The 288,358-nt window shown below is 43.2% G+C and overlaps 1 protein-coding gene and 1 non-coding gene across 2 annotated transcripts; one reads left to right on the top strand and one right to left on the bottom strand.

Moving 5' to 3' along the window:
* The first annotated feature begins 28,222 nt into the window (after positions 1 to 28,222).
* LOC126456111 (eukaryotic translation initiation factor 3 subunit A-like) lies at positions 28,223 to 188,959 on the top strand. Its single transcript, XM_050091865.1, has 3 exons — positions 28,223 to 28,295; positions 58,003 to 58,881; positions 188,904 to 188,959. Exons 1-3 carry the CDS (start codon positions 28,223 to 28,225, stop codon positions 188,957 to 188,959), a joined length of 1,008 nt encoding a protein of 335 aa, XP_049947822.1.
* On the bottom strand, positions 146,274 to 146,348 carry Trnat-cgu (transfer RNA threonine (anticodon CGU)). Its single transcript has one exon. It is a non-coding gene; the product is annotated as a tRNA-Thr (tRNA).
* Positions 188,960 to 288,358: the final 99,399 nt, after the last annotated feature.

The raw sequence follows: 288,358 nt of genomic DNA on the forward strand, positions 1-288,358 counted from the left end.
CCCGTCCACGGCCTTTAAACAGAGATTGTGCTCCGTCTATAATGACATCGCTGAGAAAATGAAACCGGTTGTGCCCTTTTAAAAGCGATCATCCGTGCATTTGGTAAGAGATTTGTGGGAATCAAATACGTACAGGATGGTTGGACGAGGATTTGAATCTTTGTCCTCCCGACTCCGAGTGTGCGTGGTAACCACTCCTACAGCTCGCTTGCTAATGCTGATGAGATAGCTCGAAGTAGTTGAACACTTAACAAGCAAAAGAGGTAAGGCAATGAAGAAATCATTTGTGAAGCAGTACTTTGCAATGAGATTAACTTGAAGTGAAGTACGTTAACTATGATAAAACCCTGCGGTTGTTCTGTTCTACCTTCAGTAGACCCTTCGGAACGACTCTCAGACGAGACCCCACGAAAGTCGAAAAGGAAGTTTTTTGGACGACGACGTCGGAGGCAATCACCGAAAGCTCGAGATTTTTGGCCTAGTGTGAAGCGGCAAGTAAACCTGGAACTTTTTATCCAGTGACTCAGTATTGAAAAATATCTTAGCCACAGGAAATTTTTTTGTTGCTAGATGACCATGGCAAACTATGTATGTTAATGTTAGGTACCTTGGTTATGGTATGAAGCGCAAATGCTAGTTTCGAAATTGTTACGTCAATAAATGCTAGCAGTTAAACTTCTAAAGGTATTACTGTGACGAAGCACACTGGTCTCATGAAATATTATAAATTTATAAAGGAACGTGTTGTGAATGCTACTTCTCCAATTATCAGGCTGAATTAACTTCCATGTAATACGATGTGAAATGCTTCAGTAAGTTATTTGAGACGTATAATTGAGTTACAACGTAAAATTTCTCAGGATAGATGGGTTGGTAACAAGCAAACTAGCCGTAGTGAGAGCTTTTAACGACGAATTTCCAAACACTGGAGAATGAACTAAGAGAACACACATTGATGATCAAGACAGTAATAACAGTTGCATGTAATGGTAGCCCTACACCAGGAGAGACACGTGAGTTTTGTGCTGCCGTACAGGTAAGTGATTTAGATTGTAATAAAACTCAGTTTAGTTCAGAAAACTAGTTTAATAGGTGTAATGGTGTGTTTTTCAAGCTTACTATTAAAGGTCTCACTTATCTTTGCGTATTATTAAAAAAAATTATTCTTGCATACATTTTATCGCAGTAAAACTTATAGAATCATTTAATAATTGTATTCCGATCCAGCAAGTTAAGCGTATCCCTTTGTTTAACTCTTATTTTGCGAAACAGCGTAAATCTGGAAACTGCACATATGGTAGTAGCTTTCATTACATGGTTGCGACTAAGCCTAATTTTTGTAAACGAGTTTTTCTTGTTTCCGGTAATCTAACTTATTGTAACTAAAGTTTTCTTACATACAACTGAGACTAGACCTAATCTTTCGTAAACGTGTTTTCTTGTTTTTCAGTAATTTCATTTGACTTACTCTCGCTAAAGTAAGATTTTTACCATGACTGAAAAGTGTCTGACGTGCAGTAGAATTGTTACCTCCGGGGTTCGGTGTGATGGGTGCTGTAGTTTTTTCATTGGGGTGACTAGCGGCGTGGGCAATGGGGAAGTGGATCAGACTGATTAGTGTTTCCGTAGGATATGCAGTAGAGACGAAAATAGTGGAACAGGAGGGGAAAATTGCTGCCCTTCAGGCACAGCGCGGACTAGGAAAGATCTGAACACGTTAAGGGGGGAGAATGGTAAAGAGGTGGAAAGTGGTAACAGGAGGAATAGACCTAGAACTTAGACAGCTTTGTGGTGATTGTGCAGAATAAGTTTGACCTGTTGCTTCAGTTAGAAACTGATGAGCCTCAGCCAGAGGTAAGTGTAGAGAGGGCACGACAAACTTCCAGCAGAAAATTGAATTAGAGTGTAGGAAGTCGGCAAAGAGAAAGAAAGTTTTGTTGTCAGATAGTTCACATGCCAGAGGTGTAGGCCAACTTTTGCAAGATCAGTTACGATCACAACACCAGGTCACAAATTTTGTTAAACCTAGTGCTGGTCTGGGTCAGGTGACAGAGGATTTAGGTTCACTCTGTAAACATTTTACCAAGGAAGACATCGTGGTTATTGTGGGTGGGCTGGCAATAGTATTGGACAGTGATCTCGGGTACAATATAGAGAGTGACCTGGAAAAGATTGCATCATCAACGAGACATACCAGTGTTGAGTTTATGTTCTGAGACGCCATGACCGACCTCATATAAAATCTTCTGTTGGCAGAGTTAATTTGGAGTTGGAACAGCTACTTGGGTCGGATGTGGGGTCACATATTGGTTTCGTTCCTGTTGATTCTCTCAGTAGCTGGGATTGTACTAGACATGGCCTACACCTCAACAGGGAAGGTAAGGGTAAACTGGCTGGGCTAGTAGCAGGAAATGTAAGGGGGGGTGGGGCACTGCCATGAGTGGTAATATACCAGTGGTCATGTGTGTTGGAGCAGCACCTTTTTTTAGGATAGGTAGGACAGAACCAAGTCAAGTTCTGAGAGAAGTAAAGATTGAAACAAACCTTCAGTTTGAGAAAGAAATCAAACAGCATAATCCTGGCACATTTTATCAGCGAACACAGATGTTGGTTAAAAATTTGCAGCGATCAGCAGGAATTTTATTTCCACCCAATTTCATCTCGGTAAATGTGAAATGCCAACTATCTTTAGTGTATCAAAATATTATAGGGCTTAGAAGTAAAATTAATGAACTACTTACGTGCATTGATCAAAGAGTCATCTAACCCAGTTGATATAATCTGCCCCTCATCATGTGACCACTGGTATAGATATGTTAAACCTTACAGAATTTAAGTTAGCCTTCTACTTCTGTAGACAAAAGATGGAAAAAGAAGGAGTTGGCATATTTGTTAAAAACAGATTTAAATTTAAGAGTACTGACATCAATAAATTTTGCTTAGAGCAGCACTTAGAAGCATGTGCAACAGAGAGAATTTCATAATAGGTCCTTTATAATAGTAGCCATATGCAGAGCACTTTCAGGAAATTTCAACCTTTTTTAAACGATCTTTAAGATTTATTATCTCATCTAAAATTAAGAAACAAGGAACTAATGGTTGCTGGTGATTTTAATATAGATGTCCTAAAAAACACTGTCAGTGAACAGTTATTGAAATCAGTTACATTATCATTCAATTTAATTTCTACTGTAAATTTTCCAACTAGGTTATACAACTATTCTAAGACTGCCATTGATAATATCTTTATAGAAAATTCTAGGCAACTAAGCCACATTACAAAACCAGTAATAAATGGGCTATCTGACAATGACATGCAACACCTCACATTAAATTTTGAAAATTGTCAGGGTAAAACACCTATCAGAGCAGAATTCAGTCAAAAACTGAGAAATTTAAGAGATTGCTCAAAGAAATTAATTGGATGGATGTTTACAGCATTGAAGACAAAAGGAAAATACAAAACATTAATTAATAAAGTTAGTACCCTATCTGTAAATTGTTTTCCCCTGAAGGTAACTCAAATTATCAAGTCTAGTAAGAAACCATGGATCACACAAAAGAATAAGATACCATGTGAGACAAAAAGGAAACATATGTAGGGACATCTTTGATACTATCATTATAGCTCATAAAAATTATTGCAAAATATTGAAGTTTATCCAGAAATCTAAACACCTGCATTATGAGAAGATAAATAAATATAGCAATAAAATAAAAACAATATGGGATATAGTTAAGTCAGAGACAGGTAGGACCAGAAATGATGAACACAAATATCTCTAAAAATGAAACCCTGGTAACAAACATGTGTTGCAAACCATTTGAGTATTTTGTCAATGTTACTGAGAGTATGGGATTGTCAGGCTCAGTAAATAATGCAATTAAATATCTGAGACCAGTGCACACAAGCACTCTCAGTAAAATGGAATTGACACTTCACCCAAAGAAATAGAATCCATCATAAAGTCCTTGAACTCAAAGCATTCTAGTGGTTATGATAACATATCAACAAAGTTAATAAAATAGTTTTCATGTGAGCTTATTCGTATCTCATGTTATTTGTGTGATCTATCACACAGAAATGTTCCCAGACTGGCTTAAATATGCTGAAGTTACATATGCCATAAAATTACCGACCAATCTCACTTTGGCCACCTTTTTCAAAAATCTTTAGAAAGGTTATGTTCAAGCATCTACTTAAGCACCTTAGTGAAAATAACATACTGTCAGAGTCACAGTTTGGGTTTCTTAAGGGTTCTGATATTGAAAAGGCTATTTACACTTACAGTGAAAATGTCTAATTCCTTAGACAACAAATTAGAAGCAACTGGCATATTCTGTGACCTGTCAAAGGCTTTTGACTGTGAATCACATATTTCTTTTAAGTAAATTTAAAAAAAGGTCATCACTGGTAGTGTTGCAACACGGTTTCAGTCCTATCTTAGTAATAGAAAAAGGGTGGCATTACATAACACTTCAGCAGTAGGCAATCAAACCATCTGACTGGGAAGGAATGACATGTGGTGTTCCCCCTATGTTCCATACTAGGTCCACTACTTTTTCTAATGTATATTAATGACGTGTCATCTGTTACATGACCAGATGGCAAGTTTGTCTTATTTGCAGATGAGACAAACATTGCAATAAGTAGTAAATCGAATATAAATTTAGGAAGAGCAGCTAATCAAATTTTTACTGACATTGGTAAGTGGTTCACAGCCAATTCACTGTCAAACTTTTAAGAGACCCACCAAATGCAGTTCAGGACTTCCGAGAGATTTCCTTCTAGTGTGTGTATAAAATATGACGACATGGAAATAGAAGTTGAGAGTGTAAAATTCTTGTGATTACAACTTCGTAATAAATTCAGTTGGGAGCGACTTACTAACGAACTGCTAAAGCGCCTAAACAAGTCTGTGTTTGCAATGCGGATGATGTCAGACATAGGAGAAATATAAAAAGAACTGGCATATTTTGCTGATTTTCATTCGATTATGTCATATGGTATCATATTTGGGGGTAACTTCACAAACCAAGAAGAAATTTTTAGAGTACAGAAGCGTATAATATGAGTAATGTGTAGTGTAAATACAAGAAAATCATGTCGAAACCTATTCGAAGAATTGGGCATACTAACCACAGCTTCTCAGTATATTTGTTCTTTAATGAAGGTGGTTGTAAATAATGCATCTCTTTTTCCAACTAACTGCTTAGCACACAGTATCAATATTAGGAATAACAACAATATTCATGAAGATTTAAAAATCACTCACTCTTGCCCAGAAAGGAGTCCAGTATTCAGCAACGCTTGTTTTCAATAAGTTACCAGCAACCATTAAGATTTTATTTTCAGATAAGGCACAATTTAAACATAATTTGAAAGAATTTGGAAGAATTTTTGGTGGAGAACTCCTCTTCCATTCATGAATTTCTCAACGAAAGCAGTAGACCACTTTAACGAAAATTTATTATAATTTTTGATGATACTTCGTTGTAACAGTTAAGTAACTACCTACTGTGTGAATGGTGGCTGTATGGAAAGCAAATTTAAGTATTAAACCTGTAAATATTAGAAGTTTAATTTTAATTCATGTACATAATTTTACTGTTTATTGACTGAGGATCATTAAAATTAATGAAACTCAAGTTTTTCTTATTACATTTTTGTAATGTGTTTATTTGACATGTTCCACACCCAGGAGGATCCCCTCTTTTGTGGGTCTATGGAATGAATAATTAATGTAATCTAATCATGTTGGTCGGCCTCGAAGCGATACAACAGCGATTTGGCGTGGAGACGGGAAGATGGAGCCTGATCGCGTTCCGGAGGCATTCCGCAGATTCCGGTCAGGCGAGTTTCGTAGTGAAATCATTCACTGAGTTATCGTGCCCCCTTAAAACACTGTAGCATAATCTTGGCATTTTGACATTGTCAGTTATTCTGTTGGAAGACGCCATCGCTTTTACGAAATACATCATGCATAAAGTGTCCACAGCTATTATACAGCCTTCGATTACTACAGAGATACCATGGAAGCCCAATTTAAGGTCAGAGTTCAGAAGCCGTCGTACTTCAGCATTTTTAAATGCTGATAGCCCTCTGAAATATTTTGTTACCGCTTTATACGTACATTCTACCATGCTTGCAACGTTACTCTGAGTTAACTGGAAATGCACACATGGCTTCTGAGCCAACCATCACCATAAAATTGTTCATGAATTTTATGTTTAACAGATATGACACCAGCTACCGAGTAAAAAATGCCTCTCCCCATCCTAATTGTTCGTATCTACTGCTCTGTTTTGTGGTTTTCTATTGTCGCTCATTTGGTTTTTGTGTGAATTTTTTATTACTGGTGGTCTTTACCATTTTTCTCCCTCTCTTTCCCTGCAATATGTTTTCCCTTCCATTCTTTGCTATAATGGTATCATGTATGGCACATGCACTTTTCTTACACTCTACCCTCTCATGTATAGTTACTATTGGTAGTAGGAAACTAAATTGTGAAGTGCGTAACAGGGCCCCTTACGGATGTGGCTACCGAGAAGGGGAGGGAGTTCACTGTGCACCCTACGTGCGTACTGGTGGGAACAAAACGGGCTGTGGAACGAGTCGTCCTGGATCCTATGAAGAACACAGGGTGAAGCGAACTGTACGTGATGGTTCTCTCTGGTTTCGGTCGGCTATCTGACGTGGTGGAGACTGTCAGTCTTGCTTGTGAGATGAAGACATATCACTACCTCTCTCATCGTCGACAGGTCCGACTGTATCTTTGGCGTAGAGGCGAGTGGAGGGCCTGACTGAGGCGGTTCTGTGACCGTGTAGGCTGCAGATTCTTCAACTCGCCCGAAGCGTGGTGAAGTTTTGGGTTTGTCATAATAGGCCAGACGTCCACTACAAACACAAGGCGGCTACACGAGTAGAAGGCCGTCTGTGCAGTGGAACTCTTAGGTTAGGAGGGTGTTTGAGTACGGAAAGGCTTCTATCTCAAAACTTGCAGGTCTGACAGGGCGGTAGTACAGCTAGGAACAACCCTTATTGTAATTTTATATTATTGTAGCTGTGTCGGGACAAAAATCGCTATAGGTACGCAAAGGTGACTAATGCCGGAGCAAAGTTTAGCCGAAATATTTACGATGGACCTAATGGTGTTCAGCAAGAATTAATAACATCCTATTAAGTATATTGTATTTCAAGCAATGTCATTTTCTAGGTAATCTTATAAATATTTTTTTTTACTTCTGATGACTGCGCTAGTGCCGTCGAAACCGTAGTCAATTTGACAGTTTTGTGCAACCGAGGTGGCTACACTACACGCGCAAACAAAGTTGACACTCGGCGCGGCGGCTGATGCGAGCGACCGTAACTGCCACTGCACTGAGTGTCAACTTTGTTTGCGCGAACAATACATACAACCTGTTATTGTATATAAAATAGCTGGTGGCGGAAGAGGTGTTGTTTAAAGTGTTTATCTTCTAGTGAAACTGAAGTTGACGGTTCCTCTGATTTGTTATGGGTAGAGGTTATATTTCACAACCTGAATATGTTAATAATTTGTTCCTTTTACCGAAATCCTGACTAACGATATAGTTGTTTTACATGTCAAAAACTTGAGGCTCTCTTCAAATAGGTACCACCCCCACAACTATAATTGCTTGTGATTTCAGTCTACCCTTCTTGTGTTTTCAAAAAGTCTGAAATTTTCCTGATTGCTTTTTCCAGAGGTTATGCTGGGCAATTCGTTCAGGAGCCCACTAAGTGTACATGGTGGTGAACATATACTTTCTCGCGAACAAAATTCTGAGAGCGTAGATTGCCTCATGATGGATACAGGCAGTAGTACACTAAGTCGTAGTAACAAATTACACAGCTTAACACCAAACTCCAGAAATAATTTACGTACGAGCAGATACGCTTTGCTTTACACCTTCCGAAGAGAGAGTCACCAATCCTAGCTAAATAAGGTTAGAACAAATGTGGCATGAATTAGAAGAAAAACCAACAGTATATGAAAAATTTGTACCATGTAAATTATTGACAGACGGAAATAATTCCCATGGCATATTAAATCTGTCATTACAGATATAGAACCAACGAAAAAAAAGCTTGCCTCATTATAAAGAAAGTGAAGTTATGTAGACTGGCAATGTTTTACCGAACGTAATATACTATCCAGTTACTACTACAGTTTTAACACTTTTGGAAGAGTACAGTAAACTTTAAATGTACATTTACATACAGGGTAACTAAGATGTTCTCAAAGTAGACACATCTTACCGTTTACAAGAGCCTGATCACGACACTCCTCCTGTAGTGTGTTTCATATTGATGTCGTGGGTTCTGGAGACGGAACATTGATTGACGAAGTGGAAAATGGATGTTTAAACATTTTTCGCGCAAGGGAACAGCTGTTTGTGAATTTTGAAACTCTTACATTATGGTTTGCAATTATCGTTTTCGCATAATGCATTTGTCATCTGGTACTTAATGTAATGGTGCATTTTACTTAACGTTCATACTGCCCGATAATTTTTCTTTCTCTAGGTAATGAGACCATTTTAATTGCGAAGCTGTTTCCTTGCCAACAATGGACACTGGTCGACTTTTTGATATTTAATTGCTCATTATATAGTGAGAAATGACAAGTGTGCATTGTTGCAAGCCCGGTGGTCTAGGAAAAGCTGTGATTTGATGCAGTAAGGGAAATTTATGCCTTTGTAGAATGAAAAAGAAAGTTCAGTCAACTATGAACTGCATCTATACATAGGGAGAAATTAATCATACGCACTGTGGTTTTTACAAACATACATTCACAACCAGTTTCGATCACGGACCATCCTCACAGTAGAAAAATCTATTTTGACTTCACATGGCATACATGCTTTTTAACCAGGGAAATATACGCCGTTTCATGGACCATCTTCACAGTAGAAAAATCTATTTTGAATCCACATGGCATACATGCTTTTTAACCAGGAAAATATACGCCGTTTTTTACGTCTTGAAGTCACCATTGGCGTATACATTAATGGTTAAATAGCACGTATGCTATGTGAAGTTGTTACAACAGATTTTTGTACTGTTAAGATGGTCCATGATCGAAACCGATCAATTGTGGATGTTGTACACAGTAGGTAACTGATTTGTAACTTGTAATGGAGTTTTATTAATAAAAGTGCCAGACTACAAATCCAAAGGTCATGAATTCCATTCCCAGTCACTCCCTCACTTTTCGGCATGGAAATGTTGGTTACTGTGAAAACAGTAGTTGCATGGCAGTTCGGATTCCACATTCGAGATAGCCCACCAGCACCTCCCCCCTTTGTAAGAGGCAAATTACTGTTGTGAGGAAGGCTACAGCGAGTCACCTCCAATAGCACAGTGATGTTCAAAGCAACGTTCGGAATGACAAATTTACCTTTTTTATGTAACGAAACAAAGCGCACGTTCTTAGAGAGCAGTTTGAAGATTTGAGTATTATATGGACGTTCTACAATATTTGGAACAATTTTTGCTAGCACACTGACTTGCTTTATGGCAGCGACACGATCAACGAAAGGAGCGAGACGAATAGCAGCTAGGCAGAGCGACCTAGTATGGACCTAAAACCATTTTGGAAATATCGATCGTTTTCATATCTCGCCGCGCCCCCCCCCCCCCCTACTGATCGTTCAAGAACAGTAAGTGCGGAAGATGGCGGGAATATCAGCGGATTATAGTCGGTAGAAGCCCCGATCAAGCTACCACATACGCATCAGCGACTTCCCGTCAATCTATTATAGCAATTTCAGAAAGTTACGGGTCTCAGATGTTCTGGAGCGAACCTGTGGGCATCTGACGTCTTTGATGACCATCCAGAGCAAACTTAGCGCTCCTCAGTGCTACACTAAGATCCTGCAACCCATTATTCAAATGTTTCACAATAATACATTAACATGTTATATATTCCTGACCTTGGCAGTCTGGGGGCGATGAGCAATGTATGCTAACTGAAGAGAAACTTCCCAAGCTAACATAGCTAGCAAAGCATCTTATTGGATGCCCGGTTTCGACGGAGTTATTTTGTCATTATCTGATCTTATGCCTTAAAATTTTGCAACATATTATCTATCAGTGTTAGATGTGGGAAGGCTATGTGCAGTGCGAAGCAACTTCGAACACTAATGGACAGTATTCTCTAAATTTTTTGAAGTAGAAGATCCGTGAATGACAGCGTAGCCCTGTCTAAGTAAGTTACCCAGTAAAATGCTTTTATAGCGATCTTGGCTTGGAGTTCTTTCAGTTATATGAAAATGGTCACCATTTGTCATCTTGGTTGCCCTTTATAACAACGTACTAGAGTTAGGGAGCTGTATAACGCTTTGTTTACTTGGAAGTTGTGTTCATACTTCGGAACTCATGTCGATTAGTGAGATTCATTTTATTTTCTTTGCTTTAACCGTTTCGTTGGTATTTCGTGGAGGAAGTCAAATGTATGGATGGCAACACCCGTGCTCGGATGAGAGAGTCCCTCAGTCGGGCCGACACTTCTCGGTCACATTGGCTCGTATGTTCCTCGTTACGAATCCTGTGGAACATACTTGCTGTCTATTGGCAAGAACTTACCAGTACGTCCTGAGACAGCAACCAATATATAGAAGTTACGCAGATTCCACAGGAAACTGGGAAAAATTTGATCAGCAGATTAAAGGAACTCATGGGCAGGATGTCATATGGAAGTTGAGGTTTATGGAATGCAACCTGTTTACCTGTGTTTTAATGAGGTTGCTAGTCTATTATTTTAGCTAGCACAGAGTAACATTGATCGCACTTAAGCTCGAAAATAGCTTTTAGATACTTTGAAAACGCCCATCAGGTTATAGCGATACCGTCCTGGATTAGAGCCGTGACGCAGGAGTATCAGAATATCAAGATCCGAGCAGAAGCTAATGAAGTTAGAACTGTAAGGAGGAAAAATGAAAGTGATAGAGAGGATTGGAAGGAAACTATTGGAGTAATATGAACATTTGTTGACAATGCCATATCACCAGGGGTCTAACAAAATTTAATGGAAACCACATGGCAGACCAGGATATTCTTGGAATGACAATTTCAGCTAAATAATTTAGCATCGTAATGCGAATGATTCCGCTAATAGAGCGGTTTGGCAAACGTTACCAGGAATATAGCAAAATACCACAACGATGGTATCTTTGTATTGATGAATCTAGCACTAATACTACTACTACTACTACTACTACTACTACTACTACTACTAATAATAATAATAATACCCTCTGGCCTAGTTCTCCGTGTTGTCACTGTATGCTAATTTCGTAATGGATCTGTCTGTGAAATTCAGTCTCTTTATGTTTTAGCGTGAGGGTATTTATTCGTAGTCTATCGATCAGTGCAGAAGTAAGGTGTCATTGTTTACTATTCCAAGTGTCCTGTACATGATAATTACATACAGTTACCCAAACGTTCTACCTCTGTCAGACCACCACCACCACCACCACCACCACCACCACCACCAGGCGTTTGACAAACCAGTGAATTAATTAGCAACTGCCCTTAAGTTTATAAGGAGATGTTTATCCTAGTGTGTCACTCATAGGTTTACACAAGTCAAGATTGAAAAACGTGACTGGGTCAGCTGTACCATTAAGATGGAGAGTGAATTATGGATGAAACTATAAATGAGAAATTTATACTCTAAATATGATGACCTTAGTGAAAGTATATTCTTGAATCATTTAATACTCAGCAAGTTTTTACGAATTAGTTTGTTACAGTATGCTGAGTGGGTAGTAGAAAACAGAAGAGAATATTGTTAATCACAATAAGAGAATTTGTATTCTAAAATTTATACGCCAATAATGTCTTAATTTTACTAATCACAAATTTTTCGATAGAGCAGCCAATAGCACTGATATCTTCAATAAGGAAGAACTTGAGCTGTTACAAAAAGGTAACAAGTATGCAGTAAACAGAACAATACATAGCAAGGACATAAAATCGCTGCTTCTACAGATTGGAAGAACTTTAAACTGTTGTAATGACAGCAAACCACATCAAGTTTTCCTGGGCAATAATGGTTACCAACCTGAGACTGTTGACTTAATTCATAGTATGAACAAAAATTGTCTTCCTTTTACAAGTAAATATGTAAATGAAGAGTTAATTGTACGCAGTATCAATGAGAAACTTAAAACCCATGAGGCAGTTGTCGTGAAGGCAGATAAAGGGAATACCCTTGTGTTACGCGTAAGTGAATAAGTTAGTAAGGTAGAGGAATTCTTTGAGAAGAGTGGAATTTCCTAAGTTAATCACGATCCCACCAAATATTTTGTTAAGGAGATCAAACGCCTTCTGAAGAGTATCTGCTTTTTATTTGATGTCAGTGTTTCCAAGACTTTAGAGGTAATGAATCTACATGCCCCAAGGTTAAGAGGACAACCGAAGCTACATGACGTTTGTGTTCCTATCAGGCCTACAGTTGTATTGGTACTCCTGCCTAGAAGTTATGCGACGAATTGAATTAAATTCAAGTTAATAGTTACATTTTTGAGAAATGCTTCTCTGAAGAATACTTACGATTTACTAGATAAAATAAAAGACAAAAATTCCAGGTGGTTGCAAATAGGTATCCTTAGATGTTACTAATTTGTACACTAATGTGCGTGTTATATAAACCACTGAACTTGTGAAGAATAATTTCCTCAGATTTAAACGATTGTCTGTAAGAGAAATTGAATTTCTGCAGTTACTTAAATTAGTTCTCTCCTGTACTTTCACTTCAACGATGAAATCTTCCAACAGGATGGGATGGTGATCATCATTATCAGGGACATTATCCAATATGGATACATTATCCATATGAAAATATCAGCCTTTACTCAATACTTGGAGTTGAATGACATCGTTCTATATTATTTACGTTGTATGAATGATACCATTATGTTATACAAAGAGGGGAACGGTGGTCCTGATAAAATTTTAAGAATTTTCAATAACCTTCTCCGAAGGAGTTCACATATGAGCAGCAGGTTGATGATAAAATTATTTTCCTTGACATCTGAAGAAAAAGAGCGGTAGGCACGGTTTTGCTGTTTTCAGAAAACCCACAACTTATGATGCCATTACACCCGCCGATTGCATGCACTTCAACAGATACAAAACAACCTTCTATAGTCTGGTCAGTCGTCTAAGTGAAGTTCCTTTAGAAGATATCGAAACTGAAAAGAAAATATTGAAAGGGATATAGCGGTAAACAATGGTTACCAACCTGAGACTTGACTTATTTCATAATAAAATTGTCAGAAGGAACTAATTTGCTGCATGAAATTACTCTCACCTGGGTTGAAACCATTAAGAAAATGCACTCAAACATGGGGTTCATAGGTCCTACTTCCTATACAATAGCACAAGCCTTCCGTAAAATCAACATTGAAGTTGGTTTCACTAGTAAAAATACATTAGCCAGATCGCTCATTCCATCGAGAGACTATCCTTTTTTTGGGCTCTGGGACCTAACAAAATTAAATGCAGTGATTTTGACGTAATATATATTGGACGAACCAGAACAACTTTTGAAGAAAGATGTCGAGCGCATTCAGCTCTGCATACTATCAAGCATTCGACGTTTAAAGAACACCTGCGAATGACAAAACAAAAGATTGTATGTATTAATGACAATCTAGAGAAATATCTAGATTGTCATTAATACCTACACATCATTGATAAATGTGGGACGATGTATGTTCTTTAAGATATGGAAATCTACGTCCATGCCGAGAAAGAAAACTGAACTCGTAAATGAGCAAACAGAACCAAAGAATAAATTATTTTTCGAAATTTTTCACGAACTTTTGTGAACTTAAGTCTGATATCTAGAAAGGAGGTTGTATGGATAGCATCTCCGGGTGTTAGGTCTTACCAGAGCCTGTTTCGCGTTTTGGTTATTCATTGTAAGGGTTCAACATGTATGATTTTATGATGAATAATCCTTACAGTTGGCTGCCCTATCTTTTGACTCAGTGGGACGACCTTTGACCACGTTCGTGGAGTATCGACATGTAACACGTGTTAACATTGCTATTTCAACTCGCGTCAAATGATATAGGATGACAGCTGAATAGTTATTGTTAGGTTTCACTGGTCTTCCAATTTGTTTTCGGCATCAACAGTATTGTTACCCTGTTTTCATGTTGATATTTTCCTGGACCGATTTCAGGAGTAGTGGATCATTTTTGTGTTTTGTTGCATACAATGGACCAATACATTTGGGTTCACTTAGCACTACCGCATTCCTGTATTTAAGTAGTCTTAACTTGAGGCATAATAGGTCTGGTTAAGTGTTTTACATTCATTGGTTAGCATATGACGTTGCTTTTAGTACAGCTTATCTTTGTCAATGGTACTCCTATCAGTAGTCCAGTGGAACTATATTACAGAAGTGCTTGTCCTATGAGAGATCGATTTGACTGAAAATAGGGCGCGGTGAGGTTGTCATTTTGGTTGTGAATATCGAGGTAGCTGTCACTGTTTACGCTTCCGTCAATTCTTTGACGATACATGTTCGACGATACTAGGTATTCTAGGAGTTTCACCGTGGTATGGTCGGACCGTTGAGTGAGGCATATAGTTTGGCAGCGATTCTGTATTTCAGTGGCACTATCTGTCAACTATAGTACCGATTCAGCTAGAATAACCCCTACTAATTTTAGCACGTCAGAGTATCGTCATACGTAATTTTTGCGCCTTATTGTAGCAAATTTCTTGTTATTTTTGGAGAGCATATGAATACCTAGCCACTTTTGTACTGAAATATTCTTGTTTCAGTATCGCAGCAGTAATAGTGTGAGGCTGCGACACTGACTCCGTGCAGCGCTCCTGATTGAGTTCACAGTTTGACCTCACGTCGGGGCAGACGAGACGGAGCCGGCAATGTGCCTGGGACAGCGCTCCTTCAGGGGGTCATGGCCACCACAGCTCTGGAGACATAGCCGTGCCTCAGCCGCGGCTGCCTTAACCCCCGAGCCCGGAGAACTCGCTGATGGAAGCACTGATGTTATGCACACACACACACACACACACACACACACCACACACACAACACACACACACACACACACACGAGAGAAGCAACTGGATACCTCAGCTACACTGCTGCCGTTCGAAATTTATCCCGGCAAACATTCCCATTCAAAGAGAGCGAAACAAATCTACTGACGGCAGCCCTAATTTTATTCTGCATTATGTCCCGATGCAGCTGACATCAGTAGTTCCCTCTCCTTACTCCGCCATTCACCTTTTACGTATATACTTTATATCAGGGGCGGGCAAACGTTGCACGCGGCTCATGAGCGCACAGCGCTTCACGTGTGCTGCTCGCGTGCAGGCGTCGAGCGGGGCTGTGGCGACAGCCGACAGGTTGCGGCAGTGTAGTGCCAGACTAAGCTGCAGACGTTGATGCGAAGCGAGCACTATGTAGTGAACGTTGTATTTCAAGAAACGGAGAATTGGAGATTTGCTATCTTTTAAAAAGTAATGGGAGAATCATTTTTTCTTTGTGCAAAAACGTGAAAATTCGAAATGTTTAATATGTGGAAGTATTCTCGCTGGTTAACGGAAGTTTAGTATTGAAGGTCATTATAATAAATTTCACAAGGACGAGTGCAATTTATTGTCGGATTCTGGGCGGATGGGGAATTGACTGAGCTTAAGAAGAGCGATCTGACGATACCAGATGAATCTGTCGTAGTTGGCCGGGCGGAGTGGACGAGCGGTTCTAGGCACTACAGTCTGAAACCGCGCTACCGCTATGGTCGCAGGTTCGAATCCTGCCTCGGGCATGGATGTGTGTGATGTCCTTAGCTTAGTTAGGTTTAAGTAGTTCTAAGTTCTAGGGGACTGATGACCACAGCAGTTAAGTCCCATAGTGCTCAGAGCCATTTGAATTTGTCGTAGTTGCTGTTACGAGAGATCTGCGACTTTCTCTCGTCATGTCTCTCTCTAACTGATTTAACATTTTATGGAGCACTGTTTTCTAGTTTTCAGGACGACAACAATAATAGCCCAGCGGTATGTGCAAGTTACAAGACTACGCTTAACATAGCGAGAGCTGGAAAACCATTTGCTGAATTAATAAGTCTCGGTAACTGTTTGTATGTAGAAATTTTGTTCGAGATATTAAACGTATTGTAAACTCCACCTGTGATAATTAAATAAAACGTATCGTAGGTAATAGGTACTCTTTCAAACCATGATTTCTTTCAAGCACTCCTACTAACCTTATTCATTCACTCAATAAAGCAAGCTAGGAAACAAAACGCATTACAGGGGAAGGAGCGGACAGAAGGTATGGTGGGGATGGGAGATAAGCGGGTGCCCAGCTTGCCCCTGTGTGAACGCGCAACACCTGTTAACTGCACGCGTGCAAGTGCACCGCACATGTGCAGGATTCCTGCCCGCCCCTGCTTTATATGTTCTACGGCTGCGGATTCAGTGTAGTTGTTCCTTTCGGACATATCCGAAAGAAGTCATCACGCATTTCGTTTCGCTAGCACCTGGAGATGAGGTTACGACCCTGAGACCTGGTGCTATGCCTTCAGTATTTAATTCTGTGGAACTGCACCGGATATTTTAATTATGAACAAACAAAATTCCTATAGCATAGAGGTTTTACATAATTTTAGCCACGTATTGAATGAAATAGCACGGTATGAGTGTTGCCAACCAGTACACAGACAGTTCAATTCTAAATGTGTTGTGTGATGGCTTACCATCTCATCAAGTCTGTGGAACTTTTTTAAATTTCAGTACTTGATAATGTTTCTGAAGTTTCGACTTCACTTTATAGTATTTTTGCTATGTAACATGACGATCATGAACTCATTGTTGTGTACGAGCTGGAGTACATATAGAGAGTAAATTTTAAACACACTGACAAGGTTGTCGGTGGTAACACTACATCTCACAGTCTAATCTCGACAGGTGCTATCGGTTTGACAGTACAGAATGTTTGTGTACGTTTTAGCGTATGTTGACTGAACGGGACAGTGTCTTAACTCTTAGTACAATGTTTTGTGCGAGCAGGTAAGAGTTTCTTACGTACATGTGATACTGCAGTTTTACTTATTCTGAAATATTGACGAGTATAGGACATCGTTATTACCATGGTTTATTATAAGCGATGTACGTTTGTATACACCTCCTAAGGTGAACTGTGTGAATAAAGTGGAGTATGCCTTTGGAACAGGGTAACAGACGAAATCCGATTGAAGTAAGAGTGGTCTTTCAGCAGCCTGGGTGAGAAACGCAAGTGTTCTTTTATAAATCTGTGGCAGTGACATCCGAAATGCAAAACCTCATTAAAATAAAATGTTTTTGCTATTACAAATTACTGTCGCAGATCTCATTGGAGCCTTTTCACCTAAATTGCTAACACCTACGTTACCACGATCCAAACAAAAATTATTCACTGCCGGTTTTTCTTATGCCTACTGGGTAGATACGCTCGCTCTGCATGTAGGAAGTTGACGTAGTTGACAGTAGCTGACAGTAGCCGACAGTAGCTGGGAGACAGAACTGAAATGGTAATTACATCTTGTGTAACGGAATGAGGCTGCAGCTGGTCTCAGACTAAGAAAATGGGTATCAACAGCCGCAATTTGATCTTATTTCATTAGCTAGCCGTTTCAGTGCCTCATTGGCACTATCTTGAGCCCGTGTACACGAATCTAGATGAATCTTCTAGTAGTTAGTGCTATTGTTGTTAGAGGTGTAGTGATTCAACGTCGACCGAGAAATCTACAGAATTCAGTTTGATATGCTTATCCCTATAGCAGCACAAACTAGTTGAGGTACATAGTTTCATGACTAAAGATGGTGCCGACGAGGCACCGAAACTTTTAGTTAAATAGAATTAGTAAATCAAGTATTGTATTTTCTTTAAGACTACTGGAATCATTTCCCAGTGTCTAGTGGAAGAATGTTTAACGCCTAACTGTCGTCAGGCTGGAGACACTAATATCTGGAAATACATTGCTATGTTCTTTGAAGAGTGTGTGCTGGTTAATAATTTTTAATGACTATATGCTTCTCCCTACATTTATTCTATTATTTTGGTTGCTTATGTTTTACATTGTTCTTGGAACACTAAATATGGTCCAAAAATAAGTAGGTCTTCAATATAGTGTTATAATATCAGCGAAAGGTTTTTGTAGGGGTATTGGAGGGGACTGCTAAATCTGTTACGGAATGCTGTCTTTCGTTCTGCAGGTTTATCTATATTAGCTTGCAGTTTGTCCAGAGGGATAAGTTACTTTGTGACTTAATAGGAAATTTGAACTATAATGTAAATTTACTTCCTCTATAAAATTCATTCGAGGTTGTTATATTGAGGAATATTACTGCTTTGAAACAGAGGCGGTAACACCGCTACCGTAAAATTCTCTTACAAAGCTTTAACAGCTTCGCTGAAACTAAAGATATATCCCAAGTGATCAGTAAGATTGATGGTAGTAACCTATGTGCAGAACTTTGGGATGGAAACGTAGAGTCTTAATTGCTGGGTTCGTTTAGAAGTGTTGTGATTCACACGCTGACCTGCATGAAAGCGCTGATAGTGTGTTTCAGAAAACAATTGACAGGGAGAAAAATGCTACAGTCTACGAGAAAAGAATGTTTTTATAGAAAAATCGTCCAGTCATTTCTTTCCTACACACCGCTGGGTTAAGTCAGATTCGCAGAAAGCATCAGCTGTACAATTATGTTCTCTTCCGGTTTCGATTTCTTACAGTCATCTGAAAGGACCAAACTGATGTAAAAAAAACGACTATAGAATGTACGAAAGCATCATATCACACGGAGAAATTTAAAATCATTCTTAAACAGTAATACTAACTCCTTGTACTGTACATCAATGTACCAACACATTTCCGTCACATGAGCCATACAAAATGTAGAACATACTGACATAATAGTCTGCCTTAACACAGTCCATGTAAACACGCAGTGTCAGCTTCACACTTCGTATAATTTAACTGTGAAAGGTACAAATAATGTGTGAACACACACACATGAATGCCTAGCTTGTTACAAATATTCTTTGGTCCAACCAAAGATTACAGCAACCTAAGTACAGAAATGACTTGGCGTTCTGAGGACATTTATCGACGTAACTGTTACAGAAATTAGGAATGTACATTTCTGCGCTAAATATTATGAAACGAGTCACTTCAAAGGTCCGTTTTGGGGCAGAACATTACGAACTGTTCTAGTATGTGATAACAGCATATGAAGTTTTTGTTTGTGTATATTAAAGAAGGCAGTAGAAGTGCGAGAAACGTTGAAGCCGGATGTAGAAACCAACCGTTCAACCTTTCCAACCCTAAAATTGTGTTAACGCGACAGCCATATCATGTTCAAGGGCTATTTTTCTCGTTTGAGAACCACTAGCTGCCAGTAAAAGCTTTAAAGAACCATCTCAGGTTGGCGTATGTAGGCAAGCGGTCGTACCTTTGTATGGTAAGGGTGTAGTTTAGGTATGACGTAGTGAACGTTGCATATGCCATTTATTGCTTAATAGCGCGTTCCAGTAGGAAGTCCACAAATAAATTTAATCCAAGGAAAGTAAAAATATCAGGCTTCCTAATAACTTTTAATTAAAAACACGCAAGTGTTAACTTATTACCTTTTATTTCATGCGCAAAATAACGTTCATTTACATTTTGAATGTGAAGTAGCCTGTTTGTATTTGCGGCTACTAGATGGCACTCTGTGTGTATTTGCTAACGCAATTGCTGCCTCAGTCTGATGCAGCCCATAATAGCTTGCTTTTATTTATTCTATTTTAGAAATTTTGTGACTATAGCTTTATCGCTTGATTTAGTTTACGTGGGATCTAAGTACTGTTTCTTCTTTGTACTACTAGCCAGTACTTACACTTCAATTTTTTTCTTTCCTGTAATTTTGTAATTATGTTATAGGCCAATTTGATACATATTTCTGATGAAAGTACTCAAAGCAGTGCCGAAACCTGGGTCAAAGGGCTCCTTTTTGTGAACGAGAACTGCTAATTCTGTTTATTTTAGTTTGTGAACGTTCGCTGACCACGCAGCCATATAAAAACCATAATTATCGCAGATTTAGCTACAGCTTCCCTTTTAAAAAACAAATGTCTTGCAGTGGGGGATGTCTCCTGTGTCAAGGTCTTGCCAACTTCTTTGACAGCTTCAGTCGGATGTCACGACAGTTTCCAGCGCATGCAACCAAGAATATAGTGACTTCGTGCAAGTACGTGAAAGCGCTTTTCGGAGGGACACCTGAGAAATGCTTTTAGTTCACTGATGGATTTAATGACTTACACGAAAGTATCAGTTCAATGCTCAGCGTAGTAACGGGGAACGTTGCCCCATGTCGATTTTAATATCACCTTCACATTTATAGGAAGGCAACCACCACTGATACAGCTATCCACAGTTCCCTCACACTCAAATTCAAGATGCCACCCTTCTGGTCGTTTCTGCACAGACTCGACAGTGTTCCGTTGCCAAAGGAAGCCTTCGGTAAGGAGTTCCAAATTGTTCAGTATACAGCCTATCTACATCTACATCTACATCCATACTCCGCAAGCCACCTGACTGTGTGGCGGAGGGTACCTTCAGTACCTCTATCGGTTCTCCCTTCTATTCCAGTCTCGTACTGTTCGTGGAAAGAAGGATTGTCGGTATGCTTCTGTGTGGGCTCTAATCTCTGATTTTATGCTCATGGTCTCTTCGCGAGATATACGTAGGAGGGAGCAATATACTGCTTGACTCTTCGGTGAAGGTATGTTCTCGAAACTTTGACAAAAGCCCGTACCGAGCTACTGAGCGTCTCTCCTGCAGAGTCTTCCACTGGAGTTTATCTATCATCTCCGTAACGCTTTCGCGATTACTAAATGATCCTGTAACGAAGCGCGCTGCTCTCCGTTGGATCTTCTCTATCTCTTCTATCAACCCTATCTGGTACGGATCCCACACTGCTGAGCAGTATTCAAGCAGTGGGCGAACAAGCGTACTGTAACCTACTTCCTTTGTTTTCGGATTGCATTTCCTTAGGATTCTCCCAATGAATCTCAGTCATACAAATGGTTATGACAGTTCGTAAACACTGTCGAGCAGTGTGACCTAAGAAATATGGGAAAGAAAGCCAACACACTGTGGCTGTGTTACCCGAAACGAATCTAATGAAATTATTTCATTTTTACAATCCCGAGTGTTTCACAATTTAGTGCCACTATTGTTGCAGATTGCCTTAGAGCCTTTTGGCTGAAGCAGTAAACTTAAGTTCTTGCGACTGAACACAAAAATTATTTCTTAAAATGCATTGTAACTATCATGTGATGCTATTGGACATGCGATATGGCTGTCAGTATTGTAACACAAATTATGTCAGGTGTTCGTACAGTTTCACTGGACAATTTTCATGATACTTGTTTTGCAAATCAAACTGCCTTTTCCTGCTGCTAGTAGTTACTGTATTAATCCCATACGCGTTTCGCCTTCTTTTCTAAGGCATCATCAGTGGGATGATTTGCTGATGCTTTAGAAACGGAGAAGGCGAAACGCGTATGAGATTAATACGATAACTACTAGCAGCAGGAAAAGGCAGTTTGAGTTGCAAAAAAGTATTTATATGCTTGCTGCGGAGGATGTCCACACAAACAAACTTTTAATTTTCATGTTGTTTAGCTTCAAAGGAATATGGGACAACTTTAACCAATCTGTTGTACCCTACATCCGAGATGATGGTTAATAGTCGGAATCTGGACGACTACTGGCACAAATGAACAGCTGGCGGTGAAAATGCATTTTCTAAAATATTTTACGACTGTTGAACTCCACCTTGTGGAAACATTACAAACATTATTTGCTTTAGCTTACAGCCGAGTTAGTGTTGTTTAGTGATACTGTTTCGGTACCGAATACCACCATCACGCCATCCACTGGGTGTAGTCGACAACCTCGCTTCCCAAGCAGGAAGTCAACGTAGTTTACCGTAGCCGAAATGAATAACTGGAATTATTTCATTATGCTTTGAAGACCTTATATTGAACATGCACCATACTAACTCGATGACGTGTCTGGCTAGACACCCAAAACTGGAAGTATCTAGCCGTCATCCGTGAACGGATTATGTCTTAATTTATGCACACGCTCCTCCATATCTGCATTCAATTATTTTGGTGACTTATCAAACATCGTTATTTAAACATTATGTGAATGTTGCCCAGAAATAAAGTCTTCGGTGTCATGGTATGAGATCAGAAAACATGTGTTTAAATTATCGGAGGTGGTCTGCAGGCTCAAATATCAGCTATCAGACTGCATCTGCTGTTCAGAGCCAGAAGCTACGTTGTGACTTTAAAGGAATTTGAACTTTAGAAATGAAGTTTCCCACTGCAAAATGTATTGAAGATTATTCTACTGAAGAGCCTCTGCATCACTGCTTCGGAACAGAGACGCTAACGCCGTTACGATAGCATTCTCTTACAAAGCCTGAACACCTAGAAGGAAAATAAATCCTCGTGAGATCGATGAAAGGTGGTAGCAACTTAAGCGCAGGACTTCAGGAAGGAAACTCACGGAACACTCCCCGGCTTGTTCGGATATGCCGAGACTGACGTACCTGACCTGCACGGAAGCGCTTATTTGCGTCTGATGTTCAGAAAAATGGTATTTAAGAGTGGGGAAGCAAATGCAGCGGTCAACGAGAAACAATTTCTACACAACGGTCCTGTAGACGTTCCTGCCTGCGCATTGCTGGGTTAAGCCTGCGAAAAGTTTGTGCAGGAGCTTTGTGCATGAAGCTGATTGTTGGTGATACTTCCTCAAATACAATCTGAGTGTTCAAATGATTAATAATCTTGCACTGGAAATTTAAATATGCATCTTGCCTCGTTACGCTGTATGGGTGAAAGATCAACGTAGCGGGGTCCTCATCCTCGGTTGATTGGCGGGTAGTTCCAAAACCTATTTGTAAGTTTTATCGTGGAAGCAAATGGTACACTGGAACGACTAGATTTAAAACATCGAAAGCGCACTCACGGATTCATCTGCATCATTACGTCAGTATATGTTTTAACAGCTAGAGTGAGATCGAGAAACAAGAAGTTTTTATGTACGCGACCTGTTACCGCATTAGGTGTCCTTTGAACCCTAGTTGGCTAGGGGAAGTTGTGAAGCATTGGCGATAGTTCAAAGCCAACGCCAACTGAACTAAGTAAACGCACACACAGTGCACCGGAATGAGAAACTGATAGGTTTAGCCTTGTTTTCTGCCGCTGACAGCCTGAATACAGCACGTCCGTTGGTATTCTAGTCTCCGATAATTTTTTCAGTTTTGTGACCAAGAAATGTCAGACCGAACCATGAAAATCTCGAGTCGTGGAGCGAAGGCTGCAAGGAGCAGCTAAAGTGCTTATGTGAAGTGTATAGTTCACTTTTTTCCGAAACCGCGGTACGTACTGAAATTTACAAGAAATAATCAGTCTTTATCGCAAATGTATGTAAGGGGCGGTCAGATAAACCGAACATTCGTCACAAAAGGATCATGGAATATTTTCATTCCGAATTGACTACCACACGCGCTAAATTTAAGTTCTGACATACAGAGATGTTCATGTGTTGACATTACGTTGTATTAGTGCCACGGTTCCGTGCTTTGTGGCTTGTAATGGACGTCTGGCTGCAACACAAGATATGGATACGTGATTTCTTGATGGGCGAACTGTCAAACTAGTAATCAGTGAATAAATGACACTTCGACATCACTTAAGATGGGTGTAACAGTTACTGTAGTCACATGAAAGTTGCAGACTTCAACCCCAGCATGTAATATATAGAAAACCTACTGCAATAGACGCTATCACTAAGGCTGCATTGCGTCACCCAAAGAAATACAAAAGAGCATTTCTTTTCCCTATTATTCGTAGAATGTTCAACTCTCCACTAGACGCAGACGAATGTCAAAGGCACCAACTGCTTTGCATGGATGCATAAGGAACTGTCCATTATCTGGAAACAGTTGGAATCTATTTTAGCCGCAGTGTATAGGATTCAGACTGCTTCCCTGGAGTACAGCGGCATTGATACAAAGACCTATATCGCCTGGTGTCCATGACAGTACCGCCGAGGTACTACTGGGCGGTCAACATTCATTGGAGTATGAAAGGGGGACAGTGGCGGGTTAATGAATCTGACCGGACGACACGTGAGTGTTGGCTGATGCATTAAGAAACTTGATTGAAGCCTTACCCATTGCTGGAAGTACGTCTGAGCCACTACACTACACCTTTATTGTCTTGATGGTAGTCCACCTTACTAAGTCCGAGCGAAGCGTGGGTGTAACAATCACTGGGAACAACGAAACAGTCTGATTAGATCTTTTAAGTAGCTGGTTGGAAAGCTCGTCCGGCGCAGAATATGGATGGGGTCACGACCGATATGTGGATGAGACTGCCTCAAAAGCGACTCCATGTGCAGGGAGCACCTGGCTGCAAATGTAAGCTCACGTTTGGACGAGTGACACCTGCTGCCTTTGTTCTGATGCCTTCCCCTGTTCCTATTGGCAACAGGTTGCATTTGAGGAGGCTGATATGGCGTTTTCCAGCAACCGAGCGAGGTAGCGAAGTCGTCAGTACTATGAACTCTCATTTGGGAGAACGACCCTCGTCCGGACATCCAGGTTTAGTTCTCCGTGATTTCCCTAAATTGCTCCAGCAAGTGCCGGGATGGTTCCTTAGGAAGATCGCGGCTGATTTCCTTCCCACCCCTGACAGTCCGAGCTTGTGCTCCGTCTCTAACGACCTATGTAGACGGGACGATTAAGCCTACCTTCCTACCTTCATCCCTTCCACCCTACCTAGCTCCATGGCGTGGAGCTGCGTTCAAGTCTTAATCAAGGCTCAGACGATTCTGCGTCGTGTTCTGTGACAAATGTGAATGTTTCAAGTCAACGGGTATGGGACAAGCGCGTCAGGATTGTGGGTTGGTGTTTCACTGGGAGGAATGCAGCGGGAAGCCAAGGAAATGACACACAAGGCTCTTCCATGGAGATTTAGATTATGTAGTCTCGACAAAGAATCTTATTAGATATGGAAGATTTGTGACCGGCAGGCAGAATTAGAAATTGCCAATTGTGGATGAGAGAGGTTGAAGAGAGAGAGAAGAGCTGAGGAGGATGAGAGTAACAGACGAAAGGAGGAAACCTTTAATCTCATTTCAAATTGTGGCTGGTAATCAGTGCAGGCGACTCATAGGAACGTGTAACGCTAGGTCAGTAGGAAAGCTAGGTGTAAAATGCAATGTCACAAATGTCGTGAAACCTAGAGCCAAGGTCAGCCAGGTGACAGGACAAGGGGCCTCGCCCAGAGATTTTGATGGAGGAAGTGAGGTACTTATATTCGGAGGAGCAGGAAACAGCCTGACTGTCAACTTTTAATTCAGCTTTACAGATGACCAGGAACAGCAACAGCACACACGTGCTATGTTCGGAGGTTCTGCAGCGGCATGACCAGCCCTATATACTTATATGGATATGGTGTCTGTTCTTTCGGCCACGTCAAAGAACAGACAGCATATCCATGTAAGTATATAATTCTGGCAGCGTCGAACTCGCTGTCTCCTGTGATTGCCAACGTGCTTATGGAGAGATTTGAGGAGAAAGCATTAGAAATAGCCTCATAAAACCCACACGCTTCTTCAGGTATCTGAATGACACCGTGATCTGGCCTCATGGCAAGGACAGGCTGAATCAGTTTCCCGAACATCTTATACCACCGAAACATCAAATTCACTGTAGAACTGCAGAAGAATATCCAGCTGCCGTTTCATGATGTACTGGTCGAAAGGAAAGATAGATCAATTGGCAACAACTTGTCTCGAAAACGCGCACACTGATTTGTATCTGCAGGCCAGCAGGTATCAGCACCCTGCGCAGAAGAACGGGGTACTTAAGACGGCTCCACAGAGCACTTGCCCTGTCAGACCAAGAGTGTCTACCGACATAAATAGATCTTAAAATTGTGTTATGCAAAAATAGATACTCCTGGGGTTACCGAAATCGGGGATTTCTAGTATACCTTCGCAAGGTGGCATGTCCTACATTGGCCAGACGGCAAGAACACTCGATAATCAGGCGCAAGGAATCTCATTAAGAAATGTGGCGAAGTGAACCATTGCTGAACACTGTCTACAATTAGATAATGCCATGAATGATGAAACCAAGATTCTAGCAGATACACCCAGATTTTGGGACTGTTTTAAGGGAATATACTGTGATAAAAGTGGCAATCTCATGAACCGTGACATGGGGTAACTGCTAAGTAGAGTCTGGGATGTTACTCAGGAATTGATAAAGGAGAAACTGTGACAGCTCCAGCACATTAATAGAACGGAAGGCGTGGATATAGAAAACCATCAAGACAGAATGCTAGGCGCAGATGAAACGTTAGGGAGTGGGTGTGATGGGCACAGACCGCAGAGAAACATCTAGAAACGCAGCGGACGGAAAACGGAACGGCAACGTTCCGAAATATCGCAGCGAGCGCCCGCGGACCGTAGACGGAACGCCTACAACCGCCGGTGAAAGGGGGAAGCCCACAGACAAATAGTGGACCAGATCCACTCTAGGAGCAGTCTCAGGTCGCGCCTGATGAAGGTTACGAGCTACCTTACCGGAATATTTTTAAGTACAACATTGATACACGATAGAACACCCGTGAAACGAGTATGTCGCTGAAAGCCAGAACAGTTACAAGATATCACGTATTTACCGACAATATTCTGCGGAATTACTGTCGTTAGTAAAGCTGCAAATTCTTTGGGGCCTGATGAAGGCGAATTATAGCGCCAAAACCAGTACCTTACAAAACAAATTTGAGAAAGCTCACGCAGTTTTTCACCTTTGTTACATATCGGCTGATGTCCCACTGTGCAACTCAGCAAGAGTGGGTGCACAGGAGCTACCCGGGTACATAGTGTGCCCTCGTACGTAGAAAATCCTCCAAATGAAGCTGTAAATGAAGGAATCTATAAAATTTGACAATGAAGCTCAAATTAGAAAGGCGGTGAAGAAAAAAAACTGCAAGAAGCTAGGGAGGGGAGAGAGACTTCTTCGTTTCTCAGATGGAAGCGTTTGTAAGACCATTACTGAATTGTTGGGAAGCCTTTCCTCTGTGAGGGTGGTTCGCTGCTCAGCACCTACACTTCTTGTGTTCCAATGGGTCTTAGTATAGTCAGAGTCGCCAGCACCGACATGGCCTGCACACAGAGACTTCCAGTACGTATTAGACGTGAATATGCGACCGCATCGTGCAAGCGTTGTCTGGCGTCGACCTCTATCACTTTAAGGGAGGTTGTGGCAGTGTCTTGAAGCCGTGCTTTGGCACCAGGTCAAGGCTGGCAGTAGCTTACAGAGCACCACGAGAGATGTCAATGACTGCTGACTCGGCAGAAGCAATCTCTCATCCTCGCTGTTCAGGGCTGCAAGTCTCTGCAGACTGCGATCTGCGTGCTGAGGGCGGCAGTGAGTCGTGGGAGCATGGATGGCAATGAACTCCGGACCTTACAGCATGGCGCCAAATGACCAGCGAACGTAAATGCCTTCTTCGTTGGGTGGCCGCATATACATTAGCACCTTGACGTTTGATTTGTTTCTACAGACGGTGACGTTACATCAGCGGTTTCCGTAACACCTGATCCTGCCACATGTCATGTTTGCTTACGCCATGCGTGAGTGATATTTGAAGTAACTTACAGTAACTGCAACTGCGGCGCAGCCAGAACACGCTGGCCGAGGGCGTTGACGGTGAGTCGCCGAAAACCGCGGAACAGAACAGAGACGGACGAACAAGACAGAACGACAAATCCGGAGAGGAATCTAAATCAGGAACCTTAACTAGCAATATTAAGAATCAAAGCTGCGTATATAATGAACATACAAGAGCGCATTCAGAACACGACTGAGGTCCGGACGCGTGCGTTAAGAGCTTCAGCGTATCCGCAGGCGCCTATTGGCTGGCGCCTGATGAGAGGCCAGCGGTCAGCGCCCGCAAATATTAGGAGCGTTGCCCAGCGGCTGTCGTCTACATGCATACTTTTTGGCCGACTTTCGAACTCGTCGGGCCAGGATACCAGAACTGCTGTCAGACACGCAATGTACATCTTACTTTTACACTGTTACTCCTATATGGACAATATTGCGAAGATCGTGGGCTTGATTGAAAAATGTCAGAACAGTCTGACCACCGCCCAAGCCAAAGGTAGGTAGATTAGTTGATTTAGGATGCCATCGCATTAGGGCTGGAGAATGAAGTCGACCATGCTCTTGCGAAGGAACCATGCCTGAATCGATTTAGGGATATCACGGAAAGTCTAAATGGCCGGACGAGCGTTTGAACTGTCGTGCTCCCGATTGCGGGTCCAGTGTCATACTACGCGCCACCTCGCTCAGTCCAAGACGAAGAACTTTTAGTTCTGGAGAGGATCCACTTTCGTGTCACGTGCGACACACTGCCACGACCTGTAGTGCATGTAATATGGAGCAGTGATTAGCGTCACGGCTGGCGGGCTTCCAGACCCCACTTTGTTAGAATTCGTGGCTCCTAAAGAGTTCTCCAAATTCATGTTTGCAATTATTTTTATTTACTTGTCAAGTTAGGTTGGATGAAACTGAGAAAATCTCCAAGATCATGGAACGTGTCAGTGCATGAAATTGCAACAGGAAAGTAAAAACAGATGAAAATAAACGTTCACGAACCCGAAAGAAGTTAGTGCATAAGTTTAGTAAACGCAATCAACAATACAACAATTTTTCAAGGAACTCTTCGGCAGAATAGGAGTGACCACGAGGAAACTTTCAGTTTCGATTTGAAAACGCGTGGATTACAGCTAAAATTTTTGAATTCGAGTGGTAGCTTATTGCACATGGATGCAACAGTATACTCCACACTTTTCTGCACAAGAGTTAAGGAAGTACGATCCAAATGCATGTCTGATTCCTGGTGAGTATTAACTGAGTGAAAGCTGCTTATTCTTACAAGGGAACCTCCCCACCGCATCCCCCTCAGATTTAGTTATAAGTTGGCACAGTGGATAGGCCTTGAAAAACTGAACACAGATCAATCGAGAAAACAGGAAGAAGTTGTGTGGAACTGAAGAAAATAAGCAAAATATACAAACTGAGTAGTCCATGCGAAAGACAGGCAACATCGAAGACATCGTGAGCTCAGGCGCACCGTGGTCCCGTGGTTAGCGTGAGCAACTACGGAACGAGAGGTCCTTGGTTCAAGTCTTCTCGAGTGTGAAAAGTTTAAATTTTTATTTTCAAACTATAATCCGTCCGTGCAATGCGAGGTAACTGCGCCGTAGTATGGGGCGCTACACCTAAACAAACATCGAAACACACGTCACTCGACTACAACGCACAGAAGAGACAGTATTCCTGCTAACGAGGCTCCCTGGCTGGCAGTTGACTGTTCGCTACTTTGGACGAGAGTGCATTAAATATGTGAGGTGTATTCCGTGGGCAATATGAATCCAGCGAATATAGCTCGCGACTTCTATAATAATCGCACGGTTCTGCGGTGCGGTCGCAAAACACAGACACTAAACTTCCCAGTGAACAGAGACGCAATGAACGAAAGAACAGATCATGACTTTGTGAAAATAAAGACAGTAAAATTTTCGCTCGAGTGAAGACTTGAACCAAGGACCGCTCGTTCCGCAGCTGCTCACGCTAGCCACGGGACCACGGCGCTCCTGAGCACACACTTTCCTTGATGTCTATCTTGTGGATGTACTACTCAGTTTGTATATTTTGCTTATTTTTTTTCATAGTTCCACAACTTCCTGTTTTCTCGATTGATCTGCGTTCAGTTTTTCAAGGCCTATCCACTGCGCCAACTTATAACTAAATTTGAGGGGAGTGCGATGGGGAGGTTCCCTTGTTAGGAATAAGCTAATATTATAGACAAGAAATGACATCTCCAGAGGCCAATGTATAGTACCGAGACTCGTGCACATTCTCAAATACTTCATGTTTATAAGAACACCACCCACTCTCCAGCTGGCAGTTTGTGCACGGTTGTGTCCGTAATAAACGTGCTTTCAGTGCTAAGAGTTAAGCTTCGTCGACTACCCCGCAACACTGTGGCCCCTATCACGCAACATAAAAGCCGTCGCCTACAAGGTTATTAGACAGAAAACAATCAATAGGTCATTCCCTATGTTCGTATATTCAGGAGCCAACGAAATGGCTGAAAGAAATCTAACGAGACGTTAAGTGCAACAAGTTGGATGATTTGGCAAATGTGTAGTTTTACTCTGACAGCACTACCTAGCAGTTGCTCGAGAACTAGGAGGAACTTGATAGCGCTAAAGAATTCCAGACCTAGGTGAAAGAATCATTTCGTGACGATCAGCATGAAGTCCACTTAGCGGTAGACCATTTTGAGAAAGCGCCCAACGACACCGAGGAATAATGTTTTCCGTATTGTCATAAGTTATTAGCAGTCACCGCGTGTTCGAAGATTTGGAAAGTCTGCTGTCAATCGCGGTGTCTGAAGAGGGCGAAGGTCGAGCTTAACGAGTGTCATACTTCTGTGTTGAATATTGAAGCGGTTCCAGCCAACAGCACCTGCACTTCTAATTCTGAACTGCGTCTTGTGTGCCATTCAAGTAGCACCAAGTTTAGGCATCATTCGGACCGATGGACTGAACCTTGTATCAACTTCTGTGAACTTTAAATATTTGAACTGTGACTTATAACTTTCTAATTGTTGAGTTTGATATTTATGTATGTTACTACTAAATTGCAGGTTAATACTAGTTATACTGTGTTACAACTGGTTGTGAGAGATTGGTTCTGGATTCACCCTATCCCGGAGAGGGTATATTTTATTCGTGAAATGAAGATCCTAAAATGTGTATTCGCCACATTGTGAATTCGTGCATGACAAAAGCCGACAAAATTCCGGACTAAGACTAGAAGAAACGTATCAGGCTATTCTGACGAAGGAGGCCACAACAAGGACCATTCTTGCTTGTTGCTGCTACGACGATAAGTAATCCAGCTGCTTTTGGCACGCTGTATATACGACTTCGTTCATTGTAATTGGTGGCGTACAAGCTTAATACCTGTTTCTATTTGAAGACTTGTCTTTGTCATTTCGGTTGTGAATGGCACATAACGCTTGGGGCCTGAGGATGACGCGTTTTGGAGTCTAAACTGGTAGCATGTGTTGAATAATCTAAGTTTGAATCCAATTCAGCTTTTGGTTTTTGTCTGTTAGACAACCGAAACCGATGGTCTAAGGAAAACCATTTTGCGATCGCAGATGGAAATAAGAAATTTATTCTGCACTTTATGGATCACATTTATATTCGTGACTACCTCTCAGCTTGTTAACAGGTGTGAGTGACGTCAGTGTGATTTTTCATACGCCAAATAAGATAGAAGGCTAACTGGTTTATCGCGTCCAGAAATTTTGAGCACCATCCGCCAGGAGTTAATAGGGAACATTGAGGTCTATAGATCGTTACCACCAGTTGAACTTGCTTTGAAGAGTAGACACTGCGAATTTCGACATGCTGCGGCCAGCATCCTACCAATACAGATACTCCTCTCTGCAGAATGAAATTTGGAGGACAAAGCTTAATGTACTCCGGCGCTTTCACTGTGGACGCCCTGAGTATGTTGTACGCAACTGGAGAAAAAGACTAGTATTCCTCGAAATACGACGGACGATGTCAACGATCAAGCAAGTCCCATTCGCTCGAGTCAACTGCGCGCCTTTATAGCCAGCATGTGGCAGGAGTCTGTCGCTGCATCCTGGACAATGTGGCTTCCCAACATGCCGTAGCCGTTTCCCTTTGCCGTAATGTGAAGCTATTTGTTGTGCACGTCTAGTTCCGTAAGACCACATCGAGAAAAAAATATCTAAGGTCATGGAACGCGTCAGTACACTAAATTACAACCTGAAAGTAATAACATAAAATGTTTATGAACCGAAAAAAGCCGTAAGTTTATGTAAATGCAATCAACAATGTAACAAATCAGCTCAATCTTTCGAGGAATTCCTCGACAGAATAGGAGTGACCCATGAGGAAACTTCAGTTTCGATTTGAAAGTGTGTGGATTACTGCTAACATTTTTGAATTCTCGTGGTAACTTATTGAAAATGGGTGCAGCACTATACTGCACACCTTTCTGCACAGAAATCAAGGAAATGCAATCCAAATGAAAATTGGATTTCTGCCTAATATTAACTGAGCGGAAGCTGCTAATTTTTGGGAATCAGCTGATATTGTATCTTATAAACGACAGTAAAGAACACACACATTGCGAGGCCAATGTCAGAATACCCAGACTAATGAACACGAGTCGACAAGATGTTCGCGAACTTTTTACCACTTATTGTGCAAACCACACGTTTCTGAGCCAAATAATACTTTCAGAATGTGAAGTGTTATCCCACAATCCAATACCATAAATGTTAAGAGAATAAAACTAAGGAAAGTAGACTAGTTTCAGTGTCTAACTGACTTTAGGTACCGTTATAATAGTAAAAATGGCAGCATTAAATCTTTGAACTAGTTAATGAACGTTTACAACTGTTTACTATCTGAACACCTAGAAATTTGAACTGTAACTTCACTAACCATGTGCCCATTCGTGTGAATATGGTGTCAGAACAGACACCACTGGTAATCTTGCAGCTCTAAGAGTGACATTACAGTGAAATCCAGACCTTTGTCGCTCCTTACAGGCGTTGATGAATATCAACCGGGACAGTTGAAAGAGTGTGCCCCGACCAGGACTAAGCCGGGACCTCCTGCTTACATGGCAGACACTATCCACTGAGCCATCGAGGATACAGGATAGTACGGCTGCAGGGTCTTTTCTCTGGCACGCTCCCCGTGAGACCCTTACTTCCAACTTATTGTCCACACACTACATTTGTAGTGCCCGCGTCCAGAAGTTGGAAATGTGGGTCTCACGAGGAGCGTGCCAGAGCTAAGTCCCTGCAGTAACACTATCTTCTGCATCCGCGATGGCTCAGTCGGATAGTGTGCCATGTAAACAGATCCCGGGTTCGAGTCCTGGTCGGGGCACGCATTTTCAACTGTCCCTGTTGATATTCATCAAGGCCTGTAAGCAGCTGCAGAGGTGTGGATTTCACTGATTTCATATGCCCATTCTGTAAAATTAGAACTCCAGGATTTGTTGAATTGTCTTTTATAAACTGTAAAAACAGTGTGCTCTAGCGTTAAATTTTTTCTACAAGCCATGAACTTATGTCATGAACTGCACTATTTGAAATAAAGCGTATGTTGCACCCAACACTTTACTACGAAGCTAGTGTCATCGGCAGACAAATATTTTAGAATTACGTATAATGCTAGAGGGCATATCTTTCGTTTAATAAGGAACTGGAGTCGCCCCAGCATTGATACCATTTGGGTGTGCCACACTTAGATCCCACATCCAGCTATTCTCAAGACTCAATAATGACCATTTGCTGTTGTTAAAGTAAGAGGTGAACCAATTGTGAGATACTCCCCGTATTCCGTAATTGTCCAACTTCTGGGTTGGGTTGGGGTTGTTTGGAGGAAGAGACCAAACAGTGAGGTCATCGGTCTCATCGGATTAGGGAAGGAAGTCGGCCGTGCCCTTTCAAAGGAACCATACTGGCATTTGCCTGGAGCGACTTAGGGAAATCACGGAAAACCTAAATCAGGATGGCCGGGCGCGGGATTGAACCGTCGTCCTCCTGAATGCAAGTCCAATGTGCTAACCACTGCGCCACCTCGCTCGGTCCAACTTCTGGAGCAATATCTTGTGATCAACACAAACACCTTAGTGAAATAGAGAAATATGCCTAGCGTTCGAAATCTTTTGTTTAATCCATCCAGTAGCTCAAAGGAAAGGAGAATGTAGCATTTTCAGTTGTTAAACCACTTCTAAAACTGAACTATACAGATGATAGCAAATTATGTGAAGTAAAATTATCGATTATCGTTACACACACACACACACACACACACACACACACACACACACACACACACACACACACACACACACACAGTCTTTCAATAACATTAGAAAACACTGATGGCATGGATATAGGTCTATCATTTTCTACATTATCCCTCTCTCCCTTTGTATTGAGCGGCTCTACTACTGAGTAATCTTTCAGGAAACTGACCATTCTTAAAGGAAAAATTACGAAAGTGGCTAAGTACAGGGCTAACCGTGCTGCATGGTACTTCAATAAAGTAGCCTGATTGTGACCAGTAACATTTTCATATAATTCACACCTTTTCCACGTGTTATCCTCATCACACTAGTCAGCCACCTACGGTGCCTTTCACTTCAAGTACCCTCTTTAGAATGTTCGAATGGAAAAGAACTTTCAGAGCATGAGAAATGTGTTAAGGGAAGGATTATATTTGTCATCTAGGCGCGCACACACAATCAAGTCTTAGTCAAGGAGAACTTTGGCTTACTGTCAGGAAGAGTCACAACTCACCCCTAAAGGTATGTGCATAGGAGTCCAATCAGTCCAGGATGCACTCAGTGCATCGACTAATGATTGTACTCCACTAGCACTACCGACAATGCGGAGCATCGATCTCTTACTGAACTGGCTGTAGGATCTGGTTTGACCAAGGAACAACGTCGCTAAGTTTTAGCCTTGCTGCACCAATTTTCAGATGGTTTCAAATCCCGAGTGGAGAAAAGCCAGACCGCGGCCAATGGTGAAGCACTGAACTCCAGGGATCATGCAGCAGTTAACCAGCACACTTACAGTGCGTCACTGGTTCAACTACAGGATGGTGGACGATGCTGCGTCATGTTTAACCTGTCAAACGTTGTTTATCCTCTCCTGTGGTCTTCTGATTAAAAACGTCACATTGCGTTTGTGGATCTACGAGCGAGGGCAACAAACTGAAGAAAAATGTCCGAATCTACAGCTCATTGAAGGCACCGGAACATTTCTTAGCTTTGTATACTACAGGTTACTGCAAAGTGGAGGATGATGACAGCTTCAGGGTGTCTTTGATCATCATCTGTCATCCTTGTCATGAATTTGAAGGTCGTCACCCACCCTCCCCCTACTACCGACATTTTACTCCTTTTGACTTATCCACGGTGGCATTCGGCAAAATTCTGGTAAAGTTTTGTACCAGTGTGACTAACCCATCTTATAGCTCACATGAACTTCCGAGCTGTGGCCGTTTTCCTTCATGTGTCGAGACCTTTGTTTGCAGCGTCGCCTACCCCATGATTGACGTCGCGGGTTGCCAAGCTTTTGCACCTCTACAGATAAAGGATGTAGGCACTTGAGCTAAATTTCAAACTTATGCGTCCGATTAGAGCACAACTACTGTGTTTAGAGAAAGTGATCATTTTTTGAGCATTGTAGTAATTAAGAATGGGATAGGAATGAGGATGGAAATAGGATCACATTTGAGGAAGTGGTGAAAATGGTCAATAGATTGCAGTGCAATAAAGCAGCTGGGGTGGATGAAATTAAGTAAGAACTCAAATACAGTGGAATGTCAGGTCTTAAATGGCTACACAGGATAATTGAAATGGCCTGGGAGTCGGGACAGGTTCCATCAGACTGGACAAAAGCAGTAATAACACCAATCTTTAAACATGGAAACAGAAAAGATTGTAACAACTACAGAGGTATCTCTAATCAGCGTTGTGGGTAAAGTCTTCTCAGGTATTGTTGAAAGGAAAGTGCGAGTATTAGTTGAGGACCAATTGGATGAAAATCAGTGTGGGTTTAGGCCTCTTAGAGGTTGTCAGGACCAGATCTTTAGCTTACGGCAAATAATGGAGAAGTGAATGGAACAGGGAATTGTATCTATGCTTTATAGATCAAGAAAAGGCATATGACCGGGTTCCTAGGAGGATGTTATTGTCTGTTCTATGAGATTATGGAATAGGAGGCAAACTTTTGCAAGCAATTAAAGGTCTTTACATGGATAGTTAGGCAGCAGTTAGAGGTGACGGTAAATTTAGTTCATGGTTCAGAGTAGTTTCAGGGGTAAGACAAGGCTGCAACCTGTCTCCACTGTTGTTCATATTATATATGGATCATATGTTGAAAGCAATAGACTGGCTGGGTGAGATGTGAACACAAAATAAGCAGTCTTGCATAAGCGGATGACTTAGTTGTGATGGCAGATTCGATTGGAAGTTTGCAAAGTAATATTTCAGAGCTAAATCAGAAATGTAAGGACTATGGTGTGAAGATTAGCATCTCCAAAACGAAAGTAATGTCAGTGGGAAAGACATAAACGGATTGAGTGCCAAATAGGAGGAACGAAGTTTGAACAGGTGCACAGTTTCAAGTACTTAGGATGCATATTCTCACAGGATGGGAACATAGTGAAAGAACTGGAAGCGGGGTGTAGCAAAGCTAATGCAGTGAGTGCTCAGCTACGATCTACTCTTCTGCAAGAAGGAAGTCAGTACCAAGACAGTTATCTGTGCACCGTTCAATCTTTCGACCAACTTTGTTGTATGGGAGCGAAAGGTGGGTGGATTCAGGGTACCTTATCAATAAGGTTGAGGTAACGGATATGAAAGTAGCTGGGATGATTGCAGGTACTAGTAGATGGGAACAATGGCAGGAGGGTGTCCACAATGAGGAAATCAAAGAAAAACTGGGAATGAACTCTATAGATGTAGCAGTCAGGGCGAACAGGCTTAGATGGTGGGGTCATGTTACATGCATGGGAGAAGCAAGGTTACCCAAGAGACTCATGGGTTCAGCAGTAGAGGGTAGGAGTAGTCGGGGCAGACCAAGGAGAAGGTACCTGGATTCGGTTAAGAATGGTTTTGAAGTAATAGGCTTAACATCAGGAGAGGCACCAATGTTAGCACGGAATAGGGGATCATGGAGGAATTTTATAAAGGGGACTATGCTCCAGACAATTCTGAAAGGCATAATCAGTCTTAAATAATGATGATGATGTATTTAAGAATGTGCAGGCCCTCAGGTTCAGAGCTTCCCGTCACCAGTATCTTCAAGCCTAGTGCAGCGCTTAGTCATGCAGTAACTTGCAATTTTGAAGTAAGGCATTCTGTGATGAGGTTTCAGTAGCTATGGATGGGCATCTGTCGATAATGAGAGAGGGAACATACATAGAGGATTATTGTATTTTTCTTGACGCTCATGTGGCATTTGTTACACGTTTACTATCAGTAATGCTTTGAAGGGCCATAACACTTAGCTCGAAATGACACCGATGGCATCTGACTTTTGTACTCACTGCTGTAGCACCTTTTAAGAGCCGAGGAGTTTCGACAGGCATGATAATACGTTGAGGAATAGGAACTAGGTGGAGTTCATTAGATACGGAGAGTAGTCGAATTTCTGATACATGTGAGAGCTGTTTCAGGCTGCAACCAAAATTATGCTAGCAGCAGCGTGAACAACGAAATTTATGGTACATGAAATGCATGGCCAGTAAGTAACTACAAAAGAGAGGTCCAGATGTCCAAAATGAGCTCAGAAAAAATTTTGGCCTGAGGTCGGGTGAGATACGAGCCATTTATCTTAGTTTATTTTTCCAAACAGAAGTCTGAGGAGAGGAAATTTAGCGTAGTGCTAATTTGGAATCCGTGGGATCAATTTCTTCTGCAGAAACTTTTGTTTTTGTATTGTTTTGCGTTACTTCACTGCAAATAAACCTAAATAATGATCAATATATTGTAATTATTAAAATTTTCATATAATGCACGAAGGGAAAGAGTAAGACTGCAAATAAATTTCCAAGAAAGGATTATAATTAAACCGTCCGATGAAGCAAGTAAGTCGAGAAATCTCACTTCATCGACGTCAATCTAAATACGCCAGAAACATTTTATTTCTCATCTTATTCCAAGGTCGACAGTACCAATCGGTTTTTAACGGAACCGTGGATCATGGAGGAGCAAGAGCAGTTCCAGTGGAAGAAGATACGAACGCAATAACCACACGTATACAGTGCAGTATTACTGCTGACAGTTTACGTATGTCAGCGAAAGAGTATTGGTTCTTTTGGACCTAGAATTCAAAGAACAGTGGAGTGTCATAAACATAGTAATGACTTTACTTCAAAATCCGGGAAACTGAAAAGAGCCCTTTAGAAAATGTTTGATTGATGTGATGAAGTTTTAAAATCGAAAATTTCAGAACTGGGAAACTCACAATGAATAAAGTTTTCTGGGCTGTTAGGCTGTAGTAGAAGCAATTTCAACATTGAAACCTAACGTTTCGTTCTTATCTGTGCAAGACATTTTTAATGAATGGCGGAAATTGGATCGAAGCTGCTTCAAGCGATCAATTCACACTGGTTCGCTACTACGATCCCTGGAAGAATGACTCACCAGTGGGAGTTTCATTGTGAAATCCATTCGACCACAGCGTAACAACCCCGACAATTTTATTAAATATTTTTATTTAACGTAACGAAGCACTACTTTGAGAACAAACTTTCCTTGTCATACAATGTAGGCTCTCACGGCCGGTGTTGTCCTCCGTTGAAATTTCCGGGCTGAGAGGCCGTGGGTGATGTATAAAATTTCCTCCTAACGTTTCGTCTCCATCTGCGGGACATCATCTGAGGTGGTCGGGCTACTGCCACTGAGGCTCCAGGTACTCATTTATAGAGCGCATAGAGGGCACCACCATACGTCACGTGATGCCGACGTTACGCCTATCTTTGGAAGGCATCATTCTCTATTAAGAGTAATCGATTGTCATTCTGCTGGCTCAACTTCGACATCCATGTTTTGCTTAACTTTGAAACTTCCTCTTTTCTATTATAATTCTTCTTGTGTTCGTGAATCTCTATTACTTCTCTATACATGCCCACATGATAATTAGTTGTTCGTGCTAGAACGCTTGTCTCATTAAATTTAATTTCGTGGTTCCCATCTCGAAAAACAGCGAGCGCTGCAGACTGCCAGCTAAATGGTACCGCTATGTTGATATTTGTAGTGTGGACTCATGGTGAAGAAGAGCTGGATGTCTTCTTGGTGCATCTGAACAGTATTAACCCGAAGATACAGTTTACGATGGAGAAGAGCAACGGTCAACTAAATTTCCTGGATGTGTCGGTAATTAAACGGGTGGATGGGACACTGGGCCACAAGGTATATAGAAAGAACAAGGAATCAAACCACATTCCTAGAAAAAAAAAGAGGTCATTAAATCCTTGGTGGACAGAGCCAACAAAATCTGCGAACCGGCATACTTACAAGATGAACTAAATCACTTACGGTCAGTCTTCATGAAAACAGATATACCAACAAGGAAATTGATCGAGCCCTCCATCAAAGCAGAAAAGAAGCCAGAAGTCCAGAGCAACAACGGTCGCTTACTGGAAAAGTTTTCCTACCGTTCATTAATAAAGTCACGGACCGTATTGGGAAAGTTATGGGCAAGTATGGGATCGAAACGATCTTCAGACCCACCAAGAAGATTAAGGAATATTTAAGAACTGCAGAAGACGCCCGACACCTAGCAACACCTGGGGGATACAAAATTCCATGCAGCTGTGGACAAGTATATACTGGAAGAACGAAAAGTGTAAACACCCGCTTAGCCGAACATAAAAGACACTGTCGATCAGGACACATCGAAAAATCGGCCGTAGTTTAACATGTTTTTCGAGATGGGAACCACGAAATTAAACTTAATGAGACAAGCGCTCTAGCACGAACGACTAATTACAATGCGCACATGTGTAGAGAAGTAAGGGGGATTCACTAACACCGCAAAAATTTTAATAGGACAGAGGAAGTTTTGAAGTTAGACAAAACATGGATGTCGACGTTGCGCCGGCACAATGACAATCTATTACCCTTAAGGGGACACAGTCGCGAACAGGCTCAAAAATCGAGTTTTTTTAAAATCTTAATCTATGCTCCAATTATTTTTCTACAAAATGCCGTTTGTTTCATACAAATCTGATTATTAGATTCGGAGTTGTTAATATGTTCGTGAAGCATGGTAACTAGCGCGACGTCCAGTTTTGCTGTGTCTTGCGCAGTAGTCAGCATTGACTGTAGTACAACAATCATGTTCCACGGATATAAATACTCTATTTGGGTTGCAAGAGAGAATTTTATTCTGATGTTGGTCAGCCTGTCTGCATTGTCGACTATCGTTTGTCAGTTTCTTCATCCTAGTTGTTTAGGTTTTGGTGACACAAATGCAATGATTTTGTGAAACGTTATAACACAATGGGTATAATACGGAAGTTTGGATATAAGCCTAAGTTTCGTGGAAATAAATATGTAAAAATGAACCGCGAAACCACTAATTTTGAACAGAGGGCAGAAAATATTGAAATGGACCATATCCGTTATGCTGATATTTCTGCAGGAAATGCTACCAAGGAGGCCAGGATAGCCAGAAGATCAAAGAAAAAAAGAAATACCAAGAAGCTGAGCCACAGTATAGCCCTGAAATGTTTTAAGAGTGAGTGAGTGAGTGATTGTACATTACTTTCTTGCATGTAAAACTTTAATACTATTTTTCTCAAAACTACATTTTATTACCTTCTGGTACATTTTCCTCAAAAACTATGACTGCTACAGATATCAGACTTACAGTATCTCTTGTTAATACAACGCTGATTAGACAAAAAAATAGACTAGTGATAAAAAGAACAGTTTTACAAGCTCCAAGGTGTTTAGAAAAGTTTTAATTTTTTGTCTTATAGAACAAAAAAATAATTACTCATGAAATATATAAAATACATTAACCATTTTTATGTGATTTGAGAATGATGTTTCAGCTGTACACTGAAAGTTTCAGGTCTGTATCTTCATTAGTTACTTCAGGAAGTGTACCTGACGTTTGCTCATTTTAGCATTGATTCCTTACGGGAGTTCCCTCGCGACTGTGTCCCCTTAATAGACAATGATGACTCCTTCCGAAGATAGGCATAACGTCAGCATCACGTGACGGATGGTGGTGCCCTCTATAAATACGGGAGTACGTGGAGCCTCAGTCCCCTCCCCCACACAGATCCTGTACGACCGAATTCCCTTCCCCCACTTACTTTTTCTCGAACAAATACGGATCCTCCCCACTCCCCACTCCCCACTCCCCACTCCCCACTCCCCACTCCCCACTCCCCACTCCCCACTCCCCACTCCCCACTCCCCACTCCCCACTCCCCACTCCCCACTCCCCACTCCCCACTCCCCACTCCCCACTCCCCACTCCCCACTCCCCACTCCCCACTCCCCACTCCCCACTCCCCACTCCCCACTCCCCACTCCCCACTCCCCACTCCCCACTCCCCACTCCCCACTCCCAAGGTGGCTTCCGCCAGCTCTCCCTCCCTGATGATGCCCTCCTCCCCTCCATCTACCCATCCTACCAACTTTGAGCCTCCCTCCCTCTTCCTGTGTGTTTCCTTTGGGCACCCTCTCTCCCTTCTCTCCCCCTTCCCTTCCTCCTCCCTTTCTCCCCACTCCTCCCCCAAGCTTCCTCTGCCCCCATCCCTCTACTCCTCCCCTCTCCACTGCCATTGGCATCTTTGCTCTCCCCTCTCCCTCCCCCTCACCAGTCTTCCCATCTTGGCAGGTCCCCGGACTCCCACACGTTACGTGGACATTCATGCGCTGGAGATCATCGCCATCAGTGTGTCGTGTGTGTGTGTGTGTGTGTGTGTGTGTGTGTGTGTGTGTGTGTGTGTGTGTGCGCGCGCGCGCCGTCGCGTTTTGTGTTCAGTCATCACCACCACACTCCATCGTTCCCCTGTGTAATCGCAATCATCGCTATTTGTGCGTCGGGTCAACAGCTTTTAGTGTGATTTCTCGTCGAGTGTGAACGGCTCCATGTTTTGTATTTCATGTCTACTGTTTTTTACCCACCATTCTGTCATTTCTGAGTATTCTTTCTATCTTTTATCATTGTCTCCTCTAAGGCTGAAGCGCGACGTAGAATGCTGCTGCCAGCCTACCTGTTTTATGTGAAGTTATAAAATAACAAAGGTAAAATAGCCTCAGTGGTAGTAGCCGGACGACCTCAGAAGATGTCTTCCGCAGATGGAGACGGAACGTTAAGTGGAAATTTTATACATCGACCACGGCCTCTCAGCTCTGAAGTTTCAACTGACAACTTTTCTTGGTAATGACTGGTGGGGAGGACAAATCCACAATTTTACGACGAGATTTTTCAAGATGGACTGGCTTCGCCGTGTATTACAGCATTTCACCCCAAATGCACTCCACAAGGAAGCTGCGACATCTATGTTTATGTTCAGGTAAAGGAATTGATCAAGAAACTTGAAAACTGCTCTCCTCGTGCGAAACTTATCTCTAGAGAAATGCCACAAAATACACTCCACTCTGCATCACGACCTACCCTCCCCACTATTTGGCGGTATTATGCACTACACGTGATTTGCTGTAGAATTGTGAGATGAGAGAGTACCTTTTATGCATGTTTAAGTGTGATTTGCTACATAAATAGTTAGACAATCAGGTAACTGTAAACATGTTGCGTTTGCGTGTAAAATTACGAGAAAATCACTGCTTCTTAGTGTTACGATCACTCCAGCACGTTTAAGTCACAACTGTAAAATAAATGTTTTTAACTTCATATACGACGTTTTGGTATATGCTTTACATTCCTTCCCTAGAAATTTACTAAATTTTCCAATGCTAATTATGGCAGTAAATATATTTAAGGAGTTGCACATGTACTTTTAGTGTGAAATCAAAAGCTACGCCTATGGAAGTAGAGGGCAACACTTCACTACACGCCATGTCACTGTTGCTATGACGTATTCCAGCCAATCAGAAGCCGTCCTTTGCACATAGAAGTGGGAGCCTCACTAGTTTACGACAGTTTTAGCCCTGACTACGACCATGGAGGTAGTGGTCGAAATCTTTGAGTTTTATCTTGAAAAGACGCGGCATGTACACCGAGAGAATTTTATTCAAGAAATGAGTCGCAGAAGACTTCGTAGCCATATTCGTAACCAAATCAAAAGCAGTTTCACCAATTCTTCCACTCAGTTACAGGTAACTACTGATCAAACCTGCACGACCATTATTATTCGTATTTTTTTAATTGCGCAGATTGAATTGTGTACTTAAATGCTTTTTGTTTCTGTCTCATGTCAAAGGAAAGCGTCTTAACATGACATCGCAGCGTGTTCGACGCCACTGCCAACGACAAATCCGACCGCTATTTACTGTCAAGCGAAGGCCGTCGCGCAGAAGAACGTCTGCGTCTGTTATCGCCCTCTCACTTCATAGAGTAAATATCTCTGGAGTGAGCACACTCATGCGCAGAACAGATTTTGTGTTAACATACATTGCCGGCCTGGTCACGTGATCTCGGGACGTCGTGTGTGTGTGTTCGTATAGCGCCCTGTATATTTAGAATGTCACTACATCCCTAGTGCAGACTGATTCTTTTCGTACGCGTCGTGGATTATTTGTATATGTTGCGCAGACATTTTAACAGTATCCATTTGATACTGGGAATAAATCAGCTACGTAACTTTTAAGGGCAAGTGATAATTACATTCAGCTTCTTTGCGATAGGTGTCATAGTTCAGATGCACTCGATTTTTGGTAGTTTTTGGTATGATACCGAACTTTATAGTATTACAGAGCCTGAAGTACATTTTTGCAGTGATAGTCCTGCAAAACGACTTGACAGTACGTCAGTACTCTCGCAAGTGTCCGAAAAACACCTAATTTACCACACATTAGCGATTATATCCCTGCTAGTTCGTCCTTGTATTTCTGCGTATTTATTTTCTCGTTTTTGCGACCTAAAGCACAATTTTTCTTACTGGTGGCACTTTGAGGTATTAGTTTAACGCATTTTAAGCACTTGCTCCCAGTTCATTAAATAAATAGTAGACGGAGTAATCTATGTACATAATTGACAAGTCACTTATAAATGCATGGAGGATAGTATTTACTGATACAACTAACCTTTCCCTTTCCTGTTCCACTAGCAAATTTAAGAGAGGAAGCTATTGTTTGTAAGCTTTTGTACGAGCCGTAACATTATATATTCATAAAATCGTAGAAAAATAGGTCTAAAGAATTAAGTCAATTATAATGCGTCTCACAATTTTTAGACGTATACAGTGTCTCTTACTAAAATGAAAACTATAATTAGAGCTATATGGAATGTACCCATGAAAAGTTAACTATCCCTCCTTTCACATATTTTTCTTTGCATCCGTAGCAACAACGTAATTCACCATCGCTATTACACTATCAACAAACGATGAAACAACAAAAACTCTTTGTATTATAAACTTCAAACGCTGCAGAAAGCACACAGGCACAGCGAAGTCCCGAAATCACGTGACAATCCTGGTTTAATGTTGACATGCTCACTTTCAAGTGCGTGTCATGTTTATTCGTTGAAGTGGTGGTGGCCAACGGATACAGAGAAAAATTTGCCTGGATGTTCGGAATGAACCTTCTTGAGAGCAGCATCAGGCCTCAATCGCTACTAATTTGAAACACATGCCCATATCTTACCATGGTTCTGATGAGACAAGATCACTTTCACTTGCATACGACTAGGGCACCATACCCGAAAAAGCTGGGCCGATTCTACGCCATAGCTCTGATAAATAGTTTGAAGAAATCTTAAATCTACAAACAGTACTGTGGTTCCCGCAACGGCTTTATGTCGGACACCTGGGAATAGAGTACAAACAAAGAAAGGTCGTGGATGCCTCTTAAGTAATAAGGGCCATGTGATGCATTTTGAGGCTAGATATTCTGCAACTACGATTCATATATGTGGTGCAATTCTTTCAGTCCCGTGAGTGGTAGATATGTCTACTCACTTGCAATAATGCCAATTTTTGGTAGAATTGGTACCATATTCTGCTGTCCGACCAACGAAGACCTGCACCGGTCGTCTTAAAGCGAATACCTAAAACTATTCTGAGACGTATTGCTTTGCAATTTTGGCTTTCATACATAGACGACTTCACATTGGGTAACAGAGGAGAATTACAAACGAAAAGATACGAAACTCAATAACCGAACTAGTTAAAATTTGCGTATTCCGCTTTGGGTTAATTTTGTAGAGAAATGGGATAGCATGTTATGGAAACATCAGTTACCACCTCACTAAAAAATTCGAAGCTCAGTTCTCAGCAGGAAAATAACGGCCATCTTTTCAACGTCTGAGGAACCAAGACAGTTCTTCGAGCGTTGAAGAACCATTACCAGTACTGTTTACCACGAGACAGTAGCGTACTGAAATCATGGTCTGCTCACGGAGAGTGAGTCAGCTCCACGATAACACGCGTCCACACCTCTCTACATTGACGGTCTAATGGCCAAGATGAAGCGTGAAAAGTTTATGCATCCGCCCTTCAATCCAGAGATTGTTGCCCCACTAGAAGGATCTCAAAGGAAAGGTCTTCAACCCCCAGTTTGAAGCTGTAGGTGACCAGACGTGGGGATCTGAGATACATCCAAAATGTCCAAAGTATTTGTCGATCGCTTCACTACTTTGGTCGCCGCATGTAGTACTTACACCGAGGAGCACTCTTCACTCTTGGTCGAGCTGGAGGTCTTTCGAATGTCTGTCAGGCTGTGAAAGACTTTCTGTGGGCCAATAGGAGGTCCTCCCAACTCATTTTACGAGCAAAAACAAATTTAGAGTGCTATTTGTGGCTGATTAAGTCCCTGAGCTGGATGCAGTTGCTCAGCCTCTTCCAAGCCTATCAGCTTCAAGGTCTTTGCGTTCACAATGCATGGAATTACCAGTAGTTGGTTGCTCCAACGTTAGGTGGGTAATGGAGCTATGTAGGTATGTGACTACTAAAGACGGGAAGAATCTCGTGTGCACTGTGTGCTGGTTCCAGATGACATCAAGACCATAGGGAGCAGGCATCTGCAGGTGGTGGTTCTCTTCGGTACTAATGGAGGTTTTCGCTTTGGATCTGAAGACATCGCTTAAGTTTCGGGCATCTAGGTGAAATGGTGAGGACTTCCTGTCTTGTTCCCGAGACGAAAGAAGCTCACCATCTGTAGCATCGGTCACAGAACCGACTGGTACAGAGCATGTGAAAGGAATGAATCAGAGGTTCAGTCTATTTTGCGTTTGTACATTCCCCGACTTGCGCCTTAGGATTAAGGGTGTCCAGGTACTGCTCAGTAGACCAGGGGTCAACTACACACAGGAAGCAGCTACACGGGTAGCGGTAAAGGCTGTATTGGGGCCAATAGGCGGTTTCTTTGTAAGTTCGAGGTTCTCTAAACTACACAGAAGGTGTCAGCTACAAGAAGGTAGACATAGGAACAATCGTGTATTGTAGCTGAGGAGTGTCGTAGCTGTGTTTGATGAGGTTTCGGGATTTCTGCCGGAGAGCAAGCAGTAAAGGAAAGAAAATAAAAATTCGGAGTAGGTATTAAAATTCATGGAGAAGAAGTAAAAACTTTGAGGTTCGCCGATGACATTGTAATTCTGTCAGAGACAGCAAAGGACTTGGAAGAGCTGTTGAACGGAATGGACAGTGTCTTGAAAGGAGGATATAAGATCAACAAAAGCAAAACGAGGATAATGGAATGTAGTCAAATTAAATCAGGTGATCCTGAGGGAATTAGATTAGGAAATGAGACACTTAAAGCAGTAAAGGAGTTTTGCTATTTAGGGAGTAAAATAACTGATGATGGTCGAAGTAGAGAGGATATAAAATGTAGACTGGCAATGGCAAGGAAATCGTTTCTGAAGAGAAATTTGTTAACGTCGAGTATAGATTTAAGTGTCAGGAAGTCGTTTCTGAAAGTATTTGTATGGAGTGTAGCCATGTATGGAAGTGAAACATGGACGATAACTAGTTTGGACCAGAAGAGAATAGAAGCTTTCGAAATGTGGTGCTACAGAAGAATGCTGAAGATAAGGTGGGTGTATCATGTAACTAATGAGGAGGTATTGAGGAGGTATTGAATAGGATTGGGGAGAAGAGAAGTTTGTGGCACAACTTGACTAGAAGAAGGGATCGGTTGGTAGGACATGTTTTGAGGTATGAAGGAATCACAAATTTAGCATTGGAGGGCAGCGCGGAGGGTAAAAATCTTAGGGGGAGACCAAGAGATGAATACACTAAACAGATTCAGAAGGATGTAGGTTGCAGTAAGTACTGGGAGATGAAGCTTGCACAGGATAGAGTAGCATGGAGAGCTGCATCAAACCAGTCTCAGGACTGAAGACCACAACAACAACAACAACACGTTAACTTCTTAACACAATATTTTGGCTGGCAATCGTCCAGCCATCTTCAGGTGAGTGTTCGCCCTATGGAGGCTGCAAGTTCCCGGCGTAGGCTTGACACAAAAATTGGTGAGGGAATGCATGTGCATAGAACATTGAGTACGCCAGAAAAACTTGAAAAATCACATCAGATACCTCTTTGGGGATGGGGATAGCATTACGAATCCAAAGGTTGGACAGGCTACGCAATAAACGAGAGAGATTGCTAAGTTCCTTTTTTTCTTACTGTAGTGTCAGAACAATGGCCTTATTCCGAAGTTTGCCAGGGTGAGACATTTTATCCACACCGCCTCTGCAGGATTCACTAACGAAAGGCGTGCCTGCCACTAGTGAAGGAGAGGATCTGCCTTAGTCCGGTTTTTGTTTTAGGGCGCAAAAATAACTAGGGTCATACGCGCCCATGTCAAAACCCGAAGATAAAGAGATGATCCCAATGAAAGAGGAGACAGCTGAAGCAGGGACGTGGAGAATTATCTGTAAAATACGCCATAGAGAAACGGAGGTCCAGAACTAAAATGTAAATGTCTTTCACCATATTTCTACGACGGATGAATAGTAAAACATGGTCGACAGCCCGCGAATCGTCTCCTAAACGGCTGATAACGCAGACCGTAAACAAAAGGGAACGTAAGCGGTTAAAAAAATTCCGTCAGGAAATGGCGGACAGTCAAAAGTTGGCCAGAATGTGCAAAAGAGGCGGGGAAGCACCACTTAAATGGCAATGGCTAAAAAGGCAGTGCCCAATACGAAACCAAGTTGAAGTGACCTCCTCCCAGCGGGAGGGCTGAGAGGAGGTCCCCCCAAGCCGCTGGGGGGCCCTCATTCCCATGAATGGAGGACCATGGCGATGCCAAAGGGACGCCACCTGACACATATCATTGGAGGGAATATAGGAACTAGTGGGCTGAGGTACGAGGACTGAAGCCTTGGCAGAAGCGTCAGCGTCTGCGTTTCCTGTCAGACCAATGTGACCAGGAACCCACAAACATCACAGTGGCTCCAAGCGTGAGCACGTGACAGCTCTCCAGGACTCGTTGCACAAAGGGACAGACAGTGTACAGCATACACATGCTTTAAAAAGGGCGCTGAGGGAGTAAGCAGAAGACGCAATTCAAAAGACTGTGTCGCTGGATGTAATACATTGCCTGACAGGGCAAAGAGCTCTGCTGTGTCAGCAGTGTTCCAGAAGCCCATACCGAAAAAAGTCTGCACCTATGTCGGAGGCACACCAGACATCATGGTTAGAGTCATCGTGTAGACAAACATACTATAGCCAAATTCCATGCGAAAGTAATGAAATTGAAGGCGGTGGAGAGAGGCTGGAGTAGGAAGAGAATGAAGGCCAAGGTGAACACGAGCCTCTGCACGAAGCCAAGGTGGTGAAGTTGCCAGTAGCAGATCAAGAGCCGAATACGAACTCCAGGTGGTGACAGGGGAGTGGGACGCACCCCATGTTGGATCTCCGAGTCCTCGAAGGAGGATGCAAAAGATGGGTGGCCACACATGGCAAACAAACGTCACGCATACCTGCTTAGGTGTAGGACTGTGTTAGTTCAGAAACTTCGGAATACAGACTCAACTGGGCTTGTGTAGATGCCACAGTGGTGGATAGTATTGAGATGGCGTGAGAGGGAAGGACCTGCAGAGGCATAAACAAAGCATACATAGTCTAGTTTCGAATGGACAAGGGACCAGTACAAACTGGAGGAGGGTGATGCGATCTGCACCCCAGAAAGTACCATCGAGGGACTTCATACAGTGGGCTGCCAGGTAAGACATGTAGGACATATGGGACATGTAGGACGACCAACAGGGTTTGCCATCGAACGTGAGCCCCAGGATATCGCAATTTGAACGAATGGAGGGCAACAGGCCCAAGATACAAAGAGGGTGGAAGGGAGCAATTGCGCCGCCAGAAATTCATACGAACTGTTTTGTCAGTGGAAAAACTAAAGCCATTTGCTATGTTCCATGACAAAAAACGATCGAGACATCGCTGAAGACGCCGGTCAATGCGACAGGTCCGTGGAGAGCTGCAGTATGTGGAAAAATAATCAACAAAAAGGGAGCTGGAGATGCCCAGTGGAAGGGAGGCCATTAATAGGGTTGAAGGCGATAGCGAAGAGGACGACGGTTAGGACTGAACCCTGAGGCACGCCGTTTTCCTGGATAAAGGCGTCCAAGGCAGAACAAACATGCACCTTGAAAACTGTTCTTTAAAGAGTTCTTAAGGAAACGGACAAAGGCACAGAAGCCCCACATGTAGAGATTCTGGAAGATAAAAGTTCTACAGCATGTGTCATAGGTCTCCTTCAAATCTAAGAACGCAGCCGAATCTGGGTTATCTGCAGGAAAGCATTCATGACGTTGGTGGATGAAGTGACGAGATTGTCAGCTCCAGAAGAGCGCGCTCGAAATCCACACTGTGCAGTGGTTAGTAAACTGCAAGACTAGCCACCATACCAGCTGGGCAGGAATCATACGTTATCTGTCCTTGCAAATACAGCTGGTGAGATACGGTTGGTTGGATTAAGAGAGGGGGAAAACGTACCTAACTGCAAGGTCATCAGTCCTTTGTTCCGAATAAAACAATGACACGAGTGTGAGAGTAAAACTCGTCTGACAACTCCAAACGGAATGAAAGGAAAAAATTACAAGAACGATTAAGGGCAACAAACAAATGGACAAAAGGGGACAAGAAAACTACAGAAACTCAAAAAACGAAATGAAGAGAAAACAAAGCAGACGACCATGGCTGGCTGACCATGGGAATAAAAAAGGAGAAACCAGCCATTCTGCAACACATTAAAACCTCCACCCTAGAAGCCCCAGATGGAGAACAGAGGGACAAAGGACATGAACTTAGATCAAATGATAGAACACATCACGAATAAAACATGAAACTAAATCAGCCGATGAGGTGGTGTCAGATAAAATTAGGAGCAAATAGTCTGGTAAGTGAAGCCTTTGTCGTTGGGCAGACAAAGTGGGACAGTGCACCAGAATATGGGCACTGTCAACTGGGCGCCACACCAACACTCAGGCAGGTGTTCACGGCGCAGGAGGTAACCGTGAGTCGCCCAAGGGTGGCCAATGCAGAGCAGGCAGAGGACAACGGATTCCCTGTGAGAGGCCCGCATGGAAGACTTCCACACATTCTTAGTCTCCTGAACGACATGCAGTTTGTTGTGTGTAGTATTATGCCATTCCATCTCCCACAGCTGAGAAACCCTACGGCCTAAGTCAGAACGCAGGTCAGGTTCAGAGATGCCCACCTCCAGAAGCAGTTTCTGCGTAGCCTGTGTGGCTACCCTGTCGGCAGATCGTTGTCTGGGATGCCGGCATGTCTTGGGGTCCACACGACCACCACTGAATGACGTGACCGATCCAGGGCGTAGATGGACTCCTGGATGGACGCTACCAAAGGAAGGCGAGGGTAGCACTGGTCGATAGCTTTTGGGCTGCTCAAGTAGTCATTACACAGAAGAAAGGATTCCCCAGGGCATGAAAGGATTACTGAAGTGCGCGAGAGGTGGCCACCAGCTCTGCAGTGAATGCACTGCAGCCATTGGACAAGGAATGCTGTTCAAAATTACCTCTGTGGACGCAGGCGAAGCCAACATGACCATTAGCCATTGAGCCGTCGGTGTAAATCACTTCAGAGCCCGGGAACACGTCAAAAATCGAGAGGAAGTGACAGCGGAGAGTGGCAGGAGTAACTAAGTCCTTAGGGTCATGCAAAAGGTCCTGACGAATATGCAGGCTAAGTGTACACCATGGAGGCGTATGCAGACGGACCTGTATGGTAGGTGATAAAGGGAAGGTTTCCATTTCAGATAGAAGGTATCACATGCAAACTGCAATGGTTAGTTCTGACCTGGGCCACCGATGCAGCAGATGAACTGCCGTGGGTGGAGAAGGGAGACTAATTCGGATGCTCGGTAGAACTACAAATGTATGCAACGTAACTGGCGAGCAGTCGGATCTGCAATGGAGGGACTGTCCTAGTTCTAAAAGCTCCCGTCACTAGACGAAAGCCTAAATACTGCAATGGGTCGAGTACAAGCAACGCTGAGTGCGCCGCCGAACCATAAACCAGACTCCCATGATCAAGGCAGGATTGACCAAGGGCTTTGTAGAGCTGCAGAAGAACGATCTGCACCCCAGTTGGTGTTGCTCAGGCAATGGAGGGCATTTACGTGCCGCCAGCAGTTCCGCTTAAGCTGATGAAGGTGAGGAAGCCAAGTCAATCGGGTGTCGAAAACAAGACCTAAGAATCGATATGTCTCGACTACAGTGAGTGGTTCGTCAATGAGATAAAGTTCTGGTTCCGGATTCATAGTACGACTCCGACAGAAGTACATGACACAAGACTTCGCTGCTGAAAACTGGAAGCTGTGGAGGAGAGGCCATGACTGCGCCTTGTGGGTGGCACCCTGTAGGCGCTGCTCAGTAACACTAATACTGGTGGAGCAGTACGAAATGCTAAAGTCGTCTGCATACAGAGAGGGTGAAACGGATGGCCCGACAGCTGCTGCTAAACCGTTAATGACCACTAAAAATAGAGATACACTCAACATGGAGCCCTGCTGGACCCCATTCTCCTGGGTATGGGGGGGGGGGGGGGGGGGGGGGAGAGAAACTATGGGAGGCACCAGTTTGCACACGGAAAGTATGGAGCAGCAGGAAATCGTGGATAAAAATCGGGACCGATCCTTGGAGACCCTACCCATATAATGTGGCAAGGGTATGATGTCTCCAGGTCGTGTCATATGCTTTTCGTAAACCAAAAAGACGGCTACCACGTGTTTGCGTCTGGAAAAGGCTGTTAGGATGGCAGACTCGAGGGACAGTGTTATTATCAGCGGTAGAGCGCCCGTGGCGGAGCCAGTTGGCTACATGTCTTCTGGACCCAACCCAACCACCAACACACTATACATTCCAGCAGCTTACAAACAGTGAGGCTGATGGGCCCATAACCATCTACATCGAACGGGTTTTTTACCGGGTTTGGGCACCTGAAGAATGTTCCTCTCCCGCCATTGGGATGGAAAGACGCCATCACATTAAATCCGGTTGAAGATGACGAGATGGCGCTTCTAGTCAGACGAGACATTTGAGCATCTGACTGGATTCTATCTGGCCCAGGAACTGTGTCAGGGCAATGCCATCTGCGCAGAGGAGCTTCCACTCCGTAAATGGGGTATTACAGAGTTCACTGTGGCGTGTAGAGAATGAGAGGACTTTCCATCCACTGTTTGAGGATGCAGAAGGCTGGGAGGCAATTCTCTGACAGATGCTCGCGCATAGCGCTCGGCAATCTCGTTTGCGTCTGTACATTGCACGCCGTTGATGGTAACGCCAAAGCGACCTGTTTAGGTCTGGTACCCAAAAAGACGTCTGATCTTCGCCCAGACTTGGGAAGGTGACATATGGCGCCCAATGGTCGACACGTACCTCTCCCAACACTCCTGTTTCTGTCGTTTTATAAGCTGGTGTACACGAGCACAGAGCCGCTTGAAGGTTATCAGATGCTTTAGGAAAAGGTGTCGCACATGTCACTTTAGAGCTAGCCGGCGCTCTGTAATTGCCTCAGCGACTTCCGGCGACCACCAATGGACTGTCTTTTGCTGGGGGCACCCTAAAGAGCGAGGGATCGCGTTTTCTGCGGCATAAACGATTGTGGTAGTCACCTGCTCAACCATCACATCGATATTACCATGTGGCAGAGTGCGAACAGAGGTGAAAGTTTCCCAGTCTGCCTTGTTGAAAGCCCATCTGGACAGGCGCCCAAGGGCCTGACGCTGGGGAAGTGGCCACTACCACACACGTCGTGATGTGCTCTCCAGTGGATAGATGGGAGAAGTCCTGGGCTGCAGATTGATGAATCAATAGCCGAGTAACTACCATCAGCCACACTGAAATGTGTAGCGGCCCCAGTATTTAAGAGACAGAGGTCGAACTAAGAGTAAAGTTTCGACATCTCTGCCTCGCCCAGTAAGCACAGTGTCGCCCCACAAGGGGTTACTGGCGTTAAAATCTCCCTGAAGTAGGGAAGTTTAAAGAGTTGGTAAGTGGAGCTCATACATTCAGAGGTACTGCACCATCTCAAGAAATATACACTGCAGACGTTATTTCCTGCGTCGTCCGTATTGTGACAGCAACAGCTTCAAGGGGGGTTTGAAGGGGCACAGTTTCATTACAGACAGTTTACGACAAATGCGAACTCCATCTGACACACGAATATAGTCGCTACGGTTTCGGTAATATCACATAGCCACAGAGGTCAGGGGGTCTGCATTGCTGGGAAACAGGTTTCCTGGAGGGCAACGCAGAAAGCAGGTGTAAAGCTTAACATTTTCTGTATCTCAGCCAGGCGGTGAAAAAAAAAAGACCACAGCAATTCCACTGGAGAACGACATCGTGAGATTGGGAAGGTGTGGAACATTCAGTGAGGCAGTTTACTCCTCATTGCCACCAGCTGCCACCGACTTATTGCCTGAGCAGTCTATAACCGTTGTCTAAGGGTTTGGCGAGATTCAGGTCCTCAGTGGACGCCAGAATATCCACACCATCCTCAGATGCAGAGTTTGTACTGAGCGTTGGTGTGGGTGCCACCGGAAGCTCCTTGTTCTTGGAGGGGTCTTTTTCGATTTCTCGCGCTGTACCTTGGCTTCCCCTGCCTGGGAATCAGTCTCCACGACTGAGGATGAATGTGAAGCCCTATAACCAGCTGCTTTTGGGCTCTTCAGCCACTGGCAGGTCATCTTTCACACTAGCAGAAACCTGGAAAGGGAGTAACCCAAGGGACCCATTCCTAGCGAGAGGAGCCAAAGATGTCTTACGCTTCTCGCTCTCAGAAGTAGGTATTGAAATCCACCATGGTGTGTGTGTGTGTGTGTGGGGGGGGGGGTGTTGCTCCTGCAGTAGGTGGTGTGGGAGCAACAGAGGAAAGCAGCCTCCCACCATCAAACGGGCACATGTAGTCCTTTGGTTCTGAGAGGCGACAGTAATTCGAGGAACTGATGGGGCAACAACAGTTCTTGTAGTTGTAGCATATGAGGCATGGATACAAGATGTAGGCCGTCAAATTTCCTCTTAGTCTCAGTGTAGATCAGTTGGTCGAAGGTCTTATGATCCTGGATTTTCCTCTATGTAAAATCCTGCAGTCTGGCGAACAAGGTGAATGATGCTCTCCACAGCTGACACAGATGGGAGGTAGGGCACATGCAGTATTGGGATGCGATGGAATCCACAATCTGGACAGTTGGGGCTGGAAGTACAAGTGGGTTGACACAGCCAAACTTCCTGCACTTAAAGCCCTGCATCTTGAGAGGGATATATGACTTGACCTTCTTGGGCTGTGTGTCAGCTTTGAAGGCCAATATGAAGGCACTGGTGGCAACCTGGTTATTCCTCAGAACCTGATGAGCGCGCCAGATGATATGAACACCCCACTGCTCTAAATTGGCACGCAGCTCCTCATCTGACTGCAAAAGAAGGTCCCTCTGGAATTAACACCCTGGAACACATTTAATCTCTTATGAGGCGTGAATGTAACCTACCAACTTACCACAAGTGAGTAATAATGATTAGGCAGATGATGCTGTTTTTATCCAAACTGACCCAGAACTCATTTTGGACAAGCCCTCCAGGTCCCCAAACTTTTCCCCCAAACGCTCCAGAAAAAACTGAGGCCTCATGGACATGAAAGATTCGCCATCAACACACTTACATACGAGGTACCATAGCAAATAAGTTTCACTGCCATCCTTAGCCTGGCGTTCCTCCCATGGTGTGGACAGGAAAGGTAATACTTGGGGTAATATTTATTAGGTTTAAAGTTAGACTTTGCCCACTTAGAGACTGCTGGCAGCGGACCACCAGCAAGAGATGGCATACTATGCTTCATGGTGTGTCATCCGCCTTGATGCCACCTACTCCGACCAGGGGACCCTCCCCACGGGCGTCACCCAGCCGCATCAAAGGCCACCGGGCAGGACAGCCATCGCCAGGAGTCTCGATGCCCCAGGATGACGAGCTTCTACTCCTCGGCATACATGGGGAGTCACTGGTGCAGGCATCAGCCGAGCAATCCATGTGTTGTCAGGGTACCACAACCAACAGGGTACATGGCAACCCCGTCACAACAGACTGGCTACTGTGGTGGATATGAGGTCCAAGGAGGTCCATTGTTACTGTAGGCACAAAGTGACACTGCATAGTGCATGGTGGGAAACGCTCCCAGGAAGATGTACTTGCCCAAGAGTGAGAATGGGCGTGACTGTAATGCGACGACTAGAACGTGGGCTAAACATCTCAATGCACAATGGACACGATGTACCATGTAAGGCACCCTTCCCCAAGTGGCTCGTTCTTCGGAGAAATTGCGAAAAATCGAGGTCAAACCCTACAGGGGACCATCACGTAATGGCCGAAACGTGAGAGACTCCTCTAGTCGCCTCTTACAACAGGCAGGAATACCTCACGGCTAATCTAACCCCCGGACCCACAGGGAGAGGTGAGAGATGGGCTGTATCTAGAAGGAAGCTGTTTGTCCTTACCGATCTTAGGTGGGGTTTACTCGCCAAGAATTTAACGTGATATCAACACAGCAGTTTGATCTGCATATCGAGATTGCATGCAGCCTGCCGCCCTTTCCCTGGGCATGAGTCGACGCCGTGACCTGGGAAAAATTGGATTAGTCCACAAGGAGTCTACATCAGACAGTTTTCGAAGTTCGCCTGGCTGTCAGCAACGTTACAAGAAGATACTTTTTGACGCTCTGTGGTCTATTTAAAAAGAGTTTGAACAACCTAACACTGTGCTTTGATTCGCTCCTACGCTGAGAACCCTGCCTCACTCATTTTATTAGTGCTCTTGAGGAAGTTTTTTTGTTTTTGTTATCGTTTTAGGGCGAAAACTGGTACGGTCATTAGCGTCCGGTTTGTGACTTAGGAAAAGCTAAAAAACGAAACTGGAAACCAGCAGCAATGGGAGCAAAACCCAAGAAATTGGGGAATTAAAAACAGACAGAAAGCTTATAAAACCACTATAGAAGGTAGGGGGGGGGGTTGTTTGTCCCCAAAATGAGCTTCAAATGACTGACGCCATCTCACTGGCACTAATAAACTAGAGAACGCGATCGGCTGAGAGCGTGTCATCTGCTAAAATGGAAGATGTATCAGGCGACAGCTGTAAACGGGCGCGTAACTGAGTAAAATAGGGGCACTGAAGTGAAAGGTGTCTTACCGTCCACAGCTGAGAGCAGTGGGGACAAAGTGGGGGAGGATCGCCGCTTAAAAGATGTCTATGGCTAAAGAGACAGTGCCCTATCTGGAGTCTAGTTCAAATTACCTCCTCCCGACGACGCGTTCGGGAGGAAGAGGTCCAAGCACAGGGAAGAGCTTTCACATCCCGCAATTTATTTTTGGGAAATGTCGACCAATGTGCGTGCCATGTGTAACACGGCGACATAAAACACTCCGTAGATCGGCGAAGGGAATCACGCGAATAGCAGGCTGAAGAAGAGAGACTGCAGCCTTGGCTGCTATATTGGCCACCTCATTTCCACAGATACCAACATGTCCTGGGATCCAGAGGAACGCCACAGAGACGCCCCCCCCCCCCCTTTCAAGTGGAGCCAGTCCTGAATCCAGTGGACCAGAGGGTGGACAGGGTAGAGAGCTTGGAGACTGAGGGAAGAGCTGAGCGAGTCTGCGCAGATAAAACACTGTATCCGCTGATGGAGACGGATGTATTGGACAGGCTGGAGAACAGCGCAAACCTCCGCAGTAAAAACCGAACATTGGTCGGGAAGCCGAAATCTATTTGGGGTGTCGCCAACAATACAGGCTCTCCCAACACCAAACGATGTTTTTGAGCTTTCAGTGTAAATAAATGTGGCATCCTTCATTTGTGCGCATAGAGCAGCAAACGCCCGACTTTAAACAAGAGAAGGGGGTACCACGCTAGGGAAACTGACAAAGGTCACGGAGCAGGCAGCTCCGGGACCAGAGCCAAGGCGGTGCTGTACACCAAGTTGTCAAGGAAGTCTTAGGAAAGTGGAAGGAAAGAGAATGTAGCAGTTGACGGAAGCGGACTCCCGGTGGTAGCAGGGAGAAGGGGGCCCTGAATACCCTAAATCCAAGAAGGCGTCGAAAAAATGTCATGGGCTGGATTAGCAGGCATGGAAGACAGATGGCTAGCGTAACGACTCAGGACGACAGCTCGCCTATTGGACAGTGGAGGTTCAGCAGTCTCAGCATTAAGGCTTTCCAAGATGCTGAAGAATAGACAGCCGAGCAGATGAGTAAGCTATGCTTCCATAGTCCAATTTCGAGCGCACTAAGGTGTGATAGAAGCGGAGAAGGACCACTCGGTCCGCTTCCCAGGAGGTACCATTCAGAACACGGAGGTTGTTGAGGGATCGCAGACTGCGAGCCGAAAGACAGGAAACGTGGGAGGACCAGCACAGTTTTCTGTCAAATGTAAGACCCAAGAATTTAGCGACGTCCGAAAACGGAAGGTTGACAGGGCCTAGATGTAAGGAAGGCGGAAGAAACTCCGTACGACGCCAGTATTTAAAACAAACGGTCTTACTGGGAGAAAAGCAGAAGCCGGTTTCGATGCTCCGAGAGTGGAGGCGATCGAGAGTGGAGGCGATCGAGAGTGGAGGCGATCGAGAGTGGAGGCGATCGAGAGTGGAGGCGATCGAGAGTGGAGGCGATCGAGAGTGGAGGCGATCGAGAGTGGAGGCGATCGAGAGTGGAGGCGATCGAGAGTGGAGGCGATCGAGAGTGGAGGCGATCGAGAGTGGAGGCGATCGAGAGTGGAGGCGATCGAGAGTGGAGGCGATCGAGAGTGGAGGCGATCGAGAGTGGAGGCGATCGAGAGTGGAGGCGATCGAGAGTGGAGGCGATCGAGAGTGGAGGCGATCGAGAGTGGAGGCGATCGAGAGTGGAGGCGATCGAGAGTGGAGGCGATCGAGAGTGGAGGCGATCGAGAGTGGAGGCGATCGAGAGTGGAGGCGATCGAGAGTGGAGGCGATCGAGAGTGGAGGCGATCGAGAGTGGAGGCGATCGAGAGTGGAGGCGATCGAGAGTGGAGGCGATCGAGAGTGGAGGCGATCGAGAGTGGAGGCGATCGAGAGTGGAGGCGATCGAGAGTGGAGGCGATCGAGAGTGGAGGCGATCGAGAGTGGAGGCGATCGAGAGTGGAGGCGATCGAGAGTGGAGGCGATCGAGAGTGGAGGCGATCGAGAGTGGAGGCGATCGAGAGTGGAGGCGATCGAGAGTGGAGGCGATCGAGAGTGGAGGCGATCGAGAGTGGAGGCGATCGAGAGTGGAGGCGATCGAGAGTGGAGGCGATCGAGAGTGGAGGCGATCGAGAGTGGAGGCGATCGAGAGTGGAGGCGATCGAGAGTGGAGGCGATCGAGAGTGGAGGCGATCGAGAGTGGAGGCGATCGAGAGTGGAGGCGATCGAGAGTGGAGGCGATCGAGAGTGGAGGCGATCGAGAGTGGAGGCGATCGAGAGTGGAGGCGATCGAGAGTGGAGGCGATCGAGAGATCCTTGAAGGCGTCGTTCAAGAAGGCTGGTCCGTTGAGAACTGTAGTAGATCGCAAAATCGTCCACAAAGAGGGAGCCCGAGACATCAGGAAGGAGACAATCCATAATTGGATTTATGGCAATGGCAAACAGTACAACACTTAGCACGGAGCCCTGGGATACCCTGTTTTCTTTGGAGAAAGTACGGGAGAGAGTAGTGTTCAACCACACTAAATGTGCGCTCTGCCAAAAATTCGCGAAGAAAAAGGGGCAGCCGACCTCGAAAGCCCCAAGAGAACAGTGTGCGGAGGATGCCTGTCCTCCAACACCTATCGTATGCTCTCTCCAGATCAAAAAATATTGCCACTGTTTGGCGTTTCCGGAGAAAATTGTTCATGATATAAGTGGAGAGAGCAACAAGATGGTCAACTGCAGAACGATGCTTTCGGAATCCGCATTGGGCAGGTGTTAAAAGACAGCGGGACTCCAGCCACCAAGCTGAACGGTAATTCACCATACGCTCCAAAACCTTACAGACACTACTCGTGAGAGAAATGGGGCGATAGCTAGAGGGGAGATGTTTGTCCTTTCCAGGTTTCGGAACAGGAACGACGATAGCTTCCCGCCATCGTCTGGGAAAAGTACTGTCGGTCCAAATTCGATTATAAAGGCGAAGGAGGTGACGCAGACTATGGGTTGATAAATGCAGCAAAATTTGGACGTGGATACCCATCGGTCCTGGGGCGGAGGAGCGAGAAGAGAGTGCATGTTGGAGTTCCCGAAAGGAGAAAACAGTATTGTAGCTTTCGCGATTTTGAGAGGAGAAAGCAAGAGGTCGCACTTCCGCTGCACGTTTCTTCGGGAGAAACGCTGGCGGGTAATTTGAAGAGCTCGAAATCTCAGCAAAGTACTGACCCAACGAGTTAGTAATTGCGACGGGGTCCACTCCCAGAGACCAGGGAGAAACTAGGCGCGCCTGAGAACCGTCGAAGCCGACTCCAAACTTCCGAGGAGGGAGTGAAGGTGTTAAATGAGCTAATAAAGAATTTCCAGCTTGCCTTCTTGCTATCACGGATGACACGACGGCATCGCGCTCGGAACTGCTTATAGCGGATACAGTTGGCCAAAGTAGGATGGTGGCGGAAAACGCGAAGAGCACGTCGCCGCTCACGTATTTCGTCACGGCACGCCTCGTTCCACCAAGGAGCTGGGGGGCGCCGGGGCAATTCGGAGGTGCGTGGTATTGAACGTTCCGCAGCTGTGAGAATAACGTCGGTAACATGTGTGACCTCATCGTCGACGCTGGGAAAGTGACGGTCATCGAATGTCGCTAGAGACGAAAAAAGTGTCCAATCGGCTTGGGCAAACTTCCAGCGTCGCGGGCGCATATATGGCAGTTGAGGCTGCAGTCTAAGGACACGTGGAAAGTGGTCACTCGAGTGTGTATCAGCAAGGGCGAACCATTCGAAGCGCAGAGCTAGCGGAACAGTACCGACCGAAAGGTCTAAATGAGAGAAATCTGTCGTGGAGGCAGACAAAAATGTAGGGACCCCAGTGTTGAGGCAAACTAGATCCACTTTGTGGAAGACGTCTAGAAATAGTGAGCCACGTGGACAAGGATGTGGAGATCCCCAAAGCAGGTGGTGGGCATTGAAGTCCCCAACCAGCAAATAGGGGGGTGGAAGCTGACCAAGAAGATGAAGGAGATCAGCTCGTGCCATTGGTGTGGACGATGGAATGTATACAGTACAAAGAGAGAAGGTATATCCAGAAAGGGAAAGATGGACAGCGACAGCTTGGAAGGAAGTGTTTAAGTGGATTGGGTGATAATGCTGAGTATCATGGAGAAGAATCATGAGTCCATGTGCTGGAGTGCCTTCAACAGAGTGGAGATCATATCGGATGGACTGAAAATGAGGGAGAAGAAAGTGGTCATGGGGACGCAGCCTTGTTTCCTGAAGACAGAAGATGACCGGCGAGTAGGATCGTAAGAGGATCGACAATTCATCCCGATTGGCTCGAATACCGCGGATATTCCAGTGGATAATGGACATAGGGTGAACAGAAAATGGAGGAATGTGACCAAGGTTGCGGTCAACTCAACGACTGCTCAGAGTTGGCGATCGACAGCATGGAAAGGCATTCAGCCGAAGGCAGAAGATCCTGATCCATAGGTTGTTCAGGAGCAGCTCCTGCCACCAGCGATCGGCCGGTTGACCGGCCGCCAGCAGTGCGCCTCGGCGACACAGAAGATGGCCGAGGGCGATTACCGCCAGGTGGTGCTGTAGATCGGACACGCCTTGGCGGAGAAGGAGATGAACTGGGTTTCTTGTAGCCTTCTTGGAAATATGATGTTTAGATGGAGGAACCGATGGTTGAGAAGTTGCGGTACGTAAAAACTCTTCACGAGTATGCTCTTTTTTCGAAGTCTTGGTGTCTGACTTTTGGGCTCGAGATTTAGCAGAACCCGACGAAGGGTGAGCCAGAGAGTGGGCAGGCGAAAGCGGTGAGGTTGAACGGGCGATCTTTGCCCTGGCCGATCTGACGACCGTGGCACTAAAGGTGAGGTCGCAAGTCTGCGTGGCCGCCTCCTTTGTTGGCCGAGGAGAAGCAAGGACAGTGCTGTATTTACCTGTGAGGCACGGTGGGCTGTCGACTGGCGAATAATTTTCGAGCAGCAAAGGTCGACACCTATTCCTTCACTCTGATTTCCTGGATGAGCTTTTCGTCCTTAAAAACAGGGCAATCTCGAGAGGAAGCAGCGTGGTCACCCATACAGATGATGCAGCGAGGGGATGGAGGTGGACAAGCACCCTCATGGGCATCCTTGCCACACGTAACACATTTGGCCGGATTGGAACAGGACTGGCTGGTGTGATTTAACCGCTGACACCGATAGCAACGCCTAGGGTTTGGGACGTAAGGGCGAACAGAAAAAATCTCATAGCCTACTTTGATTTTCTATGGGAGTTGAACTTTGTCAAATGGCAAGAAGACAGCGCGGGTTGGAATGATGTTCGTGTCAACCCTTTTCATAACCCTATTAACAGCCGTTACGCCCTGGACAGACAGGTAGTGCTGAATTTCTTCGTCAGACAATCCATCGAGGGAGCGTGTATAAACGACTCCACGCGAGGAATTTAAGGTACGGTGCAGTTCCACCCAGACAGGGAAGGTGTGTAGTAGTGAGGTACGCAGCAATTTTTGTGCCTGTAGGGCACTGTTTCTAACAACAGTGTGCCTTTCCGTAATCTGGAACAAGACTTTACAGGACCTGCAATAGCGTCGACACCTTTCTGAATAATGAAAGGTTTGACCGTGGAGAAGTCGTGACCGTCAGACCGAGAAACAACAAGGAACTGTGACAACGATGGAAGAACTGTCTGTGGCTGAGACTCAGTGAACTTACGCTTGTGAGGAGACATAGTGAAAGGTAAGGAAACCATTGCGGAAGAATCCCCCATGATTACCGGCGTCTCCGATGGCGCGCCCCGCCCTTGTGGGGGCCCTCTCTGAGGGCACTCCCGCCTTAGGTTATTGTTCACACCTCCCGACAAACGGACGGAGGGACCAATCGGCACTTTCGGAAGGTGTCAGCTCGGGTAATCACCCCACCCTGGGCCTGGCCGTTACCAGGGGGTACGTACGTGTCCTACCTGTCTACCCGGGGCGGGGAATTACGCGTTAGCCCGTCACCGGCTACCCAAAAAAATGCGTGGGTCGGCCTTCAGACACGCACAGGGAGGAAGAAAGAGAAAGGGAAAGGGAAAAACAAAGAAGAAAGGAAAGAGGAGAGGAGAGGTCTCAAACGCCGCAGCGGAGAAAAGGGTAAAGAGAAGAGGTAAGGAAAAGAGAAGGACAAAGGAAAAGAGAAGGACAAAGGAAGGATGAAGACATACAAGCAGAGAAGGTGAAGAATGCGGTACATTTGCGAGCGTCCGTCTCCGGACGTAGGCACAAACCATACTCCCAGAGGGGGAGAATGGGAAGGAATGAGCCCGATGTGAGGGGAGGAGGGGCGAAGATGGAGGAGAGGGAAGGATGCGGAAAAGGAAGGCATGCAGCCCGGAAAGGAAGGAGGGCCACATTAGCTCGGGTCCCGTGCTCGCTACGCACGTATCCACAAAAGAGTTGTGTACCCCCTGGAGGGGGGGGGGGGGCAGGAGCTGTGTCAGGGCAATGCGCAAGGGCACTGAGGAGCTCCCACTCGGTTGGTTGGTTGTTTTGGGGAAGGAGACCAGAGAGAGGTCAACAGTCTCATCGTATTAGGGAAGGATGGGGATGGAAGTCAGCCATGCCCCTTTGAAAGGAACCATCCCAGCATTTGCCTGGAGCCATTTAGGGAAATCACAGAAAACCTAAATCAGGATGGCCGGACGCAGGACTGAACCATTGTTCTCCCAAATGCGAGTCCAGTGTGTAACCACTTCGCTACCTCCCTAGGTTCCCACTCGATAAATCGGGCGTTATAGGATTCACTGTGGCGAGTAGTGAACGTGAGGACTTTCGCTTCCAGCCATCGTTTGAGGGAGTGAAAGGCTAGGGGGGGGGGGGGGGGGAGAAGAGATAATTCTCTGAAGCAGAGGCTCGAGCGTAGTGTGCAGCGAAGTGCTTGGCAATCGCGTTTGTGTCGATAGGTAACACCATTTATGTTACCAGTGAGAACACCTGTTTGGGTCTGGTACCCAAAAACAAGTTTGAACTTTGCCCAGACTTGGGAAAGTGACGTATAGCACCCAATGGTTGAGGTGTGTCTCGAAATACTCCTGCTTCCGTCGTTTGATAAATTTGCGATCGTGGCCACGGAGCTGTTGAAAGGCTATGAGATGCTCCAGAGAAGGGTGCCACTTATGTCGCTGTAGAGCTCGCCGACGCTCCTTAATTTGTTCAGCCTTTCGTCATGGGCACCCTGAAGTGCAAGGGATCTCGTTTTCTGCAGCAGAAATCATTGTAGTAGTCACCTGCTCAACCACCAAATCGATGTTGCCGTGTGGAGCAAGTTCAATAGTGGCAGCAGAGGTGAATGTTTCCCAGTCCGCCTTGTTTAAAGCCCATCTGGGCAGGCGTCCGTGGGCCTGATGCTGCGGCAGTGATAGGAAGATGGGGAAGTGGTTACTTCCACACAGCTCATGTGCCCTCTGGTGGATAGATGGGGTAAGACCAGGGTTACATATTGATAAATCAATGGCTGAGTAACTATCTAAAGCCACACTGATGTGTGTGGCAGCCCAAGTACTGAAGAGCCAGAAGTCGAACAGAGACGAAGTTTCGACATCTCTGTATCGGCCAGTAAGAATAGTGCCAACCCACAAGAGGTTATGGGCGTTAGTATCTCCTAACAGTAGGAAAGGTTTAGGGAGTTGATCAATCAGTGCAGCCTATACATTCTGAGGTAGTGCACCATCTGGAGGAAGAAACATTGCAGACTTATTTCCTGCATCATCCATATCTTAAAAGCCACAACTGGTTGGTTGGTTGGTTGTTTGAGGTTAAAGGGACCAAACAGCAAGGTCATCAGTCCCTTGTTTCAAATAGACTCCATTCTGCTAACGGGACATCTCAGTATAGTCAGAAAAATAAAACGGATAAAGGGGAAACGTAAAAGGGCAGTCACGTTGTCATTAGTAAAAACAAATGAGGGAAGTTGGCAAGAGAACGAACCCAACACTATGCTGAAACAGCATAGGCAAGACCACCTGTGACTTAAAAGGTACAACTGCTATAATGCAGAAAGTACGTATGGGAATAGAAAAACTAACCAAGCCTTAAAAAGAAGGGGTAAAAACAGAGTAAAAGGGAAAGAGAAGAGGATTCCGATCAGGGAGGTGAATCGGGAATCTCTGAACACTGCCTACAGTGGGAGACACCCAAACACTCACCGCCCTGCCCCAACACCAGAGGGAGATTAAAAACTGTAAAACTGAGAATAAAAACCACTCTCCCGGAGGAAACCTAGAACCAGAGAGACCATCCGGGAATCGTCAGCCAACATCAAAGGTAAAGTGTGGGGGAGTCTGTACTTAGCACGCAGAGCCAAAAGAAGGGGGCATTCAACCAAAATGTGGGCCACTGACTGGAAGGCTCCACAACCACATAGCGGGGGTGGCTCATCACGCAAAAGGAAACCATGGGTCAGCCTGGTATGGCCAATGCGGAGACGACACAGTGTGGTCGAGTCCTTGCGGGAGAGGCTAAAGGAAGAACGCCATGGGCCTGTATTCACCTTAATGGCACGAAGTTTATTAGACAGTGGAGTAGCCTCCCAAGAATTGGCCCATGACTGTGCAAAGTGGGATTTGATGTGAAGCCGTAAATCCGCTGCAGGAGGGGTTACAGAAAACGGGGGGTAAGTAACTGCTCCCCCAGCCAAACGATCAGCGAGCTCATTACCCGGGATACCCACATGGCCCGGGACCCATAGGAAGTCAATGGAACAAGCAGCACGGTGAAGATCAGCGAGATGGTCATGGATGGCAGAGACCAAGGGATGGCGCGAAAAACACTGGTCAATAGCAAGAAGGCCACTCATCGAGTCCGTACATAACAAAACGCGGTTGTGTTGGGATTGTTTAATAAAGGTAAGGGCCCGGGAAATTGCCATCAATTCCGCAGTAAACACCCCACATGAGGGTGGCAGTAGATGATTTTCCGTTCCAACAAAGGACGTGAAGGCATACCCAACATGATCAGCAGATTTAGAGCCATCAGTGTAAAAAACAACAGCATCCCGAAACTCCCATAAAATTTGGCGGAAAAAGGAACGGAACACCACCGGGGGATGGAATCTTTCGGACCGCGGCGGAGATCCATCCGAATTCGAGGCCGAGGAACTAACCAAGGAGGGGTGGAGGGGAGGGAGCGAGGAAGACAGGACAAAGAAGGAAGCCGAAAATCACGGGTAAGAGACGCAAGGCGCAGCCCAACCGGTAAACCCGCCCGAGGGCGGGAGTCAGGCGGGCGACGTTCATGGTCTGGGAATAGGATAGAATAGGAAGGATGAGCGGGAGAAGAACGGATAGTAAGGGCATAAGACACCAGAAGCTGGGACCGCCGAACAGAAAGGGGGGGGGGGGATCCCAGCTTCAACCAGGAGACTATCAACAGGGCTAGTAGGGAAGGCACCGGTGGCCAAACGGATACCACGATGGTGGACTGGATCCAGCACGTGCAGCGTGGAAGGAGCAGCTGAACCATAAACTTGACAACCATAGTCCAAACGTGACAGAACTAGAGCACGATAAAGACAGAGGAGGAGGGAACGGTCTGCACCCCAGGAGGAGTGGGCAAGGAAGCGAAGGACATTGAGTTTACGGAAACATCCTACCTTCAGGAGTCTGATATGGGGCAGCCAAGTGAGCTTGTTGTCGAAAAGAAGACCTAGGAAACGAAACTGTGGAACCACAGGCAATCTTTGTGCAGCGAGATAGAGCTCTGGATCAGGGTGGACCGTAGTACGGCGACAGAAGTGGACCACCCGCGATTTTAAAGGAGAGAATTGAAACCCGTGGGAGAGGGTCCATGCAGAGGCACGCCGTATAGCCACCTGGAGCTGCCGTTCTGCAGATGGCATCGAGGAGGAACTAACCCAAATGCAGAAATCATCCACATACAGGGCAGGGGCGACCAAGGGACCGACAGAGGCCACAAGTCCATCGATAGCAATGAGGAAAAGAAGGACACTCAAGACAGAACCCTGTGGGATGCCCGTCTCCTGGGTCCGTGGAGAACTAAAAGCAGTACCAACTCGAACTCTGAATGACCGATGGATCAGGAACTGGCGGATAAAAATCGGGAGTGGGCCCCGAAGACCCCACTGATGAAGGGTTAGTAAGATGTGATGGCGCCAGGCCGTGTCATAGGCCTTGCGAAGGTCAAAAAACACTGCAACCAAATGGCGGCGCTGGGAAAAAGCCTGCCGAACTGCGGATTCCAAGCGAAGCAAATGATCGATTGGAGATCGTCCCTCTCGAAAGCCACACTGGTAAGGGGACAATAGATCCCGAGATTCGAGGACCCAAGTGAGCCGACGGGCTACCAGCCGTTCAAGTAACTTACAACCAACATTGGTCAAACTAATTGGCCGATAGCTGTCAACAGATAGGGGGTTCTGACCAGGCTTAAGGACAGGAACCACAATGCTATCCCTCCACTGAGAAGGGAAGTCACCCTGGAGCCAGATACGGTTAAACACCCGAAGAAGATGGTGCCGTTGTGGAGCACTGAGATGTTGAAGCAGCTGGTTATGAATGGAATCTGGGCCAGGAGCTGTATCATGAGAAGCAGATAGAGCAGAAAGAAATTCCCATTCAGTGAAAGGTTCGTTGTAAGATTCTGACTCACAAGTGGTGAAACATAAGGTGACAGCTTCAGCCTGCTGTTTTTGATGAAGGAAAGCAGCTGGATAGGAGGCCGACGCTGATGCCACTGCAAAATGGGTTGCAAGATGTTCTGCGAGAACTAATGGGTCCGTACAAATGCCATCTGGGAGGTGAAGGCCTGGGAGGGTGGACTGCCGATGGCAACCTTGGAGAGAGCGAAGTGTAGCCCATACCCGTGACAGAGGGACAGTGGAACCAAGGGAAGAAACGAATCGTTCCCAACATATCCGCTTGCTCTGTTTGATTAAATAACGGGCTTTAGCGCGAAGGCGCTTAAAGGTAGAAAGGCTGGCTACAGATGGGTGCCTCTTAAACTGTTGCAAAGCTCGACGGCGATCACGGATGGCAATGGCAATGGCCATACTCCACCACGGGACTTGCCGACGACGGAACTGTCCAGATGAGCGCGGGACAGCAAGGTTAGCAGCGCGAACAATCGCGTCAGACACGTAACGTAGGACGTCATCAATACAACCCGACAAAGAGGGAGAAAACTCGACCTGTGCAGTATATAGAGGCCAATCGGCGCGGTGGAAAGACCAACGAGGTAACCTCTCCATCGGGGAGCGGGAAGGGAGCGTGATAATCAACGGGAAATGGTCACTATCACAAAGGTCGTCGTGTGGCGACCAGTGTAATGAAGGGAGGAGAGAGAGAGAAGAAAGAGAAAGATCAATGGCAGAAAAAGTACCATGACCAGCACTGAAATGAGTAGGGGAGCCATCATTAAGAAGGCACAGGTCGTGGTCTGCAATAAATTGGTCGATAAGAAGACCTCGTCTAGATGGAAAGGCACTGCCCCACAAAGGATGATGAGCATTAAAATCCCCAAGGAGGAGGAAGGGAGGAGGAAGTTGCTGAAGAAGGGTGGTTAAGGCAGCAGGTGTAAGAGTCCTGTCAGGAGGGAGATAAAGATTGCATACTGTGACTGCAGAGTCTAAGTGGACCATAACAGCAACTGCTTCCAATGTAGTTTGGAGAGGAATCCACGTGCTAGCAATGTCTGTACGGACCAACGTACAAACGCCACCAGAAGCCCGCAAGGGTCCGACCCGATTTCGACAGAAAACACGGAACCCACGGAGGGTCGGTGAGTGAGCATCAGTAAAATGAGATTCCTGGAGAACCACACAAGCTGCAGAGTAGGACGAAAGAAGGGATTTCAATTCCGGAAGGTGACGATAGTAGCCATTACAATTCCATTGGAGAACCACAGAACGATGGTTTAAATGAGGGCTGAACACGCTAAATCCAGTCATACCGCCGGGTCCCCACCCGTCACCGACAAGGAGGGGGCGACATCCATAAACGACAGGTCAGAATCCGGTTGTGAAGCCGGAGAAGGGACCTCCGGTGACACCAGAGGCTCTTTGTCCCGGGACTTATGTTTCTTCTTCTTTTCAGGCTGAGATCGAGGAGGGCTGTGTGGCATAATGGAGCCAGCTGCAGCAAGATCAGGAACAGAAAGAGACCGGGCGACCTGGGGGCCGATAGACCGCGGCTCTCGCGGTCGCCGCGCTGCAGCAGACCTTTGACCTGGAAGGTGCCGGGAAGGGGCATCCCGGGAGAGGCGCCCTTGACCGGCAGACGCCGAAGGAGTGGGACACTTCTCCGGCTGGGGAGGGGGAGCGGCGCCCAGAGGAGAAGGTGTGGGAGCCGCAGGGGAGGGGGGAAGGAGAGGGGTCCGGGACGGGGGTAAGGAAGGGGGAGGAAGGGATGAAGATGTAACCAAGGCGTAACTAGATGTCATGGACACAGGGTGCAATCGTGCATATTTCTTACGGGCCTCTGTGTAGCTTAAACGATCAAGAGACTTATACTCCTGTATCTTTTTTTCTTTCTTATAGACTGGGCAATCTGCTGAACGTGGAGAATGACTACCATGACAATTTACACATACAGGAGGGGGAACACAGGGACTCCCCTCATGGAGTGGACGTCCACAGTCACCACAGAGAGGGTCCTGGGTACAGCGAGAAGACATGTGGCCAAAACGCAAGCACTTAAAACACCGCATAGGAGGTGGGATGTACGGCTTCACATCACAGCGATAGACCATAATCTTAACTTTCTCAGGAAGGGTATCCCCTTCAAAGGCCAGGATAAAGGCACCAGTATCAATACGATTATCTTTAGGACCCTTCTGAACACGCCGAACAAAGTGAACACCCCGCCGTCCGAGATTGTCCCGAAGTTCCTCATCAGTTTGAAGGATGAGGTCTCTGTGAAAAATCACACCTTGTACCATATTTAGAGACTGGTGAGGGGTAATGGACACGGGAATTGTGCCAAGATGGGTACAGGCACGAAGGGCCACAGATTGGGCAGCCGAAGCAGTTTTTATCAGTAATGAACCCGACCGCATCTTGCTCAGGGAGTCCACTTCGCCGAACTTGTCTTCAATGTGTTCCACAAAGAATAAAGGTTTGACACTGGTGAAAGTATCTCCATCAGTCCTGGTGCAAACTAGATAACGGGGGAAAGGTTTTGCCCCTAGACGACGGGCCTGACCCTCCTCCCAGGGGGTAGCCACGGAAGGGAAGGCCGAAGGGGCAAGAGAAGCAGCACTTGAGGAATCAGTACCACGCAGAGAGACGGCCGCAGAAGAGCGGCCAGAGGTTTGGACCCTTATGCGTTTCATCTGCATAGCGTCCGCCCTGATACCACCCACTCCGATCAGGGGCTCTCCTCACGGGCGCCACCCAGCCACAGCAAGGGCCGTCTGGCACGGCGGCCATTGCCGGGAGTTCCGATGCTCCAGGATGACGAGCAACCACTCCAAGGCATGCATGAGGAGGTCACAGCTCAGGTATCAGAAGTGTGATCCCTGTGTGTTCAGGGGGCTCAACCAAAAGGGTACATAGCGACCCCACCACACGGGCTGGCTACCGTGCTGGCTATGCACCCTAGCATCAGACAACGACGTAGAAGAAAAGGTGGAATATACTAGGAGGGCACACGTCGGAGACACTAGGTAAGGTGCTCTTCCCAAATGGCTCACACTACGGAAGAGAAATTTTGGAATGGAGGTCAAACCCCAGAGGGGGCCCAAGGAATGCCAAAAGGAGGAGATGATTACGCAACAAAGCCAGAGTGTAAAACCAACAGAACCAGGAGGATAGTGGGGGCCAACATAAGCAAGGACACCAATAGAGGGAGAGGAGAGGGCGAGGGGAAAGGGGTATGGAGGGGAAAGGAGGGGAAGGGAAAGGAAATGCAGCCCGGGAGAGAAAGAAGGCTGCAATGGCTCGGGGCCCCGTGCTCGCCACGCACGTATCCACGAAAGAGTTGTGGACCCCCTGGGGGGAACAGCCACAACTTCAACAGGGTTTTATAGACCACAGTTTCACTACCGACTGAGTTTAGGACAAACGCAAACTCCACTTTATACTCCTCTATAGTCAATAAAGTTCCTGTAATATCCCTTATAGCCACAGAGGACAGGGGTCCAAATTGCCAAGAACCAGGTTCCTAGGAGGGTAATGCAGAAAGCAGTTGTATAGCTTAATAGTTGCCATAGCTCAGCCAGATGGCGGAAAAAACCGCCGCAATTCCACTGCAGGATGACATTGTGAGACCGGAAAGGCATGGGACGTTCAGTGATGCAATTTACGCCTCAGGGTCACCTGATGCCACCGACTTGTTGCCTGAGCGGTCTATATCCATTTTGTCTGAGCGTCCAGCGAGATTTAGGTCCTCAGCAGACACCACAATATCAACCTCATTTTCAGAAACAGAGCTTGTAGGTATCAGTGGTGTGGTTGCCACCGCAGTTTCCTTGTTCTTGGGGTCTCTCGATTTCTCGCCCTGTGTCTTGGGTTTCCCTGGCTGGGAGGACTTCACTGAATCAGTCCAGGACTGAGGATGAGCGTGAAGCCCTACGAGCAGCTGCTTTTGGGCGCTTCAGCCACTGACAGGTGTAATCTTTCCAACTAGCAGAAACCTAGGAGTGACCAAAGGGACCCCTTCCTAGCGAGAGGAGCCAAAGAAGACTCACGCTTCTTTGGCTCGTAAGTGGGGACTGGCACTCCTAATGGTTGGGGGGTGGGGGGATGCTGCTTCCGAAGGAAATTGTGAGGTACAAACAGGGAGGGAAGTACCCCCAGAATCAAGAGGGCAAGTGTTTTCTTTCAGTTCTGACGGCTGACAGGAAATCGAGGAACTGATGGAGCAACAACTGTTGTCATAGCAGTGGTGTATGTAGTGGTCATAGCCACAAGATGTAGGCACTCTAATATCCTCTTAGCCTCAGTGTAGGTCAGTTGGTCCAGGATCTTTTATTCCTGAATTTTCCCCCCTTTCTGTAAAATCCTGCTGTCTGGCGAGCAAGGTGAATGACGCTCTCTGCAGTTGACACAGATAGGAGACGGGATGGATGTCCGCCGAACTTCCAGCACTGAAAGCACCGCACCAGGTAGGGATACATGGCTTGACATCACAGCAGTAGACCTTCTCAGGCACCCTCTAAGGCGAAGATGAAGGCACCGGTGGCAACCTGTTTATCCTTAGTACCCTGATGGACGCGCTGCACGAAATGAACACGTCGCCGCTCTAAATTGGCGCACATCTCGTCGTCAGAGTGAAAAGGTCCCTGCGGAATACCCTAGACCATACTTAAGCTCTTATGGGGTGTGATCTTAACAGAAACAACATGTTACAAGTGACTAATGCCTGTGACTGGGCAGAGGGCGCTATTTTTATCAAAACTGACCCAGAGCGCATTTTGGACAAGCCAACCGCCTGCCCAAACTTGTCCTCTAAATGCTCTACAGAAAACTGAGTCTTCAGTGAAACAAAGGAATTCCCATCAGCTCTCATACATATGAGGTACTGGGGCAAGTAAGGTTCACTGCCATCCTTGGCCTGCTGTTCCTCCCATGATGTGGCCAGGGGAGGGGGGGAGGGAGGGAATGATTTAGGGTCGAACTTCCTTGCATTGTAGTGAGACTTGGAATGCTTAGAGACTACTTGTGTTTGATCACCAGCAAGTTATGACATGGTACGCTTCATTGCACATTATACACCCTGATGCCACCCACTCCTACCAGGAGCCCTTCCCACGGGCGCCAGCCACCTGCAGCAGAGGCTACCTGGCAGGATGGTCATTGCTGAAAGTCTCGATGCCCAAGGGTGACAGGCATCTACTCCTTGGCCTATATGGGAAGTTAATGGCGCAGCCATCAGCAGAGCGATCCCTGTGTGGTCAGGGGACCACAGCCAACAGCGTACATGGCGATCCCACCACAATGGACTGGCTACTGTGCTGGATATAAGGTGCAAAGAAGTCCATTCTCATCATCGGTGCAGAAAACGACACTGGGTAGTGGATGGAGAAATCCCAGGAAGGTGTCTTCGCCGAAGACATGGAGAAGGAGCGGGACTGCAATGCCACGACGAGGAAGTGTGTGAAAGATCTCAATGCAGGATGGACACGATGCACTATGTAAGGAACCCTTCCCCACTTTGCTTGCTCTTCAGAAAAATTTGGAAGAATGGAAGTCAAACCGTACAGGGGACCATCACATTAAGGCCGAAACGTGTGAGATTCCTTTTAGTCGCCTCTTACGAGAGGTGGGAATACGTCTGGCCTATTCTGACCCCAGACCCGCAGGGGGTAAGGGAACGAAGGGTATGTCAGTACCAAAACAGACTAGGACTCTTGCTACTAGGTAGCCATGAAAAGGCTGTAGGCCAGATGGTACAGGACAAATTAGGAACCTGGTACCAGGTCACAATACTTTAAGCACCTAGCCTCAGCCAGGTGACAGGACATAGGGCATTTGTGCAATCGTTTTGACGGAGGATCAGAGGCGGGAAACAGTCTGGCTAAGGACAGTAATTATACGATTAGTGGAGTCCTGAATGAGATAGTACCTACACACACAAACGCTAGTTTTGTGGCGATCTTACAGCGCCATAGACATGTGTTAAAACTGCTGGGAGCCATGTGAACACAGTTGAGCATGCTGCTACTAACTGAAACGAAATCTCGTGACTGCAGTGGGTATTGCTACTATTGTGAGATGAGGACATAGTAGACACGGCGTACACCTGAATGGAAGGCAAGACGTTGGCTGAGGTTCTTACAGATATATGGGAAGCCACCGTCACACCAAGATCCCTGTGCTTTCAGGCGTCAGGACGGTACCTTTTTAATTTAGGATCAGGCACCCTGTTTTGGAAGAAGTCAAGATAAAGAGCTCCACAAAACGTCGAATGCACAGAAATTGAAGACTAGCTTATTTCATCGAAATATTGGAGTATTGAGGAAGGAGGTAGAAGAGCTTGCTTGTTTGGAAAATTTCGAGAACAGTGAAGATAGAAATAGGGTGTCTGAGCACCCTATAATTGTACTTTAAGTTTCATTTAGAGGGGTTGCTGGTTCGAGCGTTCTAGGCTTCCCGTACGATATGTTTTGCTCACTTACCATTGGTGTTCTCTTTTTTTTTGTGTGTGTGATGTTATGACAGACTGCGCCCGATTGCGTGAAAGCGGAAGGTCTCAGAAGAGGTGGGAGTGATGATCACCCGAGACATCGACAAGTTTCAAGAACACTAATGAATGTCTAAAGGCTTATGGTAATACTCTAGATACTGTCAGCTGAAATGTATTCATAATTTATACATGAAATTAACTCAAACTGAGCCAGTTCATTTAAAAGGGTAATTTCTCACTGCTTATTAGAACAAGAATTTCTGCATCTTCACTTCCGACAGATTTTACAACTTTTAAAAATTAATTATTTATTTACAAGTACGATGGATTCGCAGCAGCACTATTTTGTTTGCACTCTGCGCTTATATGTTTATCTTTGCTATATAGATCTTATCTATGACTAGCGCAGTAGTGGCGACTTTGATATCTTTGACGCATGCGCTTTCAATCCTCAGCAGCTTTGTATCACGTGACTATCCGTATAAATAGGCACGCGAAAACGCTATGAACTCAGTCTCCGACTCGCCTTGAAGATGGCTGGGAGGTTTCCAGCCGAAATATCGCAAGAAGAATTGTCGCTGTCCCGAGTGCACGCACGACAGATGAAACAACGAAGTAGATACTAAATTATCTGAATTCCTCACACAATTTGAGTAAATTGTCTAAAAGCAGCCAATTCAACAGCGGATGAACATCAATAATTTCGGGTATTAGCAAATCCTCCCAGACAAATTTCTCCATTCTTTACAGAAGCACAGATCCTTGATTATCACAGGTATAAAATATTTACAGAAGTTTACTGCTCGGCGCAAAAATCACAAATGTAAAATGCAGAAAAAGCGAGACAGTATGGGATTTCAGAAACATTAAACTGGTAAAGGGTGTCTAGAGTAACAACGTACAAATCTAGAATAGGGTATTAGAAAATCCGCATGTATTGGCAAATTTCACGGAATTCCGCGGTATTGCGGAGGAAATTAAAACAACTTCTTAAGACATCTAACACCCACAAATTATCTTAACGATGGTTCCCACATCAGAGCTTGAATTCAGGAAGACAGTCAGCAGGCATAAATGCAGTAGCTGCCTATTTTGACTGAATGCGTAGACAAGCATACGAAGTGCATTAACATAATAGATCCTTTACTTCAGGTGTTTTACCGGAGTACCTGAAACACATGAGTTGTGCTCTTAAGCAACGCGGAGAATAGAACTATAAACCCGTTTCACTAGTGTGCGTTCTCAAGAAATATCAATCGTGAAAGAAAGACTAGTGACTTACACCAAAAAATTCAATTTTAACGGATCACAGGGTTTACTGAGTGGGAGGCGCACAGTATAGACAGTAACAGTTCACGGAAATGGTACCAAGCTACTGGCAAGGATGACTGTTTTACAAACTATGCTTGTGGTACTACCATAAAATATTAAAGAAGCGAGAAGCACTACACGTAAATGGCATAGCAAAGGTGTCGGGCATGTATGTAATAGCAAATCGTTTCGCAAATTTTTATTTAAGCGCACTTGGTGCCATAAAACTCAAAAGTGCAGAACTATATTCTTTGTTTCCCGTATGGGCAGACTTTACGATGTAGGTTACTGTAGATATAAAAAACAGGTTTGACGCATTGCAGTCTAAGAAAAACAGCCATCGCCGAATGTTTCGAAAATCTTTAATATATGGGAAGTTCCCTTCAGTAGTAACTCTCAAAAGTGGAAAGCTTTGTTTTAGGCATTGGTGTAAAATTTAGTGATATAAATATGAAACGCCAATTTTTGCTGTATAACAGTTACCATCTGCCAAGAAAGTCTACTAAAGCGTAGTATTATGAGATCTGTGTGGAAGACAAATTCGAAGTTCTGGATTCGGACGAATTTACATCTGACTTATCAGTCTCGTCAGAATTTGTGTGAAAGCGCCAAAGCTGTCAAATTTAAGAACACAGATGGGAAACGACAAAAAAACGCGACATCACTGTGTGAATGGCAAGGAAGTTGCATCAATTACGGCAAGTGATCAATTGTGTTCCAGTGTTTTTCGGTCTTACAAAGCCCAGTGACCCTCTAGAACTGAGATGAAAGGTAGTAAAATCTGCTGGTGTTCATATGAATGAGATGAAAACTATATCTGAACAAGAGAAAATATGCAGAGAATTCTGAAGAAAGCTTTGCAAGAAACACCAGAAGTTAATTACGTCGTCAGTGAATCTCGGGCATGAGCGTGTCAAATTCATGTGTGAATCTTCGAATAAACTTTCTAATGAAATTTTCGCTTTTTGGCGGTAAATTGCTATTCATTTATTTCACACCATCTTTATTTTGTAGCCATTTTCCAGAGCAGAATGTAGTATCGCAAAATGTCGACATAGCTGCTTCTCATCGTTTAACGTATCTTCTGTTATAAACCTATCGTATTACAGGATATGCGTGGAGATGAGAGTTACTTAGAAGACTGAGCAAAAGCTATGGTTCATAGTAAGTTAAGTGGAGTAGACTAAGCATATGAAATAAGAACCAATCTAATGCAGAGTCGCTGCAGATAAGGTACTGATCTCTTACTCGAGAGGTTGGAGTTTGCCCTGTCCAGCCATGCTGATATAGCTTTCCGTGGTTTTCCTTCATTATTTCAGGCAAATCCCAGGATGGTTGGCTGATCGAAGCCACGGCCGGTAACAGGTTTTGTCCTCATGGAAGGATACTGTGGAGCGGCGGGTGGAATTGTTAAATGTTGTATAATGTTCCTTTTATTTATTTAATGCTGTTTGTCGTTCTCAACACTGGCGCTCTAACTACAATATTGGCAACCAGAAAGATTAGCAAAACGTGAAGCCTGTAATTAGAATTCCTAGTGCCCACTTCATCTGAGAAATGCACTTATAGCTACAGCTTATAGCTCTGAGGAATTAGGAGACTGTCTGGGATTCATAATCAAAAACAATTCTGTCTAAAATGTTCATTATATTCTGAAAGTCACAGGCCAATAAGAATCCACACAATCCAACTAACAGAGCAGTTCAGAGTCTAATGCGCTTATGCAACTGTAACTGTTCAAATTAAATGTTTAAGTGAATGCTCGCCATAATTTGATGATAATGTTCATCAAACGCCACGCTAAATAATGGTAGAATGTCTGTCCCGCAGTGGCACGTGAAAATACGACATACGCAAACTAAAGATAGATCATTAACGTCATCCCAAAATTAACACTTCACTCGAAGAAGATTTCATGGTTACGCGTATCCAGAGTAACTTATTACGGCATCCGAGGCTGTTTATAGCAATGATACCGACGCGACGCGACTTCCGGCACAGGTGGTGTGCTATTCAGCGTCTGGAGAGAACTGGGGCCCCTTTCCATCGCGCAGCGTTCTTATATATAAAGCCGCGGTGCGGACAGCTAAGGGAACGCCTGATCAATTCCGCTCTCCCGACTAGCCGCTGGGCTAGTAATGCACCACTTTAAGGTATTGAATAAATCATCGCTTCCTTTGCTGATGGCCGATGAAGCTTTCAATTTAATTGTGCAATCAGCACACAAGTAAGTAATCATAATAAAAGTGACATGGCTAAGGTAAATATTTTGGGCGAGAGAATTAATTTAATTACACTACACGCAGTAGACGAGCTCTGAACTTGCTCTTTGGAGATACGCTATCGCTATAGTTTTATAGTTATTCAGTTGAAGCTTCTCACATCTTTATGATTATAGCGGATCTCCCTTCTACTTAAATTTAAACATCACAGCCTTATTTATTAGCCTTCTTAATCTTGCTTCCTTAATTTTTAAGACAAACCAGAAAATCATGAATTTGAACAAAAAATTTAATTTGTGAGATCCAGAATACTGTTTCTACTAAATTATGAGAAAGTAATCTAAATACAAATTTTTAAGTTTCTAGCTCTTTTCTGTTGCGCCAATGATTTTTACAGAGAAACGTCCAAATTTCGAAAACGGTTGAAGTTTTTGAACTGACATTCAACACATATTGATTTAGTATTACTCCTGACATGCTAGAAACTTTTCAGGTTATTTACCTGATTTTTAAAGTATTGCGCAACATTTATGACGTCAGAGCTAGTTACAGCTGACTAGGCTGGCACATAATGGAAAGACTGATGTGAATTTTATACGGCGTGAGTAGACTGCTTCCCTACAATACTAATCTATTCTGTCCGTAATTTTAGCTGTTAGTCTTCATTTTACGAGTATTACTGTGACAAATCCTTTATCATTTTAAGTTGATGCCTGGATGAATAACCAAATCCTAGTATCCAGAATGAGATTTCCACTCTGCAGCGGAGTGTGCGCTGATGTGAAATCTCCTGGCAGATTAAAACTGTGCGCCGGACCGAGACTCGAACTCGGGACTTTTGTCTTTTGCGGACAAGTGCTCTACCATCTGAGCTACCCAAGCACGACTCACGCCCCGTCCTCACAGCTTTACTTCTGCCAGTATCTAGTCTCCTACCTTCCAAACTTCACAGAAGGTTCGCAGGAGAGCAGACTAGATGCTGGCAGAAGTAAAGCTGTGAGGACGGGGCGTGAGTCGTATTTTGGTAGCTCAGATGGTAGAGCACTTACCCGCTAAAGGCAAAGGGCCCGAGCTCGAATCTCGGTCCGGCACACGGTTTTAATCTGCCAGATAGTTTCAGATCCTAGTATCATTGCGTTATCTATCGTACGTTAGTGGTAAATACATACGCAATGGGAGGTACATACGCAAAACTGTTTGCAGATACAGGTACTGCAATAAATACCAAGTCCAGCATACTTTTAAGAAGGGTTGATAACGATATATTCATTGACAATAAATGGTTCGTGACCAACTGTCACGAAACATTGAAAGACCCAGTGCATGCTGCTCACAATACGTAAGAGGTTTCCTCTCAGCGTATGTAAACAATGAGGAAGCGCGGACGAGAACGTTGTCAGTGTTTAACTAATGAGATTCAAACTTCATGAATTCAAATGGGGAAGGTTAGTAGCTACAGAAATGCCTAAACAAATCCATATTTGCAATGCAAATATTATCAGACGTAATTAAATTTTATTACTTCGAGTTCAGGAGTGTGCAATAAGCATTCTGTGTGAATTCCTAAACACACTACAGTATTTGCATTCCTTAATTGTTTCATCCCATTTTCCAAAGATTAGCTCCGTTCACAAAATTAACACCAGGAATAAGAACAACCTACGTTAAGACTTAATGGTACTAGTTCGAAACGGGGTTCACTATTCATGAACACACGTTTTCACTATCTTTCCACCAACTCCAAATTTATCAGTTTAAGTTTTCATTCTGGAATTTAAGTTCATTTTAAAAGGAACCTGAAATACTTTTGGCCAATTACTCCTCCTCCACTGATTAATTTCTGAACACACGTAGTTTATGTACGTAATACTATTCCATTTTTCTCCTCGCACAATGTAAAAAGTGACGTACGCTTCCACGATGATCTCAGAACCAACCCACGGAACGAAAAGTTCACCTAATCTGGTTGTGGCCGCCATTTTGATGACTTTACTGGGTATTGCTGATCTTTGTTACCGACACTTCCGAAATTTCCAAACCCAATGCTGTGGTATTTATGGACTGTAAAAAGACTTAAGATTGAGCTAGTGGACGCAGGTAGGAGAGAAGACGCACTTTTCGTCTTCACTCTTGCCCGTATGTGGCGGCAAGTGTTTAGTAGCGAGTTAATAGTTTTGAAGCACAGGCGTGCTGCGAACTAAAAATTTGGAGCGTATACGCATGTTTTAGGATGGAATACCGACTGGCTGAGGTAGGTGAAGTTTCACCAACGTCATTGTTATACAATGGACACAGAAGAATTAACGAAAAAACGAATGACGGAAGTTATAGTTTAAAGTTAATGGCGTATTTAGTGTTTAATGCTAGCCAGATTCTTACACCGGTAAGTTAAGTTGCCTCTTCACTACCGCCTTGCGCCAGTTGACCCATGGAGGCAGGAGGGAAGGAAGTAACCTAAATTTAGTATCGCTTTATTGTGCGACAATTTCGCGCTTATAGTGTAGTACAGTTTGTCTATATTACCTATGTTGCGCTTGCTAATTAAATACTTCATGCCGAATACCTGTAGTTAGTGAACAATGATTTCAGATATGCGGCTGACAGAGCAGGCTTATTAGAATACCTGGAAAAAACTCCAAGGCTTGTAATAAATTTCACTAAAGGAAGTGTGACTTCCATCACAATTACGACACGTGTGGCTTTTGTGGAAGAGATGGCAAGGAAAAAAAAATCAGCAAAAATTAGTTACACAAAGTAACAAACAGCCTATCCTGGAATTTCTTTGTTTAGATACATATCAATGAACAGTTGCACTCAGCACTTGCATTTGTAGTCTGTTTATCCATCACGGACAGAGCACATAAGAGGGTTACGTAATTGTCAATATCAATGAAATTCTCGAACAGCCGCATAATAGGGGTGAAGCACTAAAACGGTTTAATGCACGACATCCAGAGAAGTATGGAACTACGACATTTTCTTTTATTAGGAAAGACGCATGTGGGGCCTGAAGGTTGCTTAGCAGAATGCCGATACTGGTAGCTGACAAAATAAAACACTTTAGTTATACGGCTGTGAGAATTTCATTGATATTGATAACTGCGTTGATTGATTTTCTGTCTCCGTCTTCTTTGGCTTGAAATTTTAGTGTAAGCTTTCTAAGACAGTTTTAAACCTTTAGACTACACTTGCCTCTCCTATCCATGGTGCGTCATCCCACCTGCTCAGGATAGATGGCACAATAGATACTGTTAAGAATTATAGTTTCATTGATTTATTTAAGGAAACTATATTTTTCTTAAAGACGAGAAGTGCGTGCCTAACATTTGGCAAGCATTTATGTTTTTAAGAATGCAATTTTACAGAGTTTAGATAGTGTTTTCGAATTATGTGACGGACCATTGAAATTATTGCATCAGATGGTGACTAAGGTCACTAAGTTTACAACCCATACGAAGACAAGCCTAGCGTTGCTGCACTGGGAATGGTTAACCATTATAAATGAAACCTCAGAAGAGTGACCATTAACGCGTCGGCTGCTGTGTGGCCTGACCTTGCAGTGGAACATCCAAAAAGCGTGCAGAAGTCTACGTGACGTGTTGAAGACTAGAAAGGAAACAAAGCAAATTATGTCACAAAGAAAGTGATGGTACACCATGAATCCAATCTCAAAAGAGCATTTGCTATCAGGGAATACAACGGCAATAAATTACCCAAGGGAATGAAATATTATATCTGTTTAAAAAGGGAGCTTGGTAAGTAATTATATACACACACACATATATATATATATATATATATATATATATATATATATATATATATATATATGTGTGTGTGTGTGTGTGTGTGTGTGTGTGTGTGTGTGTGTGTGTGTGTGTGTGTGTGTGTGTCAACGCAGTTTTTCGGATGGATCGAAGGGGGAACACTAAGACATGCATGGGGCATAGTTGCATGTATACGACATTCGGAACATGTTCCAAACCGACTGGAGAAAATAAGGGGCATGGCAGCATGTTCGTTTTCCAGTAGTTACCAGCTGGTTTCTATATCTGAGCGCAGCAATTACTTTAAAGTTACCTGATGCAAGCTGTATGATTGAAACAATATAGGACTAACGGAACGAGGCATTTTTGGTAGTTAAGACGGGAAGATGGAGTGTCCTGTCTGGCCATTCTCATCTAGGCTTTCCGTGGTTTTCCTGAATCAGTTCAGGCACGTCAGGGTTGTTCTTAATCCTTGTTTACGCTGGGGCAACTCATGGCATGCTATGAAAATGTGATTCACGACGTGTAGTAGTATGCCTCGGGAGGCAACATCTTGCGGCCTATGTAGTATGGGGCAGATTAGACCTACAGAACGTGCAGCACTGATTGTGAGTCGGTCTTGCAGGAGACTAAGTGAGAAAATGACTGCAGTGGCGGCTTACTTTGTCACTGCACACGCAGCTAACCGTGGAAATGATCAGCGGAAAAGAAAATAGTGGAAGAGGAGAATATTTGAGGACTGCCCACGGACAAAGTAGAAGTTCCATCACTTTACAGGAACGATAGATGGTGAAAGGACAAATTTTATGTCCTGCCAAGACTGGAGGTGAAAAAAAATCATGTAGCATTATACTTACGCAAACTGTAGACGCAAATTACGGTTTTCACTGTGTACATGTTGGATGTCAGAACCACGTATCTGATGGACTTTTCAAGCTGCGGTTCTCAAAGCATTAGAAGAATTAAACAATCTTCTCAAAGAATCTCTTCCTAGCAGAGAACATTTGAGCCAACGTGTTTAGTAGCAGCATTTTCAATGCCCAAAAATATGAAGACATAGGCTGAGAAATTAGCGAAGTCGCAGGAGAGAATGATTACCGACTTTCTCTAGCAAGACGTTGTCGAAAATGCATTTTTAATAATGCCCTCTTTTTCAGTGATTTTAGGAAGCCTATGCTACGTGAAGTAGAGATTGCCGAAGTAGTAATAGGTAGTACAACTTCCAGATTAATTCCATTCATCTCCAGTGAGTCTAGACAAGGAAGACTCATAATGGTGCAGTTCTTTGAAACTGGACGGAACGTACTGGTGATTATACAGGTTTACGCAACTTAGCAAAGATACCTCTAACACCGTCCACTGATGCGCAACTAATAGTACGAGAAGAGTTCACCGAATATTTCATGACACCGTAAAGGCTGAAACGCAGGACATGCACCAATAGAATACTGTTACCACGATACATATAAATTACGTACTGTAACGTATATTAATTTATGTAAATAAACAGAATATATAAATTAACTTTGTTACTTTATTCCTACAAACTTTTCTGTTGTCTAGTACAGTAAAATAAATTTGAGGTTACTATTGCGTCTATTGAACTCAGCGAAAGATTGGGTAACCAACCCCAGCGGGAAACTGAGTCGGTGAGCAGATAGGAGTTGGAGGACAGTGGAAGGCAACGGGAAACCACCACTGAACTATCCCAAGAAAACCCCATGGCTTCGTTCATGGGGTCACGAAGAGTCGGAACCGACTAAACGAATAGAGAGAGATTGCATCTATTGGTTATATAATTATTGGAATGCATTTGATAGATGTTATTGTAAGCTATTGATTACAATAATTTTAAGAACAGTTTATGAACAAAATTTCCTGATTTACAGTTATACTTATTTTATAGCCATGGGTCGGTATACTACAGCAGTCAGTTATAAAATACGTATAATTATTTAAAGCTAGCTGTCCATTCCGGCACGTGGTTCCGTCACATCGAGAATGAATTTTAAAGATTCGTAGGTGAACCATTTCCTTTCCACATTAGGCACTGAGCTTTTTCTTATTCGTCACACATGAGTGCTCACGAAGAAATACACCACTGATTCTTAATCTTCTTCACAGTGCGTTCGTCAATTTCATATTTTGAACCAAGATTCCTTATAACGTCTATTATGTTATTTTTATATTTGCTATCACGTATCACAGCATCTGATTTTCTGTTGTCTTCTATGAACAGACTTTTCGTTGGACAAACCCATGTTTTCGAATTTTACGCTGCCGCACAGAAAATGTCTCACAGGAATCCTCTCGGCTCGGGTGCTAGCTGCGGCAGCCTGCGACACGACGCAAGGTGTACACAAACGTCATTGCAGCGCACGGCACTGCTGCATGCCAGAATTTTGGAAGCTGTTGCCTCTGGATAAATAAGGTTTTACAGCAAGGCTCCATCTGGCCACATTTCCTGTCTTCGTAATAATACATTTCAAGTGTACATTAGGATGTCATTTTTCGTATTTCGTGTTTCCTGTTAGCACACACCCTTAGACTTCCCTTTTGTTTTAAGAATTTGAAGTGCTATTTTGTTGGCACTGAAGACAGATCCCTAGCCGCAGCGGCCGAGTGGTTGCGTCATGTTGTAAGTAGCCTGTTGGTTTTTATGTTGGTAACGCCACGTAGCGCTCTGTATGAATATCATTGTGCTTTGTGTAGTCTGTGGCTTGTTTAAATTGTTGGAATATTCGCTATTGTAGTGTTGGGCAGTTGGATGTGAACAGCGCGTAGCGTTGCGCAGTTGGAGATGAGTCGCCAGCAGTGGTGGATGTGGGGGGAGAGATGGCAGAGTTTTGAGACAGGACGATCTGGACGTGTGTCCGTCAGAAAAAGGACATTTGTAAGACTGGGTGTCATGAACTGATATATGTATGGTGACTTTTGAACATTGAGGTAAATGCATAGTTTGCTCTATCAAAATCTTTCATTTGCTAACTATACCTATCAGTAGTTGGTGCCTTCAGTAGCTAGAATGTGTTATTTAGCCGCTTAGAAAAAATTTATAAATGGCAGTGCTGGAAAACCTCTAAGTTATTTGATTTTCAAACATCTGAGCAAAACTGAACGTACTCAGACTTTTGTGTTAGCAGAAGAGCCAACACCGTGTTACGAGTGGAGGCCGAAACGCACGCGTTTTAGCTCACGCAGGCTGGCGTGAGGGAAGAACTGCACTGACGTGAGGTCTGGAACATGACAAGGAATTAGAATTTAGAAAGCGGACGTAATTAGTTTCATTCTTAACTTTAATCCATTAATGATGAACGTCGCTCTTGACGGTACACGAGTCACAATATTCTGTTCAGAATACATTCTTGAAGATGGTAATCATAGTAACTGAATATGGCGCCTTGCTAGGTCGTAGCAAATGACCTAGCTAAGGCTATGCTAAACTGTCTTTGCAAATGAGAGTATGTAGACAGTGAACCATCGCTAGCAAAGTCGGCTGTACAACTGGGGTGAGTGGTAGGGAGTATCTGGACTAGATCTGCCGTGTGGCTGCGCTCGGTCTGCAATCACTGACAGTGGCGACACGCGGGTCCGACGTATACTAACGGACCGCAGCCGATTGAAAGGCTACTACCTAGCAAGTGTGGTGTCTGGCGGCGACACCACACAGACATTTCTCTCTTTACTTATTCTGATCAACGCTAAACTGACAATATTTTTAGCGCAACGCAATCTGACTTTCAAGAATCCCTACAGAAGAATGGCTCTGACTAACAATAACCGATACCTTTCACGAATCCCTTACCTCACAAAAATCTTCGTTACTCTAACTACTGCAATACAGCAAGCGCCAATACTGCAAAGCTAAATAAAAGATTCTAACTACTGAGGGCACGAACTACTGATAGGCATAGTAAGCAAATGAGTTTGATGGAGAACATTCGATGTATTTACCTTAGTGTTTAAAAGTCAATATATATTTATTTCATGACATCCAGCCTTACACATTTCCTTTTTCTGACGGACACGTCCAGATCGTCCACTCTCAAAACTGCAATCTCTCTCCCAACATCCACCACTGATGGCGGCTCACCAACTGCGCAACGCTACGCGCTGCTCACATCCAACTGTCCAACACTACAATAGCGAATATTCCAACAACGCAAACCAGCCACAGACTGCACCCTGAACAGTCAATGATTTTCATACAGAGCGCTAAGTGGCGTTACCAAGATAAAAACCTAAACAGCCTACTTAAAATGTCACTAAGTATTTGTCACTGGTTATACGTGTGCTTGATTGCTATCGTTTTTAATGGTCCTTTGAAATCTTACATTAACTTCACTTTCCGCCGTATCATTGGTCACTAAGATTTTTCGTAGCTTCTTTGGCACTAAAACAAGAAGTGTTTGAATCACAAAAAAATTGTTTAAGGAAACCATCTATGCTTAATGTCTTCAACATATCTAAACTCTTCACTGAAGTGATTTCATCAGTCTGCTGCAGAGTTAAAATTTCATTCTGCAATATGAGTCAAGCACGCGTATGACCAGTAATGGAAGTAGTGACTTCTGCAGCACGGGTTCAGCTTCAACAAATGAGGTCTTAAAATTCTTAAACCTAAAGGGAATCTGCTGCGCTCGAAGTGACGATATTCGAAAAATAAGGACCATTGCAGTGTGCCTATTTTAAGCGCTGTTTCTGTTTGATATCCTCAATCACTGTGGTATGAGCCCTAGATGAATAAAGCTTTATGAAGTATTAGCAGAGGCCCATCTAGTCTCTAATCTCTGCCTGTCGCTCATGCGGTCGTTGTCACAATGGCGACTCAACTGATTTTGGTAGCCGATGATGAAACTAAGTTTTCGTTTAGATCACGAGAGAAGTACCTGCCGAGAAACAAGTTTAGCTTCACTTAAACTTGACACTGCAACCTGACAGACCTCGGGCTAAGTTACGAGGGGTACCCAAAACAAAACATTAACATTGCTGTGTTAGAGGCTTGTGTGGTACGCATTTCTGTCGCTAGGCTTGTATTACGTAGCTCAGTGCCGCCTGTGTTTCCCATCTGTCTTGTTCTGTCCATCTACAGTTTTTGCTAGCGCTGTTCTTGTTTAGTTTATGATGGCAAGTTTAAGTGAACAACAGGTAGCGGTGAAATTTTTTCTCCTCTGCACAAATTTTTGTAATGTTGAAAAGAGCTTACCAAGACACTAAGGGAAAACTTATGTGTGCGAGTGGTTTGCTCGATTTAATAAAGGGGACATGCCGATTGATGCCAAATCTCGTCCTGAACGTAAAACTGTCCGAATCGACGAAAATATTGAAAATTCGAGAACTTTTACTCAGACTGTCGACAATTTATCAACTCTTTAATTGTTTGCCTTCGCGCTCAGTTCAGCGAATTTTGACACTGAAGATCTAGGAAAACAGGAGATACTTTCACCAGAAAACATTCCACTGCTCCACGCACTATACTCGGCTGAGCTCGCTCCGTGCGACATTCATTTCCACGCATGAACAGGGACATGAAAGGGCACCGATTTAACATTTCAGAAGTTGAGAAAAACGATAGAGCAGCTGTCAGCCATTTATAAAGGTGACTACAAAAATTTAACAATGGAAGCATCAGTGGGACGAATGTATTAGTTGTAATGCGCAGTATTTTGAAGGGTATAGGGTTAACAATTTGAAAATATAAAACTTTTATAAATTATGAGTTTTGCTTACTCCGTCGTGTATCACGACACATTCCGCCATTGAGACGAAATACGAGTATTGCACCGCTGTTGTAACAGATTAAGAGCTAAGAATTTTTTATACATTGACGCCTGTAATCAGAAAATGGAAGGACTGTTCACAACGAGTAATTTCTATCGTCACCACAAACAAGATGTTTCAACATAGGTGCAAGTGTTAATGTCAGTAAAAGAATATGATGGAAAGCCCGCAGAAATAATTCTGCATGTCAGCAGAATGACTTAACAGCTTTTCGAAGTCTGCCTTATAGTATACTATTGGCCATCTCCAATTGGACCCAAGTGTTGTCTACATCGCGAACAACTGCACCGCATTCACGGTCCCTCGTGAAGTTTAGCAAAATGGTGAAACCTAAAGCACTGTCGCATTCATAATATAAAGTCTTTCGCTATTGCTACAAACTTAGCAATACGAAGTGATTTAAATTATCACAATATGAAAGGACTAACCACCTACACTCCGCATGGTGAAGGTTGCGGGGGGGGGGGGGGGGGGGGGAGATGGGGGGGGGGCCTATGAGGCAGCCAGTAGTGCAAGAAGATATTAGCCTGAGAAACTTTAGTACGACATTTTAATGTCGAAACGTTGGATTAATGTTGAAGCTATCTTCTACGTAAGCGGAAAATGGGTATTTGCTTCTCGAAACGCATCTTTTCACAATGTCTTTAATTGTAGTTCACCAAAAGTTTAATTCTCTGAACACGCAAGGAGGTCTCTTGCCGTACCGTATAAACGAAAACATCAGAAATGTAATTTCTCTTCATAAATGCCAAAGATATTTTCCACCTCATCCATTACCACTTGTCCTGATAAAGCTGCGATGCGACGTCTGGAGATGTTTGTGACGTACCGGCCGGCAGGAGATTTGAAGTGGGCGCTGACGTCACACCTGGTGAGTACTTCGCCTGGGGAAACGAAATTGTCTATGTTAATGCTCCTTATATATCTACGGAACCAACTACTGTATGTCATTGAAAGAAACACTAGTGAAATTCCCAGAACCTATTGGGAAGGTTAAATCTGTTACGAGACAAATTTGCACCAAAACGTGGATATTACTTTGAATATTCTGAAGTCATAAATGACTTGTGCAGCAATTCAGTGCCATTATGCGTAACCAAAGTAGTGTGAACAACTTGTTTGATCGGAGTATCTGCAAATTAAGCAAAACGAGAACATTTACGCAGAGTAATTATACACTGTCAGACGATAACATTCTAGTCGTGCAATGTGTGTGTTGATGCACTGCGAGATAGTTCACAAACAGGTTGAGCACGCAAGTCTGTACCACGCCAGTTATTTATACTGCATATTTTAGAAACTCTTATTGAATGGACTTTTCCCGTTGGTTTACACGTGTCAGAACTTCGACTACAAACGATCTTTGGCCCCCACACGTATTTCGAAACAGATTGGCTGAAGTGCTTTCGGCATCTCAGAATTACTTTGCATCGAAAGTAACCCTCAGAAATCCAAATACTAATACCATCAAACCACCACTGTACTGCCATTAATAATTTGTGGAGAAATGTTCCACGGAATCACACATCAAATGTTTGTTTACCACAAAATATACGAATATTTTGAACGAATGGTACACGGGCGTTCCGTAGAACCAGCCACATGGAGAGAAATGAGATGTTACTGTCACCATGTTGCTGTCATATCAGTGACGACGGGAGCCTTATCTTGTTTAATTAATCCCCAACGTTTGGCCGTCGCAATATACCTAGTCTTTGTTCCTGCTGGAGAAATTATTCCAACGTGTTTCATAGTGCAAATCACGATTAAACTCTTAAAATATCTTTACACGATATACTATTGTAGTGGAGCACAAATATTTTTTTCCCATGTACCAAATAGCCTAAGAATATGTCAATGACACATGTACCTACCCCCACATAACTCCCACCGCGACAAGCAGACGTGTCTGTGATGTGGAAGGTTGCGGGCTGACTGCTTCCTCCCGGCCAACAACATGAACACATGTCCAGCTTAGACTGTCGTACCTGTGCTGTCAGGTTGCTCCCGCAGAGGGCGCCTTTGTCTACCTGAGTAACCAATCATACAGCTGAAGGACCCTGCACCGACAAATTGGACGTTTGTAGGCGCTTTGACCAACCGACCGACCAACTGTTCTTTTGTCTGGGTATTGGTTGGGTAGGACCACCCAACTAACTGTGCCGTATGAAATGCTGTCGTGCCAACCGCTCGACGAAAGTTCCTCTTTTGTTACTGCATTCGGGATTAAATGCTGTTCTTATATACATGAAAGAGTAAGGCGGATGAAACTTTAGTGATAAATTTTTTGGAGAAATTTAAAGACTGAAGACCTTTTTGTGACACAATGAACGAGCAGTACAGCAGTAGGGATGCAAGAAATGAACCACTCGTTTCAGTTTTTAACGAATCCAAAATAGTTTCATGTGGCACAAAAAGAGAGTGAAAGGTATGTATGTTATGAATAAAAGTCTGTCAACTTTATGTATTTGATTTTTCTATTTTTTAGGTTTTATTTATGATACTTATCGGCAAACGAATTTAGTAACCAAAATACAGACAGATTTCTCTTAGGTGTGGGAAATAAAACCTAAAAACCTAAATACACACAAGCAGTGGTCGTTTATTCATACAATATACTTTCTTCACTGTTATAAGTGTTAAAAAAGTTCACCCTATTTCCAGGCCTTGTACTATCAAGAGCAGTGAGTGGGATTTTCTTTTAGAGTTCTAACAGTTGCTAAATGTTTCATTTCTTACGCATCTGTTTATTTATTAGATGGTATGGGCTACTACTACTCGTAGTCTTTCTTCTTCTCATTTGAAATGAATTTCTTTAACTTACAGGGGCATCTTTTTTACGCTAAATACATAAATAAATTCATAACTTTTACATGAACATCTTTTGCTTTATTTATTTTGCTTTACAATGAATTATTTCCACAGGAAAGTATACATCATGTTGCAAGTTTCAGGAATCGTTTTAGATAATAATTAGGGGGATACAACAGAAATGAATTCTGCTAGTGGCTAGAAACCCAATGTAGCTAACAGCCTCTCCTTGCAGCTTACAGCTTCTCGCATGACCGTATTGTTTTCGTTAAGTATTGTTTGATGATGCTCAGCAGCTATGAAATGCATGTTTCATCCATTACGAGAATCGCCTGCTCCCAGCTTCTTAAGTAATAGAGCTATTTCTTTGCCCACAGATTTCTCTCGGACTTTTCTTGGCCTTTCTGCCTTTAAAAGAGCCAAGGAAAACCCCAGTTGTGGCCGAGCGGTTCTAGCGCTACAGTCTGGAACCCCGCGACCGCTAAGGTCGCAGGTTCGAATCCTGCCTCGGGCATGGATGTGTGTGATGTCCTTAGGTTAGTTAGGTTTAAGTAGTTCTAAGTTCTAGGGGACTGATGACTTTACAAGGGAACCTCCCCATCGCACCCCCCTCAGATTTAGTTATAAGTTGGCACAGTGGATAGGCCTTGAAAAACTGAACACAAATCAATCGAGAAAACAGGAAGAAGTTGTGTGGAACTATGAAAAAAATAAGCAAAATATACAAACTGAGTAGTCCATGCGCAAGATAGGTAACATCAAGGAGAGTGTGAGCACAGGAGCGCCCTGGTCTACCGGCACGGTAGCTCAGCGTGTTCGGTCAGAGGGTTAGCTGCCCTCTGTAATAAACAAACTGAGTAAACCGAACAACAACGGATTGAAACGGATGTCTTACGACGTCCGCCCCGAACAGATGTAACGAACAAAAGCGAACAGAATGAGATTTAAAAAAAAAAAAAAAAAAAAAAAAAAAAAGAAAAAGTGGTTAGTGTGAGCAGCTGCGGAACGAGAGGTCCTTGGTTCAAGTCTTCCCTCGAGTGAAAAGTTTACTTTCTTTAATTTCGCAAAGTTATGATCTGTCCGTTCGTTCATTGACGTCTCTGTTCACTGTAAAAGTTTAGTGTCTGTGTTTTGTGACCGCACCGCAAAACCGTGAGATTAGTAGATGAAAGGACGTGCCTCTCCAATGAAGTCGCAAGCTATTTTTGCTGGATTCGTATTGCCCACGGAATACATCTCACGTATTTAACTGACTCTCGTCCAAAGTAGCGAACAGTCAGATGGCAGCCAGAGAGCCTCGTTAGCAGGAATACTCTCTTTTCCGTGGGCTGTAGTCGACTGACGTCGTGTGTTTCGATGTTTGTTTAGGTGTAGCGTCCCCATACTACGGCGCAGTTACCTCGCATCGGACGGACGGACAGATAATAATTGTCTGAAAATAAAAAAATAAACTTTTCACTCGAGGGAAGACTTGAACCAAGGACCTCTCGTTCCACAGCTGCTCACGCTAACCACGGGGCCACGGCGCTCGTGAGCTCGCACTCTTCCTGATGTTGCCTGTCGTGCGCATGGACTACTCAGTTTGTATATTTTGCTTATTTTTTTCATAGTTGCACGCAACTTCTTCCTGTTTTCTCGATTGATCTGTGTTCAGTTTTTCAAGGCCTATCCACTGTGCCAACTTAAAACTAAATCTGAGGGGGGTGCGATGGGGAGGTTCCCTTGTTAGAAGTTAAGTCCCATAGTGCTTAGAGCCATTTTTTGAAAACCTCAGTTGCGTTTGTGTAAAACCAAGAAGGATCTCGTAAAACATAAACTAGTGAAGACAAGCAAATCACAACAACAAGACGGCAGTGTAATCGCTGAATGCAATCAGTGCCTTTAGCATGATACCACACATGATGCTAAGGCCCTGATTCGGGGATTAAGTAGCGTAGGTGTTTTCATGCCAAAGGCACTGATAATTCAAAACAAAATGAATAAAATGATAGTTTGTGGCAGAGACCACTGGGACTCAAGATGTTAAAAAGCGCCAGACATTGGCGACGGATAGCAGCAGTCCGTCGACAGGTTGTGTTGTCTATCGGTAGATTGCACGCCATTTGCGAAATTCGTAGATCGTAGCGATCAGTCGCTCAACTCTCGGAATTTCCAAAAAATCTGATGAATCGCATGCAGCGGGACGGGGGTATGTGGCAATATGACTGCCTGGCTGCGAATCGTTTGTATATTTAAGTGTGGTTGCATGGATTTGCTTCACTTCGCTATACCCAGCTGAAGAAAGGGCCTTAGACTAGAATTTGCAGTTGATCAGGGGGCACGAGCCGCCATGCAAAGTGACAACGAATTTGCCACTAATATTGAGAAGGGATGCGAATTTAAAAATTTTCTTACATTTAGATTATGGTTTAAGATTTTGAAGCTTCTACTGCAGAGGTAGAAAACTATGGGAAGTCACAATATACCCTTCTCCGTCTGGCGATTTTGACTTACTTATGAAACTTCTACATATTTCTACCTACTAATTTCTAAAGATAATGTGGTAATATTAAGTGGACATTTTAATTTAAATGTTTAGGACTATATACCTATTCTACAGCCATTGCCACTTATCACATCGTGTGATCTCTCTCTCCCACACAACTTACTAAAGAGTTATGGGAACTAGCTGTGTTGCTGTCTAAAACATTTCTATAGACACATCGAGATTCCAGAACCATGGCGTAAATCTGCGTAGTTGAACTAAAAGCCTAATAAATGAAACACTCTGTAAACAAAATGAAACATGTAATTTATTTTGTAATATACCCTACAGTCTCAAACAAACGCGTTCCAAGACAACTTTCATAACGCTCATTTCCGCTTATTACTATTATTTTTATAGTTTCCAAGAATTAGCATTCGGAGGTCAACTGCCACTGCTGGCAAGCGCTGTTCATTTTCAGTAGCCGAACTCAACGACACGGTAGTATTCGAAAGACTGATCACAGTTGTTTGGGAAAACGCTCGTGTGTAACGGGATCGAATTGACTGACCGTTGCAGCCAATATCTCACGCTATTACGCCCGGGTTCCCGGGTTCGATTCCCGGCGGGGTCAGGGATTTTCTCTGCCTCGTGATGGCTGGGTGTTGTGTGCTGTCCTTAGGTTAGTTAGGTTTAAGTAGTTCTACGTCCTAGGGGACTTACGACCACAGCAGTTGAGTCCCATAGTGCTCAGAGCCATTTTCTCACGCTATTTATCGCTCTTGCGTGAGCCGCTTAAAATTCAGTAGTGTTTTCCATACGTTCCTTTCTTCACCCGTTATGTGGACAACCTCGTTATTTTATCTATCTACTATTTTTCAACATTCTTGTATAGCACCACATCTTGAGCCCTTTGATTCTCTTCTTTTTCGGTTTTCGCGCCGTCCATGATTCTCTGTCATAAGAGTCTATGCTCCAAACCCACATTACAGGGAGCGCAAACCTTTGTTAACTTAGCTGGTTAATGAAAATTAAATAAAATTAAATACAAATTATGTAGAAACAGAAACTAAATCTATTCCTAACAAACTAGAACACATATGATCAAGAAGAAAACTACCCTGAGATAAATGTGACTTATAACTAGCGCATTTTATTGAGGCAGAAATTTTCGTTACAATTTCTTCCGTTTGTAAACTGTTTCCGAGAGATTTAGACATAAAAATTTTCTGGGTATCGTACCGCGTCATAATGTATAAAACTTCTGCTGCTGGAGGAAAAACCAGCGTTTCGGCTACGGCTGCAGCGGCCTTCTTCTAGACCCGGAAGACGGCCGCTGCAACTGTAGCCGAAACGTTGGTTTGTCTCCAGCAGCAGTAGTTTTAGATATTATGATGCGATACCATACCGAGGAAACTTTTATGTCGACTGACTCTGCCCGCGGAAGCCTACGTAATTATATTTCCGAGAGATCTTGTTTAGTACTCCAGCAATAGTCTCCCATCACATGTTTGTCCCACCTCCCTCGATTTCGCTCTTCCGTAGTCTTGAGATCGTGATGGAACGATTCGCCTTTCTCGTCACTGACGTCATTTGATTTGTCAGGGAATTTATCGAGATAAGTGTATGGGAAATGGAATTTGACACACCCCATATCAGCTATGACACTTTCATAGTCAGCAGATTTTTTATTACCCACGAAGTTTTCCATTACTGCCACGAATGACCTCCTGTGGCCCTTTCCTTGATGTTCATCTTTGTGATAAATTCCTTATCACGTATAAGTGCCTCAATCTGGGGTCCATTAAACACTCTTGATTTGGTGTTCTTAATAGACAGAGCAGGAGGAGCACTGACCATATGTTGGAAGCATTCACTGTTTCTACCTAATGCTTTAATCAAACCCAGTTTTATATGGAGTAGAGGGAAAATAATTTTTTCTCGGCTGACAACTGAATCATTGACAATATTTGGCGTACCGGGTTGCAGAGTCTCACATATGGGCTGCTCCTTCTACATCTACATGGATACTCTGCAAAACACATTTAAGTGTCTGGCAGAAGGTTCAACGAACCACCTTCACAATAATTCTCTCGAACAGCGCGCGGAAGAAACGGGCACCTATATCTTTCCGTACGAGCTCTAATTTCCATTATTTTATTACGATAGTCGTTTCTCCCTACGTAGGTCGGCGTCAACATAATATTTTCACATTCGAGGACAAAGTTGGTGATTGAACTTTCGTGAGAAAATCCCGCGCACCGAGAAACGCCTTTGTTTTAATGAGATCTAACCCAACTCCTGTATCACGTGATTGACATTCTCTCCCCTCGATAGTACAAAACGTGCTGCCCTTCTTTGAATTTTCTCTTTGTACTCGGTAAACACTATCTGGTAAGGGTTCTGTAGCACGCAGCAGTATTCCATAAGAGGACACACAAGCTTTCCAGGGCCTATTTCGTGTTCGGTTGTTCCACATGCAAAGAACTCAGGGATACGTTGTACATCCTCTCTGTTGACCTAGCAGCAAATTAACCGTTTTAGATGTATACGTATTTCCTGGTATTTTAGTAGGTTAATCACAGTCTACATGTCATTGTGTTCCTCTTTTAAATACACAGAACGAAGCACTGGAACAGGTGCACAGACTTTTCTGTAGTAGAACACTTCAGACTCAGATTTGAAGTGTCTACAAATAAACGCCAGTCACCTAGGTTATACAATGGAATCCCAAACTGTTTGTGAAGACCTGAGATATTATTGCAACAAACCAACGTATGAAAGAGAAATCTCTTCCCGCTTTCGGTACTATGACAGTCTCACTCAGTAAACACTTTTCTTGAAAATCTGGAATCTAACACTTCTCCTGCAAGTCTGGAGAGATCCAGATCACGCACAAAGATCATTCAGTTCATTCTTGTTAAACTGATGAGAAGTTGAGGACGCGACAAAGACGCTTTCTTCACCTGTCCCTCGATTTTGGTCGCTGTCCGCATCTGCAAGTAGAGTAAATGTTGTGGAAACTGAATGTGGTAGCTCATCAGAGTCCGTAGCACGTCTGATTGCTGTGGGGTATTACGATATAGTACTTTGAGTCTGTTTTTCCTCCCAGTTACCTTTGTACTAACGATAGAAAAATACCAGTTACTTATATGATCCACTGTTTCTCGCTCGCCTTCGAGCAGTGGAATTCCCACTGCACCCATAATGTTGACTCCTTTGCTTTTACTTTCACCGAAGGCTGTTTTGATTTTATCTGTATTCTGAATCAGTCCTTCCGACGACCATTTCTTTTTCGATTTCTCTACATTTCCTCCAGCAACCATTTAGTCGTGGCTCCACTGCACTTCCTGTTTATTTCATTCCTTAAATGATTCTTATTTCTGTATTCTGGAAATCCCTGAATATTTCTGTGCTTCCTTCTTTCGTCGATCTGATGAAACATTTCCCCTATTACCCAAGCTCTTTCACTATTACCTTTCTTGTATCTATGTGTGGCTGTACCAAAACAAGCTGCTAATCCAAAATAGACGGATATTTTAAACATATGTTTCATGTAACAAGCGTTATAAGGTTTTTCCTATCTTAGGGTGAAAAGGTAAAACTCCGCGTTCTGGCCGTAGACGGGCAAATGGGCTGACCCCCGTCACACCCTCTGGCAATGACGTCATTGTATGCGGTATTGAGGTGCACGTGGTCAGCACAACATTCTCTCCCGGTCGTGTCGAGTCTCTTGATCTGCTAATCGAATGGCTCTGAGCACTATGCCACTTAACTTCTGAGGTCATCAGTCGCCTAGAACTTAGAACTAATTAAACCTAACTAACCTAAGGACATCACACACATCCATGCCCGAGGCAGGATTCGAACGTGCGACCAAAGCGGTCGCTCGGCTCCAGACTGTAGCGCCTAGAACCGCACGGCCACTCCGGCCGGCGATTTGCTAATCGGTCGAGAGGCTTCTGAGCTGCCCTCATGAAGCTAAGTGCATCCTATACCCGTCCTCCACCACGGAAAAATCACTGGCAGTACCGAGAATCGAACCCCGGTCTCCCACACGGAAGTCAGCTGCGCTTACCACTGAACTATAGAGACGGACTTTTCCTGTGTAAAGGGTGCTGTATATTAAGAGTGGTTTTCCATCAGATCCTTTATTTGTGAAGCATAATCAGTGAGGGAGAATACTGTAAAAGTTAAGCATACACAATAAATTTTCGGATTTTGATAAGTAAAGAGTTAAAACAATTTTGTTTGTCAATGCGACGTTTTGACTGCGTCACTTACTGTGGTAACAGCTCCCTTTCTGGCAACTGCTTCTTCTCGTCGGTAGCGGAAGCTGCAGTAGAAAAAGTTTCTTTACTTGCTGCTTCCCTTTTGTAGAAGCTCATTTTAACTGCGTTTGCTTTTCCATGCTCTGAGACTATCTCCAAAAAGAATACTTGTTACAATAGCGTCAGGCATTATTAACTGTTTTATGAAAAAAAATTGTACGTCATTTCCGTGCGATTTTAGTGCGGTATCATGCGCCCTGCTTACGTAAATTAAACACAGAATTCGACATCTCATTCGTATTCAACAACAGTCCAAGATCTTGTGTATGTTACTGTGCCGCTGCGCTTCGTGATGGATTCCTCGAAAAGCCTCGCTCCATTGCTGGGATTCCACCGCTCATTCGAATGCAATGCCTGGCGTGAACAGATCAATTTCAATCCCATCGCACAAATTGTGCTGCATTCAGTGGCTCCAAACTGCAGTGTCGTCGCTGCCATAGAGTCGGAAATGGTTCACCTGCCTCTACCTAGCATGTCCTTCTTCTAAACACGCATGTTTCTGTAACTCATATAAAAGCCTACAATCATAAATTTGCTTAGCATTCATTTATCGAAGACAGTTATCCAAACTTTTTCTTGAATAAGATAGTCGTGGTTACGAAAAATGTTGCTTTCGTCTTTGCAGGGCATCATCAGATTATCTACAAAAACAAATAAAGCGAAAATAATGGATAAGATATAGTCCTCTCATACACAGTTGTAATAAAATATCTAACGAAATTTTTATGAACCATGGATTGAAAGCCATTCATAAAACTATAATGCTATGGAATAAGCATACCTCCAGATGGGGCTGATTGAGGGATGTGCCTAGACACTGAAAACGAATCGGTAAGTAAGTTCAAAAAATGTGTGTGAAATCTTATGGGACTTAACTGCTAAGGTAATCAGTCCCTAAGCTAACACACTACTTAACCTAAGTTATCCTAAGGACAGTCACACACACCCATGCACGAGGGACGACTCGAACCTCCGCCGGGACCAGCCGCAAAAAAGAGAGAATAAATGACATAGTGGTAAATCAAAAATCGAAACAACATCGCCGGTACAGCGATGATGGCAGGTGGAGTGGTACAGCGATACAACCATATTTACAGAATTGCACACACTTGCTGCACCAAGCACAGGGTAATGAAAATCGGCCATCACAGCAGAGGACGTCGAGCGTTTATACAGCTGAGAATTAGACACAGCGTCATGTTAAGTCAGCTTCAGCTTATACGTCTAACTGAACATAATGAACACCGCACCAATTTTCGAATTTTCGACAATCTCCTGTGGCCTCTTCTTTGACTTTGTAAGGGCCAATGATGAGACGTGGCCCAATAATAGGGCGTGAAATTTCGCCAGCAGACGTAACTTCCATATAGCTATAGCCATCTCATAGACAATTTCCTAAATGACCGTATGTTTCCCGTGTCTGTGGATAGGAAACGTTCTGCACTCATATCACCACAGCAGGGTTTCCCGCAGGGTTCGGTCATTGCGCCGCTACACTTCAAGCTTTATATCGATGACCTTCCGACCAAACTCCGATCAGACTCAGTCTATAAGCCGACAGTCTGTATGCCGATGCTTTCATGACGCGCAGCGCCAGATCGACGTGATGGAGATGTGGGCATCAAAAACAATATCACCCATCAAGGCAGCAGCGGCGCCCTTTACTAAGAAGCAGCATCTGATCCTCCGGATGCGGTGCAAGTCCTTTGACCTGATTGTCACCAGCCACGAGATATCTGGGTGTCGTCCTCGACAAGTCGTTGTCGTTCACGCAGCATGCCCAAGAACGTAAACAATCAACATAGAAGATGGATAATGCACTACCGCCATTCTTCCTTGGTGAAAATCCGGCTCTGAAGACGAAGCCGCAGTTATACGAGTCTACTGCCCAGCACCAAGTCCTGTATGACTGCGTGGCGTGGGGTACTGCCTGCACCTCCAACGTATGAACGCTACAGTCACATCAGAACAGGTGGGTGCACCGCGATGGGCCAGGTACAAGATTTACGCGCTTTCTTGGAAGGAAAGTACCTGCGCGGGAGGGTTAAGGACTATGTCAAATCTATCTTCCGCAGAATTAACGCATCACGAGCTTCTGTCCATCAACTTCAACACGTCGCTACAGTCCACCCACAGACATGGCACAAATATAAACTTCAGCGGGCGGTTACACGCCACCATCCGCCGTAGACAACTGCCAACCACATCCACGTACCGTCTCCACCCAGCGTCCGTCACCTCCCCCCCCTTCTTTCAACCCGCGCAACTAACTCCAGAAACTCTGCCCAATCTTATTACATATTACTTGTACAGAGGTTGCCTCTTATTGCGTTATTAAATAAATAAAGTGGTAATTTACGTTGTACTTTTACACAAAAAGAACAGACCATCGAAGATGGTCAGCCGCGCGGGATTAGACGTGCGGTCTAAGGGCGCTGCAGTCATGGACTGTGCGGCTGGTCCCGGCGGAGGTTCGAGTCCTCCCTCGGGCATGCGTGTGTGTTTGTCCTTAGGATAATTTAGGTTAAGTAGTATGTAAGCTTAGGGACTGATGACCCCTTAGCAATTAAGTCACATAAGATTTCACACACATTTGAACAAAAAAAAGGTTCAAATGGCTCTGAGCACTATGGGACTTAACATCTATGGTCATCAGTCCCTTAGAACTTAGAACTACTTAAACCTAACTAACCTAAGGACGTCACAGAACAACCAGTCATCACGAGGCAGAGAAAAATCCCTGATCCCGCCGGGAATCGAACCCGGGAACCCGCGCGCGGGAAGCGAGAACGCTACCGCACGACCACAGGCTGCGGACCACATTTGAACATTTGATGATGGTCACTCTTGGGTAAAGACACACACACACACACACACACACACACACACACACAAACACAAACACCACGCGCGCAAAAGGCATAAGGCATACAGTTATGTAGCGCAAACACATACAGATGGCACTCATAAACAATTTTCATAACACAAATAAGATCTAGAATAAAAATTTCAAAATTTAGCTGCAGAAGCACTATGGGTCAAGAACAGTAATGGAAGAATTAGTGATACAGGGCACACATTAAAAATTATATTTAAAAGAAACAAATTTGTGCAATGCACCAATAGTCCATGGGCAAAGCAGCACGTGATAGCAATCGATGCGGACCACAAAAAGGAGAAGTTACAACGATATAACCCTGTTTGGCTCTTAAAATGTAAAAAATAAAAGCGTAAAGTTTTAGAAAATTAGAAGTACGACTTAAGTACAACTATAGGATAAAAAGCAGCTATATAACAATTGGCATCATCAGAAAAAAGAGGTACCCAAGGGGAGTACCAGTTAAATGCACAAAAACAAGTGCTCATGATTAAATGGTTAACATAAGAAAAGAGAGCTTGAGCATAAAAAGTAGTAGGAAACGTGTCATCTAAAAATACCACACAATATTATACAGAAACAAACAATTTAAATATAGAATAGCTAAAGCCAAAAAATCGACAACTTTAATATTTTAAAAACTGAGAACATGGTGTCAAAGTAGTTCTGATTTCTTCTAATCAGCAGATCGTTAAACGGTTGATCATTACCCGCATACACATGCTTGAGAATTTCTAATTCCTATAGAAGATCAAGTGTCTTGTCTTTTTGCGCATAATGCAAAATGTTTAGTTCATTCAGCGTAGTTAGTTGGTGCCCTGTCGCCTTCAGACGCTCAGTAAAAGCTGAATTCTGCCTCATCTGGCCTCTTTTTGGTTATCTGGTGTGCGTTGAAGGTATTCTTAAACCTGCTACTGGTCTGGTCAAATTAGTTTCACTGTGCGGCAAAATGAAAGAATCTTTGAATATCAGACTGAGTTGTTATTCATAGCATAGATTTTAAAACTTTCATCTTCATTCAGTAACATTTAAACGGAAAAAAGGTATCTAAAAGTGAGGTAGTACGATTTCTGCTGAATACTAATCACAAGCGTGACGCTCAACGAGAATGATGTCGCATTTTCCAGACACAGGTACTTCTGTTTTGAATTGTAAACCTATTTCTACAGAAGTAAACCTGATTATAGTTTTTTCTGGCAGTCTTTTATGGTTCAACATGGTTCAAATGGCTCTGAGCATTATGGGACTTAACATCTGAGGTCATCAGTCCCCTAGAACTTAGAACTACTTAAACCTAACTAACCTAAGGACATCACACACATCCATGCCCGAGGCAGGATTCGAACCTGCGATCGTAGCAGATGCGCGGTTCCAGACTCAAGCGCCTAGAACCGCTCGGCCACCGCGGCCGGCAATCGTTTATGTTCTTGTATTTTGCAGTCATGGTGTATTACAGAATACAAGTCCTGTGTCTTTCCTGTTTAATTAAAACGAAGGATGTCAAAACTTTTCCGTATTATAAAAGAAACAGCAAAGTAGTTCATTTACAAAATGATAGTTAATTCTTGAATGTTTATTTGAAAGTTGTATACGCCAGGAGAAACTCAGATCTCTCACTGTATTCTGTTAAACACTAGCACAGGGTGGGGCTATAGTATTCACAATTAACTTTATTCCACAATAGACGTGATCAGTATTTTACTCCAAGTACGTGTCAGTTGTGACGTATAAGCTATCTTTCTACATGATGGCATCTAGTGCAAGAACTCGGTGAATAGAACACAAAATAATCACTGTTCAACAGATGTATTATTAGTCGATGGTTGTCACAGTTCTTCTAATAGTACTAAACAATGCAATAGCTCATAACACGTGCGTGCGCGTGACCGAACCGCGACGCGGATGCTCCATAAAATTTCGGGTACGATATACCAAAGAGAAAGTACCTGCGCTCGTGATATTCAAACAGTAAAAACAATAAATGTTTCTTTCACTTGGAACTTTCAACTAGGATCATACCAGTCCATATTATTTTTCCGTAACCGTCGCGACGCTGTTGATTGTTGATCTCCCGACACGACACACGAAACCGAGAAACATTGCCTTTTGGATAAACTTTGATGCTGCGCCGTGAACAATAAAATTAAATGCAAAACTTGTGTGGCAGACATTTTCAGTTACTTCGCCATAACTTGTAAGATTCGTGCTACAGCCACGGCATCAACACAACACAGCGCCCGCTTTCCACGAAAGCTATGCCACGACTCACCACCGTTGTGTTCGCTGGGCACAGATGCGACTATCGATTGTCAACGATACAATTCTATGCTTACATGTTCGTCTCATTGCGTATTTCTTTCAGTTAGCTTCTGTACTCTACCGTAGCAGTTCTTTCGATATATGGTCGAAATTTCATCGAACTGTGTTCGTTGACAGTGGCACATAATGCGCAAGGTACTCTCCTCCTTAAGTTCTGCACACCGGTGTACATTCCGTTGTGCGAAAAATAAATATCGTTTTGACAACAAAGTTGTGAAACTCTGTTTGAGCACTGATATCCTTTAATACGTTATACTCTGTACTCAGTTTTGGTAATCCAGATCGATGAAAATAATTCTGCATTTGATAATTGTTGCATTATATTATGATCGTCACTAATGATTTCTCTTTTAAATGTTTGGTTGCATAATGTACGTTATTCTCTTCAAAAGGAAACATATTACTCGTGTCCACAACGATATGGACTTCAGGTTCTGTCAGTTCATTTATATTAACACAGCTCACCGGCTCTACTCAGAATTACACTTCCGTGCCTTCAATTGATATTTCCTTGTACAGGTTCACTGCAGCCCAGATTACCATTTACCTGCAGCAGCCTACGCTTGGAACTAAAATTCAGAGAGTTAGTCATTTTGTTACTTTCAAATTTCATTGAACGTATTTCTGATATCTCGCTACTGCCTAGGATGTTCAAGTAACTCTTAGAACTTCTCAGCGAAAATGTTGGTTAACTGCTGGTCATTTAAATACATAGCTACAAATTATATTGGTACAATGGTTAAGGCTTGCTTAAAGTGAATAATTGAAAGACATACACCACAGCGCACTTGCACAAACTCATATACATGATCTCTTAGAAACCCTCTGTTGTGTCACAATTGATCTCGCAACAGCGTTGTGAAAGAGGGCGGAGGAGCGGCCAGAGGTTCAGGGCAATTTATTCGCCTTGGGTGGGGAGACTGAAAGAATTAGCACTGATCAACGGCATGGGGACGCAGAACTCAATGGAAACCACTGCATTAAAGACGCATAATTTGTATCCACAGGCATTTGGCCTCTAAATGAAAAGAAGTGTCATGATGATCTCTCTCTATTGGCAAAAGAGTGCGGGTTACTCCCCCATTCAGATTTCCGGGAGCGGACTTCAAAGGGAGAGGCGACCAAAAGAAAAAGGTGGGATACCCAACGCCGGTATAAAATTCTGCGTGTCGGAGCATGGAATGTCATAAGTTTGGATGTAGCACGAAAGCTAGAAAATCTCTCCTGTCAGAGAGGTCACAGTTCGTAGTAATTGACGGAAAGTCATCGAGTAAAACAGAAGTGATTTCTGGCGTTCCCCAAGGTAGTGTTTTAGGCCCTTTGCTGTTCCTTATCTATATAAATGATTTGGGGAGGAGGTCGTTTTAGCAAGGTTAAGAATTGGACACTGCCGGTTCAGCCATCGCCATCTGCTGACGGCTGCGCCGGCGCCGTTCTGCCCATGTGGGCACTTGCTGACGGTTAGACACATTTTAATGTCCTGTCCTGATCTTAACACACTGCGCCTCGATCTTAACCTGCCTAATACTTTCGATGCCATTTTAGCGGATGACCCACGAGCAGCTGCTCGTGTTCTTTGTTTTATCAATTTGACAAACCTCGCTAAGGACATTTGATGATGTTTTTTAATCCTATGCCTGTCAGTCTGTCTTTTATTGTGTTTTCCCTTTTAGTTGCATTCTTAGAGTAGTCAGGGCGCTAATGACCATTGAAGTTGTGCGCCCGAAAACCACAAAAAAAAAAAAAAAAAAAAAAAAGTGATTTGGGAGACAATCTGCGCAGCCGTCTTCCGTGCTGCGAAAAGTGGCATTTGACCCTAAACAACGAAGTGTGTGTGGTCATCCACATGAGTGCTAAAAGAAACTCGTTAAACTTTGGTTACACGAAAATCAGTCTAATGTAAAAGCCGTAAATTCAACTAAATACCTAGGTATTACAATTACGAACAACTTAAATTGGAAGAAAATGTTGTGGGGAAGACTAACTAAAGACTGTGTTTTCTTCGCAGGACGCTTAGAAAATGTAACAGACCTACTAAGGAGACTGCCTACACTATGCTTGTCCGTCCTTTTTTAGAATACTGCTGCGCTGTACTGACGGAGTACATTGGAAAAGTTCAAAGAAGGGCAGTGCGTTTTGTATTATCGCAAAATATGGGAGAGAGTGTCACAGAAATGATACAGGATTTGGGCTGGGCATCATTAAAAGAAAGGCGTTTTTCGTTGCGACGGAATCTTCTCACAAAATTCCAGTCACCAACTTTCTCCTCCGAATGAAAATATTTTGTTGACGCTGACCTGCATAGGGAAAAACGATTACCACGATAAAATAATGGGAATCAGAACTCGTACGGAAATGTATTGGTGTCCGTTCTTTCCGCACGCTATACGAGATTGGAATAATAGAGAATCGTGAAGGTGGTTCGATGAACCCTCTGCCAGGCACTTAAATGTGATTGGCAGAGTATCCATGTACATGTAGATGAAAGAAGCAATGCACAAAGAAGTGGAATACTGAAGCACTGAGGATTGAGGAGATGCATGTGAAATCCGCTAAGGATGTGGATTCTCTGATAAGGCAGCAGAGTTAAAAAGGAGTGTACATCTCTAAAAGGGACAGTCACAGATGTTTGACTAATAAACATAGGTACATGGAAGGTAACTGCAAATAAACCATGAATAACAGACGAAATATTTCAGTTGGTCCACGAAAGAAGGAAGCACAGGAATATAGAATTATAAATCCCTGAGGAATAAAATAAATGGAAAATGTAGGACAGCCAAGGTGCAATGGCTGCAGGAAAGATGTGAAGATATCGAAAAGTCAAAACAGTCTTCGTTTAAATTAAAAGTAAGGGTAAATACATTAAGAGCGCAGTGGTAGTTCTACTGTTAAACACAGAAGAGGAAGGAGATAGGTGGAAAGAATTCACTGAAAGCGTCTATGACGGGGGAGGAATTGTTTGATGACGTAGCAGAAGAAGAAATTGGAGTCGACAGGGTTGACAAAGGGATCCAGTATAGAGTTAGAATCTGAAACAGCTCTGGAAGACTTGAGATCAAATAAGACGTTGGAAGAAAGGTTGAAGATAAGTCAAGATACGCTCATGGCATTCGTTGACGAACGTAGAAAGATACATGACATTCGAAATTCTGAGAAACGTGGGAGGAAAATGTAGGGAAATACGCATAACACGAAATACGTACAATGATCAAGAGAGAATAATAAGTTTGTGAGACCAGGAGCGATGAACTCGGGTTAAAATTTGCAAGGCCAGGAACGTAGCGCTCGGATCAGAAAGCGTAAAAGGCAGAGATGCATTCTTTGAGTTCTACTATTCAACCTACACATCGAAGATGCAATGACGGAAATAAAAGAAAGGTTCACGAGTTGAATTAAAATTCATTTTTAAAGGATACCAGTGATAATTCGCCGACGACATTGCTATCCTCAAAGATTGTGAAGGCGAATTACAGGGTCTGTTGGATGGAATAAACAGTCTGATGAGCACTGAATATAGGTTGAGTGTGAACCGAAGAAAGGCGAAAGTAATAAGACGTAACAGATATGGGTGTAGTCAGAAACTTAACATCGAAATTGGGGTTCACGAAATAGACGAAATTGAGGAATTCTTACAAGCAAAATTACCCACGACGAACGAAGTAAGGTGGAGGAAAAAAAGCAGACTAGCAAAACAGCAGACTAGCACAGGCAAAGAGGGCAATCTTGGCCAAGAGAAGTCTAATGGTATCAAATACAGGGACGGTTAACGCTGTTTGTGGATATCGCTGGAATTATCTTCCGATGATATCTCACACGTGCTCGAATGTTGACAGATCTGGTGATCTAGCAGGCCAAGGCATCATGACAACACTCTGTAGAGCATGTTGGGTTACAACAGTGGAATGTGAGCGAGCTTTATCCTGTTGGAAAACACTCCCTGCAATGCTGATCAAGAAAGGCAGCTCAACAGGCCGAATCACCAGACTGACGTACAGGTTTGCAGTCAGGGTCTGTGGGATAAGTACGAGGGCGCTCCTGCTGTCATAAGAGATCGCACCCAGAGTATAATTTCAAATGTAGCTTCAGTGTGTCTAGCACGCAGACAGGTAAGTTGCAGGCCCTCAAATGGCCTCCTTCCATGCAGCGCAAGGCCATCACTGGCTCCTAGGCAGAACGAGATGTTATCAGAAAAGACAACCAAAGTCCACCGCGTCTTCAAATGAGCTCTCACTTTACACCACTGAAGTTGCAAATGGTGGTGATTTCGTGTCAGTGGAATGCACGTTACAGGGCTCCTGGCTCGGAGCTGTCCTTGAAGTAACGGTTTCTAACAATTCGTTGTGTGAGTGCGGTGTCAACTGCTGCTGCAAATGCAAAACGATGCACCAGAACCCTACGCCAAACACGATGGTATTTCCTCTCGGTAGTGGCGCATGGGTGTTTCAAACCCGATCTTCTTGCGACTGTACATTCTCGTGACCACCACTGTCAGGAATCATGTACAGGGGCAATATTCCTCCCAAGTCTTTCTGCAGTATCGTAGAAGAAACATCCAGTTTCTCGTACTACTATTACACGACCTCGTTTAAACTATGTGTGATGTTGATAATGGCGTCTTTGTCGCCTTAGAGGCATTCCTGACTAATATCAGCTCACCGCGTCCAGTCTCTAAGGTAACTAACTCTCAAGACCATTGCAGCACGTATTTAAAGCAAATGTGTTCTGTATCCTTACAGTGGCGCTACTAGCGCCAGTCTTACGCGAGTTTCGTGAAATTTGAAGATGGAGAAACACGCCTTCCAAATTTCGCTTACGTCACACAATACCTCCTTGCTGCTGCGATTTTTTTACGTCAGTGTATTATTATATAATTACACTACTGGCCATTAAAATTGCTACACCAGGAAGATGACGTGCTACAGACACGAAATTTAACCGACTGGAAGAAGATGCCGTGGTATGCAAATGATTAGCTTTTCACAGCATTCACACAAGGTTGGCGCCGGTGGCGACACCTACAACTTGCTGACATGAGGAAAATTTCCAACCGATTTCTCATACACAAACAGCAGTTGAACGGCGTTGCCTGGTGAAACGTTGTTGTGATGCCTCGTGTAAGGAGGAGAAATGCGTACCACCACGTTTCCGACTTTGATAAAGGTCGAATTGCAGCCTACCGCGATTGCGGTTTATCGTATCGCGACATTGCTGCTCGCGTTGGTCGAGATCCAATGACTGTTAGCAGAATATGGAATCGGTGGGTTCAGGAGGGTAATACGGAACGTCGTGCTGGATCCCAACGACCTCGTATCACTAGCAGTCTTATCCGCATGGCTGTAACGGATCGTGCAGCCACGTCTCGATCCCTGAGCCAACAGATGGGGGCATTTGGAAGACAACAACCATCTGCACGAACAGTTCGACGACGTTTGCAGCAGCATGGACTATCAGCTCGGACACCATGGCTGCGGTTACCCTTGACTCTGCATCACAGACAGGAGCGCCTGCGATGGCGTACTCAACGACGAACCTGGGTGCACCAATGGCAAAACGTCCTGTTTTCGGATGAATCCAGGTTCTGTTTACAGCATCATGATGGTCGCATCCGTGTTTGGCGACATCGCGGTGAACGCACAATGTAAGCGTGTGTTCGTCATCGCCATACTGGCGTATCACCCGGAGTGATGGTATGGGGTGCCATTGGTTACACGTCTCGATCGCGTCTTGTTCGCATTGACGGCACTTTGAACAGTGGACGTTACATTTAAGATGTGTTACGACCCGTGGCTCTACCTTTCATTCGATCCCTGCGAAACCCTACATTTCAGCATGATAATGCACGACCGCATGTTGCAGGTCTTGTACGGGCCTTTCTAGATATAGAAAATGTTCGACTGCTGCCCTGGCCAGCGCACTCTCCAGATCTCTCACCAACTGAAAACGTCTGGTCAATGGGGGCCGTGCAACTGGCTCGTCACAATACGCCAGTTACTAGTCTTGATGAACTGTGGTATCGTGTTGAAGCTGCATGGGCAGCTACACCTATACATTCCAACCAAGCTCTGTTTGACTCAATGCCCAGGAGTATCAAGGCTGTTATTACGGGTGGTTGTTCTGAGTACTGGGTACTGATTTCTCAGGATCTATGCACCCAAATTGCGTGAAAATGTAATCACATGTCAGTTCTAGTATAATATTGTTGTCCAATGAATACCCGTTTACCATCTGCATTTCTTCTTGGTGTAGCAATTTTAATGGCCAGTAGTGTAGTTAAAGATGATGAAAGTGATATATTTTTTGTGATGTCAAACGGTGTGGGATGTTCCTCTTAGTCTTTAAGCGCCGTTTGACGCATTGAAAAGGGCGTGTTTCGTGACCCCCTAACTGGCGACAATTTTCCTCGCCATCAAGCTTGTGACTGCGTGTTCTGCCCCCAGTCCCCTCTATCGATCGCTGCGCTGTCTTTCCGCCGTGCCTTCTCTCTCCACAATTCCTTCATTTAGCGCTTATTCGCGTCGGCACGTAAGCATGTTTTCATTCCTCTGGTTAATTGCGTTTGTCTGCTCGACGCCGGTGATGGAGCCGTAAAGACGACAGCATCTCCCCGCCCTTCCTGCGCCCCAACTCACCCCTGCCTTCCGTTCTCCGCTCCTGTTAAGAGTTAGGCTGGCAGTCCTCGCAAGGCCTTGGCGCATAGTTTCTCTAAAGCCCAACGGTTTGCGCGTCTGAGTGTAAATGTACTTTGTCCTCGAGGTTGCCCAGTTAGCGGACGAATTGGACCGTCTGACTGAGACTTTCACAGCAAGATACAAATGTGAATTATGTGTGCTGGGAGAATAGCAAACGTTGATTACAACAACATTCAACGCGTCAATCTTGACCGTATTTATCAAACAATAAGTTTGAAACAATAAAGTATGAACCGCGAGACTGCTACGGTCGCAGGTTCGAATCCTGCCTCGGGCATGGATGAGTGTGATGTCCTTAGGTTAGTTAGGTTTAAGTAGTTCTAAGTTCTAGGGGACTGATGACCACAGATGTTAAGTCCCATAGTGCTCAGAGCCATTTGAACCAATAAAGTATGTAACACTCCAATGGCGCCTTGCAATTATGTATGGCGTACGTTCAATTTTAAGATTCTCCTGTGTCCTCCCTAAACATGGTGAAAATAAAAAGATAGGTTTGTTCGAGTGAAGTACATTGATGAATCAAGACATGATGACTATTCGTATGTGCTCAATAGCGCGCTGGTCCATCTTTCGACCACAACACAAAAGCAACACTTTTATACTGCGGGCATCCACAACTGTAAAAATGCATTCTTGTTAAACAAAACCGCAGCAACTGTTGACTATTACAACCTAAAGTTACATCATCAGATTCAGCTGAATAGAAAAAAAAAGAAAAAAAAAGAAAAAGAAAACAGAAATTGGAGGAAAAACTAAATTTTATTGAAAAGAGCTCCAGTGAAATCAACATGTAACTTCAGTGATGTTTAGATGCTAAATACACTGAAGAGCCAAAAAAACTGGTACACCTGCCCAATATCTTGCAGGGCCCCCGCGAGCACGCAGAATTGACGTAACAAGACGTGGCATGGACTCGATTAATATCTGAAGTAGTGCTGATGTTTGGTGAGTTTGGTGGCCAGCGGACGTACTTAAACCTAGAAGAATGTTCCTGGAGCCACTTTGTACCAATTATGGACTGGTGGGGGGGAGGGGGAGGGGAGAAGGATGTCGCATTGTCATGCTGGAATTCCCCAAGTTCGTCGGAATGCACAATGGTCATGAATGGATGCAGGTGATGAGACAGGATGCTTACATGCGGGTCACCTACCAAAGTCGTATCTAGACATATCAAGCGTCCCATATCACTCTAACTGCACATGTCCCACACCATTACAGGACCTCCACCACCTTGAACAGTCCCATACTGACATGCAGTGTCCACGAATTCATGAAGTTATCTCCATACTCGCACACGTTCGTCGGCTGCATACAATTTGAAACGAGACTCACCCAACCTTCAACATATTTCCAGTTATCAATAGTCCATTGTCGGTGTTGACGTGTTCATGCGAGGCGTAAAGCTCTGTGTCGTGCAGTAATCAAGGGTACACGAGTAGGCCTTCGACTTCGAAAGCCCATATCGGTGATGTTTCGTTGAATGGTTCGCACGCTGACAATTCTTGATGGCCTAGCATTGAAATCTCCAGCACTTTGCTGTAGGCGTGCACTTCTGTCACGTTGAACGATTCTGTTCGTCGTCGTTGGTTTCGTTCTTGCAGCATCTTTTTCCGGCCGCAGCGATGTCGGAGATTTGATGTTTTACCGGATTCCTGATATACACGGTAGACACGTGAAATGGTTGTATGAGAGAATCCCAACATCATCGCGACTTCGGAGATACTGTGTCCCATCGCTCGTGCACCGACTATAACACCACGTTCAAATTCACTTGAATCTTTGTAAACAGCCATTGTAGCAACAGTAACAGATCTAACAATGGCGCCAAACGCTTGTGGTCTTATATTGGTTACCGAACGCAGCGCCGTATTCTGCCTGTTTACATGCCTCTGTATTTAAATACGCGTGCCTATATTACTTTCTTTGGCGCTTCAGTGTGTACGAAACGGACAATAACCCTCAAGAGAATCGAGTACATAATAAGCAGAATACCCACACTCCAATCATATACAGTTAAACATAGAGATTATTGGACGCCCCCATCACTCACAGTCAAGTTGTATTAAAACGTTCTCAAAACGAACGGAATTCAAAATACGAGCGACTGAGAGAAGGAAACGGCAATGGTAAATGCCTGAAATTTAAGAAAGAAAAATAAACGATGTTATAATACGAGTATATCAGTCAGATCAAGGAATGGATAAAACTCGTAAAGTCTGTTGTATCATGCCTACCCGTATTATCATATGGTTCCTTGAAATGGGCCGTACTAAAAAAGTACCAAACTCGTATAAACTGCAGTCAGCGCTCAGCTCCTGTCAGCTCGTATTTGTTCTCGCCGTGATACGCTGATACGTCAGGTGCGTACGGCAAGACCCATGGTTTATTATTTTTCTATTTATTGAGTTTTGCGCGCCACGCTTTTTTATTTTCCGCTTGTCTTGTTTTCATTAAGGGCGGCTCATGTATTTTACTACAGTTTATACGATGGCAGTACTTTTTTAGTACTGTCCATTTCGTTGCTCTGCACGATAATGTGGTTATTTTTCTCAGGGTGAGCAGATACAACATTTTAATAATTGAGTGAGGGTGATGCTGGCGTCCAATAATATTTTCGCATCATCAGGCATAAATGAACGCTTTCTTGACTCCTGTAACCCCCACTTTATACTTCAATATTGCTGATGCTCATCAGTTTTATATATTGTTAGACTCTTCATTTCAAGAAATGTCAGCGCCAGCCTATGTTATGCTGTGACTTCCGCAAAGTAGATTTTGTTTGCTTGTTGTATCATTTATGAGCATACTGGGACGAATAGTTATGCTGAACCGTAATACTACAGGTACATTAAGAAAGTGACTTGAGGGAATCAGCTTTTCCTGGTAACAGAGTTTTTTAGTGAATGTTACTTTCTGTATCGTTACCCAACAACGTAGATTGTATGTTGCATCGCCAGGGAGAATAATAGCCAGTTATCGACATTGTGATCGATAACCAATTTCAGTGTTCGTTTTTCATCATGCCTGCAAATTTCGACTTCCTTTAGTCTTGCAGTGGTGTTTACACTACACCCATTAATGGCACTTTTTATTCTTAATGAACTTTCCTTGTGAAAAGACCTATGGAGAACAGATTTCACTTCGATTACAGTTTTGACTTCGTTTTCCTGTTCTTTAAACCATTTTAAAGCTCCACTTATGGAGTATAAAAGCGAATAACGATCTTTGTTGCATTGCATACGGGTCAGTAAAGACTGAAGTACACTGCTGCTTGAAATGAGAACAAATGTGATACTTCTAGAACGTCCCCATTCATTAGCGCATCACGTTTCGAATTGTTTTATTTGGCTACGGACTCGGGCCTTGCAGAGAACACAGCAACCGCAATGCAATTCAGTTGCGGTCACCGGTTCTTTTGTTGTGCTAATGTCCGCTAGTCTCAGCTCTATACAAACGTGGCGACCAGTTAAGCTGATTCTTGAATAGGTAGAAGGACATGGGTGTTTCTTTTCCTGTGTGTTAGCATGCGGGTGAGCCTCACACATTACATAAACAATCTTACAGAATCTACAGAAATCATACTTGGAAAATAAAAGTTAGAAATAAAGAAAAAAACTTGCATTTTTTATCGGAGCAGTTCCGAGATAATCCTGCGCCCCTGGTAGACCTGTCAAAGCTGCGCACCCGCCTCCCCGTACAACTACATTTTCCGAAAAGTGGTTTAGTAAATTTTGTACTTTTGTACGTACACTGAAGTGACAAAAGTCTGCAAATTCCTGCTAATATCATGTCGGACTACATTCTGCTCGACATAGGGCAGGAACTCGACATGGCATGGACTCAAGTTGCTGGACGTCCCTTGCCAACGCTTTCTGCACTAACTGACTTCTCGATTATGACCCATAAATGTTCAGGAGGATTAATGTTTGGCCATCTGGGTGGCCAAACCTTTCGCTCGAATTTTTCAGGATGTTGTTCAAACCAGTCCGAACAGTTGTCGCCGGGTGACATGGCACATTGTCATCAATAAAAATTCCGTAGTTGAGGAACACGAGGCCCATGAGAGGCTGCAGATTGTCTCCAGGTAGTAGAACATATTCATTTCCAGTCAATGATCCGTTCAATTGGAGCAGAACACCTATTCTATTTCATGTAAACACAACTCACACCATTACGGGATCACCACCAGCTAGCACAGTGCCTCGTTGACAAGTTGGGTCCATAGCTTCATGTAGTCTACGATACACGCGAACTATACCATCAGTCCCTACCAACTGAAATCGGGACTCACCCGACCAGGCCAAGGGTTTACGATAGTCTAGGATCCAACCGATATTGTCACGAGCCCAGAAGAGCCGCTGCAGATGATGTCGTACTGTTAACAAACGCACTTGCGTCGGTTTTCTCCTGTCATAGCCCACCAATGCCAAATTTTGCCACGCTGCCCTAACGTATACGTTAGTCGCACATCCCACATTGGTTTGGCTCTGAGCACTATGGGACTTAACCTCTATGGCCATCAGTCCCCTAGAACTTAGAAGTACTTAAACCTAACTAACCTAAGGACATCACACAACACCCAGTCATCACGAGGCAGAGAAAATCCCTGACCCCGCCACATTGATTTCTACGGTCTTTCCACACAACGTTGCTTGTCTGTTAGCATCGACAATTCCACTTAAACGCAGTTGCTCTGGGTCGTTAAGTGAAGACCGTCTGCGACTGCGTTGTCTGTGGTGAGAGGTAATGCCTGCACTTTAGTATTCTTGGCACGCTCTTGATACTGTGGATCTCGGAGTATTGAATTGCCTAACGATTTTCGAAGTGAAATGTCCCATGCATCTAGCTCCAACTACCATTCCACGCTGGGAATTTGTTAATTCTCGCCGTGTGTCCATAATCACGTCGGACTCCTTTTCACATGAATCAACGGGGTACAAACGACAGCTTCGCCAATGTACTGTTCTCTTATGTCTTGTGTACACGATACTACAGCGATCAGTTCATGTGTATATCGCTATCTGATGACTTTTGTTACATCAGTACAGGTTTGTTAACAGTGAAACATTGTGTAGAAATACTGTTAAAATGTGTTTTATGGATGAAAAATGGCACACAACAAATTAAATGTATTTTTAGTAAACAAATTACAATTTATGTAAACTTCGTAAAAATAATGAAGATAAAAAAATCTGTATATTATTATTTATGGCAGGTACGATACATTGTTTTTACTGTAGAACATATTTTGTTTATTCCTCACAAATTATAAATAGTTCATAAATAATTGTAAATAAATGTAAAAGGACTGTATTTTAGAGTTAAGAAAATATCCATTTCCGGGAATTGTGTTTTAATTAAAGTCGTACCGTGCATTTCGACGCTTTTGTGAAGAAAACGAGTTGACTGAGTCATTAGAGTCACGTTTGTTGACTATGTTATCTTCTACCGAGAAGTTAGCTAAATTTGACAGTGCAGTATTCGACATAACGTAGTTTTCTGTCATCATCTTTGATTTTCTGAACTTACGTTCAGAAGATGCTGTCATTGTCATAAATGGTCTCAGGACTATTTCCATGTTTAGATAAGCATCTCTTAACCCATTCTTCGAAAAATCGTCAAAATATCCAAATGGGAAGATGCGTCAATAACCTTCATCACTTGTTTCACATGGAACTTAAAAGAAGCTGTTTAGTTAACTAGCAGCGTTGTATCAATGTTTCTGCTACCTTTGGCACAAAAACCAACTGCACATTTTGCAAGATACAGAGCTTTTATCTAGGGTGTTTTCTGGCAAGAAATCACTTCAGTGAAATATGCAAGATCTCTTTTTCTTTTCAATTATTATTCTATCAAACACTTTGAAACATTCCAGCTCAAGCAGTCTCTCTCGATCAACAGAAATCAGCTGAAATCGGAAGGGTTCGGGTAAATAGAATATTTGTCGCAGCACACGCCATTTGAGATCCCACAACACTGCAGCGAAATAGTCACAAGAACACCACTGTGGAAAATGAGTGGACTGTATAGACGGCAGCAGAGCGAACCAAGCGCACTTTTCGCACATAAAACATGTTAGCGACAGTCGACAGTCTTCTGTTTAGCAGTAGATAGTTTCTGTATGATGCTACTTGGAAGAAATGACTCTGTGACAGCGCTTACGGGCGTTGACCCAGCGAAAGGTTTCCCCTCGCAGGAAAAAAAGTGGAAACACGAGCAGTGGGAGGACTCACGTGCCCCTCCATATTAATTCTTACGAGGGTGGTTTGACAAGTCTGCTAAAAACAGCAAGGAAAAAATGTTTGTTCCGTAAGCAACTCACCGTACTAGCTCGACATAGTCTCCTTTGAGGGGTATATATTTGGTCCAGCGATGCTCTAGCGTTTCTATCCCATCGAAAAAACAGTTTCTGTGAACTCTGAAAAATACTCGTTGACTGCAACTATTGCTTCCTCACTAGACGAAAATTTCTTCCCAGCAAGCCAAACTTTCAAGGTATGGAACAGAAAGAAGTTACTTGGGTAAGTCGGGTGAATAGGATGGATCAGCAACCAGTTCAATGTCAAATTCATACACTTTTGTCATTGTAATCGCTGATGTGTGGAATGGTGCATTATTTTGGTGAAAGAACACGTTTTGCGTGCCAGCCTCGGCCTTTTTTAAGTCACGATCGAACAATGAACGGTAAAAGGGTACAGTTATGGTTCTACGTTTTTCCAAGTTATCTCTGAGGATTATTCTTCGGGAGTACCAAAATACAGCGGCCGTCACCTTACCAGCTGACAAAACAATCTTTGCCTTCTTCGGTGAACTTTCACCAGCCTTTGTCCATTGTTCTGATTGTCTTTTCGACTCTGGAGTGTGATGATGGACCTAGGTTTCATCAATAGTCACAAACTGGCCCAAAAGGCATTACGGACTGCGATTAAACATTGCCAGACATTGTTTTGAAATGACGTGCTGGGTGCGCTTTTGGTAAACTGTGAGGATTTGCGGCACGCTCCTCGCACACAGCTTCTTCATAGCCAATTGTCCGTGCAGCATGTTATGCATTCTCTCATTTTAGATGACTAAACGTTCGGCATTCTCTCGAATTTTTATTCGTTGGTCTTGCATTACCATATCATGGATGTTTTCAGTGGTTTCCTTTCTGGTGACCCCAACTGGACGGCCGGAGTGCTGTTCGTAATCGGTGCTTGACCGAACACATTTAAATTCTTTAACCCAAAAGTAAATGGTCTTCAGTGATGGTTCAGAGTCCGAGTGAACTTCGTCCAATCCTGTTTCGACCTGTACGGCAGTCCAGCCCTTCTAATGAAAATGTTTGATAACAGCAAGTAACTCTGTTTTCTCCGTTTCCAATCGTAGTCGACACACTGATCGATTCTGAGGGCTGTCAAAAATGGCGAAAGTCTTTATACCATATTTGGAAAAATAGGGCTTACCAACCATGAAGGAATAACAAAAATGTTGCGTTCTTTTATGGAAAATTACCAGATTTATCGAACGACTCTCGTAAATCTTCTTTTTTTGTCAGGTTTTGCACACTTTCTGTGCCTGCACCCATGGCGGAGGCCTATCTCGACTTGACCTCGGTACGGTCTTGCGTGTCATTAAGAGGGCACTGTCTATTACATCATACGTCAAAGAGGCAATGACTAACTAACTCGAAAGAAAATTTCGGAACGGTGATGAAAGTACAAGGCGAGCTTATATAAATTTTAGCGTTCTGAAACGGCTTTACTTGTGCGACTGAAAGTCGGTGAGATTTAGAAGAGATGTCCAACGAGGAAAGAATTTTCTTAACAACGATTTTCGGTTAAGGTTAAACCAAAATAGAAACTTACGTGATGACGAATAGTAGCAAAATTAATGACAGATTTCAAAGGACAGAATAGAGGGAGTGAAGGATTTATGACGTAAATCCACATGAACTGACCGAAGCAAATAACAAATCAGCAGCAGAATGACGGAGGTAAATGAAGCTTTTATTCTACGAAGTGGCCTTCTGCTATACGAGATTGCCGATCGGTTCGAAAACTATGTCTGTGTATGAACTCACTCTCGTATGGAACTGAAACGCGTAGCCTCTGAAACCCGTAAGAGAATAAAGAAATAACATTTGACAAAACGTGTTGTCAGAGTGTATTGGTGTATTGAAAAGCAGTCTAGTGCTCACTGCTTCGCTCGCGTTTGCGTAGTAATTACAACAAAAATAATTTTATAAATGTGTGTTAGGCTCACTGAACATTAATACATTAAAGATCCGTTTCTCTTTCTATGCAATTCTGACAAAGCCCATTGGTAGTGGTGGCTTTCGAGTAGCTTTTTTTATTTAGCACACGTATTGCAATACCTTCCAGACAATTAACGCTAATTAAGGCCATAGAAACATGGTCTTTTCCGAATGTACTTCTCACCAAAAAACGAAAAGCAATTATTTGGAGTCTGAGGTGTTTGTTAATCCTATTTTCCTAGTTCTTTTGGTGATATTTCCACAGATACTTTCATCCCCTAAAACACTAGTTTATATCCAACCGAGACGTCATACACCAATTTTCATACATTTAGCTTTAAAAATGTTTAAACACAACGAAGCATTTTCATAAAAACTTTCATCCCCTATTTCACTCCCTTGGGGGCTGAATTTCTAAAAATGTTGAACCACGTTTTTTTTTTTCGTTTCCGAGCGACAAAACATATACAGTTTTTTTCGTAGTTCTGGCTTCAAACTTTCCTTAATAAAGAAATATGTTCAAAAAACCTTGCATCACCTAATTCACCCACCATAAGGGTAGAATCCCCCCATTCGGATCTTCTCGGGGCGGGTACTACACAGGAGGACGTCGTTATCAGCAGAAGGAAAGCTGGCATTCTACGGATCGGAGCGTGGAATTTCAGATCCCTTAATCGGGCAGGTAGGTTAGAAAATTTAAAAAGGGAAATGGATAGGTTTAAGTTAGATATTGTGGTAATTAGCGAAGTTCGGTGGCAGGAGGAACGAGACTTCTGGTCAGATGAATACAGGGTTATAAATACAAAGCCAAATAGGGGTAATGCAGGAACAGGTTACTTAATGAATAAAACGTAGGAGCACGGGTCAGCTATTACGAACAGCATAGTGAACGCATTATTGTAGCCAAGGTAGACACGAAGCCCACACCTACCACAGTTAGTACAAGTTTATATGCCAACTAGCTCCGCAGATGAAGAGATTGAAGAAATGTATGGTGAGATAAAATTAATTATTCAAATAGTGAAGGAAGATGAAAATTTAATAGTCATGGGGGACTGGAATTCGCTAATAGGAAAAGGAAGGGAAGGAAAAGTAGTAAGTGAATATGGAATGGGGATAAGGAATGAAAGAGGAAGCCGCATGATAGAATTTTGCACAGAGCATAACTTGATCATAGCTAACACTTTGTTTAAGAATCATGAAAGAAGGTTGTATAAATGGAGGAGGCCTGGAGGCACTGGAGGGTTTCAGATAGATTATATAGTGGTAAGACAGAGATTTAGGAACCAGGTTTTAAATTGTAAGACATTTCCAGGGGCAGATGTGGACTCGGACCAAAATCTATTGGTTATGAACTGTAGAGTAAAACTGAAGAAACTGCAAAGAGGTGGGAATTTAACAAGGTGGAAACTGGATAAACTGAAAGAACCAGAGGTTGTAGAGAATATCAGAGAGAGCATTAGGGAACGATTGACAGGAACAGGGGAAAGAAATACGGTAGAAGAAGAATGGGTAGCTTTGAGAGATGAAATAGTGAAGGCAGCAGAGGATCAAGTAGGCAAAAAGCCGAGGGCTAGTAGAAATCCTTGGGTAACGGAAGAGAAATTGAATTTCGTTGATGAAAGGAGAAAATATAAAAATGCAGTAAATAAGGCGGGGACAAAGGAATAGAAACGTCTCAAAAATGAGATCGACAGGAATGCAAAATGGCTAAGCAGGGATGGCTAGAGGACAAATGTAAGGATGTAGAGGCACATATCACTAGAGGTAAGATAGATACTGCCTACAGGAAAATTAAAGAGACCTTTGGAGAAAAGAGAACCACTCGTATGAATATCAAGAGCTCAGATGGAATACCAGTTCTAAGCAAAGAAGGGAAAGCAGAAAGGTGGAACGAGTATATAGAGGATCTATACAAGGGCGATGTACTTGAGGGCAATATTATGGAAATGGAAGAGGACGTAAGTGAAAATGAAATGGGAGATGTAATACTGCGTGAAGAATTTGACAGAGCACTGAAAGACCTAAGTCGAAACAAGGCCCCGGGCGTAGACAAAATTCCATTAGAGTTACTGATAGCCATGGGAGAGCCAGCTATGACAAAACTTTACCATCTGGTGAGCAAGATGCATGAGACAGGCGAAATGCCCTCAGACTTCAAGAAGAATATAATAATTCCAATCCCAAAGAAAGCTGGTGTTGACAGGTGTGAAAATTACCGAACTATCAGTTTAATAAGTCACGGCTGCAAAATACTTACACGAATTCATTACAGAAGATTGGAAAAACTGGTAGAAGCCGACTTTGGGGAAGATCAGTTCGAATTCCATAGGAATGTTGGAACACGTGAGGCAGTGCTGACCCTACGATTTACCTTAGAAGATAGGTTAAGGAAAGGCAAACTTACGTTTCTAGCATTTCTAGATTTAGAGAAAGCTTTTGACAAGGTTGACTGGAATACTCCCTTTCTGAAGGTGGCAGGGGTCAAATATAGGGAGCGAAAGGCTATTTACAGTTTGTACAAGAACCAGATGGCAGTTATAAGAATCGAAGGGCATGAAAGGGAAGCAGTGGTTGGGAAGGGAGTGAGACAGGGTTGTAGCCTATCTCCAATGTTATTCAACATGTTCATTGAGCAAGCAGTGAGAGAAACAAAAGAAAAATTTGGAACAGGAATTAAAATCCACGGAGAAGAAATAAAAACTTTGAGGTTTGCCGATGAAATTCTGTCAGAGACAGCAAAGGACCTGGGAGAGCAATTGAACGGAATGGACAGTGTCTTGCAAGGCGAATATTAGATGAACGTCAACAAAAGCAAAACGAGGATAATGGAGTGTAGTCTAATTAAATCGGGTGATGATAATTAGATTTAGATGATAATTAGATTAGAAAATGAGCCACTTAAAGTAGTAGATGGGTTCTGGTATTTGGGGAGCAAAATAACTGATGATTATCGTAGTAGAGAAGGTATAAAATGTAGACTAGGAATGGCAAGAAAAGCTTTTCTGAAGAAGAATCGGAGAGAAGAGGAATTTGTGGCACAACTTGACTAAAAGAAGGGGTCGGTTAGTAGGACACGTTCTGCAGCATCAAGGGATTTAGTGATGGAGGGAAGCGCGGAGGGTAAAAATTGGAGAGGGAAACCAAGAGATGAATACACCAAGCAGATTCAGAAGGATGTAGCTTGCAGTAGTTACTCGGAGGTGAAGAAGCTTGCACAGGATATAGTAGCATGGAGAGCTGCATCAAACCAGTCTCAGGACTGAAGACCACAACAACAACAACGGTAAGTGTAAAGTTTTGGAAAATCCTTTAGCGATGCCTACAGTATAAGGTCAACACGTTCTCCAAACTCAGCTTTAAAAATGTTTTAATATAACGAAACATTTTGATAAAAATTTTATCCCCTGTTTCATCCCCTTAGGGGCTGAATTTCAAAAATACGTACCTTCTTTTTGATCCGAGAAGGGAAATACAAATTCTCGAAGATGTAGTTTTAAAAATTCTTTTATGATGAAATATTGTAATAAAACTTTTGATCCCCTATTCTACACCTTTAGGGGTTGATTTTCCAAGAATTCTGAAACACGCACTTTTTTATTTCTGAGCGTGAAGCCGAGTAACGATTTTCATAGTACTATTTTAAATATTTCTATAACAGTAAATTACTTTCAAGAATAATGTCATCCACTATTTTCTAAAATATTTATATAAATCCCTTCTTAAACGATGTCTATAGTGTAAGAACGACACCTTCTCCAAATTTCAAGTTTCTATTCTTAGCGGTTTGGGCTGGCCGATGATGAGTCAATCGTTCTTAACATTTCCCTTCACGGAAGGTCCAGTCACATTAATGTGGCCACCAGCTTGATCTCTAACATTGTACAGTAACCACTGACAGACGGTAAGTGGCAGGAGAAATAGTAAGTGGTATATAAAGTGTATCAGGGGTACGTGCAAGACAGTGTAGTCGTTGTCGTAATGCGGAAACGGAGAGATTTAACTGACGTCCAAAACAGCTTGATCGTTGGCTTTCGGGGCAAGGATGGAAGCATTTCCGAAACGACTAATTTTGTAAACTGTTCTCTGCGGCAATGTTTAAAGTATATCATGCGTGGCAAAATGGCAGTATCAAAAATCGGGCTGTAAATAATAAAGGTGAACGACAGGGTGAATAGACGTGCAGCTGCTGAGTTTGGACCAACGGGCTGCCAACAGTGTCTACTCAACAACTGCTTAGCGAACACTGCAGCGTATGGGCCTCCACAGCAGAGGCTTGGTTCTTACGCCCGTGCTGATTGCTGTTCATCGACTACGACGCCTGGAATTTGCACGCTAGTACCGCCACTGGACATCCAGTGAATGGCAACAGATGGCATTTTCAGATGAATCACGTTTCATGCTCCACCGACATGAATTGTCTGAAAGCAAACGGCCTCCATCAATTGTTGGAAGGTTGCAGGCTGGAAGAGGGCGCGTTATGGTCTGGGGAAGTTTTTCGTTGCATTCCCTGGGTGATCTCGTCCGTCTGGAAGCCGCACTGGATCAATGCAAGTGTGCATCTATTTATGGTGACCATGTCCACCCCCAAATGCAGTTTGTTTTTCCTCGGTAGGGACCGACGACCTCAGCAGTTTAGTTCCATAAGACCTTACCACAGTAAACTTTCTTCGGCACGATGGTATCTACCAACAGGACGATGCAATTTGTCACACGTCCCGCAGTGTACGTGCGTGGTTCGAAGAGCAACAGGATGAGTTTACCGTACTCGCCTGTCCACCAAACTCCATGACGGTCGAGAATTCGTGGGACCACCTCAATTGGGCTGTTCGCGCCCTGGACCCTCAACCGAGATACGTAGCGTATGGCTCCACATCCTTGCTGATATCTTCCAGAACCTCACTGACTCTCTTCCTGAATTTCTTGTAGCGGTCCGCACCTCAAAAGGTGGCTGCTGAGGCTTTTGACAAGTGGTCACATTAAGGTGATTCGGCAGTGCATAAGGAGGATGAAGGCTCTGAGGAAATGCGAAACGAAAATGTGTTGAAAGGACAAGCAAATATAGAAGTTTATGAAAGACCGTTAATCTAAGAACGTCCGCCCATGGTAGCTGAGTGGTTTGCCGGCACGGTAGCTCAGCGTATTCGGTCACAGGGCTGCGTGCTCTCTGTAATGAAAAAAAAAAAAAAAACTGAGTCAAGGAATCAACGATCAACTTGAACGGATGTCTTGTGACGTCCGCCTAGACCAAACGCAAAGAACTATATCGAACAAAATGAAGAAAAAAAGTGATCAGCGCAACAGAATGTCAATCCTAAGGGCCCGGTTTCGATTCCCGGCTGGGTCGGAGATTTTCTCCACTCAGCGACTGGGTGTTGTGTTGTCCTAATCATCATCATTTCATCCCCATCGACGCGCAAGTCGCCTAAGTGGCGTCAAATCGAAAGACCTGCAGCCGGCGAACCGTCTACCCGACGGGAGGCCCTAGCCACACGACATTTATTTTATTTACTTAGTGTAAGAATTTTGATTTAAAACTGCTTCGTCGAGTGGAGTGTAAAAATCATTGGGAGTAGACAGAAATGGAAGTGCTGTGTGGCTACGAGATTTTCCAGACATTTTGTAGGCAAAGCTTGCATATAAATAATTGCGTTGAGTGGAAGTGGAATCTCGTACTAATTTTGAAAAAAAATTAATAAGCATTATTAGGAGAATTATTTATGTATTTTTTGTTATCCAGAAATATAAAGTTTTAATTATTATGTAAGAAGATTTAATAGGGGACAAGCCCCGTTTTGTGTATTTTATTATTTGCATGAGGTATTCCGCCTGGTCTCCGCGCTGTTTCAGAAGAGTTGAAGACGTGCATGGAGTCTTGATACGCAAAGTAGTCGAAAGCGGCAAAGAGTCTTTTGCACCTGCCACGCTTTCAAGGAACACAGTAGCTGAAAGGAACACATAGTAAATGTTGTGGCGAAGGCTAACCAAAGAATGCGTTTCATTGGCAGGACACTGAGAAAATGAAACAGATCTACTAAGGAGATTGCCTACAGTACGCTTGTCTGTCCCCCTTTAGAATACTGTTGCGCATTGTGGAATTTTTACCAGATAGGACTGACGGAGTACATCCAAAAAGTTCAAAGAAGGGCAGCACGTTTTGTATTATCGCGAAATATGGAAGAGAGTATCACTGAAATGATACAGGATTTGGCTTGGACATCATTAAGACAAAGGCGTGTATCGTTGCGATGGAATCTCCTCACAAAATTCCAATCACCAACTTTCTCCTCCGAATGCGACAATATTTTATTGACACCGACCTACGTAGGGAGTAACGATTACCACGATAAAATAGGGAAATCAGAGCTCGTACGGAAAGATATTGGAATAATAGAGAATTGTGAAGATGGTTCGATGAACCCTCTGCCAGACACTTAAATATGATTTGTAGTGTTTCCATGTAGATGTAGGTGTAGATGTAGTTTCATTACTACGTACTCAGGATCGTCTGCTGACAAATGCATTACTGCTGCTGTATCTCAGTTGTCCTGTCACAGTTTTCTGATTTTTTTCATGTTGTCAGATTCGTGTTAAAATAGCGTGGATATAAAGAGTAAAGTGAAGTTCTTGCACAGTGATTTGGTTTCCACAACTTTTGTGACGACAGTTGCTTATAGTCAGGTCACTGTGTCATTCAAACGTTCTATTATTGCGAGTATCGTACTATAAATGTAGTAAATAAAAATCCAGGCCATTACAGTGAATACATGTACATCCATTCCACAATTAAATCATGTTGCATGTGGTTCAGTATAGCTACTTAACACGTGAGATAGATATAAATTGGTTTTAGTTTGGAAATAATACGATGGTTCTTCCTAAGTCATCAGTTTACGTTTGACGCTAGTAGACTTCTGCTAGTCTGCTTTTGATGTCCGTCCGTTATTGGTCATTTTGCTGCCTGGGTGGCAGAATTCCTTAACCTCACCTACTTCGTGACCATCAATCCTGATGTTTAAGTTTCTCACTGTTCTCATTTCTGCTGCTTCTCATTACTTTCGTATTCCTTCGATTTACTCTCCATCCGTATTCTGTACTCATTAGATTGTTTATTTCATTCAGCGTATCATGTAATTCTTTTTTACTTTCACTCGCGGTTATAATGTCTTATCATTGATATCCTTTCACCTTAAATTTTAGTTCCACTCCTGAACCTTTCTTTTATTTCCATCATTGCTTCTTCGATGTACGGATTGAACAGTACGGGCGAAAGACTACACCCTTTTTAATACGAGCATTTCGTTCTTAGCCGCTCACTCTTATTATTCCCTCTTGGCTCTTGTACATATTTATTACCCTACATATTTATTACCTGTCTCTCCCCATAGCTTACCCCTATTTTTCTCAGAATTTCGAACATCTTGCACCTTTTTACATTGTCTAACGCTTTTTCCAGGCCGACAAATCCTATGAACGTGTCTTGATTTTTCTTTAGTCTTGCTTCCATTATCAACCTCAACGTCAGAATTTCCTCTCTCGTACCTTTACCTTTCCGAAGTCAAACTGATCGTCATCTAAAACATTCTCAATTTTCTTTTCCTATCTTCTGTATATTACACTTGTAAGTAATTTTGATGCAAGAGCTGTTAAGCTGATTTTGTGATAATTCTCGCACTTGTCAGCTCTTGCAGTCTTCGGAACTGTGTGGATGAGTTTTTTTCCGAAAGGCAGATGGTATGTCGCCAGATTCATACATTCTACACACCAACGTGAATAGCCGTTTTGTTCCCGCTTCCCCCCAATGATTTTAGAAATTCTGATGGAATGTTATCTATCCCTACCGCCTTATTTGATCTCAAATGCTCCAAAGCTCTCTTAAATTCTAATTCTAATACTGGAGCCCCTGTCTCTTCCAAATCAACTCGTGTTTCTTCTTGCCGCATTCGGTTACAATGGTTTCTCCATTGAAACTAGCAGGAGAACAAATAGAAGGAGAATCCTTTCTGAAGTCGGTTGAATGGTCACAGGAGGCTGTTGGTACAAAGGAGTCATGGAGCAACAATGTGAGTGATTTGCTGATGACAGAGGTTGAGAGAAGGAAAAAAGAGATGGGAGAAAGTTACACCCATACAGTAGTAGATGAGAGGTTTGGTTTTAGTTAGGAGTCACAAAAAAGAGTGAACAATGTCAAAAATTTATATGCAAATTTCATACTTTACATGAGGGGTCATTGTGACTTTAGGGCTTTGAAGCAGCAGTGGGTTTTGAGATGAGGCTCTGAAAAATGGGTGACAGGAGGCGTGTGCTTAAAAAAATGGCTCTGAGCACTATGGGACTTAACTTATGAGGTCATCAGTCCCCTAGAACTTAGAACTACTTAACCCTAACTAACCTAAGGACATCACACACACCCATGCCTGAGGCAGGATTCGAACCAGACCGTAGCGCCTAGAACCGCTCGGCCAGATAATATGGAATATTAAACCAAACCTATTAACAGGTCACCAGAAAAGGTAAAATTTTGTATCATTTATAAGTTTGTAAAATTTTGTGATTTAGAAGGAATTCTTTTACTCTTTCTCATATGCTGGGCGAGGATTTCTATCTTCTTTATGGGAGAGTAGATGTGGGGAAAGGCATTAATTATACCTTGTGGTTTTTGTTTAATGAAATAGTATGGGCTGTATGAGTTTTTGTTTGGTGAGGGTACCAGTCGTCGGGGTTTGTCTTTTGTCCTTCTTCGGTCCTTGCATGCGTAGTTCTGCCTTTTCCTTTCTTTCTTCCCCTATTGGGGTGCAGGTTCCATCCTCCCTGTATCCACATACAATAGCTCAATCGTGTGAACCCTTCTTTACATCCGGTGTATAAAACTTCTTATAACAAGATTAGCCCAAGGTAGTGGAGCCCTAGAGGGTTTCAGACCCCAGTAGTGTAAACATTTCTCAATACCACAATAAGATCTGAAAGACATATTTTCATTAATGGTGAGCAATGATGAATTTGAACAGTATATTACCAAACAATGTATTGCCATGTTTCGTGGGATAAACAAGCAATCTGTTCTGTGTTGTTAACTACATACCTGCTATTAAAATTCGCGCACTTGGACTTCGCAGCGCGATTCCTTACGTACTAGCAATACAAAAATGTCTGTCACAAAATTTCGTTCTCCGCATACTTCCGGCAGTAAATGGACATTAAAGTTTTGCAAGTTAAGGGGTTCGCAGACTACTCCGAGCTGTAGATCATAACGGGGTAGCTTGAAATATAAACGAACCCTCGCAGTGTGTACTACGGGTTACAGAGGGAGCTGAAACGTTCCTTTCGTCATCCCTCGCAGCTTCCATGGCGTTACTCGAAGTCACACTTGCAGAATGTCGGTCAGCCACGTACCCTGAAATGTAAGTACGTAGTGGAAAGCGAGTCACTAAGAATCACATCATTTCGTGCACCAACTCCTAGCTTGTCCTCGTGGTTCGTCCACATTGTTTGACTTACTGCTTACTCAGTGTACAAACTGGATAACGTTAGGGGTACGCTGCTCACTCCCTCTTCAATTACTGTTTCCCTTTCATGTACGACGTTTTTATGTGCAGTCTGGTTTCTGTACAAATGATAGATCAGCTTCCTCTTGCTGGATTTTCCCCCTGCCACATTCAGAATTACAAGGAGGTTATTCCAGTCATGTCGTAAGCTTTTGGTTCACTACAAAATCTTTGGAGAAAACACACCAAACTACACTGCGATATTTATGGCCGACCTATTACCAGACGATTCTAATGAAGAGTTCACCACGATAGAACCTAGGACATCATTATACAGGTCATCATTATACATTCCGCTATACACTTCTAGGACTTGTAGAGGGAAGTGAATACGTAATATTTTGAATAGGAACCCATGTCCGAAACTATGGTTTCAGTTCAGATGTTTAATTCAGCCACTGCTGCTTGAGAAGTTGAATTAGATGTGGCGCAGTACAATTATTAGGTAACAAAGGAAACAGAACGAGCGATTATTAATTACTTAAGCACACTTGTTTGTATTAACTCTTTGTCTTTACATTATTCCTAAACAAAGAAGAGCCTGGCACACACTGTACACACAGAACAGCTCTGTGCATGGGGGACGTTAAGTGACATCAGTTGAGCATCTGACATGGTATACGTGATCCCATCTACCCTGTTTCACATCAGAAAAAGCAACGCTGAGACTTTCCTGTTTCGCGAATCAGACGTGGACGCGTTACACGTCTAAAGTGGAAGCGTCGTAGAACGGAAACTATACGTTTCTAGACATGGTTTCCTATTCAAAACATTATATACTCACTCCTCCTGCCCCCCTACAAGTCCTACAAGTTTGTAACGTTAGTCTACGAACATCCTATGTACCTGTTTGTGGCGGAACTGATTGATTTGCAGTGGAGTTACCAGAATAAGAATAAATTGGTTCATTCACAGCTTATGGTGAATAAGTTAGCCGCTGCGTACGTATTCGTTGGTTTCTCACCTCTTCACTGTATGCCACATCATAAGGTATCAACGAGGCCGGTATGTAAACATTAACAGGCAAAACGCCGATGATCAATAACTGATTCATTCATAAATGGACGTAACTAAGACAATACTGCTTTTTTTTAGTTTGTTCCGTTATCCGCCACGTTGCCATTGTTTTGGTCATCAGTCTGGAGAATGGTTTAGTGCACTTTTACGAGTTGGTTTATTCTGCAAAATTCTCGTCTCTGTAGAACTACTGCAACCTGCGTCAATTTGAACCTGATTACTGAACTTAAAGAAATTGGTTGTTTCCCCTCTCACATCCTTCCATTACTAAATCGACTGTTTCTTCATGCCTCAGGACGCGCCCTGATAACCGATTCCTGATTCAAGCTGTGCAATAACTTTCTCTTTTCCTATAATTCGATTCATTACATTCTCTTTAGTTATTCGATTTACTCATCTAATCTTCGGCGTTGTTTTGTAGCACCACGTTTCAAAAACTGTCTTCTTCTTGTCTGAGTTGTCTATCGTTCACGTTTCACTTCCGGGCAAGACCATTCTCTATAAAAATACATACAAAAAAGACTTCCTAACATTTATATTGACGTCCGAAGTCAAAAAATCTCTTTTTAGGAAATGGTGGCTATAGCTAATGCCAATCTTCATTTTGTGCCCTTCGGTCATCGTCAGTTAGTTTGTTACCCAAATAGCAAAACGCATTTCCTTCTTTTAGTGCCCCATTTCCTTATCTAATTTCATCAGCACCATGTAAGTTGACTACTTTTCTTTCCACGTGTTATCTTCCTCAAAAAGCGGAAATTTCCCTCTGAGCGCACCAGCTTCGTATTCGTCAGGAATGTCCTTGTCATTTTGCTCCAGGAGCCTTCGTTTATGCTTACTCTCTCAATTTCCGCAGCGGGACCTGGTCTGCCACATTTCGCCTGACGTTGATGTTCTCGCCGTGTCCTTCGGAGCTTCTGAACCCGTAAAGGCGACAGGTGGCTGCTGATGCAATTCAGATATCGGACAGGGGGGGAGGGAACGGACGAAAATGAAAACGGGATGAACACGGTGGAGCCGAGACATCTGCGTTATGACAAGGCACAATCTTCACTGGCGGCAGTCTCCTGAAAGAAAAACAGTCGGCAAAGGAGTTCCGCTCTACTGGGTCTGCTTTTTGCGGAACGTGAATCACTTACACCGGTTACATACTGCTTCACTGTCGTTACCACGTTCACCAGCTGACACAAAGCGCTTTGAGTTCAAGGTACTTACCATTTATGAAAAGGAGACTTTTTTTTAAACTTTGGACATTAATATAAATGTTTGGAAGTCTTTTCGGTAGGTACTTACCTGTTAAATCTAGAATTCTTGTTGATCTTCACTTCTTTTTTTTTTTCTTTTTTTTTTCTTAGATGGCAAAAGTAGCGCAGCTTCCACTTTGGTATGTTCCTGGGTTGTCTACGTATAACATTAGGTGATTCGATGCAGGTTTCTTTTTTGAGGGGGTAGGATGGGTGTGGACTCAGTCTTATGAACAGTTTAGGAACTACCTTCAGATTCAGAATAACGTTCAGAAATCTGGTACTAACAGCTCTTGTGCAACAGGATAGCAGGATCTTGATTGATAACACATTTATAGACAGTGCCAATTGTTAGTGGGCTATCTGATCGTGATGCACAGGTAATGGAAATAATGCAGTACGTTACAGCTCTTAGACTAGGTCATCCAAATCGTTGAAACTTGTTGATGATACCAAGATAAAATGTGTTAGCGGTAAGTTGAAAGAGAAGTAAGAGATGAGGCGTGTATGGGAAGAGATGCTAATGTGAGCTAAAACCTGTGGAGAAATAAGACGTTTGAAGTTCACAATGCCCACTCGGTAGCATTTACTGTGAATGATCTTAATGGAAGCTGATGTAGGAAAACAACGAAAAGTCAAATACATATCTTATGCGAGTATCGATGGTATTTCTCAAACTTTTTGAACCACATAAAGACAAGAGATTTTCTTCCTGCCTCTGAAAGTCTATTCTCTCAAGTTTAGATGGTCATCCACGATTATGCCGATATATTGCTGTGCTTTTTGGTATGGTAACGTATCACCATCAAGAAGTAAGGGAAGAACTGCTCTTCGAGATCTCTGTGGCTGTAATATAAGGATCAGCAGGGTATAGTTTATATGTCAGATTTTGTGCTGATAATGATATCGAACAAAGGTCATCACTCATTCATGGTATAGTATGACTCATTTTCTTAAGGCTGACTGATGGTGTATGTAAGCGATAGTTACAACAATGTAAAACAGATGTGTTACTTACTTTCTTAAATAACGAAAAGCAACCGATCGTGAACTAAATCTTATGGTACACTCCATAAAATATTTTTCCACTATGATTTATCCAGTTCATAATCGATTTATAGTATATGCTTGTAACGCCGGAAATGCATATCCTCCTGTTTCCATCTATTGTACTATTAATTTTTTTCCTTGTTTTGTTACCTGAATATATGACATTTCTGTGTATTTACATATTGTAATTGTTTTACTATTTGTATATATATATATATATATATATATATATATATATATATATATATTTATGCATTTATGTCGATGTATAATTGGTTTGTTTCGTAAATATTATTTGTATTTTTACGCTGGGTCTTGCCTAGGGAAAACTGCTATCGAACGATTACATCGATAGGTCGTGTGAAGAATCAAAGTGTGTAGGATCTTTGGAGGGTTAACTCTGCCGCGTGGAGCGCGGGCAGAGCAAGAGAGAGTCTGGCTGGAGTAGTGCAGTGGAGCAGGTGTGTTGTGTGACGCTCCCGCGAGTTGCCGCGCTTTCGGGGTTTGGCAGCATGTAATTGCGCTCGACTTGCGATGATAGTTTCTGACATGGTGTCGCGGACGGGAAGCATTAGCTGGCGCACATCAAGAGCCCGTTTCGTCTGGTGATCGTGTCGAGAAGAAGGCGCGCCAACATCCAGCTTCTGCAACAGCGACGGCCGACAATGAGTGACTGTCGCCACCTCCTCGATCGACGACTTCAAACCTTCAATCAACCAACAAGGAAGACTAAAAGCACGTAAAGTTTCAGAACTGTATGGCAGACCTCAACTTTTCAAACTGTTCCATTTGCCTCGCAAAATTACAGGAACTTAGCATGAACTTTTGTTGCTCATTGTCCCAATTGCATTACCAAGCAGGGTCCCTTCCTTTTCCGGAATGAACCCGAGTGTCGTTGAAATTCAAACGCCAGCATCATTCAATTTCACTGCCTTAATTTCAAAGTTCAGTTAAAGTATTCATAGCTGGCTACAATATTTAGATTACACAAGCACAAATTAAGAGTGCGAGTTTTGTTACCATATTTTAGCTTACCTGTGACTGCAGCTCAGCTTGGTACGTACAAAATTTTACTATTGTTAATTGTTCAGAATCATTTAATTCAAGTTCAAAGTTAAATCTCTTATTTCTAAATTGCGCAGAGTCAAGTTGCTTTTGAAATGATTGTTGAGGTAGACCAAGACTAACCGTATTTTACTGAATTTCGATGTGCTTAAGAAAGAAAGCTTCTTATTAACTTCAGTCACTAAATTAACTTTCGATTTTCCGGTTTTATTAATTCTTTTGCTAAATTAAGTCAGAGTGTAGCAAAATTTATTACTTCTGACAAACTTTCAGTTTTCACACTACACGTGTCAACCTTCAGTTGCCACGCTTCTAGTGCTAATTATATGTGTAATAACCTTTCTTTTTCAGTTACTATAGTAATTGTCCTTAGGACTGGCGACCGCGATTTCCCCCAAATCTCAAGTATCTAATTACCGCTAGTTAATTGTTAACGTAACGGCCGCACATTTACTTTCTTTATTAACTTTACCCCTTTTCAAAATTAATTTCCACCAGTTTCATTTGCATTTTGCCTTTCATTAAGATGTAACCCTTTCCTCCCTCTTTACCGACAGATTAACTTCGGTGACGATTGCTTTTCCCAAATTTCCATTAGGTACACGCGGTTTAATTTTTCACTGTCATTAAGGTCGATAAGTGAGGGGGAGGTTACATGCTTCTCATGTGGTCGTTGAACCACGTGAGGAATACAGCTACTCATATTTTATTTTTATTTTCAAAAGTAATATATCGAAATCAGTGGTATGAAATTCCATACTGAAATGAAGCGTTGCCAGATCCTTGCTTTGTGCCTGCCCATTGCTTCTTTGAGATCATCAGTCACTGTGTCTGATGTAGTTGCTGTACTGTGTGGTTTACGGAAGCCTGATATTTATCGTGTGTTTTATGAGGGTTTTTGACTGATCGGTCTTATGACGGGGCCATGGTGTGGGTTCCTGTTGTCATGTCCTAGTTCATGAACCACGGGCAACGTATGAGTGGCCAAGTAAGTGGTCCTGACAGTCGGGATACCAGTTACTTTGATAAGGCTGGGCATATCGGACATATTCTGAGTCGTAGTCACCTTTGTGCTCAGACGGCAAAGACTACCAAATCCACCGATTAGTCCCTCAACCGTTAGGGGTAAAACTCAATGGGACTCGGGGCAAGCAAGGCTAGCAACCTGCTTCGCTGGTACTTTAAATATTATGGTTCAAATGGCTCTGAGCACTATGGGACTTAACTTCTGTTGTCATCAGTCCTCTAGAACTTAGAACTAACCTAAGGGCATCACACACATCCATGCCCGAGGCAGGATTCGAACCTGCGATCATTGCGGTTGCGCGGTTCCAGACTGTTGCGTCTAGAACCACTCGGCCACCTCGTCCGGCTAAATATGAGGCTAACAACAATTAGAGCAAAATGCCTCGGACCTTTGGAGGTGACGGAGTCCCACCTCTAATTGACAAACCATGGGCTCCTAAGATACGACTCGGCAAATGAATGGTAACGAGATGGGGAGCTATTAACATCAATGGGGGCTACTCTAGGAAGAAGGTAGAGCTGGCAGAGGCTGCAGGTAAGACGAGGTTGGACGTTTTAGCTATTAGTGACATTCGGGTAAGGTGTGAGAAAGAAGAGGAAGTGGGAGAATACAAGGTCTACCTGTCAGGAGCCAAAGCAGGAATAGCACAATGGGGAGTAGGGCTTTACATCAGGAAGGAAATGGAACCCAGATTAGTCGCAATAAGGTATGTAAACGAACGACTGATGTGGATAGATTTGACAGTGTCTAGCAAGAAAATTAGGATTGTGTTACTATATTCGCATTGTGAAGGGACAGATCAAGATAAGATGGATAGTTTTTATGAGGCACTCAGTGATGTAGTTGTTACAGTAAAGGACAAGACAGTGTTCTGCTCATGGGTGATTTTAATGCCAGGATTGGAAATCGAACAAAAGGGTATGAACGTTTATGGGTAAATTTGGAGAGGATATGGAGGGCAACGGGAACGGGAAACAACTCTTGGATTTCTGTGCCAAAATGGGCTTAGTAATCACAAACTCCCTTTTTAAACATAGAATATTCACCGGTATACTTGGGAAGGCAGGGGAACCAGATCTGTCATTGACTGTATAATAACAGATCAGGAATTCAGGAAGGCTGTGAGGGACATACGTGTATTCAGGCGATTCTTTGATGACACTGATCACTATTAAATCTGCAGTGAAATTGGTATTGTGAGGCCGAAAGTGCAGGAGGTCAGGTCCATACGTAGGAGTATAAGAGCGGAGAAACTTCAGGATAAGGAAATCAGGCACAAGTACATAACAGTGGTCTCAGAAAGGTACCAGTTAGTTAAATGTAGTCAATTACAGTCATTGGAAAAGTAATGGACAAGGTACAGGGACACAGTACTAGAAGTGGCTAAAGAATGTCTTGGAACAGTAGTGTGTAAAGGTAGGATGAAGCAAACCTCTTGGTAGAAGGACACAGTCAAGGCAGCCTGTAAAAGGAAAAAGAAGGCATATCAAAAATGGCTACATACTAGAACTCAGGTAGACAGAGGAAGTTATGTTGAAGAAAGAAACAAAGCCAAACAGATAATTTCAGCATCCAAGAAGAATTCTTTGGAAGACTTTGGAAACAGTTTGGAAACTTCGGGTCAAGCTGCTGGAAAACCATTCTGGAGTGCAATTAGCAGTCTTCGAAAGGGAGGTAAGAAGGAAATGACAAGTGTTTTGGACAGGTCAGGAAAACTGCTGGTGAATCCTGTTGATGCCTTGGGCAGATGAAGGGAATATTTTGCAGATTTGCCCAATGTAGGTGAAAACACGATCAGTAATGTTTCAGATTTCGATGTACAATGGGATAGGAATGATGATGGAAATAGGATCACTTTTGAGGGAGTGAAGAAAATGGTCAATAGATTGCAGTGTAATAAAGCGGCTGGGGTGGATGAAATTAAGTCGGAACTCATCAAATACAGTGGAATGTCAGGTCTTAAATGGCTACACAGGATAATTGAAATGGCGTGGGAGTCGGGACGGATCATCAGACTGGACGAAAGCAGTAATCACACCAATCTTTAAACATGGAAACAGAAAATATTGTAACAACTACAGAGGTATCTCTTTAATCAGCGTTATGGGTAAAATCTTCTCAGGTATTGTTGAAAGGAAAGTGCGAGTATTAGTTGAGGACAAATTAGATGAAAACCTCTTAGAGGTTGTCAGGACCAGATCTTTAGCTTACGGCAAATAATGGAGAAGTTGTACGAGTGGAACAGGGAACTGTATCTATGCTTTATAGATATAGAAAAGGCATATGACCGGGTTCCTAGGAGGAAGTTATTGTCTGTTCTACAAGAATATGGAATAGGAGGCAAACTTTTGCAAGCAATTAAAGGTCTTTACATAGATAGGCAGGCAGAAGTTTGAGTTGACGGTGAATTGAGTTCATGGTTCAGAGTAATTTCAGGGGTAAGATAAGGCTGCAACTTGTCTGCACTGTTGTTCATATTATTTATTATTATTTATGAATCATATGTTGAAAACAATAGACTGGCTGAATGAGATTAAGATATGTGAACACAAAATAAGCAGTCTAGCATACGCGGATGACTTAGTTGTGATGGAAGATTCAATTGAAAGTTTGCAAAGTAATATTTCAGAGCTAGATCAGAAATGTAAGGACTATGGTATGAAGATTAGCATCTCCAAAACAAAAGTAATGTTAGTGGGAAAGAGATATAAACGGATTGAGTGCCAAATAGGAGGAACAATGAACAGGTGGACGGTTTCAAGTACTTAGGATGCATATTCTCACAGGATGGCAACATAGTGAAAGAACTGGAAGCGAGGTGTAGCACAGCTAATAGTGGGGTCATGTTGCACGCATGGGAGAAGCAAGGTTACCCACGAGACTCATGGGTTCAGCAGTAGAGGGTAGGAGGAGTCGGGGTAGACCAAGGAGAAGGTACCTGGATTCGGTTAAGAATGATTTTGAAGTAATAGGCTTAACATCAGAAGAGGCACTAATGTTAGTACTGAATAGGGGATCATGGAGGAATTTTATAAGGGGGACTATGCTCCAGACTGAACGCTGAAAGGCATAATAAGTCTTAAATGATGATGAATGAATGAATGAATCATTATTATGACTGGTTTGATGAGGCCCGCCGCTAATTCCTCTTTTGTGCCAAACTCTTCGACTCAGAACACACTTGCACCTTACGTTCTGAAATATTTGCTGGATTTATCCTCTATAGCTCCCTCTGGTACCGCAAAAGTAATTCCCTGGTAGTTTAACACTTGTTCTATCACGCCGTCCCTTACTCTTGTGTTTCTGTCTTCTTCGGAGGATCTACTCATCCGTCATCAGTCACCTAAATTTAAGCACTCTTCGCATGTAAAACGATCCAATCTTTTCCATTCGACCGGCCGGAGTGGCCGAGCGGTTCTAGTCGCTACAGTCCGGAACCGCGCGACCGCTATAGCCGCAGGGTCGAATCCTGCCTCGGGCATGGATGTGTGTGACGTCCTTAGGTTAGTTAGGTTTAAGTAGTTCTAAGTTCTAGGGCCTGATGACCTCAGAAGTTAAGTCCCATAGTGCTCAGAGTCCTTTTTCTTTTCCATTCCAGTTCTCCCGTTCATGATTAACTTCCATACAAAGCTATGTCCAGAAAGTACATTCTCAGAAGTTTATTCCTCAAGTTAAGGTTTATCTTTGATACTAGTATTCTTCTTTCCAGCAGTGCCCTCTTTGCTAGTTCTAGTCTGCTTTTTACATCCTCCTTCCTTTGTTCGTCAAGTGAGATTTTGTTTACAGAGTAGCAGAATTTATTCATCTACTTCATGATCACTAATATCTATGTTAATTTTGTAGCTAATGTCATTTATGCTGCTTCTTATTGCTTTCGTCTTTCTTCGTTTACTCTCGAGCCATATTCTGTACTTGTGCTCCACATACTACTCTATCATCATTCTCAATCTTATTAATGCATTCATCTCTTGGTCTTCCTCTGCAATTTTTACCCCTCCCCCACCCCCCCCACCCCCCACGTTTCCCTACATTTAAATAGTTTCTATTCGCTCCTTGTCTAAACTGATTATTGTTTCACATCCATACATGGCTTACCTTCCGGAAAGACTTCCTGACAATTAAGTCCGCACTCGAAGCTAACAAATTGTTCTTTTTCAGAAACGCTTTCGTGCCATTGCCAGTATACAGTTTATACCGTCTCTCATTCCGCCATCATCAGTTATCTTGCCATCCAAATAGCACAACTCATCTACTACTTTAAGCGTCTCGTCTCCTAATCTAATTCCCTCAGCAAAACCTGATTTAATTTAGCTACATTCCATGACTATAGTTTTGCTTTTGTTTATGTTCATCTTATATCCTCCTTTCAAAGGACTGTCCATTCTTTTAAACTGCTCTCCCAAATTCTTTACTGTCTCTGACTTCATTATAATATCATCGTCAAATTTTTCTTTGGTTTCCTTTACTGCTCGCTCAGTGCACAGACTGAATAACGTTGGGGTACATTAAGACCTTGTCTCACTACCTTCTCAGCCACCACTTCCCTTTTCGCCCCTCGCCTCTTATAACTGCCGCGTGGTTTCTGTACAATTTGTAAATAACCTTTCACTGCCCGCCTTTAACCCCTTCTGCCTTTATAGCTTTTAGGACAGTATTCCACTCATCATTGTCAAAAGCTTTCTCTAAATCTACAAATGCAAAACAATAAATGTAGATTTGCCTTTCCTTAATCTATCTTCTAAGAGAAGCCGTAGGATCAGTACTGCCTCGCGTGTTCCCACGTTTCTCTGTGATCCAAAGTGATCTTCCCCGAGGTCGGTTTCCAGCAGTTTTTCGATTCGTCTGTAAAGAATCCATGTAAGTATATTGCAGTCATTACTTATTAAACTGACAGTTCGGTAACTGCTTTCTTTCGAATTGGAATTAGTACATTCTTCTTGAAGTATGAGGGTATTTCACCTATCTCACACAGGTTGCACCCCAGATGGCTGGCTCTCCCTAGGCTATCGGTAATTCCAACGGAATATCGTCTACTGTTGGGGCCTTGTTTCCACTTAGGTCTTTCAGAGCTCTGCTTCGACCATAGATACTAATAGACTGGGCAAGCAGTGCAGCGGCTATACATCTGGCGTGGCTGCAACATAGAATCACGTGACTGTTGGCAGAACGTCGGCGGGAGTTCAGGGCAGCATTCCGATTCCTGATTTCACTTCCAGTATTTCTCAGTGGATTTCCTGCTAACTTCACCACATTAAATGTAGCTTATGTAAACAAAGCTAGAAATGATAACTTATTGCGTAACCACTGTACAAATTTAGTTTTACAGCCATTACTTCACAATGAACTTTGTGAACTGCTGAAACAATTTCGATGTTCGGCAATCAATTCGCCGCGAATATTTCAGTGTTACCAATTATGAGATGCATTCTCTACTAACAATACGCGTTATGCACTGCATAAAACGTAAATATTGCGTGTGTGTGTTTTAGTGCCTTGGTTGTAGAAAGTGTTATAGACTTCATAAATCGGCATAAACAACGAAACCTGTAACGTAAACACACGTGTTCACATCGAATGTAACGAACTCAATTGTGTCGTTCACCTACAAAACGTAAAGCAGTTTCATTTGAAAGCTCTTTTTTGGTTTAAACAGTTTGTTTCGTAGATGTATCAAATAAGATATCTACAAAATCAGTACCTACTTACATGAATACTTGTTCCGCAGATCATGAATACGATACTTCGCAATGATATGTCAGTTTAAGGAAAGGTAGACCTATCATTACATGACAATTCTTCCAATCACTTATTTATACCTAAAAAATCGTCTACTGAGTAGGAGCTGTCATTCATAGATTCTTTTAGTTTGATTTTAAATGCTGGTTGGCTTTCTGTCAGGCTTTTAATGCTTTTTGGTAAATGACCAAAGATTTTTGTAGCAGCATGCTATTTATCCCATACATTACAGCTTATTATCTGGAAACTAACATAGGTCATACAACTACCTTTTTGCAAATGGTATTCAGTATTTGTTTCTGATATTCGTATGTTTTGTAACTGGGAAGTACAAAATAAAACTAAACCCTGATGAGAAATCAAACCCCTAACTTGTTTTTGCAAATTGTTCTTTAAAATAATACCAGCATAATTCACCCCTTTTTGTACCAAAGTCAGATTTAATCCAGGATAGTAAAAATCATCCTTTCTTCCTATGTAGTAGCAATGCACATTGCCTTTGCTTTTGGAGTAGGAAGGGTTATTGGTAATAAATATCCCTCTCTCTCTCTCTCTCTCACACACACACACGCTCTATATATATATATATATATATATATATAGGTGTGTCTGTGTATGTGCGGATGGATATGTGTGTGTGTGTGTGTGTGTGTGTGTGTGTGTGTGTGTGTGTGTGTGCGCGCGCGAGTGTATACCTGTCCTTCCCCCCCCCCCCCCCCCCCCCCCCCCCCTAAGGTAAGTCTTTCCGCTCCCGGGATTGGAATGACTCCTTACCCTCTCCCTTAAAACCCACATCCTATCGTCTTTTCCTCTCTTTCCCTCTTTCGTGACGAAGCAACCGTTGGTTGCGAAAGCTTGAATTTTGTGTGTATGTTTGTGTTTGTTTGTGTGTCTATCGACATGCCAGCGCTTTCGTTTGGTAAGTCACATCATCTTTGTTTATATATATATATATATTCTTCGAAGTGCTTCGAACAGATGCGTGTGTGTGCAGTAGGCTTGAAATCTTTTCGTTTCACTGCCTGTATCCACATCTGCCTGCGCCCTTCATCCTTTGGAAACCTATACGAAAGAGAATAAGCAGCTTTGTAGCTTACCATTTCAAGAAATATATACGATTGCACTGTGCGCCTGGAAACACACAGCACTTCAAACCGCCAATTTACGTAACTGTGGCGTTCTGGGTAATGCTATGATACACACAATAGTTTATCAGTATTAAAGAAATGCCGCTAAATTATACTAATAATACTTACACGTGAAATTTAATGTTACTTCCCTTCACATAACGCTCGGTACAACCATAAGCATACCACCTTTTGTTTTGCCAATAGTCGCGTGGTATAGCAGTAGAGATGTTGGTGCCACGAATTATACGTCATGACCAGTCTACCAATATCTATGGTTGAAGGAGCTCTGTCAAATTCTTGTCGCATTATCATATTATCCATCTTATCTTCACCTAAGTCCTATTATTATAATACTGCCTTCAAGTTCATCTCCCATATAAAGACCCTCTATGTACTCCTTCCATCTTTCAGCTTTCCCTTCTTTGCTTAGGACTGGTTTTCCATCTGAACTCTTGGTATTCATTCAGCTGTTTCTCTTTCCCACAAAGGCCTCTTTAATTTTTCTGTTCTTTGTATCTATATTTCCCCAACTAAAATATGCTTCTAAATCCTTACATTTGTTCTCTAGCCACTCCTGCTTAGCCATTTTGCACTTCCTATCAGTCTCATTTTTTAGGCTTTTGTATTTCTTTTCGCCTGATTCATTTGCTGCATTTTTATATTTTCTCCTTTCATGAGTTAACATCTCCTGTGCTCTCCAAGTATAGTTGCCCTTGTGTTTTTACCTATTTGATCCTCTGCTGCATTCACTACTCCATCTCTTAAATCTACCCATTCATCTTCTACTATGTTCCTGTCACCTGTTCTGGTCTTATGTTGCCTAATGCTCCCTCTGACTCTCTCATCAACCTCTGTTTCTTTCAGTGTATCCAGGTACGACCTCCTTAATTTCTACTTTTTTGCAATTTCTTCTGTTTTAATCTACAGTTCATAACCATAAATTGTTGTCAGAGTCCACATCTGCTCAGGAAAATGTTTTGCAGTTTAAAATCTGAGTTCGAAATCCCTGTCTTACCATTACATAATGCATTATATAATCTATCTGAAACCTTCCCGTGTCTCTATGTCTTTTCTACGTATCAAACCTTCTTTCATGATTCTTAAACCAAGTGTTAACGATGATTAAGTTATGTTCTGCGCAAAATTCTACAAGGTGGCTTCCTCTCTCATTACTTCCCCCCAGTCCATATTCACTTACTGTTTTTCCTTATCTTCTTTTTCCTTCTATCGAATTCCAGTCCCCCATCACAATTACATATTCTTTTCCCTTAACTATCTGAATAATTGCTGTTGTCTCATCATATTTTTGTTGAGTCTCTTCACCATCTGCGGAGCTAGTTGGCGTATAAACTTGTACTGCTGTGGTAGGTGTGGGCTTAGTGTCTACCTTGGCTACGAAATTGCGTTCACTATGCTGTTCCTAGTAGCTTACAAGTGTTCGTGACTTTTTATTCATTATTAAACCTACTCCTGCATTACTTCTATTCGATTTTGTATTTATAATGCTGTATTCACCAAACCAGAAGTTGTGATCCTCTTGTCATCGAATTTCACTAATTACCATCATATCTGACTTCGATCTATCCATTTTCCTTTTTAAATTTTCCAACCTATCTGCCCGATTAAGCAATCTAACATTCCACAATCCGATACATAGACCGCCAGTTTTATTTCTCCTGATGACGCTTTGTCCTGAGTAGTCTTCGCCCAGAGATCCGAATGGGGGACTAATGATCTCTGGAATATTTTACTCAAGAGGACGCCAACATCACTACCATATAGTAGAGCTGCATGCTCTCTGGAAAAAGTACAGCTGTGGTTTCGCCTTGATTTCAGCCGGTCGCAGTACCAACGCAGCATGGTAGTTTTGGTTGATGTTACAAGGCCAGATCAGTCAATCATCCAGACTGCTGCCCCTGCAACTGCTGAGAAGACTGCTGTCCCTCTTCAGTAATAAAGTATTTGTCTGGCCTCTCAACAGATACCACTCTGTTGCTGTTACACCTACAGTACGGCTATCTGTATCGCTGAGGCACGTATGCCACCTCACCGACGCCAAGGTTCATGTTTCATTAGACTGTTCATTCTATTCAGTAGATCCTGTAATTCATTTTCATTGTCACTGAGGACAGCAGTGTCAACATCGAATGTTATCACTAATACCCTTTCACCTTGAACTCTAATCCCACTGTTAAACCGAGCTTTTATTGCTTTTTCGATGTATAGGTTGAACAGCAGGGACGAGATATATCATCCCTGTCTCGCACCCTTTTTGATCAAAACACTTCGCGCTTGGTCTTCAGTTCTTCTTGTTCCCTCTTGGCTCTTATGCAAATTGTGTACTATCCGCATTTTCTATAGCTTACTCCTGTTTTTCTAATATTTTTGAACATCTTGCACCATTTTACGTTCTCGGACGCTTTTTCTAGGTCGACAAATCTTATGAATTTTCTTGACTTTTCTAAGTTTTTGTTCCATTATCAAGCGGAATTTTAGAGTTGCCTCTCTGTTGATTTTACTTCTGCAGCGAAATTGATCTTCTAACAGATCCTTTCCATTCTTTTGTATGTCATTTCTGTCAGCAACGTGCATGTATGCACTGTTAAGCATTATTGTTCAATAGTTGTCGCACTTATCTCCCCTTGCCTTCTTCAGGATTGTGTGGATGATATTCTGCCGAAACTCTAGTTGTATGTCTCTTGTTCCATAGATTCTAGACAGCGACTAGAATATTCGTTTGCTTGTCGCTTGCCCCCACTGACTTTAGAAATTACAAAGTAACGTTATCTATCACATCTATCTTCCTTATTCAGAAGTCTTCCAAAGATCTATTAAACTCTGACTCGAATACTGGATCTCCTATGTCGTTCTTGTATCAAGACAACATCCAAACCCGGAGTCAGAAGTTTATACAGTTTGTACAACTGGATTTCGTTAGAATTGGTAGTCATTGCACCAAAAAGGTGGGAAATAAGATGACTAATCGCTTTTGTGTTACTTGACAGAGTGTCTGTGTGACGTATTGAGAATAGAACGGGAACTATTGCCCTTTACGGTCAGCGCTCGACTAAATAAGTCATCCTTGTTTCTCTGCCAAAGTTGCTAACTCTTTTCTGGCTCTCTCGCAGTGCTGGGACAGTTGAGACTTTGATAGAAATAACAGAGGCAGTGCTGACTTGTGTCAAGAGTAGGGTTGGATGCAGCAATAAAACTTAAATATCTAGGGTTCCCACTGTAAATGACTGACCTAGAAGATTAAAATTATGTCAGAATAGGAACTAATATGGATGAAAGTCTTTCAAGCTATTCTACCATTGGATGTATCCGGCTAGATTAACCCTTCAGCAAGGTAGTAGACCCCTGCAACTGAGTTTACGAGAGGAAGACTAAGGTCATTTTCAGAGGACTATCCCGGAATTTGTCTTACTCTGTTTAGGGAAACAAAGAAATTCTTACATCTGGATGGTCGGGTGGGGAATCGAACTACTGTCCTGCCGATTGCTGGTCTAATGCTTAACCACAGCATTATTAGAGAAAAATACGATATGAATTGCTCCGTGGTGATGCTCCAGTCCACCTATCAAGAACCAGGTGGCTGTTTAAGAAACACTCCCTTCAGAATTTTATTGTCAAGTATTATTTGCAATTATAGAAACCGCATTCTCATACGTATCACTAAGAACAAATATAGCACAATCTCACCACAAGTCAACCGTACTCTTATGCAGAAAGAAACAAAATTTGTCGCCACATCTGACCGTTGTCCATATCAATTAAAGTTACTGACAGACAAACATAAATATCTCGGTAGATAAAATCTGTGTGTGGTTGGATTACCGGTATTAAATATTATCTGAGGCTAAGGTTGACGTAACAACCAATGCTTTGAATGGCCAACATGTAAAAATATTTTCGCAGAAAAGAAATGTATTTTGTATGTGAACTGACTGACGCACATTCTTCATAACAAAGCGTTGTCACAAATATGATTCAATGAACATATAAATAACTATCAGAACACTGTAAATTGTGCAAATCGGGAAATAGAAATAAGAAGAAAAATCGACAACCGTTTACAGCCTGATTTTAGACCATAATTCTCACTGAAACACGAGAAACGTAAACCAATTTTTTGGGTTACTGGGAAACTGTGTTTACAATTTCATCAACTGCAAATATGGAACCGTTGTTGAAGAGTATTCATGCTACCTGAAAACGGAGCACTAGAAATTATACAAATACTACGATGTAAATTAGTTTCATGTAGTTTAAAACAAACTAACAGGCTACGTAATGGTTTTTGTAATTATTTTAGTTTTTTATTTGCAAGGTTATTTCTCGTTGTTGCTTCGTGGTAAAGAAACGTCAAAAGGAGATATTAGAACCAAGAAAAATGAATAATCTACTGTAGAATCGGGAAATATACAATCAAATTGATCAAAAGTAAAACACATCATCATACTGTCTGAAATTATTGAAGAATGACGCATATGGGCAATAAACTTCAGCATACAATGAAAAGGAAACGCAGGAAGAACCAACAAGACTTGAAAAATCTGATATCGTTTCTGCATTGTGTGCAGTGGTTGGTATTAAGAGCTCTGTTCTTTACTATGTGTAGTATTTCCTCCTTTATTCGTGTTGTGTGTGACAATTATTCCATAACGTCATGTGTTCCGGTCCGAATATGTACCTTGATTTCTACCTTGGCGTCTTAATACATGGCTGGACTCTGACATATCTTATGCAATAGTTTTTTGTCTCTAATTTATGTAAATATCCGAAACTTTTAAACACACAAATAAAAGCCAACTCTAGGCAAACATCTGTTGAGGTATCATTGTGAGGCAGTTGTAATGTAAAAACGTCCGCAGACGCTATCTATCTACAGTTTTAATTTAAAAGCTACTTGAGTTTAATGCATAAATACTAGAAAAAGTAATGCAGCCACAAAGCAACTCACTACGAAAACTGGTGTGACGTTGTTACGTTTTTTTAAGTGTATGGTGGGTTCCAACGTTGTTGAGACACCAAGATCATGTTACAGTCGAACAGTATCTTATTTCTGAGGACCCAGTACAAACAAAAACTTATTTTTTGCTGATACATTTCTGAATACATTATATTGCTATGAGATGTTACATTCTACAAAGCTCGCTCTGATAAAATAAAGAAACAGAAGTATACAGTCTTCTGTACTACCGTTTTAATGTAACGCGAACAAATCTAAGTAATACCGGCACGTTGCACACCGTCGACGGAAGCACGGACTGTCGAGTGTAGACACAACTCTAACGATGCACTGGGTTTCAGCAAAACGTTAGCAGCCTCTCACAAGACACTATCCTAGGCCTCACTGCAGAGATAACAGGGAAGCGCCCTATGCCAAACGTCCTTCGATGTCAGAAGGCATGACATTTTGCTGACCGAGTCACTTTTGGTGGCTTCCCTGACTTTAAGCTGAAAATTTCACTGCAATTAGTCCCTCCACTTGTCTTTAACAATTATCAGAGTAATTAAGACTTAACTGTGCGGAGCAGTTACGTAGCCTTTTCTGATGCTCTGAAACGCTTTTACCGCAGAGAATACTATTTTTGAACATCATTTTGCACTATTGTTTTCGGGTGTAATTGCCAAAGCTGCTTAAACTCGTTCCGGAAACTGCGAACAATGTGGAGTCCTTTCATCTCTCTCTTCCCTTCAGTAATTTTCTACATGTTGGAAGCTAATGGTCTACAGCCAGGTTACTCAAGCTATAAAAAAAAAAAAAAAAAAAAAAAAAAAGTGTGTGAAATCTTATAGGACTTAACTGCTAAGGTTATCAGTCCCTAAGCTTACACACTACTTAACCTAAATTATCCTAAGGACAAACACACACACCCTTGTCCGAGGGATGACTCGAACCTCCGCCGGGACCAGCCGCGCATACTCAAGCTATAATTTCCACTTATTTCACTTTTCCAGCTGCATTTGGACTGTGATCTGCGACTCACTGATGCGTTTTTTCCGAATGAAGGCAAAAGTTATTCGTCAGAAACATCCAAGCTGTGACTAGTAATACTGGTCAGAACTGGAATTTTTCTAGAAACTAAACGAAATGACCCACGGGAAACCTAAGTATACATGTAATTAACGTCGTAATGGTCACGAGAAAACTATATCAGAACTTCACTCAACCTTATTTATGGCATACTGAAAGAAAGCTGGTTAAATAAAATGTCACGATGATACAGTCCAATAAAATTAACTGTAACGTGCAATAACATGGAAAATATAGAGCTGGCTTCATTGCCATGACTGACATCTACTGTGAAAGGTGGAAAAACGGCCAAGGAACAGTTCTGCATCATCTACAGCGCTCCAAAGTAAAATGAGCGCTCTTTTACGAATTATCAAATATTTTTTACAGTGAGTTTAATTTTACAAGCCAATGCTAGATTTGACTTCGCAAATGAGCATAAGCGTTCAACGAAAATACTGCAAATCGTGTCCATATTCGTAAACAACATACAATCAACTGTGATTGGTCAAACTGAGGACCACACACGTGTTAGAGGTGTGGCAATAAAATAACGGAACTAATGCTGTCACAGAGCAAGTATCGCATGCACCAAAAATAAACAACCAATAACTGTGAGGCGTGAAGCCGTCTCAGTTGAAGGAGTGCGTGGTTTCTGTTCTTGCGGACACATAAGAATGCATGGAGTTAGTTCTTTCAGACATATCCAAAAGAATAGACACCAAGCACTCATATAATTAATTTGCCTCGAAGTGCAATGAACCCACCATCTTCAGTACGGATACACAATTACGTCCGACCTCCTATGGGAATCTTAAAGTAGCGAGCATGGAGGACACAGACAGGGACCACGGACAGGTGTTGGTGGGTGGGAATGTGGATCGGGCGTTCGGTATGCCGAGACACCCCTCTCGTTTGCCGTAAACACTGTGTTCGGATGGCGCTGTGGCTTATACAACTGCCTACTAACACCCAAACCTCCAGATGTCAGACACTCAGATCGATACCAAACGTTGTGCGTCGGCAGAGTATCAGCCAAAACTCCGATTACCTCGTGCTGTTGTCCAGTAGAAGATGCGTAAACTGCAATAAAAAGTAACACCACAATTACGGAGAACAGGAAACGCGTATCTGCTAGTGATTGTTTTGAAGATGTCGCGTGGGTGTGGTAATGGAGGACAGTATCGTCGCAGCAAAGATATCGCGTACAAACCACACTGATAACAATTTTTTTAACTGTTTACGCGTGAAACTTTTATATGAGAGAGCATTTTCCAGAATGTAAAAGGACTTTTCGGAGATAGTAACAAAGTTCTTTTGGGAGTCTGCTTTCGCTTAGTCAGTTAAAAGTAGAAGATCTATATAGTACGTCTGTACAGATAGGTGTGTTCTATCAGACATTTGCGACAGAACATAATGCCTTCTCTGTCGAACTCGGCGTCTGTGGTGTCTGAAGACAGAATAAATGGCCGCGGCCTTCGTTTTTGTAAAAGCTGTTATTTTGTTTTGGCGGAAAAAATTATAAGTGAAATAATAGGGCATCGAGCGGTCGAGACGTTTCACAGAAAATTCGGAAAAACTGCTACTGAAAGGTATTCTTTGCGAAAATAGGTGTAAGAAGAAGAGATTTTTATTACGTATGCTAGTTTTTGAGTGGTTCAAGCGTTTCCAAGATTGGCGAGAAGACGCCCAGAACGCTCTCCAACATAAAAAACGGATGGAAATATCGAAAAAGTAGGTAACCTGATTCGATGTGACAGTCGGCTGAGTACTAGATCAATTGCTGAAACTGTACGAATTGATGAAGAATGCGCAAGGCAAATTTTACGTAACGAATTTAACATGAGAAAAGTGTTTGTGAAACTGAAATGATAATTAAATAGACACCCTAGCTGCAAGCAGGCGTTGATACACTTCATTGGGGACATGTTGAAAATGTGTGCCCCGACCGGGACTCGAACCCGGTACCTCCTGCTTACGTGGCAGACGCTCTATCCATCTGAGCCACCGCGGGCACAGAGGATAGTGCGTCTGCAGGGACTTATCCCTTGCATGCTCCCCGCGAGATCCACATTCCCAACATGTCCACAACACTACATTCGTAGTGCGCCTAATAGATGTTTGCCCATCATACTCATTACTCGTGGCAGATTAATCTACCAAGTCCCGTACGAGTTCGGGCATAGCGTGTGCGTTCGCACAAGAAGGTCAAAGGCCGGGAACCCATATTTTTTAACTATATATATGACGGTAGTATCTGTTTCCGAAAGAACAGTTTCCGTGGATGACCATGCAGCTTTGCTAGAAATGAAATGATAATTAAATAAACACCCTAGCTGCAAGCAGGCGTTGATGCACTTCATTGGGGACATGTTGAAAATGTGTGCCCCGACTGGGACTCGAACCCGGGATCTCCTGCTTACATGGCAAACGCTCTATCCATCTGAGCCACCGCGGGCACAGAGGATAGTGCGTCTGCAGGGACTTATCCCTTGCACGCTCCCCGCGAGATCCACATTCCCAGTTTGTGAAACTGTTGCCGAAAAGTCTCACGAACAAACAAAATCGAAGCTGGTGACAATGTTTGCATAGACACTTCGAACACCACTGAAAACGATCCCAATTTCATGGAAAGAGTGATAAAATGTGAAGAATCTTGGTTTTTCACTAATGATCCAGAAACTGACCGCCAATCCATGCTGCACTTTTAGGAACCAACTTCACTGAGAGCGAAAAAAGTTCGAATGAGAAAATCAAGATTCAAGGTGATGATATTCGTTTATTTCGACATTTATGGAATTAGGTATCATCACTGGGATCCTGAAGATCATACTACTAATCAACACTAACACCTTGAAAAATCTGAGGATACCAGTCACTGAGTGCTGGCGCCTATTATGACTGGAGCCGAAGTGGGATTCTTTCACCACGTCTGGCGGGGGGCTTGTAGATGGTCTAATGTGGCGCCAAAACTGGTTGCGCAAATAAAATAACTACTGGAAATTTAGGCAGCTAATGGTGGTTTGATTTGCCTCTTTATACTGAACAGCCGAGGTCCGCCAACCATCTGTATAAACCTGGAGTTACAGGTTCTTGCTCAACTCCGTAAGGAAAAAAAAAAAGGCTGAATAATGGAAGAACAAGTCATGATTTCTGCATTAGGAGAATGTACCGGCTTTTACCGCTTGTCTATTAACATTTTCTAGCGAAGTATATCATGCTGGCCCGCCCGGTTGGCCGTGTGGTCTAATGCACGGCTTTCCGGGCGGGAAGGAGCGCCTGGTCCCCAGCACGAATCCGCCCGGCGGATTTGTGTTGAGGTCCGGTTTAGGCGGTTTTCCATCTGCCTCGGCGAATGCGGGCTGGTTCCCCTTATTCCACCTCAGTTACACTATGTGGGCGATTGCTGCGCAAACAAGTTCTCCACGTACGCGTACACCACCACTACTCTATCACGCAAACACAGGGGTTACACTCGTATGGTGTGAGACGTTCCCTAGGGGGTCCACCGGGGGCCGAACCGCACAATAACCCTGGGTTCGGTGTGGGATGGCGGAGGGGTGAAGTGGACTGCGGTAGTCGTCCTGAGGTTGTGGACCACTGCAGCTGCGGCGGGGGCGGAGCCTCTCCGTCGTTTCTAGGTCCCCAGTTAACATACAATACAATACAATACAATATCATCCTAGTGTTAGAGCAGCCGCCTTATTCGCCTGACCTAGCACCACGGCCTTGCCACAGTGGTAACATCGGCTGCCGCCACATTACCGAAGCTAAGCGCTGTTGCGCTGGGCTACCACGTGGGTGGGTGACGATCCGGTCTGCCAAGCGGTGATGACAAACGGGTTGCACTCAACCCTTGTGAGGCAAACTGATGAGCTACTTGATTGAGAAGCGGCTCCCGTCTCGTAAACTGGCACACGACCGGGAGAGCGGTGCGCTGACCACATGCCTTTCCATATCCGCATCCAGTGACCCCTGTGGTGTGAGGATGACATGGCGGCCGGTCGGTACGTTGGGCCGTCATGGCCTGTTCGAGCGGACTTTAGTTTAGTTTTTAGCACCATGTGATTATTATCTATTCCTCAAGGTCAGATATGCAATAAAAGGAACAAGATTTCAGTCCATTGAAGCAATGAAAGAAAAGCGGCAGGAGTCATCAAGAAGCTGACAGAGGAAGACTTCCTACACTGTTTCCCTCAACGGAAAATTCGAATGGAGCATTGCCGGAATAGAGGAGGGGAGTATATTGAGGGTGACAATAACTAAATTTGTATGTTTTCGAAATCAAATGTTTTGCAGCAATAGTTCCGGTAAATTGTAATCACACCTCGTATCACAAAGCCACGTGAAACTTACCTTCTCTCTGTCAGACACCTTCGATGTTAAATTTTTCCCACCTTTTTCTAGACTGACTAGCCCGTTGCCCTTTAGCAAGGCGCTCTGTCGCAAAGTACTGTGTCTGAATCCCTTTATTAACTCCCCCCATTTGACTGTAGATGTATAGTATTCTATTATTCACATCTGACCAACTCTGGCGCACAAGGTGTCAGCAAGCGATAACATCGTGGAAATATCGCAGGTAATACTGTTAAAAGTTTCAAATCAAGCGTTGAATTTTCGTCCTCTCCGATTCGCGATTTTCATCTCCACATTGTCATCGGTCAACGTGGAAAAATTGCTGACACGGCAGACTCCTTCATTCTTTCAGTTCACTTATATTCGTCTCTCACATATTGGTTCCTCTATTCAGCCATTATTTTCCAGCATTGTTCTAGTACACCAATGGTGTATTAACGTCGCAAAGCCTAGAGCGCGTTTCATTTCTCATTCTTAACTTCACCCCAGTCTTTCTATCCAGCCCTCTCTCGCCCCTGTATTAGTGGGTGTCTACACAACGCACATATCGACTGCAAAATCGACAATGAGGCTCTAAAATTAATGAAGGCCGCGTCCACAATATACAAAGGGGTATCGATGAGTTCTCTTTTCAGTGGCGCTTGTGAATACTTTTCTTTCATAGTTAAACATCGATTATCTCCCTCTGTCTTCCTATACAATCTGGCAACTGCGAAGGCAATTTTTGTTCGTACCTCTCTGTTATTGAACGCGGCATTAGGAGAGCATTCATTCGTCAGTCAATGCGTCCCTGTCAATGCGAGCAGAAATACTGCATCAGCGACAATCCGGAGCAAAGTCTGAATTATTTTGTTTACACAGAAAGAAGGGGGAAAGAAGTTTTTTCAGAAGCAGACCTGCAAACAAGGTTTCGAGAGGAATGAGTGGGCTACGAAATGTATTTTATTTTTGTTACTAGAAAAGAATATGCAGTTCGATGAAGAAGTACATTGTGATTTTCGGGTAACACAATGTTTCTTAAACTCGAACCCTGACAGTTTACGTACATTAACCTTTCCGCCTACAAAGGGTGAACATCGTTTCTGAATTCATATTGAGAAGTGAATGGAACATGACACTGACAAAGTAAAGACTGCAGACCTGTACTTTGTGACACGTTAAACACATTACATCTTAAAATTCCACATCTGACCTGCTCTTCGTCTTTTCTGAAAGGAACATAGAGCAAGGCACCAGACTGTTTATAACATAGAAATTGTCCTTTATGTCTCATTTTATATCTTCATAGGTTTAGTGAATACTTTGGACGTGACCACACTGGTGTTCTAGCTGTTTTACTGAATTTGACTAGCTAATTTTATTCTTGTGGATGTATTTCTATAGCAGTGTTACAGCAGATTGTAAAGGCATTGTTTCTGAGGTCTTCCTTTACGGATGTCAGTCCATACAAATACTAGTGTTGCACTATTACGAACTTCTCCTTCGCGACTATGAAATGTCAGTGATAATGCCATGTGTTTATACGGAAATACCTGCAAGCATACACCGTAAAAGGTCTGTCACATGTGATTCAGTCAACATAAAGAGTGTATGTTTGTGAAATCATAGTATTTTCATTGCAAAAAAATAAGGAACTGGAAGACACCTCTTAGGTTCAAGAAAATGGGAGCTTAACAATTATATACTTTCTTTGGAAATTAGCAGAAGAAATTGAGTTTTAAATCTAAAGAGATTGCTGATGTGAACAATAGAGTGTATATGAAACTGTACGAGACTACACATATTAAAAATGCACTTTATATTTGGAAATAAAATCTAAACATATATGATGCAAAATACAAATTTCTGTTTTCAGTGATGTACTATACAAGACACGGGACAATAGAAAACAGAATAAGACATCAATGATAGAGAATTACCACATGCTTAACTCGAAAATCGTGTTTCGTTTATGGATATTGGCATATAAAACTATAAGTATTTTTTGATATAAGAAATAACTTTTTCACCGTGGCAGTAAATCGTGAATTCCAAACAATTTCTTGCATTTGTTCGTTGCATATATCTCAAATTCTCATCATTTAGAATACACGTTTTATGTTTCCATTACAGGAAAATAGCTCATAAGAATAAAATAATGGTGCTGACAATAAAATATCAGAAAATGTTACATATTTCGATTAAGTATGGTGTGACATTACATATAAATACGGTAAGGGTGTAGAAGAGCCACTAGAAAAGTACACCAGTTTTGTGCGACAAATAAATACATGTTAGGAAAAACAAAATACGAAAGAGACACAAATGAAAGTTTAAAAATCTATGACCGTTCCTCGAACGCATCGTACTCAAACAGCAGGAGGGATGAATGGAACAGCAGCAAGGAATGAGATTTCTCAAAGCAATGAAAAGAGTACTACGTTAGGCACAATAAGAAATTATGACATTAGGAATGAGGTTAACTTAGTTTATTACGAAACAAAATCCTGAAAAATTACAAAGTGAAGTGGATGCACTTAAAGAAGTCGCAAGATATAAACTGGTAAAAATCCAAGGAAGATCTAAGAAATGGTGTGAACAGACAACTGCTAAGTGCCTGAAGTGTAGAAGAACAAGGACGATAATTATATATAAATTTAATGCGTTTTAAAGGTGTTATTGTGACTACTCAGTAAATTTTTATACTGAATACCCAATTCGCAAAACGAAGAGGTGCATTTGCAGTTGTACGCTACAGCTTCTGCGGCACACTGTGTTAGTTTATTAGTGAACGCGGAAAACGTAAATATGGAAGCAGTCCTGCGCACACATTGAATTTGGTGAAGTTTGACACTTCAATTAGTGCGCTGTTGTTCTGTTCCTTCCTCGCACCAGCCTGGATGAAGGCCTCGCATTCTGAAAACCTCGATGCATCTTGTCTTACTGTGTGGTATGGTGGTGGTACTCCATGAGGACGGACTTGCCTTGTCGCTATACCCGTTTATTTAAGAACAACTATGTGAAGACGTCAAAGTTGTTCGTTATTCCCTTTAAATTTTTCCTCAGTGACTGTTTTTAGAACATTTAGCTAAGTCGCAAAAAACTTTAATTGCTACTTCTTTTCACCACTATTGTAAAATGCAGTCTAGTTTTTTGCTAATATATACGTAAACGTAATTTCTTCATACATATTACACACCTTTCAAACGGGTAATTAACATGTCTCTACATATTTTTTGATAACTTATTTCAATGCAACAAGAAAAAATTGACAATCATTATTCTTAAAAAACCAAATAAGCGTCGAAAAGCGCGTGCTCTCAACGTCTTGAGCCCGCACTCAATGCGCAGCAGCGGCCAGCCTGCGATATCCAGCAGCCGAACCTCAATCGGGCGCTGCGGTCGCTCGCCCGACTTGCAATGAGAATAAAAAACAGATACTTAAACAAGTCCTTGTGAAAGAAAAAATTAAACGTGTTACAATAATACTGCTCCAAAAACTCAATGTGTATCAACTTTACGATACATGAATATGAGTTGATCCCCGATGACCAGCAAAGACGCGTCTGGAGACGCCGCGGACAGCCTGGACGGTGGTGGGGTACCGATATAACTGTCGCCCGCCATTCTTTTTATAGCAGGACTTCTTTGGTTGTAATCCGGGTACCTCTTTGGTTGTAATCCGGGTACCTCTTTGGTTGTAATCCGGGTACCCTTACAGAACAGTTGTACGTCGACGTATTCTACCCCCTGTTTTGTTGTCATTTATGCCAACCCATCCGGGGCTTAGATTTCAGCAAGATAATGCCCGCCCGCACAGGGTGAAAGTTTCTACTGCTTGCCTTCGTGGTTACGAAACCCTACTTTGGTCAGCAAGGTTGCCGATATTTCACCAGTTGAGAACGTTTGGAGCATCATGGACAGGACCCTCCAACCAGCTCGTGATTCTTAAGATCTATAGCGCCAATTGCATAGAATTTGGAACGATATCTCTCAGGAAGACATCTAACAACTCTGTTGGGCAATGCCAAGCCGAATGACTGCTTGTATAAGGGCCAGAAGTAGATCAGCGCACTTTTCACTTGCTCTGTTTGTGAAGCTCTTTCTCTTGAGTAAATCATCCAATTTCTCTAAAATTGTAATGATTTGTTTGTCTGTAGCTGTACATCCTATTCGGATTATTATTCTGTGATGCGTCGCTTTTTGTCTTAGAGTGTATTACAAAACATAGCTAAATTTGACATTATTTGTAATAGCACTAGCAGTACGAACGGTAGTATCGATTTAAAGTTTAGAAATGTATAGCAATCGGTCGCCAATAATCTGCTTATTACAGATTTACAGATTTACATTTCAACCACTGCATGGCAATCATCAGTAAGGTAAGGTGCAGTTCATATCATCATTAACACATACCCGTTCCATATGGAATCGGATCTGTTAGTATCAATAGTTTTGTGACGTTACAACATGAATAAATGGCAGATTTAAATACTCAGTCATTATCCATATATAGAAATAGCTTGTTGCTCGTCATTCGATTTGAGGTCACATCGACGACTTGCTTGTTTAGTGAAGCAGCGTATGATTTGGCTACCTGAGGCTGAGTGTAATGTGCTCTTGATATTGCCATCCTAGAAATTCCGAGATGGTTACCAGGAGACGTATCTGGGGTCTCCTCCTCAGTGACTAGAAAGGTTAGTCTCTATACCACAACAAAAGATGTCTACTTTGGTCGTGGTGGGTGGCCTCACTTTAATCGTTTCCTGCTCGCGCGCGCGCTCGCTCGTGTGTGTGTGTGTGTGTGTGTGTGTGTGTGTGTGTTGTCGTTGTATGTGTGCGCTCGCTCGTGTGTGTGTCTTGTCGTTGTATGTGTGCGTGTGTCTGCCTGTGTAAGTGTTTGTGTTGTTCCACGTCTCCTCCTAAACCACTAAACTTATTTCAACCAAACGTGATACACATATCCTTTACTGTAAGACAACAATCGCTGTCGGGGCTGGAACCCCCTACTTTAGCGCACGTGATATGTCGTCATAAATAACGACATGCGTGAAAAACTACCGGATCATGTATGAAGTTTCAATTCCGTGCTACTAACTCTATTCGCAACACATTCTGCAAGCAGTGTCCAAATATGCCGCTGAAGGTACCTACCTACACACACACACACACACACACACACACACACACACACACACACTGATAAGTCAAAACTTAACTGGTTAACAGCCTGCTTATCCGTCTTCGGAACGAAATACACTACGGATTGTGTGGATCAGGGATCCCACAATTTTTGGTGAGTTTGTGGAGGTATTTGCCGTTAGGTATCTACGCACAGCTCACGTAATTCGCGTAAATAGCGGGCCGCTGATTTGCGTACACGGTGATGGGGCCCGACAACGACCCAAATGGGTTCCATGGGATTTACACCAGGCGAATTTGGTCACCGAGACATCAAGTGAGTTCACTATTACGCTTCTCAAACCACTGTAGCACGGTTCTGGCTCCAAATCACGGACGGTTATACTGCTGAAGGTGACATCGCCGTCGGGGAAGACATCAGGCTTGAAGAGCTGCAAGCGGTTCGCAGCTGTCAGCATAACTTAGGTTACTACCACAGGTCGCACGCAAGTGCAGGAGAATGCCTCCCATAGCTTAATACTGCTCCCACAAGTCTGCATCCGTGGCACGCTGCACGTTTAGAGGCGGCGTCTGTGGAGACGACCATCGACAGATGTAGCAAGAATTGGATTCACCCGAAAAGCCGACTCGTCTCCACTGATCGACGGTCGAATCCCGATGGTCCCGTGCCCACCGCAATCGTAACTGACGATGCCGTTGGGTCAACATGTGAACACGTAGGGGTGGTCTTCTGCGGAGCTCCATGTTCAACAATGTGCGATGAACGATGAACAGTGTGCTCCGAAACTCGTTCACATGCTCAGCGTAATAATAATCTACCCTTTGTCAGAGTCGGCTATATCAGTGGATTTCCCCATTTGCAGTCCATACCTTCGCTACGGTGATCCCTGTTAAAGGTAGTAAAGTTCATTGTCAACTACTATAAATGAAAAATGTTTGTGTAATAAATTTTAAACGACAGCTTGTTTTTGTTAATTTTTTTAAAAGTGATTTTACTTTAATAACACGTTGTATTAAATTGGTGATCATACTAATTAAATCGTCCGTAGCTCGTGGTCGTGCGGCAGTGTTCTCTCTTCCCGTGCCCGGGTTCCCGGGTTCGCTTCCCGGTGGGGTCAGGGATTTTCTCTGCCTCGTGATGACTGGATGTTGTGTGATGTCCTTAGGTTAGTTAGGTTTAAGTAGTTCTAACTTCTAGGGGACTGATGAGCATAGATGTTAAGTCCCATAGTGCTCAGAGCAATTTGAACCGTTTTTGAATTAAATTGGTTATATTATGCAATGAAATTGGGAGACAGTTTAATCGGTACGGCACTTTATTTACTACTGTTTCTGTTAAACCATGACACATCCCCAAATGTAAATTTGGGCTATTAACATAGAGGGAACTCTAAACAAGTGGTTGTCTTTATTCGTACATTGCCCAACAGTACTGTTACACTGCCGTCATCCTGCTTAACTGTGAAGAAGTGGTTGCGTAACACAAAAGGAAAGACGACAAATCCTGAGGCATTTAATTAAAATGGACATTTAAAATCATAGACAGTTTACTACCAAAGGAAATCATTTTTTGAATAAGTCTGGATGATATATTCCTTTCCATCATCATTTCTGTATTAAATGTGAAGTTTCCATGACTTTAATCGTCCATTTCATTTACCGGGTGATCAAAAAGTCAGTATAAATTTGAAAACTTAATAAACCAAGGAATAATGTAGATAGAGAGGTAAAAATTGATGCACATGCTTGGAATGACATGGGTTATTATTAGAACAAAAAAAGGGTTCACAAAATGTCCGACACATGGCGCTGGACAGCAAAACGTCAGTGACTGCTCATGACAACCGTGTATAAAAGTAGCTGTAATGAGAGAGATAATCAGATGAGCCAGCAGTCGCAGAATGTCGACGTTACCTGAATAGGTGCTTTTAGTGAAGCTGTATTGTCAGAATGGGGAATGTGCTAGTTCAGCGTTACGATCCTATCGCCATAGGAAGGGGATTCGAATGGGTAAAAGTCAGTTGACAAATGCAGCTGTGGCGAGAATGATTTCGAAGTTCGAAGCCACGGGATGTTTAGACGATGGACCCCGTAGTGGGCGACCGAGCACAAGGCGTAATGCTGCTGAGACAGTTCAGGAAGAAATGGAGGCTGTAGCGGGTTCGTCTACGCACGGGGAAGTAAGCGCTCGTGCACTTAGGCGTACGCTCCAATGTTATCCGGGGAATCCATCGGCATCATGAACTGTTACCTGGCGATTTAGTGAAGCGGAGGTCATTTGCGGCGTCGGCGTTTCAAAAGATGGCGGAGATGACGATGGGTTGAGTAACGTGTTGTGGACCGACGAAGCTTATTTCACGCTCCGAGGGTCTGTCAACGACCACAACTGCAGAATTTGGGCTACCGAAAATCCTAGAACTGTCGTGGAAACTCCATTCTACGACGAGAAAATCACGGTATGGGTTGGATTTACCACATCTACCGTTATCGGGCCTTTTTTCTTCGAGGAAATGCGTGATTCTGGTTTTGTAATTGCTACCGTGACGGGTGAGAGGTACGCCGATATGTTACAGAATCGCATCATCCCCAGCCTGGCTGATAAATACCTGCTGGAACGTACGATGCTTATGCAGGATGGCGCCCCACGCCATATTGCTTGCGCGCGTCGTTTGGTGATGATTGTTTGCTCAGCCGCCACTTTCATCATGCTTGGCCTCCCAGGTCCCCAGATCTCAGTCCGTGCGATTATTGGCTTTGGGGTAACCTGAAGTCGCAAGTGTATCGTGATCAACCGACATCTCTAGGTATGCTAAAAGACAACATCCGACGCCAATGCCTCACCATAACTCTGGACATGCTATACATTGCGGTTCACAACATTATTCCTCGACTACAGTTTTTGCTGAGGAGTGATGGTGGACATATTGAGCATTTCCTGTAAAGAACATCATCTTTGCTTTGTCTTACTTTGTTATGCTAATATTGCTATTCTGATCAGATGAAGTGCCATCTGTCGGGCATTTTTTGAACTTTTGTATTTTTTTGGTTCTAATAAAACCCCATGTCATTCCAAGCATGTGTGTCAATTTGTACCTCTCTATCTACATTATTCCGTGATTTATTCAGTTTTCAAATTTATACCGAATTTTTGATCACCCTGTACTTTAGATAGTTACCTTACGTTTCAAAATGTACAGATTTTTCTTTTATTTCTATTCTACCTAAGGGACGTCTTTGTGATGCAGTACGACGAGGGCGATGTACCTAATAACAAAGGAAAATAGCGTATGAATAAGAACTCACTAGTATCATACAGTGCAGGACGTGCTCCTGTAAACAACTGGCCACATTCTATAAACAGCTTCCTTAGACCATGGCTAGAGTCGTCACTATCTTTTTCAATTATCACCTGATCATCGGCGGAGAGGAGAGAGTATAGGTTGTCATCTTCCATTATTATTATTGCAATATATCTTTTATAATACAAAAAGGAGCAGAACGTAACCTTTTTTTGTTTCATGCCAGTTTGTTGAAGTTACCAAAACAATCTGCGCGGCAGACAAAAAAAGCAGTCGAAGTTTCAGACGGACAATAAAAGACTGCCATCACTGGCGTATATCGCTATGAGAAGAGAGTTGGATGAGAATTACTTTCAGCTTATTTAATAGACAGCTTAAATATGTCATAGTTGCCAGTTTCATATGGAAATGAATGAATGTGGTAAGAGAAGATAGACATAGGACCAATGAGTGGCAGTCAACGTCTAGTATGCCAGTCGCGCTCCACATGTGTTGTACCAGTCAGCTGACAAAATTTGTTTCCGATGTCTTAAACGAAAGATAAGAGTCGGATGCTGCATTTTTGTAGCTGAAGATAGTGACTGTCCACTCTAATCTATCTTATGGAAGCATCTGAAGCTCTTAAGAACTCTGCCACCGTACATATGTTTGGAACTGTTTACTGTAGTGAAGCCTTGGTCTCGCTCTACAGTTCTTACCATCCACACTTCCAGCCACAATCAAACTGACTTCCTTGGTGCCTCTTTGTGTGTACTGTTGACCGAGTCCTTCTTTTAGTCAAGTTGTGCTATAAATATATGTTTTTCACCACTTCGACTGAGCACCTTCTCCTTAGTTTTCCAATCCACACAAATAATTGTAGGATTCTTCTATGGTACCACGTTTAAAATGTTTCGGTTCTCTTCTGGTCTGCTTATTGTCCACGTGCAATAAAGATGGAGGCAATGAGGCCTTGGTAGGTCGGTGGAGCGAGATGGCCGGCCGTTGTGGCCGAGCGGTTCTAGGGGCTTCAGTCTGGAACCGCGCGACCGCTACCGTCCCAGGTTCGAATCCTTCCTCGGTCATGGATCTGTGTGATGTCATTAGGTTCGTTAGGTTTAAGTAGTTCTAAGTTCTAGGGGACTGATGAACTCAGATGTTAAGTCCCATAGTGCTCAGAGTCATTTGAACAATTTTTTTGGAGCGAGATGGCGCCACATCTACGTACACAAGTCCTCCCGCAAATTCTGGGGAGGGGGCGATGAACTCTGACTCCATGTTTAGTCACATGCCATACGTGTCCTATCAGGTTTATATTTGGTGAGTTAGGGGGCCAGAACATCAACTGGAATGGAGTGGTTCGAGGGACACAGTGGTGACACTGTTTCCCTCGAATCACTCCCTTACACTTCTGGCCTTGTAACATGGCGCATTATATTGCTGAATGCCACTGCCATCGCGAAACATGATCATCTTGAAAAATTGTACGTGGTCTGCAATTCCTTGGCCGTCGTGGCACCTTGCACGAGCTTCACTGGACTCTTGCAAGGTCACGTGAATATTCCCCAGAGAATAATGGAGTCGCCGTTGGCTTGTCTCGCTCCCACAGTACAGGTGGAAAACGAGGGAATCGTGGCCTCCCATCGGCATGATGAAGAAGTTATCGGGATTCATCACCATGTACCGTTCTGCCACTGCACCATCGTCCAGTGTTGATGGTTACGTGTCCATTTCAGTCGGAACTGCCGATGTCATTGTGTTAACATTGGCACATGCATGGGACGTCGGCTGTGAATGCCCTTCGTTAGGAGTCTTCGGTGCACTGTGCGTTCAGACACACTTGTACTCTGATGTTAATTCCGCCACAGTCTTTCACCTGTTCTGGTTTATCAGCATGTACAGATTATGACGTCCGACATCTGTAGTGAGGGGTGGTCGCCCAACCTCACGACGTCTAGGCGTGGTTCCACCTTGGTTTCGCCATGTGCTGAAGACACTCACCACAGCACTCCTCGAACATCCGACAAGTCATGCAGTTTCCGAAATGCTCGTACCGAGCATCTGGTCCACTGCAACCTGCCCTCGATAAAACTCAGGCAGATCGTACACCTTCCCCATTCTACACACGGACAATAAGCTCACTGATGCTCCGTGCGCCGTGTGTGTGTCTGACTAGCAGTCATTCCTCGCCAGGTGACGCTGCTATCACCTGAACGGGTCTATATTGATAGTAGATTGGTGGTCGTAATATTCTGGCTGATCATTGTATGTCTTCTCCAATTCGGCCAGTTATTTCGCTGCTCAAATAGGAAAACTCACCCACTACTCTTACTGTCTAATTTTCGGAAGTAATTCCCTCCTCAGTATCGCCTTAGTAATTCGACTGCGTTCCATAACGTTTTGCTTTTATTGATTTTCAAGGCACTAGCCGTTACACTCATATCCTATTACAACTTCATTTTCGTCTCTTACAGAGCACCGGCAAACAGCCAACTTTTTGTTTATCTCTTTTTCAAGTTTTACCTTGGTTTCCTTGAATGCTCAAGTTATACACTGTACGCTTCCCAAGAAAATTTGTTGGTAGATGGACTAAAACCCATTAAAGTCCACTTTTGTTCCGTCCTCACAACATAGAATTTCTGTATGTCATTTTCGGAGATGCTACGCGAGAGCTTCGGTGGTTTTGCCTTCCTGTGTAAGGTACAATCATATCTGCAGTAACTGCTCAACCACTGCCTTTGAACTGAAAGATTTAGATGAAATTTGCCACGTGTTGGAGCTGCAGTATTAGATAGAATAAAATATTACTTGACTAGTGTACCACGGGAAATAGTCTTTAATTAATGCGATAAGCCTCGCTGGTATTCTGTCGAAGTAGTAAACGTTGTGATCGCTTTATTAAAGACTCAGTTACTTGTAAGAAAAAAAAGGAAGATATACGTATTCCCAAACATTGTTGGCTCTAAATTGATATTCTTATTGAATTAAATTTGTATTTCATTTGAAACTCAATTTTTTGTCTGCAGTTCTTCGATACACGACATTTCAGCACGTGAAAACCATTCATTGTTATTACCTATGTGATTCTGTTTGAAACAAACAAGCAGGCTGACTGTCAACCAAAGTAAACTAAATACCGTGCATCGAAACAAATCTCAAAGTGAAAGTCAGCGTGTCACATCGCTCCCAAGAGTGTGGAAGTCAGAGGAGCCTCAAGCGTCCTTAGCCTGTTGACAATCAGTCTCTAGCCAATGCATCACAGATCAGACCAGTAGATCCTGGTTTACTGCAAGGATTGTGAAGTCCAAAAGCATATCAGTCTCACGCTACAGTAGTGAATATACGAGTACTAGGCGCTGCCTGTGCTAAGCTAACATACTTCTGTCAACCAAAGAGTTTGCAAATAGCAGTTAGAAGCTATATAATTCAAAATAATTTTTATTAAATTTACAAATTTACAAAAATAATTATCCCTACATTCATCACATCTCTCCACACTTAGATATACAAACAATTTTTTCGTGTGTTTCCTGACAATATATTTCGGTTGTAGAGCCCGATACGTAAAACAGGATGGCGGAAGTACTACAGAAGAGAAATTATCATCGAGTGCACCCGAAGGAAGCATAAAAAGACTAGTTAATACATGCGAACAATTTATCAGATAGGATTAAGCAACACTGTAAGATTATGAGCGGTCGATTTGTCTGTAGGAATGTATCGTCATTGGAAGATCGTAAGGAAATACAGAAAGATGCAGAACAAAATTTGCGTTTGGTTTTATGAATGGCATCTCTCTCTAAATATGGATAAATGGAGGATTACGCCTATGATAAGGAGACAGACGCCGTTAGAGTCCGACCACAAGATCAGCGGTGACCGTCGTGAGCACGTCACAGTGAAATAATAACTAGGGGCAATACCAAGAAGCAGCTTTAAACAGAACAGTCACGTAGACTTGTTGATCCTGGAAAAGTGGAGTGCATGTGTAAGGGAAATCGCTGATAAGACGCAGGTGCGGCGAATTCTAAGGTGCAAGTCGTTCGTTTCGATTCCTCATCAAGTAGGCGTGACAATAGACATCGAACCCATTCAGAGAAGCAACACTAGAATTGCAAGAGGACGGTTTTGCAAACTTTAAAATGTGACGGAAGCGCTTGGCGAAGTTAAAAGGGAATCGTTGGAAGAAATGCGCCGTAAGTTCCGATAAAATGCTCTTGGGAGCATTTAGACTTTTTTTTCCTATCATCCTTTCTTCTTATCAGCGTTTTCCATGTGCTCCTTCCTTTGCCGATTCTGCGGAGAAACTCCTCATTCCTTAGCTTGCCAGTCCACCTAATTTTCAACACTCTTCTGTAGCGCTACAGCTCAATTGCTTCGATTAACTTCTGTTCCGGTTTTCCTACTGTCCATGATTCACTTCCATACGACGCTGTGCTCCAAACGAACATTCTCAGAAATTTCTTCCTCAAATGAAGGCCAATGTTTGGTACCAGTAGAATTAATTCTCTTTGCCAGTGACGCCTTCTTTGCCTGTGCTACTGTACTTTTTTGTCCTCCTTGCTTCATCGGTATAGAATCATTAAGTCATTTCTCCGAAGCTCAATACGTGAAAGACAATCGTTTATTATTGGTACGACGTACTCTTCTCCATGCAATGCACATTGGGTTGCGCAGTGTGTACGTAGATGTTAACGTAGATGTATACCAACACGCATCTTCGAATGTTTACAGGGGTATTTCATTCACAGATAACTGCCGTCCTCTTCGTCGACTATTGAATGTAGCAGTTAGACATTGACACGCAACATATGGCCGGGGTTACGGGGAGCTTACTCAACACTTGCAATAAACATACGTTCCACAATACTTATTGATGCTGGAGTGAAATTTTCATGAAGTAACAAACTGGCTTCAACCACCGCTGAAGAATCAGGTCCACGTACGACTTCGGTGCCCTTAGGAGTCCAGCGTGACATGTTACAATAATCTATGTACGGTTGGAGTGACTCTTTGGGACGTTTGTGTGGACTCTATTATTCGACAAAGCGAAAGGTAAACCTGGCCATACCGAACCAACTTGGTTACGTGACTACGTATATTTCAGTTAAGGGAAGTACCCATCGTCACCTCCGAGGGCCGGCACGCAAAGCTGTCGCGAAGACGAATCCGTGGGCCGCCACTAAAGCTTGGTGACAACGTCATTAATTGTCATGAGACACTGCAGAAGGAGAAGGTGAAGGAGCGTGCAAAAATATTGGTTGGAATGAATCAGTGGTGTGCGCAGATTATAACAGGAAGGACGCGACTGGCTATCGGAGGGGTTGGGGGTGCATTCGGTAGCCGGGTAATAAGTAGTTGTCGTGTCTTGTGTCAGGCTAAGAGATTTCCCGCGCTTTTTCTTTTATTTGCATTCATGCTGTTCAATATTGAAGGGTGGTGCTATGTGACGTAGAGGCTATAAAAAACAAAAAAGCAGCCTCGTATTTACTTTTTCAGTTTTAGTGTACTGCTACAGCGGCTTGTAACTGTGAAGTTGGTACTGGAGCTGGCATCGAACGAATTCAGAGACGTGAGGCTAAGATCGCCATACATCACTAAAACCCATACGAAAGTGTGAGAGATATCTACAGACACCTAAATATGAAGGAAAAGTGGCGTTCTCGTGAAATCGTGTTGGTTAAATTTACAGAAGCGACGTTTCATGAAGACTGCGACAGTTTCTATGCCTCCATTGTATGTATCACGTAATGATAGATAAATTAGGGTACACTCCGAATCGTACAGACTGTTATTGTTATGCGAATAGAATGAGACAGGATATCGATAAATATTAAAAAGCAGAAACCGATGCGATGAACTGCAGAGTAGCTCATTACTTCTCAGGAATGTGTTTCAGATTGGAGGTAATATTTATCATCGAAGTACGATAGCTTCTCACATATCAATACAAATGAATTTTTCACACACTTCAGCTGCCTTCTTAAATTTCTCATTTGTCATTCCGTGACGATGTCACAAGCTTTCAGGGATGATGGAGAAGAGTAAATGTAGCAATTCGAGGTAAGGGACCTTGCCGACGAAGCGACTGAGACGAAAGTTATTAGCGAAAATCGTTCGCACACTTCTGCCAGCGGAATACAGATACCGGTAGTGTTGTCACTAAGACTGCAGGATAGGCAACTGTTAGAGTGGGAGTATGGAACGAAACAAGAAAAAATTGTCTACTAAACGATGATTACATTAAGAGCTATGACCATTTGTTTGGTAGAAGAGATGTATATCACAAAGATGAAGAAGTGCTCTTAGCTTTTCAGATACGCATGTAGAGCCCATCTGTTGAAGACAAGTTGTTCTTGTTTTGGGCCATACAACCACTTCTGAAAATCTACATCTACATCTACATCCATACTCCGCAAGCCACGTGACGGTGTGTGGCGGAGGGTACATTGAGTACCTCTATCGGTTCTACCATCTATTCCAGGCTCGTATTGTTCATGGAAAGAAGGATTGTCGGTATGCCTCTGTGTGGGCTCTAATCTCTCTGATTTTATCCTCATGGTCTCTTCGCGAGATATACGTAGGAGGGAGCAATATACTGCTTGACTCCTCGGTGAAGGCATGTTCTCGAAACTTGAACAAAAGCCCGTACCGAGCTACTGAGCGTCTCTCCTGCAGAGTCTTCCACTGGAGTTTATCTATCAGCTCCGTAACGCTTTCGCGATTACTAAATGATCCTGTAACGAAGCGCGCTGCTCTCCGTTGGATCTTCTCTATCTCTTCTATCAGCCTATCTCAGGAACAACAGCACCAGCACTGTATTTCACTGTTACAGCTACCACAAAGCTTCTTGCTAATAACTTTCGGGATCAGTGTCCTTTACCTCAAGCTGATATATTTATCATTCTACATTGCCCCTGAAAGTCAGTAAAATCTTTACCCTATACACACACTGAGGAGACAAAACATTATGGCCGATGGTCACTGCGAGACTGAATGCCGTCTAGTGGCATCCCGGACATGCGACGCGATAAAGAATGTGTACAAGTGGCGCAGAAACGAATGAGAAGTCATTCTATCAACGATACTGGTCGCAAATGAAGATATCCATGGATATAAACGACTTTGACAAAGAACAGAGTGTTACGGAATGATGTCTGGGAACGAGCATCTTGGAAATGGTGCAAGTACTCTTGCTATCTTGGTGAAGTCCTACGGATGTCGGTTTAAGAACAGTCGAACCATGAGTAGGTGACAAGGTGTTGGACTACTGCTCCTTAACGCAAAACGTCGACGTTGGAGGTTTTCCCGCAATGTAGAGCAGATCTGACGATTGAGTACAAAGCTGGTGTAGGCACAAGTGTTTCGAAGTATTCCGTTCAGCGCAGCAGGTAACTGCTACGTGTTGACCCAACGAAACCGTCAATTATGACTGCAGTGGGCGTGGGCCCAACCAGATTTTACCGTGGATCAATGGAAACGTATCGTCTGGACGAATATGTCACATTTTTTGGTGCACCATGCCGATGGTAGTCTCCGTATACACCGTCATTAAGGCTAGCGACTACTCGAAATATGCACTGTGCAACGGACGCAGGCCGATGGGGGATATCATGCTGTGGCGGACATTAATCGAATGCACCATGACAGTTGTGGAGTACATGAACGTTAGAGCGGACCGCTTGCATCTCTCTGCGCTTCATGTCTTTCCTGGCGGCAGCGGTATTTTCCAGCAGGATAACTGTCCAAGCCGCAATGCCACGCTCGTAATATAGTGGTTTAAGGAGCATGAGAGTTACGTTCTATATTGGCCACCAAATTCCACGAAACACCGACCAGTAATTTAAGCGAATTGCTTGACCTGAGTTCAGAAATTGTTGCCACATTTCTCCTGCAACCTACTGAGGACTTGTCGAATCCGTGATGCACAAAATCGTTGCTTAGTGAGTTCCAAAGGTGGACTGACACGCTGCAAAGCAGGTGGTCACAATATTTTGGGTCGTGTATAGCTCCTCTCATTTTTAATGAGAACTAGAGACCAATTGAATTCGTCTATGAAGAAGTAGAGCGTTTTACTCCGGACAATTATCTTCTTACGACTGGTCCTCTTACATATATAATGGCATTAACTATATTTGGTGTAACAAAATTAATATGAACCCGAAATAAGTGACAGGCTCATCCTAATAACAATGTCCCGATTTATGGTCATTTCATTTCACTGGTTTATGCATAATGTTCTCGAATAACAACCCCATGCACCTAAACGTACTCCTTCCACTTCGTACTGGGACTCTTTCGTAAATCGGGACTTAATTTTTGAATTAGTTTGTGAGCTCTACCTCATTTTCTATCTCAATTTCTTCTACCTCATTTCCTGTTTTCGTCACGAGAGAAATCCTGTCAGTGCAATGTAAGTGCAATGTATCTAGCATATCGTATGAGCTATTGACACTTATTCAGATTTTGCTCTGTGTCTTCAACTTCTCATCTGCACCCACTTATACTGCCGTATTTCTTTTTACCTACAACTTATTCCCCCCCCCCCCCCCCCCCCCTCACCGCCTGGCCTCTTTTTCTCTTTCCCTATCATTTAGGAGTGATTGATTGGTTCTATATTTTCCGGTGACTATTACAGAGGAACACTGCACTGTAGTTCCCTCTCTAGATTGTCGCACAGATGACAAAATGGTAGATATCGAAATAGACGACAGAGGGATAGAGAAACAATTCAAATCGCTCAAAAGGGGAAAGGCTGCTGGACCTGATGGGATACCAGTTCGATTTTACACAGAGTACGCGAAGGAACTAGCCCCACTTCTTGCAGCGGTGTACCGTAAGTCTCTAGAAGAGCGTAGCGTTCCAAAGGATTGGAAAAGGGCACAAGTCATCCCCGTTTTCAAGAAGGGACGTCGGACAGATGTGCAGAACTATAGACCTATATCTCTAACGTCGACCAGTTGTAGAATTTTGGAACACGTATAATGTTCGAGTACAATGACTTTTCTGGAGACTAGAAATTTACTCTGTAGGGATCAGAAAAGACGATCGTGTGAAACCCAGCTCACGCTATTCGTTCATGAGACTCAGAGGGTCATAGACACGGGTTCCCAGGTAGATGCTGTGTTTCTTGACTTCCGCAAGGCGTTCGATACGGTTCCCCACAGTCGTTTACTGAACAAAGTAAGAGCATATGGACTATCAGACCAATTGTGTGATTGGATTGAAGAGTTCCTAGATAACAGAACGCAGCATGTCTTTCTCAATGGAGAGAAATCTTCCGAAGTTAGAGTGATTTCAGGTGTGCCGCAAGGGAGTGTCGTAGGACCGTTGCTATTCGCAATATACATAAATGACCTTGTGGATAACATCGGAAGTTCACTGATTTTTTTTTTTTTTTGCGGAAGATGCTGTAGTATATGAGGAGGTTGTAACAATGGAAAATTGTACCGAAATGCAGGAGGATCTGCAACGAATTGACGCATAGTGCAGGGAATAGCAATTGAATCTCAATGTAGGCTGCGAATACATAGAAAGAAAGATCGTTTATCATTTAGCTACAATACAGCAGGTCAGCAACTGGAAGCAGTTAATTCCATAAATTATCTGGGAGTAGGCATTAGGAGTGATTTAAATGGATGATAATATAAAGTTGATCGTCGGTAAAGCAGATGCCAGACTGACATTCATTGGAAGAATCCTAAGAAAATGCAATCCGAAAACAAAGGAAGTAGGTTACAGAACACTTGGTCTCCCACTGCTTGAATATTGCTCAGCAATGTGGGATCCGTACCAGATAGGGTTGATAGAAAAGATAGAGAAGATCCAACGGAGAGCAGCGCGCTTCGTTACAGGATCAATTATTAATCGCGAAACCGTTACGGAGATGACAGATAAACTCCAGTGGAAGACTTTGCAGGAGAGACGCTCAGTAGCTCGGTACGGGCTTTTGTTGAAATTTCGAGAACATACTTTCACCGAGGAGTCAAGCATTATATTGCTCCCTCCTACGTATATCTTGCGAAGAGACCATGGGGATAAACTCAGAGAAATTAGAGCCCACACAGAGACATACCGACAATTTTCCTTTCCACGAACAATACGAGACTGGAATAGAAGGGCGATCCGACAGAAGTACTCAAAGTACCCTCCGCCACACACTGTCAGGTGGCTTGCGGAGTATGGATGTAGATGTAGATGTAGATACTGAGTAAGAATTTCAGTGAATAACCTAAAGCAGTTATCAGGAGATAGTAAATGGAAGTGGAATGTTGGCACCCGGCCTGCGTGGTGTTTACGTTCTGTTTGTATCTGCGTGCTACACGCATTCCGTTTGCAGTGCTATTTGCGTGCGCAGCACGGGGAACGTTCATGCTGGAATTCACGCCATTCACAAGGTGTGCCTTTAATATTAAAGAATCTCTGTTTGTGAGCGTACTACAGATACATCTCCCATTTTTAAGGTTGCAGTTGTACATACTAACGTCCCTGTCCATCCAAATGTCCACGAGTATCTTTCGCGTTGTCTTTATTTTTTGCATTTCTGAGCTTTGAAATCGGTAAGCTAATATATTCCGTAAGAACTGAAGCTACTTGATGCGTTTATTTTCTAATATCAAATGAAAATGACGTTTGACATCCGTCGCCTTCGACTTCGCTAAGGGCAGAAAATTGTTTGCAAAAAAACGTAGTTCTGTATCGGCAGTTTTCATCGTCACTTGAACGTGACCAGTGCTTGCTGAAAATAATAGTAACTAGTTCACAACGTACGTAAACATAATGGAACGCATGTTGATATATAAAAAGACCCTGTTTTTTTTCGGCGACACTGTCGACCCTTACTAACTGACACTTTGGCTTGTCTTTTTCGCCAGGATTGAATGTGGGATGATCGCTTGAATTTGGGAAGGCAAATGCTAGGCTTAGATTTGTCGGGAGACTCATAAACAAATGTAAACCGTCACTAAGGTGGAATCGCTTGCAAAACTTTAGTGTGACCAACTGTTGATTACTTTTCGGCGCTTTGCGTAATAAGTTGGATTAACTGATGAGCTAGAGACAGTGCAAAGAAGAGCTATGCACTACGATCCGGGTTTACTTAATTAGCCCGAGAAGATAACATAATGAAATTTTTCACTTGGTAGCGGAGTGTACGCTGAAATGAAACTTCCTGGCAGATTAAAACTGTGAGCTGGATTGAGATCCGAACTCGGGACGGTTGCCTTTCGCGGGCAAGTCCCCACCTCATGAGCTATCCCAGCATGACTTATGACCCACCCCCACAGCCTTACTGCAGTCAGTACCTCATCTACTACCTTCCAAACTCTCCAGCGAAACATGCGGGACTAGCACGCCTGAAAGGAAGGATATTGCTGAGACATAGCCACAGCCTGGGGGATGTTTCTGGAATAAAATTTTCAATCTTCGGCGGAGTGGGAGGTGTAATGACATTTCCTGGCAGATTAAACCTGTGTGGCGGACCGAGCCTCAAAAAAGGAACTTCTGCCTTTCACGGGCAAATGATCGTTCTGGAAACATATCCTAGGCTGTGTCTAAGCCATGTCTCCGCAACATCATTTATTCCGGGAGTGCTAGTTCTGTAAGTTTCGTAGAAGTTTGGAAGATGGGATACGAGTTACTGGCCGAAGTAAAACTATGAGGAAGGGTCATGAGTTGCGGTTGTTTAGCTCAGGAGATGAGCACCTTCCAGCGAAAGGCAAAAATCCTGAACTCGAGTCTCGGTCCAGCACACCAATTTAATCTGCTAGGAAATTCCAGGTTACAAAGCGTTTAATAAACCCGAATAGTATACCCAACAAGAAAGGTGTCGTGCATCGATGGTTTATTTTCCAATACATGTAACTTACTCTCACGTATCTGTTGAATAAGTACTATGGAGTAAAAGCTCAGGCTTAACAGAGGGGTACCGATAATTTTTCATTTCGGTAACGATCTGTGAATGGAATAGGAAGAGTTCAGGACGAGTCTAATACACCTTGCATCTTAAACCAGACAACGTACTGTGACCACCGCATAGCTGTTGGTGTACATATCGAATAAGAAAAATGGACAGTTTCACTGGTGTGCAGTTAGCCACGCGTTACAGGGCTCGGCACGTACGGGAGTTGGGCAGAAATATGGAATCACAGCGAAAAATGCATGCTTTAACATACATGCAGGTGATAAGTCAAGCCTGCCGATTGCACTGTTGTATCTGACCACGAATGGCACTTGTGGAATGTTCACAATACGTTGCAAGTGTGAGTTTTGGTCAGACCACTGCTCGTGTAGCTGTGAGTGCATTATGATGTCGGAACTATGCGAATCCGACTGTGAGTAAATTGTTCGTTCTCGTAGGGTGAATGCTTCCGTAACCAAGGTATCCGAAAGGTTTGGTGTTTCAAGAGGCATCATATCGCAGGTTTACATCACATACGGTGAAAGCGGAGAAACATCACCAGCTAAGTCACAACGCGGACAAATGGATACCTGTTGAATGATCTCGGCACATGGCTTTGGAAGAGGACTATGGCAGTAGCTCAAAATTCACTTCTAGTGAAGGTTATTGAGCCATGGCTCCATTGTGTTAGTAGACTGTTCTGTCTGGCGCCACTGGCTCAGGTGTAGTGACGACTATACCCCTTGCGGCCTCATTACCCATATCTATGAGGAAGAGTTGGTATCTGTGGGTTGTGTCCTTAGAAGGTCTTTGCTTGCTGATGTATATACGGGGTTTGCTGGCCCGAGAGGCAGGCAGTAAGTTTGGGGTTTGGCTGTGCGTCGCCACGAGAGGTGGTCACGAGGTTCAAAAATGGTTCAAATGGCTCTGAGCACTATGGGACTTAACTTCTGAGGTCATCAGTGCCCTAGAATTTAGAACTACTTAAACCTAAGTAACCTAAGGACATCACACACTTCCATGCCCGAGGCAGGATTCGAACCTGCGACCGTAGCGGTTGTGTGGTTCCAGACTGTAGCGCCTAGAACCGCTCGGCTACTCAGGCCGGCGGTCACGAGGTCCGAGCAGCCGAAGCCACGAGCTGCGCAAGGAGGACCTGCGCAGAGCGAAGATAATGGAGTACTACATCGGCGTCAGCGTCGACTACAAGCAGCAGGCCGACATCCCGTCGGCTGGTTGGCAACATTCGTGTCGGGGGACCGCTCATGGCCTGGCTGCCCTCTTCTACCTGTCTTTCATCGACACCACTCAGTAACCGCTGCGGCGCACCGTAGATCCATGGAACTTCTTGCTGATAAAGTGGAGTAACATTCGGTAATCCTCGTGGTAATTTGTTTCATTGTCTATCTGCTCTCCTTATTTTCCGGTTTGTACCCGAACCTTAGAGTTTTACTCGGTCGGCTGTTTGGACGTAAATACAGGCAGTAGTACTGTACTAAGACACTAGTTGTCGTTTGAAAGTTTGTCCCGCTATTATATTGTCTTTCCTTAATGTTCTAATTAATCTGCTCTTAGTCATAAATACAGCCGGAAAAATTGTACTAAGGCACATGCTGCCATTAAAAAAAAGAAGGACCTTGTGGTTAGGTTTAGCTGTTAACCGGTTCAGTTCTTGGATTGTAACTACATTTCTCAATCATTAGTTATAATCTGAACAACTTGTTGTACTAAGCCGTTCGTTTCTGTGTTTGAAAGACCGGGTCATTATTGGTGTATTTTAGCTGGATCTTGTGGTTTCGCCGAGTGAGTTCTCTAGTAACAAGTGTTCACAAGTAATGTTTTAAGACGTTCCTTCAGAGCGCTCTTAATAACTGACAATCAGTTTAACTTTGAAAATATTAACAGCCAACTGTCACTTGGGATTTAGTCAAAATAAAATTGTCAGAAGGGACTGGTTGGGATCCAATTGCACCTTGGTTGTTGATTGAAATTAAGAGGTTAGTTGCTTAGAAGTAAGCCTTATCATTGTCATACTGTTTGCTAATCTGTTTAACCTTTAAGTACAGGCGTGCGTCTGAACCCTGAACCTTCCGATATACAGCTTTCAAATTAAAAGTTAAGTCATCTGTTTTCAGTAATTTAATCACTCTTGTCATCAACGGTGCTTATTCAAGGTGGTCCAATTATCGTGACCAGGCTAAATATCTCATGAAATAAGCATCAAACGAAAAAAATACAAAGAACGAAACTTGTCTAGCTTGAAGGGGGAAACCAGATGGCGCTATGGTTGGCCCACTAGATGGTGCTGCCATAGGTCAAACGGATATCAACTGCGTTTTTTAAAATAGGAACCCCATTTTTTATTACGTATTAAACATATGGCTCACAATTTTAGACGAACAGTTGGTAACAGGTAGGTTTTTAAATTAAAATACAGAACGTAGGTATGTTTGAACATTTTATTTCGGTTGTTCCAATGTGATACATGTACCTTTGTGAACCCATCATTTCTGAGAACGCATGCTGTTACAGCGTGATTACCTGTAAATACCACATTAATGCAATAAATGCTCAAAATGATGTCCGTCAACCTCACTGCATTTGGCAATACGTGTAACGACATTCCTCTCAACAGCTAGTAGTTCCTCTTTCGTAATGTTCGCACATGCATTGTCAATGCACTGACGCATGTTGTCAGGCGTTGTCGGTGTATCAGGATAGCAAAATATCCTTCAACTTTCCCCACAGAAAGAAATCCGGGGACGTCAGGTCCGGTGAACGTGCGGGCCTTGGTATGGTGCTTCGACGACCAATCCACCTGTCATTAAATATGCTATTCAATACCGCTTCAACCGCACGCGAGCTATGTGCCGGACATCTATCATGTTGGAAGTACATCGCCATCCTGTCATGCAGTGAAATGTCTTGTAGTAACAGCAGTAGAACATTACGTAGGAAATCAACATTGTTGTTGTTGTTGTTGTGGTCTTCAGTCCTGAGACTGGTTTGATGCAGCTCTCCATGCTACTCTATCCTGTGCAAGCTTCTTCATCTCCCAGTACCTACTGCAAACTACATCCTTCTGAATCTGCTTAGTGTATTCATCTCTTGGTCTCCCTCTACGATTTTTACCCTCCACGCTGCCCTCCAGTGCTAAATTTGTGATCCCTTGATGCCTCAAACCATGTCCTACCAACCGATCCCTTCTTCTAGTCAAATTGTGCCACAAACTTCTCTTCTCCCCAATCCTATTCAATACCTCCTCATTAGTTACGTGATCTACCCACCTTATCTTCAGCATTCTTCTGTAGCACCACATTTCGAAAGCTTCTATTCTCTTCTTGTCCAAACTGGTTATCGTCCATGTTTCACTTCCATACATGGCTACACTCCATACAAATACTTTCAGAAACGACTTGCTGACACTTAAATCTATACTCGATGTTAACAAATTTCTCTTCTTCAGAAACGATTTCCTTGCCATTGTCAGTCTACATTTTATATCCTCTCTACTTCGACCATCATCAGTTATTTTACTCCCTAAATAGCAAAACTCCTTTACTACTTTAAGTGTCTCATTTCCTAATCTAATCCCCTCAGCATCACCCGATTTAATTTGACTACATTCCATTATCCTCGTTTTGCTTTTGTTGATGTTCATCTTATATCCTCCTTTCAAGACACTGTCCATTCCGTTCAACTGCTCTTCCAAGTCCTTTGATGTCTCTGACAGAATTACAATGTCATCGGCAAACCTCAAAGTTTTTACTTCTTCTCCATGAATTTTAATACCTACTCTGAATTTTTCTGTTGTTTCCTTCACTGCTTGCTCAATATACAGATTGAATAACATCGGGGAGAGGCTACAACCCTGTCTCACTCCTTTCCCAACCACTGCTTCCCTTTCATGCCCCTCGAATCTTATAACTGCCATCTGGTTTCTGTACAAATTGTAAATAGCCTTTCGCTCCCTGTATTTTACCCCTGACACCTTCAGAATTTGAAAGAGAGTATTCCAGTTAACGTTGTCAAAAGCTTTCTCTAAGTCTACAAATGCTAGAAACGTAGGTTTGACTTTTCTTAATCTTTCTTCTAAGATAAGTCGTAAGGTTAGTATTGCCTCACGTGTTCCAACATTTCTACGGAATCCAAACTGATCCTCCCCGAGGTCCGCTTCTATCAGTTTTTCCATTCGTCTGTAAAGAATTCGCGTTAGTATTTTGCAGCTGAGACTTATTAAACTGATAGTTCTGTAATTTTCACATCTGTCAACACCTGCTTTCTTTGGGATTGGAATTATTATATTCTTCTTGAAGTCTGTGGGTATTTCGCCTGTCTCATACATCTTGCTCACCAGATGGTAGAGTTTTGTCATGACTGGCTCTCCCAAGGCCATCAGTAGTTATAATGGAATAATGTCTACTCCCGGGGCCATGTTTCGACTCAGGTCTTTCAGTGCTCTGTCAAACTCTTCACGCAGTATCTTATCTCCCATTTCATCTTCATCTACATCCTCTTCCATTTCCATAATATTGTCCTCAGGTACATCTCCCTTGTATAAACCCTCTATATACTCCTTCCACCTTTCTGCCTTCCTTTCTTTGCTTAGAACTGGGTTTCCATCTGAGCTCTTGATATTCATACAAGTGGTTCTCTTCTCTCCAAAGTCCTCTTTAATTTTCCTGTACGCAGTATCTATCTTAGCCCTAGTGAGACAAGCCTCTACATCCTTACATTTCTACTCTAGCCATCCCTGCTTAGCCACTTTGCACTTCCTGTCAATCTCATTTTTGAGACGTTTGTATTCTTTTTTGCCTGCTTCATTTACTGCATTTTTATATTTTCTCCTTTCATCAATTAAATTCAATATTTCTTCTGTTACCCAAAGATTTCTATTAGCCCTCGTCTTTTTACCTACTTGATCCTCTGCTGCCTTCACTACTTCATCCCTCAGAGCTACCCATTCTTCTTCTACTGTATTTCTTTCCCCCATTCCTGTCAATTGTTCCCTTATGCTCTCCCTGAAACTCTCTACAACCTCTGGTTCGTTCAGTTTATCCAAATCCCATCTCCTTAAATTCCCGCCCTTTTGCAGTTTCTTCAGTTTCAATCTGCAGTTCATAACCAATAGATTGTGGTCAGAATCCACATCTGCCCCTGGAAATGTCTTACAATTTAAAACCTCGTTCCTAAATCTCTGTCTTATCATTATGTAATCTATCTGATACCTTTTAGTATCTCCAGGATTCTTCCAGGTATACAACCTTCTTTCATGATTCTTGAACCAAGTGTTAGCTTCCTCTTTCATTTCTTCCCCCCAATCCATATTCACCTGCTATGTTTCCTTCTCTCCCTTTTCCTACTGACGAATTCCAGTCACCCATGACTGTTAAATTTTCGTCTCCCTTCACCACCTGAATAATTTCTTTTATCTCGTCATACATTTCATCAATTTCTTCATCATCTGCAGAGCTAGTTGGCATATAAACTTGTACTACTGTAGTAGGCATGGGCTTTGTGTCTATCGTGGCCACAATAATGCGTTTACTATGCTGTTTGTAGTAGCTAATCCGCGCTCCAATTTTTTTATTCATTATTAAACCTACTCCTGCATTACCCTTATTTGATTTTGTATTTATAACCCTGTAATCACCTGACCAAAAGTCTTGTTCCTCCTGCCACCGAACTTCGCTAATTCCCACTATATCTAACTTTAACCTATCGATTTCCCTTTTTAAATTTTCTAACCTACCTGCCTGATTAAGGGATCTGACATTCCACGCTCCGATCCGTAGAATGCCAGTTTTCTCTCTCCTGATAACGACGTCCTCTTGAGTAGTCCCCGCCCGGAGATCCGAATGGGGGACTGTTTTACCTCCGGAATATTTTACCCAAGAGGACGCCATCATCATTTAATCATACAGTAAAGCTGCATGTCCTCGGGAAAAATTACGGCTGTAGTTTCCCCTTGCTTTCAGCCGTTCGCAGTACCAGCACAGCAAGGCCGTTTTGGTTAATGTTACAAGGCCAGATCAGTCAATCATCCAGACTGCTGCCCCTGCAACTACTGAAAAGGCTGCTGCCCCTCTTCAGGAACCACATGTTTGTCTGGCCTCTCAACAGATACCCCTCCGTTGTGGTTGCACCTACGGTACGGCTATCTGTATCGCTGAGGCACGCAAGCCTCCCCACCAACGGCAACGTCCATGGTTCATGGGGGGGAAATCAACATTGCACCATTTAGATAGCCATCGACAAAATGGGGGCCAATTATTATTCCTTCCATAATGCCGCACCATACATTAACCCGCCAAGGTCTCTGATGTTCCACTTGTCGCAACCATCGTGGATTTTCCGTTGCCCAGTAGTGCATATTATGTCGGTTTACGTTACCGCTGTTGGTGAATGACGCTTCGTCGCTAAATAGAACGCGTGGAAAAAAATCTGTCGTTGTCACGTAATTTCTCTTGTGCCCAGTGGCAGAACTGTACACGACGTTCAAAGTCGTCTCCATGCAATTCCTGGTGCATAGAAATATGGTACGGGTGCTATCGATGTTGATGTAGCATTCTCAACACCGACGTTTTTGAGATTCCCGTTTCTCGCGGAATTTGTCTGCTACTGATGTGCGGATTAGCCGCGACAGCAGCTGAAACACCTACTTGGGCATCATTTGTTGCAGGTCGTGGTTGACGTTTCACATGTGGCCTCTATCACCAAGCGAGAAAAGTGGTCCAACTAAAACATTCATATTTCTTTACGTACTACACGAATATGTAATAAAAAATGAGGGTTCCTACTTTAAATAAACGCAGTTGGTATCTGTTTGACCTATGGCAGCGCCATCTAGCGGGCCAACCATAGCGCCATCTGGTTTCGCCCTTCAAGTTAGACTAGTTTCTTTCTTTGTAGGTTTTTCGTTTCATGCTTATTTTGTGAGATATTTGGCCGGGTCACTATCATTGGACCACCCTGTATAGTTTCATGTGTTACAGAAAGTTAGTAAACATCGCTGTTTCACCCGATAACGGGCGGGCTGCAGGTCCGACCGTCTGGTAATTATTGTTATATTGTTTGCTATTTTGCAATACAGCACTTCAGATTTTTTTTGCAAGGATTAAAAGCTTATTCAAGGTAAGGTTTAAGGTCAAAAAATGTAGCAAATTTGTTTATTTCGTTAAAGAAAATTTTATGGTTAAATTCTTCGATCGTCTGTAAAACACAGTTTATATTTTGTTAAATAGAAATAGAATTGCAAAGAAAGTTGTATTGGTGGGTCCTCCCATCCACGTTTTCCTTAGTTCCAGTGAGTAACACGTATTAGTCATATTCGCGGACCCTGTCATCAGCAAAACAACACGAAGAGAGCTCCATAAACTGGAAGTTGCAACGTGAATTCAAATTCCAAAACACAGATCAGTGATGCAAATGAGCATAACAGAGAAACGTGGTGCCAAAGCCTTAAAAACCTGGACAATGAAGCAATGGAAAAAAAGTCATTTGGTCGGATGAGTCTTGTTTCACACTGTTTCCTGCTTCTGGCAGAATTTACGTTTCCAAGAGTAAAAGATGTCGAGGGTTCGTCGATGATTTGGACAGCCATATAGTGGAATTCCATGGGCGCCTTTGTTACTGTGTTAGGTCGCATTACTGCCAAGGTCAGAGTGACCATTTCGGCTGATAAGGTGCATTTCACGTTACATTGTCTGTTCCCCAATGGTGGTGCTTTGTTTCAAGACGACAGTCACCCTGTTAACACAGCTGGCATTGTCCAGGATTGGTTTTGTCAACACTTGAATCAATTTTCACATCTTCCTTGGGTACCACAGTCACCAGATAACAATATTATTGAGCCTTTGTCGTCTACTTTGGGGAGCAGGGCTCCATTATCTTTACTTCACTTTTTGCAGGAAGTATGGTATGAATGGTATTTGATTTATTTGAAAACCGTACAGTCAGGCTCCAGCTGCCGTCTGTTACACACGTGGAGAGTGGCAAGTTACATATTTAGCTTCTTCAGGGTTGTCTTAGTACAGTGTATTAAATTTTGTGGTTGTTTTTGTATTCAAGAGGTGTTGTCTCTCGTTTTTGTAACTGTAAAGTGTCGTCAGATAGTCTGTAGTCCAGTTTCCATTTCCGCTGAACGGCCAGCTACCCAGTTCATAAAGTGTGAGCCTCCACTGGTGACATATCAAGAGGTTAGTAAGTTGCATATCTATGTTTCTGCCTGTGATTTTATAGTCAGTTCTTACGTTAGTAACACTGGCGTGAGGCAGAATGTGTCCACGCTGTGTCCGGACGCAGGGTGAGCTGATCGCAGTTCGCGAAACAGCTGAATACGCTTTCAGCTACAGTCAGTTGTTTTCACGCTGCTTCCTCGGGAAGCAGCGGTGGTGAAGAATCCGGCGCGTCGCATGAGACACCTCTGATGTCTTTTGTTTCGCCCATGGGCTCTGATGCTGATGTGTGATGGATGCGGCCTCAGCCGGAGGATGAGTGGCGGGTGATACCGCTTTCGCATCGTTCGAGGCGTAGAGCAGATGTGGAGGCTGGCCGTCTGGCCTCGGTCTTTCACCATGTGAGCGGTCAGGTGGACGCACATACAGCAGGGTCCGGGCAGAGAAAGGGGGAAGATTTTACTAGTTATTTGGTGCTCCAGCATTAGGTGCATTATGGAGCTCCTTAAGGAGATAGCGTTCAGGGTCAGAAAGAAAGCTTTTGGCCCCGAGGTATGTCTGCTGGGGGGCATCATACGAAATATGGATGAGGTCTTGCCTGCGGCTATCGAACTTGTAGGCTACAATCGTCTGCAAGTTGTGGCTCACGTTGGCACCAACGACGCCTGTCGCTTGGTCTCTGAAGCTATCATTAGTTCACACAGGCGGTTGGCGGACCTGGTGAACGTAGCTGGCCTCGTGCGCGGGGTGCCAGCAGAGCTCGCAATCTGTAACATTGTAACTGGGGTCCTTTTGGCTGGAGCCGGATGGACTCGTCGACTCTGTGACGGCCTTCACTGCAGATATCTGGATCTGCATTATCGTATAGGGAATTGCAGGACTAACCTTGACTGGTTAGGCGTACACTACGCAAAGGAAGCAGCTACTCAGGTAGCAGAGTAGCTGTGGAGTGCACAGGATGGTAGGCTGAGGTGCTCTGATGAACACTAGCCAGACGACTCGCAGGTAGCGAAATCAGACAGCGTTCAGAGTGAGGACACTTAGACTATCATAATTTTATCAGTAAATTGTGGAAGCATTTGTAACAAATTTTCCGAATTTACTGTCCCCCAGAAAATTTTTCGCGCTGAAATCGTTCTCCGGACCGCGAGCTGGCTGAAGCCCGTTATGGAAAGCTTTGACATATTTAGCGATTCACGGCAAGTACATCAAAAAGACACTTTAGACGCCTTGGGAGGACATGTGTTTAATGCAGCTGACACAAACATTGCAACAGTCTAACAGTGAAGTTACCTGTTCGCTTGTAACAGGTGTAGGTAAAATCATGTTAACTGTTGGATGTTCTTAAAGGCCGCGCGATTACCTCGACGTTGATTTCCCGTAAAACCAACCCCCCTCCCTTTCTCTCCCTCTCCCCCGACACCAACAGCATTTTTTCTGTGACGGTTTTAGAGTCATTCGAAGAAAGTCAACGGTTAGTAGCGCGGAAATACTCAGGTCATTCATTGGAGGCGACCTTAACTTACCGAGTAGAGACTGGGACGTTTGTAGATTCGATTCAGGGGATAGACAGACGTCCTAAACACGTTTTTCGGAAAATTTCTTGAGTAGCTAGCTTTACAGCCCACATATATTTGAATATTGTAGACCTTGTAGCTACAAACAGGCCTGACCTAATCAACGGCGTCACTATATAGACAGGGATGACATCGAAACGACTTTGGTTGCTAATGTTAGTAAATCAGTTACGAAGGTTAGCTGAGTATTTCTAGTAAAAAGAGCAGTCACACAGCTGTTAGCATCTGACTTAGAAGTTGGACTGACATCAATTCGTTCCAGTACGATGGACGTGGAGGAATTATGGGCAAAATTTAAACGGTTTGTGACACATACTCTGGAGAAATATGTGCTGAGTTAAATGTATTAAGGACGATAAAAAACCATCTTCATTTAACAATAAAAATGAAAAAATACTGAGAAAGTAAAGGCTGTTGTACTCTCGGTTCAAAAGAGAAACCGATGTTACCTATATTGGTCTGTAAGAGAACGCGCAAATGTCGACAGCCTAAAGTTAACAGAAATTCGTGTGTCTGTAAAACGATCGATGTGCGATTCTTACGACTACCACCTTCATACCTTAGGAAGAATGTTGCCGAGAACCGGAGGAAATTTTGGTCCTACGTAAAATGGCTAAGTGGATCTAAGGCTCCTAGCCAGTCATTCGTCGAACAGTCTGGTGTGGCAGTAGCAGACAGAAAAAGTAAAGCGGAAGTTTTAAATCTCGCATTTAAGAAGTCATTCATGCACGAGAATCGTACGAACATACCGTCATCTGGACGTCGCACAGATCCCAGTGTGAAGGACTTAGTAACAAGCACCCCTGGCGTACAGAAACAACTGAAAGAGCTGACAGCGAATAAGTCGCCAGGTGCTTATCGAATCCCAATTCGGTTTTTACAGCCCTGATCCCTTACTTAGCTTGCATTTATCGCGAATCTCTCGCCTGTCGCGAAGTCCCTAGCAACTCAAAAAATCAGGGATGACTCCTGAAAATTACAGCCATGAGTAAAGTAATATACGTGTACACCGTATAAGAAGGGTAAAATGACAGAGCCACGAAATTACAGACCAATATAGGTAACAAATATAGGTATCATCGATTTGCTGCAGAATCCTTGAACATATTTGCATTTCGAATATAATAAATTATCTTGTGAGGAAAGAGTTTCTGTCCAAGAATTAGTATGGTTTTAGAAGGCACCGCTCATGCGAAACTCAGCTTACCTTTTTCTCAGACGGTAACCTGCGAACTATGGATGGAGAGCAACAGGCGGATTCCGTATTCCTACTCTAAAGCGCCAAAGAAACTGGTATAGGCGCTCGTATTCAAGTACAGAGATATACACACAGACAAAATTCGACGCTGTGATCAGCAATGCCTGTATGCGACAAGAGAATGGCGCAGTTGTTAGATCGGTTACGGTTGCTACAATTGCAGGTTACCAAGATTTAAGTGAGTCTGAATGTGGTGTTATAGTCGGCGCACGAGCGATGGGACACAGCATCTCCGAGGTAGCGATGAAGTGGGAACTTTCGCGTACGACCATTTCACGAGTGTACCGTGAATATCAGGAATCCGGTAAAACATCTCCGACATCGCTGCGGCCGGAAAAGGGACCAACGACGACTAAAGAGAATCGTTCAGCATGACAGAAGCTGAATCCTTCTGCAGATTTCAATGCTTGGCCATGAGCAAGTCTCAGCTTACGAACCATCCGACGAAAAATCATCTATATGGGCTTTCGGAGCCGAAGGCTCACTCGTGTACACTTGATGATTGCATGACACAAAGCTGTACACCTCTCTTGGGCCCATCAACACCGATATTGGACTGTTGTTCACTGGAAACGTGTTGCCTGGTCGGACGAATCTCGTTTCAAATTTTATCGCGTGGAAGGATGTGATGGGGTATGAAGACAACCTCATGAATCTATGGACCCTCCATGTCAGCAGGGGACTGTTCAAGCTGGTGGAGGCATGTGCGGTTGGAGTGATACGGGACGCCTGATATGTCTAGATACGACTCTGATAGGTGACTCGTACGTAAGCATCCTGTGTGATCATTTACATCCATTCATGTCGATTGAGCATTCCGCCGGACGTGGAAATTCCAGCAGGACAATGTGTCATCCCAAACGTCCAAAATTGCTACAGAGTGGCTCCATGAACACTCTTCTGAGCTTAAACACTTCCGCTGGCACCAGACTCCCCAGACACGAACGTTATTGAACATATCTGGGATGCGTTGCTATGCAGTGGTAATTTATGTACTTCAGTAATCCTCACATCTAATGTTACAGCATGGGTAATGGTCACAACACTGTTGTTATTGCACTTTGTTCCCTCGATGTGTCCAACATATTTCGCTCTGAAAACAAAACTGCAGTATTAAATAGTATAGAGTATAATTTTATGCTTTTGCCAGTGCGAGTGCAGCAATATGCGCTGTAGACCTGGAAACTCTAGAGCACAAATTACTTTGAATGCTCCGAGCTCTTTCATGAAAATGGTTCTGTAACTCTTTGTTGTTCCTTGCGGGTTGGAAAATGAATTAAATTATTTCTCCGATTCCATCAGCTTGATATTTTAAGCAGACAGACTAGGTGCTTTGTAAGATTTAGAGGAAAGAGTTTGGTCCATACATCGGTTTGTCGTTTATATTGTGCGACCTTTACCAGTGGACCACGACCAGAAATAGTACCATGACAGTTCAAGTGGAAGCAAGTACCTCCTGCAGAAACTCCGCATGCTACAATCTTGCTAGTTCATGCAGAAGACCGTTATGTGATTTTATTTCAGTGATATCAAAATTAATTCAAAAGGACGCACTGCATAGCCGAGGCATCTGGTGAATGGCGATGCATAAAATAAGAAAAGAAACGTATTCAAGCGATTGTAACACACCTCCAGGGAGTCAAGGAGTTAAAATTCTCATTCAGTGTAGCACATCCTTCATTACGACCAAATTATGACCTAGCCAGTTGTGAAGTTCAATCATGTGGTGATCGGACGCTAACTTGTTACACGAGAGGTCTGGGTTCGTTTATCGATTCAAGCGACAATTTCGAACAGGAACGAACAGACCCAATTCACCTTTGGTGACGCCAAGTGATGAAAGTAGGATTGTACCGTGGTTCTGATTTCACATTGAAAATAATATCCACCCACTACTGACTGGAGCGTATCATTAGGCTGAAGTCGTGTTATTTGGAAACTCTGTCACCAGTAAGCTTTCTTACACTAGATATTTTATCTTACGAACCAATCATCACGTAATAACCAGGCACTTATTATTTTAACTTGGGTTCTTGAAAATATTGGTGTTGACTGAGATGTGACAGCTTTGAGATGATATTCTTCCACCAGCTTGTTGTTTCCAAAAATTTCGAACTCCTCAATGTCTCCAAAAAAGGCGTGTGGGTCCAGCTCAAAAGTTTTCATCATGTCGTTTCAAACCCTAGTGTGCAGTGGTGGACAATAACAACTGGTACCAATTTCGATTTCCAGTAAGACTCAGAAATTCTCATCATACCATTTCAGGCTCAAACATTTGTTTATAGCTGCTGATGAAAAAGAATTCGATGTTCAACATCTCTTCGCGCACAGTAAAGAACGACGTTATGTGCCAGGTTTAACTCCAACCCACTACTTTACGGAACGTTGTTTCTAGATCAAACGTGCGCATATCTCGTTAACGGTGAGAGCAACCGGTATTTAACGTCTATTCGTGACTAGAATACAACGGTGATCGGTGTTGGTTTCGAGTCCCAGTAAGGAAAAGTTTTTCGTATCGCCATTTCAGGTTGAAACAACCACTGGTGAAAAATTCTAATACCGAACATCTGACTGTGTTTAGTTAATAATTAAATTTGGTGATGGGTTGTAATTTGCGTTTAACAAAATCTACAGTCACGAGTCACGTTATTTCAAATTCGTGGGCGTGTATCACTTTTTACTAAGTCTACAAAGAAAAAATTGGAAAAAATAAGTTCTCCAATTAATATGCAGTTTGATCTGGCATTAAAATTTAATATGTTTACGGATATTTAATGTATTTATAGACTACAATTATAGATTCAGAATTTAGTTATTCAAGGCCGAGAATACTTTTCTTATTTTCTCTTTTCTCAGTACTAAGCAAAACATTTCCCTCAGATCTATACAGTTTGGCTATTATCGATGTCCTGTGCAATTTGCGTGGTTCGTCTTTATTTCTAGTGTGCATAAAATAAATGTGAAAGTTACATGAATATGCTTAGGCTACATTTTATCCATATCTTTTCAATGTGAATTTCTGCTACTTGACAGGTACATGGCTGGATCAGTGCCAAATATTTATACACAAAAATTCAGCCAACGTAAATCGGTGCCCACAAACCTCGCAAAGCAACCAGTCGATTGACTTGTAATTTCGACACAGCGTTTTACTGGGAAGTGCGCATATATATATATATATATATATATATATATATATATATATATATATATATATAAGCTGGAAAATTGTGTTACCAAAGATCTCGTAAAGTTCTTAATCAGTTTACTTCAGATTTTTACACGTTAACTCTAATGAATATTGAGGTGGACATAGATTATATATTCTTAATATATATAATACATAAATATGTACGTAGCGTATAAAGGAGAACCATTGTTAGAAAAACCTGTAAAATATGTTCTTGACAGATTTATTTATTATTTTAGACACTGAGATGTACAATAATCTATATATTTTAACGGATATAGTATATAAATAGTGTTTGTTGTTGTGGTCTTCAGTCCTGAGACTGGTTTGATGCAGCTCTCCATGCTACTCTATCCTGTGCAAGCTTCTTCATCTCCCAATATGTACTGCAGCCTACATCCTTCTGAATCTGTTTAGTGTATTCATCTCTTGGACTCCCTCTACGATTTTTACTCTCCACGCTGCCCTCCAATACTAAATTGGTGATCCCTTGATGCCTCAGAACATGTCCTACCAACCGATCCCTTCTTCTTGTCAAGTTGTGTCACAAACTCCTCTTCTCCCCAATCCTATTCAATATCTCCTCATTAGTTATGTGATCTACCCATCTAATCTTCAGCATTCTTCTGTAGCACCACATTTCAAAAGCCTCTATTCTCTTCTTGTCCAAACTATTTATCGTCCACGTCTCACTTCCATACACGGCTACACTCCATACAAATACTTTCAGAAAACGACTTCATGACCCTTAAATCTATACTCAATGTTAACAAATTTCTTTTCTTCAGAAACGCTTTACTTGCCATTGAAAGTCTACATTTTATATCCTCTCTATTTCGACCATCATCAGTTATTTTCTCCTCAAATAGCAAAACTCCTTTACTATTTAAGTGTCTCATTTCCTAATCTAATTCCCTCAGCATCACCCGACTTAATTCGACTACATTCCGTTATCCTCGTTTTCCTTTTGTTGATGTTCATCTTATGTCCTCCTTTCAAGACACCGTCCATTCCGTTCAACTGCTCTTCCAAGTCCTTTGCTGTCTCTGACAGAATTACAATGTCGTCGGCGAACCTTAAAGTTTTTATTTCTTCTCCATGGATTTTAATACCTACTCCGAATTTTTCTGTTGTTTCCTTTACTGGTTGTTCAATATACAGATTGAATAACATCTGGGAGAGGCTACAACCTTGTCTCACTCCCTTCCCAACCACTGCTTCCCTTTCATGTCCCTCGACTCTTATAACTGCCATCTGGTTTCTGTACAAATTGTAAATAGCCTTTCGCTCCCTGTAGTTTACCCCTGCCACCTGCTGAATTTGAGAGTATTCCAGTCAACATTGTCAAAAGCTTTCTCCAAGTCTACAAATGCTAGAAACGTAGGTTTGCCTTTTCTTAATCTAGCTTCTAAGATAAGTCGTAGGATCAGTATTGCCTCACGTGTTCCCATATTTCTACGGAATCCAAACTGATCTTCCCCGGAGTCAGCTTCTACCAGTTTTTCCATTCGTCTGTAAAGAATTCGCGTTAGTATCTGTCAACACCTGCTTTCTTTGGTATTGGAATTATTATATTCTTCTTGAAGTCTGAGGGTATTTCGCCTGTCTCATACAGTTTGCTCACCAGATGGTAGAGTTTTGTCAGGACTGGCTCTCCCAAGGCTATCAGTAATTCTAATGGAATGATGTCTACTCCTGGGGACTTGTTTCGACTTAGGTCTTTCAGTGCCCTATCAAATTCTTCACGCTGTATTATATCTCCCATTTCATCTTCATCTACAGCCTCTTCCCTTTCTATAACGTTGCTCTCAAGTATATCGCCCTTACATAGTCCCTCTATATACTCCTTCCACCTTTCTGCTTTCCCTTCTTTGCTTAGAACTGGGCTTCCATCTGAGCTCATGATATTCATACAAGTGGTTCTCTTTTCTCCAAAGGTGTCTTTAATTTTTCTGTAGGCAGTATCTATCTTACTCCTAGTGACATAAGCCTCTACATCCTTACATTTGTCCTCTAGCCATCCGTGCTTAGACATTTAGCACTTGATGTCGATTTCATTTTTGAGACGTTTGTATTCCTTTTTGCCTGCTTCATTTACTGCGTTTTCATATTTTCTGCTTGCATCAATTAAATTCAATATTTCTTCTGTTACCCAAGGATTTCTACTAGCCCTCGTCTTTTTACCTACTTGATCCTCTGCTGCCTTCACTACTTCATCCCTCAAAGCTAACCATTCTTCTTCTACTGTATTTCTTTCCCCCATTCTTGTCAATTGTTCCCTTATGCTCTTCCTGAAACTCTGTATAACCTCTGGTTTAGTCAGTTTATCCAGGTCCCATCTCCTTAATTTCCCACCTTTTTGCAGTTTCTTCAGTTTTAATCTACAGCTCATAACCAATAGATTGTGGTCAGAGTCCACATCTGCCCCTGGAAATGTCTTACAATTTAAAACCTGGTTCCTAAATCTCTGTCTTATCATTATATAATCTATCTGAAACCTGTCAGTATCTCCAGGCTTCTTCCATGTATACAACCTCCTTTTATGTTTCTTGAACCAAGTGTTAGCTATGATTAAGTTGCGCTCTGTGCAAAATTCTACCAGGCGGCTTTCTCTTTCATTTCTTCCCCCCAATCCATATTCACCTACTACATTTCCTTCTCTTCCTTTTCCTACTATCGAATTCCTGTCACCCATGACTATTAAATTTTCGTCTCCTTTCACTACCTGAATAATTTCTTTTATCTCATCATACATTTCTTCAATTTCTTCGTCATCTGCAGAGCTAGTTGGCATATAGACTTGTAGTACTGTCGTAGGCGTTGGCTTCGTGTCTATCTTGGCTACAATAATGCGTTCACTATGCTGTTTGTAATAGCATACCCGTACTCCTATTTTTTTATTGATTAATAAACCTACTCCTGCATTACCCCTATTTGATTTTGTATTTATAACCCTGTATTCACCTGACCAAAAGTCTTGTTCCTCCTGCCACCGAACTTCGCTAATTCCACTATATAAATAGTAATAGTATATAGTATGTAAATAAATATGTATTATATAAAGAAATAAATATATATAAATACAGTATTTGAGATTGTGAAACGTTGTTAGTGAAACTCTCAAAAAGTCCTTTATCGATTTACCTCAAATTTTAAACGACAGTCTATTAAACAGGTAACCTGCGAAATCTGAATATACAATAAGAATAATCAAGGCTCAAGATCAAAGAGGAGGACAAGAGGAGATGGACAGAGGATCTGGAGGAAATTGACATAGAGAGCAGATAGGAGTAGATGGACAGAGCGGATAAGAGATAGTGGGGGGAGGGAGGAGATGGACAAAGAGAGGGTGAAGCGGAGATGGACAGTAACAGGGGAGAAGGACATTGGACGAGACTTTCATTTTCTTTGTTTCCATTTAACTAGACTGAGCCACAGCATCGTGTGGCCAGGCACAACTGGTTGTTGTTGTTGTCGTTGTTGTTGCGGTCTTCAGTCCTGAGACTGGTTTGATGCAGCTCTCCGTGCTACTCTATCCTGTGCAACCTTCTTCATCTCCCAGTACTTGCTGCAGCCTACATCCTTCTGAATCTGCCTAGTGTATTCATCTCTTGGTCGCCCTCTACGATTTTTACCCTCCATGCTGTCCTCCAGTACTAAATTGGTGATCCCTTGATGCCTCATAACATGCCCTACCATCCGATCCCTTATTCTAGTCAAGTTGTGCCGCAAACTCCTCTTCTCGCCAATTCTATTCAATACCTCATTATGTGATCTACCCATCTAATCTTCAGCATTCTTCTGTAGCGCCACATTTCGAAAGCTTCTATTCGCTTCTTGTCCAAACTATTTATCGTCCATGTTTCACTTCCATACATGGCTACACTCCATACAAATACTTTCAGAAATGACTTCCTGACACTTACATCAATACTCGATGTTAACAAATTTCTCTTCTTCAGAAACGCTTTTCTTGCCATTGCCAGTCTATATTTTATATCCTCTCTACTTCGACCATTATCAGTTATTTTGCTCCCCAAATAGCAAAACTCCCTTACTACTTTAAGTATCTCATTTCCTAATCTAATTCCCTCAGCATCACCCGACTTAATTCGACTACATTCCATTATCCTCGTTTTGCTTTTGTTGATGTTCATCTTATACCCTCCTTTCAAGACACTGTCCATTCCGTTCAACTGCTCTTCCAAGTCCTTTGCTGTCTCTGACAGAATTACAATGTCATCGGCGAACCTCAAAATTTTTATTTCTTCTCCCTGGATTTTAATGCCTACTCCGAATTTTTCTTTTGTTTCCTTCACTGCTTGCTCAATATGCAGATTGAACAACATTGGGGAGATGATACAACCCTGTCTCACTCCCTTCTCAACCACTGCTTCTCTTTCATGTCACTCGACACTTACAACTGCCATCCGGTTTCTGTACAAATTGTAAATAGCCTTTCGCTCCCTGTATTTTACCCCTGCCACCTTCAGAATTTTCAAGAGAGTATTCCAGTCAACATTGTCAAAAGCTTTCTCTAAGTCTACAAATGCTAGAAACTTAGGTTTGCCTTTCATTAGTCTTTCTTCTAAGGTAACTCGTAGGGTCAGTATTGCCTCACGTATTCCAACATTTCTACGGAATCCAGACTGATCTTCCCCGAGGTCGGCTTCTACCAGTTTTTCCATTCGTCTGTATAGAATTCGCGGTTGGAATTTTGAAGCTGTGACTTATTAAACTGATAGGTAATTTTCACATCTGTCAACACCTGCTTTCTTTGGGATGCGGTTCTAGGCGCTACAGTCTGGAACCGCGCTACCGCTACGGTCAAAGGTTCGAATCCTACCTCGGGCATGGATGTGTGTGATGTCCTTAGGTTGGTTAGGTTTAAGTAGTTCTAAGTTCGGGGGACTGATGACCTAAGATGTTAAGTCCCATAGTGCTCAGAACCATTTTTTCTTTGGGATTGGAATTATTATATTCTTCTCGAAGTCTGAGGGAATTTCGGCTGTCTCATACATCTTGCTCACCAGATGGTAGAGTTTTGTCAGGACTGGCTCTCCCAAGGCTGTCAGTAATTCTGATGGAATGTTGTCTACTCGTGGGGCCTTGTTTCGACTTAGGTCTTTCACTGCTCTGTCAAACTCTTCACGCAGTATCATATCTCCCATTTCATCGTCATCTACATCCTCTTCCATTTCCATAATATTGTTCTCAAGAACATCGTCCCGGTATAGACCCTCTATATACTCCATCCACCTTTCTGCTTTCCCTTCTTTGCTTAGAACTGGGTTTCCATCTGAGCTCTTGATATTCATACAAGTGGTTCTCTTTTCTCCAAAGGTTTGTTTAATTTTCCTGTAGACGTCACTGGCCACCTTACCCATTAGACCTGGAGGTCGCTGAGTAGGAAGTGCGTCTCACTCAATAACAGTGCAGGCTCTTAAAAATAAATAAAAATCAAAGAGTATAGTGGGCGCCTGCAGTCGAACTCTGGTACAAATTGCAGAGCGACACCAGCAATACTGCACGGTATTGCTAAGATTCGGCGCCAAGGCACATATAAAGTAAAACAGTTTGCAGCACCCGAAGAAGACAACCAGGTCAGTCGTTAAAACACTGTGCAGGAAAATTGTGTGAAGCCGGATGAGCACCCCAAGGCACACCATTAACATTCGCATTGTTTATTTCTTTTTATTTATGAACTGTTTCAGGCATCGTGTACATGGCTACTGAAGGCAAGTGCTCGGATAGGAGAGAGATAGACTAATTAAGAGCCCCCTCCCTCTCCATTAGCTGCCTGGCACACGCAGCGGCAGACTTGGACGGCAGTCAAGATGGGTGTCCGTCCCGCTCCCTGCCGACACAGGGGTAACTTCCGGCGGCCCGGCAAATTACCGCCTCGTCTAGCGTTATGTTATTAGCGACGCCCAACTTGCGTCTCGCTTCTCCATCGACAAATTGAACTTGAGCGGCCGCCCGTCGTGCGGTTTATTAGACAGTTCCGCTCAAGCAGACTATTCTCTACCGCCCGGCACGGACTCCTCGGCTCAGAGTACCTAATACTCCAGGAAACGAGTGCCCTGCCATGTGCGGATTAAAACTGAGAAGACTTCTTTCAAATGTACTCTAAAGGAAGTTGTAAATGGCCAAACGATTCCAGAGACTTAAGAAACGCAGGGATCGCCTACTTATGATACCGCGACCGTTGTAATTAATGCACAGTACACAGCCACAGCACTATCTGACCGTTCTCATAAGGTATTTACGTATTTAAATCCACAGGCTCGAAAAACAACTGGCTTCAGTTACACGAATTGCGTCGCCTGGAATATCTCTTAGTAAGCTGTTTCAGGAGTTATACAGATATATATTAGATTCTAAAATGATATATGTTAACTGTCGTATAAGCCTGTAACAGAACTCTTCCTGGTTATTGATTTTAGATATCAAGGTATTTTTGACCACGAACAAACACGAGTTTCTCGCCACAGGTTAGTATTTTACGATATTTTATGTAGGTGACAAACAGGGAAACTTGACTGTGAAACATGGCTAAGTCAGAGCCTATGCTTTACGCTTTGTACTCTGAGTTACATCCTTCTTCATCCAGATCAGCAAGCCGCGTGCTGGAAATCACCCCTCTCCCCGTCTTCCAAGAAACGTGGTATGAACCAGCCATCCAGCCAATCAGGGGACTTATCGCCAACTCCCTCCCCTTACCCCCACCCCCACCCCCCACCCCGCCTATCGCCAATCTGTATATCTGTGGTTTCTTTCTTAATCATTGCGTTATTTATTTCACGTACTTGCGGTAACTTCCGATTTCAACATGTGAGAACAGCACTACATCCTTGCTGCATCGTCGTTCCTTTTCATTACACTACTGGGCATCAAAATTGCTACACCACGAAGATGACGTGCTACAGACGCGAAATTTAGCCGACAGGAAGAAGATCCTGTGATATGCAAATGATTAGCTTTTCACAGCATTCACACAGGGTTCGCGCCGGTGGCGACACCTACAACTTGCTTGACATGAGGAAAGTTTCCAACCGATTTTTCATACACAAACCGGCGTTACCTAGTGAAAGGTTGTTGTGATGCCTCGTGTAAGTAGGAGAAATGCGTACCACCACGTTTCCGAATTTGACAAAGGTCGAATTGCAGCCTATCGCATTGCGGTTTATCGTATCGCGACATTGCTGCTCGCGTTGGTCGTGATCCAATGACTGTTAGCAGAATATGGAATCGGTGGGTTCAGGAGGGTAATACGGAACGTCGTGCTGGATCCCAACGGCCTCGTATCACTAGAAGTCTTATCCGCATGGCTGTAACGGATCGTGCAGCCGCGTCTCGATCCCTGAGTCAACAGATGGGGACGTTTGAAGGCAACAACCACCTGCACGAACAGTTCGACGACGTTTGCAGCAGCATGGACTATCAGCTCGGAGACCATGGCTTGACGCTGTATCACAAACAGGAGCGCCTGCGATGGTGTACTCAACGACGAATCAGGGTGCACGAATGGCAAAACGTCATTTTTTCGGATGAATCCAGGTTCTGTTTACAGTATCATGATGGTCGCATCCGTGTTTGGCGACATCGCGGTGAACGCACATTGGAAACGTGAATTCGTCATCGCCATACTGGCGTATCACCCGGCGTCATGATAAGGGGTGCCATTGTTTACACATCTCGGTCACCTTTTGTTCGCACTGACGACACTTCGAACAGTGGACGTTACATTTCAATGTGTTACGACCCTTGGCCCTACCCCTCATTCGATCACTGCGAAACCCTACATTCCAGCAGGATAAAGCACGGCCGCATGTTGCAGGTCCTGTACGGGCTTTTCTGGATACAGAAAATGTTCGACTGCTGCCCTGGCCCGCACATTCTCCAGATCTCTCACCAACTGAAAACGTCTGGTCAATGATGGGCGAGCAGCTGGCTCGTCACAATACGCCAGTCACTACTCTTTATGAACTGTGGTATCGTGTCGAAGCTGCGTGGTCAGGTGTACCTGTATACGCCATCCAAGCTCTGTTTGACTCACGGCCATGTGTATCAAGGCCGTTATTACGGCCACAGTTGGTTGTTCTGGGTACTGATTTCTCAAGATCTATGCACCCAAATTGCGTGAAAACGCAATCACATGTCAGTTCCAGTATAATGTATTTGTCCAATGAATACCCGTTTATCATCTGCATTTCTTCTTGGTGTAGCAATTTTAATGGCAAGTAGTGTAATTAATACATTTTTGGTCATAACCTCGTCCCCAAAGAGAGTCCATGGAGGTGTACCAGTCCTGCAGGAGAATTTCTGTGAAATTTGGAACGTAGAAGTTGTGGTGCTGGCGAAAGCAAAGCTTTGAGGACGGGGCGTGAATTATGTCCCAGCAGCTCAGTCGGTAGAGCCATTGCCTGCGAAAGGTAAAACTCCCGAATTCTAGTCTCGTTCCGGCGCACAGTTTTGATCTGCCACCCGAAGTTTAATATCAGCGTGCGCTCCAGTACAGAATGATGAATTCATTCTGGAAACATCTCTCTTTTTTTTTTTTTGGTCATCAGTCTACTGACTGGTTTGATGCGTCCCGCCACGAATTTCTTTCCTGTGCTGACCTCTTCATCTCAGAGTAGCACTTGCAACCTACGTACTCAATTATTTGCTTGACGTATTCCAATCTCTGCCTTCCTCTACAGTTTTTGCCCTCTACAGCTCCCTCTAGTACCATGGAAGTCATTCCCTCATGTCTTAGCAGATGTCCTATCATCCTGTCCCTTCTCCTTATAAATGTTTTCCACATATTCCTTTCCGATTCTGCGTAGAACCTCCTCATTCCTTACCTTATCAGTCCACCTAATTTTCAACATTCGTCTATAGCACCATATCTCAAATGCTTCGATTCTCTTCTGTTAAGGTTTTCCCACAGTCCATGTTTCACTACCATACAATGCTGTACTCCAGACGTACATCCTCAGAAATTTCTTCCTCAAATTAAGGCCGATATTTGATATTAGTAGACTTCTCTTGGCCAGAAATGCCTTTTTTGCCATAGCGAGTCTGCTTTTGATGTCCTCCTTGCTTCGTCCGTCATTGGTTATTTTACTGCCTAGGTAGCAGAATTCCTTAACTTCATCGTGACCATAAATCCTGATGTTAAGTTTCTCGCTGTTCTCATTTCTACTACTTCTCATTACCTTCGTCTTTCTCCGATTTACTCTCAAACCATACTGTGTACTCATAAGACTGTTCATTCCGTTCAGCAGATCATTTAATTCTTCTTCACTTTCACTCAGGATAGCAATGTCATCAGCGAATCGTATCATTGATATCCTTTCACCTTGTATTTTAATTCCACTCCTGAACCTTTCTTTTATTTCCATTGCTTCCTCGATGTACCGATTGAAGAGTAGGGGTGAAAGGTTACAGCCTTGTCTTACACCCTTCTTAATACGAGCACTTCGTTCTTGATCGTCCACTCTTTTTATTCCCTCTTGGTTGTTGTACATATTGTATATGACCCGTCTCTCCCTATAGCTTATCCCTACTTTTTTCAGAATCTCGAACAGCTTGCACCATTTTATATTGTCGAACGCTTTTTCCAGGTCGACAAATCCTATGAAAGTGTCTTGATTTTTCTTTAGCCTTGCTTCCATTATTAGCCGTAACGTCAGAATTGCCTCTCTCGTCTCTCTTACACCGCCGTAAATGACGTTGCTCGGCTTCTGGGGAGCTCTCCCCTGCTACGGTTCCATTGCAAACATGAAAACAGCCACCGTTCTCTCTCCACTTGCTGTGTTAAACGGTCTTTGTTTCCACTGTAGAGGACACCGACTCAGTTCCACCACGGAGAAATACGAGTACAGTCTTCAGTATTGCGAACATGGTCTCTAATATTCAATTATTATGTCATAAATCAGAATATTCCAAAGAAAATAAATGTTATTTTCCAGATGGGGAGATAGACGTTCAGCCAAGTTATCTAGTAGTAGTCTGCGACGAATTTCTTCTGATACGGCGCACAGGCTGCACCGGTTGGCATACAGCCCTGCGCTGTGAGTCGCTGGGAGATCGTGTGATTTATGAATGCTGCCCCGGGCACAATTTCTCGTACGCCACAAGCCATTTCGGCCTCAGTAGCTCTCGCAACATAATTGCTTTCGCAGCTGCTCCGCAAAACACGTTTAGATATCTCTAGTCATAACAGCGCCATCGATTCTCTTTTGACAGTGCCCACCGCGTCGGGGCATGCAGTTTTAACACCAACACCACTGCTCGCTGAAGATCGACACAGCAAGGTGCTTGACTTCTCGTAGTCGGGCTTCAGAGTCACGCATAATTTCTTAAAGGACATCATATTCGCTGTTAACTGTATAAATTATTTACTTCAAAACTTCAGTTTCGGCCTTTGGAACATTTTCAGGTGGTACTGTGAAAGATTTTGCTTCAGCTCATGTCAGACTTTAAGATAAAAGCATTCATGTACTCGGGCGCCTTGACTTACCTGATCGTTTCAGTTTTGCAGTACTCCAAGCCCTACACATTACTTCCTAAAGTTCCCATCTTCGAATGCTTAAATAGGACGTGTTATGCTAGAGGGCGAATGTTCAGCACTGCAAGTTTTAGAAATGATGTGTTTGTGACGAGGATCAGTAACGGTTTCATTCTCTAATGCGCTACAAGAGATGTGACGAACGCAGATAAAGTTAAAGATAATAGCAAAAGAGAAAGCACATTTTACCAATGTTTCGCAAGACAATGTTCTGTTTAAAACGATCTTGTTTCGTGTAGCGCAAGTAGAATCTCCCGTTTCGAAGTGACCCATCAGGAATAACTGTTGTGACTTACACATATCTGTAAGTACATAGACTTGATAGTAAAACAAACTAACAAATATGAAAGACGAACAGCATTCGGAATACATTAGGCCAATAATTAACTCATTTTTTTCCACTTCGAAACACCCATCTTTGGGGTACGTCAGATCAATCATTTCTTAGATGCTTGTGCTTTCTTTTTCTCCCATTAGTTCTTCATTCTGTCTGATCTTTCTTTCCTCCTCTGATAGCTGAATCGGTTGCCTGGTGTTGATCTTAACTTGGAACCTCTTAGTTTTGTCTTTGGTCACGGTATTGGCTGTACTATTCTTTAACATGACTTCGGTAATCTGGAGTTCTCTCAAATCCTTTTCCACCTTCTTAAACCCATTAGTCTTTTCTTTTTTTGTAAAAGAAGTCAAAGATTTGTTTAGTTAGTTCGTCGAGATTCATTCGGAGTCTGAGAAATAATCTTCCTTTTCTTATGGTTTCCGAGAGTCTCTCCCACTTTGCTTCGTTTCTATAGAAAACTTGTCTGTTATTTTAATTTGGGATCCATGATCTTCCTCAAAATTATCCTCTCCTTGATTTCCAATTTCTCCACTTTCCCTTTTCTCCCCATGACTATTGCCTCTGCTGCGTAGAGTGCTTCTGTGTTGTAATGACTTATTTTGGAGTTCCAAGAGGGGGCTTTTTTATTGCATGTGTTTTTGGTTTTCTGGAAAGCTAGTTCCAGTTTGGCCCTTCTTGCTTCCGTTGTTTTCCCTTACAGGTTGTTCCATTCAATCCATTCCCCTAGGTACTTGAAACTCCTCACCACCTCTATTTTTTGAGCTCCTACTTTAATTCTCTTAGGAGTATCTAGTATATATATGTCATAATATTCGTTTTTTCTTACGAAAAAACGAATATTCCCTGCCTGCTCTTGTAACTCGGCGATTTGTTCTTTAGCTTCCTACCACGTTTCCGCGAGCAGCGCCATGTCGTCAGCAAATTCCTTTCTTCTTTGTTCCAAGTATTATTCCCCCTCTTGTTCTTGCGTTCCATTCCCTCACACCTTTATCGAGTGCACAGTTAAACAGCATTTGTGAGATACCATCCCCTTGTCGGACCCCTGGTTCTGATCTCAAAAGGTTTCGATAGTTCATCTATAAATCTGATTTTAGAGGACGTATTCGTGAGCGTCTCCTTGATGATGCTTAAAGTTTTCCCGTCCAAGCTTAACTCCTCCAAACTATTGAACAACGACTCTCTGTATATGGAATCATAAGATTTTTGGACGACTACAAAAGTCACTATATACGGTTTCGCCCTCTGCTTCTGATATGCTAAAATATTTCTCGGGTTTAAGATCTGTTCAGGGCAGGATCTTCCTTTCCTAAACCCTGCTTGATACTCCCCAATTTGGCAATACAACTGAGATTCTGCTCTTTCTAGTAAAGCTCTGGACAATATCTTGTAGGTCACATCCACCAGGGAAATCCCTCTATAGTTGTTGGGATCAGATTTAGGACCTTTTTTGTGAAGAGGGTGTATCAGGGCCATTTTCCATTCCTCTGGAATGATTACTTTCTTCCATTAGCTCATTATTACATTAAAATTTATCTTTTTAATCATCGTTTTTCTGACTGGTTTGATGCGGTCCGCCACGAATTCCTCTCCTGCGCCAACCTCTTGAACTCAGAGTGACACTTGATACCTACGTCCTCAGTTATTTGGTGGATGTTTTCCAACCTCTGGCTTTCCTTAAAATTTTTATGCTGTACGGCTCCCTTTAGTATCATGAAGGTTGTTCCCTAACAGCTTAACACATGTCCCATGATCCTGTCGTGTCTTCTTGTCAGTGTTTTCCGTATACTCCTTTCTTCACCGTTTCTGCGGGAAACCGCCTCATTCTTTTTCAGTCACAAAATTTCGGACATTCTTCTCCAGCGCCACATCCCAATTGCTTCGATTTTCTTCTGCTCCGGTTTTCCCACAGTTCATGTTTCAAAACCATACAATGCTGTGCTCCAAACGTACGTCATCCGGAATTTCTTCCTCAAATTAAGGGTTGTATTAATTTTGCTTCAATTATCAAGCGGAACGTTGTAATTGCGTCTGTGCATTTCATTTATTTCCCAATTGCACACGCCCCACACTATCACAGAGCCTCCACCATCTTGAACAGTCACCTGCTGACATGGAGGGTCTATGGATTCATAAGGTTGTCCCCATACCCGTACACGTCCATCCCTCTATACAATTTGAAACGAGACTCGAACGACCAGGCAACATGTGTCCAGTCAACAGTCCAATAGCTGGGCGAAGTGGCCGAGCGGTTCTAGGCACTACAGTCTGGAACCGCGCGGCCGCTACGGTCGCAGGTTCGAATCCTCCCTCGGGCATGGATGTGTGTGATGTCCTTAGGTTAGTTAGGTTTAAGTAGTTCTAAGTTCTAGGGGACTGATGACCACAGAAGTTAAGTCCCATAGTGCTCAAAGCCATTTGAACCATTTTGAACAGCCCAATATCGGTGTTGATAGGCCCAGGAGCGGCGTAAAACTTTGTCTCGTGCAGTCGGCTCCAAAAGCCCATGTCAATGATGTTTCGTCGAATGGTTCACACGCTGACACTTGTTGACGGCTCAGCGTTGAAATTTGCAGCAATTAGCAGAATGGTTGCACTTCTGTCACGTTGAACGATTGTCTTCAGTCGTCGTTAGTCCCGTTCTTGCATGATCTTTTTCCTACCGCAGCCATGTCGGAGATTTGATGTTTTACCGGATTCCTGATATTCATGATACACTCGTGAAATGGCCGTACCAGAAAATCCCCACTTCATCGCTACCTCGGAGATGCTGTGTCCCATCGCTCATGTGGCGACTGTAACTTCACGTTCAAACTCACTTAAATCTTGATAACCTGGCATTGTAACAGCAATAACCGATCTAACAACTGCGGCAGACACTTGTTGTCATACACGGGCGTTGGCGACCGCAGTGCCGTATCCTTCCTGTTTGCATATCATTGTATTTGAATACGCAAGGCTATACCAGTTTCTTTGGCGCTTCAGTGTATTTGCCGCTTCTGTAACTTACCATCGAAAAACGCTGTAGTCAATGTACCACCAATATATATTCTTTCTTGGCCACCAGTATCCTGAGTGGTTTGATGCGACGAATTCCTCTCCTGTGCTAATATAGGCATGATACATCGGTGAGAAATTTCGTTTGAACCCAGAGAAAGACGGTATGATTTTATTATATTGTGATAGCGTGAATTATGATTATTTTGAAGTCGTCATAATATAAACTAGAAGCCTTGCTATCCGTGCGGCAGCTCAATGGCAACCACTGGCGGGAAACAGTAGACGACCGCGACCAAGTGTACGCGTGCGCTGAAGGCTCGCGCTAGAAATAACTACTGTTTAAAAGGGAGCAGATGTTATATTGGGAGGAGTGCAGTCGCCATTATACCAGCATCTGGCGCCTGTGGTCTCATATGGAGCCACGTAGATGTTGGTGCCGTCTCGACGCTACCACACTGTATCACGCATCAGTGTCATCGCTGGCCGGAGTGGCCGAGCGGTTCTAGGCGCTTCAGTCTGGAACCGCGCGACCGCTACGGTCGCAGGTTCGAATCCTGCCTCGAGCAGGGCTGTGTGTGATGTCCTTAGGTTAGGTTTAAGTAGTTCTAATTACTAGGGGACTGATAACCTCAGCTGTTAAGTCCCATAGTGGTTCAAATGGTTCAAATGGCGCTGAGCACTATGGGACTCAACTGCTGTGGTCATAAGTCCCCTAGAACTTAGAACTACTGAAACCTAACTAACCTAAGGACAGCACACACATCCATGCCCGAGGCAGGATTCGAACCTGCGACCGTAGCGGTCGTGCGGTTCCAGTCTGTAGCGCCTTTAACCGCTCGGCCACTACGGCCGGCAGGTCCCGTAGTGCTCAGAGCCATTTGAATCATCAGTGTCATCCGGCGTCGGTAACCGTAGAGAGAGAGAGAAAGAGCAAACGCAGCCCATAGTACCCCGGAGAACGTAGTTGGCTAGACGTGGACACTGTGGAATCAACGTTCCTCTGGGCCATTCAGGTTTTAGCCCAGTTAGGCCCATTTTACCTTGAGTTCTCTGCGAAGTTCTCAACGATGTACTTCTTGTTGCGGCTTCGACAATATATTTGAATTACGCTTGTTGTTGTCATAACTATCAACTTTGGCAAACCATCGTCGAGGTCGCTTCCACATTACCTCTTGTGCCGACCGCTTAGTCAGGCTGACCTTTGCACTGTAATCAGTTTCAGATCAGGCGGATTCAAGTTGGTTGAGTCATGGATGAAGCACTGCGCTGTCAGATGGGCTCCCATGTGATCTACATCTACATCCATACTCCGTAAGCCACCTGACGGTGTGTGGCAGAAGGTACTTTGAGTGCCTCTATCGGTTCTCCCTTCTATTCCAGTCTCGTATTGGTCGTGGAAAGAAAGATTGTCGGTATGCCTCTGTGTGGGCTCTAATCTCTCTGATTTTATCATCATGGTCTCTTCGCGAGATATACGTAGGAGGGAGCAATATACTGCTTGACTCCTCGGTGCAGGTATGTTCCCGAAACTTCAGCTAGAGCCCGTACCGAGCTACTGAGCGTCCCTCCTGCAGGGTCTTCCACTGGAGTTTATCTATCATCTCCGTAACGCTTTCGCGATTACTAAATAATCTTGTAACGAAGCGCGCTACTCTCCGTTGGATCTTCTCTATCTCTTCTATCAACCCTATCTGGTACGGATCCCACAACGGTGAGCAATATTCAAGCAGTGGGCGAACAAGTGTACTGTAACATACTTCCTTTGTTTTCGGATTGCATTTCCTTAGGACTCTTCCAATGAATCTCAGTCTGGCATCCGCTTTACCGACGATCAACTTTATATGATCATTCCATTTTAAATCACTCCTAATGCGTACTGCCAGATAATTTATGGAATTAACTGCTTCCAGTTGCTGACCTGCTATATTGTAGCTAAATGATAAGGGATCTTTCTTTCTATGTATTCGCAGCACATTACACTTGTCTACATTGAGATTCAATTGCCATTCCCTGCACCATGCATCAATTCGTTGCAGATCCTCTTGCATTTCCGTACAATTTTCCATTGTTACAACCTCTCGATATACCACAACAGTGATGGGGAGGGAAGGTCCCCGCACTCAGGGATGGCCGCCATTATCACGGTGACTCCATCCCACGGGATCTGTTTAAAGCTTGTGTCACGTTATTTACCATGTGGTACTAGTATAAGCGCCAAATGTATAGCTTGGCAGACAGAACAGCGTTTATCCATCTACGTCGCCAGGGCCATCTAATCCATTTGAGCCTAAGAAGCGTTTTCAGCAGCAGAAGATGTGAAATACAAATTTACTTCAGTGTGTTGAGTCAGTGACAAACGCAATGAAAAATATTTTACAATTAGGAGAATTCATGGGAAGATGCCTCCTACATCGGAAATGTCTCATAAGCCAACAGAGGTAAGCTATGGAACAGCCGTTTGCGTTGTCTAGCCACCCTCTACGTGGCATTAACTAGCACCCAAGAACTTCCGAGTCACTAGGGAGCTGCTTAGAAAAGCCGGTCGGTGTTTACTTACAAAGCTAGTGAAAACTGCCTAATCTCTGGTCTCAGGACAATGGGCATCATCTGTCAGTATAGAAATCCATTAGAGATATCACGTAATATTCTCAACAGTGACGTCCAACATGGTCGTTGTAGCCTCTGGCTCATATATTATGTATTTTTCTGGGGATGTCTGAGGCGCTGGGCAACACGCGAGACATATGCATTCACATGTATGTATTTAGAATCGCCCCGTTCCTAGCGTTAATGCTGACTGCTGATGCGTCGATGTCTGGTACAGTTTATGACTGATGATGTAATTTATATTACTCTGTGACAACAGTGAAGAATTCATAATTTTATTATCTGACGCCAATGGTTATATATCGATAAACCGTTGTTATAAATACGCTAGAGCGCCAAAGAAGCTCTTATGGGCATGCATATTCAAATACAGAGACATTTAAACAGGCGCTGCGGTCGGCAACGCCTGTATAAGACAACAAGTATTTGGCAAAGTTGTTCGACCGTTTACTGCTGCTACAGTGCCAGGTTATCAATATTTAAGAGACTTTGAACGTGGTGTTAATCGGCGCACGAATGATGGAACACAACACCTCCATGTATCGAAGTGAAGATTTTCCTGTACGACCGTTTCACGAGTGTACTGTGAATATCAGGAATCCGGCAAAACATCAAATCACCGACATCGCTTCGGCCGGAAAAAGATCCTGCTAGAATGGGGCCAACGACGACTGAAGAGAATCGCTCAACGTGACAGAAGTGCAACCCTTCTGCAAATTGCTGTAGATTTCAGTGCTGGGCCATCAACAAGTGTCAGCGTGCGAACCATTCAGCGGAACATAATCGATATGGGCTTTGGGATCCGAAGGCCCATTAGTGTAGCCTTGATGATTTCACGACACAAAGCTTTCCTCCTCGCCCGGGGCCGTCAACACTGATATTAGATTGTTGACGATTGGACACATGTTGCCTGGTCGGACGAGTCTCGTTTCAAATTTTATCGAGCGGATGGATGTGTAGGGTATGGAGACAACCTCATAATCCATGGACCCCGCATGTCAGCAGGTGACTGATCAAGGTGGTGGAGGCTCTGTGACGGTGTGGTGCGTGTGCATTTGGAGTGATAGAAGACCCCTGATACGTCTAGATACGACTCTGACAGCTGACACGTACGTAAGCATCTTGTCTGGACATCTGCATCCAATCATGACCATTGTGCTTTCCGATGGACTTGGTCAACACCAGCAGGACAATGTGACATGCCACACGTTCAGATTGCTACAGAATGACTCCAGGAACATTATTCTGAGTTTAAACTCTTCCGCTGCCCACCACACTACCCATACATGAACGTTATTGAGCGTATCTGGGATGCCTTGCAACGTGCTGTTCAGAAGAGATCTCCACTACCTCGTACTCTTATGGATTTATGGACATTCCTGTATGATTCGTAGTGTCAGGTCCGTCCAGCACTACCTCAGGCTTTAGTCGAATCCATGCCTCGTCGTGTTGCGGCACTTCTGCGTGCTGGCGGGGACCCTACACGATATTAGGCAGGTGTACCAGTTTCTTTGGCTCTTCAGTGTTGTATTAGGACTGTGACAATGGCCAGTGGACAGGAACTAGTTGTTAAATAAAGAAATTTTATCAGCAGGTCTTGGCGGTAATCGTCATTCAAATAGTTACAACGTGTGGGGCAGCATCTTCTGAAAATATATGTGGTTAACTTCACCTTCGTCAATACTATATTCACATGAAGAAGATGGGATCATGCTGGGGCGATGCAAATGCTGCTGGAACAACCCGTGAAGGACGCAAGTCATTGTCACAATAAAGTTTCTGCTGTGTTTGCAGTAGTTGGCAAGTTCTACAGCAGGCGTTACATTTCTGTCGTGTGGAGGCCAGTCGCTGTGCCTCATCATCGAGATCTCCTTTCAAGAAAATACCGCAACATCGCATATTGGAGCCTGATTCAGTATTACGCTGGCCCGCACGTTTCGCAGAACTCTCATCCACTCAAAACAAACTGGTCATGGTTTACCGAAAGATATACATGCCGCCATTTGACAGCCACCGCGACTGACAAACTCTGGTCTAGAACTTGAATAGTTCAGTAGGCATCTGGGTTGAAGAAGTGTGGACATCAGCATCAGCAGACTGTATTGCAGCGTTGTTTCAATAACAGAAGCTAGAGAGAAAAACGTAGGTACAAGCCGAGGAATGTAACAGCGAAGAAACCGTGATTAACATAGTAAATAATTCAGTGATCGACGGAAGAAGGAGGTACATAAATGTTCAGTGAAATTCAGGAATATAGAAATACAAATCACCTATGAATCAAACAAACAACAGGTGCAGAGAAGATGAGGCGAAATGGCTCCATGAAAAATGTGAAGAGATCAAAAAATAAAAGATTGTCGGAAAGAACCTTCGGTGAAATTAAAAGCAAGTGCAATTACATTAAGAGTATAATAGCAATTTCACTGTTAAATGTAGAGGAGAGATCAGATAGGTGGAAAGAGGACACTGAGGACCTCTGTGAGGGGGAGGACTCGTCTGATGATCTGATAGAAGAAGAAGTAGGAGTCGATGTAGAAGAGATAAAGGATCCAGTATTAGAATCAGAATTTAGAAGAGCTTTGGACTTTTAAGAGCGAATTCGGCAGAAAGGATGGAGAACATTCCATCAGAATTTCTAAAATAATTGGGGAAAATGGCAACAATATGACTATTCAGGTTGGTGTATAGAATGTATAAGACTGGTGATATACCATCAGAGTTTCGGAGAAACATCATCCACAAGATTCCAAAGATTGCAAGAGCCGACAAGTACCGGAATTATCGCACAATCAGCGCAACGGTTCATGAATCCAAATTGCTGGCGAGAATAATATACGGAAGAATGGAAAAAAATTGAGGATGTTTTAGTGGACGATCAGTTTGACTGTAGGAGAGGTAAAGGCGCCAGAGAGGCAATTATGACATTACGGTTGATAAAGGAAGCTAGACTGAAGAAAAATCACCATACTTTCATAGAATTTGTCGACCTGGAGAAAGTATTTCACAATGTAAAATGGTGCAAAATGGGGGTAAGCTAAAGGAGAAGACTGTTAATATGCGATATGTACAAGAAGCAAGAGGGAACAAAATGAGTGGTAAGTCAAGAACGAAGAGCTCGGATTAAAAAGGTTGTCAGAGAAGTATATAGTGTTGTTCCCCCCCCCCCCACCTCCTCCACCTCCCTTCACCCTGCTGTTCAGTCTAAACATCGAGGAAGCAATGACGGAAACAAAAGACAAGTTGAAGAGTGGGTTTAAAATTTATGATGAAGTGGTGTCGATGTTAAGATTCGCTGATGACATTGCTATCCTTAGCGAAAGTGAACATGATTTACAAGATCTGCTGTCTGGAGAGAACAGTCTAATTCAGAGTAAATCGAAGAAAAATGCAAATAACGAGAAGTAGCAGAAATGAGAACAGTGAGAGACTCAACATCAAGATTGGTGATCAGGAAGTAGATGAAGTTAAGGACTCCTCCTACCCAGGTAGCAAAATAAACTACGACGGGCCGAATAAGGAGGGCATAATAAATCGGACTAGTACCGAAAAAAATTGCATTCCTGGGAAAAGAAGTATATTAGTATCAAAAATAGGTCTTAATTTGAGGAAGAAAACCCTGAGAACGTACGTTTGGAACACAGGCATTGTATGGTAGTGAAATGTGGACTGTGGGAAAATCAGAAAGGAAAAGAATCGAGCCATTTGAGAAGTGATGCTAGAGAAGAATGTTGAAAATTAGGTTGACTGATAGGTGAGGGACTCAGGAGGCTCACTGGAGAATCGGCGATGAAAGGAATATATGTAAAACACTGACAAGAAGAAGCGACAGGATGGCAGGATATCAGTTAAGAAATCCGCGAATAACTTTCGTGGTGATATATGGAGCTGTAGAGGGTAAAAACTGTTGAGAAGACAGAGATAATTGAGGACGTAGATTGGAAAGATGAAAAATTTGCCACAGACGGGCCGCATCAAACCATTCACAAGACTGAAACTTCCTGGCAGATTAAAACTGTGTGCCGGACCGAGACTCGAACTCGGGACCTTTGCCTTTTGCGGGCAAGTGCTCTACTAACTGAGCTACCCAAGCACGACTCACGCCCCGTCCTCACAGCTTTAATTCCGCCAGTACCTCTTCTCCTACGTTCCAAACTTCACACAAGCTCTCCTGCGAACCTTGCAGAACTAGCACTCCTGGAAGAAAGGATATTGCAGAGACAGGCTTAGCCACAGCCTGGGGGTTGTTTCTAGAATGAGATTTTCACTCTGCAGCGGAGTGTGCGCTGATATGAAACTTCCTGGCAGATTAAAACTGTGTACCGGACCGAGACTCGAACTGGTAGAGCACTTGCCCGCGAAAGGCAAAGGTCTCGAGTTCGAGTCTCGGTCTGACACACAGTTTTAATCTGCCAGGAAGTTTCATATCAATGCCCACTCCGCTGTAGAGTGAAAATCTCATTCCAGTCAGAAGACTGATTAAAAAAGTCTACGCGATGTACAGGGTGATGCCGGCCAACACGTTTCCCAGATCTCTCAACCACTGAAAACAGCTGATGATGGGTTACCGTGAGACTAATATTCTGCAACTTTCCAGTCATTACGATTTTTAAGTCTTGCATAGAACCGAAGCAATGTAGAGCCTGCCACCGAAGCTCAGTTTGACCCGACGTCCAGCAGTGTTAGAGTCGTCGTTGCTGCCAGAGGTGACAGGTCTGCATACTGAATTTCCAACCGTGTACACCCATAAATCACCCACAAATGCACTATCATATTTTTCATATCAATGCCCACTCCGCTGTAGAGCCACAGTATCGCATACGAAGTAATATTTCGTTCTATGCTGTCTCTTCTGGCGCTACAATTTCAATGGCAGCCAGTGTATTCACCGCATAATACCCGTGCGTGAGCGACGCCAGGAGACAGCGGGGCTGTTGGAACAGTGGGCTGAAGCAAGCCGTCAGCTGGTGGCAGGTCGCGGTGGTGTGGTCGTGGTCGTGCGGTGGCCGTGGTCGCGGCGGCCCGCTTTGCCGGGGCGGAGGGCCGCTGGGCCGCTGGGCCCTCGGCGAGCCGCGGGCGGCGCCGCTCTGCCATATCGATTCCCGGCGGCGCAGTCGACTGCGAAGCGCTGCGCGGACCGGCCCACTGCCGGCAGGGGGCGCCGCGCGTAGTGGGACCACAGGCAGCAGGTAGCGGAGACCGGCTGGACCGCCGCCGGCACACCGCGCGACAGGAAGCTCCTCTGGAGTAGACAGCAGTACCGACGCGACGTACCACTAAACAGCGGCGCGTTCTCGAGACCGACACAAGCCACAGTATCGTATTTCTTCACAGCACCAATGTGTCCGTTCTCCTCAATAGTGTGGTCACCGGGGAAAGTCTACGATACCGTGCGTAAGGGAGAAGATGAACTGGTCTTTCCATAATGCTTATGTGGGACAAAAATATGAAACCACCCTATTACAAAACGTCACCATGCCTAATACCGTCTAGGGTACTGAAAACACATTCCTGTAATTTCCACCACTCCATCGGGACCATCCGGCCGCCACGTCATCCTCAGACGAGGATGCGGATAGGAGGGGCGTGGGGTTAGCACACCATTCTCCCGGTCGTTATGATGGTATTCCTGACCGAAGCCGCTACTGTTCGGTCGAGTAGCTCCTCAATTGGCATCACGAGGCTGAGTGCACCCCGAAAAATGGCAACAGCGCATGGCGGCGTGGATAGCCACCCATCCAAGTTCCCACCACGCCCGACAGCGCTTAGCTTCGGCGATCTCACGGTCGTAGCCTTACATTCCCGTTATTTGGAAAGGATAAATACAGGTCCTTTATGGTTGTGAGGGAAGTGCCATATAATTCCTTCTATGAAATAGTGGTAAGTTCAAGTAATGGTAATGGAGGAGGACAGCGAAGCAATCTCGCTCCTCTCTCTCCAAAGTAAACCACGAATACTCACGGTATCTAGACTGGTGACTGTGTCGGCCAGGCCATAAAACCGTGCCTGGATGATGAGAGCTGTTGTGAGTAGGGGCCCTGTCGTCTTCGAACACTGTATTGTAACGTTCTTTAAATTTATTGAAATACTTGAATGGATGCCCGAACTGGGATTGCATACACAACTGGAGTTATCATCTAGCGCAAGTGCAAGTGGCGTGCTTACTCTGTGGTATTGTTAGCAAAACTTTATACTAACTGACTGGGCAACGCAACTCCCAATACCAATAAAGAAATATAGTCACTGCAGAAAATATTCAGTCCCTTAGGTACTGAAGCCTCTGGCTCTGTTCAAAACTGATAACTCTGATTCAAATGGTTCAAAAGGCTCTGAGCACTATGGGACTTAACATCTGAGATCATCAGTCCCCTAGAACTTAGAACTACTTAAAACTAACTAACCTAAGGACATCACACACGTGCGGTAGCGTTCTCGCTTCCCACGCCCGGGTTCCCGGGTTCGATTCCCGGCGGGGTCAGGGATTTTCTCTGCCTCGTGATGACTGGGTGTTGTGTGCCGTCCTTAGGTTAGTCAGGTTTAAGTAGTTCTAAGTTCTAGTGGACTGATGACCACAGATGTTAAGTCCCATAGTGCTCAGAGCCATTTGAACCATTTTGACATCACACACATCCATGTCCGAGGCGATAACTCTGGTCCCTGTGCACATAATAAATAAATAAAACTGTCTTACCTCTAAAGCAGCAACGGTGGATCGCGTTATATTCTGCTCTCTCATGAAGAAGAATAAAATATACTAGCTACAGTCTCAGCGGTGTGCAATGCTGGCGGCTATACTTTGAAATACACATCAAATTTTTTTGGCTGATAAATTAAAACATTTACGAAAACTTCAATGTCTTTGAAAAACATATTACCTGGAGAGGGAGCGGTAGTGATTTGTGTGAATTACTAACACTCACCTTTTCAGTAGTGAAGTTAGGCTTTTCAAAACATCTGACAATTGTTATTAAATTACTCAGAAAAATTAAATCCTTTTTATTAAGTGAAAACATATCATTCCTGGCGTAGCCACGAACAATGAGATTTGTACAGCAAATATTATCTAACATCACTAAAAAGCATAAATACAAACCATAAAATTACATATACCTGTGTTAACAATTCACAGAAACATTACAATAAGAAAATATCTAACTAGCTTGCTGTACATCAAATCTGTTTACGTACATTCTGGAGTAACTCAACACAGAGCTCACTGTTACCGATTATCAGCCAACTCATTAATACTAACGCGCTGGAAAAAGGAAAGTAATAAAAAATTAATATCTTTACCTTAACTGCGAGAAGACTTCTCCTTCCACATTTGTACTTCCAATAATACATGTATTCGTAAAGGTTGTTTGTGTTAACAATCCAATAATCCTTTCTTGTAAAAATTAAATTTACATTCATTGTAAAATCACTCGTCATTTTTAACTACCTATTTTACGTGCGGTGTTACACAAAATATTGGTATGAGAAAATTCCTACATTGTAATTTAACACTTGGTGGCCTTACAGAGCACACCACAAAAACGGCCTTCTGCATCCTCTTTCGCTCACAGACAGATACACACTCCACTCTGTTCGCCAAGCGGTCTTTTACTCCCACACTACAATCTCAGACCAGAAGCAGTATCTTTGAATCTGCGGTCGTGCAAAGTTAGCGATCCGCTTTATAGGGCCCCTCAGAGACATACATCGTTTAAAATATAATAGTTTCATTTTAGTTTACATTAGTATTATTGCAATATTCGGATGACACATATAAGTGTACCGCAGTAGACTCCGTTCAGTATCACTACTGAAGAACAAACTATGTATCATGACCTGGACCTGATCGGTCAAAATACTTACCTGAGCGCAGTAATGCGATCTTTCAGAGTAACCACGGGCCCCATAGCATACCACGATATGGCTGCCCCAATCACCAAACCCCTACCATGTTTCACTGCTGGGATGGTCCAGGTTTCATGACCTCGGCACCACAGTTTCTTGTTACGGGCATTTACATCAGGTTGTCCTACAAATACATGCTTAGGGCGATCCCTTTGTTTTATTTTGGTGCTGACAGGGATCGCGAGTGCGACATTCATTTCAGCAGTGGTCGTCTTCAATGACCGTCTGTCACGATTGCGCTACACACACATTCCTCCTGAGAGAATAATGTTTTTCCATTTCTCTTCAAGCAGTGTATATCTTTGATACCATGCCTCTTGAAAGACCAAACACTTCGGCTCCCTTAATTACGGTAGCATATATCATAGGAGCACCAACAGTTTGTCCACGTTCATATTCACTTTTCCCTGCATGACTCATTCACAACTATACAGAACACTGTTCTCACCACGACTGGCACTTCCAAATTATTGAATAGATTGCACAGGTGCAAATATAACGCTGGCCGCTGTGGCCGGACGGTTCTAGGCGCTTCAGTCTGGAACCACGCGGCTGCGGCGGTCGCAGATTCGAATCCTGCCTCGGGCATGGATGTGTGTGATGTCCTCAGGTTAGTTAGGTTTACGTAGTTCTAAGTCTAGGGGATGATGACCTCAGATGTTACGTCCCATAGTGCTTAGAGCCATTTGAACAGTTCTCGCGATGTTACACATGCGCCAGAGTCACTATGTTCAATCAGTTTTCTCAGAGTACTGTACAGTATCAAACAAACACAGAAGTCTGAATTTCATAACTTTCCCGGTGAATTTTCCTACAGGTGGATTCAGTAGAGCATACGTTGATAAGATGTACCTGCTGGCCAACATCAGAGGAGCCATCGAAGCCAGACGAAGGCGTCCTCCGTTAGGTAATATGCAGAGCGCTGTGACTATTCCGCGACTATGCCAAGATCATTGTGCCAGACAGACCACACCACATACCGGTAGCGTACTCGCCGGTGGAACTATGGAACTCGGTTGTCGTCAGCGGATCGAATCTCGGAGACGCATTATCCAACTGGTAGCGACTGCCACGGTTCATCAGATTTTCTGCCGCTGTGAGAGTCTTAGCAGCCAGGTCCGTGCATGACTCCAGAAGAAGAAGTTGGATGAAACTTCCAGACAGATTAAAACTGTGTGCCGGTCCGAGACTCCAACTCGGGACCTTTGCCTTTCGCGGGTAAGTGTTCTACAATCTGAGCTATCCAAGCACGACTCACGCCCCATCCTCACAGCTTCACTTCTGACAATATCTTGTCTCCTAACTTCCAAACTTCACAGAAGCTCTCCTGCGAACCATTCGGAACTAGCACTCCTGTAAGAAAGGTTATTGTGGAGACATGGCTTAGCCACAGCCTGGGGGACGTTTCCAGAATGAGTTTTTCGCGCTGCAGCGGAGGTTTGGAAGGTAGGAGATGAGATACTGGCAGAAGTGAAGTTATGAGGACGGGGTGTGAGTCGTGCTTGGGTAGCTCAGATGGTAGAGCACTTACCCGGGAAAGGCAAAGGTCCCGAGTTCAAGTCTCGGTCCGGCACACAGTTTTAATCTGCCAGGAAGTTTCGTACCAGCGCACACTCCGCTGCAGAGTGAAAACCTCATTCAAGAGGTCCGTTATTTTCATGTCCAGCGACCGAGCTGATCATGAAATGGGACCGCGTCTACCCGTTCATTGTTGCCCGAATTGATGTGGCTTCCAACATCGAGTGCAAAGTATGCCAGCTTCCTGTTATGTTGAAAGCACAAGACACAAAACACATACTGTCGAAATTTTCCCTGTTGTGCAGATATTTTCAGTGTAGTACAGATACAAATAATTGAGGAAAGAAATCAAATGAAATACAATAACTCCTTAACGAGTCACTCCCAGGGGACTGTAGGTACTCGTTGTCACTTAGAAGTTGTGTTACACACACACACACACACACACACACACACACACACACACAGATCTTGGATCATATGAAGTGAACGATATCGCACCGAAGACGCAAAAACAAAAAATTCACTACTACATAGCAGTGCGGAAATGTTTAAACGTCAACAGTTATAAATACTTAACGTAATTACAACGATGGTTACGGACTTCTCAAAAAAGATAAACAGTTAATTGTATTTTATTTATGAAATGTCGCAGCACCGTAAGCTGTGGCGGCGCGCGCCTCCTGGCCCGCTTTTAGTGTAGGGGCGCCACAGTGGAACACGTGGTCCCAGCAGCCAATAGCGGCGCCCCCGAGAGCGTACTTGAGCGCCAGCCACTCGCTCATCCAGTCTAATCTCGCTTACGTCGTTTACACCTCGCTTGCGCTGGACTGCTTTCTTGCTGGTTCGTGTACGAGTTTGTTTCCTTGCGGCTCTGTTGTTCGGTCTTGTAGTATTGGTTCTGTCCTACGTTGGTCGTGTCCGCCCGTTTCCGTAGTGTTGTTGTTCGCGGGCCTCTCCGCGGGTCCCGCCGCGCCTTCCGGCAGTGCTACCGCGCGACCGTCCTGGTCGCAGTTACAACAGGTCGTTGTGTTTTCTGATGAAAGCTGCTTTGCCTTGGTACCAGTGAATGTCATGCGTTGGTTAGGTCTGCAACCAACCTGTCTGCATGCGAGACTGAATGGACCTACACCTGGAGTTACGATTTCGTACCATAGCAGGAGCATTCTCCTGGTTATCCAACGCACACTGACTGCAAATTTTTCATGAGTCTGGTGATTCGACACGTTGTGCTGTCATTCGTGAACACATTATAGGAGGTGTTTTACAAATGGATCACGCTTGCCCACGTACCGCTGCTGTAACCCTACGAGGTCTACGAAGTGTTGACGTGTTGCCTTGACCTGCTCGATCACCAGATCTGTCTGCAGTCAGTCACATACGGGACATCGTCGGACGACAACTCGGGCATCATCCACAAACAGCATTAAGCGTCCCTTTATTGACTAACCAAATGCAACAAGCGTGGAATTCCACCCCACAATCCGACATCCGACAACTGTACAACACGACGCATGCTTGCATTCAACAGTTTGACAGTTACATCAGTTGTTAATATACCAGCATTTCAGGTTTGAAACGACTTATCTCACGCTTACATTAATCTGTGATACTGCAATGTTAGTCACTTAAATATGTTATCTAGATGAATGTATTCTCGAAATTTAATTACTCTACATTAATTATTTTTTGTGTCGCTATTTTTTTCCATCAGTATACTAATAGCTTGAAGAAAATTATTGGGTAATGAACACTAAGGATCCACATATGGGTATTACGGAATGACGTTTTAAAAATTTGGGAGATCACAGAGAATGAAATTCAGAGAATTTTGCAGTAAGCAGCTCGTAGCCGGAAATATGAAATGATGTGACTACAGCTCCACGCAATTTCTATGCATTCTGTAGGCTAAATGGAACACCAAAATTTTCTAGTTTGGGAAAAGTTTATTGACATTAAGGTACACTGAAATAATGTAAGCCCTGTAAGATTCTGCACTCCCCTCTGACTGTATCAAACGCTACAAAGATGCCCTCAATGAGCTCGGATACTGTTGCTAGTGATCACGAGAACGCAAGATACTTTACATAGCCCAAGACGAAAGAGTCGCAAGGGGTGAGGTCAGCGGGGTGCAGAGCCAAGGGACTGCGCACCCCTTTCCTGTTACTCCCTGCCTGAAGTTGTTTGTGAGATGTGGCCTGGCCCACCGATCTGTGTACTGGGGGAGCTTCAGCAAGCAGTGCATTCTCCAGAAACTTCAAATATCTTGCACAGTTTAAACGACCTGCTCTGGTTAGATGTATAATTGCCCACGGCTGCCGTTATAATTGTTTAAATAATAGTGTAATCCGAAATGGATGCTGCTGACTAAGACTGACGACACTGATTTGACTAATTTCGTGTGTGACTAGGCGCACCCGCCGATATTAACGTGGTTAATCACTCACTGCTGCCCTACCACTTGAAACGAATAGTGCATAACAAAATTTTATCGAAATCACCAGATTTAACATTTTTGTTCGATTCTACTCAACTGCATACGATCATTTCACAAGCTACAACGATCCCTCTCGCCTCACATAAGGGCACATGAACAATAGTCCTTAGTCTGATTTGAACGAAACAGCAAGACAAAGGCTCTTTTCGGAAACGGTGTCCTATTCCGAACGTTCCAGAGCACCAACGATGCATAAGGAGCACTTCCTACCACTATCGGTAGTAGCACCCAATTACAATACAGCTTAACAAATGCAATGTCTACGATAATTTTTTGGGAATGTGCGCTCGATAATGACCAATTATCTCTTTAAAAAGCAGTTGCTGCTAGTTTTTTTCAACGTTAACTTTTTAACCCAAAGATGAGTTGCCGCACCCTAGTCAATACTAATGAAAAAAACAGAACACAATAATTCGCTAATGTGCTTCGTCTGAGGCTTGGAACGTCCTCTAAAAATTTTGAAGCTATTTTTTTAAGTTCTGACTCTTATCCATGTCCTAGATTTACCAAGGATGAAGCATCAGACGGCAAATCTAAAAGTCGGGAATCCGAGCTTCAGATGGTCGTAAGACGTCGGCCTCACATATCTCTTTCCTACTTTTGGTAATGATTTTGTACACGTGGAATATGCTAAGCCGTACCGCGGTTCGCAGCGAAGTTACGATACAGATCATGCTACAACCGCCTTGGCAAGTGAGTTCAAAATTCAGATTAATGCAACGACAAACAATCGCCAATAAGATCGTGCTAAATGGTTCAAGTGGCTCTGAGCACTATGCGACGTAACTGCTGAGGTCATCAGTCGCCTAGAACTTAGAACTAATTAAACCTAACTAACCTAAGGACATCACACACATCCATGCCCGAGGCAGGATTCGAACCTGCGACCGTAGCGGTCACGCGGTTCCAAACTGAAGCGCTAGAACCGCAAGGCCACACCGGCCGGCTCGTGCTAAATAAAACACTATGATATTCAAAGTCTACTGAGACTGCGATACTTGCATCGTCTGCAAACACAAAGTTTTACTTATAATGCACACAACTTTAAAATATACTGAATAAAAGTGAAAACGGTTTAGGAGTTTGTTAGACAGGTGCTACCCATGCGTAAAGGTCAGACTGTTTCGAAATTTTTATTACAGAAGTATGTGTGCTGTGCACTCTATTGTACGTAATGTCTGGTGTTTTTGTACTCGATGAGTTCTTCCTGTACTCTTAAACGAGTTAGTGACTCTAGTACTCCGTATGGACCGTACGTGACGCAGCTGTATAGTTACTTTCTGTCTCTGGTTCAAATGGCTCTATGCCCTATGGGACTTAACTTCTGAGTTCATCAGTCCCCTAGAACTTAGAACCACTTAAACCTAAATAACCTAAGGACATCACACACATCCATGCCCGAGGCAGGATTCGAACCTGCGACCGTAGCGGTCACGCGGTTCCAGACTGAAGCGCCTAGAACCGTTCGGCAACACCAGCCGGCTTCTCTCTATTGTTTCAAGTTTGAAGAATATGGTAATTAGTCGGTTAATGGTAATAACAGAGATATTTATTGCTAGCTGAATATTAAGAAATGTCTGACACATATGAAAGCTGAAAGCAATCTGAAATAGGTTCATCTTGGTTACTCCTGTTATCCATATTAATATCTTTATTTAATATTTTCTACTTTATTCAGCGGCAAAAGGAGGAAAAGAATTTCTGAAAAAAAGGAATCTGTCAACTTGGCTAAAATAAGGGACCAGTTGACTGCACACATCTTGAGGCAAAAACGAATTGTCAATCTGATGCTGGATGAAAGTGAAGGACATAAAAATTGTAGCAGTATGCACGTTCAAATGAATATAAGTTGAGGTAGTACACAGAGATGGAGAGGTTTGCACAGTCTAGACTAGCTTGGGGAACTGCATAGAAACAGTCTTTGGACTGAAGGCTATAACATTCAGCACAGCATCATTAGATATTTATCAATGATAAAATCCGCTACAGTTGTAAAAATTATTTATTTCTAAAAAGGAAAACACAGCCAGGTTTCGTGACCTGTGTCCCATCTTCAGGTGCATCTGCAACATTATAAATCAACAATAGCATCTAGTCACATAATTAACACATGAAACGCTAAGCAAAACTAACAGGTATTCTTAGAAAAAACCTCAAACGTACAATAAAATATAAGTCCTTAAGTGATGCATAACGTAGACTTAAACTGGTTAAAATATGTTTAACCTGTTTTAATCTCAGTTTTGCGTCATTTATGGATTCACATTTTAATGTACCTACAGGGTTTTTTCGAAGAACTCCTGTTGGTTCTGTCTAGCTTTCCTTCTTTTAACAATGTGAATAGGTGCTATTATTAATTTATAATCTTGCAGATGCAACGGAAGATGGGACACAGGTCCTGAAACCAGGTTGTGTTTTCCTTTTTAGAAATAAATAATTTTTTCAGCTATGGGTGTGCCGCGAAGAGAAACTGAATTTAATATTTACTTCCGATACAATTGTGTTAACTCGTTTGTAATTGGCTAGCATGCAGTCATATTTAGATACAAATTAAGACTAATAATTTGTTAATCTGACTCATCACGTCGTTACAGTACCAAGCAGAAAGGAAACTGACTGAATAACTCATCAAGGGTGATAGGACTGCTATTTCGGGCAAGAAATGTGGAAAACTTCGGCCGAAGACCTACCGAAGAAACGATTCCGGAATTCAAATTTGGTAACTTAGGCAAAGCTTTGATGACTGGGATGCATCCCATACGTGCAAAGGATGCGTCTCAAATCCTAAGAAATAAAATAATGTACGATTTTAGAGTAATGACATGTATCCTTACTCGAATTTAAGCTTTTTGTAGCTCAATATTTCATATTGGGAGGTGCTGTAGCTTAGCGGAAGCAATGTAAAACAACACCTCAGGCCACGTCCCTTGCCCTGTAAAACCGCCACATCAGTTCATTGTCACATTCGATTGTACTCAACATAAAATTCGCCCATCTTAAAACTTTTGCAGGTATGCGTTCATTATTTTTTCGTACAATTCTTGTGTTTACGAGTAGTCTTCTCCCTAGCATGTCGTGATAACAATAACCTTAGCTTTTAGAAATCTTTAGTTTTAATGGTTACTATTTTTCATTGTTTTGTAACTAACCTAAGAATGCCATAGTAGTAACTGTCTAAGTTCGGGCCACTTTTTGTGTGTGACTGAGCAGTTTTTTTTTTTTAGTTCTAGAATTCCAAGAACGAAGCCAAAATATAGCCCACAGGGGAAGGAGGAAGCAATGAGTACAATAAACGCTGATAAATATTTAATGTATCACGATCAACTTCACAAGCATTCTGCACAGCTGAAGTTTCTCATTCAAAATTAATTTCACAGGAAATTGGAAGAAAACCCGTATTACGCGCGGAATAGGAAAAGAAGTTAGTGATATATCTTCTTCACAGAGACAAGACATTTTATGGCTTAACACTTGGTGACCTATGTCGAATGGCTTACCAGATAGGAATGTTTTACAACATCCCTTTAAGAATGCAGAGGCAGGAAGAGGCAGGAAGAGGTATGGTGGATCTATTCTCGCAATGTTATAAGGAGATTATGTCATTACGTAAGCTCTGTGCAACTTCTTTTTATGTGCTGCAGGATGTAGGAAAGAAACTATTGAAATCTTCTTTAATCTGCTGCAGGATGTTTATCTGAAGCACAATTTTCCGGTTGACAGATGCTACGAGACTGATGAGACGGAATTAACAATTGTAAAAAGTAAAATTCCTTATTGAACGGAAGGGAAAGGAGCAACTTACTACACTTATTCCTTCTGAGCTAGGTACAGTGTGTGCTTCTGGACATTATACCCTCCTTTGGCAACAGTCCCGCTTAAGAACATCAACAACCAACTAATGAGAGCGGCTCCTCCAAGCTACACTTGGTTTTGCATAACCGTCAGATTGGGTGCAGGCCATGTTCTGTACATGGTTCAACCACTTTGTAGAAAAAGTGAATCCTTCAGTGAATTCCCCATTTTTGCTGATCCTGGATTTTCATTTCACACATCTGCATAATATTAGTCTCATTGATAGTGTAAGAAATAATTACGTGATTATTAGAAAGAGCAGACATTGCAATCAATGGTTCCACTGTCACAAAAGGAAAAGTAACGGAGGACGGAAGGCCGTAGGATCTGCCTTGATAACTGGCACTGCTTAAAAAACAATGTTACAAAAATTGTGCTAAACCCACTGAAGGAAATATTTCTACCAGTCCTCCAAAAAAAAGTTAAAAAAAGAGGGTGAAATCTCGTCCAAAACGGTGAAGGCTCATAAAAATGAAATAAAAAATCGAAACGGAAATGAACGAAAAAGAAAGAAAATCAAATGTGTTACAGAAGATGGAGAATGCATTTTTTTGTGAAGGAAACTTTTGTGATGACGTGCAAGGAGAGCTGTGGGTTATGTGCTCATGTGTAATATCTGGCCGCACAACGAATATGCAGTGCCTGATAAAGACATATTTGTAACTTTTGTCGATTGATTAGAATGTTTTACGTTGTGTGTCCATTTTTGATGGCCTACGCTGATTTATATATATAGATATGTTACAGTATTTCTCAACTGCTGTACAAAATGCTTCTAATTTTGTAATCTTCAAATAAATTGTTTTTCTTTCCTTGCACTCAGTTTTCTCAATTATATATCAATAGTTTTAGTACTAGGCTAAATTTAGACCACACCTCAAAGTTGTGTCAACGTGACAATATTTTTAAACGCAAAAGAAGGAAAATAATGATAGTGTGATACATTTCATCCCAACGATTTAAAGCATGACTTTTCAAAGTGCTCCTTCCTGCAACTTTTTAAAAATTTATTTGCAACATAATTTAATTTTAATTTTAATAATCAACAGCCTCAGTTGCACTGTTTACCTAGAATTTACCTAGGTTTCAGTTGGGAAAACCCAACCTTCCGTTTGTCCATAGTGGACATCGTCAAGCTAAAACTACAAATCCATAAATTATCGTCAGACTGTAAAACGTATCTGGAACTGGACTTTTATAGTCCGACGATAATTTATGGATTTGTAGTTTTAACTTGACGATGTCCACTATGGACAAACGGTAGTTACTGTTATTCTGAAGAAGGCTGGGTTATCACGACTGAAACCTGAATTGTAATTATTTAAATTAAAATTAATATTTATACAGTTGCTGACAGGGCCGTGAAATGTTGAAGATACTCAACATAATTTAATTTATATCTTAAAAAAGTAAATGGTAGCCCTAATTTAGGACACTTCTTCCATAGATAAGAGAGTTACTCCTCTTTCGTAGTGATATTTTCTTTTCTTTTTTAATCAAAAATTTACTTCACTTATTCAGCTATAAAGGTAAATAACAGTAATGTTTGGTTTCAGTTCATCATTATTGTTATTATTTTGATTTGAGTTGTTAATTTTAGAAACGAAGATAATCTCAGCAGTAATTTTAGATTTGTTGGTATAAACTGTTCACTCTACAGCGGAGTGTGCGCGCATATGAAACTTCCTGGCAGATTAAAACTTTGTGTCGGACCGAGACTAGAATTCGAGACCCCTGCCTTTCGTGGGCAAGTGCTCTACCAACTGAGCTACCCGGTTCGGTAGAGTACATGCCCGCGAAAGACAAAGATCCAGAGTTCCAGTGTAGGCCCGGCACAAAGTTTTAATCTGCCAGTGCGTTTGAATATTGGGTTTGTTTTTTAGCTGCATTATGTATAGATGAGATCTGTATATGTTTCTACTACTTTTCTCACTCCCTATTGCTACGTGTTTCTATCGGTGGTTCTTATTCCCTTAGTGGAGTCAAAACTTGTAGTCGCCAAAGTGAAAGACCATTACAGTGGGTCATTCAGCACCCAGCGCGTTGCGGCAGTGATGTGGTGTCAGATGTCAGGCGTAGATCCGTCATGGAAACAGTACTGGTTGAAAAATCTATTTATTTCGTAACAAGTACAGTAGATAAGACGGTACTGGAAATGCAGCCAAAGGCCGTCCGTGATGTGTGCTGGCCTCTGTTAGTGGAGCGTGTTGGTGTCAGTAGTGGCCTGCCGTTGGTACAGACAGCATATGGTATGTTCCATCAGTCGACGGCGGCAAGCAGCCGAATCGTGCAGTCAGTGCAGTAGTAGACCTGCTGAAGCGGGATGGTGGGAGCTGCCAGCGGTGGACAGCAAAGGCGGCTATAGCTGGGCTATTCATGCTGCTCGGCTTGAAGCACACTGGGCCATGCGAGGTCAAACTGCGGTCCCCAGCGTGGATGGCGGCATTGGCGTGTGCCTGCGCAAGGCGATGAACAGCGAGTGTGCGCGCCCACGCAGTTGGTGACTACAGTACACGTCTCAATTAGGCTGTATACATGCAAGCCTGGCGAGGTAGTGTTTCTAAAATGGCAGCAATCCTGGCCTCTCAATTGCAACAGGCAAAGGTGCTAGGAACAGTCGGGGGACAACCACGACATCATTTGTTCCAGCTTTCCCATCATGTGGGTGCCTTCAGGTGCCCTACTGATGCTATATTGTGTAGCAACTCCTTTCAGAAATCACGCACGCTTCTTATAGAATTCCAGCTTGTTGATTAGGTGATTCCCTCTTATGATGTCGTTTCGCTGAGCTGGTCGCAAGAGCAGTTCGCTTAACCAAGTAGAACCGAGGTGCAACACTATGGAACTAGTGCAGCGGATTATAATCACGTGAAAGTGAATATTTCATGATTTAAGGTTAGTAATAGTGGTCAACAGAAGGATCAATAGGAAAATATAGTTGGGTAAACCCCCACGTCAACTCGAATCTCGTCAGTTATCCTTTTGTGACGTGATTTCGCCACCGTTGGGATGTGCTTATCTGGCTAGTAGCACCTCACCTCAATTACGATTGCATCAGTGTAGTGTCGGAGACAACTACATACATACATAAATAATCCAATTACCATGGCTGTACTCATTAGAGCACTCCAGGGAGGGTAGAACTCTGGTGTAACTAACTCTATTTTCCTTCGATATCCACCACTGTTGTGATAATAGCCATTTCTTTTTGGTGAATACTTTCGGACCATCACGTCCTTTTTTAAACCATGGCGTTAGACGTAAGTGTAATCATACGGTTCCCGCCACCAACAGACATGTAAATTGTTGGAAACTGCATTGGAAGTTTTATTATCAAGAATTGTAATTATCATCAGATTCGTGAAAGTTTTATTATCAAAAGTTATTATTATGGCAAGAGACATACGAAAATGTGTACAGCACTATCTCTGCCAATATTATCGTTATCTATACCTTAATCCAAAAATTGCTAGGCTATCTAGCGAAACTTCATTATCGTTATCATAAAATCTGATCTGTTGGCACACAACTTGAATTATGAAAAGCCTTATTCAGACATGTCAGTATTCAAACACTTAGTGGAGATACCTACTATCGGACATGTCGGTTTTCTGATAGGGAATTAATTACTCTTCCTATAAATAATGAAAAATCAGTTCTCCTGTATCTGACTGCGATTTTTAAAATATTCTCTAACATCTCCTAACAATTGTACTGTAATGCTCTGGACGCAAGAGACAACTTAACTTGACATGCCGCTGCAACTGCATGCATGTTCTGCACTCAGCAACATACTACAATAATCCAACAGAAATACAGCGACACATGCAGAGTGCTTGCATGATCACAACTACTGACACAACTACTCCGCTTTTTCTTTTTTATAGAAATTAAATGATCAGGAGGATTTAAGTCAACAAGCCTTAAATGATGTAAGAAATTAAAGGAATCAATAAATAGTTTTAGTTTACCATATTCAAAAAATTCACACACAGACCAATTTTACTCAAACTTCCTTTTCGATTGATGACCCTGCCGTTTGGTCCTTTTACTCTCCAAACCAACCAACCAACCAACCAACCTTTCTTTTCCTGGAACAGTCTGATTAGCAAAAGTTTTAATTATTCCACAATGTCTTTAATCAATAATCACGTATCTGGTCACAGCAAAACTATGAATGTCAGTCTCAATGTAAGCACACACAAATCTAATAAAATCCCTTCAGTGCGCAGGAAAGCAACAACAATGCACAGAAAAATGTGAAAGCACCGAAAATCCTGGATTAATACAAAAACCTCCTCTGGCGCCACTAGCACTGTCAGAGCAGGCTGCGACCTCTCCTGACGCATTTCTCCACCCCAGCCCGCTTCGAACTACTGTCAAGAACTGTTCTTTCGCTGCAGCTCGCGGTAGTAATATCTCAGACTTAGAGTTCTTGTATGCTCGCAACGGCAAAATCAATATCCAACTTCCTTCTTTTTTTTCTTTTCTTTTCTTTTTTCTTTTTTTTTAAAAAAGGTAGATACGAACGTTCAGCTTGTAGTATGATTACATTTAGATGCACCTACGTCTATGGAAACTTCATGATTACTGTGGTTTGAAAATGGACGTTATAGTCCGAAATTAGTCACCATAAAGAAATGACTATAATTATAAAAAAGACGAAAATTGAAGGAAAATATTTAATAAACGTTGATACGCGCGCTGTCCTCTATCAGCATGCTGGAACTTCAGAGATCTCTCTCTCTCCCTAGAATAGGTACCTTCAAATAACAAAGTGCGCAACTTCATCATACAAAGTTAGATGGCCCCTCTTACAAGTCCGTATCTACCAAGCTGTATTCCGGGATGGCTTTCTGCAGGTTCACTGGACTGGCAGCGGTACCACTCATTGATGACCGCCGGAGGAGGTAGTCCACTGGCTTCTTGTGATCTCGCCGTGCTCGCTGTGGGCTGAGTCATTTAGAGGCATGGCGGCGCTGCTTCTACTACCACGCGGATGAGAACACTCGATCCGTGTGGTTGCCTGCCGCCGGCCGTGATGAGATGGTGCTTTCTGATTGGCTCTTCGTGTAACGCGGTGTCTTCTGGCGATTAATTGGCGTCTATAGAAGGCATGGAAATGTAGTTTTGCGTGCAATGGTGCCATCTTACAGCAGTCGTCGCTATCAGCCTAGTCGACCAGCTGCACCTGCTGAATATGCAACCGGTGACACCGCACAGTACTGCGGGGTGTCGTATGGCGAGCGCCGAAGGAAGGAGCACACACTTCCATGGTATTTTCACGACGTAAGCTATCCAGTCACATTAATATGACCACCGCCTTCCCTCGGCAACAATGTGCAGTAACTACTTACAGGAAGCAGATAGCAGTAAGAACAGTGGCGGGTATACAAAGCGTGTCGTGTGTACGTGGAAAAAAGTCCAATCGAGTTCGTGTCTATTTATCTAACGTACAAAAAAGCTGGAGCCAACCCAACTGTGGTACACAGCAGGCCATTGATGACAGGGGTGCACGACGGCTGCGCAGATATGTACAGGTGAACATAAGTGCAACTGTTGAGCAACTGTTGAGCAACTGACCGCCCAGATGAACTTAGGGGCTATCGAGAGTTTCTCCACAACGACCATTCAGCGAACGTTGCTGTGTGTGGGTCTCCGCAGCAGGCTCCTGGTTCATGCTGACTGCTGTCCGTCGACATCTAAGGGTGGAATCTGCACGCCAACTGGACGTCCACTGAGTGGCGCCAGATGTCCTTTTCAGACGAATCACGTATAGTGCTCCATCGAACTGATGGCCGTTAGTGTGTACGGCACGAAACGTCTAAAAGCAACGTATCAGGCCAGATGAGGGAGTTTTATGATCTGGGGAATGTTTCTTTGGCACTCTCTGGGTGACGTCGTTGTTCTGGAAGGCACAATGGATCAATACAAATAAGTATCTATCCTTGGGGACCTTTTCCCTCGTACATACAGCAGCCGTCACTATCAGCCTAGTCGACCAGCCGCATCTGCTAATTATACAACCGGTGACGCCGCACCGTACTGCTGCACAGTGACACATACTAGCCACACGATGCATAGTGCCACACAACTCACAGTGCACGCGCTTGGTTTGAAAAGCAACAGGATGAGTTTACCTGAAACTCTTGGCACCAAACTCCCCGGATTTAAACCCAGTCGGAAATTGATGGGACCACTTTGATCGGGCTATTCGTGCCATGAATCCTCAATCGAGAAATCTCTGGCCATGGCACTTCAGCCAGTTTTACTATACATCCCGGATGGCGGCTTCCAGAACCTCATTGACTCAGTTCCTGCACGCCTCGCAGCGGTCCACTCTGCAACATATGGTTATTTAGGCTAGTGACAGGTGGTCACGTTCATGTTATTGGACAATGTGCGTGTAGGAGGCGGCAATATATTGCTTTGCTCTTATGGGAAAGTTACCTCAAGGAATTTTAGTTGTAAATCACAGCGTGACGTCCGCCGTATCAGTTAAATGGTCATAGTTTTTACACTTTAGCGCTTACTAAACTGGCCTATGACTAATCCCGCTGCTCTTCTTCCGTCTTCTCTGTTACCTCTATTAATCATTTCTGGTAAGCGTCCAACACTGACGAGCAATGCTCAAGTATCAGTGGAACAAATGTTTTGTAAACCACTGTCTTCGACGGTGGACGCCCAATGAATCTCAGTCTGGTATCTGCCTTTCCGAAGATTAGTTTCATGCCATGTTGCACTGTAACTCGCTCTACGCTTATTACCACATATTTGATGGATGTGACTACTTCCAGTGCTTGTTCAGTAATCGCGTAATCATATAACAACAGGTCTTTCTAACGTTTATGTGCAGCTCGATAAATTTGTTTATGTTTGGGTTAACTGCCAACACCTACACCTAACACTGACCTTCTGCAACTCTTTGTGAATTTTGCTACAAGTTTCTAGCTCTGCAACGTCTCTATATTCAACAGCATAATCCTGTAACAGCCTTATGGAGCTTGCCACTATCAACTAAGTCATTTACGTATATAGAATGAATAGTAACGGCCCCATAAAGCTCCCTGTGGGTTCTCCCGAAGTTACTTTTACAGCTGAAGATTTCTCTCCATTAAGAATGAAGTTCTGTGTCCTAGAAGAAGTGATACAAGTAATTGATTGAACTAGAAATCTTACTTATGGCTAATGCCACTAACGTGTCAATCTAAATATGCTACCAAGAAACAGCACAAAGTAAACAAGGAAACAGTAAAGTTACCAAGAAATTAATCATTTTCGTAGCGCACAACTAAATATTTCGTAACGTAACTACTCAGAACGTATTTGTTAACGAATAACAGTAAATGATATTGCAAATGTCGAGTAAAAGGTACTCTGATTTTCAAAATTAAGAGCACTTATCTGTTTACATTAAACGTGCATTGTCACTTCAGCAAGTCAGTTACTAGGCAATCGAAATTGCTGGTTCTGTGGCTCCCGTCGTTTAAATACGAATTTTCGATGATGGCTGCCTGAGACGCAAGCTGAAAACGTGGATAACTTTGCTTTACAACATGAGAGTGTGCTACACTTATATGAGCTACACTGGAAACGTGTGGTGATGCTACGATGCGAGTCCAGAGTACACGCCTGTAAGCAGGATAGTTGGGTTCAACTCATTACCTGGGGCCTAGGAGCTAGGCCAAGTACCGCACTCGCTTATCCAGGGCGCAGTCTCCGCTAAGCCCCCGATACGTGGCAAGTACAAGAAAACTTAAGCACTTCATCGCGTGCTCTTGGGTCGCCGGGTAACCGCATGTATTATTAAGGTCATTACGTCGCGCGGGACACGGAGCGGCGTGTGCGCAGAGCCACGGTCGATGTACTCTGTCGATTTCGGAGGAACAGCGCCGGCTGCCGGGAGATTAACGCAGCGTACTGCACCTCACGGTGCGGCTCGCCATCACATCTCTGCGAATATTCTGTAACTCGCTGAAGAGTGACTGACACAAGATATTCAGTGTTTCCGTACTACATCAAATGTTTAATCTTTAAGTACAAGGGTTGTTTTTTGTAACATACAGCCATTTGTAGCTCTAGAAGTACACCAACAGAATTTAGGCATGTTTATAAATAATTATTGGAAGTTACTTGCATATTTACACAATATAAGACAACATATTTATTACTTAATCGTTTATTGTGCTTTTAGTAATCAGTCTTAACAGAAATTTTAAGTCATTTACAAAAATATATCTTTCGGTTTTTAATTTTTATAGCTCAGATTAAATGACATACAAATCGACGCAAAAATTAAATGTTTTTTAACAGAATAGGAACATAAAATAAAATTAAAATTACAAAACAAAAATTAATAATAATATGAAAATATGAAAGCATCTTAATATGAGTCTACAAAATAATTCGTTTTGTTTGGGTTCAAAGGAGAAACAATAATTGATTGTCTTTGAGTGAGGGTTACAAGTACATTTTATTGCAACTGTTACATGTTAGAGAACTCTATGTTTCGTCCTTGGGAAAATATAACACCTTGGCTTTTTAGAAGCACTGGGACCTAGCTCATATGCATTGGGCGTTGATAAAGTTTTTCATTGCCAACCAATTAGAACATTATTTCCCTTATATTTTCGTCCAAATTTGGGTTATTTTCTAGTCTGCTGTACACATTTGGCTTTACTGTACTCATTGGAAAGGACTTCATGTATTCTCCAGGCTGATTCTTTAAATTGGTTTTGAACCGACACAAAGAACATATCCGTTATCAAAGAAATGTTGAGTATAGCAGCGAAGATTATGTTAGACCATCTTCTTGTTCTACCTGAACTAGAGTAATTTGAGCATTTAAAATCTAAGTCATCAACTGCTACTTTCATGTTACAGTAAAACTCTATAATTTCAGCTTCCTTCGATTGTTGATTTACAGACACTTCATGGCACTTAGAAGATAGTGAAACTACAGTTTTAAACATCTTTGGAACGAATGATACAGAGGTCTTATCTCATACAGATCAAAATAATGCTGATTCAGCGGGTCTTCTTACATTAGGCAAAAACTCGCAAGGAATCCCCCTTTTGTTTTCTCGTACAGTACCTACGTATGTTAGTCCTCGATTCAATAATTCATCAACTAATGCAAGAGATGTGAACCGACTGCCTACAGTGGTATTTCCATTAGTTCTATAAAATGGCTCTGCAAGTTTACTTCGAGTTACTTCATAATGGACGAACATAAATGTCGAAGAGATCGATCAATTGACACACAGTCTGCACGGATTCAGATAATATTGTTCTTGTGGAGCACAACTGGGGCATTATTTACACAAAATAATGAATGTTATCGACAGGAATCTCAAGTTGACGCCATATTTCTAGATACTAGATTTGTGAAACAGACGTAGTTAGTTTGATATTCAACTTATTCTATTCAATGTTTTGTTTTCATGGTGTGTTATGAAAGTATTTTGGAAAATCTTAATACAATTCGACATAATTATCACTATTTTAGCTATTATTTCTTTATCTACGAAAAGTTGATTGCATATTTCTGGATTTCCAGATGGCTTTTGATACAAATCCTCAAAAGCGGCTTTTTATCAGACTGCGTACCTAGAGTATCGTCTCAGTTGTGCGCCTGCATTCGCTATTTTCTGTCACTAAGGCGATGGTTCGTAACAACTGCAGTCATCGAGTGAAACAGAAGTGAGATCCGGCGTTTCCCAAAGAACCATCACAGGGTCTCTACTGTTTCTAAACTGTAGAAATGATTTGCGGGAAAATGTTTGCAGATGATACTGTCGTTTATCGTCTGGTAAAGCCATCAGAAAATCAATATGAATTACAAAATGATTAATAAGAGATACCTGTATGTCGGAAAAAGTGACAGTTGACTGTAAACAATAAAAAGCTTGAGATTCTCCACATGAGTACTAAACGTTTCAGAACCTCAGGGTTACAATTATGGATAATTTAAACTGGAACCGTCACATAGAAAACGTTGTGGGGAAGACGAAAGAAAGCTGCATTTCATTGGCAAAAGTACGCTAAAGATGCTACCTACACTACGCTTATTCGTCTTCTACTGGAGTGTTTTTTACGCGCTCTGGCGTTGTTTCCAGATATATCTGAGGTTGGCTATCGAAGAAGTTCAAAGAAGGGCAGCTCGTTTCCGTTATCGTGAAATAGGGGAGATAGTGTCACGGATATGTACGCGAACTGAGGTGACAAGGTAATTTTGTATTGCGGTTGTATCGTTTCATAAAATTTCAAACACCATCTTTCTCCTTCGAATGCGAAAATAATAAATTGAGTCCCACCTACAAATGTAGAAATTTACATCGTAATAAAATAAGAGAAATCAGAGCTCGCACTGTATGCTTATGTGTCAATTTTTCCTGCGGGTTCTTCTAGAGCGAAATGGTCGAGAAATAGCGTGGAGCCCTCTGCCAAGCACTTGGATGTGAACTGCAGAACAGTGATGTAGAAGCAGATTTATATGATTTTAGTACAGTTTATGGTAATGCAGAATGGATGAAGCTTACCTGCTATATATATTGTAGAATGCGTGACGATTATTAACTGAATATAAATTCAGGCAGCTGCTTCCAGTCACATCTGAAATAGTTATTTATTTCCAGTAACTGATCTCCGAACCTTTCCCCGCTCCTGATCAGCTGAGGGATGCAGACATAAGTCATATATTGAAACGCATCCGACAGGTTAGGGCTGACACATTTCATATATCATTACTATTATACTAATTTATTTAAATTCTTATAATGATCGTACCGATTGACAGATATATGTCTTCATATCATGGAGTATTTCAGTGACTGCAAAGATCAAATCGCTAACACGCATCTCACTTCGTTTTTCATTCTGTCTAGCTACATGTCCTCTATGTAATGAGCTCCACGAGTCCTTGGAGTCATGGGTGAGCTATGCTGGGCAGGAGGGAATGCCGGTCGCAGAAAGCGGAAATTCCGCAAGCAGTAGGCACTGCCCCGACCGCTCAGGCTGTGAATGGGCACCTTAAGTTTCACCGTACATGCGGTTTTGTCAGATAAGGCGCCACCCAGGCACCCGCCCGAAAATACGTCAGAACTGTAGCCCCAGCGGAGTGCATATGCGGTCTGCTTCGAAAAACCTCACTCTGAGGGACAACGACACGCATCCAGGCCGAGGAAAAATAAGTAATTTTATGAGTCAAAATCTCTGCTAAAAGGACATGAAGTGGTCTTCCGAGAAAACTGAGGGAAGCAGGGCTGGTCAAGAGATGCCATCTCATCGCCTTCAAGTGGGAAACTATTAATCAGTGCTATAAATCTTTTCTTCTCCCACCGGTGGGGGCGGGGGGCCTCTGGCGAGATCCAATTGCCACTGCACAGGGATTGCAAATTTCTCTCTCTCGTAACACAGGAAGGCAGCTCGTAGGTTAGCTTAAAAAATATCAGCTATGTCGTAGTTTGGAAATCGGCTCCCAAAATGTCGTGTGTGTGAAGGCATATCATTGCGCTACTACAAAACAAACCGAGTGGTTGTAGCTCCTCTGTTTAACATGTTATAACACATAAATTAACTGCCGTACAAGTGTCAAACTTGATAACATTAATGTCCAGAGTATGGGGTGCATGATTTCCATGCATGACAGCGCCACTGACCAGTTCCAACTATGACGACCAGGTGCCGTGATCAGGATCGTGAATCATAACCTCACACACCTCAGCAGTCGCAGTGCATTTGTTGACGTGTTAAGATGAGCTTGGACAAAAGGAGCGGGGCATTACTGAGGAAGCTCTGTTATCAAAACAATAGTAATGCTGCAGCTGCACTTCGAGAATATCGCCAGCTGAAAGGGTTACGGAAGGGTCCTCTTTCTCCACCTGCTGTGCGGAGCATGATGAAGAAGTTCGAATAAACTGGAGAACTGGGGAAGAGGCCGATGACCGGTTGCACCACAGGTAGTTGATGAAATCTCTGTTGCTATGACAGACAACGCTGAGCGCAATTCCCGATCGTCAGGCAGTGCGGGTGCTGTGTCACGACAGTTGAACATCCTGTGGTACACTGTACGAAGGTGCTTCGAACCATTCTCAAATGGTATCCGTACAAGATCCATACCGCACAGCAGCTTGCACCACAGGACGAAGAACGACATGTTGACTTCGCTCTCCGCCTTCGCAAGGGTTGAAGTTGACGAGGGCTGGCCCTGAAACATCCTATGCACAGACAAAGCTCATGTTTCTCTGAGGGTGAGGTGAACACACAGAATTTCCGAGTGTGGGAATCTTCACCTCCAGTCACTATGCATGAAGTTCCTCTGTATGGTGAGTGTGTCACCGTACGATGAGGCTTCACGGCTACTCTCATCCTTGGCCCATCCTTCTTTGAACAATTTGGCGTTCAAGGAACAACGACGTGTAGTGTGGCTGGCCAGCGTTACTGCGATTTGCTACGACAGCACGTCATACACGCCCTACAGGAGTGAGACGCATTGAGCTCAACAGTTTTCATGAAGGTGGGGCCTCGAATCACATCGCTCGTGAAGTTCACCTGCTTCTCCGAAACGCATTTGGAAACGATCGATTTATCAGCCGATCGCTTCCAAATGCTTGGCCGGCACGATCACCTGATCTCACTCCTTGAGATTTCCGGTTGTGGGGCTACCTGAAGGACACGGTTTACCAGGGAAACATTCACACATGTGCTGATCTGAAAGGCAGCACACCGAGAGAGGGTGCCAGCATACCTACGGACTTGCTTAGTTCTGCTGTGCAGAGCGCAATCCTGCGCTTTCATACTTTTTTGAACAATGATGTGGGCCATACTGAGCCCCACTTGTAGCAGTGATGGTACCAGTATGTAATGGTATGATGTGTAAAATGTAAACTTTCAAGGCCGGAACTGTCACAGTTAATAAAATATTTCGTACTGTTATGCAGTGATTTGAGGGATTTCACTTTAAAACCCAACGTTTCACCCCCATCTGCGGAGGATGTATTCAAGGGGTATCCGTACTTCGTTGAACGTCCGATACACCCTGGCTCGCTACTGACTTCAGCAAAATTCCGCTTCCGCGGGCATACGCAGCCTTCCGCGCAGTGGCGTGACGTCACATGTTTGGAATACACGAGCGCAACTGTCCGTTTTGACTGCCGTCGTCCGCTGTGACTTTATTCCCATAGTGGAATACTGGTACACATCTTCATCAGCGCCGGAATCGAAATTTCATTCAATTTTACGCTCTCCTCCTTCCTATTAAAACTCCTGATGTGTTTCACAATCTCTGCGGCCGATTCAAAGAGCACAAGGGCAATTGCAGAAGAGGGGAGACTGACAGATCACCTGTTGCGGAACACGCTTTACAGCCAGGAGACCATTGCAGTCATTTTGACAGGTCTCAAGTAATGGCAGCTACAAAAGGATACTACGAAAGGAATTTTAATAGGAAGGAGGAGGGCGTGAAATTGAATGAAATTTGGATTCCGGTGCTGAAGAAGATGTGTACCAGTCTTCCACCATGGGATGATGGTAACAGCGGACGACGGCAGTCGGCAACGGCCAGCTGCGCTCGCGTCTTGAAAACATGTGATGTCTCGCCACTGCGCGGAAGCATGCGGACGCGGCATTTTGCTGTAGTCAGTACCGAGTCATGGTGTGAATCGGACGATCCCCCTTGAAAACGCCCCCCGCAGATGGGGACGAAACGTCGGGTTTTTAAGTGAAATCCATTAGATCCTGGCATAAAAGCCCGGAATATTTTATTAATTTTAATGGTATGATGCACTATAGCAGCATATTAAAAGTGTTTCAGTTGAATTCATCTTGCATTATTCCTCGTCCCATGTCTTTGACATTAATGCTACCAAGATTGGTTGTCGCACGGTAATTACTTTCCGCGTTATAACGTGTTAAATAGAGAAAGTTTAATTATAACCACCCGGTATACACCAGGTTACGAAATTGCAGCATACTGCAGGTGAAAAATAGGTCCGCAACTTGTCTTACAACTTACATAAATGGTTGTAGCTACGTCATAAGCTGCATTAAGAATCACTTTTTTATTTTTTGGTGCGACTAGTTTCGGATAACTATGTCCTATTTACTGTATTGCAAGTGTGACAATATAGGCGAGAGCCCATATACAAATCTTGCCCGTGCAGTGACGATCAAACTGCACTGTGGCGGGCTCAAAAACAGTAAATAGTCCACATAGGACAGACATTGGTGGTTGCTCCGATGTCTGTACTACGTGGTTAATTTACAGTTGTTGAGTTTGATCGTCACTGCACGGGCAAGTTTTGCATATAGGCATTCGCCTGTATTGTCACACTTACGATACGGATGATTTGAAAATGGACATAGGTGTCCGAATCTAGTCACCATCAAGACATAAGGAAAAACTCAATGCAGCTTATGATAAAACTACAACCACTTATTTCAGTATCTGCTATGTGTTGGAGCGCAGCATAAATCATTGGTTAATCACTGGCCGATCCATTTCCATCGGTGGAAGATAATTTGTGCGGATTTTGTGCAAAGAGGAATTGTACAGTTTTTCAGGAGCGTGGGTAAAGAAGTGGAAACAGACTCTAGATAGGGACGCAGAAGAGGACACACTTGCGTGAGGCACGGAGACTGTGGGTAGTGACGTGGGAGAAGGCGGACTTGACTGGGAAACATGGCGAGAGTTACAGCTGCTCTCTCGAGAATCAGCTCATCATACCATCACTGATGAGATACCGCTGCGAGCAAGCCACAGCGGAAGCAGATATTGTCTCCTTGTCGATTCTGGTGAGAGCAGCTTTCAGCGTGGGTTATAACGGAAGGATCATGATTAGATGACTTTGATTACTTTTGTACTGAATATCATTGGACAGCATGGTTGAATCTAGTCTAGCACGTGATCAAGAAGATTTAGGTACTCGCATGTGGAATCTACACCTTGTTTCCTGGTTTGACCAGAGCAATCACAGTACGTCCATCCACGGTAATGATGGGCAACAACGTGTTGGGGTGAAGGTTATTTGCATCCTCTCTATCAAAACTTGCCAAGCTGATCAGATATTCAGTTAAAGCATGCCTATGTTCAATGTTGTCATCGCTTTTGTTTATTCTGTGTTCTTGCCATTCTTACTAATTTTTGATTATCCCTTTCTTCATATTTATTCCCGCGAAGAGCGAATGAAATTCGGGTTATTTTAGGCCAAGAGTTTCAATTCACTAGATGGCCGACTCCCACAATGAATAATCCTTAATGACGGTGTAAAAAAGAACACTCACGACACCGAGCGAGGTGGTGCAGTGGTTAGCACACTGGACTCGCATTCGGGTGGACGACGGTTCAATCCCGTCTCCAGCCATCCTGATTTAGGTTTTCCGTGATTTCCCTAAATCGTTTTAGGCAAATGCCGGGATGGTTCCTTTGAAAGGGCACCGCCGATTTCCTTCCCCCATCCTTCCCTAATCCGAGGTTGCGCTCCGTCTCTAATGACCTCGTAGTCGACGGGACGTTAAACACCACTAACCTAAGACCCTAACACCCACGACTCACTCATTAGATGGTGTTATATGCAGTATAGAGGCACATGTGATTAGCACACCGCTCTCTCAGTCGTTGTCGGGTGTCTTGAACTTGGGAACGCTCCTAATCTGCCGAGTAGCTCCTCAGTTGGCTCAGCGCACCCCGTATCAGTCCTCTCACCAAGGAAAACTCCATGCCAGTACTGGGAACGGAACGCGGGTCCATATATGGCAGTCAGTCGTGCTGACCACTCACCTAAGAAGGTGGACTACCCACGATTCATTTAAGAGGGCCAAATCTTTCTCTTTATTCAATCCGTTGCGCGACAAGTCGATTTCTACAGTTAAATTCATGAAGAATAGTCAGTTTCTTGGACAGGCCAGCAGGAACAGATCATGAAAGAGACCGAAGATTGGTTAGCTTACGTTGACATCTTGTAATATTTGTGTACAAGGATGCTGGGATCGTCTGCGTAATAATAAGATAGCAACTACTTCAATGTATCACCATGAGTGATAGCTATACTCGTATGGCAAATTACCTCTTTTTCTTTTTCTCAACTTGACATTTTAGCATCATTCATGGCTATACTCATACATAAAAAATAATTCTTATATTTTCGTGACACAGCTACTATCAGCATCAGTCTACAAACACAATTATGTGGCTTCCGCATGCATTTATACATATGAGAGTGAAACAGTTCGAATACTAATTTATGGAAACAAAAGAAAAAAAAAATCGAAAGCGACTGGACGTTGTTATTTGGAGTTAGTAAGGACAGTGATATATGTACGTGGTACTTAAAATTGATGACGTCTGGAAGGTCCGTAGGACTTTTTTATTATTATTTTCTTCTAAGCGTTCGGATTTCGCAACATTCACCAGAAAAGTGGTGGTATTAATAACATTTTCATTTCCTTTTAGTAGATCCAATTTTCTGCGGCGTTATGACATCTTCTAGATCGGGAAACCTATAAACTCGACAAAGGCATACCCTTTTTTACTTCCAGATGGCATGACATTTTTAGATCCATAATGTACTTTGAGACTTCAGAACGAAGTTGGCTCAGAGTTTCCGATAAATTAAAGGCAGACGATGACACGACTCTAGTTCTGACTGCACTGGAGTGATAAAACTATGGCACTAAATTTATGACGTCTTTTAACTCCTCTGTCTCGTCCCCCAAGAGCTTTGCTGAGGAGCTCTGGCATGAACGGAGTTTGAGTTTAGTTAGTTGGCTATATGACTGATAGTGCATTATTGGCTGTATGGCTTCTTACTTTATTCAGTCATCACATTAATGTGTCACACTGTATTATGAGGTGGATTGTCAGCAAGATATATGCTGATCCGAACTAGCCCGATTTGCTTGTACCCCCCCCCCCCCCCCCCCCCTTTGCCCCCTTCCACCGATCCGCCGACCACTCCCGCGAAAGATACACTCAGGTGTAGAGAAGGAAAGTGCCAAAGATAATGTCTTAAGCTCTGAGGCTCGTGTCTCCCAAAATGCACACTTTCCGATTGGAGTAAAATTATTTCCGATTTTCACTTCTTGAGACGGTGTTGTTTGAATTTTCAAGACCTCTTTAAGGCCACGCCAAATATTTCTGCCAGGAGTTTTCACGTTGTTCCTGTTGTTGTGGTCTTCAGTCCGAAGACTGATTTGATGCAGTTCTCCATACTGCTCTAACCTGTGTGAGCCTCTTCATCTCCAGATAACTGCTGCAGTCTACATCCTGCATCTAATTATTGTATTCATCTCTTGCTATTCCTCTACGATTTCTACCAACCACATTTCCCTCCAGTACTAAACTGATGATCTCTTGATGTCTCAGAATATGCCCCACCAACCGATCCCTTGTATTGGTCAAGTTGTGCTACGAATTTCTTGTTCCCCTTATTCTATTCAGTACCTCCTCATTAGCTACGTGATGTAATCCATCTAAAATTCAACATTCTTCTTTAGCACCACATTTCTAAAGCTTTTAGTCTCTTTTATTCTAAACTGTTTATCATCAGTTTTTCACTTCCATACATGGCTACACTCTAGCCAAATACCTACAGAAAGGATTTCTTTATGTTTAAATCTGTGTTGGATATTAACAAATATCACTTATTGAGAAATGCTTTTCTTAGCATTGCCATTCTACATTTTATATCTTTCCTACTTCGACCAAAATTATTTATTTCCCTGCCAAAATAGCACAACTCATCTATTGCTTTTAGTATCTCGTTTCCTATTCTAATTACCTTGACTTTTTTTTTTTTTTTTACATCAGTCTTCTGACTAGTCCGCTACGTATTCCACTCCAGTGCCAACCTCTTCATCTCAGAGTAGCTCTTGCAACCTAGGCCTTTAGTTATTTGCTGAATGTATTCCAGTCGCTGTCTTCCTTTAAAAATTTTCCCCTCTACAGCTCCGTCTAGTACCATGGAAGTTATTACCGGATGTATTAACTGAATTTCTGCCATCCTGTTCCTTCTTCCTGTCGGTTTTTCCATATATTCCTTTCCTCTCCGATTCTGCGCAAAATCTCCTCCTTCCTTGCCTTATCAGTCCACCTAATTTGCAAAATTCGTCCGTAGCACCACATCTCAAATGCTTGGAGTCTCTTCTTTTAGAGTTTTCCCACAGGCCATATTTCATTCCCTTACAATGCTGTGCTCCAAAGTACGTTCTCAAAAATTTCTTCCTCAAATTAAGGTCATCTTTGAGACTAGTAGACTCCGCTTGTCCAGGAATGTCCTTTTTGCCAGTGCTCGTCTGCTTTTTATGTCCACCTTGCTCCTCCGCCGTGGGTTATTTTGCTGCCTAGGTAGGAGAATTCCTTAACTTCATCTACCTCGTGATCAGCAGTCATCATGTTTAGTTTCTCACTATTTTCATTTCTCCTACTGCTCATTTATTTCGTCTTCCTTCGATTTACTCTCAATCCATATTTTGTACACATTAGACCGTTCATTCAAGCTGATCCTGTAAATTTCCTTCACTTTCACTGGATAGTAATGTCATCACCGAATATTATCATTGATATGCTTTCACCTTGAATATTAATTCCACTCTTGAACCTTCCTTTTATTTTCGTCATTATTTTTTCAATGCACGGGTTGAGCAGTAGCGCTTAAAGACTACATCCCTATCTTATAACTCTTTTAATTCGAGTACTTGGTACTTGGTCTTCTACTCTTATTAATCCCTCTTGGTTCTTGTACGTATTGTGTATTACCCGTCTTTTCCTACAGCTTACCCTTACTTTTTTCAGAATTCCGCACATCTTGCACCGTTTTACACTGGTGAATCCTTTATCCAGGTTGACATTTCCTATGAAGGCGTCTTGATTTTTCTTTATTCTTGCTTTCATTATCAACCGCAAACGTCAGATTTGCCTCTCCAGTGCCTTTACCTTTCCTAAAGCCAAACTGATCGTCATCTAACACATACTTTATTTTCTTTTCCCGTCTTCTTTATATTATTCTTGTCAGAAACTTGGATGCATGAGCTGTTAAGCTGATTGTGCGATAATCCTCGTACTTGTCGCCTCTTGCAGTTTTCTATACTGACTCGTGCTCTTCGTCATACACATCATCACACGTCCTCTCCCTCATAGAGGCTTTGAATGTATCTTTTCCATCCATCCTCTCTCTCTTCTGCATTTAACAGCGGTATTATGATTGCACTCTCAATCGCAATTTGTTTTAGTTTTAGCGAAGGCTGTTTTGACTTTCCTGTATGCTGAGTCAGTCCTTCTGACAATGATTTCGTTTTCGATTTCTTCGCATTTTTCATGCAGCCATTTTCCTACAATTCCTATTTATTCCATTTCTAAATGGCTTGCTTTTCTGTACTCCTAAAGTTCCTTTAACATTTCTCTGCTTTTTTCTTTCACTGATCATCTGAAGTACTTCTTCTGTTACCTATGGTTTCTTCGCTGTCACATTTATTGTACCGACGGTTTTCTTTCTAGTTTCTGTGACTGCCCTTTTTAGTGATGTCCATTGTACTGCATCTGAACTGGCCACTGAGCTATTCCTTATTGCAGTAACTTCAAGCGTACATCTTCATTCCTAAGTTCATCCTTACCCCACTTCATCGCTCACTGATTCTTCCTGAATACTCTCTTAAACATCAGCCTACTCTTCATCACTACTGAATTATGATCTGAGTCTATATCTGCTCCTGGGTTCGCCTTACAATCCAGTACCTGATTTCGGAATCTCCGTCTGACCATAATGTAATATAACTGAAATCTCCCCGAATTACCAGGTCTTTTCCAAGTATACCTTCTCCTCTTGTGATTCTTAAAAAGAGTATTCACTATTACTAGCTGAAATTTATTGCAGTTTTCCTTCTCTCTCATTCCTAGTACGAAGCCCATATTCTCCCGTGTCTCTTTCATCTATTTTTCACCTACAACCGCATTAAAGTCCCCAACGACTATTAATTTTCATCTCTCATACGTACTGAAGTATCAGCTCAATAGCCTCATATGTAATCTCTGTCTCTTCATCTTCGGTTTGTGACTTCAGCATGTATATCTAAGCTATCGTTGTCGGTGTTGGTTTGCTGTCGATTCTGATGAGAATCACCCTATCACTGAACTGTTCACAGTAACTCATTCTCTGCCCTAACTTCCTCTTCATAACGAATCCTGCTCCAGTTATACCATTTTCTGCCGCTATTGATATTAACCTGTATTCATATGACATGAAATTCTTGTCTTCTTTCATTTTCACTTCACTGACGCCCACTATATCTAGACTGTCCATTAGCATTTCCCTTTACAGATTTTCTAGTTTCCCTACAACGTTCAAACGTCTGACTTCCACGCCCCGACTCCTAAAACCATATCCTTTCGTGGGCTAATCGTTCTTTTTTACATGGTCACCTCCCGTTTCGCAGTCTTCCGGAGATCCGAATGAGGGACTTGTCTGAAATCTTTTGCCAATGGAGAAATCATCATGACTCTTTTCAATAACAGGCCCCAAGTCCTGCGGATATACTTTACGGGTCTTTAACGCAGTTGTTTGCATTGCCTCCTGCACCATCATGCCTTTGATCATTATTGAATCTTCCGCCTTTAGGGGCTGTTTTCCACCCCAAAGGCGAGAGAGTGCCCTGAACCTGTTTTCGCTCCTGCGCTCTCTTTGACAAGTTCGTTGATAGAATGAGGACACGCCCATTCCGTACAGCTACTGTTGAAAGCCCTTTTTTCTGACACAGTTACGATGTTATCGGTGAACCTGAATGTTTTTATTTCATCTCCCTCAACTTCAAGTCCTACTCCACATTTTTCTTTGGTTTCCTTTATAGCTTGTTCAAAGTACAGATGAAATGACATCGTGGGTAAACTATAATCCTGTCTCACTCCCTTCTCAACCACTGCTTTGCTTTCATGCCTCTCAACTCTTATGACTGCCGTCTCTTTGCTGTACAAGTTATAAAGAGCCAATTCCCCCGGTATTATACCCGTTCTACCTTCTTGTCAACATTTTCGACAACTTTCTCAACGTCTACAAATGCAATAAACGAGGGTTTGCATTTCCTTGACCTATCTTCTAAGGTAAGTGCTGGTGTTAATAATGATGCGCTCCTACATTTCTCCGCAATCCAAACTGATATTTCCCAGGAGCGACTTCTACCAGTTTCTCTACTCTTCTGTAAATAACTCGTGTTGATTTATCAGACTGATAGTTCACACCTGTCGGCACCTGATTTCTTTGGAATTGGGATTATTACGTATTACGGGAGTATTTCGCCTCTCTCAACATCTTGCACACAAGGTGGTATAATTTTATCATGGCTGACTCTTCCAAGGCTATGGTACTTCTGGGGTCTTGTTTCGATTTAGATCTTTCGGTGCTCCGTCAAAGTCTTCTCGCAATCTACGTCCACTTCTGCGCCCTGTAATACTGCCTTCATCTCCTTTTTATAGATCATTCATGTACTCCTTCCACCTTTCAGTTTTCCCTTCTTTGCTTAGGCTGGTTTTCCATCTGAGTTCCTGATATTCATAGAGCTGCTTCTCTTATCCCCGGAAGCTTCTTTACCTTCCTGTATGCGGTATCTATCTTTCCCCTAGTAAAATATGCTTCTAAATCCATGTGTTTGTCCTCTAGGCATTCCTGCTTAGCCATTTTTCACTTCCTGTGAAACTGATTTTTTAAACGTTTGTATTTTCTTCCGACATTTGCTGCATTTTTGTATTTCCTCCTATTATCAATTAAATTCAGTTCAAGTTTTCATATGGGCCAGGATATATTCAGCGCCTTATTCGCATTATGGTTACATTGAGAGAATATGCGCGGGTGAGACTCTGCTGGCTTAAACTCATCGTTATAATTCGCCAGCTAATCTAGATCTTTTGTTACTTGCGCTTCCACTTCTTCGGAAATAAATGGTCTCGTGTTTCATTAACAGATTGGACGTTTGTTTAGATGTTATGTATAACTGAGATGTATGGTGCAAATTCTACTCTGAGATGGAATGGTTAACGCAGGAGATGAATTATTCAGGGGCGTGCCACATTTAACTAGTCTTCTGACTGACGGCTCAAATAATAATAATAATAATAATAATAATAATAATAATAATAATAAAACTGGGATTCTATATAAAGTGAACGTCGCTTTTGTTGTAGTCCTGCTCCTATTACGATATCAGTATGGAAAGCAGGACTGAAAACAGCAACGTGCTACAAGAACGTGCTTGTTGGTATTAAAGTCGGAAGAACGACCTGGATACTATATGCTTTGCAGCTATCGTGGTTGCAAGTGTTCGTCTACAAGACGAGTCTTGTGTAGACGATCTTCATTCTCTTGTAGATTAGTTGCGCTCGTATCGGCATGACTGTTAATATTGTTCTCCTTATAGACGTGCGCAATAACACATGCGAGTGGGAAGCCATGTAATTGCAAGGGCAACCTAAAGATAAGGGACTCCGCAGACATTGCCCCTCTTAAAGCATCTCCATCTTTAATTTGGACGACTTTTGTCAGTTCCGAAACTAAATTACAAATTACAAATGTTTTCGCTTCGTAAACTAAACCGGAGCCTTCCTCGGAAATGACGCCCTTCCATCGTCTGTGGCCCTCTAACGCTTATTTCTGTGGTGAACTCACAGACGACGGGTCGCCTCACTTACAACCACGTTCGTGAAACCTTTCCACAGTATTCGACGATAAAATTCGTTTGCTGGAAGCAGCAAGAGCAGCCCTTTGTTCTGGCATGTTGACGGTTCTATTCCGAGTGAATAACGTCAAATATCTATCAACTGCGCACGTCACAGTGGTTTGCGGTTCTTGACTGTACCACGTCGATGTTGAAACTGTGGATAGGAATTATTGCTTCCTATCTGACAAATGTCCTCCGTCGCATTTCATCATCCTGTCGAGTTGCCTGTCGCAGCAACACCTGTCGACAATCTCTCACACACGTGGCTGTAAAAGGTTGGGAGACTGGGGTGCAACGCCCCGTTGACGGAAAAAAAAAGTAGTTGGTGATGGAACACGAGATCCGTTCGGGGAAGGAAATCTGTCGCTTCGCTTAAAAGTAACAATACCACCGCAGGACTGTGCGATTTCTGAAAACCACGCAAAATACAAATCTGAATAGCGTAACGGGGATGTGAACCACCGTCCTTCCTAATGCGAAACCTCTGCCTCAGCACTCCACCATCTCGCTTGGTCCACACGGTCTCTTCAGCCCCGGTAACGAAATAAGAAAAGAAAAATGTTGGTATCATTTGTTTTATTCTTGTTACACATAGTTACGCTCTATAATAGATTGCGTTAATTTTTATTTTTCATGTCTTCTAAAACATTTAAGATACACATATGCGTGCTTCATGTCTCAGCCAGCAGAAGACAAAAACATTGAATCTATACTGATAATTGTTTGAACGCGCTTCTCCAAACTTACAAAACCAATTTTCACGGGGATTTCGCAGGTAATTTGAGTATAGTTTGGGGCAGCATATAAGCTTTATCTCGTCAAAACCTGATCACGAAAGAAAAAGACATCTTAATCTATTTATCTGAAACCATCGTATCCGTCTGTTTGTCTGAGCAAGCTAATCTCCTTCATGGGGTTTTTAAAGGTAACATGAGCATAGATTGGGGAGTCGTACAGATTTTATTTCATCAAAACACGATGACAGGGAAAAAATATCGTAATTGAAACTCTCCATACTTGTATTATAAATGCGAAAGTAACTCTGTTACGTTATCACGACTAATCCGCTGAACCGCTTTCGATGTGTTTTAGTACGGAGACAGCTTGAAACCCGAAGAAGAAAATAGCTACTTTAAAACGTGTGCAGTACAAGATACTTCCTGATTTGAAGAATACTACGCAAATTATCGAAAATACTCTTTGAAAAAGGTATTTACTCTTTGCCTTTTGATTTTTATTTATTTGGCGTATGGCGCTACACACATGATTTACACTTATTACATTATGAAATTATATGATAAAATACACTATAAAATACATAAGTGAAGGATACATATTCAGATAAAATATACATAAACACAATAAAAAGTAACATCACAGCAGATATTTTGCATTACACAACTCTTCAAATTCTGACGTCCAAATTGGCGATCCATTCGAGGCAGGGCGGTGTGGCGTTGAAGAAGTCAGCCCAACTACCCTGGTAGGCTCTTAATTCACAGTCCTGGGCGATGTGCTGTATTGTTTGATTAGGTGCCCCACACCCACAGCTAGGGCTGGGAAGCTTTCTCCACTTGTGTAGATCGTGTGCACATACTCCATGTCCTGTTCGGATTCTGTTTAGGCTTTTCCATAGCTGTCGTGGATGATCAAAGCCCTTAGGTTTCTCTGATGGACAGATAAGTTCACGGTTGTCAGGGGAGGCACTATCACTCCAGCTCTCGTGCCATTTAGTATCCATGCTGAAGTTGGCAGCTGACAGTTGTTGAGCCAGTCTTAAAGGGGGATTTCTGGAGCGGAGTCGTCTTCTTTCCAAAGTTGGGACATCTTCATGGATAGGAAGTAGGGGGTTATTCATTATTTTTGTGTATTCCTTCATCAGAGCTTCCTGTCTTCTTAGGGAGGGTGGAGCTATATGACTAAGTGTTGGAAGCCAATATAGTGGGGTAGTCTTTATGCATCCAGTTATGATTCTCATAGTAGCGTTGAGCCGGGTGTCCACCTTGTTTACATGGTTGCTGGTTAACCACGCTGGTGCACAGTACTCGGCTGCAGAATACACTAAGGCGAGTGCAGTGGTTCGTAGTGTGTCTGCCGCTGCTCCCCAGTTAGTGCCTTTTGATATTTACCATACTCGTGAAATTGCTTTTAATGGTTGATGTGTGCTACGTGATACGTTTCAAAATAATAAATACAACTCTTATAGTACCTTCATTTTATTTAATACATACTTCCAGACTATTTGCTGCATAATATACACGTTGTATAATTTATGGCTACTTCAATAGCACGATGTATAAATGCACACTCCTGCCCGTGCCCCTTGCACGCACTGCTCAGCAGTGACTCTGCGCCTACCAACATATCGTGCACTGGGTCAGCTTGGAAGGGGTGAGAATACGGTGCACACCAGGATCTAGGCTTACCAAAACGGGTAATCATGTGAGGACAGCTGATGTTGTTGCACACAGAGTAGCTTACTTACTACCATCACTTATTATAACAAAACTACTACACGAGCGTAGCCACTACTAGCAACATATTAGGATTTTTGTTCGTGGAATTTTAAAAATCAGTTGTCACAAGTACACACTTCTTGTATGCTGTTCTTGTGCATGAATACGCCCTTCATAACGATATCCTGAAGCATTCTTCGCCATTCTGCTCAGTCACATATTCAAAATATCATAAATGCCACTGTAAGAAGTTACAGGTGCAATCTACTGGTAAAAACTGAAACTACGTAACCGTCATACGTGTACTGAGCTGGTAAAAATTATTTATGAATTTTACGATGTGAAGCGTCGAAGTCCACATATGTGTACCCACAGACCGAAGAGACTATTCAGTTGTTATGTAGAGACGCTTAAATTGTATGTATGCTCTCAGTTACTGGTATATTTGGTGATGCATTTAGTTCGATACGTCGTAGTTCTGTGACATGCAATCTGGGTAGTTGTATGAAAGGGGCAAGCAGTTCCCTACAACTGAAAACCTTTGGCAACTGTGGATTTATTAATACACATAGCTTACAGCAGACGCTTTCATGAGTTGTTTAGAAGTCTAAAGAGATATTTGAGTACAGATTAAATCATTCGGAAAACGCTAAAGAAATGTGAGTATACCACAAAAACTCTTTTATACAACTACAGAGGGAGTCATCAGAAAAAGTGACCGTTTGGCATTTCTGTTCCAAGGTGCGACATTCTATACATAGATAATGGTATCCACAAATATCTATGGCTCCGAAGGCAAACGCTGCGGGAACGCACTAAGTGCAATTCAGACTTACTTGAACTGCGATCACGAATAAACTCACGAATTTGGTATGAGGATACTGACGCTTGATAACCTGCGGGTATGAGGCCGCTTCGTTAAATAATGATTGACATAAAGTTGCGCACCGGACACTTATTTGGAGATGATCCATTTCTACGTTACAAGGAAACAGAATTGACTCTCGTGTTAATACTGATACTTGTTACGTAGCTGATGAAGACAACAGCTCAGCAACACAATCACTAAATTTGTCTCACAAGTCTTTTCTTCATAGAAAATTATGATACTTTGGGTAAGAGGCTTCATATGTACGGAGAATCACTTCTTTGGCACTTATAATCCCTCGCATCCATGTCTTCCTTCAACTGTTACGGGGGTTTCGTAAAAACTCCCCACGCAGTCCAAAGGAAAAGTTTTAAGGATTCAAATATGGAGTCAAGTATATCCTAATATGATAATCTGACCTAGTATGATGTCCTCTGTTCAGAAGATTCGTAATTTCTGTCAAAGACCACGTCGACACAGAATTTTTGGAAAGGTACATAGGTGAGGCTGACCACATCCTTGACTCTTGATTTGATTCCCTAAGACTTTACATTGTGAGCTACATGGGGAGTCTTTACTAAACCCTTGTACAGTCGGAGGAACACGTGAATGAAAGGGGTATTATCAGATAAACATTCTGTTTCAGAGGTCTCATAATGGCAGAGTAAGGGAAGGGCTTGTACCTTGGGCGTGTTTCCTTTGGGGCGTAATAGCAGAAGAAATAATTAGGTTTTTCATGTACATATCTAACCATATTACTTGTCTTATTTCCCATGAAATGAATCACAAAATATAATCTATTTGTTAAAAGACAGTATCACACAGATAAAATAAACTGAATATCTAAATGAACACACACAAAAATAATTATTTTGTTGTAAAATAATTTGTCCCAAAATTAATTGTAAACAAATATTTAAATAAAAAATAATTTTAATTTTTTAAGCCTATTAAACATTTCTATCTTGTTAATCTCTGTTCTCACATTGTTAATGTGTGTTACAAAGTACTTCTGGCCATGTTCATAATGCAATGCCACCAACTAGCTCCAGATACGATTTTCCTCCCATTTCAACAAAAGGTCAATATAACCTAAGATAATCAAATGGCGGGAGAAGTAAAATCACGGTTACTAAGAAAAATGTCTATCGTAATTATTTCATTTTATGTCCGCAAATGCATCTGGAATAACATTGAATTAAAACCAGAAACCCATACTTGTAACTGAAAAAAACTGAAGTAATTGCCCCTTACTCCTCTAATAACAGCTGACTATACTCCTATCATAGTAGGCAGCCTTTCGGGTGGAAGAGACTAAAATTGGAGAGTAAAGATCAGAGATATAAGATTGGCACAAGGTACATTCCGGCTTAAGGTACAGGCGTCTCCCGTACACTTGTAACTTTCGACCGCCGCTACGGATGTGAAAATGATAAATATACAGGATGAGCGCTAATTCCACCGTCAAAATTTCGGGTGGTGTTCAGGGATAATTTCTGACTATCTGGTGCAAGGGATTCGTGGCCCCCGGAAGACAAGAAAAATTAATACCCATCCCATTTTATAGTTAAATCTTAACGATTACCGCCGGCCGGAGTGGCCGAGCGGTTCTAGGCGCTTCAGTCTGGAACCGCGCGACCGCTACGGTCGTAGGTTCGAATCCTCCCTCGGGTATGGATGTGTGTGATGCCCTTAGGTTAGTTAGGTTCAAGTAGTTCTAAGTTCTAGGGGACTGATGACCTCAGATGTTAAGTCTCATAGTGCTCAGAGCCATTTTGAGCCTTAACGATTACCGGAACTAAACTTATGTCTGTGATGTCTCCTCCCCTATGTTTCCTGAATTTCTCATGTTGTTGTGTTTTATATTCCAATAGCCGCTCTCATCTATTGGTCTGTGTCCGCCGATGCAGACTTCACCACACTGACAGTCTACCTTCTACAAGCCTTCACTGTGCAGAGCATTTACCTTGTCCTTGGTGGAGCATAGAGCATCCTTCATCTTGCAGGTGGTGTAGAAGACCGGTTGGACGTCAGGGACGTTCTTCACATACGGTAAACGCGCTGGTGTCTGCAGTTTGTCAGTGTTCTACCCATGTTGCCTTCATTTACTCTTTTCCATGACTGTGCGGATCGATTTGGTGTTGGAAGCCGGCTTTTAAGCACCGTTTGTTATATTGTGAGCGTCTCTCTGGCGCTGCACGCGAGAAGTCAATGGATGACCGAATTCTTCTGTGTGGGGAGTTGGTGAAACTGAGCGTGTCCACATGCGTTGAATTCCGATATACTGCACCAGTGTGAGGTCCATTGACCTATATAGTTCCACGCCTAGGAATGGAATTGGAACATTCTTCTACTTCGTGTGTGGATTGGGTCTTCACGTGCCTTTTGTTCAAATATTCGTGGAACCTGTGCAGATCTGTCTCACTATAGGGCCACATTTCGCACATTTACACTCTCATCAACAGTGAGAGTGTAAATCAGCTCAACGAAGTGCCGTTGCTTAAGTGGATCCCTGCAAAAGAAACCATCGAATCTGTTGATCCAGCAATCCGGCTCTCTACTGCAATTGAGAAAACTGGTTGAATTTTACTACGTGCCAAACCACTTATGCACAACCTTAGAGGAAAGGTTACCTGTAGTATAATTAAAAAAAGAACAACGAAATTATAATATTACAAGCGGATAACGGAAATATAACTGTCGTCTTGGACACTGCGCAATACGAAGACAAGATGAAAGATTTATTAAATGATCTCATCTAGAATGAACTGCGAAAGATGCACATCTTAATCAGAGACTCAAGATTTCGCTGATATAGCTAAGGGACTCATTCTCAGAATTTCAGTTCCATTCAGAATTTGTGGAGTGCTAGAAAGACATGAAGAACCACCTGCATACACGTTGGCAAAGTACTTAGCCTACAAATTGAGACTTCTACTTGGCAAAATGGTTTCTTATGTAAAGGCATCGACGCCCTTTATAAAACATATAAAGCGATACGATTTTATCCGTCGAGATCATGGTCATCTTACAAAAGTATCAGGGCATGTTTCGCCAGGCATTTGTGATATGTTTGATTTATGTTCGTCATCCACATACCTCAAATGGCATACAAAATACTACGTCAGATAGATGGTGCAGCAATGGGTTCTCCCCTATTCTGTTAGGAGCTAATGTATTTGTGGAGGCGTCTAAAGCTACGGCACTTTTTTCAGCTCCTTTACTTCCACACTGCTGGTTCAAATAGTGGACGACACGTTTGTCATACAATTTTTACTTTGTCTTCCTCGTTTCTTATTCTTCCCAATTATTCATCCTCCCACATTTCCATCGTGTCTACTCATATTTTCTTGAAGATACTGAGGATAACTTTCGCACATTTCAGAACATTCTTATCAAATCCCGATTATCCTCTGCTTGAAACTCTTATCCTTCCATCAGCAGTTTCTCGGGATTTTTGAGATTCTATTTTCTCTTAGTTTCTTTTTGCCTGTTAACTACTCCTCTACTTGTGCATTTATCTTTATTAAAAACTTGTCTATTTTAACCATATCTGTTTAACTTTCATTTCTTATGAAACTGGACGTTCTGCTGAATTTAATATAGTGGACCTTTTCCTTCCTAAATAAATACTCGTAAAGTCATCGAGACTAATCAGTTTGCATCTATCTTTGTTTCTGTTTCTACTCTATGATCTCTCACGTTTCGAAAATGATTTAAGATATCTCGTTTAATCTCTTAACTGGTTGACAGCGTATATTCAAGTTCAGTTTTACACCTGTCTTCTCTCTTTGTTCTTAAAGAATTGTCGTATACAGTCATCGTTTTCTTTTCAAACTTCACAAATATTTTTTACTTTGTGTCCTAATTTTACAAGACTACTCTCACATTACTTTCTGTGATATGCGGTCTTAGGGCAAGCAAATTTTTTGATATGTAATGTAATGTGCACAATTGGCAGAGTTAGTCTGGTGCCAAACTTAATCCTTAGATATTAAGTGATGGCGACTGCAGAACGCAAAGAATGATCAGAACTTCAACATCTCCAGATCAGAGCAGACTGCCTCCCATATCTCCCAGAATACCCTCCAAATTTCAACATTTACCATCACTGGTAACATTTGTGCGTTGTGTCTTATCAGTATTGATACCTGTAACAAAACAGTGATAAAATTGCTCACATAGCTTCTGTAACAATTTTCTCTTGATAATTTAATTGCATTCATGCACCAATATCCTCCGAATTTATTAATTTCGTGTTTGTTATAGGATGGGTGCAAGTTTTAATTAAAACGGTAGATTTAGTAACTTCTCTAATGTTCGCAGGCACCAGAATCAATTGCCCAATTTATAGCAGCAATCCAGCACACAACAGAAAACCCACTAACCTTTATTTGATGCTGCTAATGAAATCGGAGTTCACCGTTATTACATAGTCAAATATTTCCATCTAGATTGAAATATTTTCCAGACGCACTACAAAAATGTTTGCGTCCTGACTCTTTCATTCATAGCGTGTATTTTGCCTCTACTCGTTTTGGCTGCTGGCAACGATTGCAACCTAACTATCTTTTAAAGTTTCACTCAATTAAATTTTGTCCAAAGACATAAGCGGCGGCCAACATTTCGTCCAAACGGCTATTTCACTTTGGTTTTAATAAATGCACCTATATTCAAAGTTACGTTTACGGAAAATGTAGAGACAAAATTCGGTTAGTGAAAATTTCGGTTATTAAAATATACATTTCCCGTCACACCACCACTCTCCCCATTGAATACATTTGCACAGCCTTCTCTTATTGTACGATATGATGTTATTCTCTCATTCGTTGATGAAAACCTGTAAACCTCACACATTTTATTAAAAATTGAGTCATTGATCGTCATTTACACACATTGTGGTTGTTTATTTTCGAACTAATTGTGGCTCACTATCACACATTTGTAAACCAGTAACTTTGGTAATTCCTACACAAAAATTCTGTGAAAGCTACTGCGCAAGTATTCTGTAAACAGTCATGTTTTTCATGCCACCAGCCTTCATTTTTAAGATTGAACACTTACTAGCTTCCATATTTAATCAACCTTGTTTGAAGCGCTATTGAAGAGTACCTTTAAAAAGTACAGCTACAGTTTAACTATTGACATCGAATATTTACCTGACCGAAATAATCCACAGTACGCTGCTCTTCAAGGCAGTTGCACACCAGGAAGTGTTTAGGATCTTGCTGCTGCTTGAAGGATGAGGGTTAAGTTTAGTTCTTCTATTACACCTGCTGCTACTCTTGTTACATCTGCTTCTACTCTTGTTACATCTTGAGGTACTTTTCACTGTGCAAAAGTATTGTATAGAATAGGTGTGAAGTAACCAGTCAATCGTCAACTTGATGAGTCGACACATAAATCCATCAGATAAGAATTGCCTACTGGAAGTATGCTCTGAAGAGCACTGAGATGTGCTTCTGGGAATGTATTTCGTAGTTTTCGCTGAATTTTTTCTTGCCACAAGCATTATACCTCATGGTAGCGCTACCTGACATAATTTCGCTGGCTCTCAGAGAACAATTCAAGGTGCACGACAGACCTGTTATGAGAAACATTATACTGTAAGAAAGAAACGCTCTTGCCTTTACATGTAGCGCTCTTTTGCCTCAAATAAATTTGTCTAACATCTTTCCAGTGAGCGGATTCCATCTCTAAAGTACAAACCTGGAACTTACATAGCACCGATAAATTCAGTAAGCTTTAAACTTTCGCTAGTCTGAAACTGTTGGAAGTTAGATTTCGTAAAACTCGCACTTAAAATCACTCAAATTTCCATTTCATTCTGGGATGGTTTGTCCCAATGAAAAATTATATTTTTTATTTTACTTATATGTTTTATTTCTATGTACTTGTCTCAAAAGACTTGAGTAATGTTCACCTTGTTATCTTTATACTTTTTAGTATCCTGTGATTTGAACAGCAGCTCTTACATTTCTTACTTGAGGTTGGCGGTTGCGCCCCAGCTTGGAGGTCTCTGCAACGATATTGTAGACCTACATCTACATCTACATACTTACTACACCAGCCAACGTGCGGAGCTAGGCGGAAGGTAGAGTGTACCACTATCAAAGTCGAATAAAATTATCTGACAATTAGACTTCACCCGTTGGAGTTGGTTTCCTCCAATCTGATGGCCAATCGTCACGTCTGAACCGTTCATCGCTGCCAAACTACCTCAACAATTGCTCATTTCACTTACATTACCTGTCTGCTGCCTGGCTTTCTTTCTTGATGTGTGTAGATCCCAAACGTTTTGTGTGCCGCCCCCACCCCCCCCCCCCCCGCCTCCCCCCCTTTTTATAATATTTCATCACACATGACAAACACGCCAAAAATAACACACACACAAGGATGTTAAAAATACACACGTCTCATACAAATCACTAACGAAACACTACTGGATCCTTCCGCATAAAACGCGATTCAGTGTCACATGTACAGTCATTTTAATCACAGAGATCGTCTTACATCAGATAAGCTTCGCACGACAATGCGTGAATCAGAATTTTTGAAGTCTGAAATTCATCGTTGTGACTGGATAACCAGGGATAAACAACACATTCTTTCGCATTGTAGTAGCACAGTACTGTGGTTAGTGTAACAGCCCGACGTGGTAAAGGCCGTAGGCTCTAATCTCGTAAAATGGAGCGATTTTTCTTTAGTACTAAATCTAATCAAATTACTTTCATTATTATTTTTATTGAATTAATTGGTTTAAATGTGTTTATTTCTAATACTTTGTCACCTCATTTTCATAATCGTGCTGACTTTTTTTTCGTCTTATTTTTTTCTGTTATCCTTTTTTCGTTTGGAATCTGCCAGCGTCGCCTATAATATGCAGACAACTTGCAACTAGGACTGGTCATTGGGTGGTAACGCATCATCACGTGTAACAAGTGTGAGGGTAGTTTCAGGTAACCAATGATAGCGAGAAATTTCTGTTTCGTTTTAGCCGTGAAACTGAAATTTTTCTATCTTGAGTTTTCTTAAAGGGGTTAGCTTTAATCGCCGTGAACGAGGCGGTCGTAGTCTTAGTTCCGCAGGAGATTTGTGAGAACTGTTTCCTCGAATACATTGCAAATCACAAGGTTGCGGTTAAATAAGGATATGAGCTTAAATTCAGAACTGCAAAACGCGTTGTCTACAGTCCAGTCATTCGCGTTACACATTAGCAGCATTTGTGAAGTGATCCATTGTGTCTGCACGTCGCCTATAACCGAGCAGCCTATGCTGATAGTCTATGTGGTGACTTTGTTGCGGTAAGTTACAGACTTCAACTGTGGCACCGCTTATCGATGCCACGCCATGATGACATAGCAACAGAATTGCAAGTTTCCACGTGACGCCGCTAGTGGCCGCGTGGGATCTGGTGGACCCAATGGTGCGCGCCTGCTGGGCTGCGCCTCCATCGGCTTCGTGCCTTGAGTGCCCTGAGCCACCACGAAATATGACGGGTAGCGGCAGGCAGGCAGCCTACTTGTGCTCGGAGCCACTTCGCAATCACACCATCGTTCCTGCCTTAGTTCAATGAGCCTATTCCTAGTTGATATTATGACGGCTGGACTCATAATTCTTGAGCGTTGTTTGTAATGAGTCTTCACACGCTTGGAGAAATACAAATTAACTAAATCTTCTGTCAGCCGTGTTCACTGTCTCACTGATTACTTCTGTTCCTGTCCAGCTTTTCAGTGACAGCTGTTGATGCATTATTCTGTAGCCCATCTCTTCTTACCACTGTGTACGAAATCGTATACAACATCAACTGTCAAGTATTTTTAATCAGACTATAGTCATTTCCTTTCCTGTTCCACTAACAAATGCAGCGACGGAAGCAGGATTGTCTTTATGCCTCGATATAAGCTATAATTATCTTATTTTGTCTTCGCGGCCGTTACGCAAATGCACCTTGGCGGCAGTAGAATCGTTCTGCAGTCATTCTCAAATATCAGTTCTCTAAATTTTGTCCATAGTGTTTCACGAAAAGGAAGTATTCCCTCCATGGATTCCTATTTGAGTTTACAAAACTTCTGTGTAATACCAGCGTTTGATCTAATATACCGGTACCAAACCTAGCTGCACGGCTTTCGATTGCTTCGATGTCTTTCTTTAATCCGACCTGGTGAGGATCCAAAACACTCAAGCAGTACTCAATAATGCATTATCAATGAGCGAAATTCTGCCAATAAAAGCAAGTCCACCATTCGCCTTCCCATATATAGACCTCATGCGCTCGTTTCATTTAATATAGTTTTGCAGCTCTACGCCTACTAATTTAATCGTCATGACTGTGACAAGGAGGACAGCAGCATATGGAGAGGAGGACATGTAAAAATACATATTTATTTGTGACGTAACGTACCAGCATCTGCCGTCCAAGGTCAGTTAAGGTGTGCGCACTACCGGGTTAGAGTCAGAGGATGCAGTTCTGGGTACTATATTTGGCAGCCTGGATACGTCCAGATCATCTACGACACAACTTGACTTCTTTTTTAAAAAAAGAAAAAAGCGTGAAGCACCCAGAAGATGTGATCTGACGCCAATGTAATTTGGTACATTTACTCACCAACGACAGGTATTTATCAGAGTTGCATTTCTCTGCGACAAGTATAACACCTAGTACGGTGCATTAGTGTTGTTAACAAGGCTGGTAGTGTATATAAGGGACGTGAAAGGACGTCGAGTGATCGCAGAGAAGGAGAGGGCGATGCCCTTGTACTCGTGTAAGAAAATGCTACGAGCTCCTGGCAGAATCTGAAAGAGGCCTCGTTGTGGATCCCCATTCGGCCGTTTAGTCGAATCGTGCTTTGTCCAGACTCGTGGAGCAACGGTTGTAACAGTGGTCCGATGCATGCGAAAATGAGGGCAGACATACTCATCGTCAAGGTTCTGGTCAACCACGTGTGATCACAATGATGGAGGGTTTGCTTACTGTGTAACAACAACATCTGCGCCTGACCCATCGCATCTTTGCCTCCCATCCGAGGTCAAGTAATGGGCTTCCTGCAACATTCTCTTCCTTTCCACAGCTTTGGTTAGAGACTAGCAGCAACCGGATTAGAAACATACCGCTTCATGTGTAGGTTGCTCTTAACACCGCAACAGAAACGTCTGCAGCTGGAGTGGTGCCGTCACCAGGAAGCGTGGACTGGTGACGAAAGTTTTCGGATTGTGTTCAGCGATGCATCGCCGGCTACACTGGCCGGATTACCGTCGGCGACGAGCGTGGCAACGACTTGGACAGTGGTTCCACTCGTCCAAAGTTTTGGAGAGATACATCGGTGTTGCTCCTGGCGCCAGGGTATGGCGAACCATCGGATATTACTTCATTTTAAAGCTGGTAGTCACTGAGGGAACGCTGATGATACAGCAGTATGTCATACAAATTCTGCGATTTCAAGTGTTACCTCTCATGAGACAGTGTCATTATGCCGTTTCTCACCAGAACAACGCTCTTCCAAACGTACTACTTCTCCCCATGAACTATCTACTTGATGTTGAGGTACACATGTGGCCAGCCAGATCCCAGATTATCCTAGACAGGACATGTGTGGGACTAGCTCGCGCGTGGAGTCAGATCCAGCGCGATTATCCATGGATAGGACGCCCTTATGACACCCAACCCAGCCGAATCAGTGCAAGCATTCAGGTCACAGGGGTGGAGAATGGTAGAATGTTATAATGATAAGTGGGCTTATACTGCGAACTCTCTGTCACTCTGACTCGATATTGTAATCACTTAAATAACATTGCAGACACTGCCAACCCGTGAAGTTTTATATCATTTCCTCGGACCCTTTTGAGAGCTTCGCCATTTATGGCAGACATTAAACTCAGTCATTTGTTCTTCTTACTGCATAGTATGCGCATGATAAGTAGAATTTTTTTTATTTGCTCTTCTTCCTAGGGCTGCAGTTTTAATAGCAGCAGAGAGGCCTAATGGCTGCAGTGCTCTGACCAACAGACCGTCCCGTCCGCCACTCCACACTAGCAGCCTGATAGGAAGGCAGGCGCACAGCGAGGATTACCGATGCGCTGCCGCCGTCTGCCCGCAGCTGGCTGCGGCTCCACAAATTGGCAGCGGCCGTGTAATTAATTACGTGTGCCGGCAGGTGCGTGCGACAGGAATTAATACCGGGCCCCCGGGCGCAGCTGCAGATGAGAAAAGGAGGCACCACGCCGGCATCGGCGTTCTGTCTCGCCTCCATTCACAAAACCAGTCCCTCGGCCACTGCTCACTGTTAATTGTGCCGCCCTAACGACAGGGCAAGTTATTCAATTCCTGGTGTACTTTTTGCTAGTTCGCACGCTCGGAAAGGAAAGAAGGTGGGACAGGGGCGTAGCACCAGTGTACGGTGTTGCGTACGACTTCAGAACCAATGGTAAGGAGAGGTGAGCTACGAATAGTACGGCAACTGTCGTCGAAGGAACGCTGGACTGGGGCAGAAATGATTAGCGAACGAGTTAACATGATAAACAAAGGCATACAAAGACTCATAACAAAAAATGCAGCAATAAGGAAGAGGCTCACTGCAATGATGTCGTAGCGAGAGGCTCCATGTTCCAATGGGGCGCAGCGGCTGCCGCTGGCCATACTATATCCCGGCGGCAGAGGGCGCTTGTGGTAAGGAGTCGCTGGAGCCGTGGCTCAGCGGGTACGCACCATTAGGTCCACCAGATCCTGTGCAATCACTATCGACGTCTAACACAAACTTGCAATTCCGTTGACAAATTTGCGATGCCCAACGGATGGTATAGATACGTGATAGCAGATACAGCTGTGGTAAAAATACGTTACTGAAAGTACTTTGCGAACGAGACGAAAATATACACACATCAAAAAAAGTTTTGCATCACCTCGGTTCCGAGAGTTCCAGAACCTATACATAAAATTGGAATAGAGATCAACAAAAACATTATTTCCGTCCTTTTTATTGCTCATGAAAACCACACATTGCATGTTGTAACACCACACAGCGAGAACTTCAGAGGTGGTGGTCCAGATTGCTGTACACGCCGGTACCTCTAATACTCACTAGCACGTCCCCTTGCACTGATGTATGCCTGTATTCCTCGTAGCATACTGTCCACAAGTTCATCAAGGCACTGTTCGTCCAGACTGTCCAACTCCTCAACGGCGATTCGGCGTAGATCCCTCAGAGTGGTTGGTGGATCACGTCGTCCATAAACAGCCCTTTTCAGTCCATCATAGGCATGTTCGATAAGGTTCATGTCTGGAGCGATGCTGGCCACTTAGCCGAGCGATGTCGTTATCCTGAGGGACGTCATTCACAAATGTGCACGATGGGGCTGCAAATTGTCGTCCATGAAGACGGCTGCCTTGCCAATATGCTGCCGATATGGTTGCACTATCGGTCGGAGGATGGCTTTCACGTATCGTACAGCCGTTACGGCGCCGTCCATGAGCACCAGCGGTGTACGTCGGCCCCACATAATGCCACCCCAAAACAGCAGGGAAACTCCGCCTTGGTGCACTCGCTGTACAGTGTGTCTAAGGCGTTCAGCCTGACCGGATTGCTTCCAAACACGTCTCCGACGATTGTCTGGTTGAATGCGACACTCATCGGTAAAGAGAACGTGATGCCTGAGGAGTCTGTTCGGCATGTTGTTTGGCCCATCAGTACCGCGCTGCATGGTGTCGTGGTTGCAAAGGTGGACCTCGCCGGGAGTGAAGTTGCGCATCATGCAGCCTTTTGCGCCCAGTTTGGGTCGTAACACGACGTCCTGTGGCTGCACGAAAAGCATTATTCAACATGGTGGTGTTGCTGTCAGGGTTCCTCCGAGCCATAATCCGTAGGTAACGGTCTTCCACTGCAGTAGTAGCCCTTGGGCGGCCTGAGCGAGGCATATCATCGACAGTTCCTGTCTCTCTGTACCGCTTTTATGTCCGAACAACATCGCTTTGGTTCACTCCGAGACGCCTGGACCCTTCCCTTGTTGAGAGTCCTTCCTGGCACAAAGTAACAATGCGGTCGCGATTGAACAGTGGTACTGACCGTCTAACCATGGTTGAACTACAGACAACACGAGCCGTGTACTCCTTCCTGGTGGAATGATTGCAACTGATCGGCTGTATGACTCACTCCGTCTAATAGGCGCTGCTCATGCATGGTTGTTTACATCCTTGGGAGGGTTTAGTGACATCTCTGAACAGTCAAAGGGACTGTGCCTGTGATACAATGTCCACAGTCAACGTCTATCTTCAGGAGTTCTGGGATCCGGGGTGATGCAAAACATTTTTTTATGTGTGTTTTTATATTACTAACAGTTTATCGAATGATACAGTCCATTGATAACATCACTATTCAATATAAAAATTAACATAAAAATTAGATGGTGATGTTTCGGGTTCCGCTGAATTGGTCAGGATCCGTTACACGCAGGAGGCGACTATGCAGGTAGCGCGAGCTGTGTGGTGTGGACTGGGCCGTCTTTCAGGTTAGAGGCCCTCGGGGAAACACAGAAATGGCTTCCGTCTCAAACGGTGCAGGTCGAACAGTTGCAATTTGTGGTAGTTCCAATCACTAATAGAAAGCACTGATGCTCAAATGATTATAAACACTGAAATTTGGCTAAAGCCAGAGATACGTTCAACCGAAATTTTTGCTAAGGACTTAACGGCGTTCAGAAATGATAGGCTAAATACAGCTGGCGGAGGCGTTTTTGTTGCTATTACAAGTAGTTTATCTTGTAGCGAAATTGAAGTAGATAGAATATGTGAGTTAGTACGGGTAGAGGTCATACGTGGCAACCGGAATAAAATAATAATTGGGTCCTCTTATAGGCCTCCCAACTCAGATGATACAATTGCTGAGAGGTTAAAAAAATTGAGTATAATTTCAAACGCGTACACAATCATACAATTATAGTTAGTGGTTACTCTAATTTATTTTCGATATGTTGGCGGAAATACTTGTTTAAATCCGGAGGTACTCATAAAACATCATTTGAAATTGTACTAAACGTTTTCTCTGAAAACTATGTCGAGCAGTTAGTGAATGAGTACACTCGAATAATAAACGGTTATGAAAGGACACTTGACATCTTACAAATATTACTGAACTAATAACGACCGTGGATACAGGGATTAGGAACACAGGGTTGTCGTAGCGAGACTGAATATAGTAACTGCCAAATCCTCCAAAAATAAGTGAAAAATATATCTATAAAAAAGCAGATAAAAATTGGCTTGACATTTTCCTGAGAGTCAGTCTCCACTTCTTTCAATTTAACATTGTAAGTGAAGATCAGACGTGGTTCGAATTCAAAGAAGTAGTATCGACAGAAATTGAGAAATTTTTACCAAATAAATTAACAAACGACAGATCTAATCCCTCGTGGTATGCAGAACAGGTCAGAACACTGTTGCAGAAACAACGGAAAAAGCATGTCAAATTTAAACGAACTCTAAATCCCCTGTAATGGCGGTCTTTTACAGAAGCTCGAGTTTTAGCCGGGACTTAAATTGCAAGATGTTGATAATAGTTTCCATAAGGAAACTTTGTCTAGAATCCTGGCAGAAAGTCCAAAGAGATTCCGGTCGTATGTTAGCGGAAAGACATAGTCAATGTCTTCCCTGCGCGATAGCAACGGAAATGCCAACATGACAGTGCTGCTAAATAGAGTTACTAAACACGGCTTTCAGAAATTCCTTCGCCAAAGAAGACGACATAAACATTCCAGAATTCAGATCAAGAATAGCTGCCATTATAAGTAACTAAAAATATCCTCGGAGTAGTGAAGCAGTTTAAATCAATAAAAGTGAGTCTTCCAGTCCAGATCGCATACCAGTTGGGCTCCTTTCAGAGTATGCTGATTTAATAGCTCCATACTTAACAATCTTATACAACCGATATCTCAACGAAAAACCCGTACCCAAAGACTGGAAAGTTGTAAGGGTCACATCAGTATTCAAGAAAGGCTATAGGACTACAGATCCATATCATTAACATCGACATACAGCAGGAGTTTCGAACGTATATTGTGTTTGAATCACCTCGAGGTGAACGGTCTGTTGACATACAGTCAACACGGATTCAGAAAACGGCATTCTTGTGAGACACAACTAGTTATTTACTCACATGAAGTGCTGAGTGCTATCGACAAGGGGTTTCAAATTGACTCCGTTTTTCAATATTTCCTGAAGGCTTTTCACGCCGTGCCTCACAAGCGGCTAGTAATCAGATTACCTGCTTACGGAATACGTATCAGTTATGTGACTGGATTCGTGATTTCCTGTCAGAGAGGTCACTGTTCTGTGTGCATGACACACTGCACCTACACCTGGAGTTATGGTCTGGGGTGCGATTTCGTGTGACTGCAGGAGCCCTGTCCTTGTTGTCCCAAGTGCCCTGACTGTAAAATTGTACCTCAGCCTGGTGTAGCGACCTGTTGAGCTGCCATTCGAGAACAGCACTGCAGGGGGTGTTTTCCAAATGGATTATGCTCGTCCACATACCGCTGTTGTAAACCAACATACCCTGCAAGGAGTCGACATGTTGCGCTCGCCTTCTCGGTCACCAGATCTGTGATCGATCGAGCACAGTTGAGACGTCATCGGATGTCAACTCCAGTATCATCCAGAACAATCATTAACTGTCCCTGTATTGTCCGACCAAGTGTTGTCCAGGCATGTAACTGCATTCCACAAAACGACATCCGGCGCCTGTTCTACACAATGCATGATCGTTTGCATGGTTACATTCAACATTCTGGCGATTAAACCTGTTATTAATGTTGCAATAACGTATCTCGTACTTACATGAAACTGTGATCTTGCAATGTTAATCACTTAAATATCTCAGATGGACAAATTTGTTTCCGAAACGTCATTACTCCACATTAATTCTTTTTTGGTGCTGCGATTTTTTTCCGTCAGTGGAATGTGTTGTGGCGTAACAAGCTAGCTACGCCACACTGAGAAGGGAGCCGAAAGGCAAGCGTACACACACGCCGACTGGCGTCAAGTCTGGAACAGGATAAGTATTGACTGCTATAAAGAAAATACGTAGCTTTGGAATATACTTAACTTTTAATCACTCCTTGTGATACATCTCTCTTGACTATACAAATGAGACTCGTAAGATACATGCACTGTTACAATTGGCGCCTTGCTAGGTCGTAGCCATGGACTTAGCTGAAGGCTATTCTAACTGTCTCTCGGCAAATGAGAGAAAGGCTTCGTCAGTGTAGTCGCTAGCAAAGTCGTCGTACAACTGGGGCGAGTGCTATATCGTATCTCGAGACCTGCCTTGTGGTGGCGCTCGGTCTGCGATCACACAGTGGCGACACGCGGGTCCGACATGTACTAAATGGACCGCGGCCGATTTAAGCTACCACATAGCAAGTGTGGTGTCTGGCGGTGACACCACATTCCTCCCTCGCAAATCGGCGAACGGTCGTGTTATAAGGCTTCTGCCCGCCGTGGGGAGGACCCAATGTTGACGTATGCGATGAGGTGGGGAGCCTAACAACAGGCGAGGCTGTGCCACCCGCACCCGGCCATTCGGTCCGAGGGGAGCTAGGAAACGCCTGAAAACCTAGTCCAGGGTGCACGTCAACATGCGGTGTATGCGCCCGTAAAGAGACAGGTGGGGCCGAAGGGTCGACCTCCATTGCGTCGGGGTACCCGACGCGCGAAGACGCCAGGTGGTCCGGAGCGGGCAAGAGTTCTATGGCGGAGGACAGCTGGTCACGGGAAGCGATCGGCGGCGCGTGACCCAGGGAGGCGCTTGGCGGCTGCAGCGAAGCGTCGAATGCGGGCGGCGCCGGCGGGAGAACAGGCGGCGGCTGCGGCGGCGCGTCGCCATGGGGCAAAATGGAAGGCATCGTCGGTAACACCTGGGGATGAGGCGAGCCAGTAGATGGGTCCCCAGGGCGCTGACCGGACGGCACCGTCGCTGAAAGCAGACGGGGAGCGGCAGAACCCGTGCGACGACAGAGGCGCAGCTGATTGAGATGCCGACGCACCTCACCAGAGGCCCCCAAAACCAAATACATCGCGCGGCCGAGGCAGCGAAGAATGCGCCCTGCGAGCCAACGCCGTGAACCTCGATAGTTGCGATAGAATACAACGTCGCCTGGAGCAAAAGCAGAAGTCTGCCGCTGCACAGGAACCTGATGCGGCGGATGCAGCAAAGACATCAAGGTTCGATGAGGACGACCGTGGAGCAACTCAGCCGGCGAGCGACCATCTCGGGGCTGAGAGCGATACGAGGACAAAAAGAGCAACAATGCGTCCTCCCGAGAATGCGACTCTTTCAACTTTAACATCTGTGACTTGAAAGTCCGGACCAATCGTTCAGCGGCACCGTTTGACTGAGGCGAAAACGGCGCGGATGTCAGATGTTGAATACCATTGGCCTGGCAGAACCACTGAAATTCGGCGGACATGAATTGTGGGCCATTATCGGAAACAATAGTCTGCGGAAGACCTTCAATGCAAAAGATAGCAGACAACGCTTGGATGGTGGCAGTTGACGTCGTGGAAGACATCCGGACAACAAAAGGAAAATTACTGAAGGCATCTACCAGAACCAACCATCGAGCATTCCAGAATGGACCAGCAAAATCGATGTGCAAGCGTTGCCAAGGGGAAGTGGCTTTTGGCCATGCAAAGACTTTCCGCGGCGGTGCGGATTGTTGTTCGGCACACGCCATGCAAGAAGAACACATATTCGTAATCGCAGCATCGATTCCGAACCAAGTACAGTGCTGACGAGCAAGTTGTTTCGTTCGCACTATACCCCAATGTCCTTGGTGAAGAAGCCGTAAAACAGAGGACTGTTACGAACGAGGGACCACGACTCTGGACTGATCATTATCAGAACGCAACAACAAAACACCATGTCGTACAAAAAGTCTCTCCCTATGAGCAAAAAATCTGCGAACCAACGGATCCTCGATCCGAGACTTTGACAAAGGCCATTGCGTAGCAACAAAACGCAAAACGGTAGCAAGGACAGGGTCAGCAGCTGTGGCTGTAGCTACACGACGAAAATCAATCGGAAACGATTCGACCACTTCATCGGTTTCCGAATCAATGAACATGCAAGGAAGTTCGGAAGAATCGAATGCTCTATCCTCAGCAACAGGCAAACGGGACAACGCATCGGCGTTTCCGTGCTTAGCAGTGGACCGATACAAGATATCGTAGCGGTACTGCGAGAGGAAAATAGACCAGCGAATGAATTTCTGCGCTGTATGCGGAGGCACAGGCTTGTTCGGATGAAAAAGCGATGTCAAAGGTTTGTGGTCTGTGATGATGGTAAAGTGACGACCATACAAGAAATCATGGAACTTAGTAACACCAAATACGAGAGCCAAAGCTTCTTTCTCTATCTGGGAATAATTTCTTTGCGCAGACGAGAGCAATTTGGACGCAAAGGCAATAGGGCGATCATGCGAGCCAACTTTGTGCGCAAGCACAGCACCGATCCCGAAATCTGATGCATCTACCATCAACAAAAGGGGTTTCTGGGGATCGAATGGCGTAAGGCAAGTATTAGAAAGCAACGCCGATTTCAACTGGCGAAAGGCGCATTCGCATTCCGTCGTCCAGACGAACGGAACACCCTTACGGCGTAAGCTATGAAGCGGAGCTGAAATGGAAGAGGCATTGCGCAGAAAGCGATGATAATAGTTAATTTTACCCAACACACTCTGTAGCTGTTTCACATCTTGTGGGGAAGGCAAATCTTGTATGGCACGGAGGTGCTCTGGACTTGGATGTATGCCTTGGGCATTGATGACATGTCCCAGGTATGGTAAGTCACGAGCAAAAAACACACATTTGTCCTTCCGCAAGCGAAGACCATTTTGTCGCAATACCTGAAATAATGTTCGTACGTGTGCTAAATACTCGTCGGCCGTCTTTCCGGAGATCACAATATCGTCCAGATAGTTCGCAGCAGTAGGGACCGACGCACAAACAGTTTGTAAATATTGCTGAAACAATGCAGGGGCGGACGCACACCCGAATGGCAGTCTTTTGAAGTGGAACAAACCAAGATGCGTGTTAATCACCAAGACGCGCTGGGATTCGGCGTCCACTGGGATTTGCAGGTACGCATCTGCAAGGTCCAACTTGGAAAAGTATTTACCCGGGCACAGTTTATCAAAAAGATCTTCCGGGCGGGGTAAGGGAAAAGTTGCAGTCACTAGTTGTGGATTCACTGTTGCCTTGAAGTCCACGCAAAGTCTCAGTTTTCCGGAAGGTTTTGGCAAAATTACTAAGGGTGAGGCCCAGAGAGAATCTTGCACACGTTCAATTACACCTTGTGATTCTAAATCGTTTAATGTTCTTGCGACCTCATCACGCAATGCGTGAGGAACATTGCGCGCTCGGAAAAATTTCGGTTGCGCGTTTACTTTCAGTTCCAAATGTGCTTCATAGTCCTTAGCGCAACATAAGCCCGGTGCAAAAATGTCTGCAAATTCTTCACACAGACGAGAAACACTGTCTGAAGGCACAGTCTGGTTCACTGATAGGACCTGATTTACTATAGACATGTTAAACAACTGAAATAAATCTAAGCCAAACAAGTTCACTGCAGTAGAAGAACGAAGAACGTAAAATGACACAAGTTTTGTTTGTCCCTTGTATGTTGCAAGAAGAGTGCACTGTACTAACACAGGGATCTGCTGTCCTGAATAACTTTTTAACTGAACATTTGCGGCACGCAACGGAGGTTTGCCCAGTTGTTTGTACGTGTCGTGATTGAGCAATGAAACTGCAGCTCCGGTATCGAGCTGGAATGGTATGACCTTGCCATTAAAGTCCAAATCTACAAAAAGTTTATTGTCCTGCTGACGACAAGAGCGACTGTCTCGTGCAATGTGAACTGATACAGTTACAGAATCACTTGCTAATTGACGTGATTTCCGGCGACGTCGACGCACACTTTTTGTGGGACGAACACACTCTTAGAGAAAGTGGCACTGGACGAAGTGGAATTAACTACATGAATGTCCATGGGGGAAGGTCCACGAGCCTGAGTGTCCTTGGTTCGATTCCGGCGCGAAGCAAAAGGCCTGGAATGGTTGTGATTGTCTGATCGGAGCTTTTTCCGGCAAACACTTTGAACATGTCCTTTCTTATTACAGAAAAAGCAAATAGCTTGGCGTGACGGGCAATGTTCACGCGAATGTCTAGTAGCACACCGCGGGCATGATTTCACTGCATTTGTGTGCTGGCGCGGCACACCTGGTGTAGAGCGTGGCGGCAGCTGTGCAGACGTGCGCGAAGGCAGTTCACCGGGCCGCGCAGCGCGGCCGGCGGGCCGGTTAATGTTACACACGGCCGGCGAAGTGTCAAATGATTCCTGAGCAAAGTCAAGCGTGTCTTGTCTATCCAATACGTCTATCACTTGTTGAAGGGAGGGATTAACTAGTTTCAAAATTTGCTGCCGGATACGAACATCAGAAACGTTCTGTGCAATTGCATCACGTACCATTGTATCTGAATAAGGAAGGCCACAGTCACATTCAAAAGCACAGTCCCTTGTAAGGCCTTGCAAAGTTGCAACCCACTCCCGATTAGTTTGACCGGCCGTACGCTTTGTACGAAAGAACGTATACCTCTTTGCAACTACATTGACTGTTTCTTTGAAATAGGCGTCCAATGCCGACAAAATTTCATCGTAGGACAGAGTTGCTACGTCGCGTCGGGGAAACAATTTCACTATCACACGGTACGTTTGCACCCCTACACACGACAATAAATGAGGCTGCCGCTCGTTACCTTGAATTCTGTAGGTGGCGAGATGAAATGCAAACTGGCGGGACCATTCCGTCCAAGTCTCGTGGGTTTGGTCAAACTGGCGAAACTGCGGTGCAACTGCATGTCGTGGCTGCGGTAGCGGTGAAGCGGCGGCTGCCGCATCGGTTTGAATGGCACGTTGACCCTGGACGAGCTGTCCAAGGGCATCCAATAACGCCTGCGTCTGCTGATTCTGCAAGCGATAAAATTCGGACAGTACATCTGGAGATTGTGGCGAAGCCATGACACAAATAAATCAGAGCAAAGCAAGTAGAAAGAACACGATCCTTTAATCCTCGTCGCCAATCTGTTGTGGCGTAACAAGCTAGCTACGCCACACTGAGAAGGGAGCCGAAAGGCACGCGTACACACACGCCGACTGGCGTCAAGTCTGGAACAGGATAAGTATTGACTGCTATAAAGAAAATACGTAGCTTTGGAATATACTTAACTTTTAATCACTCCTTGTGATACATCTCTCTTGACTATACAAATGAGACTCGTAAGATACATGCACTTTTACAATTGGCGCCTTGCTAGGTCGTAGCCATGGACTTAGCTGAAGGCTATTCTAACTGTCTCTCGGCAAATGAGAGAAAGGCTTCGTCAGTGTAGTCGCTAGCAAAGTCGTCGTACAACTGGGGCGAGTGCTATATCGTATCTCGAGACCTGCCTTGTGGTGGCGCTCGGTCTGCGATCACACAGTGGCGACACGCGGGTCCGACATGTACTAAATGGACCGCGGCCGATTTAATCTACCACCTAGCAAGTGTGGTGTCTGGCGGTGACACCACAGAATGTATGGAAGCTTTACCAACCCCATGCACAAAATCATTCGAAACAACCGTTTTATATTGTACTCGTTTGTTCGCACCCTAATCATTCAAATACTTGAAAATCATTGTTTGCGTAGCGCAAATATTTGTTTGTTCACTGATGTTTTCTAGTATTTCATCTCTGACAAAAAGTCCATAAAAATCTTCTACTTTGTTACACTATTGCACAATTCCATCACTCACTTTGGCACCGTGGGCACTTTTATAATGCATAATGTTCGAGTGGTAGTATCGGGCATAAAGCCAAATAGTTTGGTCACTTATGGAACCATCAGACGTATTCTCACACTGGAATGGTGGCAGTCGCTTTACACGGCGAAGTTTAGGTGGTGCAAATGACGCACTCGATAAATCACTGTCTTTTCCTCGCGACATTGTTGCTACTACGGGCAACAAAGCCTTTTGAAACCATTCGCTGTCGAAGTAGTCCTACATTACACAACTGTAGCTTTCTCTAGTTGGTATTCCCTTCGAGGATGTCTTCTTAGAATAAAAGCCCTTTTAAACAACCGTCAAGTAATGTACTTACGTTTTGTTTAATTACCCAGCTCAGTGGCCGTAACCGAGCAAATTTTTTTTGTACTGTAATGCCTGTGTGCTAGGTGACAAGTACTGCGCGGCCGTCGGATGGGTTGCTCGCCTAACAGGCGGGCCGTTACGCCTTCGTTTACGCTGAAGTGAGGAAAGTTATAGGATACCTCCTAAAATCGTGTCGCACCACCTTTTGCCCGTCGTTGCGCAGCAATCGACGTGAGACATAGACTCATCGACCATCTGGTAGTCACTTGCAGAAATATATCAGCCATGTTGCCTCTATAGCCTTCCATAACTACGAAAGTGTTGCCGTTACAGGATGTTGTGCACGAACTGACCTCTCGATTATGTCCCATAAGTTTTCGGTGGGATACATATTGGGCAATATGGGTGGCCAAATCATTCGCTCCAACTGTCCAGAATATTCTTCAAACTAATGGAAAACCTATCGCCCGGTGACATGGGGCATTGTCACCCAAAAAGTGGCTGGAAATGGTCTCCAAGTAGCGGAACATAAACATGTCCAGTCGGTTTAGTTGGAGAAGAGTGTCTTGTTGAAAACTTGGTCCATGGCTTCGTGGACTCTGCGCTACACTCGAACCCTGCCATCAGCTCTTACCAACTGAAATCGGGACTCATCTGGCCAGGCCCGAGTCTTCCAGTCGTCTAGGGCCACTTAATAGGTCACTAGCCCAGGAGAGGCGCTGCAGCCGATGTCGTGTTGTTAGTAAAGGAATACACGTCTGTCGTTTGCTGCCACAGCCCATTAACGCTAAATTTCACAGCAATATCCTAGTGGATACGTTTTTCCTGCGTTACACGTCGATTTATGCTGTTATTGCGCTCAGTGTTGCTTGTCTGTCAGCACTGACAACTTTAGGCAAACGCCGTTGCTCACGGTCGTTAAGTGAAGGCCGTCGGCCGCTACGTTGTCCATAGTGAGAGGTAATGCTTGGAATGTGGTATTATTGGCACACTCATGGGACTATGGATCTCGGAATATTGAACTGTCTAACGATTTCCGAAATTGACTGTCTCATGCGTGTAGCTCCAACCACCATTCGAGGTTGAAAGAGTGTTATTTCCCGTCGGACCCGTTTTCACATGAATCGCCTGAGTACAAATGGCAGTCCACCAATGCACACTCCTTTTATACCCTCTGTACGCGATACGTTTGGCTATCTCATAACTTTCGTCAACCCAGTGTAAGGGACAATAAAACGTGTCTATTAATCGAAGTATATACGTATATCCGCATCGGAGTTGTGAGGGGTGTATCTACGCAGCTTTAACTCACTCAAACGGGAGCTTTTTGATCTCTCTCTTACATCAAGAGGGAGTTGGTGGTGCAGGCTGTCTACAGACCGTCTTAAAAAGGGAACGAGGATTTGAACTTCAATATTTCATGTCATTAGTGGTCGAAGTGTAGAGGAAGACAGAGATTGGAATACATACAACAAATAACTGATGACCTTGGTTGTAAGTGCTACCCAGAAATGAAGAGTTTGGCACTGGAGAGTTATTCGTATCAGGCTGCATCAGACCAGTCAGAAAACTGATGACTCGAAAAGTTTGGCAAGGGTTTAGTATGTTCTTCGAATGTAAACTTTGCGATCATCCTTTATAGGTCAACGTACGCTGTATGTTTTGATGAGTGAGTTTGCAAGTGTCTAAATATGTGACATAAATGGCCGTTTCTTTCGACTGCATTCGTGTTGCTGGGGAAAAGGGTCCTTAGCTGTCGGACACATGGACAGACCGACAGACAGTTGGAAGGGCAACAAAGCTACCCTATTAATGATTCGTTTATACTGACTGAGGTAAATGACAACAATCGTATGTTAATGGTACAATGTGGAGAATATTGTGAAAATTGAGAATTGCAGATATTCTAGAGAAATGGCAGTTTTAGCATGCTGTTGATCATAGCTCTGAAGTATGCCAATTTATGCTTCTTAGGGTGACAGGATTTCGCATTTATAATCTAGTCAGTGACCCTCATCTTCCTAAATATGCTAATCTTATGTCTTCCATTTTAGTTAACCTGAGATCCAAAAAATTTATACTTCGTTCTTCTTCCAGTTCTACTGTGAATTTAATTTTTTCGTGCATCTTTCTGCTACCTCGTGTATTTCACTTTCGTCACCTTTGTACTGTAGTATGATGTCGTCTACATAACGTCTGTAATAGACCATTTTCTTGCAATCTCACCCCTAAATGACGAGGTGGAAGAATTAAGGGTGATTATACAAGTAGCAAAGTGAAACGGATATAAGGATCGTGATGTAATGAAACTTTATAATAAACTAAAATCAAAAATATGTCACAAGAAGGAGACAGTCGAACTAGAGGGCAAACAGTTGGTTGCCATGTCGTACAATGATGCATTTTCGACAGAATTGCACAGGCTTTCAGAAAAACGAAAATAAAAATTGTATTTCAAACGAAAAGTATAGTTGGTTGTAGGCTAAGCCACAAAGATGGCAACAACAGCAACAAATATTTGGAATGTGGTGTCTGTAAGATCAGCTGCCAAGACTGTGAGAAGTTTCATATTGGTCTGACAGGAAGGTATTTCAAGACTCGTTTTAAGGAGCATAAGTATAAGCAAAATAAAAGCGCTTTCGGTACACAGTTAGACAGATTAAGACATTCGGTAGGAAACGTAGAGAGTAATATAAAACTGTTGCATAGGGCGCCAAAGTGACAGTTACTGAACCTACTAGAGGAAATTGAGATTTGTGTGGCAGAAAACGGTAACCGGAATTACTGCTGAATGAATACAATGAGTTTAACGTAAAGGCTTACTTTGATGTATTCAGAAATCTACTAGTTTGAGGAGCGTCGCCGGCCTGGGTGGCAGAGCGGTTCTAGGCGCTACAGTCTGGAACCGCGCGACCGCTACGGTCGCAGGTTCGAATCCTGCCTCGGGCATGGATGTGTGTGATGTCCTTAGATTAGTTAGGTTTAAGTAGCTCTGAGTTCTAGGGGACTGATGACCTCAGAACTTAATTCCCATAGTGCACAGAAGCCATTTTTTGAGGAGCGTCGAGCGCCCCAGTGGATTGGCGTGCGATCGTGTGCCCGGCCGCCGGCGACGAGGAGACTGGGCCTTCTTCCGCAAGTTCCGCCACAGGAAAACGGGGACGTCACACAGAGAATCCACAACGGCCGCCATCGAGACCACACTCCGGAAGTATTATCGACCATCGAATTTTTACTTTTAATTAATACGCACCGCTTCTTTCATTACCTCACATTTACGGATACACTTTTGCACTTTTGATATGGATTTTAAGTATGCATCCAATTCCACTATAGTATGTTAGTGAGGAGGAGGAGGAGATTAGCGTTTAACGTCCCGTCGACAACGAGGTCATTAGAGACGGAGCGCAAGCTCGGGTTAGGGAAGGACACGGAAGGAAATCGGCCGTGCCCTTTCAAAGAAACCATACCGGCATTTGCCTGAAAGGATTTAGGGAAATCACGGAAAACCTAAATCAGGATGGCCGGAGACGTGATTGAACCGTCGTCCTCCCGAATGCGAGTCCAGTGTGCTAACCACTGCGCCACCTCACTCGGTCTAGTATGTTAGTACATGTTTTAATGTCAGACTCTCGTTTTGCCCTGCAAAGTAATTTTAAGTAATGACTACTCATACCGCATTGTAACCATTGTCTTTGCGATACTGGTTAATCACGTACCCTAGCTATAGTGCCCTCTGATGGCCTCAGTATCCTTGTATAAATACCAGACGCATTCTGATCATCACCAGCACTTACTATGTACCTACATGTTTAGTTTGACATTGATACTACATCAGAATATTTTATGGTATGTATGGCTGGTATACATGGTTGCTGATCATGGAAACACTTTTTATCTCTCTTATGTACCACCAGCACTTTTATAGATTTAGCGTCAGTTGGCTACACACTGTTTCTGTTTGTAACAGATCTGAAGATGGCAGTAGCCGAAACCGGTAATTGTGAAGTGTAAAAGTTTGTGTGATCAAGACGGACCTGTAAAATAAAGTGATAAAACGAATATTCGACTAATCTAATCTGGGACGTCTGTATCGAATGGGCACGAAAAATCCCGCTTTAATAATCACTTTGTTTGTAACTCGAAACAAACTTACTCCTTCCGTCGACACTGGGTTTCACATGGAAGACATGATTAGCAGTATCTGTTTCGGCTGGCTCCAGCTACACGGTGCAAAAACTAAACTGCAAATACCTGCTGAATTCGCTTGACGACTGTTAGGGGAGACTTCCTGCATGTAGATATATGAGAACTAGAGAGAGACAGAGAGAGAGAGCGTGAGTGAATCTAGGAAGTTTTGGGCGCACGTAAATTTCCAAACCCTTTCCGGTCTTCTTTGTTTGTGTGTTAGGCTCTTATATTCTAATCATATATTTCGCATATTGTGATGGTGTTAAAAGAAATACTGCACAGTTTCAGATAGTCAGTGAGTTTATTTCGGTTATTACTATGGCTATAGATGGCTGCCAATTGGATAAAACTATGAAATCTTGTTGTTTATGGTATCGCTTGCAGTCTGATGAAATATTGTTTCACTGCACGTGTGGGCCGTACACTGCTACGAAACGATCAAAGTTTTCTGTGACAATAACTGAAGAAGTACTATCTAATGAAAAATTAATATGCTGAACGTAATTAGATGTGGTGAAATCGTATAAATAGCCTGCAGATACGTACGAGCTTAGTACGTTCAGGATGAACTTTGATTCTCGAAAATGACGTGGTAAACTAACGTAATTCTTATCAAGATGGAAAGTAACTCTGTTGGCCGATCGCGTGTGATGACTGATGCGATGTTGAAGAATGAGAGGTGACTTATTGGGTCAGCATGTATGGAGCTCGTTTCATTTGAAGAATTGATTCGTTTCGTTGGGTAGGTGGGTAGCGTCCGCTGTATCGATTGTATAAGCGTTTCGTATGCACCGAAAATAATCAAACGGCTGGGAACAGGACCACGCGAATCGCCGCCAGACACGCGAACCCATAATGCATCATGCTGTTTGTTATCTGTTCACCAGAGTATCGCTAGCACCCCCCTAGACTTGAAAGTAGCAGTTTCGCGCACCATTTGCACGTTCCGATCTTTGAACTTGCCCGTTGGCTCCATTACAGGTTCAAGGCCGCAAAGTAATCGGATACCTGCAATTTAGCCGACTTGTTGGAAGAACTGCGACAGTCGGTGCATACGGTTCAGAAATTCGTAGAATATGAAACGTGTAAATTACATAGGAGCGTTTCTTTTACAGTTTTGAGCGTTTCGTGTCGCATAGTCATTTTTAGATGTAGTCTTTTGCCTGCAGGTAAAATAATGTACCTGCAGAATGCAGAGAGGTAACACGAACCGCAGCATATCACTCGTTGCATCTTTGTGACTTTCCTCCATATCACAGGCCTATGAAACCTTTTCCATGCAGGTAAATGAATGTAGCTGCAGACTGTAGAGAGGTAACACGAACGATAACATATCACTTGTTTTATCTATGTGGCCTTCCTCGATGACACAGTCAAGTGAAAGAATACTGTGTGACTACATTTACTTACGTAATTGGTTTATCTCTGGGTATAGAATCTATGTGACATCCCAATTCTTTACTGTAACGTACGGTTTTGTCACAATGTAATTTCGTTACAAATTAGAAAATTTTCAAAGAATATGTAATTGGAGTGAGAAGTAGTGTAATTTGTTAGCATGAGTGAAGATTTTGTTAAAGTATAAAAATGACAACACGTATTTAATAGATAGGAATTGTGTGTCAATTGCTTCGTATTTTTTTTTCTCTCTTCGTGTTAAATCACCTAATAAAACTTTTTCTCCAATTAGGTGTCTGCAGAACGTATTGTTGAAGTGACCAACACTAGTCTCTCATGTGGGATTCCGGCGTATCTGATACCATTCTTCCATCACTCTGAAGTGTTGAAGAAAGCGCTCCTGTTTTCCCTCTCCAACATGACAGATACTCCTTGGACAAGTGTTAAAGGAGACTGTTCGAAAACATCAAACAGCCTATCTTATTCAACTTCCCCAGAATTATACGACTGTTCTGTTATCTAACTATGAAATGATTGTCAGAAGGATAAAGTCAGCAGACTAGAACTGGAAAAAAGGGCATTCTTGCCCAGTAGGAGTCTACTAATATTAAATATAGGTCTTAATTGCAGGAAGAAATTTATGAGAATTTACATTTGGAGCTTAGAATTGTGTGGAAGCGAGACAGGGGAAGTAAGAAAACAACAACAGAAGAAAATCGAAGCAACTGAGATGTGGCGCTACAGAAGAATTTTGAAAATTTGGTGGACTGATAAGGTAAGGAATGAAGAGGTTCTCCAGAGAATCGCCGATGAATGGAATATATGGAAAACACTGACAAGAAGAAGGGACAGGATCGTGGGACATCGGTTAAGACAACAAAGAATAATTTCCCTGGTACTGGTGGGAGCTGTAGAGGGTAAAATTTGAAGAGGAAGATAGATATTGGAAAACATCCAGCAAATAATGTAAGATGCAAGTTGCAGGTGCTAGTCTAAGACGAAAAGGTTGGCAAAGCGGAGGAATTCGTGGCGGGCCGCATCAAACATGTCAGAAGACTGATGAGTAAAAAACAAAAAAAAGTAATCCGTGAACTATACTCAAATCTCTCGCTGAAAATAGGTTTAGATTTAAAGTAGGATTCTAAATAAAGTCCGATAACCATGACTTTGTTCAGTTTTGTTTCTCATGTTTTACCTTTTTCTGCCATCTTAAACCCTCTACATAGAATAGTTAATAAGACGCCCATTAAGTTTTATTCTCCTGCTGAGATTCAGTTCATTAAAATTTTCAAGAACAAGACATTTTCATGGATAAAGTAATTTAGAAACTCTAAACGATATTGACCTTATGTTTAAAATGCTATATGTCCAACGTAGAAGTGGCCTCGCTTCGTGTGAAGGCTCCGAGGAGGACGAAAGTTGCTGGTCGCATTCGTCGTCGTCGCACGGGCCCAGCCACCGGGCGTGACGGTACAGCGTGTCATTAGGTATACAGTAAATAATGATCAGCTCTGGTTCGCACAGCTGATAATTTGGATAGCAGCCGCTACGTTTCTGACATGTTAATGTCGGTGCCTATTTCTTGTCTTCGAAGTCTCCGTGACCATATCTTTCAGTAAGATAACGCAAAACCGCTTGTTCCCTGTGTCATCGAGATCAACATCGATACAGAGGGTGCTCGACCACTGTCCTGCAAGTATGTCGCCCATATCTCCTTGTTGCTGTTGTTGTTGCCGTTGTCTTAAACCCAAAGACTAGCAATGGCAACATTCGAATGAAAATGGTTGTTGGAAAACAATCAACTCATTCGGTTGCAGTTATACGTATCAGTTGAATTACACTCCTGGAAATGGAAAAAAGAACACATTGACACCGGTGTGTCAGACCCACCATACTTGCTCCGGACACTGCGAGAGGGCTGTACAAGCAATGATCACACGCACGGCACAGCGGACACACCAGGAACCGCGGTGTTGGCCGTCGAATGGCGCTAGCTGCGCAGCATTTGTGCACCGCCGCCGTCAGTGTCAGCCAGTTTGCCGTGGCATACGGAGCTCCATCGCAGTCTTTAACACTGGTAGCATGCCGCGACAGCGTGGACGTGAACCGTATGTGCAGTTGACGGACTTTGAGCGAGGGCGTATAGTGGGCATGCGGGAGGCCGGGTGGACGTACCGCCGAATTGCTCAACACGTGGGGTGTGAGGTCTCCACAGTACATCGATGTTGTCGCCAGTGGTCGGCGGAAGGTGCACGTGCCCGTCGACCTGGGACCGGACCGCAGCGACGCACGGATGCACGCCAAGACCGTAGGATCCTACGCAGTGCCGTAGGGGACCGCACCGCCACTTCCCAGCAAATTAGGGACACTGTTGCTCCTGGGGTATCGGCGAGGACCATTCGCAAACGTCTCCATGAAGCTGGGCTACGGTCCCGCACACCGTTAGGCCGTCTTCCGCTCACGCCCCAACATCGTGCAGCCCGCCTCCAGTGGTGTCGCGACAGGCGTGAATGGAGGGACGAATGGAGACGTGTCGTCTTCAGCGATGAGAGTCGCTTCTGCCTTGGTGCCAATGATGGTCGTATGCGTGTTTGGCGCAGAGCAGGTGAGCGCCACAATCAGGACTGCATACGACCGAGGCACACAGGGCCAACACCCGGCATCATGGTGTGGGGAGCGATCTCCTACACTGGCCGTACACCACTGGTGATCGTCGAGGGGACATTGAATAGTGCACGGTACATCCAAACCGTCATCGAACCCATCGTTCTACCATTCCTAGACCGGCAAGGGAACTTGCTGTTCCAACAGGACAATGCACGTCCGCATGTATCCCGTGCCACCCAACGTGCTCTAGAAGGTGTAAGTCAACTACCCGGGCCAGCAAGATCTCCGGATCTGTCCCCCATTGAGCACGTTTGGGACTGGATGAAGCGTCGTCTCACGCGGTCTGCACGTCCAGCACGAACGCTGGTCCAACTGAGGCGCCAGGTGGAAATGGCATGGCAAGCCGTTCCACAGGACTACATCCAGCATCTCTACGATCGTCTCCATGGGAGAATAGCAGCCTGCATTGCTGCGAAAGGTGGATGTACACTGTACTAGTGCCGACATTGTGCATGCTCTGTTGCCTGTGTCTATGTGCCTGTGGTTCTGTCAGTGTGATCATGTGATGTATCTGACCCCAGGAATGTGTCAATAAAGTTTCTCCTTCCTGGGACAATGAATTCACGGTGTTCTTATTTCAATTTCCAGGAGTGTATTTTGGTTGAAAGTAGTCTGTGGGAGCAACCGAATGAAAACAATCATTCAGTTGGTCGGAGCACTCAGTCATTCTTTTGAATGAAACTAGTATGTGTGAGCAACCGAATGAAAACAGTTGTGTCAGTCGGTTGCAGTTTCATCTGTTGCTTCGACTATTTTTCATTTATTTTTTTCCGAATGAAAACAGTCAGTGGAAGAAATCGAATGAGAAGATTCGACATCGTTGTAGCTTTGCATATTGACCGAATTATTCAATTTTTCTTTTCAAGTGAAAGCAATCAGTAGTTTTTCCATCGGTTGAACCATGTACTGATTCTTTTAACTGAAAACGCTCTTTAGTGTTTTAGCTGACCGAGATGTCCATTCATTCTTCTGAGTGAAACCAGCCTGCAATACTTTAATTTGCTGAACTAAAGCAGTGCTATATTGTAATGACAATGGGTGGTCCTCAGTGAGGACGTATCTCAGGGGTATGCCAAAGTTAACAAAAGCCCTATATGTGTTCATTTAATTGTGAACTTAATGGAGTAATCATTTAAAACTGACTCGTATACTGTTGTGGATTAAATTGCTCCAGGTGCCATTAACGCGTATCACTGGGGTAGACCTGTCATCATTTAAATTTCCGACCCCAAGACCCCCGACATTTGGGTGAAATCGGATTATTTTTCGGCACAAACAGTCTACACACGATAAGTTGGCTGATGGCCACGATGTTCTGCAGGAAGCGAAGATATGATAGGGGGAATGTTTCCTCTGTTGCGGTTCAGTGCTAACAATGCCAGCGGGCCCGCACCTCCTGCCAATTACACATGAGAGTAACAAGGATTTATGTTAGCGCACTATAGAGACGGAAAAAGAACGTAAATTACATCAGTTTTATACAGCTCAGTGAGAAGAAGGGGAATGACATTTAAGACATTCGGTTGTCTCGCGGCGGAGAGGCGTCGCCGTATGTGCGATCGCCCATTGTCGGCGGTTTCTCATTGTCTCAATAAAGAGGTATGAAAAATACACGGTATTCCAGAAGAGTCTTTACAACTTAGATCACATATACTCCAGAAATGGGGATAGGTAGAAAAGCGCGGTTTGCGGCGTAACGTTCATTCATATACACCTAAGGTCTCAGGAGCCATTTAACAGAGTACAGTGTATTAAGGTGACCTTATTTTCTAGAGCCAAATTCGGGACTCATTAAAAAAATTTATTATTACAAGAATGAGTTGACCGTAATAAGTGCAAACTATCACTTTAATTTGTTACGAAAAGTACATTAATTTATGTTGTATTAGTACCTTCTAAGATGAAGGAGTGTGAGCACGCATATAGTATTCGTCAGTGCTGTAAATTTTCTTCAGCATATCTGTGTTCTTGAACAGACTTATGAAAACATTCAACTCAGGTTTCATAATAATTCACTCTAGTCACTAACACTGCTTTCGTAGTTTCTACAACAAACTTGATTTGCTACTGCTTCATACATTTCGCGTTTGGGAAAACATCCTTTCGGCATCAGTATACCGATACAGGTGAAACGAAAGGACAGTTGGGGATAAATCATTTCATAGGTGTTAAATCCGGAACAAAGAGGTGTCCCGAATTACTTCTAAAAAAATTCGGGACAGAGCTAGAAAAATTATGACCGTCACAAAAAAAGGGGGGACGGGCTACGGATGATCACCTTAAATGCGTTCCACATAGATTATTTAAGCGATATTCCAGTTCCATGTTCGGTCTCGGATATCCTCATTCAAGCGTGCTATTGCTGCTCTGATGCAAGCTCACAGTTCTTTCAAGTCACTCAGCACCTGGCTGTCCGATCTGGTCTGTACAAATCATTCCAAACACTGTGTAAACTCCTGGAGGGTGGTCAGTCAGTAACTAACATGGGAAAATAAGAAAGAAAAAAAAAAGAGCTTAAGTGTGTGTGAACATTATGCTGCAAACCGGACCTTTCTACCTATTCCCATTTCTAAAATTTAGGTGATTAATGTTATGAAGACAGTCTTGGAACATACTGTACGCGCGTAGGAGAGCGGCTAAGCGTGCTTGCTGCTGCGTTTTTAATAGACTAGAACGAAGAAACTGTCTATAGTTAGGTCCTTCTTAATGAATTTTAACTAAGATATACTAAAATCTATTTCGAGTCAATCGAATTTCCACAGGTACGAGAAAAGGTCCAAGTTTACCCAGGACGGTTTTATAAAACTCCCTCGAGCACGCCTCTGTACGCCCTCAAAACTAAGACCAAGGCAGTAAAATAGGGATGTATTGCAGCCCCCGTAGGGGGTGGAAAGGTGAGCGCAAGGTTTCCTTAAGGGTATACGAAGAATAAAGGAACCTTGTATCGTCTGAGCGACAGTCTGCTTACCGTTTTACAGGCCATATGTGATGATGAACACAAATGCAACATCATTTGAATATTCAGCCATCTACTGCTGTGGAGAGTAAATATTTTGCACAGGAAACTACATCACCAGCTACAAAAGTAAACCCCACGTCTTCAGTTTTACAGGAGGTGTTATAGTTACTAAAAATTCACAAGCACAAATTTTCCGGACTGTTTGTATGGCGTTAAGAGTCCGTACGTGGCTAAAAGAGATTATTTAACATTTACCAGTCCGTTATAAAACCGTATTTTCTATTAAAATAGTTATTATCTGGATTTTAGTCTTGTGTGTGTGAAATTTCTCAGTTGATTTCAAACATTTTGATGAGATAACAGCAGTACATGTGCTAAACTTCAAGTTTATTTCGGTTTCTCTTTAAAGGAGTCAACCAATCCCGTGAGAGGATCGCAAAAAAAAAAAAAAAAAAAAAAAAAAAAAGAAAAAAATTCGCAAACTGGAACAAGAAAACAGGTAAATAGCAGTGGTACATCAGATACCTACCCTCCGTCACACATCAGAAAAGAAATCGAATTAATATTGGATTCTAGTTGGATTTTGAGCTAAGCTAGTTTAAAATCAGTGGAAAAATACGTATCGAACCGACAGATCGACCGAAAAACAAAGTACCCTCCGCCACTCACCGGACTCGAAAGGGAATTAATATTGCAGTGTCATCCAGTTCTTCCACCACGTACTTCCTCTCCGCCACACACGACAAAGGAAAGCGAGTTAATATTGCATTATCATCCAGTTCTGAATTAAGTAGGAAGTTTTAAGTCTTTAGCATGTCAGCCGGCTTACACATACAACTGTTGTGGAGTGTCGACATGTGGCCTTGATCTGCTTGATCACCAGACCTGTCTCCAATCGACCACATACGGGTCATCATCGGACGACAATTCCAGCTCCATCCACAAACAGAAATAACCGTCCCTGTATTGACCGATCAACGGCCACAGGCGTGGAATCCATCCTACAAACTGACATTCGTCACCTGTACAACGCAATGCACTCACGTTTGCACGCTTTCATTCAACAATCTGGCAGTTACACCGGTTATCGGCAGAAACCGACGGAGACGGGTATCAGCCGGTTGTCTCACACTGGATGAAACCACTCAAACACGGTGAGTGAGTGAAAACATTGATGTAGCTGACATTGCAGCTGAGACTAGTTTCAGTCGGTTGTTTCATTCGACTGAAAAAACCGACTGAACGAAAAAATAATCAATTCACCAATCGATTGTTAAAACAGGTTTGATGCAGTTGTCCATGCCACTCTCTCCTACCCAAGGCTCTTCACCTACCAATAACTACTGCGACTTACATACTTTTGAATCTCCTTACTGTATTCATCTCTTAGTCTTCTCTATCATTTTCACCCCTCACGCTTCCCTCCAGCACTAAAATGGTGCTCCCTTGATGTTTCAGAATGTGACCTATCAGCCGATCTCTTCTTTTAGTTAAGTTGTGCCGCAGATTTCCTTTCTCCCCAATTCTGTACACTCCTTCCTCGACAGCGCCCCAGGGAAGTGGGATAGGACAGCTATTATTTTCTATGTATATAACTGATATAGCGGACAGGGTGGGCAGCAAACTGCAGTTGTTTGGTGATGATGCTATGGTGTACGGGAAGATGTCGAAGTTTGTGGCTGTAGGAGGGACGATACAAGGTGACAGATAAAATTTCTAGTTGGCATGGTGAATGGCAGCAGGCTCTGCACGTAGAAAAATCTTCGGATACAGCATTAGTAGTGTCTTGCTTCACAATTAAGTCCTTCAAATATGTGGGCGTAGCGTTGCAAAGCTAAATGAAGTGGAACGAGAATATGGGGTATGTGGTAGTGAAGACGAATGGTAGACTTCGATTTGTTGGTGGAATTTTAGGAAAGTGGGCTTCATCTGCAATTGAGATCGCATATAGGACGCTAGTGCGACCTATTCTTGAGTGCTGCTCGAGTTTTGGGATTCACACTAGATCGTATTAAAGGAAGATGAACCGTATCATTTTCATCTTTGCCTAGGTGTGGTGTGTTGTCTTCCGGAGCCTTGGCTTTGCTCTGCCGCGATTGGTCCGTTTGCTTTTACATTTCGGCGGGCGCTGCATTCTAGGTAGAGACCTGCTGACGACGAGAGTATCGAGTGCTGCTGCCGGAGTGAGACGGGGAGTTTAGTTTCCGGTTGTGTGGCAGCGCAATGTTGCGGGAAAGGTGGTATAACTTCCTGTGAACGCACGTGATTGCTATGAGCGTGTGTACTCGGGACGGCGGCAGTCGTTCTGGACGTGCTGTGTGATAAGGAAGATCGGTGTGGCAACTGTTGACGTGGCGTGTCCGCGTTGCTATGGCGGAACTGGGGCGATTGACATAACTCGAGATGGTGCTGGTTGCAACCTGTCGCCGAATGCTTATCTGCCTTCTGGACTAACGGTGAGAATTTCTTGACTTGATGTGTCTCACTCAATTTCTGTCCGTGTCGTCGGATGTGTTTTGCTCTAAGGTCGTGTGCCGTAGTGTTTCGCAATTTTAGTAGGCTCAGGCGTGCGCGAAATCCCGATTCAATGATCTGCTGTTATATTGTCAAGTGTAACTATCACTAGAAAAGTGTGTCTGTGCCTTAATAACTGAATCTAAAATATTATCTGTGGTTGAAATTTTATTCTGACCCAAGTGCAATAACGATCTTGTATTTTACAATTTGTTGAGAGGTATTATTATTTAGTACTGGCAGTCACATTTAGTAAGTCGAAGATTTACGAAGGCCAGTGGGCGTCCTTAACAGTTCCTGCCTAGATAGGCGTTATATTTTGAATCATGTGTTTCAGTGATTGGTAATTTTTATTTTATGTGTTATAGAGAGTTGCTGTCATGCCCTATGTGGACGATTCGCCACGTTGGTGAAGTTTCTAGTTGTTCTGCTGGTATGTGCCATATTGCTAAGGCAGGCGGTCCTAGCACAGCTGATTGTAAATTTTTCCTAGTGGTGAGGAGCACGGGATGGTTTTAAGTGCTAACTCACTAACTTCAGCCATTCTCAAATATTTATTACACTGATATTCATGCCCTTCAGGCCGAGTGGCGACGTCACTACCCCTTTTTGGTTATTAATTTTATCTTGTTCGCTTGTTTCATTAAAAAAAACCTTTGGTATATGAATTTGTCTTTTGGTCTTTACTGCTCCTTTGGACGAAGTAAATCAACTGTTGGTTTTGCATTCTTGTAGCATTATCAAAACAGCATTTGTGGTTATATTTGAGTGGCCCTTCTGGTCGAATGATTAAAGTCATTCCTTTCAGTAACTGATTGTATTGGTCCTTCAGACCGTGATTATCTCCCTATGTTGAATCTTATGGTTGTCACTCTGACTTTACAGTTGTGAATGTTCAGCGGCCCTTCAGACCTGGAGTTTAAAAAATTGTATTGTGTTTTATTATATATATATATATATATATCAGTGAACAAGTGTTTTTTAATGTTTAATAAAATTAAATTGTGTTTGAAACTGTAACCTCATTTGGGTCTATGCTTTCACTCCCTGCAGCCTTTGAGCTCAGCTTACCTTCCGCTTTGGTTAAGTTTTCCATTCCACGACGTGTCAGAAGACATAGAAGCAATTTAGAGACTGGCTACTGTATTTGTTACCGGTAGGTTCGAACAACACGCAATTTTTACGGAGATGCTTCGGGGATTAAAATAGGAGTCCCTAGAGGGAATGCCACACTCTTCTCGTGGAACACTACTGAAAACAATTTAAGGATCTGGCACTTGAATCTGACTGCAGAACGATTCTAATGCTGCCAACATATGTTTCTCGTAACGACCACGAACATAAGATACGAGAAATTAGGGTTGATACAGAGGTATATAGACAGTCGTTTATCACTCGAGTAGAGCAGGAAAGGAAGTGACCAGTATACTGGTACAGGGTAACCCACGTCAAGCACCGGACGGAATATGTATCTAGATGTAGACGTAGTTACACGATCTATTCATCCAATCTTCAGCCTTCTGCTGCAGCATCGCATTTCAAATCCATCTTTCCTCTTTCTGTCTAAATTGTTTATCGTTCATGTTTTAATTCCGTACCAGGCTACACTCCAGACAAATACCTCCATAAAAGACTTCTGAACGCTTAAGTCTATTTTCGACGTTAAGAAATTTCTCTTCTTCAGAAAGGCCTTTCTTCTCATAGCCAGTCTACATTTTATATTCTCTTTACTTTGGCAATCATCAGTTATTTTACTTCTCAGATAGCAATAGCTACTTTCAGTGTTTCTTTTTCCAGCCTAATTCCCCCAGCATCACCTGCTTTTATTCGACAACATTTAATTTCTTTGTTTTGCTTTTGTTGATCATCTTATATCCTTTCAAGACATTGTCCATCCCGTTCAAGTGCTCTTCGGAGTCCTTTGTTTTTCTGACAAAATTACTATGTCATCAGTAAACATCGATTTTTTAAATTTCTTCTCCTCTAACTTTAATTCGTTCTCCAAATTATTCTTTGGTTTCCTTTACTGCTTGCTCTGAGTACAGATGGAATAACACCGGAGATAGGCTGCAGCTCTCTTTTGCTCCCTTCTCACCCACTGCTTCCCTTTCATGCCCCTCGACTCTCACAGCTGCCATCTGGTATCTGCACAAGTTGTGAACAGCCTTGCGCTCTCTGTATTTTAGACCTACTACTTTCAGAATTTCAAAAACAGTATTCCAGTCAACACTGTCCAGAGATTTCTCTAATTCTACAAACGCTATACACGCTATCTTGTAAAAGAAGTCTTTATGGTCAGTATCGCCTCGCATGTTCCTGCATTTCGCCGGAATCCAAACTTATGTTCCCCAAGGTTGGCTTCTACCAGTTTCTCCATTCGTGTTAATATGTTACAACCATGTCTTATTAAACTGATAGTTCGGTAATATTCACATCTGTCAGCACTTGTTTTCTTTGGAATTGAAATTACATTCATCTTCTATCTCGTACGTCTTGCGCATAATGTGGCAGAGTTTTGTCATGATTGGCTCTCCCACGGGTATCAGAAGTTCTGGCGGAATGTCGTCTACTCCAGGGGCCTTGTTTCGACATTGGCCTTTCAGAACTGTGTCAGATTCTTTTCACAGCATCATATCTCCCACCTCACCTTCATCTACATCTCTTTCTTTTCAGTAATATTCCCTTCAAGTACATTTGATAGCTTTCTACATACTCCTTCTACCTTTAGCTTTCCCTTCTTTTCTTGGTACTAGTTTTCCATCTGAGCTGTTGATATTCATATAGCTGCTTCTTTTTTATCCAAGGACCTTTTTAATTTTCTATGACGGTATCTATACTTCACCTATACATTTAAAACGTCTACTCATAGTCCGACCAGAGACCAGCACGCCACTATTCGCCCAATACTACGACTGTTGAACTGTGCGGTGGATTTGATGCACGATGAACTAATTTGCCCGTATGCATCATCATATCTCAACTCGAGTAGTCGACCTGCGAGGTTAGAGCCATTAATTGTACCAAATGGGGCAGCTGGGTGTGGTAAATTGCAAACCCTGTACACCCTCAAATCCTGTGCAAGTTTAATCATATTTTCTACCTGTAGTGTATACACACAATAAATACATTTTTTAAAAATTTGGTATCGTTCGTGCTGTAATTATATGACCAGCACTGCGGATGGAGATGTAGAGAAAAATCCAATTTATTTTCCCCTTTTCATCCTTATGACATACTTTGCTTAAGGTTTTGACAAAAAACTATTTTCGATTGCAGTTGTATTTGAGATTGTATTAGCGATAGCCCTTACGGTGCCTCCTGTGGCTGTCCTCAATAAATGGCCTGACATTGCCCTGTGCACTAGATTTCTATCCGAAGGACGAAGGGAGCCGATCCTCGACAGTCTCTCGGATTTAGAATTTTCCTTGAGTTCTCTAGATGATTTTGGACGAACTACGGGATCTTTCCTCAGATATTACGATAGACAATATCCTGCCTATAGCAGTGATGTGTTTCTAATACCTTCGATATACGTGGACGTTAAGCTCTTACATACTTCACGATTGTACGTTCAACTATGAAAGCAAAAATAACACTCGGCAATCAGAAAATGAATGAAATCGATGTACAAGGCCGTATCACTTCTATTAAGAGGTAAGGAGTTACTCATTGGGTCAGTCGGACATTACTCATGAACGGGCTCGAGCTTCAACTTGTCATGTTTCTTCTCTTTCCTTCCGAACTCTGTGGAGATATTGTGAGATTAAAAAATGAAGATAGGGATGTAAAAGGGAGTGTGAGTGGGTACACAACGTTCAGGTTGCAGATAAAACTGAATTATCTTACACCGTCCAATGTGTGGACCGTTTTAACTATCAGTTAGTAGGACGCTCCCTGTGAAAGGTAAGGTTTCGCTTTCGAGATCTGGTCCGGCGTGATGTTCTACTTTTTAAAACCTTCCAGCTCCACAAACAGTCGCTAAGATTTATACTTGTTTATTCACGGCGCTTTGCTGTGTCCAGATGATACTGCGTCACGTTAACCGTGTGCCTCAGTTACTGAATTCTCACACTAGAAAGCTGTATTTCAAATTTCTCCTCTCTTTCGAACAACACACGGCCCATTTCCTTCCTAATTTCAGCTAGAGCTCCATTGAACCTGGTGTCCCAAAAGATGTTAAATCTGAGTCTCCCATTTGTCTTCGAATTAACTCTCAGAACTGCATTGTAATCTCAAAATTAATTGAATTTCCTTATGAGAAACAGACAACAATATTTATCACGGCGACCTCCCTCTTCTAAAGAAAATAGTACATGTCGCTTAATGTTAGAACAGTTTTGCCCACAAAATTGCATTGTAATCTCAAAATTAATCGAATTTCCTTACGAGAAACAGACAACAATATTTATCACGGCGACCTCCCTCTTCTAAAGAAAATAGTACATGTCGCTTAATGTTAGAAAAGTTTTGCCCAATTTGTTACACCGACTACAACAGAAAGTGCTACACCATTAACACCTCACAAATTAGTGATCTAGTATTTTCATGCCTTTTGGACATGTTGATTTAAAAAATTTTGCTCCTTCTGTTAGCTAATTTTAAATGTGCACAGAAAAACTCCTTTCCTACAGAAGAAGAACTGTGTAACTACACTGCTGGCCACCGCAAATGCAACACCAAGAAAGACAAGAGGTAGCACAACAAAATTTATTTTGTAGATAACATGTTGACCAAGTATCAAATGATTACGTTTACAGACGTCTGTGACATGTGGTTCCTGCCAGAATCAGTAGCCAGAGTAGCCGCCATTGTTGGAGATCACCGCTGCCACACGTCTCGGCATTGAGTCGAAGAGACGTTAGATGTGTTCCTGGGGTACAGCAGCCCAACCAGCTTCCACACGTTGCCAAAGATCATCTGGTGTGGCAGCTGGGGATGTAATCTAGGTCACTCGTTGAGCAACCATGGACCACATGTTTTCTATCGGCGAAAGATCCGGAGAGCGAGCCGGCCAGGGAAGCAAGTCAATCTGGTTATTGACGAAGAACCTTTGGACAATGCGTGCCACGTGTGGCCGCGCATTATCCTGTTGAAATATGGCTGTGGCCGAGCCCTGAAGGTAAGGAAGGACAACTGGCTCCAGTACCTCGGAAATGTAGCGCCGGCTATTTAAAGTACCGGCAATGCGTACTAGAGGCGTGCGAGAGTAATATCCAATACCGCCCCATACCATAATACCCGGTGCAAGACCAGTGTGGCGGTGCATAACGCAGCTGTCCAGCATCCTCTCTCCACGGTGTCACCACACTCGAATCCGACCATCGTGGTGCTGCAGACAGAAGCGTGCCTCGTCAGTAAAGACAACGTCATTCCATTCTGCCGTCCACATCCGTCTGCCATCACACCATTGGCGACGGAGACGTCTGTGGTTCTGCGGCAATGGTAGACGAAGCAATGGACGTCTTGCGGACAGACCCCTCTGCTGTAAACGGCGTCGAGTGGTACGCGCAGACACTTGATGATGCGTTACAGACGCAATGTGCTGTGCTATGGTTCGGGGTGTCACTGAACGATCCGTCACTGCCATGCGCACAATTTGCCTATCAGCGCGTGCAGTGGTGCACCGAGGTGAATGCGATCGACCACGTCGGTCCGTCGTACCCTCCTGCATCCAATGGTCACATATCCGCATTGCAGTTGTTTGGTTTCGTCCAACACGACTAGCGATTTCTCTGTATGATAATCCACAATCTCGGTAAGCCACTATCCTTCCTCTGTCGAACTCGGATACTTGATCAAACGATGTTCGCTGTTGTCTACGAGGCATAACTGATCGTCTTGTGAAACAACCACAAGGTAAAAACATGTGCCGAACGTACACTCGTCGAAATCGCCGAGCCTTAAATGGCGCTATGAGGTGGCGCCACAGGGGCGCGTGATGTGCGTCTGCGCTGAAATTCTAATCAGTTGCATATCTCATCGCTGCAAACCCATGGTGTAAATTTCACTTGATTCGGATGCTTCCTTCAGGGTGTTGCATTTACAGTGGCCAGCAGTGTATATCATGGCTGTTAGGTGTGTGTAACGTTACCCGACCTCTTCAGGAAAAAATTGCAAAACAGTATGCCCAGAGGCAGTGCACGTTCAGCTCCTCGCCATTTGCCGGGCTTGCAGGAACCTCGAATCGTCCGCATGACCATCATAACCAACAGGCATGAACATCATACCTACGGATCGCACAGTTATCCGTACGCAGTGTCTGAAAAACTAGAGATGGCGTGATGGACTCAGGATAACAGTGAGTAGGTCAACAGGCATTCGTGATCAGAACTGATCTTCGACCTTTGGGTTGTATACATGTCAGGGGCCAACGCATAATGTCACAAGATACGCCCCTTTCATTTCTGAGCTCATCATTGCGTGACAAGCCATGGCACCTTACCAATGACGTCATTCACAATCCAAGAAACCACAAGTTTCTTCAAATGGTGTTGGTCATTAAACCGAAACAATCACATCCCTGTAATTTACCGGCCATTAATATGAAACAGCCGATGAGAATGCAGTGTTAGAGTAGCCACTGTGAGATCATGTTCGTTAAGTATTGAAACGATATGAAATTTCCACCAAGTTAAAAAATACCTAAATATATTGACAATACTGCAGTATTTCCATGTCGAAAATACATAAGCTTCAGCTGAACATTGCTTCAGTTGTTCCCATATCCAAAAGTATTCGATTATTTATCACAAATACGTAAAGATATCAACAACACCTGCGTAACTTGGTACTAGATATCTAACTTTCAAGCAGCACTTGTGAATTTCCATAGCTCAATGTCTGTACCACACTTGGTGTACGGCACAATGGACTCCGTATTTTAATATTTCTACATCTAAACTGTAGCGGCACCACCGTTTAAGATGGGAAAAGGTTAGCTTCGGTGCAATGTTTCTGAGCGCACAAGTTACAACCAGGTGCTGGCCTGTTGACAGTAAGTTACGCTACCAGCGGTTGCGAAGTAGAATGGAGGCCACAGGGCCATAGACCCACTGAAAAGATTAAACGCAGCGGTGTGCATGCCGCCAGTTATAGGCAGGAGGGGTCCACTGCCCAACCCAGGTGTTATGAGCACATGACTCGGAGTGGTGCGTTTGCAAAACAGAGGCGCACAGCTGTGTATAAATATTCAAGTGTGACAGCTCTCCTGGACAGTGGGGCATATCACACCACTGGCTACACACAGCAGCAGAGGGGGCGCCAGCTTTTCAGTCCACGGCAGGTCGCTGGTTCGACCCTCTGAGGCCAATGCAGGGTCCGCAGCCAGTCAGCAGTGGGCCACGCCAAGGCTCGCAACTGTGGGCAGTCTTGTTGGCTCCCAAAACACGCTGGAGGCATCCCGAGGCGAGGGCTGCAGATTCTGACGCTGGATCACAGGTGGTTGTTGTCGCTGTGATCTTAGCCACAGCCACGAGGAAGCACGCTGAGAGTCGCCTTGCAGCTCCCAACAGGCGGCGCTAAGTGGACTGCCGGCGCAACCTGATGTCGTCACTACTCCGAGGCTGTACAAGGCCGACACACAGCAGAGCGCTGCACAGGTTGCTGAGGCAGTCATTCTGCACCAAGCCGTTTTGCACACAGTGAAGTGGTGTTCTCAGCTATGCGGGACCCGGTGACACAGACCGAGGGGAACATGGGCACTGAAGCTGGAAATAATAAATCACTTGAGAAAATTGGATGAGTTTTAATGTGGTGCATCCTGACAGTTTCCATCCTCATCCAACATTCCTCTACAAAACTGTTCCATGAAACACGTTATGAGTACCACGTCTCACAGCGTTATTTACACATCTAAAATGTCTGCAGATATGCCATCAACAGAAAAATGCAACGTTTATATCGAGTGTCTCAGCGTTATTACCGAACACACACACACACACACACACACACACACACACACACACACGTCAAAACTGATGCTTAAAATATGACTGTGGACTCAATACTATGCTAAGCAGACAAACATACAAACAAAGAGGCAGTCTGAATTATTGTCAGCTACTGGAAGAGTGCAGTTAATATCTGACTTACACTAGACGCCTAAAAGAACACTGTGAACTCTCACATTGAGTGCCACAATGCTAATTGCAAATCTACATTGTTCTATAACTCTGCAAAACGCTTTTAGTATTTATTTATGTTTGTGGGCCATGACTGTGTGGGATAATTATTTATTTCAAGTTTCGCTTACCAGTCACTTTTTATTTTATGTTGTTGTTGTTGTTGTGGTCTTCAGTCCTGAGACTGGTTTGATGCAGCTCTCCATGCTACTCTATCCTGTGCAAGCTTTTTCATCTCCCAGTACCTACTGCAACCTACATCCTTCTGAATCTGCTTAGTGTATTCATCTCTTGGTCTCCCTCTACGATTTTTACCCTCCACGCTGCCCTCCAATACTAAATTGGTGATCCCTTGATGCCTCAGAACATGTCCTACCAACCGATCCCTTCTTCTGGTCAAGTTGTGCCACAAACTTCTCTTCTCCCCAATCCTATTCAATACTTCCTCATTAGTTATGTGATCTACCCATCTAATCTTCAGCATTCTTCTGTTATTTTATGTTATGCTTAATCTAACATAATGCAACGCGTTTCGAACATGTTCTGTTCATTTCCAAGCGTTAATACATACATACGTACATAGAGAAATGTTACATTAAAATAAACAGTCTGAAACTAGATTAGTCTAGAACACATTGTCCATTGTGTTTTAATTTTTTAATGTAACTGCTAGTGTGGCATTTGGGGGGAAGGAGGGGGGCAGTGTATATGTAGGAATCGAAATCAGTGATGTTTTCTGCTGGTTTTCTTCTTTGTTGCTGACTATGTATATTACAGCCTATATCGGATGTAGGTAGATTTGCTTCAGTTATGTGTTACGAAAATAGTGTGAAAGGTTTTTATATGACAGTTGATCACTTACAATTTCATCCTCTTGCTGCTTCACTTGCATCACTGGTGTAATGGCTCAGCTACGCAGGCAGTTGATATTTCATTCTAGGTGTAAATTAGAGTATGAATAAAAAAACAAACCTGAACAAGCTCCATTTTGGAGGAGATGAAGGTAGTGCACGATGTTCTGCGCAAGAAAAATGTAAACAATGCTACTGATTCGCTAATATACCCGTTTTTCTTCTCTTTTGGAGTCGCCATTCACGCTACAAGGTAATCTACTGCTCCTTGTTTTTCAGTATGTAAGCAGATTACGCGCTTTCAATGCTTTTTTAGCTGTCTTTCGGTCTATTTTATTTTAACAGGGCACTGCGCGAAGTCTCGTAAAACTCTACAAGGGCAACTACTTACTGAAGTGTTTTATGTACTTCAAACGTGAGTTCTCGGGTTCTCAACACTATTTTACATCAGTAAGGTGTTCCAAAAATATTTTCTGTTGTTTGTATTGGTGCCTTTGATGAGAAAGATCAGTAGCTGGCTTCTAAATACTTTCGGCTGTTATACCTCATTTATTTAAATTTTAAAGGGATATCATGCAACGTTCTTAAAATATTAACAACGGTGTTTTCCAGCTAAGACATTTGAATGGACTGCAGGTTATGTTTTTAACACCCGTTGTGCCAGTAGGTTGGTTTTAAAATTTTCCTTGGTAGTCCAAGCCGGGTCATGACATTTTTTAGAAAAGTTGTTTTTCTTTATAGGCCAATCTGAAGCAGCCGAAAACAAGGCGAAACGTATTATTGGCAAAATATAAAAAAAATAAAGGCTGTTTTGCAACCAAGACTGGTTATCTCTTCGAATTTATCAGTTTCCTTCCAGAGTCGAGCTTGTGCTCATTCTGTAACCATCTCGTCAGAGACGCGACGTTGAGCTCTGCTCTTGCTTCCTTTCCTTTCCTTTCCTCTCCTTTTCTTTTCTTCTTTTCTTTCCTTTCCTACTATCTTCGATGGGTAATGGGTGAGGAACACCATATCCTCTACTCGTGGTTTTGTCTTCATTCTTTTTTAAATGGATACTCCGGCAGCTGCACTTGAGTATTTAATGAGAGTTGCCTTACTTGCTAAGGAATTTGAACGTATCCCCTATCCGTGGACGCAGCCTACCACATAATATATGCACATCCGAAGCATCTTTAAGTACTTTCCGTAGTGCCCTTAATCTAGTCGCCTTGTCCCAACTAATATATCCATATCAGAGCACTAACATCCTATGTATGAAGCCTATCCGACGCAAATCTACCTATCTACAACTGTGCATAAAGTATGCCAGTCATGGTTCTCTCAATTTTTACCTTGTTTGGAAGATAGTAGTAAGATAACATCAATGACGATGCGTCCAGTACGAAAACGAAACAAAGCATCTACATGTACATTCACACCCGCAATCCACCGCTCGGTGTGTGGTGCAGAGTACTTTGTGTTCTTTTGTCAGCCCCTTTCCTATTCCAGTCGCGAATAGTTCGCGGGAAGAATGGTTGTTGGTAAGCCTCCACATGAGCTCAGATCTCTCTAAAATTACGTTCATGTTGTTTTCGTGAGATATACGTAGAACCAATCAATATATTGGATGACTTCCGGGAGTGTAAGACCTCGGAATTTTAACAGTGACCGAACGGCTATGCAGAGCGCCTCACTTTCAGCGTCTGCTGTTGGAGTTGGGTGAGCATAACCGTCACACTTTCGCACATAGTAAAAGGCCCTTTACGAATGGCGCTGATATTCTTTACATTTTCCCTACTTCCTCTATCAACCATGCGTGGCACGTGACCCAGACAGGGACCGTAGACAGACGAGTTGCATTTGTTGAAATAGGGGTTTCTAAGCGACTTCCTTCGTGGGCGGACTACACTTGCTGAAGATTCTTCAAGTGAATCACAGACGACGTTTGCCTTAACTGTGATTAATTTTATGTGACCGTTCCACATCACAACGCCCCGTACGTATACGCCTAGACATTTTATCGGCGTTACTACTTCCATTTCTTTCTGCCTGTTTATGAACAGTACGTCACATTTGCTTTTGTTGAGGGTCAACTGTCAATACCTGTACCAAGCTCTTCCTGCATTTCACTGCGTTTTTCTAGCGTTGCGATCTTTCATAGAAAATTACTGCCAGTAAAAAAGCCTCGTGGCACCTTAGACGTTATCCATCAGGCCATTTACCTTTATTGTGTAAAGTAACAGTCTTATAAAACTCTTTTCTGACATACATGAAGTTAGTGTTACGGTAGATCATTTTTCTCCGTTCAGAATGATTGATCTGTTCGTTAGAAACCATTCAGTTCAATCAGAAAATTGTTCTAATTTTCTGCAAGTGCGCGTTTTTTAATTACGTCGTATGGCGGAACTGTATAGAATGCCTTGTAGTAGTCAAGAAACACGGCATCAGACTGGGCGTCGGCAATTGACTGCTTTCGGCATCTCGTGAACGAACAGAGAGGAATGGTTCCAGAATGAGATTTTCACTCTGCAGCGGAGTGTGCGCTGATATGAAACTTCCTGGCAGATTAAAACTGTGTGCCCGACCGAGACTCGAACTCGGGACCTTTGCCTTTCGCGGGCAAGAGCACTTGCCCGCGAAAGGCAAAGGTCCCGAGTTCGAGTCTCGGTCGGGCACACAGTTTTAATCTGCCAGGAAGTTTCAGAGAGGAATGGGTCTCACACGATCATTGTTGGCGAAATCCTAGTCGATTAGTGCAGAGGAAATAATTCGTCCCCATGAATGTCATAATAAACGAGCATAAAACATGTTCCAAAAATCAGCAACGTATTGACGTCAGCTAACAGGCGCATCTCTTTCTAATTACTGGGAATGTTTCACTCCTACAACGACCTACGGCACAGTACTGCTAGATGAGGAGCAAGCTCTGTCGCAGACTCTACGTGGAATCGTACAGTCACCTTTGCTCTGTCGTGACATGTCGGCTATATTTATACCCCTTGGTCACTCATTTCATTAGCCTGTCACTT

Source organism: Schistocerca serialis, chromosome 2, assembly GCF_023864345.2.
Source record: "Schistocerca serialis cubense isolate TAMUIC-IGC-003099 chromosome 2, iqSchSeri2.2, whole genome shotgun sequence".
Classification (NCBI taxonomy): Eukaryota; Metazoa; Arthropoda; class Insecta; order Orthoptera; family Acrididae; genus Schistocerca; species Schistocerca serialis.

What these genes read in the sequence shown, in the direction of transcription:
- LOC126456111 (XM_050091865.1), top strand. Translation starts at nt 28,223, where the DNA reads ATGGACAATATTGCGAAGATCGTGGGCTTGATTGAAAAATGTCAGAAC. An exon ending in GACCACCGCCCAAGCCAAAG is followed by an intron (nt 28,296 to 58,002) that starts GTAGGTAGATTA and finishes GGCGATCGAGAG; the next exon opens with TGGAGGCGATCGAGAGTGGA. An exon ending in GAGAGTGGAGGCGATCGAGA is followed by an intron (nt 58,882 to 188,903) that starts GTGGAGGCGATC and finishes GAACTGTTTCAG; the next exon opens with GCATCGTGTACATGGCTACT.